At 45.9% G+C, this 288,358-nt stretch overlaps 2 protein-coding genes across 2 annotated transcripts; both read left to right on the top strand.

Annotated features, from left to right (window-relative positions):
* Positions 1–63,247: 63,247 nt before the first annotated feature.
* KIRREL2 (kirre like nephrin family adhesion molecule 2) lies at positions 63,248–93,573 on the top strand. The gene is made up of 15 exons (XM_030213379.1): positions 63,248–63,281; positions 63,485–63,634; positions 63,917–64,066; positions 64,935–65,092; positions 67,721–67,871; positions 70,651–70,756; positions 72,494–72,642; positions 78,136–78,263; positions 78,792–78,918; positions 83,713–83,813; positions 85,141–85,339; positions 88,217–88,333; positions 89,092–89,201; positions 92,176–92,259; positions 93,121–93,573. The coding sequence occupies exons 1-15, from the start codon at positions 63,248–63,250 to the stop codon at positions 93,571–93,573; spliced, it is 2,217 nt and encodes a 738-aa protein (XP_030069239.1).
* A 6,307-nt stretch (positions 93,574–99,880) lies between these two features.
* LOC115476628 (suppressor of tumorigenicity 14 protein-like) lies at positions 99,881–273,281 on the top strand. The gene is made up of 19 exons (XM_030213105.1): positions 99,881–100,291; positions 136,270–136,426; positions 136,861–137,027; positions 150,813–150,883; positions 235,970–236,133; positions 239,619–239,654; positions 240,807–241,041; positions 241,221–241,357; positions 241,619–241,716; positions 241,821–241,930; positions 255,984–256,114; positions 256,257–256,361; positions 256,749–256,859; positions 258,328–258,441; positions 269,628–269,750; positions 271,221–271,404; positions 271,900–272,168; positions 272,334–272,470; positions 272,955–273,281. The coding sequence occupies exons 1-19, from the start codon at positions 100,259–100,261 to the stop codon at positions 273,114–273,116; spliced, it is 2,544 nt and encodes an 847-aa protein (XP_030068965.1). The 5' UTR covers positions 99,881–100,258; the 3' UTR covers positions 273,117–273,281.
* Positions 273,282–288,358: the final 15,077 nt, after the last annotated feature.

Genomic DNA, 288,358 nt, shown 5'->3' with positions numbered 1-288,358 from the left:
AAGGTGCCTAGATTAACTGAGTTTAATTATCAGCAGTGGGAATTAAGATTCATATGTCTCCTTCGAGCAAAAGGATTAAATATATGCTTAGACCAAGACAGAACAGCTGAAAATATGGCTGAATGGGACAGTGCAAACTATTATGTGAAGTGCATGCTTTTGGAAGCTCTCTCAGAGAAACAAGCCATATTACTGGAGGGAAAAGATACACCAAAGGACATTTTATATAAACTGAGAACTATGTATGCAACTACATATGCAAAGCAGCAACCAATTTGGTTGGCAGAGTTGAATGAAACCAAATTAAGGGATAAAAGTAAATGTAATGATCACATTATGCATCTTATGTCTTCATTTCAAAAGCTAGAACTTTCTGGAATTCCCATGTGTGATGCATTGAAAAGAGCATTTCTTTTTACCTCACTATCAAAGAAGTTTGATGTTTTTAGGTCTGTAAATGAGGCCATTGAAAGGCAATCTTTTGAACAGGCAACATCAAAACTAAGGCAGGAATGCATAATAAATGATTCTGAGGAGATGTGTTCTCAAAGCAAGTCAGAGAGAAATGAAACAAATTTCTTGGCAAAGAACAGAGGAAGGCGGAGCTATGGGAAAACTCCACCCAAGGGCAAGCTGATTTGCTACTCATGTGGAAAGGAGGGACATGTATCTAAATGGTGTAAGGAAACACAAAACACTCCCTCTAGCTCACCTAAGCCAATGGAACTAAAGAATTTTCAAACCAGGAAATGTATGAAGGACAAAGATAAACACAAGGGCTTTCTAATGGCAGAAAAATCTTTGACTATGGTAAATAATAATTCAAATGAAAGTACTTGGATTTTGGATTCGGGGAGCACATGCCATTTAACCAATTGTAAGAATTTCTTTCAGGAAATGTGTCCAGAAGAAGGTATTCTTAAAACTGCAAACGCAGGGACTGCTAAGATCCAAGCAAAAGGTATTGGATTCTTAAAATGCAAAGTGTCTAACGAAGTTAAAGAAATTCCTGTAAGTGATGTCTTGTATATTCCCCAAGCAGTTTGCAATATGCTTAGTGTATCTACATTAGATAAGAAGGGATTTGTGATTCATTTTGAAAACAGTAAGTGCACAATCTCTAAAAATGATGAAGTGTATGCTGAAGCTTTTATGCATAATGATGTTTATAAGCTGAACATTTCAGGTGAAGCCTCACATCTGGCGCAAGTAAGGAAGAATGATGGTAAATGTAGTCTGGAAATCTGGCACCGCCGCCTGGGACATCGTGATTCTAAGGTGATCCAGGATCTTTACAGTAAGCAACTGGCCACCGGCATTCAGATAAGTGCAAATGCTGGTAAAATGGAGAAATGCATAGACTGTGTTACTCAAAAGGGTGTGAGACCCTCATTTCCTGAATACACAGGAAATAGGAGTAATAAAGTGCTGGACTTAATACACAGTGACTTATGTGGACCGTTTAATATCCCATCATTGGGAAATAACAGATTTGTGCTAATATTCTTGGATGATTTCTCTAGATATTGTGTGGCCTATTTGCTGAAAGAGAAAAGTCAAGTCACAGACATGCTGAAGAAATACGTAGCCATGGTGAGCAATAAATTTGAAAGAAAACCAAAGGTTCTTCAGACCGACAATGGTGGTGAGTTCACTTCACAAAGCATGCGCACATTTCTAGAACAAGAAGGCATTCAGCATATCACAACAGTAGCTTATACACCAGAGCAAAATTCTGTTGCAGAGAGAAAATTTAGGTCACTTGTGGAAATGACCAGATGTATGCTGTCAGATAGCAATCTCCCTAAAAGACTATGGGGGGAAGCTATTCTCACAGCAGTGTACCTACAAAACAGAATGCCAACTAAAGGCGCTGAGCGCACACCACATGAGACATGGCATGGTAGGAAGCCAAACCTGTCACATATAAGAACATTTGGAAGTACAGCATATGCTCATGTACCAAAGCAAAGAAGGCATAAGCTGGATTCCACAACAGAAAGGGGCATTTTAGTTGGCTATGCTCCAGGACACAAAGGATATAGAATTTTGAATCTGAAAACTGGCATTGTTGGCATAAGACATGTTACATATTTTGATGAAAACAAAAGGGTTGATAAAGGCTGGATTATCCCAGATGAGCCTTATCATCCAGAATATGAAACTAGAACCATAATAGACATGCCAGTGTATATAAATGCCATACCAAGGCAGATGTCTGAAAGCAACTCACCTGTATCTAACGAGGAACAGGCAGAGGAAGCAGACACAGAAAGGATCATTGAAGAAGACAGTACAGTTGGAGAAGGGGAATCAATTGGAGAAGGACTCTCAGATTTAGAGGATGCGGAAAGGTCAGACCAACCTGTTGTCAGACGCTCATCCAGGGAAAACAAAGGTGTTCCACCCCCAAGACTGTCTTACCTAACAAAGTCAGCAGAAGCTCAAGAGCCCTTAACATGGGATGAGATTGAGAAAATGCCAGCAGAAGAAGCTGCTGAATGGCATAAAGCTGCACAAGAAGAAATTGATGCATTGGATAAAAATAATACTTGGATTCTTACAAAATTACCTCCTGGCAAGAAAGCTATAGGATGCAAATGGGTATTCAAGTTAAAAAGGAATGCACAAGGAAAAGTGGAAAGGTATAAAGCCAGATTAGTGGCAAAGGGATATCTTCAAAAATATGGAGAAGATTTTGATGAAGTGTTTGCACCTGTAGTGAAACACACGACAATCAGAACACTTCTGAGCATTGCAGTCTCAAAAGGCATGCAAGTCAACCACATTGATGTGAAAACAGCGTTTCTTCACGGAGATATAACTGAAGACTTGTACATGGAACAACCAACAGGTTTCATAAATACAAAACAAAGACAGCTAGTGTGTAAATTAAACAAAGGTCTTTATGGATTAAAGCAAAGTGCGAAATGTTGGAATGACAAATTGGATGAAATATTGACAAATTTAGGATTTAAGCAAGGTGAAGCAGATAAATGCTTGTACACTAGGTGCACAAATGGACAATATGCATACATTTTAGTTTTTGTTGATGATCTGCTCATTGCAAGCAAAAGTGAGCAAGAGTACAAGGACATTGTAAAGTGTTTAAACCACAATGTTGAGATAAAAGAACTTGGTAATGTGTCATACTATCTTGGTATAGAAATTGAGAAACAAAATGATGGTTCTTATCTTCTAAGCCAGAAGCAGAAAATAAATGAGCTTATTGAAAGTTTAGGTATGCAAGATGCCCAAGTTGTAAGCACTCCCATGATCACTGATTTTCTGAAGGATGAAACAGTAAGAGAACCTTTACCAGATAACATCCAATATAGATCAGCCATAGGTAAGCTTTTATATCTAGCTACCACATACAGGGCTGATATAGCAAATGCAGTAGGAATTTTGAGCAGAAGGGTCAGCTCACCTACCAAATCAGATTGGACTGCAGTTAAAAGAATGGTAAGGTATTTAAAGGGTACCATTGATTGTAAATTAAAGATTTCAGCCAATAGTAATCCAAAACTAATATGTTACTGTGATTCAGATTGGGCAGGGGATCATTCTGATTATAAATCCACAAGTGGATATGTGTTTATGTATGGAAATGTACAAATTTCATGGGCCAGTCATAAACAAAGTATTGTGAGTCTGTCTTCCATAGAAGCTGAATATGTGGCCGTATCGGAAGCGTGCAGAGAACTGATGTGGATTGAAAAACTTATGCTGGATTTCGGAATAGCTGAAAAGAGACCAATCCAGATAATGGAAGATAATCAGAGCTGCATCCGACTGTCACAGAATGACAAGGTTCAGTCACGCACCAAGCACATCGCAACGAAATACCACAACGTGCGAGAGTTGGCGAAAGAAGGGGTCATCAGTCTACACTATTGTCACACCAGTGAGATGACAGCTGACATCATGACCAAACCGTTACCCAGAGAACATTTTGTGAATCTGCGTATAAAGCTTGGACTTTGTATGAATAAATAATTGCATGACAGTTATGCATGAGAAGGGGTTTGTTGGAATGTAATTGTATTTTACATGCATTGCCTGTCACCTATTATTTCTCTGTGATTACTCTGTGACCTCTGATGTGAATTACTTAGAGAGGTCACACTGCTATGCAACTTCCTGTGGGGGTTAGATGCAGCACATGCAGCACATGTAGCACATGGAGCTCATGATCTCTCCTAACCTGAGAGGATCTATGGTGGTGTGAGCATCCATTACCATCTAAGCACATGGAAGGAGCTGATAATACAAATGTATAGTAATATGTATATATAAGCCTGTCTGATTATAATCTAACTACAAACTGTGAGTAAACAGATGTTTTGTTACTTCAACTTTAAAGTGACTCAGCAGTGAATTATTCAGGGGTGAATGAGAGAGAGATGAAGAAAGAAATTAACATTTCTAAAGCTGAAGCTGTGTGTACTAAAATCTGCTAATTATTTACTACAAATAATCCAACACAGAGGATTCTGATAGATAACTTAGGAATGACCTCCATTTACTAAGGCCCAGATGCTCAAATCTCCGGCACTATTGAGCCACAACAGCACTGCAACACAGCTCCCTAATGTTCAATGCTAATGGCATGCATATTTAGGCACACTGTTAGCACTGAGCATTAGGGAGTCCAGGGGAAGGATGGTGCCTGGCGCATACACTTGAGTTGTGTGTTAGGCACAGCTCTTGAGTGCATGCCCAGAGCACTGTGGGGAGGGGGAAGCAGGAAGAAGAGGTGCCCACTTGATGAGAGCTGCTCACTTTTGCCCCGGGACTCAGCCTGCAACACCCTCCACACAGACCTCTGTTCAGTGTTTGGCATCCTGCGTGCAGTGGTCTCCTTGCTGGAGTACAATGGTGGGCTGTTGTTACCCCAACCTTTGCCTACTAAGACAGCTGTCTTCGGCCTACATAAGTTCAAAAATGATTTGTACTTACAGGGAACATTATATCCGCAGAGTCCACCAGCTTATGCACTCCCCTTCCAAGTTGTGAATTAGTAACCCATCATTCCTTAAATAGTAGTATTCCTGGACAAGAAGCAGGGCAGTGGTGCTAAGCTGACCTGCCTTGTGCTATGTCCCTGTTGTAACCTTGCTTCTTCTTCCTCTAGACAACCTAAAGCCAGCTCCGAGCTGGCATAGGGTTTTCAGTGGAAAGAATGCCCTTTTTGGGGCGTTTGCCGCTGAGCATTGTGGAGGAATAAGGAATCAGCTCATCAGCATGCATTTGCATGCTGGTTGTGCTATCCCTTGATGCACTCGTTATTCCCCGTGGTAGGGGCCTTCAAGCATGGTGCACCGACAAACGCGGGCACTAGTCTGGCACTAATAGCCTCGTGCCCACGTTTGCTTCTGAACATCAAGGCCTAAGTGTATGTTGGCTCTTGCCCAGTTAAGCCATGTTTATCCATATGATCAGTGAATAGCTTCCAACATTTTGTTCAGCACCAATGTAAGGCTCACTGCTTTATAGTTATTTGGATCATTACTGAATTAGGCGTGAGCTAAGTCCAGGGTGTACCAGAATATCTTTCTGACTCTTTAATATCCTATCGTTACACTCTTCAAATGATAATGTGCTGCTGTCCTTATCCTCTTCAAGGGCTTGGTATGAATCTACCCGTCACTCTGCCTTTTATTATCTAGCTCCAATCCAATGGAATGCTCTACCTCAATATTTGAAAGAGGAAAGCCTGGCTGAGAGTTTTAAGAAGGGATTAAAACTCCTTCTTTTTGAACAGGTGTTTAGCAGGGAAGACATGCAGCAGCTTCCCTCACTATTGGGCTCTTGGTCTTTGACCTTATTTGTATGTTTTATTTCAGTAATTTTATTTATTTATTTATTTGAATTTAGCTCCTGCTTTTTCAGTTGTTTTCAATCGTGTTTTTTTTGCTGTAGTAACATGAAACGCAGTTTAGCAAATAAAATATACAAATATAAGCCTGACAGTAACAAATATAGTCACTTCTTTTGAAAAACTTGAATGTTCTACATTTCTCATGGCAGATTTTAATGATAGATCATAGATTAACAGTAGCAGATCTGCAATTTCATATTAGAGTTACAATAGAAAGCTAGAGTAACATAGTAACATAGTAGATGATGGCAGAAAAAGACCTGCACGGTCCATCCAGTCTGCCCAACAAGATAAACTCATATGCGCTACTTTATATGTACACCTGACCTTGATTTGTATCTGCCATTTTCAGGGCACAGACCACAGAGGTCTGCCCAGCACTAGCCCCGCCTCCCAACCACCAGCCCCACCTCTCACCACCGGCTATGCCACCCAATCTCCGCTAAGCTTCTGAGGATCCATTTCTTCTGAACAGGATTCCTTTATGTTTATCCCACGCTTTTTTGAATTCCGTTACCATTTTCATCTCCACCACCTCTCATGGGAGGGCATTCCAAGTATCCACCACTCTCTCCTTGAAAAAATACTTCCTAACATTTTTCTTGAGTCTGCCCCCCTTCAACCTCATTTTATGTCCTCTAGTTCTACGGCCTTCCTGTCACCAGAAAAGGTTCACTTGTGGATTAATACCTTTCAAATATTTGAACGTCTGTGTCATATCACCCCCGTTTCTCCTTTCCTTCAGGGAATACATGTTCAGGTCAGCAAGTCTCTCCTCAGACGTCTTGTAACGCAAATCCTATACCGTTCTCGTAGCTTTTCTTTGCACCGCTTCAATTTTTTTTTACATCCTTAGCAAGATACGGCCTCCAAAACTGAACACAATACTCTAGGTGGGGCCTCACCAACGACTTGTACAGGGGCATCAACACCTCCTTTCTTCTGCTGGTCACACCTCTGTCTATACATATTTAAGGTGCACTAAACATTAGCAACGGGCCTCTTCTACTAAGGTGAGCTAGCGTTTCCAGCGCTCGCTAATATTTATGGTGCGCTAAACAGCGAGTGAATACCATCAGGTCTTGGTGATTTTCTACTATTTTATTTGTCAATTTGCTCTACCACCTCTTCCAGATTCATATTGGTTTGTTTCAATTCCTCTGAATCATCACTTACAAAGAATGGTTCCAACCTGAGTATATCCTCAACATTCTCTGCAGTGAAAACTGAAGAAAAGAATTCATTTAGATTTTCTGCTCTGGCCTCACCCTCCTTGAGTACCCTTGTTACTCCCCAATTATCTAATGGCCAAACTTATTCCCTCATAAGTTTCTTGCTTTTGGTGTTCTTGATAAAGGCTTTATTATTGTTTTTTTAATCTGTCAGACCTCTTCTTCAATTATCTCTTGGCCTATCTTATCAATGGTTTACATTTATTTTTGACAGTGCATTTGCTCCTTTCTGTTTATCATTTTTTAAAACCAGCCTTTTCACAGCACCATTTAGCTGCTGCTGTCAGTTTAAATAAAGAGAAAGGCATGCTTCTTAGTCCTCTCTCCTGGTAAATATAGGAGATGGAGTTACAGGAAGAAGACTTTATCTTTCTTGGGGGTTTAATAAGAAAAATAGTGAATTTGTGTAGAAGCTGACTTTATAAGATTTCAAAAGCTGGTTAAAGTGTAACTTTTTGTACAATAACTGGGATGAGCTATTGAAATTTGTCTAGTTTTTTAATGTATGTTGTAAGTTATATGGGGATTTAGATATGATTGTAATTAATGATGGATTATATTTTTTTAATTATGTTTGGTTTTTATTTTTTTTTTATTTTTTATCAATAAGGTGTGTAATCAAATGGAAATAAATTATAGGAAGTATGTGACAAACAGGATACATTGAAAGAGATCATCCCCCAACATGCATCAACCCAGGGCTAGAGGTGCACTGAAGCTGGTGTGACAACCCACATACCACAGAGGCTGTGTGTGCTCCTGAGGGATCCAGGGCTTAAGCAGCATCACCTCCACCTGTATAATACAACCTGCAAAGTTGACTGCCATTGGATGCTGTGGAGGACCAGGTTCAAAAGGGAATTATACAAATTGGAGTAGCCTGATGGTTAGTGCAGTGGGCAGGGAGCAAGATTCAGTTTCCACTGCAGCTCCTTGTGACTCAGGGTAAGTAAAAAAAAAAAAAAGGAAGAAACACCTAAGATTGTGAGCCTACTAGAGACAGAGAAAGTACCTGCATATAATATGTAAACTGCTCTTGTTGTTCCACAGAAAGGTAGAATATCAAATGCCTTACCCCTATTATAATTTATGGAAGAAAGATAATTTACAGGCTAGAGAGAATAATGGAAATAAGAGAATCCTTGGGATGATGGGAAAGAATTTAGCAATGGAGATGGAAATACATTTAAGGAGAGTGGGAAACAGAGAACTACCTGAGCAGGAGGAGTCAAAAAAGAATCTGGGAGGAGACAGAGAAAAATGAAAGAGGGAAAAGTAGAAGAGATAGGGAGAGATTGGAAAAGAGAAGGTGAGAAAGAACTGATGAGAAAATGAGAATGAAATGGGAAGAAGGACTAAGGATCAAGAGCATGCACCACACCATCTGCTTCCCCTTATTTAGTCTCTAGATCTGCGCTACGGTAAGCATGTATTGGAGCACGGCTGGCACAAGGCAAGAGAAAGGGTCTTGCTGTATCACAGTGCACCAAGATTGGAACCTCTTTAAATTTAAAGGCATAGCTTCTTCTGGTGGAGGAATGTCTGGCTGCCAGTAGACCTCTGAGACCTCTTGGGGTAAATTGAGGGTTGCTAAGGTGAGCCACTCAACATCCAGGTGGTGTTTTAATTACCTCTCTCTAGACCCCCGCAGGACCCTTGCCCACGGAGGTGGAGAGAGGGTTTCAGAAGGCGCAGAATAAGTCTCTTAAATATGACCTCTGTTTTCTGGCTCCTAATTTCTAAGAGCATCTTAGTGCATCTATTCTCCCACATACTGTGTTAATGAGTGGGAGTTTTTTTTGCCTATGTGGGTATTATAGAGGATAATTTATCTGTGTAGGTGTATTAGGAGAAAGAAGGTACGTAGCCAAGAAATAGACACAAACAAGGGAGATAGGTGATAACATTTATTTCAATCTTACCCAATTACAATTTCAATCAGTCTGGTACTCTCATCAGTCAAAGTGTCAGAACAACCGACCATAGTTCTGCCCTCTGGGTAGAGTTGGGGAAAAATCCAAACTCCTCCCAGATTGGCAGCTCTTATATACCTTTTTTCACTCATTAAGACAGTATATTCCACCATGCAAATCCCATCCGCCTTCAGTCACTGACCACAAGCTAACCACAAGCTAGATCGGAAGCCCAAATCTCCCCCTTCTTACAATTTCTCAATACCTGTAACATCCTTTTTGGTAAACAACTCTCTGACTAATGCAGGGATAGGTATCCATTTTATGAAAAGGACTCCATTTTAAATTCAATTGCTTGACCTAAGTTTTAGTTATTCAAGTCATTTAATCCTTCATCTAACCTTTAAAACTGTATCTGGATGTTACCCCAGATCCTGATAAGGCTTGTCAGCTGGGCCCTGCTTTAGCAAGTACTCAGCTGCAAAGCCATCACCAGATTTTCTGGCCTAATCAGTGCTTCTTAGCAGCCTAGGCTATAGAGCTCAGCACACCACTATTCCAGTGGAGGGGTCTCTAGTTGTAACACATATTAACAGTGGTGAGGTTTTTATTTATTATTAGGATTTATTCAGGGTGCATAGGTTGGGGTGGAGAGTGGTTCCATCATGCTGGGGGATGAGGTTCGGGATCAGTGAGAGCCAAATCTTCTGAATAGTTTTAGATATGAGAGGTGTGGGGAGGGGGGAAATGTACAGTAATTGTTCCATCGAATATTGAAGGCATCTGGTGTGACCCTCTGAAAGGAGTTGCGCTTGGAGCACAAGAGAGTGCATTTTGTGCTGTACTTGGTAGCGAAAAGGTCAATGTGGGGTGTCTCCCAGAAGTAGAATAAGACATAAGTACATAAGAGTTGCCATACTGGGACAGACCGAAGGTCCATCAAGCCCAGTATCCTGTTTCCAACTGTGGCCAATCCAGGTCACAAGTACCTGGCAAGATCCCAAAAAGTACAATACATTTTATTCTGCTTATCCTAGAAATAAGCAGTGGATTTTCCCAAGTACATTTTAATAATGGCTTATGGACTTTTCTTTTAGGAAGCTATCCAAACCTTTTCTTTAAAACCCCGCTAAGCTAACTGCTTTTACCACATTCTCTAGCAATGAATTCCAAAGTTTAATTACACGTTGAGTGAAGAAAAAATCTCTCTGATTTGTTTTAAATTTACTACTTTGTAGCTTCATCGTGTGCCCCCTAGTCCTAGTATTTTTGGAAAGAGTAAACAAGCGATTCCCGTCTACCCGTTCCACTCCACTCATTATTTTATATACCTCTATCATATCTCCCCTCAGCCATCTTTTCTTCAAGCTGAAGAGCCCTAGCCATTTCAGCCCTTCCTCATAGGGAAGTCGTCCCACCCTCTTTCTCATTTTTGTCATCCTTCTCTGTACCTTTTCTAATTTCACTTTATCTTTTTTGAGATGTGGTGACCAGAATTGCACACAATATTCTAGGTGTGGTCGCACTCAGAGAACTCCTTTTGTAGTTTTGTGAGTGGGATCACATGAACAGTGGCTGCAAGATATCCCAGAAAGCGGAGAAAGGTTCTGGCTGTGGATATCTTTGAGGTCATGGATGAAGTGCAGTTGAATTTATTTTTCGGTGATTGACATGCTGATGGCTGAATGCATGGCTTCTACTGTGAATGTAAGGATTTTTGCTCACCAATGCAGTAAGCTAATCATATGCAGATCTGAAGCATGTAGATTTTATGCGTTAATCAGGGTAAACCTGCCAGATGCATTCGCACAAGTTTTGCACCAAGGGCAGCTAGTACTGTGGGCATGTGCTCAAATGTTATTCTGTGGAAAAATATCAGCCTTGCAAAAATTTCTTGTACTTCAAATATTTGCAATGCTGATATTTATACACAGAACAACATGTGAAGCTAACAATTTTATTTTCTGCTCAGACCTTTACACAGAACTGCCACCTCCCAGTCTGTCTTAAAAATTGTAGGCATTGTTATGCTTGCAGTAAAAAGAAAAAACACTGGCATTAAATCATGAATTAACTCTTCCACGCCTCTTCAGACCTGGCGTTCAATTCTAGTGATTAGCCTCATTACCCTTCATTTTAATATGCTCTGCGCTAGTGTCATATACATAGATTCATGCAGCAATATCTTCTGCATGAAGCACTTCTATGCATTATGCAACCACAAAATTGCATGCAAACATCTTGCTAACTGTGTAATATAGTGGGGGATAATTGAACGGGGGTGCCCATCTCTAAGGATGGCCCCCCATAAAGGGGCAGGGCAACCCGTATTATCAAAACAAGATAGACGTCCATCTTTCGTTTCGATAATACAGTCGGGGATGTCCAAATCATAACATTTAGGTTGACTTTAGAGATGGTCATCCCCGTTTTTTGGCGATAATGAAAAGCGAGGATGCCCATTACTACTACTACTATTACTACTATTTAGCATTTCTATAGCGCTACAAGACGTACACAGCGCTGCCCATCTCAGAAACTACCAAATCCAAGCCATTTGGTTGTGGGAGAAGCCAGCATTCGTAGTGCACTGGTCCCACTAACTGAATGGAAAAAGCCCTTCCCTTGCATGAAGGAAATTGCATTCAAATGAGCTGCTCGCTGTTAGCTCATTTGCACATGATTTCCGCAGTTGAGGACGTCCAAAATGTGGATGTTTCTGTGAGAAGGATGTCCATGCCTTTGCTATGCCTCCAACACCCTCTTTATTTTTTTATTTGGATTACAAGTAGCAGCAGTGGGATTTGACCTGGCCACCTCTAGATTGCAAGACCAGTGCTGTAACCACTAGGCCACTCTGCCATGCCCTTGAAATTTTGGGGGGCAGTTGAGGACATCCAAAATGTTTGAAAGAAGGACTTCCATGCCTCCGCTGACACACACATACTCCCCCCCCAGGGACCTGCATACTGCTGCCCCCCCCTCCCCCCACAAGGATGGCCAAACTTCAAGGGAGTGGACTGGAGTGGAAGAGTGGCCTAGTGGTTAGAGCACTGGTCTTGCACTCTAGAGGTGACAGGTTCAAATCCCACTGCTACTGCTTGTGATCCAAAACCCAAATAAATAAATAAAGAGAGTGTCAGATGCATAGCAAAGGCATGGATGTCCTTCTCACAGAAACATCCACATTTTGGACACCCTCAACTGCCGTTGCAGGGACAGGGGCATAGCGCAGGACATACTCTAAAAGACAAAAGTTTTTGAAGTTGTTTTTTTCGGGAGGTGGTTAGTGACCACTGGGGAAGTCAGGGGAGGTCATCCCCGATTCCCTCTGGTGATCATCTGGTCAGTTCTGGCACCTTTTTGATGCTTGGTCGTGAAACAAAATGATTTGCATCTGCCATTTTCAGGGCACAGACCGTAGAAGTCTGCTGGCACTAGCTTTCTGCATCGGCTTCTTAGGCAGAATAAGAAGCTGCTTTAGGTAACTGTATCCTTGAACTCTGATATGCAGATGCTCAAAATTCCATACCACCAGAACAGCACAGCAACACAGCTTCCTAATGCTCAGTGGTAATGACATGCAAATTTAGGTGTGATGTCACCGCTGAGCATAAGGGAACTGTTTTGAGCTTTGCTCTAGAATTATGCCTAGGATGTGCTCAAGAGCTGTGTGTTAACTCCCTCCTTCACTGAAAATACCCTGGTGGTCCAGGGGGACCCTTAACATTTCCCCTCCCTCACCAGGTTATTTTTGGTGAGTAGGGAGGGTGGGAAGCACATTGAGGATCCTGCTGAACCACCAAGGTATTTTCGGTAGATGGGGGGTTATGAGTTTGAAGGGGATGAGGAGTCTGGGGGTCCACTGGACCTCCAGACACTTACATGTATAGGGGTCTGGGGGATCTGGGGTCCACTGGATTACCAGGGCTGTGTTGGCTGGTCTCCCCCATTCCTCCCCTGCTCATGAAACCCTAATGTCAGCTCCAAGCTGGCTTAGGGTTTGCCACAGGAGCAGCACCCTTGTTTGGTGCACTGCCCACTGAGCATTAGTGAGAAATGTGGGAAACCCTCTTTTGCATGCATTTGCATGCAATTAATGGTCAGAGCCAGTGAATTCATTGTTTCACACACTCACAAGCTCTGAACATCCCACAGGAGCAAACGTGGGTGCTAGTCTAGCGCTTCTATTTTCAAGTTTACCTCATTTATTGTATTTATGTTTATTTTTGGTTATTTTACTATTGTTATGCTGTTAACAAAATTGTAAGTTTTATGTTAAACTATACCTGCTGTACACCGCCTTGGGTGAATCTCTTCATAAAAATGGTTAATAAATTTCAGTAAATAATGCCCTCTAACACCTGCATTTTTTTCTGAGAATCTGCATCTGATTGCATGAAATTGGAAGGATCTGGCAGGGAATGGGCAGTTGTACACTTCCTCAATGCCCTGCTGTGTGCCACTCTGAAGAGGCAGGATACTGGGCTGGATGGAGCTCTTATGATCTCATTAGTTGTGGAAAGACCCCAGGATACCAGCTTTGAAGCTAGGCCCTTAAGTGTCCTTGTTTATCCTTCTCAATAAAACTCCAAGCCTGTTTACTTGTGAAATTCAATTAGCACCTCTAAATAACATATGCAGACCATATTTGTCTAGGAGGCTGTAACCCTGAGACCTGCTGTGCTGTTCCCCCCCCCCCCCCCCCCCCACCCTCAAAAAAAGGTCTTAATTGTATTTTTTAAATCTTATATTTAATAGTACATTTCAAAAGAAAGTACAAGAAATAAGCAATGGAATACAAATTACAAGAAAAAGAAATAACATTCTTCATAAGAAATAGCAATCCAAATACTCACCAGCCCACATCAATGAAGAGAGAAGAGACAAAAAATTCAAAGGAAAAATGCAAACAAGAAAATAAGGGAAAACAAAAAAATTCCCAACAAAGTTGTAAATAGGAAGAAAACTATACCTTTTTTTTTATTGTGATCTCCCCTGAAAATTGCTTCTGCAGGGAGAGGGCAGGAAGATTTTCAGGGAGGCCACTAAGGAAACATGTGACAGCCAGGTGGGAAAATCAGAACAACCCCAAGCCCTAGGTAGCAGGGCCAGGAGCTGATAGGATTACCACATGTCTGGATTCCCCTGGACATTTCCTCTTTTTCAGGGGACTGTCAGGGGTCGAGGCAGTTTTTACAAGCCTGCCAGTTTATCCAGGTTTCTGGGCAGGTGGGCAAACTGGATGGCTAGTGAACCTCAGGATGCCCTCACCTCACGTACCTTAATGCACCCTGGTGGTCTAGTGGCCTCTTTGGGGTAGGAAAGAGCCCCGCTTTTTACTGCCTGGTGCTGCCGTTGACCTGCTCGCTGCTGGCGCCGCTTCAAATTGGGATGCTGCTCATGGATGGGAAGGAAAGGAAAGGGGGACATGCTCATAGATATTTGCTTTTTTGGAAATGCAGAGTACAGAAGAAAATGCATTTCTGTTACTTTACCAATATTTTCACTGCTTATAGCATCTGGCTTTCTTGGGGGAGGATAAGGAGACTGTGCGGCGGTGGTGAAGTAGGGGCATGGTGGGGTTTGGGCTGCATTTTATTTTGTGTCCTCTTTTTTGTTGTGACAAATATGGTAACCCTAGGAGATGATAAAAGAGATTGTTTGGAGAAAATTCTCGTCTTTGGTAGCCCACCCTCACCGAGACCCATAGCACTAAGGAGGAAGTTCTGGGAACCAAAGCAGGAGAAGTTTGCAGTATATGGTGATTGGAAGCCTCTGCTACATGGAAGCAGGTGCCTGCAGGGAGTTCCCGAACTGGGAACAAGATGGAGTGCTTGGGGGACAATACACCCCAGGTAGGAGAAGTGGAGAGGGCGTGCCTCACTTCTGGCAGAACTTACATTGCACATGTGAATGACCCCTGTTCCAAGCAACTAAAGAGATTATGTGGAGATGATTGTGTATTGAGAGTTTAATAAAGAGGAGATTACTTTGTTCTGGTTTGTAAATAGAGGAGATTCAAGATAGAACTGGAGTCTGAATGCCCTGATATCATGTGGAGACTATGTTCTGCGCTGTGCTGACCATCTGAAGAAAAACACCCTGAATTGTACAGACCAAGCTGACAAGTTTATGAACTGTTCTTTTTCAAGTTATTGTTAGTAAAGCATGTTGGAGTTCAAAACTGAGACTGCTGACTAATCTTTGAGTCAGGACCGCCGAGAGACTAAGCCGGGCCCGGGGCAAGGCCGCCCCCCTGCCGCCGCCCTCACCGCCACCCCCCCCCCCCCCCCCCCCCCCCCCGCTGCAGTCCCCAGTCTCATCTGCCTGCCCTTGGCTCCGTCCACCATCGCGCCCCCTGCATTAAAATCGGCAGCGCCTCAGCTCCGTTTGGAAAGGCAGATCGCTTCCCTTCGGGCCTTCCCTCACTGTGTCCCGCCCTCGTCTGATGTAACTTCTGGTTTCCACGAGGGCGGGACACAGGAAGGGCCTGAAGGGAGGCGATCTGCCTTTTGAAACAGAGCTGAGGTGCTGCCGATTTTAATGCAGGCGGCCCAGTGGTGGACAGAGCCGAGGGCAGGCAGGTGAGACCGGGGACTGCAGCGCCGGTGGCCTTACCCCGGTGCCGGTCTCCCCTTGGAGGCCCGGGCCTGGGGAATTTTGTCCCCCCTGCCCCCCCCCCCCCTCTTGGCAGCCCTGCTTTGAGTGAAAGTGCCCAGAGAAAGTAAACCCTCAGTGTACCAGATTTATTCCATCCCCAGCCTGTGCCCAGCTCAAGTGATCCAGCCAGTGGGAGCTTTGTGTGTGGCAGAAGTATTCAATTTGTATGACCCTAGTCCCAGATGGAGTGACACGAAACCCCAAAGGTGTGCCCAGGGTTACATTATTGTACTAAATACATTTTTTTGATTGACTTCTGAAGGCAATACCACCTTCTTCAGATCAGGAATGAACAAATAATGACGACATATATCAGAATATATATGTGAAACATAAAAACATTCCAATGACAGTCTTATAGGGAAAGGTAGGAATGGGGGGGGGGGGGTGAGAAACAGGAAGAGATGGATAAGTGATCAGACAGTAACAAAGCAGTGTAATTTTATGGAAAGTCTAATATTCTAGATCCATCTCTTGCCCCCTAAGAAGTCCTGTCACCCTTTCTCCTATAAGGAATGTTCAAGATGAGAAGGATCAGAATGAACATATTTATTCCTCTGATAAGCTATCAAACACTTCCAGGGGAATTTAAGGGAAAAAGTAGCTTCCATATTCAAAACACGAGTCTTCAACTGAAGAAATGTTTGTCTATGCATTTGCGTGATGGGTCGTTTTTTAGCATCTTCAATAAATCATTCTTTGTTATCCTCCTTGGTTTACCTCACTGTTTTCTTTCTGTTGCAACATCAGGAAATGTCATCAACCTGTTCCCATAAAGGAGGTTTTTCATCTTGAAGTAATTTTTTTGCACAAGCCAATTTATCAGACTCAGAGACAAATGTAGCCAGGAGAATGGCTCAAGACTCAATATCCCCTTAAGAAGTCTCCAAGAAAGTTGCTAAATCAAAACTTATATGGGTAGAAAACACATTGATGCCACCCTTTTGCTGTTCCTGCAGCACTAATGTCTTTTTTTTTTTCACTAATTGAGAAAGGTAATAATAGACACCTAATTAGGGATAGCCTTTAGATATTGCCTGGGGTGCACAGTCCGGTTAAATCAAATGAGCAACAGGAAACTGAATTCATATACTCCTAGATCCAATCTGATTTTCAAGGGTCTCCATTTTGTTATGTAATGAAAGTTATCTCAAATTCCTGAAATTTGAGTGGTTTACAAGGTAGACCCTGGGTTTCAAGAGGTTTTGCCTGAGCATCTATCTGTGATAAACATTTATCCACAAAAGTACATTTATCCACCCAGGGCTAGTGGAATACCTTTTTGCTTGAGGGGGCCAAGCTCCACCTCACCCCAGCTCTACCCCAGAGCCTGCCCCTGGCTCTGCCCTTATATACAGACACAACTCCCTTCTCTGTTTCCTACACTTTCCCCTATTCAGCATCTCCCCTCTTGCAATCCAACATCTCCACTCTTTTCCTGCCTCCAAATATCATCCATCATCCCCCCCCCCCAACATCGTCCATCATTTCCCCTCACTTCTCCCCTCTAACTCTAGAGTCTGATCTCCCAGATCCTGTGTGGTCCAGCATCTCCCTCTCTCTCTGCCACATCTCCTTCTTTTTTTTTTTTTAATATATTTTTATTGAAACACAGAGGTACAAAAACAGAACAGCACACCATAAGGTACAAATCAATGCGCAAATAAAGAAAACACAACTAAGCGCACTGGACCAATGTGTGATTAGGAACTCGTAAACAGCAACTAACATAATTTGACAACAGATGCGAAGCATTCTCAATGTGAATCTGCAAACCCAGTCCCTACATTACATGAAGCGTGCATAATTCAGACTACCAAAGTGTAATGCACTCCCATGCACGGCACCCTTTGAGTTTTTGTTGGTTTTTTTTTTAAATAAAGAATCCCTCCCATCCCCTCCATAACTCCCCCTCCCTCCCCCCCCCCCACCCAATCCTGGAGTATATTAGGGCCCCTTATGTACCACTTCAAGGAGTTTTCACAGAGAACTATATACCGCACTAGCCTTGGTTGTAGAAGCCTTCAGTCTTGTTTGCTCCCAACATGCCATCTGATTCATCTTAGCCAGCCACATATTCTTCTGGTCTTTGCCTTCTTTATCATCAGTCAGCAGGCTCAGGCTGAGAAACAGTGTATGACAGCAGTAGACTGGTAGCAGATACTTTAATCTAAAATGGCTGAGCCCATCCCAGGAACCTCTTCCAGCCTTGAAAGCAGTAGAACCCTCTAATGTGTCCTGCCCTTCTGATGTACACTTCCTTTTGGGGTGGTATGCATCAAAGTGTTCTTTTGTTTTCAGGGCTGGAAAATGTTCCTGTGTTGGGCCCAACCCTGAGTATTCCTGTTGGCAACTTTAGTAAAAATTAGCACTTCACAGATAGCCAAAGAGTGAATCTACATCAAAACCTCATACAGGCACAATCACACTGGTAGCATCCTAACATAGTACATGACAGCTGATAAAGACCTGAATGGTCCATCCAGTCTGCCCAATAGTCATATTCATTATCAATTCAAGATTAAATCAACAATGAATGTGATATTATATACTTGATTATGGTCTGTCTTTGGTGTTTCTGGGACATAGACCATAGAAGTCTGCCTGGCTCTGTCATGTTCCAACTACTGGGGTTGCTATCAAAGCCCACTCCAGCCTATCCAAATCCGTCTTGTCATTAGTGGGACAAAGACAGCAAACGTCTGCCTAGCACTGTCCTCACATTCCAAATTACTGGAGTTTCTGTCGAAGCTCTCTCCAGTCCATCCTAAACCGGATTGCTATATGCGGGACTCAGACCATACAAGCCAGCCCAGCACTGGCCTTAATTGATACAGCCAGTTGCCATCTAAGCACCACTTGACATGCAAACACATATGCAACCCTTTAAGTTTTATTTTTTGTACCATTCATTTTCTAATTAGAGTTCCTTGGTAGATGTAAAGGATGAATACTGCATGGACAGCAGAAAGGCAGGGCTCAAGGAAGGAGATTTTCAAAAATAGATTGTGACTTTTATAAAAGATAAACATCATTTATTCGAAACTAGAAGTCCTGAAAAAAATAATGGAGCCTACCCTCTGGAATGTGTGGTATGGATGTGTGGAATGTGTGGAAAAAAGTACTTGGATTTGATTCCTCTTGGACCCACTGATGCTTCCTAAAAAGTTGGTGTGAGTTGGATACAAAACCAAAATGTCATTTGGAGATGTAATTGTGTGCATGCATTCAATGCACATATAGACTTATGATTCCTGCATACCTCCTGTCAAGCCCTGCCAAATCTAAAAGTGGCCAGGGTGGCTTAATTGCATGGAGATAGTTGTGAACAAATGGATCCTTCAGAAATTTACCTTTTCATTATCCTCATAAACCATTCACGTCTCCAAAAAATTTGATGTGAAGCTGCCCTGTCATGATCCTCGAGATGTCCGTCACTGGAAATTTGGAGTGAATTTGATGCAAAACTATAAAGATACGGGGGGGGGGGGGGGGGAGTGATAATTGCACACACTTACTTGGATATTATTTTTCATCTATATATTCCACATCAGAATTCTGATTCCCTGAAAACTGGATAGAAAACAGAAAGTTATTGGGTGGCATAATTAACAGAAGCATATAAATGTATAAACAGTGGCTAGGGTGTGGAACACGGTAGCCAGGCAACAGCGCACCAACTTTTGGGAGACATCATGCTTACCTGGTTTTACCATGGTGGCAGGCCCATGCTCTGGCACTGCGCATCCTGCTCCTTCCGATAGGAAGCTATCGGAGGTGATAGGATGTAGCAGCCCTGGAGTGTGGGCCTATGAAGGATGACCTTGAGTCCGCACTGCAGTGGTGGCAGTGGATCCGGGGGTGGGGGGGAAATAGCGACAGTGTTTGCTGGCATCCTTGTAAATGTATTTTACAAAAGGCTCCACATTCAGCAAACTCTTTTGTAAAATATTGGTTATCAATAGAAATCAAACAAAATAAAACATGGAAAAAATAAGATGATACCTTTTTTATTGGACATAACTTAATACATTTCTTGATTAGCTTTCAAAGGTTGCCCTTCTTCGACGAAGAAGGGCAACCTTCGAAAGCTAATCAAGAAATGTATTAAGTTATGTCCAATAAAAAAGGTATCATCTTATTTTCTTTTCCATGTTTTATTTTGTTTGATTTCTATTGATAACCTTAAGAGTGGACTAACACGGCTACCACACTCCTCTACATAAAATACTGTGGAAATGTGAACATCCCACTCTGGATGTCCCATTTCTCAAACTGAGCTCCTATGCAAGATGGATTTTTACGCATATACTTCTGAACTACATGACTCTCCTCCCCACAAAAGCATCCCTTCATGAGCCTCATGGACCCTCAGACATGTAAAAATTTGTTCTAATACCACACAGTTTTCCCTGGAACATGTGGATCAAAAAGCTTCCCTTGTCCAAATCAGTGGCATAGCCACAGGTGGGCCTGGGTGGGCCAGGGCCCATCCACTTAGGGCTCAGGCCCACCCAACAGTAGCACATGTTTTAGCAGTAGCTGGTGGAGATCCCAAGCTCTACCAGCTGAAGACTTCCCCCTGATGTTAATGAAAACGCTACTCTGCATGATACTGGCACACCTGCCCATGTTCAGTTTTCACCTCATGCCTGCTGCAGACTGCCAAGGTGGAAAGAAGCATTTTCCTGCCAGCTGAGATATCTTTTTGTGGTGGTGGTGGTGGTGGTGGTGGTGGTGGGGGGGGGGGGGGGGGGGGGGGGGGAGAACATTTGGTACCCACCCACTTCTTGCCTAGGCCCACCCAAAATCTGTTGTCTGACTACCCCCTCCAAATTCTCATGCCTCTCCTACCTGCCTGAAACACTTGCCGTGAATAGGACATCAAATTAGAATGTGATTAGTAGGCAAAAAAAAAATGCAAAGTAATTCAATAAGAAAGGAAATTCAGGAAGAAGGCTCCAAGAGAGGGAACAAACTGAAACATGGCCAATAAGCTCTGCTTTAGTGAATTTTTACCCTGTGTGGCTTACTTGTTCTATTCTGCTGCTGCTGTGAGCTGAGGGAGACAATGTGATATGTGCAATGTCGGCAAAGCTGATATTAGAACTCCATGTGCAGTAGTGATTAACGAAGCTCTTTCTTTCACTTCCCTTGTATTGGAAGCCATGTTATTTTTCTGCTGTCCTCGTCTATCCCAGTGGAGGGCTTGCTGACAGTAGGGCCGCTTCCTCCCGCCTCGGAGCCCAGGGAGCAAAGCAAATGGAAAATTCAGCCGTGGCCAGGGTTTAAAAATTGCAGCAGACGTGGCTGAGGCGGGGAGTTTGCATCACGCTGTTATGGAGCTCGGGGACCCGGGGGAAGGCAGCTTTTCTATTCTGAGCCCAGCTACTCCTGCCGGGGCTGCAGAGTGGCAGAAGCACAGGTTGTGATGGAAAATGTGTCTCTCAATGTCCCAGTAGCATACACCCCCCCCCCCCCAGGTCTCTTTCTCCACTCCGTCACCATCCTATCTCATTTTCTCTGTCTTCTCTGTCTGTCTCCCCATGCCTTGTTTCTTTTGCCAGCTCTGCCACTGTGTGCCTCAAGCACAGTGACAAACAGCTGAGGTATCAGAACTTTCCACTGCAGAGGTGGCTGCATGTCTCTTTCTTAACGATCGCTTAAAAAAAAAAAAACACTGGGTGCATGACAAAAAGAGAAAACTCTGAAGCCCTGTCATAACCAGAAGTAAATTAAAGTAAATTAGTCGTTAGAAAAAGGATAAGGTGTAATCTATTCTGTCTGGGAGAACTTCTTGAGTGTTTCTAAGTAAGGTTAACATGTGGGAAGACATGCGGGGGTGGGGGTGATAGTGGGGCAGTTGCAGGGGGCAGTGTTTGGGGGTCATGGGGCACCTGTAAGTGGTTGATTGGGGGGTTGGGGCAATTTCGGGGTAGAGGTTAAAAAGTGTGGTTATGTAAAAATGCATTGCTTAGGAGAAAAAAAAAATTGACACCTGTTAGAAAAAGTAATGTTTTCTCCTTCAGATTTACAAAGGAAACACAACAAATCAACTCAAAAAAACTAGTGAAAGAAATGCAGGAATTCACAGAAACATCACCAGGTGCCAATAACATATGATGTTCTAATCTTCAAATTAAATCATTGTATCTGTCCCTTAAAGTATATTCAGGCCAGAACAGTAACCTGGGCCAGCTACAGAGAGAGCAGTGAATGAAAGCTTGTTTTGCTGTAGCCCAATAAAAGTGGTTCTGCTTAAGGTGGAAAGCAAAACAAGAGCAAAAGGAAATTGCTGCCCCCCTCCCCCAGCCCCCATAAACACAGAAGATATATCCAAGCAGCCTGAGCTAAGGTTATAATTTAGTTTTCAGAGCATCTTCTCTTGTACCACTGAGGAGTACAGTTTGCCTATTGCAATGAAAAAATAACCTCATCCAGATCTTTTTAATTGGCTTTGAATAAAATAGGGAAACTCAACTCTCGGAGAAAGGCAGAAACAGCGAATAAAAATAAATTGAGAAGCGTGGATTATAGCTCGGTAAAGACCGTGCAGGGATGGCCCTGGGGAAGGGGGCGGAGGAGCGACTGTGAAATTGGACTTTCTTAATGAGAAAAGAGTTCCGCCAATGCAGAAGGGAGGTGGGTGGCGCTTGCCTCTGCTGTGCTGCTGAATGGAAAGACTTGGGAAGTTTGGGCGAGAGATAGGCAGTGTGGATGCTGCACCTCAGAGATGCTTCAGAGCTCAGTTTGTGAGACAAGAAGCTCCAGCCAGCCTGTCTTTCTGTCCGTCTAACAGCTCTTACCAACTGGGATTTAGCAAAGAGTCACTGGGCATTTCTGGACAGACATCTATTTTCTTATGTCTGCTATCAAAACTTTGTATTTATAATAGTAATTTCGGAGGAAAAAGCAAGTTGTAACTTCATGGCTGACCTGTCTGTCTAGGAATCAGTGCCCAAAGAGGAAGACACTGACACCTCCGCCTGTGCCAGTCAGTCTTCAAAACTTGGCTCCTACAAATCCTGGGATTCTGTCCTAGATTTAAGTCTTAACTCGTGCAATTGGAATAGAATCTGCCAGGAAGATGAAAGCTGTGCTCTGCTGGGTGACCCTATTGAGTGCCATCCTGGGGTCAGGTAAGTCATTTTATTTTAAAACAAGCCAGGGGAAGGTGATAGAATTCATTAATTTAGTGGGGATCAACAGATAAGAACTTTTAATCTTAATTGAGTCAACAGAGTGGAATAAACTGTTTCTGCAATTCAGAATGGTGGAAAATGTAATTCTATGAGGTGTCGCAGGAAGGCATGTAACTGCTGGTATTCTAGTATGTTACACATGTAAATGATATTTTACTGCATAATGGCTAGTGGACAAGTATGCACTATAGTCTGATGGTGGGTATTTTGCTGGTGGGCATACACATGGGCAGAGTTTGGGTGGAGTGTGTAAATATGCATATAAATGATAGTAATCTATACTTTACCTGTGTCCTGGCTAACATATAGGTGAGAGCATTTATACCAGCTACAGGGCTTGAAATATGTACCTGCTTACTCTCTTAAGAAAGTGCTGTCTGTAGGGTTAATTCTGTAAAGTGGGCACTAAACTTTACATACCAATTACACATGTAAATGTTAAAAATAATAGCATGAACTCTCATATATGTGCACATATGTATGAAATGCCAAAAATGTATCGAAGTGCTATTTTACACAGCGTGTATTTTACAGGTAGGCATGCACCTAGGCGGAGAGTGGGCAGGACTCACACGCATGCAGAGTTTAGAATACTATAAGTTTTGCATGTATCTTCAGCATTTAGTTGGACTTATACTAGCTGTATGGCTGGCGTGTTTGTGTCTAAATTACAGTCACACATATACCCAGTTAGGCTAGTAGGACCCTACTTTCCTATATTAAGCACACTTCAGACACCTAAATATAGGTGCACTGTTATAGAATTATACACCACATGTCTTTCTTTGCTTTGTTATTGATTGCGCTTTTATTTGTGAATGATTTTATTGTTCTTCACCTGGAGCTGTGGATTATAAACAAATTAAATGCTGAGTCTGCCCAGGAGCCCCTGTCTGTTGCATTACTACAGACCCTTACCATCTCCTTTCTAAACCTGACCTATGCATGCTTGAGCTCTCCACACTGCTGCAGCATCTAGTACAGGGATATTTCCTTATCCAATCAGCCCCAGGAGTAATAAACATTTGCTAAAAATATATGTGTATTTAACTCTGGTTTGGGTAGGGGAAATAATACTATGTAATGTGGAATTGTGTTTTACTGGAGAGCAGCTCCTTTTGCTGCAGGCTCGGATGTAAAAGGTAGTTTTCAGGTGTCAGATTGGATCTGTAGATTCTACAGAGGGTACCAAACCATACAACAAGGGGACAGAAATTAATCATCCCTTGTTCTTTTCCCAAATAGCCAATGCCCCCTTCCCTCCCTCCCTCCCTCCTTCCCTCTCTTTCACACACAACACACACACACACACACACACACACACACACACACACACACACACACACACACACACATCTACCTTCCACCTATTCACAGATACCAGTAAACAGATGGACTATAGAGCACCTCAGAGACCTGTTAAAATGGAACATGGGACTGCATCTGTATAACAGTCATCCTACACCTCCCCACATCTTCCTGCTATATAACCACAGGAACTGATTCCCTGGAAGCACCTGCAAAGGGACTGAGCTCCTAGGAATTCATGCTATATAATAAGTACAGGCACTGAGGGCCAGATACACTAAACTTTAACAAGCCTCAAATGAGCCTTCCATATCATCAAGCTGATCAATCCATAGACTGGTGGGTTGTGTCCATCTACCAGCAGGTGGAGATAGAGAGCAAACTTTTGCCTCCCTATATGTGGTCATGTGCTGCCGGAAACTCCTCAGTATGTTCTCTATCTCAGCAGGTGGTGGTCACACACAGCAGCAGCTCTGGCTAGGCCTCCAAGCCTAATCCTTAGGTTTTGTTGAGGCCTGGGGTTGAGGGCTCTTTTGAGCAAGTGCAAACCTGGTGGTGCCAGGTCCCTCCTTTTCTCCCCCCTCCCGCTGGCTCCGTTTAAAAAAAAAAAAAAAAAAAAATTTTAAACGTCTTTAAAGGCGTTTAATTCGACGTTTCTTTAAACGTTCATTGCAGCTACTCACTGGGACACCAGTTCGTTACAGCTCGGAGCGGCAAGCAGGTAATTTTACCTTTTTATAGCGGGCAGGGGGTTCCCCGATTCTTCTCCTCGTGGCATATGGCGTCGGAGGGCGAGGGCGCAAAGGGTCGCTCCCCGGATCGCTGGAGCGCTTCTGGAGGGGATGCGGGGGTTTTACAACCTGATTCGCCCTTGATGGGTGACAGTTTAGTGACCGATGAATGTCCCGGTCGTTCCTCCGGCGTGGCGGTTTTTTTCCCCGCCATAAACGCCCATCCCCCGCTCCTCGCCTCCGCCATCTTGGCCGGCCACGCGGCTCGGACGGCTTCTTCGTGGGCCGCCCTTGAGGTTGGAGACATTAATGCCATGAACGCCCTTAATTTGGGCGACGGCACAAAGCGGCTAAAGTTAAGCGCCGTTCTTCCCGCGCGGCTCCTTCGCGGAGTTTCGCGCCGGACGCCATTTTGGATGCGCAGCATGTCTCTCCCCCGCTATTGCGAGCGCCGGTTGAGAGTGCATCTAGGGCTGTTGCCCAGGCTGCGGAAGTGCACAGTCTGGGGGGTTTCTCCCCTGAGTTTGTTTTGCTGCTGCATCAGGCTTTCCTCATGCAAACGCTGCCCCTGCTCCCTCTTCTGATAAAGAGGTTGAGGTTCCCAGAGGTAAACGCCCTCGGGTTGATTTCCAGGCCTTGGAGGACTTTGTCTCCTCCGATGTAGATGAGGGCAGCGTGGCTGAGGTCTCCCAACGGTCCTTTGCGGATTCCTTGGAGGAGATAGATCCCCGCTCGGATGGAGCGGATGACCCCTCTGCAGCGCAGCTTTTTAGCCCAGAGGATTTGCCCAACCTGTTGTTACAGGCCATGGACACTTTGAAGATTTCCTCTCCGGAGGACGTCTCTCCCTCAGCCCCTGTTGGCTCTGCCATTATGCTGGGGACGAAGCGCCCGCCTAGAACCTTCCACGTGCATGATGCCATGCACACCTTAATTTCGGCTCAATGGGATGTCCCAGAAGCGAGCCTTAAAGTGGCTAGGGCTATGTCCCGCCTCTATCCTTTGGCTGTGAGTGAACGTGAGGCCTATCTGTGGCCTACCGTGGATTCTTTAATCACTGCGGTGACTTAAGAAAACGGCGTTGCCGGTGGAAGGTGGCACAGCCCTAAAGGACGCCCAAGACAGAAGATTGGAGGCGGCCTTAAGGTCGTCCTTTGAGGCGGCTGCTTTAAATTTGCAGGCCTCAGTTTGCAGCTCCTGTGTGGCCAGGGCGTGCCTGACTATGGTACATCGGGCTTCCCCCTCGGATCATTCCTTGAGGGCTGATTGGCCGGCCCTGGAATCGGGCTTAGCCTATTTGGCAGACTTGCTGTATGATGTCTTGAGAGCCTTAGCTAAAGGCATGGCTCAGACAGTCTCTGCGCGGCGGTGGCTTTGGCTGAAACATTGGTCTGCTGACCACGCCTCTAAATCCCGCCTGGCTAGATTGCCTTTTAAAGGCAAGCTGCTCTTTGGGGTCGAGCTGGACAAAATCGTGACCGATCTCGGCACGTCTAAGGGCAAGAAGTTACCAGAGGTCAGGGCTCGGGCTAGTGCTCGTCCCGGTACCTCCAGAGGACGGCTTCAGGAAGCCCGTCGGTACCGCCCGGGCAGGTCGGGTTTTTCTGCCCCCTCTTCCTTTAAGAGGAATTTCTCCCCCAAGCAGCATTCCTTTCGCAGAGACCGCCGTCCCGGAGGTGCTCCCTCCGGTCCTCCCCCAGGGTCTCGTACCCAATGACGGGGTCTTGGTCCACGCCCCAGTGCAGATTGGAGGACGGCTGTCCTCGTTTCTGGGCGAGTGGACCACAATAACTTCAGACGCGTGGGTGCTGGAAGTCATCAGAGACGGCTACAAACTAGAGTTCTGCCGACCCTTAAAAGACGGGTTTGTACTCTCTCCCTGCAAGTCTCCGGTCAAAGCTGTGGCAGTGCAGCAGACCTTGGACAATCTGATCCGCCTGGGCGCGGTCGTTCCGGTGCCAGAAAGTCAGCTTGGCAAGGGACGTTACTCCATTTACTTTGTGGTACCAAAGAAAGGAGGTTCTGTCCGGCCTATCCTCGACCTCAAAGGGGTCAATCGGGCCTTGAAAGTGCGGCACTTTCGCATGGAGACTCTCCGCTCTGTTATAGCGGCAGTGAAGGCAGGAGAGTTCCTGGCATCCTTGGACATCAAGGAAGCGTACCTACATATTCCCATCTGGCCTCCTCATCAACGCTTTCTGCGTTTTGCAGTCCTGGGACGACACTTCCAGTTCAGAGCCCTCCCTTTCGGGTTGGCTACTGCTCCGCGGACCTTTTCCAAAGTAATGGTGGTCATCGTGGCCTTCCTACGAAAGGAAGGAGTACAAGTCCATCCTTATCTGGACGACTGGTTGATCCGAGCCCCCTCTTATGCAGAGTGCGGCAAAGCTGTGGACCGGGTAGTTGCTCTTTTGAGCTCCCTGGGATGGATCATCAACTGGGAGAAGAGCCAGCTGCGCCAGACTCAGTCCCTGGAGTACCTGGGAGTTCGATTCGACACCCAAGTGGGCAGAGTGTTCCTGCCAGACAATCGGATTGTCAAACTTCAGGCTCAGGTGGACCAGTTCCTAGTAGCCTCTCCCCTTCGGGCTTGGGACTATGTGCAGCTGTTGGGCTCTATGACGGCCACGATGGAAGTTGTGCCCTGGGCCAGGGCTCATATGAGACCACTTCAACACTCTTTGCTGCAGCGCTGGACTCCGATGTCGGAGGATTATGCTGTGCGCCTTCCCTTGGACCCAACAGTGCGCAAGGCGCTGAGCTGGTGGATGCAGACAGTCAAGTTGTCTGCGGGAATGCCTCTGGTGACCCCAGAGTGGATTGTCGTCACGACGGACGCCTCGTTGTCGGGCTGGGGAGCCCACTGCTTGGGAAGGACAGCGCAGGGGCTATGGTCTCCTGCAGAGGCAAAGTGGTCTATCAACCTCCTGGAACTCAGAGCCATTCGGTTGGCGCTTTTGGAGTTCATCCCGGTACTGGTGTTGAAGCCTGTACGGGTCCTGTCGGACAATGCCACGGCTGTGGCCTATGTCAACCGCCAGGGAGGTACCAAGAGCGCCCCTCTAGCCAAGGAGGCTATGAATCTTTGCCAGTGGGCGGAAGCGAACCTGGAGCAGCTTTCAGCGGCCCACATTGCCGGAGTCATGAATGTCAAGGCGGACTTTCTCAGTCGCCATACCTTGGAGCCCGGAGAGTGGCAGCTATCTGCTCAGGCGTTCTTGGACATCATGAAGCGCTGGGGCCAGCCGAGCCTAGATCTGATGGCGTCATCGGCCAATTGCCAAGTGCCGCGCTTTTTCAGCAGAGGACGGGACCCTCGATCCCTGGGAGTAGATGCTCTTCTCCAACAGTGGCCGACACAAGAGCTTCTCTATGTGTTCCCGCCCTGGCCCATGTTGGGCAGGGTGCTAGACCGGGTGGCAAAGCATCCCGGCAGGGTCATCCTGGTGGGTCCGGATTGGCCCAGGCGTCCCTGGTATGCGGACTTGATCAGGCTCTCAGTCGACGATCCTCTGCGGCTGCCAGTGGAGCAGGGCCTGTTACATCAGGGTCCCGTGGTGATGGAGGATCCCTCCCCCTTTGGGCTTACGGCCTGGCTATTGAGCGGCAGCGTCTGAGAAAGAAGGGCTTCTCAGACAAGGTCATCGCCACTATGCTGAGAGCGAGGAAGCGCTCTACTTCTACTGCTTACGCCAGGGTTTGGCGTATCTTTGCAGCGTGGTGTGAAGCAGGCTCACTTTCTCCCTTCACTGCTCCAATCTCTTCAGTGTTGGCGTTCCTGCAAGAAGGTCTGGAGAAAGGCCTGTCGCTCAGTTCCCTTAAAGTCCAGGTAGCGGCTCTGGCTTGCTTCAGGGGCCGCCTGAAGGGTGCTTCCCTGGCTTCGCAGCCAGATGTGGTGCGCTTTCTCAAGGGAGTTAATCACCTTCGCCCTCCTCTACACTCAGTGGTGCCTGCGTGGAATCTCAATCTGGTACTAAGAGCATTGCAGAAGCCGCCTTTTGAACCCTTGTCGAGGGCATCTCTGAAAGACCTGACGTTGAAAGCAGTCTTTTTGGTGGCTATCACTTCGGCCAGAAGAGTTTCCGAGCTCCAGGCGCTCTCATGTCGAGAGCCTTTTCTGCAGTTCACTGAGGCATGAGTGACTATTCGCACAGTGCCTTCCTTCCTGCCCAAGATTGTTTCTCGCTTCCATGTGAATCAGCAGCTCTGTCTCCCTTCCTTTCGTAGGGAGGACTACCCAGAGGAGTACTCTGCTCTTAAATATCTGGATGTGAGACGAGTCATCATCAGATACTTGGAAGTGACCAATGATTTCCGGAAATCGGATCATCTGTTTGTCCTGTTTGCAGGTCCTCGTAAGGGTCTGCAGGCTGCTAAGCCTACAGTGGCAAGATGGGTCAAGGAAGCCATTGCAGCGGCTTATGTGGCCGCGGGGAAGGTGCCGCCTATCCAGCTGAAGGCTCACTCCACGAGAGCTCAGGCGGCCTCGATGGCAGAGGCCGGATCCGTCTCCTTGGAAGAGATATGCAAGGCGGCAACTTGGGCTTCGGCTCATACATTCTCCAAGCATTACCGTTTGACTGTGGCTGCACGGGCGGAGGCCCGGTTTGGAGCTTCAGTGTTGAGGTCAGGGATTTCAATGTCCCGCCCTGGGTGAGTACTGCTTCGGTACATCCCACCAGTCTATGGATTGATCAGCTTGATGATATGGAAGGTAAAATTATGTATAATCATACCTGATAATTTTCTTTCCATTAATCATAGCTGATCAATCCATAGCCCCTCCCAGATATCTGTACTGTTTTTATTCTGGTTGCATTTCAGGTTCAAGTTTAGTCTTCAGTTACTTCAGAAAGACTTCGTGTTCAAGTTTTTTCACTTGGATTCTTCAAGAGTTAAGACGAGTTTGTGTTACAGTGAGCTGCTGCATTCCTCTCCCCTCCGTTTTACGGGGCTGGATTGAGACTTAAAATTCTGCCGGCACTCCCTCCCGCTTCGTGCGGCTGTAGGGCAGCTTTGTACCCTCCCGCTTCGGCGGTGTTAGGGTCAGTCAGCTCCTCCCGCGGTTGCGGTTGCAGGATAAGCCAGATCCCCCCGCATCGGCGGGTGTGGTGTCCCTCCCCCGCTCCGCGGGGATGAGCTGGACGGATTCCCCTCCCCCACTTGTGTGGGGATGAGCTGGGTTAATTCCCCTCCCCCGTTTCGGCGGTGGTGAGCTGGGCAGAGTGTCCCTTCGTGGGTGTAATTCTCTAAGTGCTGAGTCCTGCGGATGGAGCTTTGATATCGACATACTGAGGAGTTTCCGGCAGCACATGACCACATATAGGGAGGCAAAAGTTTGCTCTCTATCTCCACCTGCTGGTAGATGGACACAACCCACCAGTCTATGGATTGATCAGCTATGATTAATGGAAAGAAAATTATCAGGTATGATTATACATAATTTTACCTTTAACGAAGAATTTTTTAACCGTTGCATGCACTAAAGCCCATTTTCCAACGACGGTAGCAGCTAACGAAATCGGAATGCAGATGAGCAATTCGTGTAGAAACCCTATTGTAACGAGATGCACTAACCTTTTCCGATTGGTTTAATGCAGGAAAACCGAACGAAACGCCGTGAAATCTAACGAGAGGTCTGGACCTCTCGTTGTGGCTGTGCGGGCTTGGAAAAACAAAAAAACAAACAAACCTTATAGGATGGCAAGCTCGGGAGGGGGCAAAGGCACTCGTCAGGAGCGTCCTTCATGGACGGCCTTGCCCCCCCTGCCCCGCCCCGCCCCAGATCGCCATTGCTCCCCGCTTCCCCCTGCTTCCCCCTGCATCAAAACAAAAATCAAAACTTGAGGACCCCCTCCCTTCCTCTCTTCCTCTCTTTCCCAGCTCCGCCTCCTGCCATCTTTTGCCCCCGTGCCCCGCCCCCACCACACCCCCTGAGGTCGTCACTGCCGCTCCCCCCTCCACTGGTCCCTTCTTACCGGGCCCACGCAGCGCCTCTCACCTCTGTGTGAAGGCGCTGCACGGGCAGAAAGAACAGCTGATGCCTCTTCACCCAGTCTTCGCGTCTCTCCTTTCCTCCTGGGCCCGCCCCCGTCTGATGTAGGTTACTTACGTCAGACAAGAGTGGGCCCAAAAGGAAGGGAGAGACGCGAAGACTGGGCGAAGAGGCATCAGCTGTTCTTTCTGCCCATGCAGCGCCTTCACACAGAGGTGAGAGGCGCTGTGCAGGCCTGGTAAAAAGGAGGGGGGCCTGGTGGAGGGGGGAGCGGCGGCGGCGACCTCAGGGGGGGCGGCAGGGGCGGGGCACGGGGCAGAGGATGGTGGGAGGCGGAGCTGGGAAAGAGAGGAAGAGAGGAAGGGAGGGGGGCCAGGGCAGCCTTAAGTTTTGATTTTTGTTTTGATGCAGGGGGAAGCAGGGAGCAGCGGCGAACTCGGGCGGGGCGGGCGGGGGGACAAGGCCGTCCATGAAGGATGCTCCTGACGAGTGCCTTTGCCCCCTCCCCATCCATGCAACGTGTTTGTGTTTTGGTTTTCTTTTTTTGGTTGTTTTGACGTTTGTGGCATGCGCAGAGCAGCCAGCATAACGCTTGGCTGCTGTGCGCATGCTTTAGGGGCCGATTACTGACGGGGATTACACCAGTTTGATGCATTCTACTTTACAGTACCACACCGAACATGTGCGACTTGTTTTTTTGGTGCATTCTTCATTTTTTAAAATTCGTTAAGGACTTTAACGTTTTAGATTTTTTAACGTTTGGTTGATGCATCTGGCCCTGAGTTTCCACAAGTTCTTGCTGTATAGTAAGTGTAGAGCCCCCTCCCCAGAGCTCTTGCTGTATAATAAGTGCAGGGTCTGAGTCCTCCCCCCTTCACACATACACACAGCTCCTGCTGTATAATAAATGCAGGAACTGAGCCCCCCCTCCCTCCGGAACTCTTGCTGTATAATAAATGCAGGAACCAATCCTCTGTGAGTTCCTGCTGTATAATAAACGCAGGGCCTGAATTCCTGTTAGTTCCTGCTGTATAATAAATTTAAAAAATGCCCTCCCCCTATGATTCCCTGCTGTATAATAAATACAGGAACTAAGCTCCCATGATTTCCTGCTGTATAATAAATGCAGGAACTAAGCCCTTATGAGTTCCTGCTGTATAATAAACACAGGAACTAAGCCCCCATGAGTTCTGTTGTATAATAAATGCAGGAACTAAGCCCCCATGAGTTTCTGCAGTATAATAAACACAGGAACTAAGCCCCCATGAGTTCTGCTGTATAATAAATGTTGACTGAGCCCCCATGAGTTCCTGCTGTATAATAAACCAGGATCTAAGCTCTCCCACCCCACCCCCTCTTGAGTTTCTGCTGTATAATAAGTACAGGAACTGATCCTTGAGGAATTCCTGTTGTATAATAAATGCAGAGCCTGAGCCCCCGGGCCCTCCCCCTTCATGAGCTCCTGCTGTGTAATAAATGGAAGGACTGAACCTGGAGATTTCCTGCTGTATAGTACATGCAGGGACTGAGCCTCTGGGAATTCCTGCTGTATAATAAGTGCAGGGACTAAGCCCCCAAGTGCTCCTGCTACTGTATATAAAAAGTGCAGGGACTTACCCCCCCCCCCCCCTCCCCTCTCCACACCAGAGCTCCTGCTGTGTAATAAATGCAGCAATTGAGCCCTGTGAATTCCTGCTGTATAAGGTTCTGGTGGAAAATATACACAGCAAATGTGGGAACAGCCAGCAGTGTGTTAAAAGAGTTGCAAGTATTCCCTCAAAGAGCATGAAGTGTGATAGTATTGTAAAATGATGTTGGGGGGGTGGGGGGAGGTTGAGCACTGTAACACTATTAAGAGAAAATATATTTGAAATTGCAATAAAGAGAAGCTCTCTTCCTAGCTTTCCACATCTCCTTCTTTGACTCCAATGACACAATTCAACAGGACTGAATCTATTCTGGAGACTTTTATGAAGGCTGCCTCAGACATTTCCAAAGGCCTTTTATCCTGTACTGTACATTGATCAGTGGGTGGTGAGGAGGGGAAGCTGTAAGAAGGCCCAATGCTTTCCTCAGATGAAGGTTCAGTGGCTGGTACTACCCTGGCATGCAGGGTTATGATGCCCAGACCTACCCTGTAATATAACTTATAAGACTCCAGTGCTATCCTGGGATAGAGAGTGTGATACTACTTGTCCTGGGAGGTAAGGCGCAGGGTTCCAGTGCTGTCCCGGGATAGAAAGTGTGAGGCTTCTTGCTGTCCTGGGGTGTAGGGTAAAGGGTTCCGGTACTTATTCCAGTATAGAGAGTGTGATATTTCTTGCTGTCCTGGGATGTATGGCACAGTACTTGGTACTGAACTAGGATGCATGTTAGGTCATGCCTCCCTTACACTCTCTTCATGCCCTAACTTTGAGACTTTCAGACCGGGGTTTCACTGTGTCTTGCTACCTCTTAGTCAGTCTTTACTAAAGCCTTTATCAATGTCTTTTCTGTTTCTTAGAATAGGGATTCCCAAATCTGCCTTGGGGATCCCACAGCCAGTGGCTCTCCAATTCATGCAGATTTATCTCACCATGCATATTCATGGTGACCTGTGGGGTGGGCAGGTCTGGATTTTAATGAAGTAAGCTTGTGGGGTGCAGGAACCTTTGACCTCAGCAGGTGTGAGGATCTTGATGTCACCCACCAACTGAGAATAAGAAAAAGAAAGAAAAAATCTGGAAAGAAAGAATTACAAAAATGTCAAGAATACAAATTATACTGCCAATAAAATGTCTTTAATCTTGACTCCTAAGATAGTGTATTGAATCAGGTGTGAGAAACATAGTCTCAGGGAGAGAGAATCAAAGGTAAAGTAATTGATACAGAAAGAGAGAATTACAGCTTTCTCCATTTGCTGATCAGTCAAATCCTAATAGTCAAGGAAAAGATACAAGAAGATGGGAGAGAAGAAGAGATCAAATGTGTCCTGTGTGAGATCATGGAGAAGGTGACAGGAAACTCAGTTTGGAAGCACTGAGGATCAGCTGGAAGAAAGTTTGGACCTCTCTATCCTAAGAACCTAAATCCCTTTAAAGAAAACTGTTACCACTTATGGGATCACTCTGGATTCTCAGCTAATGTTTCACCCACACATTTCATCCCTAACAAAAAAATTCCTGCCTTCTTCCTAAAAACTTGGGTGGGGGGTGATATTTTAAAAAGTTTAACCGGACAGAAGAAGCTCAGTGGGCTGAGCTAGCCAGTCATCAATATTCAGCTGAATATCACCTCTGACCAGACATCCTCTAATCGGTTAGGTGAGGGGCAGGCCAAGGGCAGAGTTAGGGCTGAGTGGCAATGTAGTGGTGAAATTCAATTTAATTCAATTCAATTTAGGTCTTATATACTGCTAATATCCCCTATTTAGAGTTGTGTGGTTTACAGCATAAATGGAACAACAGTTACAGATTTATAGGTAGGACATTGGATGAATACATTCTGAATACATTCATATCAGGCTCAGTGTGTTTTTCAACATCAATGTAACAAAGGTAGCAGATTTATAGGTAGGACATTGGGTTCATTGCAGTTTACAACATCAAATGGAACAACTGTTACAGATTTATAGATAGGATATTGGATGAATGCATTCTTCTTGGTTAGTTATAGTGTTATAGAGTGATATAAGTTATGGTTATAGTCTGTGTTGAAATTGAATGATCCCGATTTTGTTAGGGGAATCGATGAACTGTGAGTATTATGTTGCAGTCTTTGTGAAGAAGAAGGTTTCTAGCTTTTTCCAGAAGCAGAGGTAGTTATTTTCCACTCTGATAGAGGAAGTGAGTTCCATAGTGAGATTCCTGCCACAGAGAAGAGTGAGTTAAAGATCTTATGCGATCTTATTCCCTTGTTAAACGGTGGCGCTAGGATCAGTTACTTTTAGTCTGTTGGAGTGAACAATACAGATAGCTGAGATGTTATCAGGAGTGCCGAGGTAGCACCTTGAAGTATCTGAAAGACTAGGCAGCCAATTTTAAACTTAATTCTTTCAGCTATTGGTAACTAGTGTAGTTTAGTGTGGGAGGTGAAGTGCTGATGAATCTGTTTAGTTTGAAAATAAGCCATGCCTGTGTTCTGTATGATCTGTAGGGTTTTTTGATATGTGTTCTTAATACCAGTGAATAAGGCATTGCAATAGTCCAGGTGTGGTAGGATTAGCATTTGTACCGGTAAATCGAAGGCTTTTTGTCTTGTGGGTCTTCAGTTTTAGCTTGTTAGTGAGGGCCCAGGTCTGAATGGTGTGCATCCCAATTGTTGCTGGTTGGGTTGGGTCTTGGTGTGAGGAAGTCAGGGGTAGAAGGAGCATGATGTTGTCCACATATGATAATAACAGTTCTCCTGACATGAAGAAGTTAAACAAGATGAGAGAGAGCAGGGACCCTGAGGAACCCCACATTTTGGAATCCAGTATTTGGAGAGGATTTTGTTTTGTTTCACTGAGTAACTTTGGTTGGAGAGGAATTCATTGAACCATTTGAGGACTGGTCCCATTATTCCAATCTACATAAGTACATAAGCATCGTCATGCCGGGACAGACCAAGGGTCCATCGAGCCCAGCATCCTGTCTCCGACAGCGGCCAAAAGAACAAACAATTTGTCCCGCCCATCCCAGAAACAGTGGATTATTCCCACGTCCATTCAATAACGTTCTATGGCCTGTTCCTCCAGGAAGCCGTCCAAACCTTTTTTAAAGTCCGCTAAGTCAACCGCCTTAACCACTTTTTCCGGCAACGAATTCCAGAGTCTAACTAAGCGTTGAGTGAAGAAAACTTTCCTCCGATTCATTTTAAATTTACTACACTGCAGCTTCAGACATTCCAATAGCATTGCATGATCCACTGCATCGAATGCTGCTGAGATTTCGAACTGAAGTAATAGAACTTTCTCCTCCTTGCTTGGGTGTTGTTTGACGTACATTGTTAATACTAAGAACAGGGTTTCAGTGCTTTGTGCTGGTCTGAATCCACATTGGGACTGGTGTAGTGTGGAGCATGTGTTCAGATATTTGGAGAATAGTTTACTGATATATGTTTCAAGCATTTTTGTGAAGAGTGGTATACTTGCAACTGGGCGATAATTTGCTGCAGAGGCTGTGACTAATCCTGAACCCTTTAAGAGTGGAGTGAGAACGATTTTGCCCATATCTGAGGGAAGAGAGCCAGAGACTACTAACTCGTTAAGGCAATCTGTTAGCCACCTCTGTTGGGTGGTTTGGATCAAGAATTTCGAACAGTGGTCTAGGGAGCAGTGCAAGCATGATCATTTTAGTTGTAGTGGTTTTACGTCTTCAGTTGAAAGTGGTTGGAAGGATTCCCATAGTTGGTTTGCTTTGATTCCCTGATTTGAATCTTGAGTGGAGGTGATTCCTGAGTTGCAGTCTTTTGAATTTTTTGGATTATGTTTGGCTGGTCAGCTCTAATTTGATCAACTATGTTTTCAAAGTAGTCAGCTAGAGCTTGAGCGGAGGGGCATGTTTGTTGTTCTTTATCAGGAGAGTGGATAGAAGTTAGGCTCCTAATTAGGGTGAGTAGTTTTTTATTATTGAGGGTGCTTTGGTCCACTAGGGTGATGTAATATTTTAGCTTGGAGTGAGTTACTTTATATTTGTAATGATGAAAAGAGAGTTTTCAATTGGATCTGTCATCAGGAGCTTAGCTTTTTCTCCATTTGTTTTCAAAGTTTCTGCATTTTTGTTTTAGTTATGATAACTCTTCCGAGAACCAGGGTGCTTTTCTAGTAGTTTTAACCATTTTGGAAGAGATTGATGATATTTTATCTTAGAGTATTGACTTTGGTGTCCTAGCCTGTTTTTACGGATTCTTGCGTGAGGTTATCAAGGGTTAGGGAGTTTTTTAATTCGTTCCAGAAGCTGGATTCATCGATTTTCGCTCTGGTGGTTATTGAGTTAACAGGGTGATGTTTAGGGTGGTTCGCTAGGCAGATGTTAATGGTAAAGTCCAGTTGGAAGTGGTCAGACCAAGGTATAAGCTTCCATGTAGAGGATCCAGTCAGGTTGGTGGGATAAGAAGTAAGGAAATCTAAGGTATGGCCTTACTCATGGGTTAGACCCCCCTCCCATGAAAAGTGAGGTCAGTTGATCTCAAGAATTATTTGAAGTTATGAACATTGTTGTCTCCTTCATTCTCTAGGTGTAGGTTTAGATCTCACAGGATGACTATTCTGGGAAATTGGGACATTGCTGATGAAATGACCTCCAATATGGTACATTAGGCCTTAGTCCAATCTCCTGGTAGACAATAAATCAGAAGCAGAGCAATCTGACTAGTTCCTTTGGAATTGTCGCAGAGTTTGCATAGCATGTATTCCAGCTCTGGGAGCATCCCTGTGGATACTAAGGATATGTACAGAAAGCTTTTGTAGATGAGTGCTAGGCCACCTCCTTTTTGGTTTAGTCTTGGAGAATGGAGGATGTCATATCCAGTTGGGTACAGGTGGGGTAATATCGTGCTGTTGATTTCTGTAAGCCATGTTTCAGAGATACACAAAAAGCCTAGATTGGACTATTCAAATAATTCCTTTATTATCTTGCGTTGATATAGATCGCTGGTGCAGGAGTTGGGTGGGCCATGTGGTCTAATCATGAGGGTAATTTGGTCAGGTTCAGAAGAGAGCGTGTTTTGGGTCGGGCTATGGACTTGCTAAGCAGTCTGTGGGCCATTGAGAGCATGGAGCTCTGTGGCCCAGTGTTAGAGCACTCTAAAAGGTGTCTATTAGTGGATCTTTGTTGTTTGCAGGTATTTGGTTTTCTGGGTAAGTTGCAGATTATTGGAATTTGTTTAGTGTCTACTCCTTCAGGTAGGTTGCCCATCAGGAAGCCCAGGAAGGCTAAACATAATATTAGAGGCCACCTCATTGTGAATGAAAAAGGGGTAAAATGGATGGGAAAGGACACACAGAAGCCTGATTTGGCTGGTCTCACTCTTTTATATTATGTTTCATGCAGTGATGCCTGGTTCCAGTACCAGGTTGTAGTGGGGAAGGGCACGTAGGAGTCTGATTTGGTCTGTATCACTCTTATTATGTGTTTGTGGTGATACCTGGTTCTAGTTCCAGACTGTAGTGGGAACCTAGTTATGAGATACTGTTACAATTTAGGTTCTCGTCATAGTGTAGTAGTGCCCTTGACAGGAGGTACTGTAATGGTATCAGTATTTCTGGTAACAGTACAATATATATAGGCGCTTATCTACCTGGGCTGCAGGTCTGAGCATGAGGATGTCTCCTACATTTAGTCACCGTTCTGGGTGTACCAGTCCAGTCGCACTCAGCTCCGTCATTTGTTCCCATTTGACTAGGGTCGGGGCTTTCTGCTGCTCGCCTGGTGGTCATTTCACCCCTGGCATTACTGTGGGCTAGGAGTCATCTCTCGCAGTTGTATTTTGATTCTGGGTCTAGACCTCCTTAGCATCTGGAGTCTGGGCGGTCCATACTATCACCTTATGGCTGGCCTAGAAGTCCTTGGTAGCAATGTGTGGATGCGGCTGCAGTCAGGGTCCAAATTTGGTCCTCTGAGATGGACATCCCTCATGCATGATTTGGGTTGGAGATCTTCCCTGTGGTATGTTTTGCCTGGGGTGCTCTGGTCGCGTGTATCTCTGAAGCTGATGAGGGTTTTGGATTGGGGGTCCTTTCTGCCCTTGGCTCTGCCTGGAGTGCTCCGTTCGCATACCTCCGTGGAACCGCTTGGCTCTCTGACCTTCTGTCAGTCTGAGCAGTGTGCTGGTAGGGTCCGTGCTAATACTGGACGAAGCCAGCTTAAACAATGTTGGAGTCTGCTGCCCAGGCTGTGATGTATCTGGGCTCAGCGAGTACCTGTCTTGGTTCATCACAGCATTAGTGTGGCTCAAGCACTCTCCTTGTGGTGAGCAATCTGTCTGGATCTGTGTCAGTTGTCCGACTCGGAGCCTATGGTGCTGGTTTGGTCAATCCACGGCACCTGTCCGTGCGGCTCAGCTCGCCCACGTGGAAGATCTGTCTGTCATGGAATCCAGGTTCAGGGAGCTAGCCAGTTCAGACTGCAGCACAGTGTACTCAATTTCTGCGAACACTTGCGCTGGCAGCCAAGCTCATCTGCTCTGACTCAGCTCTGGTTCAGCTCTGGTTCATCCCAGCCGAGGAGGTCCAGGCTGTTATTTTTCTTCTGGATGCTGTGGGAGTCTCAGGCGACTCTTTCGGCTCCCGCTGGCTCTGCTCGGGACCCTGGGTTGTGAATTGGGTTCTTCAGTGCCAGTCTTGGTTCCAGGAGTTCATTTCTGAGCTGCTGTCTGGTCAGCCATCTTACATCTTAACCGGCTAAGTAAGCATATAAAGTTAGGACAGCAAAACAGCTGTCCCTATTTTATATGCTGAGTTAACCAAGCACTGATCTGAATATTGGCCGGTGCCCAGTTAACTTCCCGGTTAACAAACATACCTGGATATTCACTGCCAGGAGCTGTGCATGGCCTAGCATTGAATATCTGGGGTTAGGTTAGTCCTCACCTGGAAGCAGCTTATGAGCTCCTCACCACTGCAGGCTGAATATTACCCTCTGGGTTGCTAACTGGTAAGTATTTGGCTGACCTGGACAGTTTTTCAAGGGGGAGACGAGCAGCTAGCAGAACAAAATAATCAGCCAATGTAAATGTAGGTTCTGCCTTGTGCTTATGTGCGCTGATGCGGTTCTACCACATCCTCCCTCCTCTGACCTGACATTGGAAACAACAGGACATGGCAGAATTCCCTCAGCACACACATGGGCACAAGGCAAGTGCTGTGCTTTTTTTTCTGTTTCAAGTTCTGGTGCAACCACTGCAGCTCCTAGATCCAAGGTGCCTTGTGTTTTCTCCGGTGGCCACAGACCAGGAAACAGACATTGCCTGAACATGATAGGATCATGGGTGGAGAAGGGGAGTGGAAATGGAAGGAGGAAGAAGAGATGCTTCATAATGGGGGATGCTGGATCACCAGAGGAAAGGCTAATAGAGAAGAGAGATGCTGGATATGGGAGAGGGAAGGACAGGCACAGGGAAACAGAGGGCAAATGCTGGACAAAGGTGGGTAGGAATACATAGGAGATGCTGGACCAGAGGATGGATAGGGACACAGGGGAGATCCTGAATGTGAGTGAAGGATAAGGACGCAGACACAAGAGGGGCAATAATGGGCACAAAGGGAAGATACTGGACATGGGAAGGGGGATAGGGACACAGAGGGGAGATAAGGACAGGAGCCCAAAGGGGAGATAATGGACACTGGGAGGATAGGGACAAAGAGGGTCCTGGGTTAGAATCAAAGCGGTTTACATTTGTACAGTGAGGGAAGATGGTGGATAGGAAGACATGACGTACTGTGAGGCTGCCGCTAGAGGTTATGGCAAACATTTGGAAGGCAGGCCGGCACTGGGCAGAAGCAGGTAGGCATCACTGCTGGCCAATTTCCCTCAGACCACCAGAAACTTCTCCAGTTAGGCCCAGGGTGGCCTACAGGGGTGGAGGTGAGGCTTGGGGCAGCCTTCCATTTACATCGGGTGTGGGAGAGGGGATTGCAGGTAGGGGGAGGCTGACCTAGCATTTTTTTTTTAATGCATGCCCTAGGGGATCTGCATAAGCTCTGGCAGCTAACACCATTGAATTAGTCCCAGATGTTCAGTGCGGTTGCACAAACATGGCCCAGTACTGATTATCTGGGCATTTACTACTACTATTACTACTACTATAAATCACTTCTATAGCGCTACAAGTCGTACGCAGCACTTTACAATTGAACATGAAGAAGACAGTCCCTGCTCAAAAGAGCTTACAATCTAAATCAGGACAAACAGACAGGACCAAAAAGGAGAAGGGAAGGACAGACAGAAGGACACATAAGGATAGCGTTTCTTAATTGTCAACCAGACAGTTAAGAAAAAATGGACAGAGGAAAGCAGAAAGCATAGACTCGGACCATCATGATCAAAGATAAAATGGTCAGACAACAAAAGTAGAAAAGAAATCATTTTATTTTCTATTTAGTGATTGAATATGGCTATTTTTGGAATGTACATCTGCCAGAGTTGGTGTTAGATATGGCTGGAGCCCAGGGGAAAAGTTTGGAAGGGAACCTCAAAGCCTCTAAAAGGCTGCAGTCATCTTCAGATTCATTCAGGCTAAAGGCCCTCTCTAGTCTGGGGGTGCAGAGCAGTTGCCTTGGTTGCATCCCCTAACGTCATCCCTGACATCTGCTATCTTTATATTTTGCACAATATGGGAGAACTCATCTCTTTCTATTTCTCTGGTGTTGCACTAAATGTAGAGTCTGGCTTCTTGAGGTTTTAGTTTAATTTTGTCTGCACATTTCTATTTTCATTTTGGGTCACTTATTTGGTATTTAGGGTCTATCTGTGTAATGTATGTGTGACTGAGATCAGGTATTCTTTTACCATGTATTTTCTCCATAGTGATCTGTAATAATCTGACTTGTTCAGTTTTTCTAATAGATGTGTTGATGTTCTAGGGCTCACTGCAAATATTGTAGTGCTGGCTTTCCTAGGTAGGGTCTGTTAATTTTTTTCTCAATCCCGAGAGATTCTTTTGTAGAGTTTTATGTTTAAATCATTTTTATTAAAGATAAACAATGGATTGATTGTTGTTTACATTTTACTATCAACACTGTCATCCAGTTTTCAATGTCCATTGTGTATCAATTGAACACCAATAAAAGAGCAATCCAAATACAACTTACAAATCATGCAACTTCCTCCCCCCAATACATCCCCCCCCCCCCCCTCTTACCCCCCCCCCCCCCCGATGAATAGTGACAAGCTTGCTCCCAAGGAGAACATGAATTAACCATTAGAGTCCCAACATGGCAGATACACTAGAGGAAGGAGGAAGACCTGTACTCTGCCCTCCTCAACTGGCCCCAATGCTCCACCACGTTGTCTGTTTCTACATTCTTTTCTTTTCTCCGCCTTTCCCCTTTTTATGGAATACAGTTCAAAAATGCCACATTCTCCCTTACTATGCAAAAGCGTAGTATAAACTTTGTACACTGAAACACAAGTAATCAGAAACATCCTCAAACATTTTCATCGTTATCCCCCCCCCCCAAACCTGATGCTTACACTTTAACATTGTCATTGAACAGACAAACAAAAGACAACACACAAAAAAAGGAAAAACCCTCTCCATATTTCAAAGATGATTTAAGATAACACTATGTGCCCTGGGTGCTAGTACTTGGATATATGGTTCCCGTACCTCTAGAAAAGCTTTCCTCCTTTTTGGGGAGGATCCCACCACCCTCCACTCTAATAGTAACAGGTCACGCAGCTTGTTCCTCCAGTGCCAATATTCGAGAGGATCTTCAGATACCCACGCATTCATAATAAGCTTTTTCCCCACGATACTAGCTTTCCTAATAAACTGTCGTGCCCCCCTGGTGTGCAAAGCGAACACTTCATATTTATCCAATAAGATACCCAAGGGGGAAAGTGGAATTCTCCCCTGTAACACAGTCTCCAAAAAGCTGATCACCCGACCCCCAAAACTTTTTATCATGTGGCACTCCCATAGATAGTGAAATAGCATGCCCTCCCTCTGCCCGCACTTAGTACACAAGGGGTCCACCGTCCCCCCGAACCTAGACACCTGATATTTTGACATATATGCTCTATGTAATATTCTATATTGACATTCCCTCAGGATTGCATTCCCTGACAAGGTAGGTATGCGTGCCGATAGTTTCTGGAAGTCCAACTGTAAACTAGGGCGTTGGAGGTCTTGGGCCCACCGCTGAAGGATATGTCCGGTTGATTTGTCTTTGTAGTACTCCCCCAACACCCTATGCAGCCCTGACACTGACAGATGTTCCCCGGGCACAGCTCCAAAGAATTCTCGAATATGACGCCGGTGACCACTACCCAGCTTTCCAGGCTCCAGAGAGCGGACATAATGCGCCAGCTGATAATAGGCAAATTGGTAACTTGCGTTAATACCCACCCCCAGGGCTCCCAATCCCAGCAACTGTCCCCTTGCCCCTAGAACATGTTCTAACCTAGTGATCCCCAACTCCGCCCATCTTCGAAACACTTTGTTTTCTGACCCCGGTTTAAACAGGGGGTTCCCTTGAAGCGGCATTAAGTCTGATATATCCGCTGCTAGGCCCCATAACCTATTCAGCTCACCCCACATCTCTCTTAGGGGTCTCAATAATGTACTATCTCTAACCCAGGTTGGTAATATTTTCTTCGGGCTTTGTAGTAGAAAGTATAGGTGATATGGCCAGAAAAATTCCTCCTCTAGCCTACGTGGAGTAAAGTCCTGTCTATCTAAGAGCCAGTCCCCCAAGTGACGCAGTAATCTTGCTTGATTATAACGGCATAGGTCAGGGACCCCCATTCCCCCCTCTCGCCAGGGCCCCATTAACAGTTTCAAGGGGAGCTTAGGCTTCGAGCCTCTCCAAATAAATTTCCGCATGTGTTTATAGATCTTGTTTAAATCACTGCTTTTTAATCTCAGCGGGAGCACCTGAAACAAGTATAGCCACCTGGGGAATTCTACCATCCTGTAGAGATGGATTTGCCCATGTACATTAAGTGATAACATCTCCCACTTATCCAATCATTCATTCAGGGCCTCTATCATTCTGTCTATATTTGAATAATATAAATCGGATGTTCTCAGAGTAATCTGCACTCCCAGATATTTGAGAGACCCAGACGCCCACTGGAGCGGAAATACATCGCCCCACTGCCGACTCGCTTCTGGGTTCGTTGCCATCGCCAAAGACTTGGAGTAATTTATTTTAAGACCAGCAAAATCACAGTATTCCTGAAACAGCTCTAGCAATGCCTCTAGCGATCTTTTGGGCTGAGTGATATGTACCAATATGTCATCTGCAAAAGCAGATACCTTAAACTCCGAAGAACCCCATGTAACCCCAGGTGTTCCTGGATCTCCCTAATTAGTGGGTCCAATGTAGTGACAAATAACAAGGGCGAAAGAGGGCAGCCCTGTCTTGTACCTCTCCTGATCGGGAATAATGATGACCGTTCCCCAATGATCCACAAATATGCCTGTGGATTGGTATAGAGTGCTCCTACTGCATCCCTAAAGGTTCCCTCTATTCCCATCTGCTTTAAGACTGCGAACATGAACCCCCAAACCACTCTATCAAAGGCCTTCTCTGCGTCAAGACTAACAACCAGAGAAGGCCTTCTCTGCACCTCTACAGTCTCCAGAGAGGTCAACAGAGCTCTAATATTATTGGCCATTGTTCTACCTTTAACGAATCCAACCTGGGGAGTCGCTATCAATTCTGGCAGTAACCTTGCCAAACGGTTCGCCAAAATCTTTGCATAAAATTTTATGTCGCAGTTCAGCAGCAATATTGGTCTGTAGGATCCTACAGCTTCCTTCTCCTTTCCCAGCTTCAACAGCACTATTATCTTAGCTACATTTAGGGAGTCCGGCATTTCTCCAGTAGTTGCCATTTCATTAAAAAATTTAAACAACGGGGGCACCACCTGTTCCCTCAATAATTTATAGTAGGCCATGCTAAATCCATCTGGACCTGGCGCTTTATGTATGTTACTTTGTTGGAATGCTACCAATAATTCGCCCTCCACTATGGGGCCATTCAGCGCTTCCCTTTGTGCCTCTGTTATTCTGGGCAATTTTTGATTGATCAAATACATCTCGCTATCCTCCACTATATCTGTAGGTTTCTCATATAGCGCCTGATAATATTCCCTAAATCTCTCAATAATACTTCCTGTCTCCCGGAGAAGTTGACCCTTACCGTCCCTCACCTGCAATATCCCTTCTGCGCCTCTCTTCCCCTGTGCCAACCTACCTAACAATACACCTGCTTTATTCCCATATAAAAACAGTTGGTGCTTATAATACACATGTGATTTTTGTGCCCGTTGATGCAGGAGTTCGGTTAACTCCCACTGTGCGGTCAAGAGAATCTTTCTTTGAGTCTCTGTGGTCACCTTCCCTATCCTCTGCCTCTGAGCCCGCACTTCATTTTCTAAACGAAGAATTTTTTTGTCTCTTATTTTCCGGGCTCGTGCCCTATAGGTAATTACTTCCCCCCTCATGACTGCCTTGGCTGTCTCCCAGTAAAGGCCCACTTGCTGCCTGTGCTCCCAGTTGTGTGTTTCAAAGGCTTGCCATTCAAATATAGGGCTTAAAGTGGGGGTCTCTATAGAGTTCAAAGGGGAATCTTCACCCTCCTTTCCTATTTCCAGTCCCCGGGGTTTGCAACTGCACCCATATCATCGCGTGGTCTGATATTTCACATGGGCCTATCTCTGCTGTGGATACATTAGAAAAAAGGTTCCGTGATATAAATAAGTAGTCGATACGTGACTGCGTTAGGTGGGCTCGGGAGGTATGAATATAGTCCCTCTGCGCGGGATGTAGCACCCTCCACACATGTAGCACCCTTTCCTGTCTACCCAATGCTCCTTTCGAACACCCACATGTTGCAAGAGAGAGAGAGAAGAAGAAAAAAACCCCCGTCCTCCCCACTTCCCCCCTCCCTCCCCATCCCCCCCTCACCCTCCCTTCTCCAGAATTTACTCCCATGTCTCCAAAATTGTTCTCGCTAGAGAACTGGTCACGTCTTAACCCCGCTCTGGCCCTCCCCTGCACCCTTATCAATAGCCTTAAGCGTTTGCCTCTCCCCAGACATTAATTCTCCTCTATATTAACTAATAAAGCAACAACATATTAACCAGAAGTCCAACCTCCATCACCACTTGGGTAACCTTGGGTTTTCACCCATTTTTACCTTCCTTTCTTAAATGTTCTTGTGCTTTTATTACTGAAGGAAAAGCACCACCGAAGCTTCTCTTGTATCCCTGCCAATTCATCTGCGCTGTTCCCTTTCCTCAAGCTGTCTCTCTCTTCGTCCTTTCTCTTCTCCTTTCAGGGGCTCCGTTGGTCGCTCTCCTTCTCTGGCCTCTTCCCCATCTGGCTGACAAACTTCATTGCCTCAGCTTGAGATTGGAAGAAATGCTGAGCGCCCTCGTGCTGGATTCTCAGTTTGGCAAGGAATAACAATGCAAACCGTGCTTTCTGTTCATATAGGCGTTTGCAGACCTCTGCAAACTGTCGACGCTGAGCTGCTACAGCGGCTGAAAAATCTTGGAAGCAGAGAATGGTACTGTTGTCATATTGTATTTTGCCTCTCAGATGCCATTCTCGTATGATATCCTGCTTGTGCGCATAATTTAATATTTTGCAGATGACAACTCTCGGTCTCTCTGTACCTGAGCGGATCCGGCCCAGTCTATGCGCGCACTCGATCTTTAGCGTGCTTTCCAGTCGCTGCAAGTTTAGCACTTTTGGCATCCAAGTTTCTAAGAAGCTCTGCAGCTCTGCTTCACATATCTTCTTCGGGAGACCGACCAGACAGAGATTATTCCGCCTGGATCGATTCTCCAGGTCCTCTACCTTCTGTTCTAGTAAGATTAGTTTTTCCTGCAGGTCTTTATGCTGAGTTTCGTGTTGCTGGCATTTATCTTCCATATCAGATAATCGTTGTTGAAACCCCATCAGGTCTACTCGCAGACCCTCCAGCTTTCCATCCATCTGCTCGATCTGGTCCGGTATTTTCTGGAGCTTTTTATCTACCAAGCTTTCCAGTAGTGAGGAGACCTCCGCAGCTATCTCAGCAGCCCAAGTTGAGCTCACAGTCTCGCCCGCGGGAGCGGCCTCCGCCATCTTGTTCTCTCCCACGCGGCTCCTCACTCCGTCTTTCCGGGCAGATTTGGACGTCATTCCGATCGTTCCGCAAGGAGTCTGCTTTACCGCTTGTTACCGGGTCTCTCCCACCCCTATTTCTGACCTTCGCGAGCTGTTTGCATGGTTTTTCTGGTGCAGGGGGTTAGATGTTTTCAGCGGGGCCGCAGAGCTCAGGGATGCGGCATCCTTCCCTCAGCCTAGCATCACGTGACCCCCTTGTAGAGTTTTATATTACTACACAAAATACCTGGTACTGAGAGGGTTTTTATTGTTGATACTAAAGTGACACCCTAAAATCATAATTTCTTTTTAATGATACCTTTATGGGGAAATGTTCTAGTTCCACTCAGCACCCATTATTGTGGGAGGGGCTGGGGGTTCTGTGCTTGCAAAGTATATATTTGGATTTAATACTGTATAGGGCAGTGATGGGCAACCTTTTGAGCTTGCTGTGTCAAAATTCGCCAAAAAACCGAGCATAACTCGGGTGGTGTGTCACTTCGAGAGAAAAAAACATAATTTCACAATACTTATAGTTTAAATAACAAAAATGTATAATTGTAATATATAACTGTATTTAATAAACCAAAAACTAATTATTTAACTTACCTGCTTAGTGACTTCTTTGTTCATCTGTCAATCGGTTTCTTTTGTTGGTCTTGGTATTATTTAACTTGTGTGGGGTGCTGTGAACTAAGATAAGTGAGGGGGAGGGGGAATTCTTTAACTAATCTGCCTATTAGTGACTTTTTTGTTGCTGAATTTCATTGGCTAAATCTTCAATTGAAGGTTGGTATTTTGTACACTTCAAGCCCAAGCAAGCGCTACTAACTTCATCTTTCAATCTGTTTCTTTTGTTGGTTTTGATATTATTTAACGCTGAGAATAAGGTTTCACAAAAGTACGTACAGTGGTGGAAATAAGTATTTGATCCCTTGCTGATTTTGTAAGTTTGCCCACTGACAAAGACATGAGCAGCCCATAATTGAAGGGTAGGTTATTGGTAACAGTGAGAGATAGCACATCACAAATTAAATCCGGAAAATCACATTGTGGAAAGTATATGAATTTATTTGCATTCTGCAGAGGGAAATAAGTATTTAATCCCTCTGGCAAACAAGACCTAATACTTGGTGGCAAAACCCTTGTTGGCAAGCACAGCGGTCAGACGTCTTCTGTAGTTGATGATGAGGTTTGCACACATGTCAGGAGGAATTTTGGTCCACTCCTCTTTGCAGATCATCTCTAAATCATTAAGAGTTCTGGGCTGTCGCTTGGCAACTCGCAGCTTCAGCTCCCTCCATAAGTTTTCAATGGGATTAAGGTCTGGTGACTGGCTAGGCCACTCCATGACCCTAATGTGCTTCTTCCTGAGCCACTCCTTTGTTGCCTTGGCTGTATGTTTTGGGTCATTGTCGTGCTGGAAGACCCAGCCACGACCCATTTTTAAGGCCCTGGCGGAGGGAAGGAGGTTGTCACTCAGAATTGTACGGTACATGGCCCCATCCATTCTCCCATTGATGCGGTGAAGTAGTCCTGTGCCCTTAGCAGAGAAACACCCCCAAAACATAACATTTCCACCTCCATGCTTGACAGTGGGGACGGTGTTCTTTGGGTCATAGGCAGCATTTCTCTTCCTCCAAACACGGCGAGTTGAGTTCATGCCAAAGAGCTCAATTTTTGTCTCATCTGACCACAGCACCTTCTCCCAATCACTCTCGGCATCATCCAGGTGTTCACTGGCAAACTTCAGACGGGCCGTCACATGTGCCTTCCGGAGCAGGGGGACCTTGCGGGCACTGCAGGATTGCAATCCGTTATGTCGTAATGTGTTACCAATGGTTTTCGTGGTGACAGTGGTCCCAGCTGCCTTGAGATCATTGACAAGTTCCCCCCTTGTAGTTGTAGGCTGATTTCTAACCTTCCTCATGATCAAGGATACCCCACGAGGTGAGATTTTGCGTGGAGCCCCAGATCTTTGTCGATTGACAGTCATTTTGTACTTCTTCCATTTTCTTACTATGGCACCAACAGTTGTCTCCTTCTCGCCCAGCGTCTTACTGATGGTTTTGTAGCCCATTCCAGCCTTGTGCAGGTGTATGATCTTGTCCCTGACATCCTTAGACAGCTCCTTGCTCTTGGCCATTTTGTAGAGGTTAGAGTCTGACTGATTCACTAAGTCTGTGGACAGGTGTCTTTCATACAGGTGACCATTGCCGACAGCTGTCTGTCATGCAGGTAACGAGTTGATTTGGAGCATCTACCTGGTCTGTAGGGGCCAGATCTCTTACTGGTTGGTGGGGGATCAAATACTTATTTCCCTCTGCAGAATGCAAATAAATTCATATACTTTCCACAATGTGATTTTCCGGATTTAATTTGTGATGTGCTATCTCTCACTGTTACCAATAACCTACCCTTCAATTATGGGCTGCTCATGTCTTTGTCAGTGGGCAAACTTATAAAATCAGCAAGGGATCAAATACTTATTTCCACCACTGTAGAGGGAAAAATTGTGAGTAAAGCCATTGCTATATTTTTCAGGGTGCTAAAAGTGTCTGGTAATCGGATCCAGGCACTCCAAATTTCCTGGTAACTCAGATATTCTCTTAATAATTGCATCTTTATTCTGCATATCGTGAAATAGAACTGGTGCACATCTTAGGAGAGTTTCTTTAATAAATCCTCCCTCACTGAGTGCTTTTCCATGCTGAGCTATGGAGTGAGCAATGCTCAAACTTGCAGATGTTAAATTTGTAGAACCTTTTACAAATGTAAGGATGGAATTAGATTGGCTCTTATAAAAGTGTAGCTGCCTGGAAATGTATTCCTTCCTTTCATCCTCACTTTTGTTCAAGAGCTGGGAATGATTAGTTTCAAAATGTCTATTTATATTCCACGTTCTGCTTACTACCGTTTCAGTACATAGAACGCAAAATGATCTGCCATTTTTTTCTACAATGCCATATATCTCGGTCCATGTCTCTTGAAAGGGTCGGCTACTGCTACTACCACTTCCCTTACTTAACCTTGGTTTTTTATTTTTTGGGTTCTCCATCAGGGGGGCAGTGACAGAAGATAGAATTATAGATAACCCCTAATTGCCTGCAGGGCTAACAGGCTAACTAGCCTAACTGACCACCTTATGTAAATTAAGATGGCTGCCGCTATTTCTAATGGCGGGAAACGGCACCCATAGCACATGCCCTTGCCTCTCCCAGCCTCCCCCTCACCTATCTCAGTAATGATGGTCAATTAGAAATCCACGACACCCCAGAACAGTAGATTGGATGATGGTTGCTGTGGTTATGTGGTTGCTGGTAATGGCGATCACAGGGCCCTCAGAGATGCGTCCCCCACGGCATTCCGCTGCTCTCTGCTCCGCCGGCCGGAAGTGAGGTCAAACGGCCGTGTAGGAGCCGGGGCAGAGGGAGCAGCAGGGAGGGAACGAGCGGAGGACTCAGAGGGAGCCAATAGGAGCGCACACGGGTAAACATGCACCGGGGGGGGGGGGTGATTTCGCCGGGGGGGGGGAGGTCGCGCTGCACCTTGGGGGGGCGCATCGGCGATCTGCCCGGGTGTCAGCAAGGAACGCCGCTGCTTCTCTGTATGCGGCCACATGCGGCTGCGTGTCATCGAAAATGGCTATGCGTGTCAGTACTGACACGCGTGTCATAGGTTCGCCATCAGGGGTATAGGGGAACATTAATTGGTGTGTTGGGGAACTGAGCAAGGACTACAACTCAGTGGGGGCTGAAGAGTGCAACCTCTTGTACTTCCCCCATCTCCCTAGGCTGCAGGTGCTGATGCCTACACTACTGCCTAAATGCAGTTTTTATTGGGGGTGGAGCTTGAGGTGAGGCAGGGACAGAAAATAGACAGCAGCAATTAGCAGGGTTGGTAAATCTACTTCAACTGCCTTTGTAATCACTTGTTCTCAGTTGTCTAGACTATGGGAATGCCCTCTTATATATCTTTTAAATGTCTTCAGCTTATTGAAACCATGAGAATGTCTTGTGATGCCACTCCTTCTAGCAGACTACCACTGGCTTCCTATGGCTTAGGGGGTCTTTTACTAAGACACAGTAGTGTTTTTAGCTCATGATAGAAATCAGCCGGTGGTAAACCCTGAGAAGCCTATTATATGGTTTCTTTCGAGAAAAACTGCACTGGCTGCCAATCAAAGAACGCATCACATTCAAAATCTACACCCTCATAAAATCATCTACGAAGATGCCCCAGGATATATGACAGACCTCATAGACCTACCAACAAGAAACACATCAAGATCAGCATGAAATTACCTAAATCTCCACTACCCAAGCTACAAAGGACTCAAATACAAATCAACCTATGCATCAAGCTTCTCCTATATAGGCACACAAATATGGAATGCACTGCCAAATATCGTGAAAACAACAACCAACCACCTAAACTTCCGGAAATTACTAAAGACTCACCTGTTCAAAAAGGCATACCCCAATGATCCAACTTAAACACCTTAACCATACAACACAATGGAACCAAAACACGTACTGGACTTCAACCTAACTCTGCCCCCTCACGCTTCCCAAATGTGTTTGTCACACATGATATGTACTGTACTACAAAATCACTCTGTATTTGTTCACATCGTACTGGTGATCGCCTCTACGATACTAAGTAAGCCACATTGAGCCTGCAAATAGGTGGGAAAATGTGGGATACAAATGTAACAAATAAAATAAATATTCTTATTTCTAGTCATGTAATTCAAATCTCTTCTTACTGGTTGGCCAGTATATCTATTTGATATTCCAATCGCTCGTATTTCAAGAGTGACCTTTTAGTAATCCTGCCACCCTGTAGATTGCACTTGGAATCCTCCCTTCAAAAGACCTTCAGGTATCTGGTTCCAACAATGTGGAACTCTGTCCTCCATTCCATTTTATTCACTTGCTTACAACACAGTAATTAAGCGGTGTACAAGCACAAATATATGCATCAAATCAATAACGTACAATATAACAACAATAAATGACTAAAACACAAAAAATAATAAAAATAAACATACAGTATTACATTGAATGTTCCTAACTCTCCATATCCATCAGTGTTGCGGGTCCCATAATGCATCAGGATGAGGTTGGCAAAAATACAGGGCTGGCCCAAAATCTCCCTCCTGGAAGCACTGTAGCAGCTGTGCTGCATCCAAGGAAGTTTAATTGACAGGAGATGGCGACATGTGAAAAGGCTGAAGCCATAGCTGCCATCTTGATACACTCAAAACAAAGCAAACTATTGGTCCATGCCAAGCCACACATAGGCACTCCTTATTTCTAATAAGCATTTGCTTTTCAGTGACTCAATATGGTGGCAAGCACCACCTACTGGCTTCAGGCCAGATAATGGATAAAGCACGTTCCTGCTGTCTCCTGTCAACTAAACCTTCTTGGCTGCATCTCCTGACTCTCTACCAGAATTACCCAGCATTTTTCCTGCTCATCCTTTAGTGGGAGGCAGGGCAGGATTAATATTTTGGAGGACCTTAGGCAAACAAGTATATTACCACCCCTCCTCCTATAATACAAGCATGCTTTTAAAACTCCACCAAACATGTGAACTCTAGTATGTTACAGAGCTGCCACGCTATCCATTCCAAGAGGGAGACTTTTTGACCAGTCCTGGTTTTAAAGTTACATCCCAAAACAGTATACTGTTTGTTGTCCATTATTATGATTCTATCCATTGAAATCAGTGATGTAGGTCCCATCCAGGATGAGGTTGGCAGAAATCCAGGACTGGCCAAAAAGTCTCCTTCTTGGAATGGGTAACTTGGCAGCTCTGATGTTAGCCTCTACATACTGTCTAATTACACCATACAAGGTTTAAAAATACCCTCAGACCTTAGCTAGCATTCTCTTCCTTCTGTCCTCCAGACCCCAGCAAGCACTTGTCCCTCTTTTCTCTCATTTTACCACAGACCCCAGCAAGAATGCTTCCTAATTCCCTCAGATCCCAGCAAGCACCTTCCCCAGCTTCTGACACTTTCAAAACCAGTTTACATAAGAACATAAGAATAGCCATACCTGGGTCAGACCAATGGTCAATATAGCCCAGTATCCTGTTTTTAACAGTGGCCAATCCAGGTCACAAGTATTTGGCAGAAACCCAAATAGTAGCAACATTCCATGTTTCCAACCCCAGGGCAAGCAATGGCTTCCCCATGTTTTTCTCGCAGACTATGGACTTTTCCTCAGGAACTTGTCCAAACCTGTTTTTAAACCCAGATGTGCTGTTACCACATCATCCGGCAATGGGTTCCAGAGATTAACTATTCGCTGAGTTCAGTGGCGTAGGAAGGGGGGGGCGGGAGGGGTGGTCCGCCCCGGGTGCACGCACTCGGGGGGTGCTGGCCCCGCTGGTTCCCTGCTCCCTCTGCACTTCCGGGGCAGAGAGAGCAGGGAACCAGCGGGGCCGACGCAGCTCCGAGTGACGTGCACTCGGGGCGGATTGGCCCTCCCGCAGATAAGAATGCGGTCCAGGGGGGGTTGCGCCACAGAGGGGGGGTCGCACCGTGCTGCACCCGGGGGGGGGGGGGTGCGCAGCGGCGATCCGTCCCAGCTATGGCCCTGGCTGAGTTCAAAAATATTTCCTCCTACTTGTTTTAAAATTATTTCCATGTAACTTCATTGAGTGTCCCCTAGCCTTTGTACTTTTTGAATGAGTAAAAAATCGATTCACTTCTACTCATTCTATACCCTCTTCTTAGATAGAGGTCTATAAAATAATGAGTGGAGTGGAACAGGTAGACGTGAATCGTTTGTTTACTCTTTCTAAAAATACTAGGACTAGGGGGCTTGCGATGAAGCTAGAAAGTAGTAAATTTAAAATGAATTGTAGAAAATGTTTCTTCACTCAACATGTAATTAAACTCTGGAATTCGTTGCCAGATAATGTGGTAAAGCTGGTTAGCTTAGCGGGGTTTTAAAAAGGTTTGGATGGCTTCCTAAAGGAAACGTCCATAGACCATTATTAAAATGATTTGGCGAAAATCCACTGCTTATTTCTGGGATAAGCAGCATAAAATGTATAGAACTTTTTTGGGATCTTGCCAAGTATTTGTGACCTGGATTGGCCACTGTTGGAAAGAGGATGCTGGGATTGATGGACCTTTGGTCTGTCCCAGTGTGGCAATACTTATGTACCGCTGCTGTGTAAAAGGGCCCCTAAGTATTCTATATTGGAATCATGGCATCCAGAGCTCTGCATCTGGACACCTAAATTGTGGTGCCCAGCTATGGAATTGCCCCCTTATAGTGTGACAAAAAAAGACATGTTTCCCCACTTTCCATTTTCAAAGTCATGCATGTCTGTTTGGGGACTAGGTGTGAAAAGTCATGGTATGTATGTGTGCATATGTCTTTGAGGGAATGTTTTTGTGTATCTTTGTCTGCGTGTATATATTTGTACCGAAGTGTGCAAGCAGGCACAAACAGACATGGAGCATTCCCAATAAGTGCTATCGCTTGGGCAAACATGCCTAGAAAAGTATATAATTAATGTATTTCTCTCCACCTCCCTTAAGTGTCTTTATATGAACTCTGTGTTCCTTGTTGCCTCAGCTACTATTAACAAACAAAATATCTACATTTTAATAATTCAATCCATTTTTTATCTTTCTTTGGACCTCGGTAGTGATTTGTTTCACGTGAAGTACTCTGCCTCATGGCTCACTTAACTCTTCATTGGTCCTTTTATGTTTTATTTATAATAACTTTTGCATTCTAAAAATTACTCATTAAATTTAGGCTTAACTTCTCTCTCAATATATTTGTCCATTCAAATTCTTTCTATAGGACCTTATTAGTCAACATGGGCGATGTTTTGCCACACTGCTTCAGGGCGTGATCCTGGCAATTAGCCATGGCAACTCTCCATAGGGAGAAGCGCTGGGCTTTTGTAATTTTGGATTTGGTTACAGTGGCAGTCATTGAAGCCATTGGAACTTGACCTTTTTTTTTCATTATAAGGAGGACCAAAAAAAAAGTGATCAGGCCTAAAAAGAGCAGGATGGCACTATAGGCCTATGGAGATGTCTTGTCCATCTATACAGGAAAAAGTAGAGGCTGATCAAAGGACGAATCCACCACTGGAGATGTTATGGAGAAATACTTTATTGATGCAGATATTAAGGAACCCAACATGGTCTGTGCTTTGGCGTATCGCACCGCCTACATCATGGGTCAAATGGATAATTCATCCAAAAGAACTTATATTACAATAGTCAAAAGCAAATAAACCACCACTGACAATCTCTGTGGGGTCTGCTCTGTACACCAGCAGACCCCACAGAGATTGTCAGTGGTGGTTTATTTGTGTATGACTTTTGATCAGCCCGACTGAATCACAGTCCTTCGGTTTGACATTTGCAGAATTGTAAAATAGGCTCTTTCGGATGAATTATCCATTTTGATCCCTGATGTAGGTGGTGTGATACGCCAAAGCACAGACCATGTTGGGTTCCTTAATATCTGCATCAATAAAGTATTTCTCCATATCATCGCCAGTGGTGGATTCGTCCTTTGATCAGCCTCTACTTTTTCCTGTTTGGTCTTTCTCACATAGAGGTTTTCCCTGTTTGTGCTTTGTCCATCTATACACCATGCTCACTGGGACCCAATCCAGCTGAGCTGTGTTACCCACAAGCACATTATGCCACCTCTGTGCAAACATCAGCAAAAAAAAAAGTTTCCGTATAATCTCTCATTTTTCTCTGCCTCATCCCTAGCTTTGGGCCCCAATATATCTGTCCATTCTGACCAGAGAGAGTCTGCAGCATAGTAGATACCTGAAACTGTATTCTTTGTTTCCCTACCCCCACTGCACCCCCATTCTGACCTCTGACTCTCTTGATGGGATTACCCACCACTCAGTTTGGCCTTTAGTGGGTAAACCTTCAGAGAATGAACACAAAGGCTCTCTCTATTGCCTGTAAGAGGGCTTAGTGGATAGATAAGAGGCTGCAGGAGATAAGGCTGGAATAAAGAGCTTTTCATTCCTCAAAGCTTCTTCCTCACTCCTGAATTTCAGAATATATGATAAGAAGGGTAATGAAGAATGCACTTCTATCCCAGTTTTCTGAACTGTTTGTTTTAGGCCTTGATAAGAGGCCCATAGATAAGAGAATGGCCAGACCAGCAGCAGGACCCTAAACTATCTCCTAAAGCAAAACAGGAGCCAGGATGAGCTTGGCATGAATGCCACTGTTAACAGGCACAAAGAGGGTCTTAATTGCCACCAAAATGTATTGTTTATCAGCCTCTCCTGCCCTAACTAGTTCACTTTTCACAAGGGCAATTGAAAATGGAAAAATCTAGAAACCTGCTTGGGGGGGGGGGGGGGGATGGTTGGGGAGAGGTTCAGTACCAGAACAGCAAGACAAGACTGAGGACCTTGAACAGTCAAAAGTGTAACGAGGCAGTACCAAAGGGTATTGGCAAATCTATGGCAGTGGAGGGGAAGAGGTTGGCACTGGAAGACTACGGTTATGGTGGATATCCTGAGAAGCTGATTGGCTGGGAGTAACCTGAGGATGGTTAAGAACCTCTGCCTTAAGGAGATGCTGACCCAGTGAGCTCATAGCTTCCACTTTCACAGAGATAGGTAACCTTGGTCCTCGAGGGCCTCAACCCAGTCAGTTTTTAGAATTTCCCCAATGAAAAGCCATGAGATCTATGTATTTGCATACAATGGAGGAAGTGCATGCAAATAGATCTCGCATACTCATTGGGGAAATCCTGAAACCCTGACTGGGTTTCAGCTCTTGAGGACTGATGTTACTCAGCAAAATCACCAGGTCACTTTCCATCAGTTCCAATCAGCTTCTCCTGTGTGCAACTCTGGTGATGGCATCTCAAAAAAGATATAGCAGTTTTTCATATGTGCATTGTATCGTATTTCACTGTTTAATTTCATTTTCAAGCAGTTTATCATTGCTTGATTGTTATTGTTTCTTTATGAATTGATATTGTTTCTTATTGTCTAATAAAGACTTCTTTAAGTTTCAAAAAAAGATATAGCAGAATAAGAAGAAGAGGTACAGAGAAGTGTGACCAAAATGGTTAAAGGCCTGGAACTCTTCAGCTTGGAGAACAGATGGCTGAGGGGAGATATGATAGTGGTCTATAAAATCCTGAGTGAAGTGAAAGTGTAAATGCAAATCGATTGTTTACTCTTTCAAAAAGTACAAAAACTAGGGAGACACCATGAAGTTACTAAGTAGTACATGTAAAACCAATCTGGAAAAAAAAAACATGTTTTCACTTGGGGACATCCTCATGAGTGGCTGTGTAGTCTGGGTTTGTTGCTTGTCTGCTCTTTCTTCTCCTTTTTTTCCCCTCTCCATGTCTTGTTGTTTGATGGTGTTCTTTTCCTGTTCCATCTTTAGTATGTAAACTGCTTTGTGCATCCCCTCACTAATGCAGCATGCAATTAATAAGCAATAGTACAGTTTAGGAACCCATTGCCAGAGGATGTGGTAAAAGCGGTTAATGTAGTTGGGTTTAAATAAGATTTGGACAAATTACTGGAAGAAAAGTCCATAAACTTTTAGTAAAGTAGATCTGAGGAAAGCCACTGCGTATCCCTGGGGGTCAGTAGCATGGAGTCTTGCAACGTTTTGGGACTATCAGGTGCTTGTGACCTGGACTGGCTACTGTTGGAGACAGGATGCCAGGTGGACAGACCTTTGGTCTAGCCCAGTATAGCAATTCTTTATGTTCTTATGTTTCTACTTTGGATGCAATAGCATAGGTTTAGTCAATCTCTGCCTGTCCCTTCACCACCAAGGATCCTTTATGGGTAGCCCAAGCTGTTTTACATTATGTTACTATTTGTGATTTTACCACCCAATCCACGCATCTACTGTCGTTTTTTGTGAAAAAATATTTTCTGATGTTGCTTCTCAGTCTTCCCTGTTCCCCAAGACCAAACACTGTGACACCCTATTCTAGAGCAGTCTTTCATCTGAAAACAGTTTACTTCCAGTAATTGCAAACATCTCCATCAAACCTCCTTCCTCCCCTCCACCCCCCCTCCCATCTCTTCTGTAAGAAACGTGGGAGCTGTAAACTTGGGGCAGAATTCTTATTTAACCTTCCAAAAAGAATCCCCTGAAAACTTATCTATTGGAAGAGCTTTTGATAGACTATGAACTTTTCTATATGTTTCTGGGGCCTGGTGTTGTGCAATAGGTTGGTCTGATTTCTATTATATCAGGATTTTATTTTCATTTTTATCATTTATTAACTTGTTCTGTAAACTGCCTAGATCCTGTTTTTCAGGTATTGAGTGATATATGAATTGGAATTTAAATTACATTAAATTAAAACACATTGAGAAGAAAGCACTGAATATGTGGAAGAAAAGATACTTAAGAAAGTGGCTCCTCCTGGGAGTCTGCAAATCTCTATCACAATATTATAGCAATAGACACAACTTTTTATTAAATCCTGTGCACTGAAGTACCTCTTGGAAAGGAGAGTGTCATTCACACAGAGCTATAGCTGTCTGGTTCATAAATTCTCCCTGTGGATTTTGGAGCTTACAGTGGATTTATCCCAGAGGTGTCCTACCAGCCCTCCCTTCACAGTCTCCCTCCCCTTCAAAAAAGCCCCCAGCCCTAGCTGTGATAGATTCCCAGTCTGACAGCTTACACAAAGCCAAAGAATGCATGAAAGGCAGACAGAAAGAAACCCAGCCGAGAAAAACAGCTTTTAAAAATCTGTTAAGGCCTTTTGGCGAGAACATAAAAGGCTTTTGAAGAAAAGGAGAAGAGGAAAGGGATTGGGGGGGGGGGGGGGGGGGGGGGGGGAGGGTTAAAAAAAAATCAGAGCCAGGGGCTTCCTTTACCATCTTTTTGGCTTTTCCCAGAGGAAACTGTCCAGGTGGCCATAAGTATTTTGGTTAGGAAAAACAGGCTGCAGTCAAATCACTATTTAAGAAATGTTTTCTATTTCACAGACATCCCTAATCCATGCAAATCCTTTCCCTCCTCCCCTCAGAGCCAGGCAAGGGGCAGTCAAACAGAAATTTTCAATGTAAAAACAGTTGCTTTAAAAGAAAACCCATGGAGGAAGGACTCCAGAAAAAGCCAATTGATGGAGATGCTACTCACATTTTCTGGCCTTCCTTTCTTTCTCTTCCTCTCCTCCCTTCTTTTTCTTTCTGGGAAGAATAGGTGGATTTTTATTATTTTATTTTTTAAAAATGTCATACCGTTCGATCTTCAATCCTTGGCAGGTAACCGAAGAAACATATATAGTACTTTTACAAAATAACATAGACACATCAGTTTAAAATTGTTTTCTGGGAAAGAGAGGTTGTTGTGCTCATCCCCAAAGTTAAAAATGAAATAACCCCCTGCTTTCCTCTTTCTGCCATTTCATTCTTCTGCTTTTCTTTTCTTTTCATTTTTACAGTAATTTCTTTATTTCTTATCACCACTTCTCTTTTACCCCCCTGTTTATAAAGCCACTGGTGTGCTAATGCTGACACAGCCCATTCACTTTGAAAGGGCTGACATAGCCCATTCACTTTACATAGTAACATACCTGCTTATTTTCAAAGGAGAAGGGCGGCCATCTTCCGACACAAATTGGGAGATAGGCCAGCCAAATCGGCATAATTGAAAGCCGATTTTGGGGGTGCGGTTGTTGATGTTTAAAGATGGTATATATGAGAATTAATTTGGAGTGTAATTATAACCAGAGTAAAGAATGTTATGAGTTAGGAATTTATAACACTGCCCAGATAGTTGAAGCATAGTAATAGGAATTATAGTAGGACTCACAAGAGCAAGAAGCAGAAAGGATACTGTTGAATGTAATATACATATCTGATTCTTTGATTATAACCAATAAACAAAATTTGAAATAAAATGAAAGCCGATTTTGGCCGGCCTCAACTGCTTTCCGTCACAGGGCTGACCAAAGTTCAAGGGGGTGTGTCAGCAGTGTACCGAAGGCGGGACGGGGGCATGGTTAAGAGATGGCCATCCTCGGCCAATAATGGAAAAAAGAAGGCCGGCCCTGATGAGCATTTGGGCGACTTGGTCCCTTTTTGTTCACAACCAAGCCTTGAAAAGGTGCCCGAACCAGGGGCGTAGCCAGACTTCGGCGGGAGGGAAGTCCAGAGCCCGAGGTGAGGGGGCACATTTTAACCCTCCCCGCCGCCATTGCCGACATCCCCCATCGCCGCCAGCACCACCACGAACAACTTTGACCCCCCCCCTGCTGACAACCCTCTCGACCCCCGCCGCCCCTACCTTTGCTGACGGGGGACCCCAACCCCCGCCAGCTGAAGTCTTCTTCCTTCATTTGGTTTCCGAGTCTGACGTCCTGCACGTACAATGTGCAGGACATCAGACTCTGAAACCAAACGAAGGAAGAAAACTTCGGCTGACTGGGGTTGGGGTCCCCCGCCAGCAAAGGTAGCAGATGGCGACGGCAGGTTGATGGTGGGTTGGTGGCGGGAGGGGGGTTGAGAGGGTCATCGGCAGGGGGGTCCAGGGACAAATCTACAGGGGCCCAGGCCCCCGTGGCCCCATACCACTGGCCCGAACTGACCAGATGACCACCAGAGGGAATCGGGGATCACCTCCCCTTACTCCCCCAGTGGTCACCAACCCCCTCCCACCCCCCCCCCCCCAAAAAAATTAAAAAACATGTTTATGCCAGCCTCAAATGTCATACCCAGCTCCATCACAGCAATATGCAGGACCCTGGAGCAGTTTTTAGTGGGTACTGCAGTGCACTTCAGGCAGGCGGACCCAGGCCCATCCCCCCCCCCCCCCACCTGTTACACTTGTGGTGGTAAATGGGAGCCCTCCAAAACCCACTCGAAACCCACTGTACCCACATCTAGGTGTGGGTTTTGGGGGGCTCAGCACACAAGGTAAGGGAGCTATGCACCTGGGATCAATTTGTGAAGTCCACTACAGTGCCCTCTAGGGTTGCCGGTTGGTGTCCTGGCATGTGAGGGGGACCAGTGCACTACAAATGCTGGCTCCTCCCATGACCAAATGGCTTGGATTTGGCCGGTTTTGAGATGGCCGCCATTAGTTTCCATTATCGGCACGGTCCAGCCAGTCTGCCCAACAAGATAATTCATATGTGCTACTTTTTGTGTATACCTGACCTTGATTAGTATCTGCCATTTTCACGGCACAGACTGTAGAAGTCTGCCCAGCACTAGCCCCGCCCCCCACCACCGGCTGTGCCACCCAATCTCCGCTAAGCTTCTGAGGATCCATTCCTTCTGAACAGGATTCCTTTATGTTTATCCCATGCATTTTTGAATTCTGTTACCGCTTTCATCTCCACCACCTCCCGCGGGAGGGCATTCCAAGCATCCACCACTCTCTCCATGAAAAAATACATCCTGACATTTTTCTTGAGTCTGCCCCCCTTCAATCTCATTTCATGTCGTCTAGTTCTACCGCCTTCATCTCCACCACCTCCCGCGGGAGGGCATTCCAAGCATCCACCACTCTCTCCTCCAAAACTGAACACAATACTCCAGGTGGGGCCTCACCAACGACTTATACAGGGGCATCAACACTTCCTTTCTTCTGCTGGTCACACCTCTCTCTATACAGCCTAGCAACCTTCTAGCTATGGCCACCGCCTTGTCACACTGTTTTGTCGCCTTCAGATCCTCAGATACTATCACCCCAAGATCCCTCTCCCCTGTCTGTACATATCAGACTCTCACCACCTAACACATACGTGTCCCGTGGATTTCTACTCCTTAAGTGCATCACTTTGTATTTCTTCACATTGAATTTAAATTGCCAAACCTTAGACCATTCTTCTAGCTTCCGCAGATCCTTTTTCATGTTTCCACTCCCTCCCGGGTGTCCACAATGTTACAAATCTTAGTATCGTCTGCAAAAAGGCAAACTTTACTTTCTAATCCTTCAGCAATGTCACTCACAAATATATTGAACAGAATTGGCCCCAGCACCTATCCCTGAGGCACTCCAGTACTCACTTTTTCCTCATCCGAACGAATTCCATTAACCACCACCCTCTGGCGTCTGCCCGTCAACCAGTTCCTAATCCAGTTCACCACGTCAGGTCCTATCTTCAGCCTGTCCAGTTTATTTAAGAGCCTCCTGTGGGGACCCGTGTCAAAAGCTTTGCTGAAATCTAAGTAGATTACGTCTATAGCACATCCCTGATTCAATTCTTCGGTTACCCAGTCAGAGAATTCAATGAGATTCGTTTGGCACGATTTCCCTTTGGTAAAACCATGTTGTCTCGGATCTTGCAACTTATTGGCTTCCAGGAAATTCACTATCTTTTCTTTCAGCATCGCTTCCATTACTTTTCCAATAACCGAAGTGAGGCTGTGTTGGCATTGCCGCGCAGCTTTGTAAACGGGGCGGGGGGGGGGGGGGAGGTTAGTGTTTTCCTTTTCTCTATTTCCCCTTTGCCTTTTTCTCTCTCATTCTTATTTTCTTTATTTTTTTTTCTGGTGCTCTCTCCTTTTAATTTTTAATTTCTATTCACTTTTTCCACTTCTCACCTGCCTTTCACAATTCTTTCTCATATTTTTATCTTTCTTCATTTTACCCTCATCTGTTTCTGTCTAATTCCATGGACTTTTCTCTCTCTCAAGTTTCTTGTCCAATTTATTCCTTCATTACCTTATCCTATCCTCTCATCTGTCTTCTTCTCTTTCCCTCCCCCCCCCCCCCCAGCACCATCAGCTCCCTCCTCACATCCTCACAGAGGTCAACCAGATCTGGGCCAACAGTAGAATCGAGTGTACACAAAGGCAGACACTTCATAATGCCCTATTCATCCCATGGCTGCTTCCTAGAGGGGGAGGAACCCCCTCATTCAACTGCAATTAGAAACCCATTTACTTGGGATTTATCCCTGAATAAAAAGACTGACTGAGGTTTCACAAACAGAGAATGCCTCCCCTCACTGCCCCACCGTATGGTGAATTTGCAAGGACCACTATCTTACTGTGCAAGTGGCAGACCCCAGGCCCCATCTCCTATTGTAGCAAGACGTAGCCCAAGATGCTTTGCAGAAGTTTGTATAATCATGAAAGTTGTAACGAAAGCAAATTAGGGAACTGGTATCACTATGGACCAAAAAAGGAGAGTAGAAACCCTCAAAATCCTGCAAAGTAGTTTGATGAAATATTTTGTAATAGAACATCTTTAGATCAAAGATTTAATTTCCTTCAACTTCTTGCTCACTCCTTCCAACACACTGCGACGGAGTCTCACTTATTCCTCCTATAATAGCACATTTATATTACAATGGTGGTGTTGGGGGGAGGGCTAGGGCTGGCTTAAGGCATGAGCTTGGTGAGGCAAAGTTCAAGGGCACCAGAAGCCTGCTTTACTGGCTCATCTTTCACATCAGTGATATTGTATTTTGCCCTCACCGTTGTGCTCTCTTTTCTGCACAGTCACTAGCATTGCTGCAAGTTTAATGGGTACTCCCTGTTTTCATGTTTAAACCTGCGGCGGTGATGGCCACCATGTGGGCAGGCCAGAAAGAGCGCTGTAAAGCAAAAGTTGGGTGGAGGAGGGGAGGGAGGGCAGGCCACAAAGCAAAAGTTGGGTCAGGGTGCCACAACCCCTTTGGCCTGCACCAGGGAGGCTTTAACATGCTTGTTTGTCCAGGACCAGCCAGAGTTCATCTAGATCTGGTTGAAGTTATTCCACTGTAATATCTCATGATGATCTGATCTTCTTGCTTCCCTCAGGTCTGGCAGCACACTTCTCCCAGCAGCCAACAGATCATGTGACCATTGCTGGCCAATCAGTAACCCTGGCATGTGTGGTGGTGGGCTACAGAGGAATGGTGCAGTGGACCAAAGATGGCCTGGCTCTTGGGGGTGAAAGAGATTTACCAGGTAGGTAAAACATTGCTGCACTGTGAGATAAAAAAAAAAGAGAGAGAGAGAAGGGAAGAAAGTGTTGAGACAAAAGGGGCAAAAAGAGTCTGGAGGAGGGAGAAAGAGGTGGGAAGGGAAAAGATGTCTCTAGTGTGCTGCTGTGGTCAGTCATCCCCGGGACTTTGTAAAAATCTCATATATGGCAAGCACAGTCTGCTGGAATGAACTCTATTATCTAGAAAGAGCCTTCACTGAAACTAATTACCCCAACTTCCCTTTTAACTGGGATTCTCTCTGTAGGATGGTCTCGCTATTCCATTGTTGGGGACCCAATGTCAGGGGAACACAGTCTACGCATCAACCACGTGGAGCTCGCTGATGATGCAGTGTATGAGTGCCAGGCCACCCAAGCGGCGCTGCGGTCTCAACAAGCAAAACTAAGTGTTCTCAGTAAGTTACACATCATAAGGGGGCAGTACTGAGAAGTGCACAGTGCAACCAGTAACAGGGCAGTACCCTGAAGAAGAACTGAGGGGCCGATGAAGAGAGCTTGTGCAGGCAGTAGTGCAGGGTTAGCACAATGACTTCACCGAATTGTCTGCACACACGATGCAGAAATGGGTTTTGCACAGGAGCTAACCCTGTGCAAAACCTTGCATTAGACACCAGTTCACAGTATATTAAAATCAGTGGTAAAAGGGCTAGTAGCTATTCCGCTCTGCTGCACAGAAGAGTGCAGAAGACGTTAAGGCTGAGCACAATGCAGGAATCTGAACGCCAGGTCTGAGGAGATAATAGCATCTGTAAGGATTTCATGCCTGTTCTTTTTCATGCCAGAATACGGGATCCAGCAACTTTCCCATGGATTTTTAAAAAGATCAGAACGCGGGTCTGAACAGAAAAAAATTCTATCTGCACACATCTGCTCATTGGCTGCAATGTGCTTCTGCACATAAATATCGACATTGCAAAATGTTTATGCACAGAAGGGCATTCCAGCCCACACACAGAAGAGTGCTGGTACACTTTTCTGCTCGGGCATGTGCACAGCACTTGCTGCCCTTAGCACAGAACTATGTATGCATGCGTCTTGTGTGTTTTCCCTGTCAAGATTTGGCAGGTTCTATTTGCATATCATTTGTTTACTGCATTGGTGAGCAAAAACTGAGTGTTTAGGCTTACTTTAAAAGCCATACTGTAAGCCATTTGGGCACGGCTCTAACAGAGGGGACTTATGGGCCAATGCAGAAAAGATACCCCCAAGGTACACCGAAAAGATACCCCCAAGGCTGATCATATTTCTTGCTCTGCCCTACAGTTCCTCCTGAAGATCCCATCATTCTGGACGGTCCCATCCTAAGGCTAAAGGCCGGCGTGCCCTACAATCTCACCTGCCATGCCTCTGGGGCCAAACCTGCTGCTGAGATCTCCTGGTACCGGGATGGGGAGCTACAGGACAGCGCCATTCATACCAAGGTGAGAGGTCACGGGGGAAGGTGGCTAAGATCACTTCTTTCTGTTTCTTTCAGGATAAGAAGGCCTATTGGCAGAAACGGCAAAATATGTTGAAAATGGGCAGCAATTAATATTTTGGGGGCCCTTTTATTAGACCGCAGTAAAAACTGGTCTGTGATAGTGTGGTCGCGTGTTTTGGACTCGCGCTGGGACATTTTTTTACCATGGCTGTGAAAAGGGCTTTTTTACATAGGCCGGAAAATGGGTGTGCACTGAAATTAAGATTAGTAAGCCCATACTGCCACCCATTGACCTAGCAGTAAGGGCTCACACTCTACCCATGCGGTAACCATGCAACACGCACTAACTGCTGATTACTGCTGGGAACACCCCCACAGTAGAAAATTATTTTCTACCACAGGATTCGGTGCATTCCAAACTCAGAATTACCACTGGGCACGCACGCTAGTCCAGAAGTAGTGCCAATTTGGCCCGCACTACCCACGTGTTAGCCCTCATGCACACTAGTAAAAGGGCCCCTTAAAGAGCCAAGGGAATATTTATTTTATTTATACATGTATTGTTATTTTACTTTTAGGCTTTTCCCTTTTTACTTCAACTATTCTGTGTGTTTCTCTTTGCTGCTTTTACTCTTGTTGAGGTGGGGCAGCATTTGTTTCATTTTGTTGTCATATGCTCTCCCCACCCCCCACTCCCAACCTTGGCCTCTCTTGCTTTTTGTCAGTTCGATGTACATCTATAGTTACCAGCGTACAATTTTAGTCATCCTGGCTTCCAGGATTTTTCTACATCTGGTTATTGACCTTATAGTTTGTGCGCATGTTGTAAAAGAAATATATAAAGTGACAAAGTGAAAGAATTATACGGTACAGAAAGGAAATAACGTAAGAACAAGAAGTGCCAAGCTGGGTCAGACCACAGCTCCATCCAACCCAGGTCACAAGTACCCAGCAGATCACTTCCTTGCAGTTCAGTCCAGGGACAAGCGATGGTTTTCCTCAAATCTACCTGGTTAATAATTACGTATGGGCTTTTTCTCCAGGGACAAGCAACGGTTTTCTCCAAATCTATCTGGCTAATAATTACGTGTGGGCTCTTTCTCCAGGAATTTGTCCAACCTGCTTTTAAACACAGATGCCTTGACCATATCCTCTGGCAATACATTCTACAGCTTGATTGTGTATTGTCAAAAAAATTCTTCCTCAAGTTTCTTTTAAATCAACTACCTGCTATTTTCATGAAGTGTCCCCAAGTGTTATTTACATCAAATCAGTTATTATATTGCATGATCAGGTGGTTTTGATAATCTATATTTTATGAAGGGAAGGGAAATGGGATTTGATATACCACCTTTCTGTGGTTTTTCCAACCATTCCCTGTTAACCTGTTCCATGCCACTCATGCAAACCTCTCTCACATCCCCCTCTCTGGTGTCTCTTGCACATTCTTCATAAGGGAATCATTCCATCCCTTAATCAGGGGATCTCACCTAGCTAGTCAGGTTTTCAGGATCCCCACAGTGAATATGCATGAGATAAATATGCATGTGCTAATTCCATTCCATGCAAATCCATCTAATGCACATTCACTGTGAGTATCCTGAAATCCTGACTGGCAAGATCTGGTTGCTCTCCTCTGTACCTTTCCTAGTTCCACAGTATCTTTTTTTAAGATACAGTGACCAGAACACGCAGTACACAAGGACCATGGATTGATACTGAGGCACTGTGATAGTTCGTTTTATTCTCCTTTCTTTCACAATAATTCCTAACATTCTATTTGATTGTTTGACTGCTGTCACACAAATAAAGCAAATAGAAAGTTAGTTCTTCAGAAAGAATGGAGAATAAAACAGAGAGGTATAGTTATCTCTCTCTCTCTTTTTTTTAATCAGGACAATAGTAAATGTTTGTGTGAAACTTTGCTACCCAGCTCTTTTGCATGGGTAGAAAACTTTCACACAATAAGGAAATCTCACAGATGATTATTTTCCTCTTTATGTCTCTTTTTGTCTGAATAGCATTGTCTCCCATTATCAGTCCTTCCCACTGTTTTTTCTATTTTTGTTTTCCTTCGTTTGGCTGTTTGTCTGGGTGTCTCTGTGACTGTGTGCCTCTCTCTCTCCTTTTCCTGTTTCTATTCCTCTTGCATCTATTTCTCATCTCTTTTTTTCTTAAATCTTTTTTGATTTCCTTCCTAATCACTTTTTTTCTTAAATCTTTTTTGATTTCCTTCCTATCTTCCTTCCACTGTTTCTCCCTTCTCTCTCTCTTCCATTCTTTTCTTCTTTACTCTCTCACTCTCTCTCCATCTCTTATTCCCTCTTTCATTCTCCATTATGCTCTTTCTCTGCCCCCTCACCTGATCTCTCTTTTACGCCCTTGTTCGTTCCTCCTCTCTTTTTCTCCCTCTCTTACTTTGTGAAGATGGGCCCAGACAATCAGGCATTGCACAGATTCAGGACATTTAATTTACATGACAATTTTTATGCATATTAGCAAAGCAACATCAAAGAGGTTAAAAATAAAAGAATTGAAAAAATAACTGTAGAATTAAGTTACAAAAGACACTCTCCCTAGTGCCTGGACATGGCTTGCCTCTCACAAGCCTTCTCCTTTCGTTTCTTAGACTACGATGGATGATGCGAGACGAGAGAACACGATCAGCACACTCCTCATCACCCCCAATCACAAGGACATGGGAAGAAGCTTCACTTGTCGTGTTACCAACCCGGCTGCGCCTGCAGGCAAGCAGACGTCAGTAACACTCAATATACAGTGTGAGTCTCACTGCCTTCCTCAGATTCACTTGCACTCTCTGGTAAAGTCCTCTTGCTTTGCTTCTGTGTATTCTCCTCTAACCCGAGGAAAGGTGTGTTATCTCTCAGAAGCCAGTCTAAAAGAATATGACAGCAGAAATTCTATAACTTGGTGCCTTGATGCCGCACGCTGAGTGCCAATTCTATGATGGCATCATCCTGATGCCAACATTCACAGCAATGCTACTGACGCCCACTGTCCAGTACTCCAGCATCCTCAAAGGCCAGATGGAAAAAAAAGAGTTTTTAAGCTAGTTCTAAATTGCTTGTATGATGTCTCTGATCTAATTGAGAGAGGTAGATTGTTCCATAAACTAGGTGCCAAAAAGAAATAAGCACTTTGTCTATTTGGGTCCAACTTGACCCTATTATAATAAACATAGCGGCACATACAAAACTAGATTTGCAAGGTAGTCTGGTATTCCATGAATCGCTTTGAATGCTAATGCAAGAATTTTAAGTTTGATTTGGAACTCTACTGGGAGCCAATGAAGCTTATGGAATAAGAGAGTGACCTGATCCTTAGGTCTATGGCTGTCATGTTGGTGTGTCTAAGTGCACTATACATTGCACATAACTTAGAATACTTTATAAGGTGCACACACAAGTAGGAGACACACCCATGTCCCATCCATGTTCCACTCACCTGTACACCCTTCTTGCAGTTATGTGCTATAGCAATTACGCACTTACTTATAGAATAGCACTTAGGGGGCCCTTTTACTAAAGGGTTGTTGCGTGGCAACCCAGAACTACTGTCGGCCCAACATGGCTACCGGTGATAGTTTCACCTTGAGCATGCACCATTTCCAGCACTACAAAAAATAATTCCATAATTTCTAACTCAGTGCGATTCTGGCGGTAATCGGGCAACACCAACCTGGCAGTAATAGGGCAGCACCAAGTGCTACATGGTTACCACCGGGTTACCGCAGGAGCCCTTACTGCCACCTGAATGGGTGGTGGTAAATGCCCCCCCCCCCCTTGTGGCCATGTGGTAAGAATAATCTTATTGCATGGCCATGTCTTTTTTAGGGGCTTCTTATTCACTGCAGTGAAAAGGGTCCTGGCGTGTGGCAAAAACAGCCCCCACCACTACCGCAGGACCCTTTTTACCACAGCTTGGAAAAAAGACCCCTTAGTGCATTGTAGATGTAAGTAAAGCTATACCGAATAGCATATTTTACTATTCGGCCGAATACAAATAATGAAAAATATTATTTGACTGAATATGAATACCAAATATGAATAATGAGTATTAAACTTTAACATAACAAATAATAAAAGAAGCAATGTGAAATCAGAGATCAAGGTTTTATTTCAGTAGGATTTAGCACAATAGAGCCCCGGATTATTTGTATTTGAATTTAAATCACTATTCAGCCAAATAAGAATAATGTATTCAGAGCACTATTCAGGGGCCAAATCAAATCAAATATGAATACTCAGTACAGTCCTTCGTGTAAGTGCCAATTAAGGCACCACTGCACACGCACCATTATAGAATTCCCTTTACTTGTCCAACAAAAATGTATCATCTTATTGTTTTGTTTAATGCAGCAACTAAACTACTTTATTTTCAGGCTAACTACACTATTTGCAGTGCCGTAGCGAGGGCGGCTGCCACCTGGGGCGGTTCGCCACTGCGCACCCCCCACTCGGCGCGCATCCCCCTCCCCCGGAGTGCATTCTTACCAGTGGCGTAGGAAAGGGGGAGGGCCGGTCCGCCCCGAGTGCACGTCGCTGGGAGCTGCGTCGGCTCCGCTAGTTCCCTGCTCTCTCTGCCCCGGAACAGGAAGTAACCTGTTCCGGGGCAGAGGGAACAGGGAACCAGCGGAGCCAACACCCCCCCAGTGGCGTGCACCCAGGGCGGACCGCCCCCCCCCCCCCCCTTCATACACCACTGACTATTTGTCTCTTCTTAACTATGATCCAAGTGCAGGATCTGAGACATGAGCTGAGGGTGATATTTTATTGGCTTTTTGGTTCAGGCTAAGAATCTGCGTAGTATGAGGGTTACCACCTTGTCTCCTGATCCAGTGGGCCATTGAGAACAAATGATGATGTAACAGCCATTAGAAATGGAATGCCAGATATTCAGCTGGGGGCAGTCAGCATTTTGCTGATTGCTGTCAGCATTAACCTGGAAATTCAATGTCAGGACATGTCCGGGCACTAGCATTGATTTCCGGAGTGAGCTAATGCATAGCCTGTTAGGTGTGATATTCAGCACTTAACTGACTATGGGGCACCCTATAAAGTTAAGACTTTCTTTTATGCAGTTCCATCTATGTGGTTACTCTGGCCAGTTAACCGCTGAATATTGGCACTTAACCGGCCAAGTTCCGACTCTGCCTCTGGAATACTCTCAAAATAGCTAGTTTTTGTTTTGGCACTAACCGTTTATTTTCAGCAGCACTAACAGGTGATTTAATGGGCCAGGAGCCGTTTCTGGCCAGTTAAATCGCTTTGAATATCAACGTGGGGAGAATTAAATTTCCTATAACAAAAGAAAAAAATGTGATCTACTCTTCATTCTCTTTGGAACCCCCAGCACACACCTTCCCCCCAGCACACACTCTTCCAGATGCCAGAGGCATCTGCCTAAGCAATCTTAGAGTGTGAGAAACATGGTAGGATGCTGACTCTCTCTGTGTCTGTGCGGGATGTTGTGTCTGTGTGAGGAGATAATGCTTTAACCATGTCTCACTCGTACCTGTTTCTGATTTTCCCTTTGCAGACCCTCCAGCAGTCACTCTGTCTATCCAGCCACACACTGTTCTAGAAGGAGCGAAGGTGTCTTTCCTCTGCGCTGCCACATCCAACCCTGAAGTGACAGGATACAGGTAAGGCTGACACTGATGCAAGAGAGACCACCAAAATTCCTCCTCAAAGGAACCAAACCACATCACTCACCTCCAGAGGCTTCATTGGTAGTCAGTGGTATCAACATCTCATCCTATCTGAGAATGGGACGCTGGTACATAGGCATAACCCATTCTAACCTGATCCTACCCCTGTCATCTCAGCTCTCTCTCTCTCATCAAACTCACAGTTTTAAAAATCAAAGCATGAATATTGATAACTTATAGGCCTTTTAGTAGAAACATTTGCATTCTAATTTGGTTAGTATTCACAGATCCTTAGCAGAACATGATGTCATAGACTGCCTCTCTGTCTAGTCCTTAATGCCCTCTAGAGGTAGAAAAGAGGAACTGCACTGCTGGGGGAATGTTCAGGGCACTTCATAATGATTCCTAACACAAAGATTTAATTTAATTTAATTTGGCATTTGTAACCTGCTTTACCGACAAGTTCTAAGCTGTTTACATTTAATAGTATGTTTTCAAAAGATTAGCTAACATTAATTAGTAATAACTTACAGTGGAACTGTTCAGTATACAGTAAACAATTTTACATTACATCTTATTAACTAGCTAGACATGTTGCAAAGTTAGTCATGATGATGAATTACTGTTATGAAACATGAGGTTTCTATTCTGATGTTTAACAAGCAGATTGAAATATTCTCATAGTAAGGAAGGAGACTTGGGGGGAGAGCAGTTCTAATTTCTGGACCTAAATTCCAACGAACTCTGGTATCTGTAGCCCCTATATGAAATTAGCGCTACATGTACTAGAATGCATCAAAATGAGGACTGTCAGAAATCCAGGACTGGGAGCTGGGTCACTAGACAGCTCTGAGTTATGAGCACAGGCCTTGGCCAAGCTCACTGTACCTGCTAGCTCCATGTTTGTCTGGACAGGCTGAGTCCAGTTCTGGTTTTATTTCATCATTGAACATATACATTTGTGTTTTTCTTATAGAAATTGGGCCCACGGATGTTTATGGCCAGATGTCCTGCTTTATACAGGACAGTCCTGTTTGTAAAAAAAAAAAAAATGTCCAAAGTCCTGCTTAACCACGAACAGGCAAAAGAAGTGTGATGACATTTTGTATATGACACAATAAAGAACTAGGATTTTAAAAGGGGGGGCTCAGACAGTGTGAGGTATCAGTATCTCCCCCACACTTTCCCCTTTCGCTATTATCTTTCCTTCTGCTCTTTTCTTGCCTCTTGCCTATCCTATTTCTTTCTATGTCCCCACTAAGTTCTTCTCCATTTCCTCTCTTCTACTCTAAGTATCTCTATCTTCCACCACTCAAGCTCATTTCCATCCCCCCCTTTCCACCTCCTCCACCACCTCACGGCTGTCCCCTGCTAAGGTCCTGCTCCATCTCTTCTTCCCCTGCCAGTGTCCTCTTCATGTAGCCTCTCCTTCGATTCCTCTCTGTCCCTTAGGGTGTTCACTGTCTCTGCTCCTCCATCCCATCACCCTAACCTTCCAGTTAAAAGTTTTTGTACCTGTTCAGACAGAAAAGGCCGGAATAGTTCAAACTGCTATGTAATAAGTGTCATACAATATTCTTTGACCAGATCAGCTGTTTACCCATCACTTAGGTGTATTGAGTTGAGTGTAAGCATAGCATCCCTGCATGCTGCAAGTAGAAAGAGGAAGGGTCTTCAAACATGGATCACCCACATAAGCTACATTCCTCACTTTCTACATCTCTCCTATAGGTGGGCAAAAGGAGGAGTCCCCATCCCCGAGGCAAATGGTGCCAGCTATGAAGTCATAGTAGACCATACATACTTCACAGAACCGGTGTCCTGTGAAGTCTCCAATGCCGTGGGGAGCACTAACATCAGCACACTAGTGGACGTCCATTGTGAGTATAGACCAGTGATGCTTTGTTATTCTTTATTTACTTTGAATTTCTAAATGGCTTTTCTACTATTAGCTCAAAGCTGTTCACCACAGTGCTTTCTCTTAAAGTAAGAGCTCTTCCCGAAGCAAATGCCTCTTTGTTGGTTCTCTGCCTGGCCCTTGTTATTATTTTTCCTAGGTCTCTTTTCTTGTGTCCCTTACCCCAAACCCTCCACCCTCCTCAAAAGTGTATATCACATTTTCCATTTCAGTGTAAAAAAGATGCTTCTATCAGTGGCATAGCCAGAAGGCAATTTTTGGGTGGGCCAACAGGTTGGATGGATGGGCACCTGATATGCCCTGCCCACGCCCCTACTCCTACCGCACACCTACCACACTCCCAATAACTTACAAATCCGTGAGCGAATAACTAATTCAAATAGGCACAGTTTTCAGGCTCTCTTAAAAGTAGCTAAAGCCCCAGGAGAGAAAAAAAAACACCCACCCACACACACAACATACGATAAGCCAAAATAAGTCACTATACTAAAATACAATGCTGCCTCATCATTGTCCAGTAACAAGTCACTTTTCCTTTGCAGCTGTTTTCATGATTTAGAGTGTTGACATAAATTCCAAAAGCAAAAACATAAAGGTAATCATACTGGGTCAGAGTTGCCATCCTGGATGCAGAAAGTATAAAACAAATAAAACACAAACCCCCACCACCAGCAAAACTAAAACAAACCAACTTTTACTTGTAGAAAGGTTTGCTGCTTTCGTTCCTCGGCAGCGCTGCGATTCACACAGGCACTCCGCTCCCCTTTGCCGCATCTATCCGGCCCTCTCTGATGCACTTCCTGTTTATGTAGGGCCAGATGGACGCGGTGGGGGGAGTGGAGCTGCCTGTGTGAATGGCAGCAGTCAGAGCGCTGCCGGCGACAGGCAAAAAGAAGACATCTGCAGCAGTGGCGTACCTAGTGTATTTGACACCCGGGGCTGATCATTTTTTAACAACTCCTCCTCTATATGAAAAAAATATTTTTAATAATAATCCACGACTCACACAACAAGGGTGTACCTAGGAAAACAACCAAAATACAGAAGAACACCTAGGAAAAGGCAGCATCTTAAACACTGCAGTGAGCACTACAACATCAATACACCAATTGTAAAACTACACAAGACATTAGTAAAAATGATCCTGCCAACACAAAACCATGTCTTTTTCACATAGAACACAGATACATCCTCACCAAGTATAGAATAAGTAACCACAAACTAAAAACAGAAATATGTAGACAAAAGTTAAACTGAACCCCCAATAAGTCAGATTCTGCATACAATGCAACACCACAGAAACAGTGATGCATGTCCCCTAGTACTGTGCAATATAAAGATAGCACATGTAAATGTGAAAAAAACTGATAAATACCAATCACCACTTTACAAATTAACAAACAGAAATAAAACAAAAAATGGAAAATAAGATGATACTATGTTACTGGACTAATACATTTTTCAATTAGCTTTCAGAGGCCAAAACCTCCTTCCTCAGGTCAGCACAGTATATTGCTGTTATGTTATCCTGTCCTGACCTGATGATGGGTTTTTGGTCTCTGAAATTTAGTCAATAATGTATTAAACTAGTCTAATAGAAAGATCCAGTGGCGTACCAAGGGGGGGGCGGTGGGGGCGGTCCACCCCAGGTGCCAGTGGGTGGGGGGTGTTCCGCTCCCGCCGCCTCCCGTGGCCGTTCCCGCGGTGCCGCACATTAAAAAAAACGGCGAAGCAGCGTCGCAGGCAGCGCCTCGTGCCCTGCTTGTAAAAAAAAAAATCAAATCTCGTTCCTCCTTCTCCTCCTCGTCTTGACGTCTTGACGTCGACTCGGGCCTTCCAATCAAATTGATTGGAAGGCCCGAGTCGACGTCAAGACGTCAAGACGAGAAGGAAGGAGATTTGATTTTTTTTTTACAAGCAGGGCACGAGGCGCTGCCTGCGACGCTGCTTCGCCGGTTTTAACGGGACTGAGGTGGGGAAGGAGAGGGGCAAAAGGGACTCGGGTGGGGGTGTTCAGAGGGGAGAAGGGGACTGGGGTGGGGGTCTCAGACAGGGGAGAGGAGAAGGGGACTGGGGTGGGGGTGTTCAGAGGGGAGAAGGGGACTGGGGTGGGGGTCTCAGAGGGGAGAAGGGGAGGGGAGAAGGGGACTGGGGTGGGGATCTCAGACAGGGGATCTCAGAGGGGAGAAGGGGACTGGGGTGGGGGTGTTCAGAGGGGAAAAGGGGAGGGGAGAAGGGGACTGGGGTGGGGATCTCAGACAGGGGAGGGGGGAGGGGAGAAGGGGACTGGGGTGGGGATCTCAGAGGGGAGAAGGGGACTGGGGTGGGGATCGCAGACAGGGGAGGGGGAGGGGAGAAGGGGACTGGGATGGGGGTGTTCAGAGGAGAGAAGGGGACTGGGGTGGGGGTCTCAGACAGGGGAGGGGAGAAGGGGACTGTGGTGGGGGTCTCAGACAGGAGAAGGGGTCTGGGGTGGGGGTGTTCAGAGGGGAGAAGGGGGCTGGAACTGGGGGCTGAAAAAAGGGGCAGAGAGAGAGAGGGGACAGATCCTAGATGGAAGGGGGAGTGAGAGGGAGGGCAGACCCTGGATGGATGGGAGAGGGAGGGCAAATGGTGGATTGAAGGGGCAGAGAGAAAGGGCAGGCAGTGGATGGAAGGGACGGCAGAGAGGGCAGACACTGGATGGCAGAGAGAGAGAGAGAGAGTGAAGACAGATGCTGGATGGAAGGAAGACGGTGAAAAGAAGATGAGAAAAGCAGAAACCAGAGACAACAAACTGTAAATAAAATATATTTTTTTATTTTTTTTGCTTTAGGATAAAGTATTGTAGATGTGTTAAATGTTCATAATAGAACATGTAAATAAGGTAATCTTTTATTGGACTAATTTTAATACATTTTGACTAACTTTCGGAGAACAAAACCCCCTTCCTCAGGTCAGGATAGGATACTGTAACAGCACTATACTGTACTGACCCGAGGACAGAGGTTTTGGCCTCTGAAAGCTAAATGTATTAGTCCAATAAAATGGTATTATTTTACTTTCTATATTTGTTTTATTTCTATTTGTTAATTTGTAAAGTGGTGATTGGTACTTGTTAGTTTTTTTCAAATTTACATCTGCTGTCTTTATATTTTGCACAGTACTAGGGGACAGTTTCTGTTTCTGTGGTGTTGCATTGTATGCAGAGTCTGGCATTGGGGGTTCAGTTTAATTTTTGTCTAAATAGAAAGTTTATGATTACTTATTCTATAGTGGATTAGGGTGTATCTGTGTTTGTGAAAAAGACATGGCTTTCAGTTGGCATTGACTGTGCAGGATCTACGATCTGTACTATTCTGTCTGGTTTCGTTTTACAATAGGTGAATTGATGTTCTAGTGCTCACTGTAGTGTTTAAGATGCTTTCCTTTTCCTTGTGTGACTCGTAGAAATGACTGCTTATGGTATGGTAGAATTGCTCTATAGGTCCTGAGTGTTTTGTATTCTCGGCATGCCTAGTACTGGATTTGGGGGGGGGGGGGGTTAAAAAATGACCGGCCCCGGGTGTCAACTACCCTAGGTACGCCACTGGAAAGATCACCTTATTTTCATTTTCTGTCTATCACCACAACTATAATAATAAATCTTTTTTCTACCTTTGTTGTCTCTGGTTTCTGCTTTCCTCATCTTCTCTTCACTCCCTCCCTCTCCCTTCCCTTCTATCCAGCATTTGACCACTTTCTCTGCCCCTTCCACCCAGCGTCTGCCCTCTTTCTCTCTCCCTTCCACCCAGCGTCTGCCCTCTTTCTCTCTCCCTTCCATCCAGCGTCTGCCCTCTTTCTTTCTCCCTTCCATCCAGTGTTTGCCTGCTTTCTTTGCCCCTTCCATCCACTGTTGCTCTCTCTTCTATCCTGTGTCTGCCATCTCCCCCTTTCCACGTGGTGTCTGCCTGCTTTCTCTGCCCCTTCCATCCACTGTTGCCCTCTCTTCTATCCTATGTCTGCCATCTCCCCCTTTCCACGTGGTGTCTGCCTGCTTTCTCTGCTCCTTCCATCCACTGCCTGCCCTTTCTTTCCCTTCCATCCAGCCTGTGCCCCCTTTCTCCTTTTTATATGATGCACTCCAGCATCTCCCCCTCTCTCCATCTTTATCTCTCCTCTCCCCATCCCCATCCATCTTCTGCTTTCCAGTATCTCCTGTATATTTTACTTTTCTCCTTCCCCTATGGTCTGGTATCACTTTCTCTCCTCTTTCCACCCTTCTTTCCCCTTCCCCTGAGGTCTGGGATCACTCTCTGCCTCTCCACCCCCTCTTCCTCTTCGGTCCGGCATTGCTTTTCCTTCTCTCTCCACCCTCCTTTTCCCTTCTCGTGAGGTCTGGCATTGCTCTCCTTCTTCTCTCCACCCCTATTTCCCCTTCAAACTGACATCGCCAGGTGATCTTCCTCCTCTCTCCACTCCCCCTTATCCTTTCCCTGAGGTCAGGTTGACATCGCTCTTCTACATCAGCTCTCTCCACCCCTACCCCGCTCTGCAGACCTCCAAGCTTTCCAGGCCCACCGGCAGCATCAGCTATGTAAAAGCTGCCTTTAGCCTGCCCCAGAAGCTTTCTCTGTACAGCTTCATATCGCTGATGCACGCTCCCGGAGGTCTGGAAGTTAAAAGGCCTGCGGGGGGGGGGGGGGGGGGGGAGGAAAGTGGAGCGAGGAGGGAGAGTGATACATCGCACTAGTTGGAGGGAGGGGACGCCGGAACGGAACCTTCATTGCAGCAGGCAGCAGCACCAGCACTGCATGAATCGGGGGAGGGGGGAAGCAGCACCCCCCTTAGGACCTGCACCTGGGGTGGGCCGCCCCCACCACCCCGCCCTTTGTACGCCACTGATCTGCAGGGACCGAGGCAGCGGCAGAGAGGAGAAGAATTTCAGGCACGCAGGGCCAGGCAACGCTGCTGAACGCTCCCGGACGGCCGTACCCAGAGCGGGAGAAAAGGCAGCAACAGCAAGGGATGTTGGGTGGGCGGGCCTGGAGGGAAAGTGGCTGGGCCTGTCCAGGCCTGCCCGTGGCTACGCCCCTGGCTCATATTTTATTAAGCACACAAGCCCTGTGTTTAAATACCTCTTCCCTGCAGCCTCTCATCAGCTATTCATGCTGTATTCATAGCCACAGAGACTGCAAGCCCACATTTGCACAAGTCATTTCAGTAAGAATTGGGACGTCCAGGTCAGGACATGCCCAATTTTTCAAATGTCCATATTTGTAACAAAGAAACAGAAAGACTGACTCAGCCTGTCGCTAATATCTCAGAACCGTGCAATGACCTCATTGTGGAAAGATGTAGGTGTTTCAGGAGTACAACTGTGTCATAGGTAAGGGACCACAGTCACAAGTTCTTCACACTACAGAAATCTACAGAAGTCTACAGAACATCTTTCCACGCTAACTGACATCCATTTTTATCCTTTTTTTTCCCACAGTTGGTCCGCGCTTGACATCTGAACCCAAGCCTGTGAATGTGGACGTTGGTTCTGATGCAGCCTTCACCTGCAGCTGGGCAGGGAATCCACCGCTTACCTTGGCCTGGACCAAGAAAGGCTCCAGTGTGGTGAGTCCATGACCAAACAAGAGAGCAATAAGTAACTATGGGAGGATGCCTTATATAGTACCGAGAAAATTAATTTTTTATGTGAAGATGGCCAACTCTTGAAGCCTGTTATGAGGATTACTCTAGGATAAGTATTGGTATGAATTAAAAGTCATATTCCAGTGCTTTAGATTAGACTTTTTTTTAATTGTACAGCATTTTGTACATAGAATAAGGGGTTGTCCCTTGCATAGCTATTGCTACTTCATATCAAATCAATATCAAAACTAAAATAAATAATAAATAAATACATTTCTACGGCTTTTTGAGTGTGTAGATCCCAAGAAAAGATCCTGCTTTTACTGCAAGCAATCACAAAGTATTCTCTGGGCCGTGGCTGTCAACAGCAATGTAATATTTGAGTGACAATAGTGTTGTCACACAAATATTGTGTGACAATAGTGTTGTCACACACGGTGTGAGCTGTGTCAGAGATGAGAGACAGATATCGCTGTGCTCACAGCCTACCTGTTTTTCTCACACCCATAGGTTCTGAGTAATGGAAACACATTGCATCTGAAATCCATAAGCCAAGAGGATGCTGGGGTATACGTCTGCAAGGCCATTGTACCACGCATTGGTGTGGCAGAAAAAGAGGTGCCTCTGACAGTGAATGGTGAGTTTAGCTCCAGCAGTGGCCCCTCATGACTGAGGGCTACTAGTGATACCATGCCACCTAGAAATGACTAAATCAGCCCTGGTTTTCCCATCACTGCATGTGTAGAGATGTAAAACCAAGCTGTATGGAAGGAACTTTCCTTGTATGCAATAAGATAAAACCAAGTGAAAAGATCTGTCAAAGGCAGATCAGAGAAAGGAGAAGAGAGGACCAAGCGTAGGTGCCACCTCTGTGAGTGTAGTGGATGCTTGAGCACCTCCAATTTTCTGTTTTAATTACTGTTTATTGAATATTGTAAACTGCTTTGATATTTGATTTATGTAAGGCAGTATAGTAAATATCATAAACTATAAGAATATAACAATCAGCAGCACAATCATGACATGACATTAAAACAATAAAAACTATATCCTAAAATAAAATCAATAATGGTAATAGAAAATAAAAAGTGAATAATGAATAATGAAAACAGGATGAGGTAATATACAGGATGCAATGAACATGAATCGTGAGTGGTATCAAATAAGAGATGAGGAGTAAAATGAATGGGCAGTGAAATTAAATAGATGGGCAGTAAAAAAGTAAAAAATACTTATTGAGAAAGACATATTGAGGCATATTTTCAAAGCACTTAGACTAGTCTAAGTGCTTTGAAAATGATCCCCATAGTCTGTGAGCAAATGTGACCAGTGTGGCAATGAGACATTAGAGAAAGGGTGACCAAATAAATCACAGTAACTGCTTGAAGTGAAAGAGTAATATATGTGTTGGAAATAGACTATCCTACCTGTAAAACAGCAGCTAATCTATGCAGGTTAGAGTATCTACTACTACTACTACTACTGTAAATCATTTCTATAGCGCTACCAGTCGTACGCAGTGCTTCACAATTGAACATGAAGAAAAGACAGTCCCTGCTCAAAGAAGCTTACAATCTAAATCAGGACAGACAGACAGGACCAATAAGGATAAGGGTAGGACAGATAGAAGAACACATAAGGAAGGGACTATTGAAGAGAGGAAGACAAGATAAAGGTTACGAGCAAGTGAAAAGTTAGGAGTCAAAAGCAGCATCAAACAGGTAGGCCTTTAGCCCGGATTTGAAGGCGGCTAGGGATGGAGCTAGACGTAATGGCTCAGGAAGCCTATTCTAGGCATAAGGTGCGGCGAGATAAAAGGAACAGAGTCTGGAGTTAGCGATGGAGGAGAAGGGTGCAATTAGGAGAGATTTGCCTAGTGAACGGAGTTCCTGGGAAGGAGTGTAGGGGAGAGATGAGTGGAGAGGTAGTGAGGGGCTGCAGAATGAATGCACTTATAGGTCAATAAGAGGAGCTTGAATTGTGTATGGAAACGGATAGGGATCCAGTGAAGTGACTTCAGGAGAGGGCTGATATGGGCATAACGACTTTGGCGAAATATTAATCATGCAGCAGAATTTTGAACAGATTGAAGAGGAGTATCAGGAGGTATCGAGACTAAAGTATGGGCATCAATAACACCGAAACTGTAAATATTAAAAATCTGAGTTGGGATTTTAGAAAGTGTGATTATAAAACGACAGGTGATATGCACTGGACCCAAATAAAGTATGAACCAGAAAATGTAAACCAAATGATGCAAACCTAATTCAAACTCCATGAACTGTGAATGAGTCAAACCGGCCATGAATAGAAACAATGCATCTGATTCCCAAAAATAAATAGGCAAAAAATATCTGCTAGTGTCATACAAAAATATATAATGATGTGTATCTAAAAACTACATGGCACATACTCATTTTTTGAGTCTCACACACACAAACTGTGCATTGCAAAACATAGACAAATCTTCCCAAATCTGGCAGTAAATACATGCCCAAAGTGAGACTCCAAATGTGTCTTTATACCAAGATCATAATATGCCACCATATCATACATTTTGTTAAGGATGGTGTCATCAAAAAGGCAAATGTTAGTGAAAATATTTAAAAAAGGAAGTGCAGTTGAAAATGTAGACGCTGTATACAGACAGAAAGATGTCATTTTGAGGAATGTCCTTTAGGTGGGACCAGAGCCATCAATTTTTCAGAGTTTTAATTGAAGGCTGCAACGTTACTAATTGTCAAAGGCCCGGGCCTCCTATTGGCCAAGCAATAAAAGCTTTAATATTCCTTGGCTGAAGGTCTTAACTAGAGAATGACACAGGGATAAAATCTGTCCCCATTCCCGCCCCATCCCAGTGGGTTCTGTCTCCGTCCCCACTCCATCCCCGCAGGCCCTGTCCCCATCCCCACCCCGTCCCCACAGGTTCTGTCCCCCATCCCCATGGGCTGTGGTCTCATCTGCAAAACCCTCAAACACTTATGATTTTATATTTAAATCTTTTTATTAAAGTATAAAAAGGAACAATATCCTGTGCAACTGTTGTGTATGAATTACAAATAGAAAGCAGTAATAACAATGAGCAGCTATAATAACCTCTTCCACCAACACCATCCTCTACCCTTCCAACCCCAACAATAGCTGACTACTACTACCCCAAGGAATCCTAATCCACCATGTTAAAATGTCCAGGGGTACAAAATACAACCCATTCTATATGCCCTAGAGGGGAGAAATATGCTCTATGAAGTACTGTTATGATTTTTTAATCTGTGGATGAATAAGAAGTCATTAACAATCTCAGGATTCAGTCTAACTCTCCTGTCTTCCACAGTCCCTCTTGCAATAGAAGATGTTTTCTTAGAAGATGTGCTGGTAGCAGGATGTACAGGATCCCCCATGCAAATTTTGCTAGCTGTGGCCAGCATGTTTGCTTGTTTTTTTCCAAAAAATAAAAATATTGTTGTCTGCATCAATCAAACATAAATAACAGTCCAGTTCATTAACAGACTTCAAAGTAGAAAGTGATATGGAGACAAAGTTTATCCCCGTCCTCACGGGCTCTGTCCCCCATCCCCACCTCGTCCCCGTGGGATCTGTCCCCGTCCCCATCTCCGCAGTTACTGGGAATCCCCGCCCCCATGTCATTCTCTAGTCTTAACTCTCCCTGGATAGAGTGCATTGCTATTTACCAACAGAGCTGTCATATGATTCAATTTAAGAAAGATAACTTTGGGCCATTCCTAGGTTTTCAGCTTAAATCCCAAAGCATTGTAGTATCTGTAGTCCTTACGTCTGTGATTTGAATTCAGGGCTACAAGTACCCAAATGCATCAGGATAGAACATGGTTGCTTAACCTAGTCCTTGGGACATACCCAAGTCGGCTAGACTTTTAGGAGGTCCACAATGAATAGACATGGGCAGATGTGCATGCACTGCCTTTATTGTATGCTGTTCACTGTGGAGATCCTGAAAACCCTGTCCCCAGGACTGAGTTGAGAACCCTTGGGATGCAATGATCCAAAATCCAAGACTGGCCTAAGTTTCAGCAGAGTCACCTAACATGTCTGCACTTGTTGCTTTGTAAGGAAGATTCTTCAGATGACCCCAAACCAATCCTGGTTTTACCACCATTTCATTTTGGCTAGAAAGAGAGAGAAAAAGAAGTCAAAAGAACTCTTATGAAGAGAAAACACAGACAGAGGGAAGGAATAAGAAAATGACTAGACAGGAGAAAAGAAGATTGAACTGAAATTAAGGAACGGAAGGGAAAGACTAATTGTCACAGAGATGGCCGCACTCTCTCATAGCCCGGCTCACCTCTTACCATTGGTGGGAATTAGGGCTGGGCTCTGTAGCATCCCCCAGTGCCTCTAGTTGCTCTCCTGGGGCAGCGGAGTGCCAACACGGCTGTTTCCGGCTTACCTGGGCCTGCCGCGGGTCGGGTGAGGTTGGGGCTGATGCTCCTAGGCTCTTATAAAGGGCCAGCGCTGGGAACTCAAGGAGGTGCTCTTTGATTAAATCGGGGGCTGGGGTCCTTTTAAGAGAGCCAGGAACTCTCTCAGTGCCTTTGCAAGGGGTTGTCTACCTCTAGGTGGTGTCCTTGTCTTCAGCTCCTGCCTGTCTCCAGCTCCAGCCTTGTTTTCAGCACCTGCCATGATCCTAGTCTTTTCTCCCTTCCTCACTCTAGTCCTTCTCTAGCTACCAGCCCTCGAGACTTTGGATCACTCCCTGTCCGCCTCCTTGACTTAGAATCTAGACTGGCTTCTCTGCTACTCCTGGACTTTCACTTATCCCGACTCCAGCCTACCTGATGGAGCCTTGATCTGACAATCCTGTGCTTAGTCTGGGTGTGACTCGCCTTCCGCCAGTCAGGACGTGCTCACCCTCGGGTTGGCTAGGTAGTGTCAACTAGGCTGTGGTCCAAGGGCTTACCCTTCCAGCTGTGTGACACTAATGATAGGAGCAACAGAAAGAAAATGGAGTAATTTGAATACTCCTCTTGACCTTTAGATAGAATGGACCTGATACTCAACTATGGCAGCCAGTGTCTAAAGTTAAGCATCAGTGCTTAACTCTTTTCACATATGTAACAGTGCTATCTTAGCTAGAAGCTAAATAAATGTATGCCCAGTGACTGTTTAGCTGCCAAATATCAGTGCTAAACATATCAGTGTCTGTGCTGCCCTCAACCTATCACAGTGCCAGTCCCTATTAAAATATATACAATTTGGTCATTTAACAAGTGAAAAGGTCCAGTTTGATATATGTAAGCACCAGAAATTAAGGAATAAGGAAGCTAAGTCTGCAGATGCAGAAATTCTTTTGAACATCAGGCTCTGTGTCTATTGCTAGAAGGAGTCATGGTAGCTCTTATGATACCTGCCATGACATTGGTTCCTGTTGGTAAGCTCTCTTTTTTCTGTCCAGGCCCGCCTATCATCAGCATCAACTCAGTCCTCCCAACAACAGTGGGTTCCAAGGTCCGTATGGAGTGTCTTGTGGAGAGCACACCTATCCCTGACCGCATTGTAAGTATTGTGTGAGAGATTCTTCCCAGTAAAAAGAAACTTATTCTCATCTTTCTTTCTCTGTTCTGTCCTCCATAAGCAATGAATACAAGGAGTGATGACAAGTTGAAGAGATCAGGAAGTCTTTATTAATAGCACAATAATGACCTGACACGGCCATGTTTCGGCATCAGAGCCTGCATCAGGGGTCAAGTAAATCTCTTGTATTGTAACTGGAGAATAAACCAAAAGAATTATGGCTATATGGCTTCCTTTAATTTGAAAAACGAAGAACTCAACTGCACGTTTGATGTCATTGACGAGCATTGTCGCTATGGTGTTTCTCCAGTTGAGTTCTTCGTTTTTCAAATTAAAGGAAGCCATGTAGCCATAATTTTCTTGGTTTATTCTCCAGTTACAATACAAGAGAGTTACTTGACCCCTGATGCAGGCTCTGATGCCAAAACACGGCTGTGTTGGGTCGTTATTGTGCTATTAATAAAGACTTCCTGATCTCCTTTACAACTTGTCCTCACTCCTTGTATTCATTGTTTTTGCTGTCCGTGAGGATTCCCTTCCTCACTTCTTGTTCTTTTGCTGTCCTCCATAAGAACATAAGAATAGCTGTATTGGGTAAGCCCAATGGTCTATCTAGTCCAGAATCCTGCTTCCAACAGTGCCCAATTCAGGTCACAAGTACCTGGCAGAAACCCAATTAGTAGCAATATTCCATGCTATCAATCCTGAGGCAAGTAGTGGCTTCCCCCATATCCATCTCAATAACAGACTATGGACTTTACCTCCAGGAACTTCTCCAAACCTTTTTTAAGTCCAGATATGCTAACTGCTGTTACCACATGCTCTGGCAGCGAGTTCCAAAGCTTAACTATTCTTTGAGTGAAAAAATATTTCCTCCTATTTGTTTTTAAAATATTTCCATGTAATTTCATTGAATATCTCCTCATCTTTGTACTTTTTGAAAGAGTGAAAAATTGATTCACTTCTACCTGATCTACACCACTCAGGATTTTATAGACCTCAATCGTATCCCCCCTCAGCCATCTCTTTTCCAAGCAGAAGAGCCCTAACCTCTTTAGCCTTTCCTCATATAGGAGGAGTTCCATCTCCTTTATCATTTTGGTCCATTTTCTCTCTCCTCTTTTTTCCCTTGCCTTCTCTCCCATCTCCTTCTCACTTTCATAGTGTCTGTGTTTTCCGTCTCTCCACTTTGACTGTTTGCCACTATCCATTCCAGTTCTTCTTCCACCACACCTTGAATCTTTCTTTCCATGTTAAACATTTTCTCTCTATTTCCCTCTCTCTGCCCTGCCCTTTCTCTGTCTCTTAGACATGGACATGGGGAGACAGCATGCTGGACAGCGGCTCTCTGGACCGGTTCACGGTGCATACGATGATGACAGAAAAGGGTATGATGTCCACTCTGGTTATCGAGGAAACATGGGAAGCAGACTTCAATCTTCAGTATAACTGCACGGCCTGGAACCACTTTGGTTTCCAATCTGCCTTCATAAGGCTCAAAAAACAAGGTGAGTCCCCCCCCCCCCCCCCCCCACCATACACCACCCTTCTGTTTGTACCTTCTTTGTCCTGTCTATTTCCCTCTCAGACTCTTGATTTGTTCCTTCTTCCAATACATTGTCTCTCCTTCTCTTTCCTAACCCTAACCCCTCACCTATTATTACTTATCATTTTTATAGCACTATTAAACACACAGCACTGTATAGATACATATTAACTACTGTCCCTGCTTCACGGAGCTTACAGTCTGGTCAGGTCCATTTATTATAGTGAATATGGTTCAAATCGCAAAGACTGGAAGAGCCAATATTTAGGATTTAAAAGGATGTGAATGTTTTGAGAGGGGCCATGAAGCACCAACTCGGGAAGTCTTTCTGGATATCTGGTGCAGCAAGGTGAAAAGGACGCAAATAGAGAAGCACACCAATAACAGAAACTTTCCTGATGAACAGAGGTTCTTAGGAGAGTGAGGAGTTGCAGAGTAGGTGGTAGTTGAACATCCAGGCAGTGATGCCAGACAAGTAGGTTGAGATTTGGAACTGGATTCTGGCTGAAAGTTTCGGTACAGAGAGATAAATCTGAGAGCCACTATTGTAAAAACAGTACTGAAAGCCATAGGAGGAGAACAACAGAGGAGAGTGACAAAGAAAGAAGAGGACTCAAGTAAAGGCAATATCAAGGTAAAAAAACAAGTTTGAAAACAGCAGATAGATCAAGAAGAATGAGGAAAGAGTTAAGGTCTCTGGTCTTGGCCATGAAGTGTTTTCTAGAGTGTTTGGGATAGGAGGTAGTGTTCTATTGTGGATTAAAAACTGGTTAAAAGATAGAAAACAGAGAGTAGGGTTAAATGGTCAGTATTCACAATGGAGAAGAGTAGTTAGTGGGGTTCCCCAGGGGTCTGTGCTGGGACCGCTGCTTTTTAACATATTTATAAATGACCTAGAGATGGGAGTAACTAGTGAGGTAATTAAATTTGCTGATGACACAAAGTTATTCAAAGTCGTTAAAATCGCGGGAGGATTGTGAAAAATTACAAGAGGACCTTACGAGACTGGGCGTCTAAATGGCAGATGACATTTAATGTGAGCAAGTGCAAAGTGATGCATGTGGGAAAGAGGAACCCGAATTACAGCTTCGTCATGCAAGGTTCCACATTAGGAGTCACAGACCAAGAAAGAGATCTAGGTGTTGTCGTTGATGATACGTTGAAACCTTCTGCTCAGTGTGCTGCTGCGGCTAAGAAAGCAAATAGAATGTTAGGCATTATTAGGAAAGGAATGGAAAACAAAATGAGGATGTTATAATGCCTTTGTTTCGCTCCATGGTACAACCGCATCTCAAATATTGTGTTCAATTCTGGTCGCCGCATCTCAAAAAAGATATAGTGGAATTAGAAAAGGTACAGAGAAGGGCGATGAAAATGATAAAGGGGATGGGACGACTTCCCTATGAGGAAAGGCTAAAGCGGCTACTCTTCAGCTTGGAGAAAAGGTGACTGAGAGGAGATATGATAGAGGTCTATAAAATAATGAGTGGAGTTGAACGGGTAGATGTGAAGCGTCTGTTTACGCTTTCCAAAAATATTAGGACTAGGGGGCATGCGATAAAGCTACAATGTAGTAAATTTCAAACGAATTGGAGAAAAAGTTTCTTCACTCAACATGTAATTAAACTCTGGAATTCGTTGCCAGAGAATGTGGTAAAAGTGGTTAGCTTAGCGGAGTTTAAAAAAGGTTTGGACGGCTTCCTAAAGGAAAAGTCCATAGACCATTATTAAATAGACTTGGGGGAAATCCACTATGTCTGGGATAAGCAGTATAGAATGTTTTGTACTTTTTGGGATCTTGCCAGGTATTTGTGACCTGGATTGGCCACTGTTGGAAACAGGATACTGGGCTTGATGGACCTTTGGTCTTTCCCAGTATGGCAATACTTATGTACTTATGACTCTCTCTGTGGAATGTAGAGGATGGACACCCAGTTGGAACAGGGAGAAGATAGATGGGATTATAGTTAGCTGGGCACGTAGAGCCAGAGAAAGTTTCTTGAAGAGAGAGGTGATCCTGGCATGTTTGAGGCTGTTGGAAAAGCAGTAGACTGCAGATGTGATAGTCAGACTGGATAGTTCTGGGAAGACAGATCTGAGGACTGATTGGGATGGGAACAAGTGGAGAGTTTGGAGAAGCAAAAAAGTTGGGCAGTTTCCTGCAGTGTGATTTCAGAGATAAGGAATGCATTTCTCTGTGCCCATTATTCTTTCTGTTTCCTAACTTCAAACACATGCAGGAAAAATTATCTGAGCTCTCAAAACAAAGCTCAAAACACGGCTCTTCCAGCATTTTATGTTTTCTAAAGGGCTTTTTTCCTGAACTGGTAATCTCAAACCTAATTTAAGTAGGAAAGGAATATGAATGCCATTTTAAAATTAGAATTAAATTCTATCCCTAGTTTTACCCTAATCTACATTGTAAATATATCCATAAACCACAATCCTACATTTAATTCAAGCCCTAAATCCAATATATCCATAAACCACAATTCTAAATTTAATTCAAGCCCTAAATCCAAGGCTAACTCCAAAATTGTGGTAACTATAACCTTAACTTAGCCCTCACTCTACTCTGAACCATAATCCTATCTCTGTCTCTAACCACTACTCTGTCCTACCTGTCTTTGACCATGTTTTCTCTTCCCCAACCCCAATTTTTCTGTTTCTCTCAGCACTATAAACCTATGTTTTTATCTATCTATCTTTCTCTCTTTTTCTTTTTATCTGTCCATCTTGCTCTCTCGCTTACCCCAAGCTGACATAGCGGTAAGCCGTGTGGATAGCTGGATTTTTGGAAGCCTTGCTCACATCCCACTCCCTTCTCGCTTTTCTGCAGCCGTCCTTCCGCTCATGGTCATTGCAGCGTCTGTGGCTTCCGGTGTTGCTGCCTTCCTCTTCTTCATCATCATCATCTCATTGTGCTGCCGTTACCGCTATCGTCACCCTGGGAAAGGTCAGCTCATAAATATCATACAGCCATATGTGGGACATTCAGCATGGCAAAGCTTATATGTGTTTAGTAGTATACCTCATCCATGCATCAGTCAATATATATTTGGATTTAGTGATGCCTTTTCAGTAGTAATTCATGGTGAGTTACATTCAGGTACAACAATTATTCCCATTCCCAAAGAGCTTACCATTTAAGTTTGTACCTGAGGCAGTGGAGGGTTAAGTGATTTGTTCAAGGAACAAGGGGTATCAATGGGAATTGAACCCTGGCTTCTCTGGTTCTCAGCCCACTGCTCTAACCACTAACCAGTATCCTACTGTCCATCAATAATGCAACACATACATGTATGTACACACACACTTATACTTACATGCAAATATACAAAAACAGAGAAAGTGACAGCAGATAAAGACTGTACATCCTATCCAGTCTGCCAGTCCACACCAGCTGCTCATCCCTTCCCCTCCATCAGAGATACATTGTTCCGTGAACCATGATTTCATGTCAGCATATACATGAAATTGAGGTTTATGTGTTGCATACCCTATACACATATTTGCAGACATATCAGTACACACTAAACATAACGGCACATTATTGATATCAACACATGAAACTATCTAGTCGTGCGAATACACTAATTCATAAGTATGCAGTTTTAAAGCATAAACACATGTTTGTGCTCTGCCATGCAATGCATATTTCTTGAAATCAGATGACTGCTCTGCTCACTCCTTTCCTACACCCTCCCACTACAGCAAAACACGAAACCAGGATCTCCAAAGCCGACATCCACGTCCAGATAACCTCATGTGACCAGAGCCCATGCCGACCAAATGATGCAGAGGATGACATGAAGGAGCCTATGGTATGGCCTCTCTCGATATCTTTTCTCTTAGAGCTGGAGCAGAGTACAAGGAGAGGTGGGGTGGGGTAAAAATAAGGCATTGACCACAGGCCATGCAAGCAGTGGCATTCCTAGGGGGGCTGACACCCGGGGCGGATCGCCGATGCGCCCCGCCCCCCCCCCCCAGGTTCAGCACCCCCCCCCGGAACAGCGCGACGCCCCCCCCCCAGCAAAGAACCCCCGATCCCCCGACGAAAGAACCCCCCCCCCCGGGTGCACGCCACTGCGGGGGGGGGGTGCCGCGCGCCTGCCGACTCTTCGTTTTCATGCTCCCTCTGCCCCGGAACAGGAAGTAACCTGTTCCGGGGCAAAGGGAGCATGAAAATGAAGAGCTGGCAGGCGCGCGGCACCCCCCCAGCGGCGTGCACCCGGGGCGGACCGCCCTCACCGCCCCCCCCCTTGGTACGCCACTGCATGCAAGATAGAGCTGGGGTGCAGGAAAATGGAAAGGAAGCACAGGGATAAATGCACTGAGCTGTGGATCAGCCCATAATGGCAGTGGTATGATTTCAGAAGACCTCAAAGAAAGCATTGGGATACATCTGCCCTAAACAGCAGTGTTACAACAGTCTTGGGCTTCTAAGAAGGTAGAGGTGATGTGCTTGGACGTATCACGGTTAAAATCCAAACTTCTATGAGTGTGGGGAAACCATTTGTTTACAACAATCTCACTAACTTCAGTGACTGTGAGGATTATTATAAAATTCGGTAATATGGCCGAGAAGATGGCCTGGGAGCTGGTTTAATTATTGGTTTTGTAAGAAGCAGGTTGAAGTTTTCAAGGCCTGAAATTAAAGAGGTGATGGAGATCATTACTGAGGCAGAAAGTGCTTGGAACAAATATGGAGGGCAGTGGTGGGAAAAGGGTTGAGGGAACAGATAACCAACCAATATGGCAAAGGGGGACTTGCTGTTGAGTTTCATAAAGGATTTGTTTATGCACATCTGCTCAAACTGGATGAATTTCAACTAGGCAGACTGGATCAGGTACTATACTACTTTATTAAACTATGGCCAGGTTAGTCATGGAAATATAGAATCAAAAGCAAATAAAGATCTCCAGGCCATCCAGACTGACTCAGCCCCTTCCCCCTTCCTCCCGTGACACCACAGAGCCGACTGGATCTCTTGAGTTGTTCTTGTTTCCCTATTTATGAGGATCATTCATGTTCACCCTATGATCTACCTTTCACTTCCCCATCACTGAGGGTCCTCTGTGCCTGGCCCAAGCTTTACCCTGTGCTTCCCCATCAATGATGACCCTTCATGCCATAGGTGCCCCGTATAAGAGGCTACCCTGATCATCTTGTGTTTCTTCTGCTGCCCGCCGTCTCCATCGTCATTTTTACTGCCCTGAAGAGTTCTGCCATGGCACTGGCGATTCAGAGTCAGCCTTCTGCCAGAGTCGGGGCTTTCTCTTCAGGCGCGTCTCACTCCTACCTCTGCGGAAAAGAGGAAGTTACGTTAGAGTCCAGGACGCCCCTGTGGAGAAGCCCCGACGCTGGCAGAAGGCTGACTCTGAATCGCCAGTGCCAAGGCAGAACTCTTCAGGGCAGTAAAAATGACGACTGGAGACAGCAGCTGCAGGCAGCAGAAGAAACAGGGAGAAAGATGCAAGACTCGGGGTGGGGGGGGGGGGGGAAGCTGCCCAAGGAGGTTTAATAGAGGAGTGGAAGTGCCTTTGTAGCCCAGTAAGTAAACAAGGAAGTCAATTTGTTTAATGTGTTCCCCCCCCCCCCCCCCCCCCCCCCCCCCCCCGCATAGCCATCATCCTCACTGCCTTCTCACCAAACAAAACAAGCAAACTTATGAGCTGCTGCATCCAGGTTGTTCTTGATTGTTGATCCGTAACAAGGCTAAAGCTGTTTCTGTTAATAGGCACGGTATTGCAGCTGGTAGAAAAAACGATTATAAACTCTGTAGTTTGTGCTTATATATCCTGTTTCTGTTTCTTGAGAGTTTATCTGAGTTTATCTTAAACTGTTGTTGTACTCTGCCTTGGGAAGCTGGTGTTATAAAGATGATAGAATACTGTATATTGAAATTAAATGGAAGTAGAATTAAACTCACCTTTCATTGGGGCACATGGAATCACATTTTAATGTCATCTCATTTGTAGGAATTTACATTTTAGATACACAACTGGATTATTCCTTTTTTTAGGCATGTTTCAGGGACAAGTGGTTTTATAGGTCAAAATAAAAATACATATATTTTTTAATGCACATCTCTTTTGTTTAAACATAACTAAATGGGCTATAAGCCCCTAATGGTGTATTAGGTTCTGCCCAGTGTAATATTTATGGTACAGTAAGGTTCTGAGTGTGTTTTTGCATAAAGATGTGCATAGTGTTTTGCAGTTGAGCGATTGTGGTTAGTATATGCTTTGAGCAACCACTTTATTATTTGACATATGATACATATCTAATATCTAAATTTAATAAAAGGTATTAACTGTGACTTTTATTTTAATTTATTTTTTTTCTGTGTGTTATCAGACAATTATGGATTTAAGCTCCACCCCTGGCCCCACCCCTAACCCCGCCCCCTTTAGCCTCCCCAAACACTGACCGCCTATGCTTCATGCCTCTACTAGACTTTATCCCTCACCCCCCCCCCCCATTACTGAGGATCTTCTGTACCTGTCCTAGACTGTACCCCACACCTGCCTGTTGCAGTCGATCCAATGTGACTGCTCCAGACCTTGAATCCCAATACTGCTTTTTCCTCAATTTCCCTGGGAGGCTACTCTGTGCATCTCATCTTTTCTATACAGAAAGGTTCTCCTATGCAGCTTCTTATTTAACGTTATATCATCATGTAACCTCATAGAGTGATGCAAGAACAGGATTACAGTGAGTCTGTGAGTAGGAGGTGGTGTGGCAGATCTGTAATCAATGGTAAACTCATCTATACCTTTGTCTTTGCCCTATAGGCAACAGACAGTGAATCGCCAGCAACATCACGCACGGAACACAGCGAAATCCTGGAGGAAGATGAGGGAAGCCAGGACCTAAAGGTAGATATCATCACCAACCCCAGAATACAGAATAACTTGTTCACTCTCTCTCTCTCTCTCTCTCTCAGGCTGGTGCAGGAGTATGGGGCACCTTAGGGGAACTTCAGCCTTGTGCCCTCCTCTGGCCACTAGAACCACCCTGAGATTTTGATAATTAGACTCAACCATAATAACCACCACTTCTGGAATGATCCTGCAAAAATAATAACTGAACATGATGCTTTGAAATATTAAACTTTGTTTTGTGCGTGTGTATATATACACACACACAAAACAAGGCAAGGGCAAATTAGTTGCCCGGGTAAATGGGTAATTTGAAAATTGTCTACCCTGCCTGCAAGTAAACAGGTGTGCTGAAGGTTCTTGGCTCTCATAACCTATTGTTTTGCTACTTCCCAGAAGCTGCCACCTTAGGCAACTGCCTAGTTTGACTGATGGTTATGCCAACTTTGTCCTTCTTACTGTTTTTCTTGCTCCTTCTCTCCATCTCTTTCCCTTTCTTTATCGGTCTATCCATTTATATCCATTTCCCTCTCTGTATCACTGTCCATTTCTGTCTGTCCTGTGTTCCTTGACTAGCACCCATCTTCCCAGAGGCAGAGGGCACAGCCAGAGACCCAACTCCCTGCCCACAGGACAAGCACTGTGATTTGAACCATTAGGCCAGCCATCTATCCGTTTCCCCATAAATCTGATACTCTCAAGCAGAAATTATATGGGTAATCAAATGTATAATATCAATAATATTCCTCCCATAAACAAGTCTCACCCATTCTTTCTCAAGACTCTGCCCTTTTCTCTATAGGGAATGTCTGCCCATCTGTCTTTGCAGTAAGTCATTCTGTATCTGTTTCTTCCCAGGACCCAACCAATGGATACTACAAGGTTCGTGCTCACGAGGACGCTCATCTCACTGGAGGCTTCACGGAGTATGTATCTGGTGCCCGGCCCATATACGGTCCTCCTCCAGTCACCCATGCAACCTTATACCCACCACCACCCACTAGCCCACCCAAGTTATATGAGTATGCGCACCGCTACACCCTCAGCCCACCATCCCATGCCAACTATGAGCCTCAGGAGAGACTCTTCCAGCGGGATGGAGTCTACAGCCCCACTGCTTACCTGACTGCACCCTACACCCGTGCTTTCTCCAACTACGTCAAGCCTGCCATCTATGGGAAGGTTGAAAGCTTTGAGCAGGAGAACCAGGCCAGCAAAGAGGCTGCCAACTCCAGATTCTCCTACAGCTCACTTGCTCAGCAGTCAGACTATGGGCGCCCCTCCCAGCAACGCATGCAGACTCATGTATGACACCTCCAAAACATTGGTTTCACCTTTGACTTTTTTGTAAGGCCTCCTGCAAACTGAACTTGTAGAGGCATCTAAGGCCCGACATGATTGTGGGCAAATCACTTTCAGAGGTCTTGGAGCTTTAAATCTGGGCATCCTTTGGCTATTGTTGCTAGAATGGCCTCCTCAAACCATGACATCACTTCCTGAACAAATATGTTGGCTGGTTCCCTATTGGCTGAGAAAGCAGAATGATATTTGGCTATAACATTAGCTGCATTGTTGACCAAGATGGATTGAAACTGGAGACTAAAAGATTTCATTAGTAGCCTGCATAACATGGGGTAACAAATCGTACCTATTGTTGGACCCCCTTATCTTCCAGGCTGCTTGGATTATCCACCTTTATGAGACTCATCTTTTCAATTAAACATTGCCTGTGACGTCTTCCATTGAATCCACCATGATCACTCTCTTCTGAGGGTATAACAAGTTGTTGTGTTCTCACTGACTTTAGCTCTGAACTCTACTGGCCACAGAGAGATTAGTGGCTCTTCATGTGTCAATAAAGAACCTTCCAGAAGAAACATTAAGAGGAAAAAAAGAAGGGCAGACTCAGGAAATTAAGTCATAAACAAACGTTAATAAAGAACCTTCAAGAAGAAACATTAAGAGGAAAAAAAGAAGTCATAAACAAATGTCTTAACCATTCTTTTACATTTGAGAATTGTTGAAATCCATTCTCTTTCTCCCTGGTATTCATCTAGAGTTTATCACAGCAGGTCCTCTTGTCCTGGTAAGATGAGCAGGCAGATTCAGATATTCTTGCAAGGGGAATGTTTACATGGCGGGAATTGTTTCCATAGGGTGAGACACACTGGGATGTGTAACAAGATATCCTTGTAAGGGAGATGTTCTTATAACAGGAGTTACTTCCATAGGAAGGGAATATATTGGAACTATTAGAAAATGTTCTTCTAAGTGGAACTGTTATATTTGTGTTGACAGATCGAGTGGATGGAGCAGCATATTGCTGGCGAATAATGAAATAACCTGGGTACAATTTTCAGCTGTCTGAGATCAGTGTGATCCACTGCCAGGTCACGGACCTGCCACCTTTGCAGCTGGAATGGAAGTTGGAGGCCATTGCTGCCCTTAACTTGGTGGTACCTTTTCTAATTAGAAGATTACCACTGGTCGAGAGTTGTTTCAGAATGAACTGGGTATTACAAGAGAGTGGAGGAGCAGCCAGGAATAAGGGCCTTTTAATAGGCTCCCTTTTGTATTATTTTGGGTCAGAACTTTTGACTATGTACCCATTGACTGAGATATTTAAAAGTTTAACTTATTAGAAACTGTGTTTTCTACAGAAACTGTTTAGTGTTCTGAGGACTTCCATTCCTTTAAAAAAAAGGCAAAACAGAATAGCTGTCTTCTCCAAGCTTAAATGGCCCTTTTACTAAAGCTTAGTGTGCGTTAAAGTGCCACATGGCTCATAGGTATAAATAGGATGTGCGGCATTTAGGGCGGGCTGTACATTTCGCGCACTAAGCTTTAGTAAAAGGGCCCCTAAAAGATCTAAGGAAAACTGAAAAAGAATTCAGGGTCCCATTCCAGCAATGGCATTCTTTGACCACTACATGCCACTGTTGCTCAACATGTGAGCAGAAGTGGGATTTTATATTTGGTTGTCACAAAAAAACAAGGGGCCCTTTTACTAAGCCACTCTCAAAAGTGGCTGGTACTGTGTGTAGCGCGTGGGTTTCCCGTGTGCTGCGGCCACTTTTAACATGGCAGTAAAATGGCTGCATTTCTATATGTTCCTATAATGGCCTCACACTAATTTCCCAATTAGCCTGTGGCCATTACCGCGGGAGCCCTTACCACCACCTATTACTAGGCGGTACAGGCTCCCGCACTACTCTTGCTCTAATCAGGCAGCATACAGCAGTGTATCCGTGTTACCCAATTAGTGCAGGGCACACCTATTCTCTGCCCATAGACAGGGCTCCCATGCCAAAAATAAAAGCTAATTTTTTAGCACAGGATTAGCGTGCGCTTATCGGCACACTACTGCAGGATGCCTCACCGCATCCCACGGTAGTGCTTTATGCTGAGTGGTAGGCATGCACTAGTGCCTACCGTAACTTAGAAAAAGGGCCCCCAAGTGTTAAAGGGGAAGAGTTTTGCTCTGAGCCACTTACAGGAAAAATAAAGATGTCTTTACCTCTATGCCATTTATGTTGTTATTTATTCTAAGAGGACCTCTTGCTTGTTGCTTTCATCTGGAAGCTGGGATTTTTAATTGTCCCTCCAGTGAAGCACAGGAACTGGGACTGAAGTGGAATGAGTTGGTTTGCTTGATCCCTAACTGGCTAAGCTAATTTTGTTTTTTCCATTTTGCATTTATAAATCTGTAGTTCAGTGTTTCTAGGTACAGCTTGACCTACAAATCCATACATGCAATAAGGCAAAACCAAGACCGGATCAGCTTGTCAGGGTTGACCTGGATCAGGCAAGGCCCTAGTAGTGAGAGAAGAAAGGAATGCAAGCCTTCATCGCTGCATCCTTTATATCACTGAAAGGAGATAGTTTTACATATAATAATTATTTTATCAATGTTAACTTTATAAATTCCACGGCTCTGTGTTTCCTTTTAAAATGCCTTCAGAGTAATTGGAGTATCTCCCACACTTTTTTTTAAACGAGAAGTTACATAATCTGTCTGTCTGTTCTATCATTTCTTCTCTTGTCCTTGCTACAAACCCTTATTTTATATCTAAGGAGAGATTTAAAGAAGAATCTGTAAATCTATTTGTTTTTGTCAATATTTATATTTCATTAAAAAAAAAAAACCTCTGAAATGATACTGGTAGTCTCATTTGCGTGTTCAGCTCCACATTTCTTTCTACTGTGGATGTGCTTTCTTCCCCAGTGCCGCCAAGTGATTCTATTGTCAATATTCAGCCAGTAAAATACTCACTGCCGATAGCCAAATTAGATCTGAATATTCAATTCTGGGTCATGTCCAGGCAGGAGCACTGAATATCCAGGTGAACAGCAATACCTGTAGTTATGCAGATACTAGCCGTTGAGCCCGTAAAAACGGGCTAGTAAAGGAAGGGGGGGGTTGAACCCCCCCCGGATCGGTCACCGTCGCCCCTCCCCCCCGGAGTGGCCGCCGCCGTTCCCCCCCCCCCCCCCGGAGTCCCCTCCGCCACCCCTCCACCCGGGCTGGGTACCTGGCTTCACTATTCAAACCGCCGGAACGCAGCACACAGCTCATCTCAGCTGCCGTCGGCCTTCCTTGTTCTCTGCATGTGTTCCGCCCTTGTGTGACGTAACGGCGGCGAGGGCGGGACACAGGCAGGTAAGGAAGGCCAACGGCAGCTCAGATGAGCTGTGTGCTGCGTTCCAGTGGTTTGAATAGTGAAGCCAGGTACCCGGCCCGGATGGAGGGTGGGTGGCGGCGGCGGTGACTCCGGGTGGGTGCGTGGGGGGGAGCGGTAGCGGCAACCCTGGGGGGGAGCGGTGGTGACGGCAGTTCCCTCACTCGCAGGTGCGCAGGTTCCCTCTCTGTTACGCCCCCGTCATCACGTATTGACACGGGGGCGGGACAGAGAGGGTCTCTACTGCGCATTTGCGCGTGAGTACGCCTCTTGCCATTTATATGTTTGATGGCCAGAATTCAGTGCTGTACCTGCATAGCTAAACCAGGCAAAGTTTAGGGTTGCTATTTAAGTGGTCCTACTAGTCTGGTTAACTATACAGACATCAGCATTGAATATTGCTGGTGCCTGCGTAACGTCTGGGACCTCCCTGGCACTGTTCAGACAGTGCTGTGGTGGTCAGAGATATTCAGCTTGGTTAAGTGCTGCTGAATAACCCTTCCCAGCCCAATTCAGTATGGCTTAACCAGGGCCGGTGCTTGGGTCCCTGGCACCCCCCTGCAAACTATCAGTTGGTGCCCCCCCCCCCCCCCCCCACCGGTCCAGTATCTGCTTTCTGTCTTCTCAGTCCCCCATTCTCCCATCCTGCACCCTTTTTCAGCCCAGTGTCTTAAAAGGTGAAGAACAAATGGGGTTTTTTTTTTAACTTGACAGCTTTTTAATTTATTTGAAAGCTTCCCATATGTAGATATAAATATCATGAAATAAAATTAAATATCACTAAAACTGCTTAAAAAAATTATTGTAGCTGGTGGAAACAACACTAATAAAGGCTATATTTTGTGCTCCTTTTTCTACACTGTTCTATAAATACAGTAATACATGGCCAAATTTCAGTGAGGATATCCTGTTTACTGATTGGTTCATCTTAACTGTTGATGTAGTCTGCCTTGGGAAGCCTGGTGTTATAAAGATTGGAAGTAAAATTAAACTCTTCTTTCATTGGGGCATATGGAATCACATCGTCATCTCATCTCTTTTGTATAAATGGATTATTCTGTTTTGAGCATATTTTAAGGACAAGTGGTTTTCATATGTCAAAATAATAATAAAAAAATGTTCTTTCATGCAGATCTCTCATTTATTTTAACATAACTAAATGGGCATTAAGCCCCTAATGCAGTCCATTGGTTTCCTTATATTTTGTCCTTGTGATGACTTATACTGTGCCAAAACCTGATCCCCCCCCCCCCCAGTAATGCCGCTATCCCCCTCCAGCGTACTAGAATCCTACCTTGCCGCCCGCCCTAGTGGTTGTAGTGGCCTCTGCAGCTGCAGAGGCAAGAAAGAATCCCACTCTTTCCTGTCCACTGCTGCTACTCCATCTCTGACACTCTCCTCCTTCTGTGCTGTGGGCACCTCCGCCGTGTTTTCCCAAAATAGCTGCCGAGACTTTGTGGCAGTCTCACGAGACTGCCACCCAAAGCCTCAGCAGCCATTTTAAAAATACAACGGGACCATCCGCGGCACAGAAGAGAAAAGTGGAAAGCATCGGAGATGGAGTAGTGGCCGCGGGCAGGAAAGAGTGGGATTCTTTCCTGCCCCCGCAACCACAGAGACCACTACACCACCAGGGCGGGTGGCAAGGTAGTAGTATGCAGGAGGGGGATGGCGGCATTCCTGTGGCAGTGGGGGGAGGGTAAGCATGGCAGTCTCTGTCAAACCTGAATGTTGGCGCCCCCCTGCCATGCATACCCTGCTTACTGTGTTCCGCTGAATCTGGAGGAGTGGCCTAGTGGTAGTGTGGTGGACTTTGGTCCTGGGGAACTGGGTTCAATTCCCACTGCAGGCACAGGCAGCTCCTTGTGACTCTGGGCAAGTCACTTAACCCTCCATTGCCCCAGGTACAAATAAGTACCTGTATATAATATGTAAGCCGCATTGAACCTGCTATGAGTGAGTGGGAAAGCACGGGGTACAAATGTAACAAAAAAAAAAAAAAAAAATTTGCCAGGAACCTCTCCTTTTGAATATCAGGTCTCTATTCCTGTAGGCAAATTTTAGATCAATATTTAGTTTTTGAAATTATATCTCAGTGCATTGTGGGATTTGTAGCCCTTGCTTTCTTCTAGTTTGACATTAGCACTAAAGGGACTAGAATACACCTAGAGAATAAGGTTAAATAGTCAGTTTTTCCTCCAGGAACTGGCTGAATTACCAGCACTGGCCTACAATCTCCCTCTTGGACCTGGGTAAAAGCATCTATGCACTGCCCACATTGTCAGCTTCTTTCCAGCAATGCCCTCTCACTGCCCACACAATCCCTCACAGGAGAAACTCTCTGTGTGGCAGTGAAAGGGCACTGCTGGGAGGAAGTTCGCAGTGCATAGATGCTGTCACCCAGGCCCAAGAGGAAGATTTCAGACCAGTTCTAGATATTTGGCAATGCCATTCTGATTCATTATGGGAGTTTCAGCACTGATTTCAACAGGTAGAATGGGAAACTACAAATACAGCACAGCTTGGGATGTAAGTTGAAAACCTGGACTGGCTAAAAAGTCTCCCTCCTAGAACAAGGTAATTTGGAAGCTCCAGCAGTGACAGGGTACCGCTGGTAGGAAACTCAGTGTGGGCAGTGATAAGTCATCGCTGGAGCCAAAGTTCACAGTGGGCACTGTCATGGCACTGCTAGGAGGAAAATAACACTGCTGTGATCTCATAGTTTGTATAATCTTGTGAAGACGTGATGACCTCTGAATCAGATACAGTTTTATTATAATAAGAGACATGGTTCCTATGTCTTTGGAAAAAGGGTACACTGTATCTTTAAGAGAGGGAAACCAGCCTGCATATTCAAAAACCTGTTTACCTACCTCCTGTGATTGCCTCACATGAGAGCCGGGAGGGGGAACCTAGGCTGTGAAGAGGAGAGGTGGGTGTGAAATTCTCTCACCACATGAAGGAAGCTCCTCTCCTCCTGGCTTTGGATATTCCTTCTTGACTGGGGGGTTGGAAGTGAATATTTAAGCTACCAGAAGAGATATCCTGAGGTCACTTCCTTCTCACCTGAGAACTGGGGAAGAAAGATTTAGTGGGCTAGGCTTAGTTGTGTCTACTGGGAAGAGGGAGTTTGTTATGTGGATTAGCTAAAGTGTGTTGCTGACTTGGGATTTTTACACAGGGTTTTGGGCTGAGATTCAGGGGTTGAGTGGACAGTGGTTGGGGCTGCAATTCAGGGGCTGAGGACAGGGGTTTTGAACTGAGGACGGGGTATCCTCTTGCTGAAAAAAAGAGTGTTCCCTAAAGAAAAACTAGAGATGATGCGATCTGCAGTGAAATTCGAATCGGAGGTAAGAGAAAAACTGGATCACTGATCGCTGACAGGCTGATTCCTCTGTTGTGTGTAGCCTGATCTCCAGGATTTTCACTAGCAGAATTATGTGTATGTGTGTCAGGGTGGGGAGGACATGTTCACTAATAAAACTACAGTGGGGATTTTAAGGACTTTAACACCTGTGCCCTGCTGACATATCTTGCAGAAGGAATGAGATGATGGTAGGTGGGCTTAGTTTCTGAGAAGCAGCAGGTTGTCTGTCACACTGTGCCAGTCTGTGTTGCTGAGTGTTTTCATCTCAGTGGGTACTGGAGGGTGGCAAATTGCTGAAGGTCTTGTTAATAAATAGCAACTGAGCCAATGGAAGGGAGGGGGGCCAGCAATCCTGACAGGGTTTCTTTTGAGAATACTATCAGAACACAAACTCCCCTGTGGGTGCCACAGTTAACCAGAACAGTTCCTGTGAGTCACACCCCTGACACCTCGCAGGCAGAACTTTCCATGAGCTAATGCAACCTAGAAACTAGAGACCAGAAATAGCATAAGTAGAGAGCTCTGGAGTCCTAGCTGAGCAAAGCACGGAGCTGCATTGTCAGAAAAGAATGCTGCTGTGGGGGTAGAAGTGCCTTCTAACCTGCTCTGGATTTGCCTCAGTGTAGCTCTGGTACTAATAAAATCCCATTTCTCCTTGAAAGGCAAAACTTCCCAAGTTCAAAGCTGCAGTAGGACAAAGTTGTGTTACCACCTGATACAGGTCATTCAATTTGGGGGGGGGGGGGGGGGGGAAGGAAGCAGCGGCCCACTGCCTAGGACAGTGGGCTGAAAGCCAGGGTTCGAGTCCTGCTTGTGGCACTAACATTCCCTGTCATCTTGGCTGGCATTACCTTCTACTGCCTTAGGTACCCTCGGAGTGTAAGCTCTTTGAGGAAGGGACATATTGTACCTGTTATTAAGTAAACTAGGAGGCATTGCCTTGAGGAAAGTGCATCAGGCACCATGACATTCCTGTGCTTCACCTCCCTGGCAGTCAGCTCAGTGGCAGTGCTGTAAGGCCTGGACAGTGTAGGGGTACAGTAAGCAGGCGCTCCTACCTCTACAGCTCCTTCCCTCCTATGATCAGGTTGGGAAAACGTGACCAAGGGAATAGGGAGCACACGCTCGCCATGACCCTGCCTTGCTAACTTGTCACTACTCTGTGGGCAGTTTTTTTTTGGGGGGGGAAGGATTTGGGGGGGGGTGATGGGGAGCATTCTCCTTCCTCCACCCCAAAAATCATTGGTCTGTGGGGATTGCCTGATTCTCTTCTCTCCTTGTGTTCTCCTTTCTTGAGACACTTTAGATTTTCATTGGATGTGTTGCAGGAATTGAGATAGGAATTTGTGATACTTCAGGAGTCAGACAGCACACACCAGTATGAGAGAGAAATCTTCTTTATTTGCCAGCAAACAAAGCAGGACATCAGTTCTAGCTCTCTTCTCCTCTCTCTCAGCTCTCTGTGTCTTTGTCTCAGCTGCTTCTCTTCTTATGCTGTCTTCTCCTTCTTCTGTCTGTTCCTTCTGTCCTTCTCTTTCTTCTGAGCTCCTTCCTTTCTTCTTTCTGACGTAAACTGCTTCTGCTCCTACTTAAATACTGTTCTATCCAGCCTAGCCTAGCCCAGCCCCCTTACTCTCCAATTGGTTAAGGAATTAGATTGGCTACCTTGCCTCAACCAATCATTACTTTTGAAATATCAGTTACATAGGTTCCAGACATCCTAAACTGACCTCTGACCTTTCCTAACCTTAGCTCGGCCAAACTAGACTCTAATTAATTCCAGCCTGCATTCCTTCACTACTTTGCTGGCAGAGTGAAAAGAATTCAAACTTCAAGCTTTTAATATCATTTCTTATATATATATAATTATTTCTCAGAGTTAACACTTTCTTTGCCCATGGCTGCCTCATTCCCCCCTTTGAGACTAAAATCAGCTTATGCAGAAATAAGTCTCACATCTCAAACTCTGGAGATTATAGTGATCCTAACTAGGAATAGACTTGTGAATCACCATTACCCTACTTGTTAAGGTTCGACGGCATACTGCCGAAGCACATGAGGCCAAGAAACAAAACAAAAACCCTGCTAAAACTAAGACTATTAGGGAAATGAACAAGGGACGTATCCAGGAGGTCAATGACCACCACCAGGAGGTAAGATCTAACCCTCCTCGGTAATCCTCCACATTAAGGCTAGCCAACTGTAGGACTTTATCCATGGCATGCCTAACTACATGCGTCCTATTTATGACAATGGTACAGCACTCTGAAGAATTTAGCACTGTGCAGAGGCCACCCTGGGCTGCAAAGAGATAATCAAGACCCATACGGTTATACCGAGAAACTATACTTAATTCATTAATTTGATCCTGCAATGCATTGACTACCACGTTCAGCTCATGAACTAAAACATGGAGTAGGGATTGAAGTCTCCGGGTAGCCATACCTAGTTCAGTAATACCCGCTACCGGGCCCCCAATTGGAATCCAGGCCGTGGCAGAAAGGGCTACAAGTCTCTTTTTAGTCAGAGGATAAGTAGAATTAATATACTGGAGGGCTAATTCAATCGCCTCATCCTCTGTAGCAACGGAGGAAGGTAAGGACAAAGCCTCTCGCTTAGAGCGGTGCGGGGATAGCGGCTTAAGAGGAATAACTTTAGGAAAATAATTCAAGGTTACCAATACACAAAAATCATATATGGGGGGAAGAATCATGTGGAGGACATTATCACAGAGCCAGTAATGACCAAGGAGAGGGTGAGGAAAGTTCCCAATAAATGTTGGCTCAGGCTGGACAGGGTACTTAGGGTGCCCATAATGCGAGCCCCTATCCCAGGGGGAACGAAGACGAAATGGAGACTTTGCACACCATAGGCGCCAATCCCCAATTGTGACAGGCTGCTCATTTGTTAGTAACTCTTCATACCCCGGGGACTTATGAAAGTAGAAAATAAGCTTGGACACTATAGTCTTCTCAGTGGTACGCTTAGGAGCCAGATAATCACCTGGGTCATAATCTACAGGTATGGTAGCAGGGCACATAGGAGTACCTGGAGAAACTACCCACACAGATTCTCCTTTTTCTGGGAGAACATTAGTATAGTTACAGGGAATGGGAAGAACAGTTGAGATGCTTCTTGTTAAACAAAACACTCCAGAAGCTGGATAGGGAGACGTAAAAACTGGCCTTAGAGAAGATTCAGAGGGGGAAGTAGCATTATAAAAGGACCACCAAGTATAATCCTGGCTCCAAGGACCTGAACTCGAAAAGTAGGGAGGTATAAGAGCTGGGAGTTGCACAGGAACAGGAACAGCTGGGACATCTGTAGTATAAGGAGAAATCGGGAACACACAATACAAGGGGAAGTAATCTTTGCCTGGCTAATTAGTTCCTGGACTGAGTGTAACCAAAGGTTGGAGCGAGTTGGGATATTAGGAACAAGGAGGCAAGGAGTAGAAAACAACAAAAGCATCCAAACTACTAACATTTTCTTTCTTCTTAATCTAAAACAAATACAGCAAACTAATTAAGCAATAATATTTCAACAGTCTGTGCTAATCACAGATTACTCTCATATAATGTTCTCAGTCTTTGAGTTCTTATACCAGTTGGGATAGACCCTCAACTGACAAGGATCAAGCTTTCAAATTCCAAGAAAGCCAGAATCAGGCAAGAAAGAGTCTCAGTGTGAAGCCGAAGTTCAGCCGCTCCTGCAGTATGCAGTTGACCCTTCTTTTCAGCTAGTAGATTCTTTGGTTCGGGTCAAGCGCAACTTCAATGGCTCCGCTGGATCACTTTCTGCTCTCCACTGTTTAGGCTCCGTCTGATCCGTGCTGGGCTCAGTCTGATCAGCAGACTTAATTCGAGACCAATGGACCCATGGAGTAATCCCTGCGACCTTCACAGCTGCAGGGGTAGAAAGCAAAACAGTAAAAGGTCCTTTCCATCGGGGCCCCAAAGGCTGAAGCCTCCAGTCTTTCACCCAAACTCTATCCCCTGGCAGGAAGGAATGTACCTGAGCCTGGAAGGGGACAGGGTTTATTTCTCTCACATAAGACTGAAGCTCAGAAATTATCTTGCCCAAGAGGGCTACCTGCTCCTGTACCTGGGCAGACCCTAAAATCCCTATGTCTCCCTTGATTCCCTGTAAAATGGCTGGGGGCTTCCCATACACAATTTCAAAGGGAGAGAGGGCTGTTCCTTTAGTTGGGGTACATCGGAGGCGGAAGAGGGCTAGTGGCAATGCCTGTGGCCATTTCAATTGGGTTTCCTGACAAATCTTTGCTAGGCTATTTTTCAAGGTTCTGTTTGCTCGCTCAACCTGCCCTGAACTCTGGGGACGATAGGCACAATGCAATTTCCAGGTAATGCGCAATGCGCGGGACAGGGCCTGAAGTGTAGCTTCAACAAAGGCGGGACCATTATCTGAACCTATGGCAAGGGGCAGTCCATACCTGGGGATGACATCCCTAAGGAGAGCTCGAGCTACTTCTGTGGCTTTCTCAGTGACTGTAGGATATGCTTCCACCCACCCAGAAAAGGTACAGACCATGACTAAGAGGTATCGGAACCTACCGCTCCTGGGCATTTCTGTGAAGTCTATAACTAGGGACTCAAAGGGTGTTAGTCCTCTAGACTGAACTCCTGGTGGAATACGGGGTCCCTGACGAGCATTATTCTGGGCACAGAGAGTACATCGGGCAGAGGCAGTGGCAACCAGACTATCCAATCCTTCCAGCACCACTACTCGACTGAGTAGACGGGCTAGTGCTGTTTTCCCTAAGTGTGATAGGTCATGAGCTTGAGACACTACAGGCCAAGCTAGGTGGCGTGGCACCAGAACTCTGGTATCAGGGAGATGTAACCAGCCATCAGGTCTCCTTACTGCACCTTCTTCTTGAGCCCATTTCTCTTCCATTTGGGTATATATAGGTGTCCATTCTTGCAGTCGGATTTGGAACAGGGGGGTCACAGTACTTGCTGGGGGTCCTCGAGCAGCTTCCTTGGCCACCCGATCAGCATGGCGATTCCCTCGGGCCACTGGAGTATCTATCCTTTGGTGTCCCCTGCAATGAATGACAGCTACCTTCTTAGGGGCCCACACAGCCTCTAGCAGCTGAAGTATTTCGGGTCCATACTTAACAGGTTGGCCTGCAGCATTTATGAGTCCCTTTTCCTTATACAAAGCTCCATGAGCATGTAGAGTTGTGAAGGCATACTTGGAATCAGTATAAATGTTAGTCACCAGTCCTGCTGCTAGCTCCAGAGCTCGTATGAGGGCCACAAGTTCTGCTTTCTGAGCTGAAGTTCCTTGGGGCAGGGCTCTTGCTTCTATCACCTTGTCCTCTGTCACCACAGCATAGCCTGCCAATCGCTTGGAGTTCTCCACATAACTGCTTCCATCTGTGAAATAAATTACATCTGGGTCCCTCCATGGAACATCTTTAAGATCTGGTCGACTGGAATACACTTCATCCATGGTTTGGATACAGTCATGATCCGGTGGTCCCTCAGATGCTGGCAAAAGAGTAGCAGGATTGAATGTAGCCACTGTTTCCAGGTGTATCCGTGGATTCTCACACAAGCTAGCTTGGTACTTAACCATACGGTTATTTGTAAACCAGTGATTGCCCTTATACTCCATGAGGGTGAGAACTGCATGGGGGACTTTAACAACCAGTTCTTGCCCCAAGGTCAACTTATCAGCTTCCTGGACCAGTAAGGCTGTTGCTGCAATGGCCCTCATACAGGCTGGCCATCCTTTAGCCACTCCATCCAGCTGTTTAGACAGGTATGCAACAGGCCTCTGCCAGGATCCCATCATCTGGGTCAGCACACCCAGAGCAACCCCCTGTCGCTCATGGACATACAGTGAGAAAGGTTTCTCCACATCAGGAAGGCCTAACGCAGGGGCTTGGAGTAGGGCTTTCTTTATGGCAATGAAGGATTGTTGAGCAGTAGGTCCCCATTCAAATGGTTCCTTTTCACCCCCCTTTGTGGCTTGGTAAAGGGGTTTCGCCATCAATGCAAAATTTGGAATCCAAATTCTGCAAAATCCGGCTGCTCCCAGAAATTCCCTAACTTCTCTTCTGGACTTGGGTTGGGGAATTGCAGCTACCGCTTGCTTCCTACTAGCATCCAGTCTCCTACTTCCCTGGGAAATGCAAAAGCCCAGATACTTCACTTCTGACTGACAAAGTTGGGCCTTTGAGCGTGAGACCTTATAGCCTGCATCCAAGAGTAGCTCCAGCAATTCTCTAGTAGCCTCAAAACACTCTTCCTGGGTCACTGCTGCAATCAGGAGGTCATCTACATACTGGAGTAAAACTCGCCTGGAAGGCTCAGATTTAAAAGTCTTAAGGTCTTGTCCTAGGGCTGTCCCAAAAATGGTGGGGGAATTCTTGAACCCCTGTGGCAGGCGAGTCCATGTATACTGAAGCTTCCTTCCTGTTACTGGGTTTTCCCATTGAAAGGCAAAAAGCAATTGACTGGCTGGGGCCACCCGAATACAAAAGAAGGCATCTTTTAGATCTAGTGTTGTGAAATGGGTAGCTCCAGAAGGTATCAATCCTAACAGGACATATGGATTAGGCACTACAGGGTGTAATGAGATAGTGGATTTGTTGACCACTCGTAAGTCTTGGACTGGCCGATAGTCCTCAGTCCCTGGCTTCTGAACTGGCAATAGTGGCGTATTCCATGGAGACTGGCAAGGACGAATAATTCCATGGGATAACAGACGATTCAAATGTGCTTGAATCCCTTCCAGAGCCTTTCTGGGAATTGGGTATTGACGAAGATGGATTGGCCGGGCACTTGGAAGTAAGTCTACATGTACAGGAGGAATATTTCGGGCCAACCCTGGGGGATTATCTTCTGCCCATACCCCACTGACCTGAAAGCTGTCTGCCAGGGGTAGGTCAACTTGGCCATGTGACTGATGCAGCCGCCATTCTTCTTCAAGAGGGCAACAGAAACTCAATATACCCTTAGGGCTGGATGTTGGGGGCCGAAAGGAGACTGAAGTCTGGCCATCAGAGTCAAAAGAAATTTGGGCCCTAAGCTTGGACAGCAGGTCTCGACCTAACAAAGGGATTGGACAGTCTGGCATATACAAGAATTCATGAGTGACTATGTGTGAGCCTAATTGGCATCTACGGGTTGTCAGAAAGGGCCTCCGGTTCTGCACCCCCGTGGCTCCCACCACTCGGACAGTTTTTCCAGACACAGGCGCTAATCGCTCCGTCACAACAGAATGTTCAGCTCCTGTATCAATCATGAATGGAATTGAGCGGCTCCCTATAGTTAACTTGACCATAGGTTCCTGGGAGCCCAGTTTGTAGGAACCCGGTCTGTCCTATTCGTCCCATTCTGCCATCTCGGCTATCCCGATGATGTCAGATTCAGGAGGCTCATATCTTCCCTCTCGAACTCGGCCTCGGCTTCCTCGATCTCCTGGTCCCCTTCTCAGTCCCTGGCGCCTCTGGGGGCATTCATCTTTCCAGTGCCCTCTTTCCTTACAATAAGCACACTGGTCCCTCTCCAATCTTGGTCTGGGATTCTCCCCCCTTGGCCGGGATTGATTGAAGGAATCTCGGGGCCTGGCTGGTGGTCCGGGGTCCCACTTTGGCTTCCCATTAGCTAGAGGTCGACCTCGGTTAAGGGTGGAATTAGTAATGGCTGCCGCTAAAAGGTCGGCCTTCTTCTGCATCTTCCGGTCAGCCTCTCGGCGCACCTCCTGATCTCTATTAATGAAAACCTTGGTTGCGATCTCAATTAGCTGGGTGGTATTCATCCCTGCGAATCCCTCCTGACGCTGCAACTTCTTCCGGATATCTGGCATACTCTGGGCCACCAATGCACTATTCACCATTCTCTGGTTTTCTTGGGCTTCAGGGTCAAATGGGGTGTATGTTCTGTAGGCTTCAATTAGTCGCTCTAGAAAGGCCCCAGGGGATTCAGTTGCCCCTTGGAGAATTTCAGAGACCTTTGCCAGATTAATGGGCCTCTTTATGCCTTTCCTCATACCTTCCAGTAAGTCCCGGCAATAGCCAGACAACAGTTCATAGTGCTGCCCATCATTTGGATCCCAAGCTGGAGCTGCGCGAGGAAACCGAGCTCTAACCCATCCCTCTGGATCCTGTGTCCCGTCGGGAACACGCTCTCGCGTGATGGCCTCAGCATTTTGCAAAATCTTCCGCCTCTCCTCAGTTGTGAAGAGGGTCAGGAGAAGTTGTTGACAATCAGTCCAGGTTGGGTTATGGGTGGCCATAATGCTAGTCACTAGGTCCACCACTGCCTGAGGCTTTTCAGTATAAGAGGGGTAATGCGTCTTCCAATTCAGGAGATCGGTGGTTGTGAAGGGTACATACTGGTAGGCCTGTGCCTGTATAACCTGACCCTGATTATTAGGATCCGGTCGAGTGGTAGTTACCTGACGAAGTGGCAGAACTCTCGAGGAGGTGGGAATGGAACCTGAGGTAGAGCTAGGAGCTACCCTCCTATCATGCTCAAAGGTAATTGCAGCGGGTCTAACCCATTCAGTGGAGGTAGGTTGAAATCCTGAGGGATGGGGAGGGGTACTCATAGACTGAGAGGTGGTCACAGGTGAGTCAGTCCATTGAAAGGGATGCCGGGCCCCTAATGAGTGGGTAGGGGTGCTAGAGGGAGAGGCTGGGCTGTCAGGAGTTGAGGAGTCAGGGAGTGGAGCCCAAAGTGGGTCTACAGAGGTTAACAGGAGAGGATTTGGCACAGAAGGGTAGAGGCCAGGTGAAAAGTCCAACCTAGGATGTGGTGGGGTTCGCACAGGAGGGGAAGAACTATCCGGAGAAGCCTGTGCTGGAGAGGCTTGGGCTGGGCGGCGTGGATCTCTGGGGGTGGCACGGAACCCCAACAATGGGCCATAAGGTGGTGGCTCAAGGTCTGAGGGGTCATCAGAGAGTATGGGTTTCTCGGACAGGGTAGGGGCGGAAGCCACCGATTGGGTGGTAAGCTTCCTGGGGCTCTTTCCCTCTTCTAGTTTAGATTTTCTAATCTTTCTTTGAACACGGCCTAACATGAATTTTACTGGGGATCCCATATAAGTTTTCAACCACGAGGGAGGGTCAGTCACAAGGCTGTCCCAGGAATCTATATAAGGGAGTTGTTCAGAATATTCTGGTTCTCCTACAACTATGCTGTAGACCTTCCGGATTACTTCAATATCTAAGCTGCCACTAGGGGGCCACCCCACTCCCATAGATGGCCACTCAACTTCACACAAGGTTCTTAAAGTACCTGAGCTTAAAGTCTGTCCATAGTCATTAATTAAAAAACCTTTTTTAAAATTTCTAAGCATACAATCTAGGGGGGTAACAATTTGTCTAGATGATGTCCCACCCATAATGCTTACAGTTACAACACACAAAAAGGGGGGGAATTTTTGAGAGTGCAGTAAGGGGTCCGCACTCTCGAGACACTAGGTAGACAGACAACAATCGCTTCCTTCCGTTGCTGACCAATTGAACTCGCGTTAATTGGAAATGCAGCTATAAGAAGTCCGCACTCATTTAATCATTCACTCATCACACATTCCATACAGAAAATCCCACCCAACAATTTCAGATTTCTCAGATACAGATAAGCTCAAGCGTTTTCGCTTCTAGTCCCCGCGACTAGAAGGTACTAGGGCCTTCGCTGAGAATTGATCAGATTCTCCTTCCCTCCTTCTTGAGGGGCTGGTTTACAATTTTCTAGCTAGAATTACAATACAAAATACAAAATACATACCCGGCGAATGTTCTCCAGTCAGTTAGGTGCTGGGATTAATGCAGGATTCAGGATCCCACCGCTGCCACCAAGAATTGTTGCAGGAATTGAGATAGGAATTTGTGATACTTCAGGAGTCAGACAGCACACACCAGTATGAGAGAGAAATCTTCTTTATTTGCCAGCAAACAAAGCAGGACATCAGTTCTAGCTCTCTTCTCCTCTCTCTCAGCTCTCTGTGTCTTTGTCTCAGCTGCTTCTCTTCTTATGCTGTCTTCTCCTTCTTCTGTCTGTTCCTTCTGTCCTTCTCTTTCTTCTGAGCTCCTTCCTTTCTTCTTTCTGACGTAAACTGCTTCTGCTCCTACTTAAATACTGTTCTATCCAGCCTAGCCTAGCCCAGCCCCCTTACTCTCCAATTGGTTAAGGAATTAGATTGGCTACCTTGCCTCAACCAATCATTACTTTTGAAATATCAGTTACATAGGTTCCAGACATCCTAAACTGACCTCTGACCTTTCCTAACCTTAGCTCGGCCAAACTAGACTCTAATTAATTCCAGCCTGCATTCCTTCACTACTTTGCTGGCAGAGTGAAAAGAATTCAAACTTCAAGCTTTTAATATCATTTCTTATATATATATAATTATTTCTCAGAGTTAACACTTTCTTTGCCCATGGCTGCCTCAGATGCAGTTGGCAGCAGCAGAGAGGGTGGTGCCTCTGAACCAGCATGCACGTGGGGGGGTCCAGCACAACATCATGCAGGCTTCTCTGGTATCAGGAGGACAGGATAGGATGGCCACAGGGCTGTGAGCATGTGGCTAGCTCACAATCAGTGCCCTGTCTTTTCTTCAAGCTATAGTTTATACAAGCAGCTGCACCTATGAAGGTTTGGCACCAGAGGTAGTTACTGATGCCTAAATTCAGGCCTGATGAACAGGAGCTATCTGAGAAGTAAGAAATGCATTCGGGCCCCTTCAGCTCATATGCTAAAGGGGCCAGAACTCATGCATTGGCTCTGTCCGGCTGTAATTCCCTTCTGTTAGACTGCTTTAACCAATCCCAGGGGCCTTCCTTCAACCGCATCTCACCTTCAAGGAAACGGAAGTTGCTTCAGAAAGGGCAGGATGTGGCTGAAGGAAGGCCCCCAGGATTGGTTGAAGCAGCCTGCTATTGCTTACACTGCCAGCGGAAAGGAAAGAGAGGTACAGAATTCTGGAAAGACTGGGAGGAGGCCAAAGAGGGAGGGGTGCTTCATTGGGAGTGAGGGGGAAGCCGAACGGAGAGAGGTGCTTCATCGGGGGAGGGGGGGAAGGGGAGGCCAAAGACGGAGAGAGGCACTTCATCGGGGAGGGGAGGCTAAAGAGGGAGAAAGGCGCTTCATTGGGGAGGGGGGGAGGCCAGAGAAAGGGGAGAGGCCAAAGTGGGAGAGAGATGCTTCATTTGGGGGGGGGGGGGCAAAGAGGGAGAGAGGTGCATCATCGGATGGGAGGCCACAGAGGGAGAGAGGTGCTTCATCAGGGAGGGAGGCCAAAAAGGGGGAGGGGCGCTTCATCGGGGGAGGGGGAGACCAAAGGGGAGAGGCGCTTCATAGGGACACACAGATGAGACATAATGGGAAGACAGAGGTGATGGTGGGTCAGAGAATGATGCAGAGATAGGGTGGTGGACTGTGGACATGGAGAAAAAAGAAGTGCAAAATGGACAAGGAGACTTTGGCAAGGCAGTTAAGAGGAAAGCAGAAACCAGAGACTAGGACCAACACAATAAGAAAAATAAAATGACAAAGGTAGAAAAAGAATTTCATTTTCTATTTACTGATTAGAATATTTCAACTTTTGGAATGTGCATCTGCCAGAACTAGTTGTAGAAATGGCTGGGCCCGCAAGAAAAACCTCACTCATTGGCCTTCAATCTCCAGCATTGCGGTGGTAAATCTCTAGCTTTGGGATGGGCCACTCTTGGCGTTTCTGGATAAAGAGGAACCTGTAGAAATAAAGGAGTAGTTAAAAAAAAAAAAAAAAGAGAGAGAGGAATCCAAGAGCTGGTGCAGATAAAGATCCTGTCAGGGGGATAGGGTTGCCACAAGCGGCCTTGGGGGCTTGGGCTCCCAAATTTGGGTTCAGGGCCTCCCAAGGTCTACTGATTTGGCTGGAGGGGGTCCCCAAGCCCTGCCAGCAGAAGTTTTTCCTGTGGAAATATTTGCCACTGCACTGCTTGCCCTACTTTCTCCCTCCCTCTTGCACATGCTCGTTTTTAGTGAAATTGAGCATGCGTGGCCTTCACGTATGCTCAGTTTCACTAAAATGAGCATGCGCACTTGGGCAGGAAAGCAGGGTAGGCAGCGTGGCGGTGAATATCACCACAGGAGAACTTTGTGAGATAATTGACGTGGCATTAGGTGGATAGAAAAGAGTTTGGGGGGGGGGTCACCTTTTAGGTTAATAGTAGCGTGTGGTTGCTGAGGATGAGATGATTAGAAAACTTCGTGGCAGAGATGAAGAGCCTGAACAGGGATAAAGAATCTGGGAGGAGAGAGATGAAGAGGAATCTGGAAGGAGCAGAAATCAAGATAAATGAAGGGCAGAATAAAGATAGAATGGTTCACGCTGTCTAGTGTTAATTCATCCAGTTTAGGCTGATGGCATTGAGTTGCAGAAGAGAAAAATGTCTAAAAAGTGACTGCCATTTCAGGCCTTTTCAGCTTCGATTCCCATAAGACTATAGGAAGGGGGGGCCCATGTATTAATCTTCATAGCCATCAGGGTCAGTGATGCTATATAGCAGTGTTCAGTGCAAGGCCCAAGGGCTAGTGGCAGCCCCTAGAGACCTCTGGGCATCCCTTATCATAATCTGGCTGCTTTTCTACTACATTAACCTGCCTCTCTACCCAAGCTCACAGCAGAAAGGGGGAAGTGGATAGGAGGAAGAGCCACATGTTTGAAGGACAAGGCATTCCTCAATAGAGAATATTTGAAAATGCCTCCCTCCTTTAAGATACATTCAATGAAAAGCTTGAAGGCAGACTGGTGTGGTGGATGCCATTAATGCCATTGATGCACACTGATAAGTAGTGTTGGCCTCACGTGGGAAGATATTCGGTGGCTGTCATTCATTCCTAAGTATATGGGAGGAGCTAGGTCTTCCTCCCCCAGAGGGGTTCAGCTAAGGATGTAGAGAAGCAGTAGGTGGTGAATCCCACCCAGGGGCCCACAATAGCCATAGCTCAAGGACTAAGGAGGATTAACAGTACAAAGGTTGCAAGCATGTTAATCAGCTGTGCCCTATAGACCTAAGGATCACAGTTGGTGTTTCCCTTCTGCATTGAACTGTTCAGAAAGGCCAGTCTGATCCACAACTGTCCCTTGAAGCACAGAGTGCCCAAACGCAGAAGGGTTGAACAGGTGAAGACTTGGAGAGAGCAAAGTTTAAAGCTGCTGACAATTGTATGTCCTAATCAGGGAAGGGATCAAAAGCCGAAAGCAGAAGAACTGGTGAACAACCTTAAATGTCGAGGGATAATTCACCTACCCAGGGGTTATCCTTTTTTTAAATTTATTTATTTATTTATTTATTAATATATTTCAACATTTCACTACAAACTGTGAATATGCAATCGGCATTACAATCAGGAAATCCATATAAAGAAAATATCTTTAAGGCCTATTTGTCCACAAATTAAGAAAAATTAGATTCCAAGAATTCAGAAACATAGATAACATAAAGTATTTAAGAAAATAATCTAACGGTTGCTACCTCGGGTTAACGACCCTAGCCTGCTATTTATGGAGGGCATACAACATTCATATCTACTCTAGCATCTCTTGGTTGGAGTCAATTCTCTGTCGCTGCAGACCTTCCCTCGAGCAGATTAGGTTGAACCCCATCGGTATCCGTCACTGCTTGGGCTGTCAGCAACTCCCTTCCAGGCTGAGGCGGAGCAATGCGCTCCACAGGGCTCAGGGAAGCCCCGTTAGCACTCTCAATCGACGCCGACTGCAGAAGGGGTCGAAGTTCCCCGGGGTCCCGGTTGTTGCTTCGGGAATCGCAAGGTCGTCTGCCGCCACGCCAAAGATGTTTCAGGAACCGAGGGATGTTCCTTAACTTTCCCCCTCCGTTTCCCCATCAAAAAAGACGAGGCTACAGCGGTAGCGAAGAGGCTGAACAGCGGAGCTTCCTCGAGAGCAAACTCAGATGCGTCCGATCAAAGCGCCATCTTGGAATCCCCCAGGGGTTATCCTTAATCTGTTCACAAGGCAAAGTTTACAGCATTTAGGAAAGAATAGTAAACAGTGACAAGTTAACTGAAACACTTAAGAGGCATATTTTCAAAGCACTTAGACTTACAAAGTTCCATAGGTTGCCACGTAAGTTTTAAATCTAAGTGGTTTGAAAATGAGCCCCATAGTAACATAGCAGATGAGATGACAGATAAAGGCCTTTACTGTTAATCCAGTCTGCCCATCAAGATAGCATAAGGTATGATCTTGATTTGTCCTTGCCATTTTCAGGGCACAGACCGTAGAAGTCTGTCTGGCACTGGCCTTGTTTTCCAACGATTGAAGCTGATATCAAAGCCCCACTCCAGCCCATCTAAATCTGTCCAGCCACAATTGGGGCACAGATTATAGAAGTCTGGCCAGCACTGGACTTGTTTTACAAATACTGAAGTTGAATCTGTCTAGCCATGATTAGGGCACAGTCCATAGAAGTCTCACAACGAGTGAGGTGATTCAATTTGCAGATGATACAAAAATTTCAAGGTTGTTAAAACACGTTCAGACTGTGTAATATTGCAGGAAGACCGTGGGAAATTGTAAGATTGGGCAACCAAATAGCAGAAGAAATTTAATGTGGACAAATGCAAGGTAATGCACGTTGGAAAGAATATTCTAAATCATAGTTACCTGATGCTAGGTCCACCTTGGGGGTCAGCGCTCAAGAAAAATGTTCTAGGTGTCGTCGTAGCTAATACGCTGAAATCTTCTGCTCAGTGTGTGACGGTGGCCAAAATAGCAAACAGGATGCTAGGAATTATTAGGAAAGGGATGGTAAATAAGACCAAAAATACTATACTGCCTCTGTATCACTCCATGTTTCTACCACACCTTGAGTATTGCGTTTAGTTCTGGTCACTGTATCTCAAAAAAGATATAGCGGAATTAGAAAAGGTTCAAAGAAGAGCAACCAAAATTATGAAGTGGATGGAACTCCTCTTGTATGAGGAAAGGCTAAACAGGTTAGGGCTCTCCAGCTTAGAAAAGAGATGAGTTACAAGAGGACTCAGAAAGAGGAAGACAGGCAAAAATACACGGAAAAGCTAAGAGATGCTGGAAAAGCTGTCAGGAAAATGAAAAGACAACTGGAAGAAAAGATAGTCAATATAGCAAAACTGGGGGACAAAGCGTTTTTCAGATATATAAGTGACAAGAGGAAGTTCCAAAATAGCATTGTGAGGCTCAAAGCTGAGGGAGAGAAATATATGTAGAAGCCGATAAGGATAAAGCTGAACTGCTTAACAATTATTTCTGTTCTGTATTCATGGATAAAAGGCAGGGAGTAGGACCGCAGAAAACAAATGCTAAGGGGGTTGGATGTGTGGTAGACTGGGACTGATTCTCAGAAGACTGTGTTCGTGAGGAGCTAGCTAAACTAAAAGTAGACAAAGCAATGGGGCCTGATGGGATACATCCGAGAGTACTCAAGGAACTCAGGGATGTTCTGCTGGCTCCGTTGTCTGACCTCTTCAATACCTCATTAGAGTCTGGACTGGTCCCGGAAGACTGGAGAAGGGCAGATGTGGTCCTTCCGCACAAGAGTGGAAGTAAGGAGGAGGTTGGGAATTACAGACCTGTCAGAGGTGAGTTTACAGAGGTGAGTAAACTAATGGAAATGCTTCTAAAGTGAAGGATTGTGAGGTTTCTCAAATCGAATGGACTGTAGGACCTGAGGCAGGTCATGTCAAACAAATCTGATTGATTTCTTTGATTGGGTGACCAAACAGTTGGACATGGAAGGGATGCTAAATGTGGTGTACTTGGATTGTAGCAAAGCCTTTGACACGGTTCCACACAGGCGACTGATAAACTGAGTGCCCTTGGTATGGAACCTAAAGTGATTGACTGAGTTAAAAACTGGTTAAATAGGAGGAGACAGAGGGTAGTGGTAAATGGAGCTTGTTCTGAGGAAAGGGATGTTATCAGTGGTGTGCCACAGGGATTGGTCTTCGGGCCGGCCCTTTTTAACATCTTTGTAAGTGGTATTGCATAAGGGCTGTCTGGTAAGATTTGTTTCTTTGCGGATGATACCAAACTCTGTAATAGGGTGGACACTCCAGAGGGTGTGGATGGCATGAGGAAGGATCTAACGAAGCTTGAAGACTGGTCTGAATATTGGCAACTAAGATTTAATGCTAAGAAATGTAGGCTCATGCACTTGAGTTACAATAATCCAAGGGAATGGTACAGTATGGGGGTGAAGTGCTACTGTGTATGGAAGAAGAGTGGGATTTGGGGGTGATTGTGTCCAAAGACCTTAAGGTGGCCAAGCAGGTAGAAAAGGCGATAGTCAAAGCCAGAAGGATGCTTGGGTGCATAAGGAGAGGAATGACCAGCAGGAAAAAAAAGAGATGATAGTGCCCTTGTATAAGTCTCTAGTGAGGCCCCATTTTTGAGTACTGTGTGCAATTCTGGAGACCGCACCTACGGAAAGATATAAACAGGATGGAGTTGGTCCAGAGGGCAGCTACGAAATTGGTAAACAGTCTCTGCCATAAAACATATGGGGACAGGCTCATGGACCTCAACATGTATATGCTGGAAGAGAGGGGATATGATAGAGACATTTAAATACCTCAGTGGCGTTAATACAGGGGAGGCAAACCTTTTTTGAATGATGGAAAACTCTGGAATGAGAAGGCATAGGATGAAGTTGGAAGCAGGCTTAGGAAGAATCTAAGAAAATACTATTTCACAGAAAGGGTGGTGGATGCATAGAATGGCCTCCCGGTTGAGGCTGTGGAGATGTACTGAAATTTAAGAAAGCATGGGATAGACATGTGGGATCCCTTAGGAAAAGGAGTAGCTAGTGGTTATTGAGGAAGGGCAGACTGGATGGCCATTTGGCCCTTATCTGCCGTCATGATTCTAAGTTTCTATGAGGGGCGATATGATTGAGGTCTACAAAATCCTGAGTGGTGTAGAACGAGTAGAAGTAAATAGATTTTTTTTTAACTCATTGCAAAAGTACAAAGAAGTTACCTGGAAATACTTTGAAAAAATATTTTCTCCTATTTGTTTTAATTCAACGAATAGTTAAGATCTGGAACTCTTTGCTGGAAGATGTGGTAACAGCGGTTAGCATATCTGGGCTTAAAAAAAGGTTTGGACAAGTTCCTGGAGGCAAAGTCCATAGTTTGCTATTGAGACAGACATGGGGAGGCTGCTGCTTGCCCCGGGATTGGTAGCATGGTATGTTGCTAAAAATTGGGTTTCTGCCAGGAACTTGTGACCTGGCTTGGCCACTGTTTGGAAACAGGATACTGGGCTAGATGGACCATTGGTCTGACCCAGTATGGCTACTCATATTCTTATGTATGTATGTTCTAACTACAAAAATTTACAGGAAAGTGGATGGATAAGCACACAAAGGAGCAGGGATAAAAATAGGGGGAAAGGAATTAGTGTAGAAAGGGGAACAAGAGGGGACAGGAATAGTCTGAGGTAGAAAGAAGGGGGGGGGGGGGGAGAGAAGGACAGCAGCAGGCAAATTGCAACAGTTCAGTTTCAGGTGAAGGCCTTGGCAAACAACCAGGTCTTCAGTCTTGATCTGAAAATTTTAAATGAGGTTTCTGCATGGATATCTAATGGGAGGGAATTCCTGTGGAAAGGGATGGCGAAAACGAAGGCAGTGTGACGAGTAGATTCTAACTGAGCAAGCTTAAGGCCGGTAAGACTAGATGAAGATTAAGTGAACGGAGAAGGCGGATTGGTGAGTATGGAATAGTGAGAGAGGAGAGGTAGTGGGGTAGGCCAATCCTATGAGATTTTAATGCGAGAGCTATTAGTTTGAAAAGTATACATTGGTGAATCGGTAACCAGTGATACTTTTGTAGCAGTGGGGATACATGGTCGGAATGAGGAGCATGGCATAATATCCGAATGGCTGTGTTCTGCAGGGAATGCGGTTTTTAATGGAGGCTTGAGTACAACCTAAATAAATAATGTTGCAGTGATCTAATCTTTTAGCGAGCAAGGCAAGAAGTAAGGAGTGAAAGATTTTGGAACTGAAGTAATGATGGATTGTGCATAGTTGGTGGAATACAAAGAAACCTGTTTTGCATACATTGGAAATCTGAGAAGTGACTGATAAGTGTGAATCGAAAATGACTCTGAGGTATCTAAAAGATTCAACTAGTTGAAAAGTAGATCCAAAGAGCTGAAGGGGAACAGATGGGGTAGAAAGATCTCAATGTGAACCAGCAAGCTACAGTTTTGTCTTTATAGAGAACTAATTTATGATCAGGTAACCAGTTGGTGAAGAGTTTAAGAAGAGTCCTGGAGCGGCCCAAGGGATGGGTTGAAAGGGGTTGTGGGATAACGCAGGAGAATGTCATTCTTATAAAAGTGAAATGAAACACCCGTGAACTATATCAAAGTTGTTAAAGGGCTGAGAAGTAGATTGAAAAGAAGTGGAGACAGGATGGAGCCTTGTGGGACACCACAGGATAGAATCAAAGTGAAGCCCTAGAGGAGACCATGACAACAGTATAGGTATGGTCAGAGAGAAATGATGCAAACCATGACGTGACAGAACCCTAAATACCAAGGGAAGAGAGATGGAATAGCAAAAGAGTGGTCCACAAGATCAAAAGCTTCTGAGAGATCTAGAGAAACAAGTACCTCCTTGTGTTTATTCCATTGAGTATGGACTTCATTGAGCACAGCAGTGATAACCGTTTCTATTCTAAAATGTGATCTAAAGCCTGAATGCTTGGGGTGAAATGCAAATGAGTTTTTGGCAAGATATGGCCTCCAAAACTGAACACAATACTGCAAGTGGGCCTCACCAATGACTTGTACAGGGACATCGACACCTTTCTTCTGTTGGTTATACCTCTCTCTATGCAGCCTAGCATTCTTTGCCTGTGGCCACCGCCTTGTTGCATTGTTTTGTCACCTTGAGATCCTCAGACAATATTGCCTCAAGGTCCCTCTCCTGATCTGTACATATCCAATCTCTCTCCTCCTATATGCTACATCCCCTTTGAATTTCTGCACCCCAAGTGCATCACTCTATGCTTCATCGCATTAAATTTTAACTACCAGACCTTTGACCATTCTAATTTTTGGAGATCTCTTCTCATCAATGGTGTAGCTACATGGGGCGCCAGGGGAACGGCCACTCCCCCAAACGGAGTTCTGCCAGCGCCTATTTTGTTCTCAAGTCGTGTTGCATTGAAAATGTGCACCAGCGGAAGTCGCTCTCGCACCACTTTCACTCCCCCCCACGCCATCAACCTGGCTCAGCTTCTGCTTCTCATGGTTTCTACTCCTGCCTTTGTGTCATCTGTAAAGAGGCAAACTTTTCCTTCTAACCCTTCAGCAATGTCTCTTACAAATACAATAAACAGAATCAGCCCCAGTACCGACCCCTGAAGCACTCCACTACTTGCCTTCCTTTCCTCCAAGCAAATTCCATTTACCATCACCCTCTGCCTGTCAGTCAACCAGTTTCAATTCCAGTTCAGCCCTCTCAGCTTATTCAGGAATTTTCTTTAAGGAACCATATCAAAGGCTTTGCTGAAATCTATCTAGCGCATGTCCTTCATCCAGTTCTTTGGTCACCCAGCCAAAGAATCAATTAGATTCATTTGGCAGTATTTCCCTTTGGTAAAGCCACGTTGTCTTGGATCATAAGTACATAAGTAATGCCATACTGGGAAAAGACCAAGGGTCCATCGAGCCCAGCATCCTGTCCACGACAGCGGCCAATCCAGGCCAAGGGCACCTGGCAAGCTTCCCAAACGTACAAACATTCTATACATGTTATTCCTGGAATTTTGGATTTTTCCAAGTCCGTTTAGTAGCGGTTTATGGACTTGTCCTTTAGGAAACCGTCCAACCCCTTTTTAAACTCTGCTAAGCTAACCGCCTTCACCACTTTCTCCGGCAACGAATTCCAGAGTTTAATTACACGTTGGGTGAAGAAAAATTTTCTCCGATTTGTTTTAAATTTACTACACTGTAGTTTCATTGCATGCCCCCTAGTCCTAGTATTTTTGGAAAGCGTGAACAGAAGCTTCACATCCACCTGTTCCACTCCACTCATTATTTTATATACCTCTATCATGTCTCCCCTCAGCCGTCTCTTCTCCAAGCTGTATAGCCCTAGCCTCCTTAGTCTTTCTTCATAGGGAAGTCGTCCCATCCCCGCTATCATTTTAGTCGCCCTTCGCTGCACCTTTTCCAATTCTACTATATCTTTCTTGAGATGCGGCGACCAGAATTGAACACAATACTCAAGGTGCGGTCGCACCATGGAGCGATACAACGGCATTATAACATCCTCACACCTGTTTTCCATACCTTTCCTAATAATACCCAGCATTCTATTCGCTTTCTTAGCCGCAGCAGCACACTGAGCAGAAGGTTTCAGTGTGTTATCGACGACGACACCCAGATCCCTTTCTTGGTCCGTAACTCCTAACGTGGAACCTTGCATGACGTAGCTATAATTCGGGTTCTTTTTTCCCACATGCATCACCTTGCACTTGCTCACATTAAACATCATCTGCCATTTAGCCGCCCAGTCTCCCAGTCTCGTAAGGTCCTCTTGTAATTTTTCACAATCCTGTCGTGATTTAACGACTTTGAATAACTTTGTGTCATCAGCAAATTTAATTACCTCGCTAGTTACTCCCATCTCTAAATCATTTATAAATATATTAAAAAGCAGCGGTCCTAGCACGGACCCCTGAGGAACCCCACTAACTACCCTTCTCCATTGTGAATACTGCCCATTTAACCCCACTCTCTGTTTCCTATCTTTCAACCAGTTTTTAATCCACAATAGGACATTTCCTCCTATCCCATGACCCTCCAATTTCCTCTGTAGGTACCTTGTCAAACGCCTTTTGAAAATCCAGATACACAATATCAACCGACTCCCCTTTGTCCACATGTTTGTTCACTCCTTCAAAGAATTGAAGTAAATTGGTCAGGCAAGATTTCCCCACACAAAAGCCATGCTGACTTGGTCTCAGTAATCCATGTCCTTGGATGTGCTCTGTAATTTTGTTTTTAATAATAGCCTCTACCATTTTCCCAGGCACCGACGTCAGACTCACCGGTCTATAATTTCCCGGATCTCCCCTGCAACCTTAATGTATTCCTCTATCATGTATGTATGCACTTGAATGAAATACCATTTGTAATTCTATTGACCGGAAATGGCAATCACCACTACAGCAAATGTAAGCCACATTGAGCCTGCAAATTGGTGGGAAAATGTGGGATACAAATGCTACAAAAAAAAAAAAAGAAGGTAACTATCTTTTACTTCTGATATGACTCAATTATTTTTCCTACCACTGACTTGAGGCTTACTGGCCTATAGTTTCCCACTTCCCTGTCCCTGCTTTTCTGAAAAGGGACCACATTGCTCGTCTCTAATTCTGCAGAACCTCTCCACTGGGATAAGAGCACAGAATCTCTGTTGCCATTTAACCAAACGTCCTGAAGGTTAAAAGCTACCTCAAGGAACCATAGCACCTGAGTTATGAGGAAAGGGCTACAGAATAGCTGAGAAAAGCCTTTAATACACCATCCGTAAGGTCTGCTAAAATTATGAAAGATGCTAAAGTTGGAAGCGAGTGAAGTCACTTGAGGGAGACCTAGAAAGGTTTCTCTAATGCAGTGTGATTAGCAATGCTCCAACCTTTACTTCTATGGCTAATTTGCCTTGTACTTGTCATTATTCCTCTACTGTGCATACTTGATAAATATAGAGAGCCCATTAACAGGAATTCTTGTTTTAAACCCAGCAATATCTCCAGATTTTCCTTTTTGCTTTTTCCTGTTCTGTACCGCAGAATCTTTAATAGTGAGATTGAGAGTAAGGTGTATTACAGTATAGTTTGACCATAAATCCTACAAATTGATTATGTACCAACCTCTGATGCTACATTAACAAAAGTTAAATATAACAGCAGGTAGTGTAACGGAAATTCAGCACAAATCTAATACATACCAATTGAATTTCTGAACCTGGATTTATACAGTGCCCTCTTCCCAAAGAGAACTCCACTGTGCCTGTGGTTACTTCTGGGGTGCCGTTGATAATCATCACATTTCTGACTCCCAAACTGCAAGTAAGAACATAGGAGATGCCATGCTAAGTCAGACAAAAGATCCATTGAGCCCATGATTCCATCTCTGATGGTGGCCAGTCCAAGTTACTAGGAAGTACCCCATGGATTGATGGTCTTCACGTCCAGACCTTGAGACTGACTATTGACCATCTAGGACTGGGAGTGTAAGGCCAAGACCAAGGATCCCTTCCTTGCAGCTCACTCAGAGATAAGCAATGGTTTTCCCAATTCCACCTGACTAATAAGCATCTTATGGAGTTTTCCTCTAGGAACTTGTTGCGAACTTCGTTTTGCTATACTAGATGCCTTAACAATGTCTTTTGGCAACAAATCCCTGTTTTCAGATTTTCCTCTGGGTTGGGAGTGAATATTTAAGCCATCAGAAGAGAGTTAAGTGATTTTCATCAATTTGTTTTTAGATCTGCTACCTATTAATTACTAGGACTAAGGAACACTCCATGAAATTATTTGAAAGTATAAATAACTGTTCCTGTTCCAGGCCACGTATGATTTCTATAAGCCTCTTATCATATCCCCCCTTCCCCAGTCATATTTTCTCCAGGCTGAAGAAGCCCATTTTGTTTATTGTTTTTGTTGCCCTTCTCTAAACATTTTCTAGCTCAGGGGTCCTTTTACTAAGGTGCGCTGAAAAATGGCTTGTGATAGTCTAGGCACGGGTTTGGGGCGCGCGCCGATCCATTTTTCAGCGCGCCTGTAAAAAAAGGCCTTTTTAACATTTTTGCCAAAAATGGACATGTAGCAAAATCAAAATTGCTGCGTGTCCATTTTGTGTCTACGACTACTGTCAGCCATTGACCTAGCGGTAAAGTCTCATGTGGTACCCGGGCGGTAATGACCTATGTGCATCAAATTATTTTTCAGCCGCATGCCAAAAATGAAATTACCACAAGAGTCATGCGGTAGCTCCATTTTGTCATGCGTAGATGCTTACGCGGTTTATTAAAAGGTCCCCTCAAGTACAGCTTGCAATCTAATCAGGACAGATAAACAGGACAAATAAGGGAAATACTTAAGGAGAGAATGATAAAACAGACATGGATACTGAACAAAGGGAATAATATGGCACCTTGAGGGCTCCACAATTGAGTAGGTAAGTGATTAAAAAAAAACTTGAATCTGGGTGAACTGTGACCAAACGATCAGAAAAGAAAGAGGAAAACCAGCTGAGAACTGACCTGGTGAGAGGTAAAGAAGATAGCCAGAAGAGTCACCCATATGTGCATGATCTATCATGTGAACATTCCAGAACTCCAAATTAGAGACTTGCAAGGGAAAAGGGTTCGCGGGAATCCCGCGGAACCCGCAGGATTCCCGTGGGGACGGAAGCAGTTCCTGTGGGCTTCCCGTGGGGACGGAAGCAGTTCCTGTGGGGTTCCCGTGGAAGTGTATGCTGCACTTGCGCCACCTACCAAATTCTTTGAGTGCTGTCTCCTCCTCCTCCTTGCTTTAACAGCACAGATGTGGAAAGCCTCCATTAAGGAGGTGGTAGAGATACAAATGGTGATGAAATTCAAAAAGGCATGGGATGAACACAGAGATCTCTATTTAGAAAATGGAAGTTATAAAAAACCTAAACTTAAATGGCTGCATGTGTGTGGATGTGTTGTGTGACACTTACATGGTGACTCTGGCTGTGATGAACTAGAGCCGATACCGGGAGACCTGTACGGTCTGCGTCTCATATATGGCAATCTGGTTTTGGATGGGCTGGAGAGGGTTTAGACAGCAACTTTAGTGGCTGGAACACGAGGACAGTGCTGGACAGACTTTTACGGTCTGTGTCCTGCAAATGAGAAGATGAATAGGTTGGAGTGGGCTTTGAGGGCAACTCCAGCAGTTGGAACATAAGGATAGGGCCAGGCAGACTTCTATGGTCTATGTCCCAGAAACGCCACAGAAAGACCATAATCAAGTACATAATATCACATTCATTGTTGATTTAATCATGAATAGATAATGATTGTGACTATTGGGCAGACTGGATGGACTGATCCGGTTTTTATCTGCTGTCATTTACTATTACTATTAATCCTCTCTGCTTCTGGGCTGATGCGCAGACCTCAGCTCTGACCATAAGCATGAGCATCAGATGTCACCTGACCTACTGGCGCGTGCATGTGGTGTTCTCTTAGCACACAGTGCCAGTGAATCAGAGAAGTCTTATATGTGCGCACCAGAGTGTTCCAACTTCCGTTCCTTCCTTGCCTGCAGTGCTGCGGCTCAAACCCAGAGACTGAGCGAACTGACAGGAATTTTTTTAATGTACCATTAAATTCTTGTGGGTGAGGACAGGTTAAATTCTTGCGGGGACGGGTAAGATTCCCCGTGGGGATGGGCGGGGACGGGTTAAATTCCCTACGGGGATGGGCGGGGATGGGTTAGATTCCCTAAGGGGACGAATGGGAACAGGTTGGATTCCAGTGGGGACGGGTTGGATTTCTGTCCCCGTGCAACTCTCTACTCCAAATCTTCACCTTCCTATACAAATTCCTGCAGTACCACATCATGTCTATTCTCATGTTATGTTATGCTTATCATCTGCCAACTCCCTCAGTTTGAGATTCAAGAAGAGATACAATAAGTAAAAAAAAAAAAAAAAAAATTCTAATACAAGTGTCAGGAATTACAGAAAAGTCAAAACAACACATCTAATTAAGACTTAACAAACATCATATCTTACTAAACTCAGTAAACAAATATGTTTTGAAGCTTTACAAAATGAAAAATAATATTTCATTGACCGTAATTCTGTAGGGAGATTATTCCATAATCAGACTGCTAAAAACAAAAAAGAATGAGAAAGGAAAGCCTTAAATCTCACATACTTAATCATAGGAAAAACCAAAAGCAGCTGGTTACAACTTCTAGAAGTTGTAATTTAATATTTTCAGCAGTTGAGATAAACCCTCCGGGCGCGTGCCTTCCAAGATCTTAAAAACTAAGCATAATGCCTTAAAGTGGATCTGAGCCTGAATTGGCAACCAGTGCAGCTACCTCAACAAAAGAGTCACATGGTTGCCTTGAGATATACAAAAAATCAAGCTAGCAGCTGAATGTTGAATCAACTTAGAAGTTAAACCTAAATATAAACAATTGCTATAATCGAGTGAAGCTGAAATCGAAAGTTGCACAATAATTCTGAAATGGTCCCTCAAAAAAACCAAGAGTGCAGTAGATGCAATTGCTTCATCTTAAAATAAGCTTTCCAAACCAGGCTGTTTAATCTAAGATTCCATAGTGAGAGAGGAATCCAAAGGTATCCCCAAGACTTTAGATACCCTTTCAACAATTAGTTGAATTACATCATTAATTGGAGTAGATTGCGGAATGTTTGACAGATTAAGAGTAAACCATAACATTCAAGTCTTGTCAGCATTTAGTTTGTCATACAGAGTCCTTCTAATACAATTAATGATAGCAGAATAAATAAAACCTACATGTCTGTATCTTTGCTTGCACTTGAGAGATGAGTAATTCCTGTGGTTGCGTTAGCACCGTCCTCTTTCTTTCTCTTAGTTGAACTTTGATTTTTTCCCCCCCTTTACCAGAATCTCTTCTCCTCCAACTTACTTTCTCTTTTATTTTCGCCCACCTCCTGATCTGGCTTTACAGGATCATTTTGCCCAGTGTCTTTCTGATGTGACTATACGTTTCCCAAATTTCCTTATTCTGGTTGACTTTAACATTCACGCTGATGACCTTTCCTATCTAGAAACAAGCAGACTCCTGAACTGGGGACAAAGGGGGACAGAAGAAATGCACAGAAAATATTACAAAGAAATGGTTCAACCAAGACAGTGGCACAGCCTAGAGGTTGGAAAGCTGACAACAAGCAAAGGAATGCAACAGTACCAGATCAAGTGAGTGATCCGCCTGGTAAGTGGGGAAAAAGAGACCAACGGATGAAAACCCAAGTCAGAAAAGAGTTTCATAAAACGGCGATCGGTGTTCCATCTGCTGCAAGAGTCTCGCATAGCCTTTGGTATCATCATCCTGATCTTGTTTGACAAGGTGTCAGCTGCACCGTGCTGAGCGGGTGTGGCATAGGTCTCACTCTTTCACGAAGCTGGCTTTTTTTCTGCACATTCTCCATTCTTAATTGGTCTCAGCTGAAGTCTGCTTGGTGTATCTCTTACTTTCAGGAGTCCAGTGATAAGGCCCTTTTTCCTTTACTTGCTTAGCTGTCTACAGGTCCACTCTGCTCTATTCTTCCTTCTCCCTCCCTGTGGCTGAGTTTGCCAGTTGCTTCCTTCTTAAGATTAAACTCGTGGTAGCTTCTCTACCTCCTCCTCTTCCATCACCATTGTCAGTGCAGCTGAGTATGCCTTTGTGGCTGTTCTACCTGGTACTTCCACGTGTCTCTTGACTGAGGGGTTGGTCAGTGTCTACTTTGCCTTCATTTTTCACTAGGGTTTATATGCCTGTTAAGAAGACTACCTCCTCCTTGGACCTTTTGCCATCTGCCTGGATTTGGATTCCTATCCTTGGCCTCCTTCCATTGCTTCTCTCCATGATCTCTAATAGTCATTCTACTGGTTGTTCCTTTCTCCTGGAAGACGGCATCTGTCCGGTCCTGCCTTAAAAAGTCTTCCTTGGGTACCTCTGATCTGGCTAACTATAGGCCCATCTCCAACGTTCCAACCAAAAAGATTGTCTTTTCATCAACTAGCCCAACATGTTGAGACGTTATCTGCGTTGCACACAGTCTCTGTAGATGTCACGTCTGTGGCCGTGACCACCCTCAGACTTACCTTATTTCTGGGTGTCAGCTTCTAAGCTGGCTTCTGCCTATCCTTTCTGGAGTAGCTTTCCTTCTGTGTGCTGGCTGCTTCCAGCATGGCTCTAATTACTCCACTCTATTGCAACTGAGGGTGTTGCCTGAGTTAGCTCTACCTCTGTCTCCAGCCTTGCTCTGTTTGCTCCTCTGTGCTGCACCTAGGTATTCTAAGTCTCTCTATGTTCTATGTCCGCTCTGCCTGCTCCTTGGTTTGTGCTCCTCTCACCTGCTGGTAGCCAGAGCCAGTGGCTGCCATAGTTTGTCTTGCTGTTCCTACCCATTCCAGACTTTAGCCAAGTCCGGTCCGGTTCTTCCAGGTTGCCAGACTTGATACTATTGTTTGTGCCTGGACAGCTTCCATAGTTGCTTACTGATGGCTGCAGCTGCTCCTCAGGTGTGGAAGGGCTTTATTAATCACTTAGAGACTGCAGCCTTTGCATTGTCTAAGGTCCCTGGTGTCAGGATTGCGGGAGGTCAAAATTATTGCTGGACATACTTATACATAATATTAAACCAGCTTCTGACCTCTGATAAACTCTTCCCCCTCCCCTTCAGGAACCACTGAGGATGGCACCAAATGGTGCTCAGAGAGGCCTGATAGCCCTTTGGTTTCTCAATTACTCTTGATTAACATACCTTTTTTTCCATCTGGGAGCAGGGCTTCAGAGCAACCAAAGCCAGACAGTGAGGCTCCATGACTAGTAACTTCAAACAGGACAACCTGTGAAAGTTGTCACCTTTCCTGACTTCAGAAAGTATCTGGAGTTCTGTAAAGGAAATAACTGGGAAAGAGAGAAGTTTTTGATCTCTCTCTGCTGTTCCCTCTCAGTTCTTATTAGGTACAAAGCAGAGCTCACTAGGGTTCTCTCTCTCTCTCTCTGTCTTTCTCTGTGCAGCAGAGCACAGAGCTCAGCTTGGGGTCTACTGCCCCCCCTCTCTCTGTCCCGGGCACTTCTCTGTGTCCAGGGCACTAGGTCTCCCTCTTTCTTTCTCCCTGCAGCAGAGGGCACAGGACTCTGCTGGGCTGTCTTTGTTTCTTCTTCTTCTTTCTCTGTACACCTCCATCTTTAGCCACCAGAGCACCTGGCTCTGCTCCCCCCCCTTCTCAGACAGCCCTAGTCCAAGGTTTCTTTCTTCCTCTGAACAAACACCCTATCCTTTCTTTCTCCCTCCCTCTAAACACACATCCCAAGACAGCTTGTACCCTTTTTCCTGTACTAAGTGCTGTGAGCCAATACATATATGCAAATATAATATACTTTATATATCCAAATCCGTGTGGATTGCGTATTCTTTGGGAACCCACTGCCTCTGTGAAGTGGACCCCGGGACCAACCCTAGACAATGATAGCTGACACCTGGTATGTTAGAGTGCTGTGTGCACTGCTACCTTGTCCAGTTCAGTGTGAGTTTCTAGCTTGTTACTAGTAGCTTGGGCAAAGCTTTTCTTGTTGGCTTGTGTACAGCTTTACTAGTTCTCCTGTGTGTTGTGAGTTCCTAGCGTGTGACTAGTTAGCTTGGGCATAGCTTTGCATGTTAGCTTGTGTACAGCTTTACTATTTCTCCTGTGTTTTGCTTAGTGTGAGTTTCTAGCTTGTGACTAGTTAGCTTGGGCATAGCTTTCTTGTTAGCTTGTGTACAGATTTACTAGTTTTCTTGTGTTTAGCTTTCTGGTTTTCCCGTGTGTGTTTTCCTTTGCTTCTGGAGCTTCAGCCCTAGTCCTGTGTGCTGCCAGTACTCCTTGCTACTGGAGCTCCAGCCCTAGTCTTGCTACTTGACCTGACCATTGCCTGAACCTGACTACTCTCTGCCTGAACCCCGATACTTGCTGCCTGACCCGACTACTGCCTGAACCCCGATACTTGCTGCCTGCTGCTTGACCCAACTATTGCCGGAACCCGGACATTCCCTGCCTGTCTGCCTTGCTTTCGCCTAGGTGCCTGGGGGCATTTCTGTATCCTGATTCCTGTTGTTCCTGCTTGCTAGTTCCAGTTTTGGTTTTCCTGTAAGCCCTGCCGGCTGCCCGAACCTGAGGGCTCAACCCTCGTGGAACGGTGGCTAAGCGTAGGTGAAGCCTAGGTCCAGTTTGTTCCTGTCCAGCGGGTTCCGGTCCCGTGTGTTCCAGTCCAGTGGGCTCCACTCCAGTGGGTTCCAGTCCAGTGCGCACCCGTCCGGTGTGTTCCAGTCCTGTGTATTCCAGTGCAGAACTCCAGTCCGGGGTTCCAGTCCAGCCTTGCCTCATCTCTGCTTTGAAGGTGACCTTGCCTGCCACTGCTGCTCCATGGTAGTTGTCCATGGGCTCACAAACCCAGTGCTTCCATGGAAGAAGCCCGACAGTAGATCACTCAACAGAGACTGTTATTGCCTCCCTTCATAAATTATCCACCAGGCTTTCATGGAAGGGTCTGCTGTTTTCCTTGTCTCTCTGGATTTAACCTTGGCCTTTGACCTTGTGTCTCATTCATTGTTCCTTCAGTGTTTGTGTTCTCTGTGTAGATTGGGCATTGTGCTAATTTGGTTTGCCTCCTACCTTGCTGATCATTGTTCAATTGTGCATACTTCCAGTGGCGTAGCCAAGGGTGGGCCCAGGTGTGCCCAGGCCCATCCACTTTGGGTTCAGGCCCACCCAATAGCAGCACATCTCTAATGTGGCTGGCAGGGATTCCCAAGCCCCACCAGCTGAAAACTCCCAACTGTCCCTCCTGCATACCTTTTAAACATCAGATCTTTGCCTGCTACAAGCAGCAACTGATACATACTGTTTGCACCGGCCCTGCAGCCTTCCCTCTGATGTATTCCTGCTTATGCAGAAACAGGAAGTTACATCAAAGGGAAGGCTGTGGGGCCAACATGAGCACTGTGTATTAGTTGCTGCTCGTTGCCAATGAAAATCTGCTATTTAAAAGGGATTCGGGGGAAGGGGATGTTTGATAGACCATATGGCATTCAGGCAAGAGAGATAGAGACCAAATTACTTGTGGGACAAGGCGGGGTTCTTCTGCCCACCTATCTTGGGCCCAGGCCCACCCAAAATTGGGTGTCTGGCTACGCCCCTGCATACTTCTGTTTCAGATTCTGAACCGTATTCCCTTGCCTGTGGCGTTCCTCAGGGTTCCATACTATCATCAATATTCAATAGTTTTACCCCCCCCTTTTCTGCTTCAGAGTATGCAAATTCATTTTTACATATACATGGATGACATTCCTCTGGTCTTTACTCAAAATCCCCACACACCTGATTTTATTTTCTTCTTTGCAGGCAGGACTGGACACTGTCGATGCTTGGCTTTCTTCTCATCGTCTTTGTATGAATCCCTCTAAGTCGACTGCTCTTTGGGCCGGGCGATTTGTCCCTCTGTGGTCCCATTGGTCTGAGGGATCACAGTGTCTTTAGTGGACTCCTTGAAATATCTGGAGGTACTCTGATCCCTTTTTTTGATTCCTCAGGTGTCTGCTGTTGTCCGTTCTTGCTTCTTTTTTGTTGCATACTATTCGTTCCATTCATTCCTATGTGACATTGCTCCATGCTTTTGTTATCTGCAAATTGGACTACAGTAACATCTCTGAAGCTGTCTTCCCCTCTGCATTCTTAAATAAAAAATTCAAACTTTGCAATATACTGCTGTTCATCCCCTCTGTGGTTCTCATTATGATGATCATGTTACCCCTTTTCTTAATCAGTATCATTGATATGACCATGTTACCCCTTTTCTTAATGAGTATCATTGGCACCCTATCTCTCATTGGATCTGTTACAAGACCTTGATGCTCACCCATAAGGTGTTGTACTCTGGCACTCTTCCTTACCTTTCCTTGCATCTTGTCCCTTACCAGCTAATGTGAATGTTGCACTCTGCCTTTAGTGATTTGCTTTCTGTTTCCCCTCTTTCCAGTTCTCACCTTAGCAAAATTCGCCCTTTCCTCTCTGAGCACACCACCCGAACTCTCATCCATTCTCTCATTACCTCTCGCCTTGACTACTGCAACCTACTCCTCACTGGCCTCCCACTTTGTCATCTATCCCCCCTTCAGTCCGTTCAGAACTCTGCCGCACGCCTTATCTTCCGCTTGTACCGATATACTCATATCACCCCTCTCCTCAAGTCACTTCACTGGCTTCCGATCAGGTACCGCATACAGTTCAAGCTTCTCCTATTAACCTACAAATGCACTCGATCTGCAGTCCCTCCTTACCTCTCTACCCTCATCTCCCCTTACGTTCCTACCCGTAACCTCTGCTCTCAAGACAAATCCCTCCTTTCAGTACCCTTCTCCACCACCGCCAACTCCAGGCTCTGCCCTTTCTGCCTCGCCTCACCCCATGCCTGGAACTCCCTGAGCCCATACGCCAGGCCCCCTCCCTACCCATCTTCAAAGCCTTGCTCAAAGCCCACCTCTTCAATGTCGCCTTCGGCACCTAACCACCATACCTCTATTCAGGAAATCTAGACTGCTCCAACTTGACATTTCGCTCATTAGATTGTAAGCTCTTTTGAGCAGGGACTGTCCCTTTTGTTAAACTGTACAGTGCTGCGTAACCCTAGTAGCGCTCTAGAAATGTAGTAGAGTCAACATGCGAGTCTCATTCTCCTTTGTGGGTCCATCTCTCTGGAAGTCTCCTCCCCCTGAACTTAGGTTTAAGATTTCCTAACCTCCCTTTAAGACAGCCCTCAAGACTTTTTTTGTTCCGTGCGGCCTTTGGCAGTGGTTGATCAGGTTCTCTGGGGCCGGATGGCCAGCACGTGAGGTGCTCTGCCTCTCTCGCTCCCTCTCCATGGTTTCTCATTTGCTTTGCCTTCCTATGATTAGCTCAAGTTCCTATTTTATGAGTTTATCTTGTTGGGCAGACTGGATGGACCGTGAAGGTCTTTTTCTGCCGTCATCTGCCATCATCTACTATGTTACTATCCAGCTTATAATGGAAAGAGAAAAACGCCTATATTTCGACCCAAATCGGGAGATGGGCGTTTTTCTCACAAAGGCGCCCAAATCGATATAATCGAAAGCTGATTTTGGGCGTTTCCAACTGCACTCCGTCGCGGAAACGAATAAAGTTGACGGGGGCGTCGGAGGCGGGACTGGGGCGTGGTTATCAGCCGAGGAGAGATGGACGTCTGTAGCTGATAATCGATTTTGGGTCACATTTTTTGGACCCTTTCTTTTTCACGAACAAGTCCCAAAAAAGTACCCCAATTGCCCAGATGACCACTGGAAGGAATCGGGGATGACGTCCCCGGACTCCCCCAGTGGACACTAACCCCCTCCCACCAAAAAAAAACCACTTTAAAAACTTTTTTCCCAGCCTGTATGCCAGCCTCAAATGCCGTACCCATCTCCATGACAGCAGAATGTGTTCGATCCTCTCACAGCCTTTCCCTGGGTCAGATGTGGCTCTCGGGTGCACTACAGGGTCACATCAGCATTGCATTGTGGTAGGTGTAGGGTATTGGGCTCCGTGATTTCATTAGCTTGTGTTACAGTCTCACGATGTTGGTACTTGGTAGGCTCTTCTCCCATGGTGCTTTTCCCCCTGCCTACTAGGTCAGAGTGTGCCCTGTTGTGTTTCCTGTTGTAGTCCATGCGGTAGTGGCCATTTTTGTAAGCCAGTTTTAGTTCCCTTTCCTGTGTTAGCCACATTAGACAACTTAGTTCTTACCTTGAATGTGGCTGAAAGAGGGCATTGTACAGCATTCTGCCAGCTCTGACCTACTGCTAATCTCAGTACCAGGGAGACTCGTTGCCAGTGGGGCACAACCTCTGCAGTTAACTGTGAGTAAAGGCGGTTATTCCAATAAAGGACGTTTTCGGAGAGATTAGTCTTCAGGTGTCAACTGGTGTGCCAATGTTATACAGCAGCAACAAGTCCTAGAGGCCTGCGTGTATGCAGGTCCCTGGAGCACTTTTAGTGGGTACCGCAGTGCACTTCAGCCAGGTGGACCCAGGCCCATTCCCCCCCTACCTGTAACACTTGTGCTGGTAAATGGGAGGCCTCCAAAACCCACTGTACCCACATGTAGGTGCCCCCTTCACCCCTAAGAGCTATGGTAGTGTTTTACATTTGTGGGTAGTGGGTTTTGGGGGAGGGGGTTGGGAGCTCAGCACCCGTGGTAAGGGAGCTATGCATGTGGGAGCTTTTTCTGAAGTCCACCGCACTGACCTAGGGTGCCCAGTTGGTGTCCTGGCATATCAGAGGTGCCAGTGTACTACCAATCCTGGCACCTCCCACAACCAAATGGCTCGGATTAGGACGTTTTTGAGCTGGGCGTTTTTAGTTTCCATTATCGCTAAAAAAAACAAACGCCCAGCTCAAAAACGTCCATTTTTTCGAAAATACAGTTCGGCCCGCCCCTTCACGGACCCGTTCTCGGAGATAAACGCCCATGGAGATAGGCATATGCGTTCGATTATGCCCCTCCACGTTTCTGATTTTTGTGTATGGAATTAGTTGTAAACCACTTTGGTTTCTGTTGTTGAAAGGCAGTATATCAAGAGGGGCATTTTCGAAAGAAACATCTAAGTTGGAATTTGGACGTCTTTGTAAAACATCCAGATTCATAGGAGGGGAAAAGGTCATTTTCGAGAAAAGATGGACATCCATCTTTCATTTCGAAAATACCTAGAATGTCCTTGGATTTGGATATCTTTGCCTTTCGGCGATTTTCGAAACCAAAGACGTCCAAGTCAAAAACATCCAAATGCAAGCCATTTGGACGTGGGAGGAACCGGCATTTGTAGTGCACTGGTCCCCCTGATGTGCCAGGACATCAATCGGGCACCCTAGGGGGCACTGCAGTGGACTTCATAAAATGCTCCAAGGTATGTGATGAGCCCCCCAAAACCCACTACCCCCAACTGTACACCACTACCATAGCCCTTACAGGTGAAGGGGGCACCTAGATATGGGTATAGAGGGTTTCTGGTGGGTTTTGGAGGGATCGCTGTTTCCTCCACAAATGTAACAGGTAGGGGGGGGGGGGTATGGGACTGGGTCCACCTGTCTCAAGTGCACTGCACCCACTAAAACTGCTCCAGGGACCTGCATGCGCTGTCATAAACCTGAGTATGACATTTGAGGCTGGCAAGTAATATTTTTAATAATGTTTTTTGAGGGTAGGAGGGGGTTAGTGACCACTGGGGGAGTAAGGGGAGGTCATCCACGATTCCCTTCAGTGGTCATCCGGTCATTCTGGGCACCTTTTTGTGCCTTATTCCCTGGACTCCCTGATCTTATCTCATGGTTTCCAATTTCATCTCTATGCTGACGACACCCAGCTTTATCTCTCCACACCAGACATCACTGCGGAAACCCAGGCCAAAGTATCGGCCTGCTTATCCGACATTGCTGCATGGATGTCCAACTGCCACCTGAAACTGAACATGGCCAAGACAGAGCTTATTGTCTTTCCACCCAAACCCACTTCTCCTCTCCCTCCACTTTCTATCTCAGTCAATGGCACCCTCATCCTCCCCGTCTCATCTGCCCGCAACCTCGGAAGTCATCTTCGACTCCTCCCTCTCCTTCTCTGCGCATATCCAGCAGATAGCCAAGACCTGTCGCTTCTTTCTCTATAACATCAGCAAAATTCACCCTTTCCTCTCTGAGCACACCACCCGAACTCTCGTCCACTCTCTCATTACCTCTCGCCTTGACTACTGCAACCTACTCCTCACTGGCCTCCCACATAGCCATCTATCCCCCCTTCAATCCGTTTAGAACTCTGCTGCACGTCTTATCTTCTGCCTGGACCGATATGCTCATATCACCCCTCTCCTCAAGTCACTTCACTGGCATCCGATCAGGTACTGCATCCAGTTCAAGCTTCTCCTACTAACCTACAAATGCACTCAATCTGCAGCCCCTCATTACCTCTCTACCTTTATCTCCCCTTACGCTCCTACCCGAAACCTCCGCTCACAGGACAAATCCCTCCTTGCAGTACCCTTCTCCACCACCGCCAATTCGAGGCTCCGCTCTTTCTGCCTTTCTTCTCCCTATGCTTGGAATAAACTTCCTGAGCCCATACGCCAAGCCCCCTCCCTGCCCATCTTCAAATCCTTGCTCAAAGCCCACTTCTTCAATGTCGCCTTCGGCAACTAACCATTATACCTCTATTCAGGAAATCTAGACTGCCCCAATTTGATTGTCTGCACATTTTGTCCATTAGATTGTAAGCTCCTTTGAGCAGGGACTGTCCTTCTTTGTTAAACTGTACAGCGCTGCGTAATCCTAGTAGCGCTTTAGAAATGTTAAGTAGTAGTAGTAATAAAAACAGGTCCGGGTGAAAACGTCCAAGTTTTACTCATGGGCGTCTCTGCTTTTTTCCATTATGGGTCAAAGACATCCAAGTTTTAGGAATGCCCAAGTCCTACCTTCACCACGCCTCCGATATGCCCCCTTGAAATTTGGATGTCCTTGCGACGGACTTCAATTAGAGATGTCCAAAATCAGGTTTCAATTATACCGATTTGGGCGTGTCTGAGAGATGGACGTCCAAGTGCTGATTTATGTCACTTTTTGGACATCCATCTCTTTAGAAAATGAGCCTGCAAGTAAACTAAACTAAGCATATCTTCTATAGAATCAACCGCCAAGATGGCTGCTATTCCTTTTATACAAACACTCCCTGCGTTCAATAATGTCAAACTAATGACATACAATGTAATTCAGAGTTCAATCCTTTGGGTTCCAAGGTGGCCAACTGAAAAATCCAATGTTGTTCTTTATAGTTAAGCAGTGTATCTAAATTACAATTAAGGCTTTTTAAAAAATCTCATCCCCCTGGACCTGATTATATGTATTAAGCGTGTCCAGTCGAAATCATGTCCTCCGGGACTTGTTGAACCAGTTATTCTTATCTTTCAAAATTTAGTGCTTAGAGATTTGAAGAATTCATCCTGTTGGGCAGGCTGGATGGACCTTACATTTACTGTGTTAATATGAGGGTACAGATCAAGAAATGACCCCCTGCCTCTTGTCACAGACCAGGTTCATGCTGAGACCATGAGCTGAATTAATCTTTCTCTTCTCTCCTTTTTTTTTTTTCCCAGGCTGGACGTGGCCGCCGGGAGTCAGTAGCATTTCTCCCAAAAGTGGAAAGACCTGATAAGAGTCACTCACAAGCCAGGCTTCTCCTCATGGTGGTCATTGTACTAATAGTCATCCTCCTGGCCTCTGTCATTGGCTTCCTGGTCTGGTATTTTGCCTGTGAGTATAGGAGTGTTGCTCTTCAGAAGTGGGAGGGTGTAAAGCTTGAGGCAGGGGGCCTATACATTTTAATAAATCAAGCCTTGGCCAGGTTTTCTCTCTGACTGTTGACTCCCTGGTGACTGAGACTTAAGTAAACTTTTACTCATTTACAATGTTGTACTTCTGACAAGAAGGTGATGTCATCGGAAGTGTCTAGTGGAGAATGAGCTTAGAAAAGATATTTAAGAGTGGTGCAATTGAAATCCACACAGAACACATCCTGAGCTCCAGATTCTATTTTATCTGTATAGTAATTGTGATATTTTAGCCAGTAAACTAGGATGAGTTGCTCAGCAGACATGATACAGTTGAAGAAATCCTTAGATCAATCCCCGTGTGCAATGATTTCTATCTATTGCATATTTTGAATGCCTTTTTTATTTCTTTTAAAGTTAAACATCAGCGAGTCATATCTCCTAGCAGCACCCCAGCTCTTCCAGACCACACCAAACTGGTGTACAGTGGCTATTTAACGCTTTCAAATTTGCCCTATTCAGCTGAGCTGGAGAATGTGGAGTCAACTGCTTTCCGGGAACTTTCTGGTGCTCTGCAGCAGCTGGTGAGAAGTTTAATGTGAAATCCAGAGCAAGAGCTAGAACGCTGATCTTGCACAAGGATCTTGCTAAAACTACTGGGTCCTACTCTAGATCTGTAGTGAGGTTTCAAATATAACCACACAGAAAACAACATCCTACAGGGGGGAAAATCAGACATAAATGATGCTGGAAGATTTACATGTGAAGATTTACTTGTATCTCTATTCAAAACAAATTATACGTTCAGTGATAGTTGGTGAACATTACTTGCTTATCTGTATTTTTTGAAAAAGTATATGGGCAGTATTGAGCCAAGTATCTTGCTGATTGGCCAGATATTGTCTGTATGTTTCTAGACTGGGAGAGGAGGAGTGAGAGTGAACCAAAAAATTATCCACATAGGGCTAGTTTATATGGCGCCAAAAAAAATTAGCGCTGAAAAAAGCTCTATTCTGTAAGTCGAGCTTAAAGTTAGGAGTGGTTTATAGAATAGCTGTTATGCCCAGGAATCATGCCTAACTTTAGGTGTGGCCATGTGCACCAACTGAAATGTGGTGCAAATGTTTTTAGGTGCATATGCCCTTTATTCTATAACAATGTACATTAATTTTAGGAAAGTCCCCATTCTGCCCATACCCCGCCCATTTCCACACCCCCTTCAGATCACACAAATTTTAGATGCAGATCCCAAGCGAAAATTTTCACACAAATGCCAATTAAATCTAATTGGTGCCAATAATTGTGCTATTAATTGCTTGCTAGAAAGCCAATTATTGGTGCTAATTAGCATTTCAATTAAATGGTGCACAAATTTGCATGTGCACTTTTTGGTGACTTTTATAGAATTAGGAGGATAGCGGCAGTATTCAGTTGCTATCCATGTAACTTATATGTTTGATTCAGGCCTAAACTAACTGACTATACTATCCACATATTCACTGCCACTACTTATATCGGTTTTCTTAACCCCGTCCTCGGGACCCACTAGCCAGTCAGGTTCTCAGGATACCTATAATGAATATGCATGAGTTGAATTTGCATGCATTACCTCCATTGTAAGCAAATCTATCCTGAGAACCACTGACCGATATAAATGGAAGTTACCACTGTGGCTGGTTACTTTGCTGGGTTAATAGTGACCCTATTTTGTGTGTGTGTGTGTTTGTTTAAAATTAGATCCTTTTTTATTGTATGACTTTCAAAAGAGAAAGCTGATGGGGAACGAGTTCATCTGATCTGTCCATATCCATTCTCTCCTCCCCCCCGCCACTCCCATGTAACTCTCTTCAGGGCTTAACTAGCCTCATAGTAGAAGCTTTTCTTATGTCTCTATTTGGCTGTGCTACAGATTAACTCTCATGTTTCTTATCCTGTTGCTGCTGATGATGAAGTGTTCCTCTGGCAAACATTTCTCAGGTTTGCTCCCATAAAATAAATTTCTTTTAGGTCTTGCGGGCACAACTGGGAGCTTTGGGACTGTCATGCCACCCTATGGGGCTCCTGGCTATTGAAAGTGAAGACCATCTTTAGGCCCCTTTTGGTTTTTAGACTTTTCTCTGTGCTCTTCAGTGAACCTTACAGCCATATTGGATTTTGAGATTATTCCAATAGAAAAAAAATTAGTGAATTAGTTGTGCAGAAACAAAAATGCAACCAGCCACAGCAACAGTGGTTTCCTCACTCTCAGAGCCCTCTTAGTATACTCCTTGCAGACCCCTCTCCCCTCCCCAGGCTATGGGTTCCCTTGGTATCTCAATTTGAACACAACTTGAGTCTTCCTTTCTAATTTCCATCACCTTGTTTTTATTCAGCATGTTCTCATGTTGTTAATTTCCATGAACTTAAGCAGACTTAATATGGCAACGATGCTATTTAGCCAGCTCTTTTCCAATGGCTGATCCCTTAGAGGTTAGACCCCTGGAATGAGCTTCCCTGCCAACAGGAGTCTCCTAACACTGTTTCTAAGCCCTATCCCTCTCTTGAGCTCCAGGGACCTCGATCTTGGGTTCTGGACTACCTGAAGGGAGAGAGCTTGGGTATTTCTGAGCTATTCATGTAGATCAGTGGTTATCAAAGGAGTTCCCAGGACACACCTAGCCAGTCAGGTTTTCAGGATACCCATAATGAATTTGTAACCCTTGTTTGCCTGATGAGCATTAGGCAGGTTACTTTGAATGGTTTTTTTTAAAGACTGGTTTGTGGGGCCAGGGCCAGAGCCAGCAATTTGGAAGGCACAGTAAATCCATTCATTTAGCATCCTTCATCCAATAAAACAGTCTAGGCTAGAAGGTGCAATTCATCTAAAGGGATTTATTTAACTTGGATGGCAAAAAGGGGTAAAGTGCACAGTTTGAAATATAACTACACTCACAAGTAAGAAAGAGGTATATACCACACTTAGGGGCTCGTTTTCAAAGCACCTAGACTTACAAAGCTTATTTTCGAAAGAGAAAAACGCCTATAGTGCGACCTAAATCGGGAGATAGACGTTTATCTCACAAAAACGATTAAATCAGTATAATGGAAACAAAACTTTAAGTGCGTCCGTTTCGCTCGTACGCTCAGATACAAACGCCCAAATAAGGGGCGTGTTAAGGGCGGTGTTACGAGGTGGGTGTCTACAACATATAACGGATAGCGAAATGACTTAGGGTGGGCGCGAACATGGGCGTCATTGCTTAGACCCGAAATAAAAGCGACCAGAGCAAGGGGGGAATCGTCTTTAGACCCATTAGCGATTGTGTGGAGTTGGAGAGTGGCGCGATCGGTGTTGGGAGAGCTGAATTGGTGGTTGCAGAGAAAGCTGAGTGTGTGGAGTATCTGTAACGTTTGTCTGTCTGCCCTAGTCGGAACGTTGTCACCCTCACCTGCCTCTTTTGTGTCTTACCTTTTGACCTTTCCCTACTCCTCCTCCTTGCTCTATCGGTCCCTTCCCCTTCCCTTCCCCCTAGCCCTCTCCATTCACTGTTCCCAGGTGTATATTGTATTGCCTGACTTCCCTTTGTCTCTGTGTTCCCTGTACTGTTTGGGGAGTGACTGGCCAGAGGGTGTGTTCGGAGTGAGATTCTGTGTGCTGCTGTTGTTTCAGTACTACTACTAATACTTGCACTGGTGGGGAAATGGATGCACTAAATTCACTGGTGGCTTCCATGTTAGAGGAACAGGCCACACACCGCAGGAGGTATTCACGGCCACGAGTGTTCAGGCCCCGCACCACCTTCCTACAACTCACTGACCAGCAGTGTCTGACAAGGTTCAGGTTTGATAAGGCGACCATTGTGCAGCTTTGTGAGCAGCTGAAACCCCTCCTTCAGCCCCAGACCCCTAGGAATAACCCCATCCCTGTCCACCTCAAAATCACTGCCTCTCTCTCTGTCCTGGCCACTGGGAGTTTTCAATCCGTATTAGCTGCTAACACAGGGCTCACCCAGGCTTCTATTTCACACTGTCTCACCCAGTTCCTGGATGCCTTTCTAACTCACACCTCTCACTACATCACTTTCCCCACCACCCCCCAGGCCCTGCACAACAACATGGCCGCCTTCTATGCTGTTGCTAGATTCCCCTCGGTCATAGGTGTGATTGACTGCACACACGTCCCACTCAGACCCCCCCTGGCCACACGAAGCCACCTACAGAAACAGGAAGGCATTTTATTTGATGAACATGCAAGTTGTGTGTGATGCCCAGGGGGAGATATTAGACGTGTGTGCCAGGTACCCCGGTTCCACCCACGATGCCTACATCCTACAGCACTCGGGCATCTTCCGCAGGTTTGAGCGAGGGGAGTTCACTGGTGGATGGCTACTAGGTAAGTGCAACATGGATGTACCCATACTATATCTCCTCCACTGGGCAACCCTCTGCCCTGCCTTCCTCCGCCTCACTCCACAACCCACTATCCTAATCCCCCCTCCCCCCCCTGTACCTGCTCCAAGCAATACACACTCATCTATCTCATTCTGCTTCTCTCCAAAGGTGACTGAGGCTACCCACAGAGGACATGGCTCATGACCCCCATGGTGCATCCACAACCAGGGGCAGAAGAAACCTACAACAGGAGGCATCGGAGCACACGGGGGATCATTGAGCGGACCTTTGGCTTCTTGAAAAACCGGTTCCGCTGTCTGGACTGGTCTGGAGGAGAGCTGCTCTACAGTCCAGAAAAGGTGGCCAAGATCTTTGTGGCTTGCTGCATGCTGCACAATTTGGCCGAGCGCAGAGGACAGGCCCTCCCAGAGGAGCCACAGCCACCAGAGGAGGCCCCAGATGAGCAGGAAGAGGAGCCCCCTCCACCCCCAGCCCACAGAGCAGAGCTCACTGCTTACCAGCTTGGCATCAGAGCCAGGCAAAGACTCATAGAAACAAGTTTTGTGTGAAAGTAAGTGCACATTTATTTGTAATACTCACATAAGTGTTACCATCACATCACACCCACCACCACCACCACCCACCAACCCTCACCCTCCAGCATGTGCCATCACTTTCCCCGTCCCCTCCCCCGTCCCCTCTTACCCCTCCCACGGACTTCCTTTGCAGCTGGTGCTGCAGGGGAAGTCTGTTCAGACTCCTCCGATGGGCTACTCCCACTGTCCTCCGTATCCACACAGCAGCCTGCGGCTTCGGCTGCGCTGTGGAAATCCGGCCACCTTGTTGGCTGTAGCCTGGCCACAGGACCCAGAATGGGAGCTGGATTGGTGGGTGCTGCACTAGTGGCTGCGGAGGCGCCCGATCTCAAGGCCCACCTCTTAGCTGGTGGTGGTTGCTGCCCACTGGAGGAGGAAGTGGATGGCAGGTCTTGCTGCACCACCACCGGTGGAGTAGGTGCTGTGACCTGAGGGCGCAGGCCTTCAATGCTGTGCTGCAGCTGTTGCAGTTGCTGGAGCACCTCATGGTGGGCTTGGCGCTGCGCCTGGAGCAGTTCCTGGTGGGCTTGGCGCTGCGCCTGCAGTGCTTCCTGCTGCAGCTCTAATTTTTGCTGCCGGTACTCCTCCAAGCCCACATTGTGCCGCAGCAAATCAGTGGCCAGCCGCAGGAGTTGCCTCCTTTGGCTGGAGGGCCTCTGGCGAGGAGCTGGCCCCTATATGCATCCTCCGCATCAGAAAACTCAACCGGTGGTGGAGGTGCTGCCTCTGCCGGTGGTGCTGGTAGAGGTTGGGCCTCTAGTGCTGGTTCTGCTGCTGCAGGTGGTGGAGGTAGAGGCTGCACTGGTGCAGGTGGTGGTGTTAGAGGCTGGACTACTGCTGCTGCAGGTGGTGGCGGTAGAGGGTGCTCTGGTGCAGGTGGTGGAGGTAGAGGCTGCAATGATGCAGGTGGTGGTGGTGGTAGAGGCTGGACTGCTGCTGCAGGCGGTGGAGGGTGAGGCTGTCCTGCTGGTGTAGGCCTTTGTTGTGATTGGAGGCCACTAGGGCCAGCCTCATCAGAGTCATCACCTGTATAGCACAAGGGTGAGGAAGTGTGTTGGTGAAAATAACCCACTTTTGTCTTTCAGCATTCATCTACATAGCCCCACACTTTATGACACTGCAAAGAGATGGTGAGGAGGATTGGGTTTGAGACCCATGTGAACGACAGCCCCACAGGCAGCTGGGTACAGCTGGTGGACGGACAGCCACGACAAGGACACCGCTCACAACTTTGTGGACCCGGACAAGCTGTTTGTTGTATATTAGTTAAAGTGAAGGACATTTGAGCGTGTCTTGTGTTACTACTGACTTGGTACACTGCCTAGAACTGCTTTATGACCCCGATTACAGGCTCCTTAAGTTGCATGCATATGGCCCACACTAACTAAAGCACAAAGGTGACAGAAGGAAATAGGCACAGTTTGGTGATGATGGGAAAATAGGAGGGAGTAGGGAAGGAAGAGGCCCAAAGTTGTGCCACAGAATAGAGTAGTAACCTACACACACCCATAGGATAGGAGCCAAGTGTAAAGTATTATTGGGGGTGCTAAGCCCAGTGCAAATAAGCCCTCCCTGGACACCTACATGATATTTCCTCAATATTGGGGGTGCTCAAACACCCACTGAGTCTGCTCCTATGACACACATTAATACTACCACTACTCAGACACCTTACACTGTAATTAAGCTGCACACACAGGACAAGTAAGAGGGAAGCCAATGACTACGGTAGGAATAGAGAGTAAGGGTACAGAGCAACTGAGTAGGGGGTAGGAGGTGAGACACCATCATAAAGGTGGGCGTTTATTCCACATACTCCTCCCCCACCTCCCTCCTCCCCCTGGCCCCAACTTGTATAACACAGTGTAGTGCAGCACAACAGATATCCCAACATCATAATGGACAACCTACCTGAGCCCTCAGGCTGGGCCGAGGTGTCAAGGGACCCGATCCCGTGGATGCCCTCCTGGGGTAGCAGGGCGTGGACCATCAGCTTGTAGGGTGAGATAAATAATACCTAGGGCAACAGGTACCCACAGATTACTTATACCAAGATTCCCTGATGCATAAGTCTGCCTAACAGACTCACTAGCTCTGTCTAGGGTGAGATACAGGAATCTTGCTTCTGGCACCTCTCCAGGTGTGTTGGTGTGTAGAGTGAAAAAGAAAGACACAGCTGATAGATATATATATATATTAGCTTTATTATGGATAAGAAAATAGAAATACTCTGCGCTAGCTTATGCAATAAAAATATCCCTTACTGATATGAGCACTACCAAAATATATTGTCTATACTACACTCTGATTATCCTGAGACTAAGTACGGTAATGATTAGAACAGTACAAATGATAACCTAATAATCCTTATGAAACTTATCACATCTTATGCAAAATACACATTAGCAGTGTATATGATAGAAGTGTATAAAATAATGAGTGGAATGGATCGGGTGGATGTGAAGCGACTGTTCACGCTATCCAAAAATACTAGGACTAGAGGGCATGAGTTGAAGCTACAGTGTGGTAAATTTAAAACGAATCGGAGAAAATTTTTCTTCACCCAACGTGTAATTAGACTCTGGAATTCGTTGCCGGAGAACGTGGTACGGGCGGTTAGCTTGACGGAGTTTAAAAAGGGGTTAGATAGATTCCTAAAGGACAAGTCCATAGACCGCTATTAAATGGACTTGGAAAAATTCCGCATTTTTAGGTATAACTTGTCTGGAATGTTTTTACGTTTGGGGAGCGTGCCAGGTGCCCTTGACCTGGATTGGCCACTGTCGGTGACAGGATGCTGGGCTAGATGGACCTTTGGTCTTTTCCAGTATGGCACTACTTATGTACTTATGACATAAACCAGTCATACTTAGATAAAACCACTGCCTAACCCCAGACCAGGAAATATATCACTGTGATCTTACCACGCTGTCCTGATGACGGCTTCAGATAAGACCGGAGCAGAATCTCCCCAGACACTATTTTAGCTGTCTGTGTCTTATGTAGTGCAGGTCTTTATCAGCCCAAGTAGGTTCCCGTCACTCCTTTGGTTATCAGAGCCAATATCTCTGCCACAGGTATTTGCACCAGGATGCAGGTCACGAGGTTGGTATCATACAAAGTCTCTGGCTCTCCCCGAGCCTTGCTGGATTTCTCAGGTCCCCTTACCAGTTGCCCCTCTTCCAAGGGTCTCCGACTCACTAACTTACTTCTGTTCCCGCTTTCCCCGTACCTCTCGGTCAGGTGACGGTAGGAACCAATCATGATCTTGTCCAGTTCAGTACATGGGCAAGAAGAGTTCTTTGTTTTGTGACCTTGGAGAATGGTAACTTCTGGAGCCATGTCTGCCTCCCTACTCCGTTCTCAGGGTGATAGAAGGGGGTGTTTAGAACACAGACTGTCCTTGGCTTTAGCAAGCCTGTCAGTGATTTTCCACAAGCTGAAGCTGGATCTTGCTGACACAGAGATGTTGCAGCAGCCATCTTATTATACCAAGATGTCATAGGCTTGTATAGGCCAAGACCAGCTTAGGCTAGATCACAGGGAAATACCCCTACAAGCTCCATGGGGGTGAGGTTGGCTGTGTCATGTGCTGCGGGATTGGCCCCAGCCTTCCTCCTCACATCCCTCCTCAGCTTGCGCCACTTGCGCTTACAGTCCTCCACGTCCCTTGCACAGTGGAAGACCGCATTCACCCTGTCACGGACCGCCTCCCATTCCCGCTGCTTGGTGGTCGAAGCCAGTCTCTGCCCTATGGGAGCAAACAGGTTGGTGTGCCGTTGCTGGATCTCCTGCACCAGGAGCTCCACCTTGGCATCTGAGAAATTACCCTTCTGGGTTGGGGGCTGGCGTGGCGGCATTGTACCAATGGGGTTTCGAAAATACGGAGTGGGCGTTTATATCGTCGCCAGGAACGCCCATTTTGGACGGGGGATAGGCGTGTCTGATATGGACGCTGTAATTTCATTTATACACATAATTCCTAAATGTGCCGAGCTGAGATAGCGATTTGGAGTTCCTGATTTCGATAATGGGTAGATAACTATGGGCGTCCCCACCTGCCTTCCCCTTCTTGATTGCCATTTAAACCGCCATTTTATGCGCTGGGACTTCTGAGTCACGTGAGTTCTCACGTGTTACCCACATTTATATTAAGGTTTGTGTTTGGCAAGGTATGCTTCGGGACACCTGTGTATTTTGGGGGGTTGTTATTTGTGGTTGCCCTCGGCCCACAACGCTTCCGTATCCATCCTTTGGCCCTCTTCCTGTCTCCCATTCTCTGTGCCTGGTTGTAGCAGGCAGTCTGTGGGAGCTAAGAAATTGCTACAATTGCTCCAAATCAGGCACCCCTCCCTCGGTAAGGGTCATTTCACTGAGGCAGATGTCCAGCTAATGTTCCAGAAGATAGAAGGCGCACTACACATTCTTGAAACAGACGTTCATGGTAAGCTCTTATTTCTCTGCCACCTCTTCTCTTTCTGCTCATTATCAAGGAGTGTGCATTCACAGTATGTAGTCTGCAGTCATGTCTTAGCTTTCTTTTCAGCAGGTTCCTATGCACTGGTTGGAGGCCATCAGCCCAGTACTGTGTGGTTCTGCCAGGTCCTCAATGCTGTGGGCCAGCTGTTGCAGCTGCTGTATTGGTTCCCAGTAGGTTCAATCCTTTGTTTGTGTGCTGAACCCCAGTCCCCATTTATGAAATGGCCACCCATTCTCACTTTTGATAGGAGAGGGAGGGGGAACTATATAGGCAAATCATGTTTTTAGCACAGTATTGAACACAGTCCTACAAACCTCCAGAGTTCTGGAACAACAACATTTCTGACATGTAGGCTGTAAACTAGTTTCAAGGTGGCCACAGGTACTGCCTACTGAGCCCTTAAGACATGGTGAGGTAGAGAGTTTGTGGTTACAGGTCCAAACCCAAATTACCTGCAGGTAGCTACAACCTGATGGCTGCTGTGGCCTAGTGGTTAGATCACCAGCCTTGTAATCACAAGGTTGCCAGTTCAATTCCCACTCCTGTCCCTTGTGATCTAGAGTGAGCCACTTAACCCTCCATTGCCTTAGGTACAAACTTACAGTCCTCCTGGGACAGGGAAGGACCTGGAATGTAGGTCACCTTGACCTCCTACTTAAAAAAGGTGTGAGCAAACACCAAATAATGAACACCATATTTATTTGTGCCCTTCTGTAACTCTTGTATTATATTGCAACTGTGATGCAGTAAGCCTCCATCTAATAGTTTTCCCATTGTTTTCCCTTTTCTCCTCAGCACTATATACCATTGCAGATGCATAGAATGTGAAAAGATGAGGCAGCTGTTTGTAGGTCCGTGGTGGGCCCCCCACCACCAATTTGGTATGGTTGTGAGTAAGGGTGTCTGGTGATCACACTGAGGAAACATCATGTATGTGCTACCTAGGGTTATGTGCAAGAGTGTACTTGGCAGATCACAAGTGCTAGACAACAAATCTATTATTAATGCCACTCTGTGCTGTGGGGCTGTATGGTAAGGGGGAGGGAGAGAGGCAGGATGGTCATTTGTGTCCCTCAACAGTAAATAGCCATCCAGCCTCCGCGGCCCACCCCCCTGCACATAGGGCCATGGAGGTTGGAATGAACAGGTGGCCTTCTGTATGGGCACCATTATCACAGACATGCATCAGCTTTCTCATTCACACTTCACATTTCATGCAATGCATATTGCTGCCTCCTCTCACATCAACAGCACCATGTGGTTATATGTAATGCACAACGCACACACTGTTAGTTAAAATGTGAAAAATATTATTTATGTACAGACCCCAACATATTCTCCCCACACCCACCCCTACAAATTCCCCCCCCCCACAAAAAGTCCCCAACACCCCTACATATCCCCCCAACCCCCCCGCCAACATTTCCTCCCCCCAACATACAAACACCCCACCCACCCAACAACCCCCCCAAAATGCAAGCTGTCACTCCCTCCCCCCCTTCTAGGACGGGTGGCCACGGCCTCTAATCAAGGCCCTCTGTAGCAGGGTAATGAGCAGCAGCAGGACCACCCTAAGTGGGCCCTGCAGCTGCTCATTACCCTGCCTTATGATTCGTAGCTCCTGCAGCACCTGGTTCTGGCCATCTACCAGGTGCTGCAGGAGGCGCACAACAGCCGCAGGGCCAAGGGCTGGAGGTGGCCCAGGGGACCCAGATGATGGCCCAGGGGATGGAGGTGGCCCAGGCGATGGAGCTGCCTGAGGCGATGGAGATGGCCGAGGGGAGGGAGATGGCTCAGACGGAGCTGCAGGTGGGGAGGGGTCCTCCAGAATGTCCTCATCAATGATGATGACCCCCTCCTCCGAGTCCTCCTCCTGGTGGGCCTCCTGGCCTGGCTCCTCCTCCTCCTCCTCCAGGTGCCCCTCCTGGCCTGCCTCCTCCTCCTGGCCTAGCTCCTCCTCCTGCAGGTGGCCCTCCTCGTCAGCCTGCTCCTTCTGCTGGTGCTGGAGCCCTGTGTATGTAAACAGAGTATGGATGAGATGAGCACATGCAACATGGCTTGCATAGTGCAGTAGCTGGGTGGCCTGAGCCAGGGGATGGGGGAAGGTGTGAGGAGGCGTGGCCTATACCCATGGGGGACTGAGATGCATCAGATGACATGACAGGGAACCCTGGAAGCTGCACTGACACAAAACACACAGGACATGTTGGCAGACCACACTCATTGGTGACCAGCATGTTTGCATTGTGAGATGCGATGAGGGTTTGGTGACCTGTTTTTGTTGTTTTTAAGGGGGGGGGGGGGCGGTGGGAAGGGTGTTTAGCACATTACTTTTATGTGAGGGAGGCCATGACATCCAGTAAAAGTAGGGCCTCAGGCAGGTCTACCAGGACACACTATCCACCCACCCCAGAAAGGGGGAAACTAAAGTGAGGCATGTCATCTCATTCATCTGGGGAAGGGGGGGGATGGTCGTTGGAAGTTGCAGCCACAGTCATGGGAGGGCACCTGCAACCTGCATCCTTGATCTGGGACCAATAAATATGTTATTACTTATTAGTTGGCTATTAGCCACATATTGTACAGGACATTTGCATTAATCAATAAATTTATTTACAAATCAGTACAGGTGTCCTGTTTTTGAATACTTATGGCGAGCCCTGAGGTGCCGTCGCACTGCCCAGATGAACTCGGGCCTCTCCTGCCTCACACGGCGGAACCTCCTCCGTAGGGACTCGAGGTCCCGGTGAACGCCGAAGCGTCTGTAAGATATAAGTTTGTAGAGCAGGAGTCAGGGGATGGTCCTTCTTGCCCTCTGCACACACATTCATTTGTTATTCAAATAGCAGAGAGAGGGTCAACACTGTTGGGGGGGGGGGGGGGATCACCTCCATTGGTCCAGATTCATAGAAGCCACCTTTTTACAATTTTTGGGGGTGCTACCCCCAGTGGAGGTCACCCCTCCCTGGATCCATACAAGGCATTTATTCTATATTGGGGGTGCTCAAGCACCCACAGCAGCCACTGAGTTGGCTCCTATGCAGATGATGCCATAGAGGTGGCCATGAGGCCAGAAAGTACCGTTTGTATGCATTAAAATTTATGCTTGTAAAACTACTTTATATGTGTTATCATTACCCTGTTATCAAGTATAGTATACGTTTAATTGGTATAACGTTTCCACTATTCCAATGTGTTGTAAGCCACATAGAGCCTGCAAAGAGGGTGGGAAAATGTGGGGTTCACAGGCAAGAAATAATTAAATAACGAAATACATTATTGTAGGGATGTGGGAATAGTCGTCCTTTCAAGAACATACATTTTATTAGTGATTGTGTATGTACCCATAGTACTCATTATCCTTGCATGCACACTTCAGTTACTGGTTACATTGATGACGGAGCTGTTATATGTGTAGGTACAGGAGGGGGTGTGTGGGCCAAACACTTACCTTTCAAGCTTGTCCCTAATGCGGGACCAGGCTCTCATGGCCTGGAGCCTGGGGGGCAGGTGGTGGTGGCTGATAAATAGCCGATGGCGGTGCCTTAGGCATAGCCGCACCAGCAGCAGGCTTTCTTCGTGCCCGAAATTAGGCTCACGTCGGTGCGCCATTTTTTCAGGTGTTGGAAAATAAGTGCCTTATATAGACGTCCTTGCGTGACGGACGTCGTTTCGTGCACAGCTCCATATATGGATGACCATCCCATATATGGCCCTATCAGCACGTGGACGCCATTGTAAGCATAGACGTCTTTGATGTGCATGCCTGGTTGTTATGCGTGCGGAACTTGCCTTATATAGATGAGTATGAAGCACCCGACCCTTTTCACATATACACAATATGCATATAGCTGCATGCAGCTGCATGCAGTTCCGGACATCCAGAAAGGGCACATATGAGGAATATTCGGTGGAGCAGCATGATCTTTCTGTAGTTGACGCGTATAAACGTTCCTCATATTTTCCCGTACCTGGATGTCCAGAACAGCATGTACTGTACTTGCGGTACACCTATGTACATTCTTTTACACACTTTCTGATTTGGGAGTTTGCACCTGCGATAATCGAACGTGACAGTCCTGGTAGCTGAACCTTTCCCTAATTGGATTTATTCCTGATCCTTCTCCTAGGAAGTTTCTCTTTTTTTCTTATTTTTCTTCCTTTGAAGGCAGTGTGATGGTCTGGGTTCCTGTTCCAACCACACCTTGGAATCTGTGTAGCAACTGATATGTGTTCTGTCCAATTCCTTCACTCCTTCCTGCTCTTGTAAACTGGCTGCATTAGTCATATGCTCCCCTTGCTTAGTGGTACAATGACCAGAGACACAACAAGCCAAAGAAAAGGCCACTCCCATAAGCTAGGCTTTTATAGTTTCTTAGTTTCCCTCCACAGGGGTGTCTCTTCCTACAGCTGTTACTAGGTGAAAGGATCAGCCCTAGTTTGTAGAAACTGCAAGATCATTCCAAGTCAAACTTCACACACCTGACACTGGTAAAGGCATAGAGATTATGGCAAGCTGTCTTTGGACAGAATCTATATGCCGTCAATATGCATGAGAGTCTTGCACATAAATTTATATCTTGTGTATAATGATTGTAGATATCCTGTAGTCCTGACTGGCTAGGTGTCTCTTGAGGATTGAGTTGAGAACCCCATGCTCTGGATTCAATTTAACAAACTGTAGATACTTCCCACTTGGGAGATTTAGCTTTTCTTTGACATGCTGTTTGTTAAAGATCCACTCTTCATTTCCTGTCAAAACAATAATAAAGGGCCTTAAGGAGTGGGCTGGAAATTCCTCACACTGATGGTATCATTTTTACCCAGATTTCTGTCCCCACAGGGGAAATTTTGAAGCATCAAGTCCAAAGGCTATATCCTGTCCTTAGCCTCACTTTAAATCTGTTTCTCTTTTATTGCAGCTGAAAGCCACATACCTGGGGATCCCAGAGCTGGCAATGTTTTTCAATCACTCTGCTGTCACTGCATTCAGGTGAGTGGGGATGGGATGGATATGCAATGGAACAGAAAGAGCAAAAGAAATTCAGTAATAGTTCTTTATAAATAAACTAGTAAAAAAGGCCCATTTCTGACACATATGAAACGGGCGCTAGCAAGGTTTTCCTCGGAGAGTGTATGTGAGAGTGACTGTCTGTGAGAGAGAGAGTGTGCGAGTGTGTGTGTGTGTGAGAGAGAGTCTGGGTGTGAGTGTGTCTGTGAGAGAGTGTATGTGTGAGAATGAGAGTGTGTGCAAGTGCGTATGTGAGGCACAGTGTGAGAGAGTGTGTTTCACACAGATTCAGTGTGTGCGAGAGAGAGAGAGTGTGTGATACACAGATGCTCTGTGAGACTGAGTGTATGAAACCAAGCGAGTGTGTGAGTGATTGTGTGACACAGAGAGTGAATGTGATACACTGTGAGACATAGTGTGTGAGAGTGAGAGACAGAAAAACATTGCCTGTGAGAGAGAGAGTGTGTGAGAGAGTGTGTGTGTGACAGAGATACCACCCTCCCTCTCTCTCTCTCTGGTGTCAGGCCCCCCCACCTCTCTCTCTGGTGCCTGAGATTCCCGCCACTGCACCCAAGCAATTGGTGTGCGAGAGTGAGTGTGTGTGTGTGTGGGGGGGGGGGGGGGGCAGGGTTTCAGGAAGCGCTGCCAGATGAGAGAGAGTGAGTGTGTGTGTGTACGGGGTTTCAGGAAGCGCTGCCAGATGAGAGAGAGTGGGAGGGGGGGGGTTCAGGAAGCGCTGCCAGAGTGAGAGTGTGTGTGTGTGTTGGAGGGGTGTGGGGGGCTGTGTTGGGGGTTTCAGCAGGGAAGAAGAGGGGTGTGGGGGGGTATGGAAGCGCTGCCAGTTGAGTGTGTGTGGGTGGGGGTTTATTGAGCGTTTCCACATGAGAGTGAGTGTGTGTGTGTGTGGGGGGGGGGGTTCAGTAAGCGCTGCCAGATGAGAGAGTGAGTGTGAGTGTGTGTGTGTGTGTGTATGGTGGAGGGGGGGGGTTGAGGAAGTGTGGCCAAATGAGAGTTTTAAGTGTGTGTGTGGGGGGGGGGGGGGGTCAGGAATCGCTGCCACATGAGTGAGTGTGTGTGTGTGTGAGGCGCAGTGGTTTCAGGAAGCGCTGCCAGATGAGAGAGTGAGTGAGTGTGTGTGTGTGTTGGGGGGGGGGGGGGTTGCCAGATGAGTGAGTGAGTGTGTGTGGGGGGGGGGGGGCAGGGATTTCAGGAAGCACTGCCAGATGAGAGAGTGAGTGTGTGTGTGTGTTGGGGGGGTGGGGGCGTTGAAGAAGTGTGGCCAAATGAGAGTGAGTAAGTGTGTGTTTGGGGGGTGGGGCAGGAATGGCTGCTAGATGAGTGAGTGAGCGAGTGTGTGTGTGTGGGGGGGGGGGGGGCTGGGGTTTCAGGAAGCACTGCCAGATGAGAGAGTGAGTGTGTGTGTGTTGGGGGGGTGGGGGCGTTGAAGAAGTGTGGCCAAATGAGAGTGAGTAAGTGTGTGTTTGGGGGGTGGGGCAGGAATGGCTGCTAGATGAGTGAGTGAGCGAGTGTGTGTGTGTGGGGGGGGGCTGGGGTTTCAGGAAGCGCTGGCAGATGAGAGCATGAGTGTGTGTGTGTGTGGTGGTGGGGGGTTGCCAGATGAGTGAGTGAGTGTGGGGGGGGCAGGGATTTAAGGAAGCGCTGCCGGATGAGAGAGTGAGTGTGTGTGTGTGTGTGTGTGTGTGTGTGGTAGGGGGGGCGTTGAGGAAGTGTGGTCAATTGAGCGTGAGTAAGTGTTTGTGTGTGTTTGGGGGGGGGGGGGGGTTCAGGAACCGCTGCCAGATGAGTGAGTGAGTGTGTGTAGGGGGGGCAGGGGTTTCAGGAAGCGCTGCCAGTTGAGAGAGTGTGTGTGTGTGTGTTGTATAGTTCAGTTGGGGGGGGATTGTACTTTGAAGAAGAACGAAGGAAGCGCAGGCTGATTTCAGGGGTGTTTCTTGTGTGCCATCACCGCCGCCTCCGCGTGATGCACCCCCCCTCCCGCCGCCATCCCACCCTACCGTCGCATAGTTTTGCTGGCGGGGGACCCAGAATCCCGCCAGCAGAAGTCCTCTGTTGTGTGCTGTGCTGACTCTGGCGTGATCTTCAGCATTGCTAGCATGTGCAGGGCGGGGTTCTGTGCGTCTGACGTCCTGCACGTCAGAGGCTACCAATGCTGAAGATCACACCGGAGTGAGAAGATAGGACTTGTGCTGGCGGGGTTTCGGGTTCCCCGCCGGCAAAGCTACGCGACGGCGGGTGGGTAGGGGTGGGGGTGGGTGTTGCTTCTTCTGCATTTTGAAGCGGGGCTTCTTTTTTTCTGCGGATTTTCATGGGTGGCTTGGGGGGGGGGGGCGCGGGGGGGTGGGGGGTTGCACCTCCAGCATTTTGAAGCGGGGCTTCTGTTTTTCTTAGATTTTTCGTGGGTGGCTTGGGGGGGGGCAGCGCGGGGGTTGGATGTTTCCCTACTCCTCCCCCTGCTTGGTTGCGATTCGTTTGTTGACTTTTTTGTATGTTTTCCGCCCTCGACGTCATGACGTTTGACGCGAGGGCGGGGCACAGAGTCATAGTCAGTGGGATGGCTTCAATACCATGAACTTACGAACCCTTTATCGTTGTGCTGTGAGTTCAGAACCTTTGTCCTCAGAACGTTCAGGGTGCGTTTTATTATAGTAGATAGGAAAAAGAGGGTGCTAAAAAGACACCCTATACAATCTATACAGTTTGACAAGTCCTACATAGATGAGCTTACTGTTCAGTGGTTCCCAAACCTGATCCTGGAGGCACCCCAGCCAGTCAGGTTTTCAGGATATCCACAATGAATATTCATGAGATTTGCAATGAGTGGAGGCAGTGCATTTAAATCTCTCTCATGAATATTCATTGTGGATATCCTGAAAACCTGACTGGCTGGGGTGCCTCCAGGATCAGGTTTGGCAGATGAGAGCATGAGTGTGTGTGTGTGTGGTGGTGGGGGGTTGCCAGATGAGTGAGTGAGTGTGGGGGGGGCAGGGATTTAAGGAAGCGCTGCCGGATGAGAGAGTGAGTGTGTGTGTGTGTGTGTGTGTGTGTGTGGTAGGGGGGGCGTTGAGGAAGTGTGGTCAATTGAGCGTGAGTAAGTGTTTGTGTGTGTTTGGGGGGGGGGGGGGGGTTCAGGAACCGCTGCCAGATGAGTGAGTGAGTGTGTGTAGGGGGGGCAGGGGTTTCAGGAAGCGCTGCCAGTTGAGAGAGTGTGTGTGTGTGTGTTGTATAGTTCAGTTGGGGGGGGGATTGTACTTTGAAGAAGAACGAAGGAAGCGCAGGCTGATTTCAGGGGTGTTTCTTGTGTGCCATCACCGCCGCCTCCGCGTGATGCACCCCCCCTCCCGCCGCCATCCCACCCTACCGTCGCATAGTTTTGCTGGCGGGGGACCCAGAATCCCGCCAGCAGAAGTCCTCTGTTGTGTGCTGTGCTGACTCTGGCGTGATCTTCAGCATTGCTAGCATGTGCAGGGCGGGGTTCTGTGCGTCTGACGTCCTGCACGTCAGAGGCTACCAATGCTGAAGATCACACCGGAGTGAGAAGATAGGACTTGTGCTGGCGGGGTTTCGGGTTCCCCGCCGGCAAAGCTACGCGACGGCGGGTGGGTAGGGGTGGGGGTGGGTGTTGCTTCTTCTGCATTTTGAAGCGGGGCTTCTTTTTTTCTGCGGATTTTCATGGGTGGCTTGGGGGGGGGGGGGGGGGGGGGGGTGGGGGGTTGCACCTCCAGCATTTTGAAGCGGGGCTTCTGTTTTTCTTAGGTTTTTCGTGGGTGGCTTGGGGGGGGGCAGCGCGGGGGTTGGATGTTTCCCTACTCCTCCCCCTGCTTGGTTGCGATTCGTTTGTTGACTTTTTTGTATGTTTTCCGCCCTCGACGTCATGACGTTTGACGCGAGGGCGGGGCACAGAGTCATAGTCAGTGGGATGGCTTCAATACCATGAACTTACGAACCCTTTATCGTTGTGCTGTGAGTTCAGAACCTTTGTCCTCAGAACGTTCAGGGTGCGTTTTATTATAGTAGATAGGAAAAAGAGGGTGCTAAAAAGACACCCTATACAATCTATACAGTTTGACAAGTCCTACATAGATGAGCTTACTGTTCAGTGGTTCCCAAACCTGATCCTGGAGGCACCCCAGCCAGTCAGGTTTTCAGGATATCCACAATGAATATTCATGAGATTTGCAATGAGTGGAGGCAGTGCATTTAAATCTCTCTCATGAATATTCATTGTGGATATCCTGGAAACTGGACTGGCTGATGTGCCTCTAGGACCAGGTTTGGGAACCACTGGTTTAGGCAAAAAGAGGTTGGAAAACAACAAGTTTCTCCGAGGACAAGCAGGCTGCTTGTTCTCACGACTGGGTTGACGTCCACGGCAGCCCCCACCAACCGGAACAAAACTTTGCGGGCGGTCCCGCACGCAGGGTACGCCCACCGCGCATGCGCGGCCGTCTTCCCGCCCGTGCGTGACCGTTCCCACTCAGTCTTTTCTTTTCCGCGCTGGAGAGAGCCGCGTTCGTCTCTCTCTCTGTCAGCCCCAGAAACTGGATCGCGCTTTCGCCGCGAACTTTTTTCTCTTTCGTTGTTCTCCGTTTTCTCTTTTATTTTGTGTAAAAAAAAAACAAAAAAACACTGAACTTTGTTTTTCCCTCGTCTTTTAGCGGGGGCGTCTCGTTGCGGCCTTGTGGCCGCGCGGTCGATTTATTTTCGAGGTGTGATTTTTACCGCCACCATCGACGACTTTGACTTCGCCGACGCGATTTATCCGTCGATGTACTCGAAGGTCCCGAGTGGATTTAAAAAGTGTGGTCGGTGCAGCCGGCATATCTCGCAGACTGACACCCACGCTTGGTGCCTCCAGTGCCTCGGGCCGGAGCACGATACCAAGACATGCACCTTGTGTCTCGGTCTCCGGAAACGGACACAGGTAACGAGGCAAGTTCTTCGGGACCGTCTTTTTGGAACTTGCGCCGGCCCCTCGACTTCGACGGCATCGGTATCGACGGCCGGATCTTCGGTACCGGTATCGATGTCCACGAAATCGGCACCGACGGCACCGACCCCAGGAGCACAGGTCCCGTCGGCCCGCCGGTCCTCCGGAGACGGCAGGGGTGAGAGGCCGCGTGGGCAATCAGCCCCGGTCACTCCCTCTACCCAGGGCCCTCGGGACCGAACCCTGTCGGACCCGATTCCTCGAGGCCGAGGGGGGATCCACTTACTCCTGTCCCACCGAGCGCCGATGACGGGCACCGTAAAAAGGCGAAGAAGCACCGTCATCGGTCGCCCACGACGCATCCGGCTCCCGGCGCCAGGGATGAGTCGACGCCGAGGAAGCGGCAGCGTCGAGAGGAGAGGTCCCCCTCTGTAGTAGAGGTATCAGCACGTCAGGGTGCCAGCACTTCGGTGCAGTCTCCTGGACCCGAGCAGCTTCCGGCACCGACACCTCTACCGGCCCCCTCGTCTTTCCCGACAGCAGGCCTGGACGAGTGCCTCCGAGCCATCCTTCCGGGGATCCTGGAAGGGCTGATGCGCCAGACTGTGCCGGCGCCGGGGGTGCTTGCGCCCTCGGCGCCATTGATGGAGGCGCCGGCGTGCTCTAGCCCGGTGCCGAGGCCTTCGACGCCGACGCCGCTTGCGGCGCCAGTCTCGACCGCCACGCAGGTGGAGTCCCTGACGTCGTCGATGGAGGGAACTTCATCCCCGCCGGCACGGGACTCCACCGCTCGACGACACCACCGAGGCCTCGGTGCCTCGATGTCGAGCCGGGCCCGGTTGAGGACTGAGTTGCAGGAGGCCTCGTGGGGGGAGGAGGAGGACCCCAGATATTTCTCCTCAGAGGAGTCTGTGGGCCTTCCCTCCGACCCCACTCCTTCACCAGAGAGAAAGCTCTCACCACCTGAGAGCCTCTCCTTTGCCTCCTTCGTCAGGGATATGTCTATTTGCATTCCCTTTCCCGTGGTCTCTGTGGATGAGCCGAGGGCTGAGATGCTCGAGGTCCTCGACTATCCATCACCACCTAGAGAGTCCTCCACGGTGCTGTTGCATAATGTCCTCAAAGAGACACTGCTTCGGAACTGGTTGAGACCATTATCTAATCCCACCATCCCCAAGAAAGCGGAGTCCCAATACAGGATCCACTCGGACCCAGAGTTAATGCGGCCCCAATTGCCTCATGGCTCGGCGGTCGTGGACTCTGCTCTCAAGAGGGCACGGAGTTCGAGGGATACCGCTTCGGCGCCCCCGGGGCGGGAGTCTCACACTCTGGACTCGTTTGGGAGGAAGGCCTACCAATCTTCTATGCTCGTGACCCGCATCCAGTCTTACCTGCTCTACACGAGCATCCACATGCGGAATAATGTGAAGCAACTGGCGGACCTGGTCGACAAGCTCCCCCCGGAGCAGTCCAGGCCTTTTCAGGAGGTGGTCAGGCAGCTGAAGGCGTGCAGAAAGTTCCTGTCCAGGGGTATATATGACACCTGTGACGTGGCATCTCGTGCTGCGGCCCAAGGTATAGTGATGCGCAGGCTCTCATGGCTGCGTGCCTCTGACCTGGACAACCGCACACAGCAGAGACTGGCCGACGTCCCTTGTCGGGGGGATAATATTTTTGGTGAGAAGGTCGAGCAGTTGGTGGACCAACTACATCAGCGGGAAACTGCCCTCGACAAGCTCTCCCACCGGGCGCCTTCAGCATCCACCTCAGCAGGTGGACGTTTTTCCCGGGCCAGGCAGGCTGCGCCCTACGCCTACAACAAGCGTAGGTACACCCAGCCGGCCTGAAGGCCTCATCAGGCACAGGGACAGTCCCAGCGCGCTCGTTCCCATCAACAGCGTGCGCCTAAGCAGCCCCCTGCGCCTCCACAGCAAAAGCCGGGGATGGGCTTTTGACTGGATCCACGGGAACATAGCCGCCATCAAAGTGTCCGTACCGGACGATCTGCCAGTCGGGGGGAGGTTAAAATTTTTTCACCAAAGGTGGCCTCTTATAACCTCCGACAGTGGGTTCTCCAAATAGTGCGGTGCGGATAAGCCCTAAATTTGGCCTCCCCTCCACCAAATTGTCCTCCGGGAGCTCAATCCTTCAGCTCCCATCACAAGCAGGTACTTGCAGAGGAACTCTCCGCCCTTCTCAGCGCCAATGCGGTCGAGCTCGTACCACCCTGGCAGGAAGGGCAGGGATTCTATTCCAGGTACTTTCTTGTGGAAAAGAAAACAGGGGGGATGCGCCCCATCCTAGACCTGAGAGGCCTGAACAAATATCTGGTCAAAGAAAAGTTCAGGATGCTTTCCTTGGGCACCCTTCTGCCAATGATTCAGAAGAACGATTGGCTATGTTCCCTGGATTTAAAGGACGCATACACTCACATCCCAATACTGCCAGCTCACAGACAGTATCTCAGATTCCGCCTGGGCACACGGCATTTTCAGTATTGTGTGCTGCCCTTTGGGCTCGCCTCTGCCCCACGGGTGTTCACGAAGTGCCTCGTGGTGGTCGCGGCGTATCTACGCAAGCTGGGAGTGCACGTGTTCCCATATCTCGACGATTGGCTGGTCAAGAACACCTCGGAGGCAGGAGCTCTCCGGTTCATGCAGTGCACTATTCACCTCCTGGAGCTGCTGGGGTTTGTGATAAATTACCCAAAGTCCCATCTCCAGCCAGTCCAATCTCTGGAATTCATAGGAGCTCTGCTGAATTCTCAGACGGCTCAGGCCTTCCTTCCCGAAGCGAGGGCCAACAACCTCCTGTCCCTGGCTTCCCAGGTCAGAGCGTCTCAGCAGATCACAGCTCGGCAGATGTTGAGACTTCTGGGTCATATGGCCTCCACAGTTCATGTGACTCCCATGGCTCGTCTTCACATGAGATCTGCTTAATGGACCCTAGCTTCCCAGTGGTGCCAGGCCACCGGGAATCTAGAAGATGTCATCCGCCTCTCCATCAGTTGCCGCACTGCACTGGTGGACCATTCGGACCAATTTGACTCTGGGACGCCCATTCCAAATTCCTCAGCCCACGAAAGTGCTAACAACGGATGCATCTCGCCTGGGGTGGGGAGCTCATGTCGATGGGCTCCACACCCAGGGTCTGTGGTCCCTCCAGGAAAAAGATCTTCAGATCAACCTCCTGGAGCTCCGAGCGGTCTGGAACGCACTGAAGGCTTTCAGAGATCGGCTGTCCTGTCAAATTATCCAAATTCGGACAGACAATCAGGTTGCAATGTATTACATCAACAAGCAGGGGGGCACCGGATCTCACCCCCTGTGTCAGGAAGCCGTCGGGATGTGGCGTTGGGCCTGCCAGTTCGGCATGCTCCTCCAAGCCACATACCTGGCAGGCGTAAACAACAGTCTGGCCGACAGACTGAGCAGAGTCATGCAACCGCACGAGTGGTCGCTCCATTCCAGAGTGGTACGCAAGATCTTCCGAGAGTGGGGCACCCCCTCGGTGGACCTTTTCGCCTCTCAGACCAACCACAAGCTGCCTCTGTTCTGTTCCAGACTACAGGCACACGGCAGGCTAGCGTCAGATGCCTTTCTCCTCCATTGGGGGACCGGCCTCCTGTATGCATTGCTTATCCTCCCATACCTTTGGTGGGGAAGACCTTACTGAAGCTCAAGCAAGACCACGGCACCATGATTCTGATAGCGCCCTTTTGGCCCCGCCAGATCTGGTTCCCTCTTCTTCTGGAGTTGTCCTCCGAAGAACCGTGGAGATTGGAGTGTTTTCCGACTCTCATTTCGCAGAACGACGGAGCGCTTCTGCACCCCAACCGTCAGTCTCTGGCTCTCACGGCCTGGATGTTGAGGGCATAGACTTCGCTTTGTTGGGTCTGTCTGAGGGTGTCTCCTGTGTCTTGCTGGCCTCTAGGAAGGATTCCACTAAAAAGAGTTACTTTTTCACGTGGAGGAGGTTTGTCGTTTGGTGTGAGAGCAAGGCCCTAGAACCTCGTTCTTGTCCTGCACAGAACCTGTTTGAATACATTCTGCACTTATCAGAGTCTGGCCTCAAGACCAACTCAGTAAGGAATCACCTTAGTGCGATTAGTGCTTACCATTATCGTGTGGAGGGTAAAGCCATCTCTGGAGAGCCTTTTGTCGTTCGATTCATGAGAGGCTTGCTTTTGTCAAGGCCCCCTGTCAAGCCTCCAGCAGTGTCATGGGATCTCAACGTCGTCCTCACCCAGCTGATGAAACCTCCTTTTGAGCCACTGAATTCATGCCATCTAAAGTACTTGACCTGGAAGGTCATTTTCTTGGTGGCAGTTACTTCAGCTCGTAGGGTCAGTGAGCTTCAAGCCCTGGTAGCTCATGCTCCGTATACTAAATTTCATCATAACAGAGTAGTGCTCCGTACTCACCCTAAGGTGGTGTCGGAGTTCCATCTTAACCAGTCAATTGTCTTGCCAACATTCTTTCCCAGACTGCATACCCGCCCTGCTGAACGTCAGTTGCACACATTGGACTGCAAAAGAGCATTGGCCTTCTACTTGGAGCGGACACAGCCCCACAGACAGTCCGCCCAATTATTTGTTTCTTTCGACCCCAATAGGAAAGGGGTCGCTGTCGGGAAACGCACCATCTCCAATTGGATAGCAGATTGCATTTCCTTCACTTACGCCCAGGCTGGGCTGGCTCTTGAGGGTCATGTCACGGCTCATAGTGTCAGAGCCATGGCAGCGTCGGTGGCTCACTTGAAGTCAGCCACTATTGAAGAGATTTGCAAGGCTGTGACGTGGTCATCTGTCCACACGTTCACATCACATTACTGCCTCCAGCAGGATACCCGACGCGACAGTCGGTTCGGGCAGTCGGTGCTGCAGAATCTGTTTGGGGTTTAAATCCAACTCCACCCTCCAGGACCCGAATTTATTCTGGTCAGGCTGCACTCTCAGTTAGTTGTTCTTCGTAGGTCAATTTCTGTTATACCCTCGCCGTTGCGAGGTTCCATTGACCTGGGTTCTTGTTTTGAGTGAGCCTGAGAGCTAGGGATACCCCATTCGTGAGAACAAGCAGCCTGCTTGTCCTCGGAGAAAGCGAATGATACATACCTGTAGCAGGTGTTCTCCGAGGACAGCAGGCTGATTGTTCTCACCTACCCTCCCTCCTCCCCTTTCGAGTTGCGTTTTTACTCATTTTTGCTTGTCATTCAACTGAGCGGGAACGGTCGCGCACGGGCGGGAAGACGGCCGCGCATGCGCGGTGGGCGTACCCTGCGTGCGGGACCGCCCGCGAAGTTTTGTTCCGGTTGGTGGGGGCTGCCGTGGACGTCAACCCAGTCGTGAGAACAATCAGCCTGCTGTCCTCGGAGAACACCTGCTACAGGTATGTATCATTCGCTAACTTGGGGGTGTTGATGTGATGCAATAAAATGACCCTCAGATTCTTCCAGAAAAACAGACTGTGCAGCGCAGACCTTCTCCAGGTGAATTCTGCAATAGTACTGATCTAGAATTGGTATATTCAAGTTTCCTTTGACAATCTCTGGCAAATATGTATTTGTGTTCCTGTTAAATCTCTGATTACCCGCATTTTGGGAGAATGTTTTGCTGTAACCTGTTGTGTATTTCAGCCAGAGGAGCTTTGAGTATGTGCGGGAAACTTCCTGTGTGATTAAAAAAATTCTGCTGCTCTTCATGTTCCAGCATAGTTGAAAAGTAAGAACTGTGTCAGACCAATGGTCCATCTAGCCCAGTGGCCAGTTCAGGTCACAAGTACTTGGCAGAATTCCAAATAGCATGATTCATGCTACTAATCCCAGGAAAAAGCAGTAGCTTTCCCCATGTCTACCTCAATAGCAGACTATGGACTTTTCCTTCAGGAACTTGTTCAAACCTTTTTTTAAACCCAGATTAACTAACCACTGATACCACATCCTCTGACAATGAGTTCCAGAGTTTAACTATTCGATGAGTGAAAAAATATTTCCTCCTGTTCATTTTAAAAGTATATCCATGTACCTTCCTTGAGTGTCCCCTAGTCTTTATTTATACTTTTGAAAGAGTAAAAAATCAATTTATATTTACCCGCTCTACACCACTCAGTATTTTGTTGACCTCTATCATATCCCTTTCAGCTGTCTCTTTCCAAGCTGAAGAGTCCTAACTTCTTTAGCCTTTCCTCATATGACAGGAGTTTCATCCCATTAATCATTTTGGTCGCCCTTTTTTGAACCTTTTCTAATTCTGCTATACCAGAATTGCCTACAATACTCAAGGTGTGGTCACACCATGGATTGAAACAGAGGCATTCTTCTAATCTTGATTTTATTTTTATCCCTTTCCTAATACTTCTAGCATTCTGTTTGCTTTTTTGGCCAGTGCCACATACAGGGCAGAAGATTTCAGTGAATTGTCCAGAATGACACCTGGATCTTTTTCTTGGGTGCTGACTCCTAGGGAGGAACCTAAGCTTCCATAGTGTCCCTCCAGACTGGCACAGTTGGGTTATGCACTCTGACCAGCAGATGGAGACCAAGAACCATTTACTCTTTAGAAGACCTATACTCCTCCTGTGCAGTCCCCTGAACGCCAGTAGTTCTCAGTCTTTAGTAGATGGTGGAAGTGTATAGCCTATGCAGTACTGATCTGTTCTGAACTTGTATTTGTGAGTTTACAAAAAAAAAAAAAAATTCTTATTCCTTACTGCTAGCCTATTTTTTTTCTCTCAGTGCCGTAGTCCCATCTGTCAGCTGGACTGGTACTGAGGTCTGCAGGGGCCTCTTGTCCTAGGGGTGTCACACCCAGGCAGCCGGGTCCTCCCCCCACATATCCCCGTTTGGATTTTGTTGTCAAGTGGCCTCAGCTGAGCTTCTCTGCTTCAGTGCAGACAGCCAGCTTTGAGTGCAGTGGGATGTGGACATCACAAGAATAGCCATACTGAATCGGACCAATGGTTCACCTAGCCCAGTATCCTGCTTCCAACACCATTACTCTTACACTAAGTCCTGCAGTCCACTGAGGGCCAGATCTAAAATAGCTCCCCTCTTGTTGGTTTGTGGACCAATTGCTCCAAGAAGCAGTCATTTATTATGTCTAGGACAGGGGCGTAGCTACGGGTGGGCCTGGGTGGGCCCAGGCCCACCCAGTTTAGCTTCAGGCCCGCCCAGAAGCAGATCCTTACCCTCTCCTGACTCCCACCCCTGCCGCAGCGCTTCATTTAATTCTGTGGGCGCTGCTGTCACAGTCTCCCACCCCTGCGCTTACAGTTTGCTACGGCGCTGACAGCAACTCTACAGATGCAGAACCGACGTCCGACGTCCTGCTCCGGGGCCTTCCCTCCGCCGCGCTGATGTAACTTCCGGTTTACGGAGGCGGGACGCGGAAGGCCCCAGAGCAGGACGTCGGACGTCGGTGCCGCATCTGTAGAGTTGCTGTCAGCGCCGTAGCAAACTGTAAGCGCCGCCGCGGGGGGTGGGAGACTGTGCATTTACAGCAGTGCGGACAGAATTAAATGAAGTGCTGCGGCAGGGGTGGGAGAGGGTGAGGAAGTCAGTGGGGTGCTGGGCCAGTAAGGGGAGGCTAGGAAGGGAACAGAAGGGTTGGAGGGAAGGGGAGAAGTTTGGGATTTGCAGAGGGTTGGAGGGAAGGGGAGAAGTTTGGGATTTGCAGAGGGGAGGCTGGAAGGAAGGGGAGAGGTTTGGGATTTGCAGAGGGGAGGTTGGAGGGAAGGGGAGAGGTTTGGGATTTGCAGAGGGGAGGCTGGAAGGAAAGGGAGAGGTTTGAGATTTGCAGAGGGGAGGTTGGAGGGAAGGGGAGAGGTTTGGGATTTGCAGAGGGAAGGTTTTGGATTTGCAGAGGGACGGGGAGAGGTTTGGGATTTGCAGAGGGGAGGTTGGAGGGAAGAGGAGAGGTGCATGGAAAAAGAGCCAGATGCATAAGGGGAAGGAAAGATCGGAAGAGAAGCTGGTTGGGGGATGGGATCAGAGAGGAGAGGGACACATTGGTGTGGAGAAGGGAGAAAGGGGACATAGGTAAGTATACAGAAGGGAGATGATGGGCATTAGGTGGGAGTATGGGGACAGGGACACAAATGTGAGATGCTGTGTGGGGATGGCACATGGGCACAGAGGGGTAATGCCTGACAAGGGGGGGGGACGGGGATATGGAATAGAGATAAAATGCTGGACACTGGAGAGGGGGGTATATGGACACAGAGGGGGGGGAGAGAGATACCAGACAAGGGGGAGAATAGGAACACAGAAGGGATATGCTGGGCATGGGGTGCATAGGTGAACAGAGGAATGATGATGGATGAGGGGATATGAACACAGGAGAGATACTGGACAAGGAAATATAGGAAAACAGAGATGGGAGATGGATGATGGACATGAAGAAAGAAGAAATGTCAAATAGGAGACCCTGGCAAGTGAGTTAAGAGAAGAAAGAGGGAAGCAGAAACCAGAGACTGGGACCAATATGATTTGAGAAAAAATGACCAGACAACAAAAAGGTTTAAAAATATTATTTTATTGTCAATGTTATGAATATAATATGTTGGATTTGGAATGTACATCTTGCCAAAGTTGATGTTAAACATGGCTGGGGTCCAGGACAGAAATCTAGGAAAGGACCCCAAAGTCCATTACCAGGCTGCGCCTTCAGCTTCCAGCATGCAGGCTTTCTCTGGCCAAGGAACCAAGCACAATTGCCCTAGTTGCAATCCCTAACACCATCCCTGGCATGTGCCATCTTTATATTTTGCACAGGAGCAAATGCCTTTCTTTCTTGTTTCTCTAGTGTTGTACTACATGCAAGGTCTAGTTTCTTGGGGTTTCCGTTTAATTTATATTTCTAGAGTTTGTGGTCACTTATTCTGTATTTGGCATTTGTGTCTTGTGTGTGTGACTGAGGTATTCTGTTAGCATGAAGTTTCCATGTAGCATTCTGTAGTAATTTGGCTTGTTCAGCTTTCCTGATAAATGTATTTGTATTTTTGGGCCCGACTATAATATTTAAGGCACTTCTTTTTCATAGGTAGGATCTTTGTTTTTGGAAGTTAGTGTTGGCATGGTAGATTTGCTCTAGGTTCTGAGTAACTTTTTGTTTTATAGATTTTTTTAAAGTTAATTTATAATATGTCTGTAATTGAGATTACACTAGAAAACAAAATTTCTTTGTATGATGAGTTTTATGGAGAATTGTCCTTGCTGTGCTCTATATCCATTGTTGGTGGAGGGCCAGGAGGTTCTCTTGATGCAGAATGTGTTTGGCTTCAATACCATATATTTGTTGGAGGACCATGGCTCAATGGAGCTGAATAGTGCAGTCTATTGTACTTCCCTTAGCTCTCAATTGGCCTGCAGCCACTGAAACCTGCCCTGCAACCCTCATTGAAGTTATGGGGAGAGGGGTAGGGACAGAGCATGGGTGCATCAGGTTGCTGTTTTTTCTCTTTCAAAAAAGTTGGCAACTCTAGTGCCCACCCATCCAACCTGTTGGCCCACCCAAAAATTGCCTTCTGGCTACGCCACTGGTCTAGGAATTTTGCCTCCTTAGCACCTCCCTGATGTGCATTTAACCAATATCAGGGTAATTGAAATCATCCATTATTATACTGTTGCCAAATTTGCTAGCTTTTCTAATTTCTGTTGACATATTTTCATCTGTCTGATCATTCTGGCCTGGTAGACGGTAGTTTAGCCCTCTGCATATATACTTTCCCTTCACACATGGAATTTCTATCCATAAGGATTCCATGTTGCTGTCTCTTTCATGCAGAATTTGTATTTTGTTTTGACTCTGTTCCCTTTTTACTATACAGTGCAACCTCCCCTCCAGTTTGATCCACCCTATCATTGTGATATAATTTATACTCTGGTAACAGTGTCCCATTGATTGTGTTCCTTCCAGTAGGTCTCTGAGGTACATTACATTACATTATATTTTATGCTTAAATCCCGCTAACACCTTTTCAGTTCTAAGTGGTTAACAAGTTTCCTAGAGGGTATAGAGATCAGACATCAATTAACCTTATTCTTATGTAACACGAAGGCATGTGTTGACCAGCTTGTGGGCTCTCTGGCAATTCTCAGCAGCATCACTGTTACCAGTAAAAAAGATATCTCACTTTTTTTTTAAATAAACATAAGTTTAAATATCCAGCAATAACAATGCTATCGCCATTTGTTTTTCTTTTCCTGATGAGGGAAGATATTTTACTTCATCAAATTATGATTGCACAAAGATGTAAACTGACTACATTTCAACATATTCATAACGAGTGATCTATAAGTCTCTTTTTTAATGGGATGAAAACTTACTACGAATATATATATCATAATAACACAATTCAATTATGATCATTTTCTCCGCTAATTACCAGCTCTGACTCGAACAAAGATGACTGACTGCATTTACTTAAAAACTGCAATTAAAACAAATGGCATTCTTCGAGAGCAGAAAATATTCACTCCGAAATACAATAAACCACGTAAATAACGAACAATAGTAACTGATCATCTGTAAACGTTATTGCGTGACTAAAGTAAAAGTCTTATATTTATTAGGATTTATTTACCGCCTTTTTGAAAGAATTCACTCAAGGCAGTGTACAGTAAGAAATCAAGCATAAGCAATGAACAATTACAGCAGTAAAAATATTCAAATAACAATATAAAGTTTGGCATAGTATACTACTTACAATGACAACACAATACATAATAGAACATTTTAATAGACAGTGTAGGGTGTAAGCAACGATGGAACATAATAGATAGGTAACAGAGAAAGAGGAGTTCGAAAATAAGGTGACTAATTTAAAGAAAGTTGCACATGAGACTGAGAACAAATTCAAGAACAGTGGTGCTTACCACCGAAACGACAGGAAGCATGTCCGACTTCCTATTATATCTACTTCTTCATTTAGTGTTATATACTCTTTAATTCTCCTATCTTATTTTTTTAGGCTTCTAGCATTTGTATACAAACACTTCAGTGTGTTTATTCCTTGCACCTACAAGCTGCTTAGAAGTTGATAGGGATAATTTGTAACCTTTGCTCTGTTCTACCCTTAAATACTCCTGATTTTCTTCCACCTTTGTTGAAACCTCTCTATTGGGATTCTCTAAATGTTCTGTTGTTATAATATTCAAGGATACCTCACTCCAAACCATGTGCTCCTGAGCGTCTTTTGGCTTTCCCTCCCATTCTAATTTAAAAGCTGCTCTATCTCCCTTTTTAAATGTTAGTCCTCCCTATTCCTCGCCAAACAGGACTATTACTCCCAATTAACTAATTTCCTCAGCTCTAACCCTCGTCGTCTCTTTGCCACCCTTAACTCCCTCCTCAATCACTGGCTGATTACTTCCGCGATAAGGTGCAGAAGATCAACCTCGAATTCACCACCAAACCATCTCCTCCTCTTCACCCTTTAACCCACTCCCTCAGCCAACCAACCCAGGCCTCCTTCTCTTTTCCTGATATCACCGAAGAGGAAACCGCCTATCTTCTTTCCTCCTCGAAATGCACCACCTGCTCCTCTGACCCCATCCCCACCAACTTACTCAACACCATCTCTACCACTGTCACCCCCCCCATCTGTCATATTCTCAACCTCTCTCTCTCCACTGCAACTGTCCCTGACACCTTCAAGCATGCTGTAGTCACACCTCTCCTCAAAAAACCATCACTTGACCCTACCTGTCCCTCCAACTACCACCCAATTTCCCTCCTACCTTTCCTCTCCAAGATACTTGAACGCGCCGTTCATAGCCGTTGCCTTGATTTTCTCTCCTCTCATGCCATCCTCGATCCACTTCAATCCGGCTTTCACCCCCTACACTTGACAAAAACGGCATTATCTAAAGTCTGCAATGACCTGTTCCTTGCCAAGTCCAAAGGCCACTACTCCATCGTCATCCTCCTCGACCTATCCGCCGCTTTTGATACCGTCAATCACAATTTACTTCTTGCCACACTGTCCTCATTTGGGTTCCAGGGCTCTGTTCTCTCCTGGTTCTCCTCTTATCTCTCCCACCGTACCTTCAGAATACATTCTCATGGTTCTTCCTCCACCCCCATCCCGCTCTCTGTTGGAGTTCCTCGGGGATCCGTCCTTGGACCCCTCCTCTTTTCAATCTACACCTCTTCCCTGGGCTCCCTGATCTCATCTCATGGTTCCAGTATCATCTTTATACCGATGACACCCAGCTTTATCTCTCCACGCCAGACATCACCGCGGAAACCCAGACCAAGGTATCGGCCTGCTTATCCGACATTGCTGCATGGATGTCCAACCGCCACCTGAAACTGAACGTGGCCAAGACAGAGCTTATTGTCTTCCCACCCAAACCCACTTCTCCTCTCCCTCCACTCTCTATCTCAGTTGATAACACCCTCATCCTCCCCGTCTCATCTGCCCGCAACCTCGGAGTCATCTTTGACTCCTCCCTCTCCTTCTCTGCGCATATCCAGCAAATAGCCAAGACCTGTCGCTTCTTCCTCTGTAACATTAGCAAAATTTGCCCTTTCCTCTCTGAGCACACCACCCGAACTCTCATCCACTCTCTCATTACCTCCCGCCTTGACTACTGCAACCTAATCCTCACTGGCCTCCCACTTAGCCATCTATCCCCCCTTCAGTCCATTCAGAACTCTGCTGCACGCCTTATCTTCCGCCTGAACCAATATACTCATATCACCCCTCTCCTCAAGTCACTTCATTGGCTTCCAATCAGGTACCGCATACAGTTCAAGCTTCTCCTGCTAACCTACAAATGCACTCGATCTGCAGCCCCTCCCTACCTCTCTACCCTCATCTCCCCCTACATTCCTACCCGTAACCTCCACTCTCAAGACAAATCCCTCCTTGCATACCCTTCTTCACCACCGCCAATTCCAGGCTCCGCCCTTTCTGCCTCGCCTCACCCCATGCTTGGAATAAACTCCCTGAGCACATTCACCAGGCCCCCTCCCTGCCCATCTTCAAATCCTTACTCAAATCCTACCTCTTCAATTTTGCCTTCGGCACCTAACCACCATACCTCTATTCAGGAAATCTACACTGCCCCAACTTGACATTTCGTCCTTTAGATTGTAAGCTCCTTTGAGCAGGGACTGTCCTTCTTTGCTAAACTGTACCATGCTACATAACCCTAGTAGCGCTCTAGAAATGTTAAGTAGTAGTAGTAGTTAGTGCCAGTAGCCTGGTTCCGTCCTGGTTAAGGTGCAGTCCATCCTTTTGGAATAGGCTCCCCCTTCCCCAGAATGTTGCTTAGTTCCTAACAAATCAAAATCCCTCTTTCCTGCACCATCTTCTTGTCCACACATTAAAACTTCAGAGCTCTGCCTGCCTTTTGGGTCCTGCGTGTGGAACTGGGAGCACTTTGAAAATGCTACCCTGAAGATTCTGGATTTTAGCTTTCTGCCTGTGAGCCTAAATTTGGCTACCTCCCTCCCACATTTTCCTATGTTGTTAGTACCCAAATGTACTAAAACTGCTGGTGCCTCCCCAGCACTGTCTAAAATCTAGGTGACACATGGGGTTCGCACCAGGCAAGCAGGTGACCATGTGATCAAGTCCACCAGATACCTACATGCCTAATGATTGAATCTCCAACTAATATTTCTGTCCTAACCCTTCCCTCCTGGGCAAAAGCCCCTGGAGACACAGGAATCCTCAGTTTAGGTTTATAAGCTCTGCTCTACACTGATGCTATTTAACTCTCAGGGCTCCTTTTACAAAGCGGTGCTACCAATTTAGCATGAACTAAATGTGAGTAAGCTCATGGGAATTGAATGGGCTGCTTCGCTTTCAGCGCACGCTAATCAGCGCCACTTTTTAAAAGGAGCCATAAGTCTACCTTTCCCCAAGTTTAAAAGCAAGGTCTAGATCATTATTCTGCTACTACACAACAGCACAAGAGAAATTTCCTTTTTTTTTTAAGTTTCTTATCTTTTTATTGAATAATAGTTGATATGAGATCAAACTTGGAAGGCAGAGAGGGTATAGGGTTAACTATTTTTTGTATAGCTTTTTTGGATAATTTTTCAAACTGGAAGGCAGAGAGGGTATAGGGTTAACTATTTTTTGTATAGCTTTTTTGGATAATTTTTCACTTTTTTTTTTTGACTAGTGAGATGGACAGTAGCTCCAGAGAGGGGATGCCCCAGTAGGGCAGCCTTCAGATGAAACAGGGGAAGCATAGGACCTAAACAAGTGAGCGGAATGCACATATTGATGTGTGACAGAGGGACATTGTGTACTTATCATCACAAAACATAGAGAGCTAGTCATTGGAGACTCATGGAGGAGTGGCCTAGTGGTTAGGGTGGTGGACTTTGGTCCTGAGGAACTGAGTTCAATTCCCACTTCAGCAGGGCCGTGCCGATGCGGTAAGCGGGGTAAGCACCGCAGGAGGGCGCCCACCTCTGGAGGGCGCCGCCGCAGTGCTTACCCTCGCCCCGCGCCGCAGAGGCCTTTAAATCTTTTACTTGCAGTCGCAGCAGCGTCTGTGAAAACGGAGCGCTGCCGACGTCTCCCTTCCCTTGCACTCATTGGTTCCCTCAGTGTCCCGCCTTCTTCTGACGTCAGAAGAAGGCGGACACTGAGGGAACCAAGAGCACGAAGGGAAGGGAGACGTCGGCAGCGCTCCGCTTTCACAGATGCTGCTGCGACTGCAAGTAAAAGATTTAAAGGCCCCCAGGGCGCGCAGCGATCATCTTCACGGGGTGGGGGGGGGAGAGGGGCGCGCGCGCGCCAACTGTTCTTCTGCGGGGGGGGGCGCCAACAGTTCGTCTGCGGGGGGGCGGCATAGACCCTTGGCACGGGCCTGCACTTCAGGCACAGGCAGCTCCTTGTGACTCTGGGCAAGTCACTTAACCCTCCATTGCCCCATGTAAGCCGCATTGAGCCTGCCATGAGTGGGAAAGCGTGGGGCACAAATGTAACAACTAAAAAAAAAACCTCTTTGAGCTAATTCCTCCAGGTTATGAGGGGGATAATGGTGCCTAAGGAAAACATCTTGAGTTGCTTAGGTCTAGGATGCACCCTAATTTTTTGCTTCCTTATGAATGAGGAACTACCTGATGTAAAGTCCCTGTTACCTCTTTTACAGGTTTGACTGTCTGGATCTGCTGATGGGAGAGAATTTCCACCCCAGTAGGTCTTGGATGCTTTTAGGGAGAACAGTTTGTAGGGGTCTTAAAAAGCATAACTTCTGCCTAACTTTAAGGGCCAATGTCACATAGGTCTTTTAAGTCAGAAAAGGGATGCCCAAGTTCACAATTTGCAGCCTATCTTACGAAAGGCTAGCTGAAGGTAGTCTCTTGCAGAATATATAGAAGGATTTGGCGGGGTGGGGGGGGGGTGTGTTATGGTGGCAGTACCACAGAAATACAAAGCTTAATAAATGATTACTGTTATATATACTTTTTAATATTTTTTTCTTCAGACCTTCAGAGGTAGAACTTGGTTCACTGGCAGTACACCATATCGCAATTTACATATGGCAATGTAATTCATACCTTTCTTGTCATCGGTCTTGAATGTTCACACACATATATATATATATATATATATATATATATATATATAATATTCCGCACCAGGTATAATATGTTCAATTAGTTGTAAAAAGCATACAAGCAAATTCTTCGAAGTTTTATAGTGACTAATGAACAACAATGTAGAGATGTAAGTGTAATGATTAAATAAAGATTTATAAGTAACAACAGTTGTTTTAGAATTTGCTTTTATATATATATATAGTACATAATTAATGCCACACTGGGAAAAGACCAAGGGTCCATCGAGCCCAGCATCCTGTCCATCTTTTTTAAGAATTTTATATTTTCAAAAGTATCTTCTACATATATTCATGAGGAAATAAAATCCTTTTACTTAGCTTTAAAGTCTCGATGTCTTGTCAGACTGAAAAGAGACTTTAAAGCTAAGTAAAAGGATTTTATTTCCTCATGAATATATGTAGAAGATACTTTTGAAAATATAAAATTCTTAAAAAAAAAAAAATATATATATATACTAGTAAAAAAGCCCCGTTTCTGATGCAAATGAAACTGGGGCTAGCAAGGTTTTCTTCTGTGTGCATGTGGGAGTGTGTGTCCCTGCCCTCTCTCCCCTCTGAGTCCTTCACTGTTACAGAGAGAGCGATTTGATTTTGTGCTTTGCTGTCCCCTCCCCCCTCTGAGTCCTTCACTGTTACAGAGAGAGCGAGGGCGGGGCAGACACTCATGGGGAAACCGGATATCTCTCCCCCTTCACACTTCCGTCTGGAGGCTTCATAGAACGTTGGTGGTGCCTTTTTTATATATATATATATATATATATATATATATATATATATATATATATATATGAACATCCAAGACCGATGACGAGAAAGGTATGAATTACGTTGCCATATGTAAATTGCGATATGGTGTACATAAGAAATGCCATACTGGGAAAAGACCAAAGGCCCATCGAGCCCAGGATCCTGTCCCCAACAGCGGCCAATCCAGGTCAAGGGCACCTGACAAGCTTCCCAAACGCACAAACATTCTATACATGCCAGTGAACCAAGTTCTACCTCTGATGGTCTGAAGAAAAAAATATAAAAAAGTATATATAACAGTAATCATTTATTAAGCTTTGTATAATACAGGAATTTGGATTACTGATGATACGTTGTATTTAGTGGGCATTTATTGAATCTTTTGAAAGTACCACAGAAATAACCATTCTATTTAAAAATAATTCCTGCCCCCCCCCCCCCCCACAAAAAAAATATGTGCAGCTACTCGATCTGCTGCATGTCCAAGGAGAGCTAACTGAGTAGCTGAGCTCCAAAATTCACATTTTGTTTTGGATTTTTATGTGGTTTTAAACAGAATTGCACCCTCAATCACTCCTCTGAAGCTCAGATCCAAACATATGACTTGGAGCAGGTGAAATACTGGTAGCCAAATTTTGAGGCATACATCCATTGCCCTTGCAAAATGATATGCTTTTTAAACTATACAGAGCATGCCCCCTTGAAATGTGTGTGCTCCATGAGTATACACTATATAAGTAGTGGTGTCTCTAAAATTGCTACTTATGTAGGTGTTTCTTTTTCCATTTATAAATGTAAATCTACCATTCTACATGTGTAAATGTTGCCTAAAATGGCATCCCTAATCTGGAGGACACCACTGGCTGTTACAGGGGTCCATTCTTTGTGGAAAAACTTCAGCCGCTCCCTTCAGTGAGGTCTTCCAGTGTTTAGGTTGAGACTGTTTCCTGTGGACTGTCAGTAAGCCCAACTCAGCTTTGACTGGGTGGTCATATAGGGCTTAAAGCTCTCTTGGTTATGCTGACATCCTTTGAACCTCTGGGATCAAAAGAAATAGGAAGAGTGCTTTTTAGGGTACAAAAAGTATATCAGGGATCACATGCTGGGTTAGAAACTTTGAGTAAAGTGTATAAGTGAACTGGTCATTCATTTTCTCTGTAGTCTGAAGCATGCTGTTACTGTTCTGTAGTCAGCAATGGCTATAGTAGTGAATCTTTTTTTCCTTGAATTAGATAGACCATATGCCTTTCTCTTACTCTTCCCCTTTGGCCTTAAGGTAGTAAATTTATCTGGTTTGCCTTACGGAGAAATTGAGCAAAAGTGTGCATTTTATTACAAAATGGTCAGGTAAGCTGTGGACTATCCTTCTGAAAGAAATGCCCTAATGATGTTGAATCTTCAGCACAGAGCCCAACTGGACACACACATACACATTGCACTTCTTGAATGGATCCTCAGAAACCTAGCTGAGATCAGGTGGCAGAGCCGGTGGTGGGAGGCGGGGCTGGTGGTTGGGAGGCGAGGATATTGCTGGGCAGACTTATACGGTCTGTCCCAGAGCCGGTGGTTGGGAGGCAGGGATAGTGCTGGGCAGACTTATACGGTCTGTGCCCTGAAAATGACAGATACAAATCAAGGTAAGGTATACACAAAAAGTAGCACATATGAGTTTATCTTGATGGGCAGACTGGATGGACCATGCAGGTCTTTTTCTGCCGTCATCTACTATGTTACTATATGTTATGTATGTTTTTTGAGAGGGGATTTGACCACCGTGCCTTGTCATGGTTGCTGGCTGTAACTGAATCCTGCTGGTGCAGCTTAGACAAGATTAATATTGCTTGTCTTGTTAGCAGGAAGCACTGTGATGTAACTGAGGTCCCAAATGATTAAAAAATGCTCAGAAAAGACTAAGAAAAACAAGGCTCTCAAACAGAATTTTGACAAAACATCTGTTATATCCATATTCCAACAGTTCAGTCCTTTTACTGGAAATTGGATTTAATGTTATGTTTTCTTGGCATCAAGTTGGTATGCCTGTCTTTCCTTTTTCTTTTCTGAACCATCTAAGCGTAATTCAGAAAGACAGTGTCCTCTGACGTGATTTTTTTGTAAGCTCTTTCAAGATCTGGGGAATGGTCTTTCTTCAGAACCAGGTTCCACACAAATGGTCAGAAACCCATGAATTCCACACACTTCATTGTCTCTAACTGGAGAGGTTTAGCCCAGGAATTGCTGGCACAAGTTTTAAATGATGACTCAGCCCAAGATCACATGTAAATAGTTTCCTTGGCCCATGTACTGTAAATGTACCATTGATTGATTTGATTTCACTTTCACGACAATTACTGCAAAGGGGATGCAAATAGCCCTGGCACTTAGTGAGGTAAGCAGAAGTGGATCACTTAACAAATCCATATGCCTCAAGGTGCCTTTGAGGCATAAGTTAAAATACTCCATGAACCCTCTGCCCGGCTTCCAGGACAGAATCTCACTGCTGGTTAGACCTGATAGGGGACTAAATGTCCATGAAAATTGAGAGGTGGAATTTCTAGATTCCTGGTGGAAAACCTTGGAGAGGCCAGCATGTCCCAACCTTACATTAGAAGGCACTTCTATTTTCTTTTTTATAGTACAGTGGAACCCTGTTATAACGCGCCCCACAATAACAAGAATCTGCTTTATAATGTGGTCATGTCTTAGCTTCCATTTTTTTTTAACTTACATTTCCTTTGTTGGCAATGCCCTCTCCCTGCGCCTGCTTGAAAACCACTCTAGCCAATGTCTAGCTGTGCTAGGTGGAGCCCATTCCCTTCTCTGCATGAAAACTGTTCCTGCCACTGTCTAGCTACGCCATCCCTGGATGAGCTCTGTCTGTGCTGCCATGAAAACAAGTTTGGGTGGACTCTGTATACACTTGGCGTGAGCTCTGTCAATGTAAGTGGAAGTCTCTCACTCCTCAAGAAAAGCTATCTGCACTCATTCAGTTGAAGTCTGGTAAGTAACAAATTCAGCTGGCCAAAGAGCTAGGCATCAATGAATCTACAACAAGAGGGTGGAGGAAAGAAGAAAAGCTGAGAGGGTTGCCCTGCATTCTGGAAGAAGAAGCAGGATTACATAGGAAAAAAAATTAAAGTGGCTAGTGATGAAAACTTGGATTCAGTGCTATCGATGATTCATCCAAGCTCGGTCATAGGGAGTCCCTATTTCTGGCCCCATCATGAAAGCGCAGGCAGAAAAATTTGACAGACACAGTGGCGTATCAAGGGGGGGGGGGGGGGGCGGTCCGCCCTGGGTGCACACCGCTGGGTTACTTCCTGTTCCGGGGCAGAGGGAACATGGAATGAGCAAAGCCGACAGGCGCACGGCACCCCCCCAGCAGGTAAAAATGCACGCGGGGGGGGGGGGGGGAAGGTGTCCTTTCGCCAGGGGTGGGGGGGGGTGCATTGGCGATCCACCCCGGATGTCAACCACCCTAGGAACGCCACTGGACAGACAGCTAAATGGTCAAGAGTCGACGTTCAAAGCCAGTAACGGATGGCTTGACAGATTGAAGAAAAGGCATGCCATCAGTCAAGTCCTTGTCTCGGGGGGGGGGGGGGGGGGGGGGAGATCTGATCAGCTGACAAGGATGTAGCACATTCTTACCCAAGAGAGCTTAAGCTGCTGGAGGAAGGAGAATACAGTGAGGATCAAGTGTTCAATTGTGATGAAAACGGACTATGTTTCAAAATGTTACCAGATCTTACACTTCCAGCCAAAGATGATGCATACAAACAGGAGTGCTTTGAACAAAGAAAGGACAGAGTGACCATTCTTTTTTGTGTGAATAAATCTGGCAGTCTTAAGTTAAACCACTCATAATTCATAGTAACATAGTAAATGACGGCAGAAAAAGACCTGCATGGTCCATCCAGTCTGCCCAACAAGATAAACTCATATGTGCTACTTTTTGTGTATACCCTACTTTGATTTGTACCTGTCCTCTTCAGGGCACAGACCATATAAGTCTGCCCAGCACTATCCCCGCCTTCCAACCACCAGCCCCGCCTCCCACCACCGGCTCTGGCACAGACCGTATAAGTCTGCCCAGCACTTCAATTTCTTTGCTTGCAACACTTTTTGTGGAAATCTATTTTCATCCCATCTTAAGCCAGAGAGCACATAAGGACACATAGAAATGATTTCAGATATGTCTGCAGTCCATCAATTTCAAATATGGTCTCGGATCTAATGTTTACACTTTCAATTTCTTCAAGATGCTTTCAAAATACATGGCAGATGTGCTGCTGTAGGACGTATGCTTTCAAACCCTTGCAAACTAACAGGGTCTGAGATTCTATGCAATGAACCATTGATTTTTTCATAAGTATTTTCCTCTGAGGACTTAAGGTGAATAGGGAATACAACTGACAACTCCAAAAAAATGTTACAACCTAGATACTGCCTTCTGCTGCATGGACTCTATACAAATTTAGACTGTGGCAAGCACAGGGTGAAAACTCAGCCAACTGATTTATTCTTAATATGTGAACTTTAGCACCACTGTAACCTCCACTCATGTTGCTACCATTGTTGTACCCCTGACTCCGACACTTGGAAATTGGAATTTTATGTTTTCCAAGAATCTCAATCATTAGATTGTAAACTGCAATAAAAAGATTGGCAATTGCCAAACTCAAGAAATCTCTCCCCAATCTCATATAATCCAGTTTGCTCCTTCAAAACAACATATCTTAAGATGAAACTAGTTTGTTCTGTGTGAGCAGAATCGTGAGTGGCATCAACAATGGTGGAAAAAGATTCAGCAAAATATTATACTATTAAAAAAATTTTTCTAACATGACCAGCACAGCACGATGAACTCATTCTGTATGTCAGCTGACAGATAGTGAATGTGCATCTACGAATGAGCTTCTTGCTGTCATTCTCTCACTTTGAGGTGATGTTCTAGAAGATAATCATAGTGACAACTCCAGAATGCCAAGGAAATTTCCATTATTTGGATCTCCAATTACATTACTGTCTCTTCTAAACGCTAGATCTCTCTCTGCTAAGAAAAATGTAACATCATGAAGACGTTTTAGTATCCGTTTCTTTACTCTCTATACCCTTTCTGCAAACGATGTTCGACGTTGACCAGTTTTCAGACCAGATTCTAGTGTGCACCAATGACATACCATTTTTTGTGTTCTGAACTTTCCTGATGTTCTGGAACTTTCTCATAAAGGTTTTCCATTTGAGGTTTTTGTGGTAGGCAGAAATTGGTGAAAATGTGGGACGAACGTTTTGACACCGTTGAGAAATGCGACAAGGAAAACAGTACAATGTTTGTTTTGCTGGATTCCGCACTAATCAGTCCCTTGGTATAATTCCCCATTTTGAAGCTTGATTTCCAGGAGTTTTGTTGAGAACTGCCAATTTTCTGAATCTCTAGGGAATTCAGATTGGGAAATCCAAATCACCCAGGTGGCTTCATCATGTGACTATGAAATCTTTGCCTTTTGAACACACAAAACAGCAGGAATGCTTGTATGAACTCTTCAATCTTTACAGACTGGTTTCATAAATCCTGTATTCCAGCTGTTAGAGCTCATCTATATCAACTTAAACAAGAGAAAAAGGCCCTTCTAGATAACTGCTCAGCATAGCCTCCAGCGAAACAGCTTGTCACACCCCTTGCCTGTTTGCTGAAGTCTTCCATGGTCTCTAGCAGCATTCCATGCCTGAAGAATCCGTTCTACTTTCTGGAACTCTGCATTTCCTTTTATAGTCCCCCCAAGAGGGAGATGACTGATGATATCACATCCTTCCTAGGTATATAAGGAAGTTCCTGACTCTCCACCAGCCGTGTTGTAAAGTAAATAAATAAATGTAACTAGTTACTGTACTTAAAGGTTTTCTTACTTTTACTTGTAAAGAAGTACAAGAAAATTTGTTACTTTTACTGAAGTAATAATTTTACCAAATTTTACTACTTTTACCTAGTTACTTCTGATGCTTGTAGTTAAAAGTAAAGTGGCAGAGAGACCTATGATGATTCCTCAGTAAACCAAATGAAACAGCAAAACCTGGCACAGGATTTTGCTGTTGCAAACCTCGTCACACAAAGAGTGGATCATCTCATCTTAATTTTGGTGTTCAGGGAATACAGCCTATGAGAACAGTAGAGTTGCCTGTGCTTGTTGAACTGGTTACAAGTCTCTAGCCAAATAAAACAGTGATGAGTTTGGTCACTTTGAAGTGGAGATGAGCTGAAGCTGGTTGCAATTCTTGGCAGTGGCGTACCTAGGGTAGTTGACACCCGGGGCCGGTCATTTTTTAACCCCCCCCCCCCCCCCCAAATCCAGTACTAGGCATGCCGAGAATACAAAACACTCAGGACCTATAGAGCAATTCTACTATACCATAAGCAGTCATTTCTATGAGTCACACAAGGAAAAGGAAAGCATCTTAAACACTACAGTGAGCACTAGAACATCAATTCACCTATTGTAAAATGAAACCAGACAGAATAGTACAGATCGTAGATCCTGCACAGTCAATGCCAACTGAAAGCCATGACTTTTTCACAAACACAGATACACCCTAATCCACTATAGAATAAGTAATCATAAACTTTCTATTTAGACAAAAATTAAACTGAACCCCCAATGCCAGACTCTGCATAAAATGCAACACCACAGAAACAGAACCTGTCCCCTAGTACTGTGCAAAATATAAAGACAGCAGATGTAAATGTGAAAAAAAAACCTAACAAGTACCAATCACCACTTTACAAATTAACAAATAGCAATAAAACAAATATAGAAAGTAAAATAATACCATTTTATTGGACTAATACATTTAGCTTTCAGAGGCCAAAACCTCCATCCTCGGGTCAGTACAGTATAGTGCTGTTACAGTATCCTATCCTTTTTTTTATTTATTTATTTATTATATTATTTTTGTTCAAATACATTTATGCAATCCACATAAATTCACATTCTGAAAATAAAACAAAACTTCTATATTGGGAATAAAATCCCTTAATAAAGGCAAAATATATAACAATTTAGTCCACATATTATTGATCCAAGAAATAGGAAATATAGATATAGGTAAACTAACAATATTTTGATACAGACAGAGCCAGAAAAGTTGCAGCTGGGCTTCACGCTATCACTCAGGAACTACTGCAGTACTTTCTTTAGAAGACACAAATTCTAATAATTTCTCAGGTTCAAAAAATATATAATTAACGGAATTCAAAGAAATATAACATTTACAGGGAAACCTTAACATAAAGGTTGCACCTATGCGCAATACTCTTTCCTTTAACAACAAAAATTTCTTTCTTTTTCTTTGAGTCTCTCGTGCAAAATCAGGAAATATTTGAATTTTTGAGCCCAAGAACGGGGATTTCGAGTGGCGGAAATATAATTTGAAAATATTATTCCGATCTAATTGCAATGCAAAAGTGACCAAAAGTGTAGTTCTCTTGGTCACAACATCTAATGAGGACTCTAAAAATTCTGTTAAGTTTAAATCAGACTGAGGGTTAAGCAAACCAGGCTCTCCAGCTCCAGAGATATATAATGCTTTCGTAATAGGTGGATACCCCTCAGGGGGAATACCTAATACTTCATTAAAATACTTTTTTAACATATCTATAGCTGGCATAAGAGGAGACTTCGGGAAATTCAAAAAACGCAAATTATTTCCCCTAATCTGATTTTCCAGATACTCTATCTTCCGTTTTTGAAGATTATTATCCCTCATCAGTGTCTGTGTAATGGAATTCACAGTTTTAATTTCTTCATCAAAATGTTCCATCTTAGAAGCTTGTTCAACAGTTTTTGCTACAAAGTCATTTTGTGATTGCTTTATCTCCGCTACTTCGCCCCTCAAAGTACCTGTTATTTGCTGCAGGTTGGTAGTTAGTCCCTGTAGTGCTTCCCATAAGGAATCCAAAGTAACGGTTGTTGGTTTGGTCAAAACTCCGAGGCCAAGGGGGGGTTCGTCAGGGTTTCTCGGTAACAGTACCTGAGGTGGTGTTCTCACTGGCGTCGACGCGGCAACGGGGTCTCCACGCACGGTCTCTGAAAAACGACTTCCTGATTCAGCTCACTGTGCAGTCGCTCCCGCGGTTTCCCTTCCTGGTCTCGGGGGTACCGTTATCGACGGAGGACTCAGAGACGCTCCTTCAGCGCTTAGGTCCGCATGTTCTCCTGGACCACCCAAAGCATTTCCTCCGGTTCCCGGCATTCGGAGTCCAGATTCTACCAACGTTAGTTGCAGTATCCTATCCTGACCTGAGGAAGGGGGTTTTGTTCTCTGAAAGTTAGTCAAAATGTATTAAAATTAGTCCAATAAAAAGATTACCTTATTTACATGTTCTATTATAAACATTTAACACATCTACAATACTTTATCCTAAAGCAAAAAAAATAAAAAAATATATTTTATTTACAGTTTGTTGTCTCTGGTTTCTGCTTTCCTCATCTTCTTTTCACCGTCTTCCTTCCATCCAGCATCTGTCTTCACTCTCTCGCTCTCTCTCTCTCTGCCATCCAGTGTCTGCCCTCTCTGCCGTCCCTTCCATCCACTGCCTGACCTTTCTCTCTGCCCCTTCAATCCACCATTTGCCCTCCCTCTCCCATCCATCCAGGGTCTGCCCTCCCTCTCGCTCCCCCTTCCATCTAGGATCTGTCCCCTCTCTCTCTCTGCCCCTTTTTTCAGCCCCCAGTTCCAGCCCCCTTCTCCCCTCTGAACACCCCCACCCCAGTCCCCTTCTCCCCTCCCCTTCTCCTGTCTGAGACCCCCACCACAGTCCCATTCTCCCCTCCCCTGTCTGAGACCCCCACCCAGTCCCCTTCTCTCCTCTGAACACCCCCATCCCAGTCCCCTTCTCCCCTCCCCCTCCCCTGTCTGAGATCCCCACCCCAGTTCCCTTCTCCCCTCCCCTTTTCCCCTCTGAGACCCCCACCCCAGTCCCCTTCTCCCCTCCCCTTCCCTTCTCCCCTCTGAGACCCCCACCCCAGTTCCCTTCTCCCCTCCCCTGTCTGAGATCCCCACCCCAGTCCCCTTCTCCCCTCCCCTTCCCTTCTCCCCTCTGAACACCCCCACCCCAGTCCCCTTCTCCCCTCCCCCTCCCCTGTCTGAGATCCCCACCCCAGTCCCCTTCTCCCCTCTGAGATCCCCTGTCTGAGACCCCCACCCCAGTCCCCTTCTCCCCTCTGAACACCCCCACCCGAGTCCCTTTCGCCCCTCTCCTTCCCCATCTCAGTCCCGTTAAAACCGGCGAAGCAGCGTCGCAGGCAGCGCCTCGTACCCTGCTTGTAAAAAAAAATCAAATCTCCTTCCTTCCTTCTCCTCGTCTTGACGTCGACTCGGGCCTTCCAATCAAATTGATTGGAAGGCCCAAGTCGACGTCAAGACGAGGAGGAGAAGGAGAAAGGAGATTTGATTTTTTTTTTTTTACAAGCAGGGCACGAGGCGCTGCCTGCGACGCTGCTTCGCCGGTTTTTTAAATGTGCGGCGCCGCGGGAACGGCCACGGGAGGCGGCGGGAGCGGAGCACCCCCCACCCACTGGCACCCGGGGCGAACCGCCCCCACTGCCCCCCCCTTGGTACGCCACTGATTCTTGGTAAATGGACTTGTCTCTATCACAACAGACTGCTAGACATCACATGGAAAATTTTACATTGGCGTGACTGTCCACTGGATTGATATTCTGGTTGTTGACTTAAGACTGAAGAGTTTTCATACATTTGACATTCTTGCATCAGTTCTTGAACATATTCAAACAGAGAGTTTGCCATCAGATGAAAAATAGGACAACAGTGATTTCAAATTTGTGAAAGCCGCCTCTGTAATTGGACAGCATGACAATGATAACAAAGGTGAAGATGCAAGTAATGAATTAGCACTACTACTAATGCAGATGCTAATGACAATGATAGTTTATATAGTTTATTAGTATGTGCTAGACTGCTTTAGCTGCCAGAGCAGAGCAAACAATGATGATAAAGCATTCTTTGCTATAAGGAAGTCAAGTGTTTCAGAAAGAGATACCTTTGATCAATACCTACAGACCCAGTTAAAAGGCATTGGTAATATTACAGTCTGGCCTAATTTGAAGGAATTTTTTTTTTTTATCAAACTAAACCATCCACTAGTGCAATTGTTGAACACTTTTTTTTTTTTTTTTTAGCTGTGGTGGGTTAATGACTCACAAGTGCACTCACATGAGTAATGGTCATTTTCAAAATTTAGTTTTACTAAAAGCAAAGTGGGTTGAATTGTAGAGCACTAAAATTGTTGGGATAAAAATGTTAATAATAGTTACATTCTCTGCAGTTATGCTACTTTTACTTTTTACTCAAAAGTATTATAGTGGGGAGTAACTTTTTTTTTTTACTTAAGTAAATTTTTTAATATGTTCATTGTACTTTTACTTAAGTATTAAAATATACATTTATTTTTATGTTTACTTAAGTACTTTGACCAACACTGTCCACCACCAGTGCCTCAGCAACAGGCTTCCTGGTGTCTTGCAGACTACAGTGTGCATTGCTTTGTTACAGTGTTCCTGCCTTATCTGTTCCTGCATTCCTGCCCTGCTGTAACATTCCAGCCAGCTTGTGCCAGCTCTGCCTTGTTCCTGCATTCCTGCCTGCCTGTCCCCACCTTTGCCCTATTTGTTGTTCCTGCCTTGCCTGGTTCCATCTTTCCTGCCTGTCTGTTCCTGCCCTGCCTTGTTCCAGTGGGTCATCCTGCTGGTTTCCTCTACCCAAGGGTTCTTGTAAAATCCACTTGCTGACCTCTGGCCTGTTCCTAACTTCATCTGTTTGCTGCCTCCAGGTCCTGTTCCGGTTCATGTTTGCCTGTACTTGAATTTTTTCTAGTAGCAATGTCAGCAAGGACCTGTACCATGAAAGTTGTCGCGTACAGGTGGTACCACCCTTCTGTACTATGCAAGGGCTCATGTCCCTCAAACCATGACAGTTTGTCGAGGCCATGAGCTCGATTGGCCAGCTGCCTCTCCAGGACCTCACCCAGGAACTCCAGCAACCATGGTCTCAACTTCAACAGATTATGGGAAGGGTATGTGCTCAGCTTATGGTAATGCAAACCGCAGCCCTTTTGGTCTCAAATCCACTTCCGGGATCCTTTCCAGCGGTCCCGCCTCCAGCTAACCTGGTGTCTCAGCCTCGACTCTTGGCACTGCCATGCTTTGAGAACCCTAAGTCATGCCAAGGGTTTATTAACCAGTGCCTAATGAACTTTGAACTACAACCCTCCAGCTTTCCTTCTGATCAGGTCAAGATCACCTTCATTGTCTCTCTCCTTTCTTCTCCTTTCTGGGCAAGCGCTGGCTTGAGCATCTCCCCTGTGGGAGCAGGATGACCCATTTATGTCCAACCTGGTGAGCTTCCTCTTGTGCTTCTGGCAGGTATTTGATGAGCCAGGGCATTTCTCAGCAGTATCTTCCAAGCTCCTGTGCTTACAGCAAGGGACACTAACTATGGGCCAGAATGCCATTCAGTTCCAGACCCTGGTTTCAGAACTGCAGTGGAGTCAAGTAGCCCAAAGTGGCTGACTTTTGGCAGGGCCTAGTGGGGCATGTTAAGGATGAACTTGCGGGATGGGACCTCCCCACCAGTTTGGATGACCCTGTTTTGCTATGCATCAAGGTTGACATTCTCTTTCAAGAGAGGGCTAAAGAACGTGGGAGATGCCATTCTAAGACACCCCAGTTTCAGAACCCCATAAGACCCATAGCCAACAGCTCCACCTGCCACCCTGGAGGAGGAGGTTCCCATGCAGATAGGATGTTCTCAACTTTCAGAGGAGGAGAAACAATGTCTGAGAATACAAGACCAATGTTTATATTGTGCAGACCCAGGACATTATGCTAAATTGATGTCCCAGGAATCCTGGAAAACTTCAAGGCCTAGAATTGGTTGGGGAGGCATCCCTAGGTCCATTCTAAGCTGTTCCAACCTCCCTCGTTATCCTACCAGTCACCCGTCAATAAGGAGATAAATCATTGTCCAAGCCCTCCTTGATTCCGGGGCTGCCAGGAACTTTGTGGATGAATGGTTGATTTGCCAGTATGACATTCCGGTGAATCCCCTCTTTGTATCTCCATTACCAGGGCATCTGTTGGCAATCACTAGCCTATTGTCTCTTCAGGTGGGCCCCCAGCATCAAGAAACAATAGAATTCTATATGCTCCCCAGATCTTTCAATTAGGTCATTTTGGGACTTCCTTGGTTACACAAACATGAACCTCATATCAACTGGCACTCCGGAGATATTCAAGCCTGGGTCCAACCTGTTTTCAGAACTCCTTAAAGCCTGTTCAACCTTGGCTATAATCTTACCTAAGACTGAATCACCTCTGCCTCTTCATTTGCTGGCAATTTCTGCCTCCAATGTAGACATCTCTGGCAAGAAGCAAGCCATGAAACTACTACCTCACTGGGAGTGTAACTGCCCTAGTGACCTCCAGCTAGGTAAGATCTTTGCCTTCCATCTCCAAATCCCAAACCATCATGGATCCTGCAAAGATTCCTGCTGTCTCCCAGATCACTGTACCTTTGGGGAAAACACTTGTGCCTACACAATTGAGGAAGAGGGTCTTGCAACGAGCATGCAACTTCAAATCTACAGGGAACCTGAGAAAAAAGAAGACCCTTCAATTGGTGGTACATCAATACTGATGGTCCCAAATGTCTCATGATATACAAGACACTGTAGATGTCAGTAGGATTTAGGGGAATCTACACTGTCTTCTTGATTGGAAGAGCTTTGTACCTAAAGATATGTGGAAAACTATTCCCAATATCTTTGCCCCTGCATTTATTAGATGTTTTAATTGCTTTTATCCTCTCCACAGCACCTGAAAGGCAGCCGGTGGTAGAGCTGGGCACCTCTCAGCTGAGGAAAGGCTTACCAGGGGTTAGGCCGAAGCCAGCATTCCTCCCCCTGAGGAAACAACCTACAAACACCTAAACTTCAGGAAAGCACTAAAAACCAACCGCTTCAAAAAGGCGCATACCCCACCGACCCAACATAAACACTTACACTCCTCAACACAGCAAAACCAAAGCTAGTAATGGACACTATGGGGCTCATTTTCAAAGCATTTAGACTTACAAAGTTAACATAATAACCTATGGAACTTTGTAAGTCTAAGTGCTTTGAAAATGAGCCTCTATATATCCTTTCCTTTCCTCTCCTCTATCTCCATTGTACCAGAAACACATGTACCTTTATTCGACCACAATGTCATCATGTATTTGTTTCACTACCGGAATTGGCAAATGCCTTTACGGTACTATGTAAGCCACATTGAGCCTGCAAAAAGGTGGAAAATGTGGGATACAAATGTAACAAATAAATAAATACATAAATTGATGAGCATATGACTGATGAAGAAATTGTGGCAATTGTGCAGTGAAAAGTCAGTCACGCCATTGGATAACTTTGACAATGAGCAAGATGATGATGATGATGATCCTCCTGCTCCTCCACCAAAAATGGCAGAGGCTATAGAACATTTTGAGACAAGTTTGAGGTGGCTAGGAACTTAGGATGTGGACCAATATCAAAATTCCACAGCTACAAAGCATTCTTAATTTTGCAAGAAGCCAGCAGTCCATTAAGAAAAGACCACACTAGATAAGTTCCTGTACTAGTATAGTTCTGTACAGTATTAAATGTTTCAATGTTGTATATATACAGTAGTTCAGCCATAATACTCAATGCAGTGTGAATGCATCATTTCATAGTTAAATGACAGTGGGCAGTTGGAGAAGGCTTGAGAAAAACCAGGTACGCAGGATGATCATCAATGGCAATAGTGTTTTGCCATCAATTATCATTCTGCATACCTGTTTTTTTTTTTCTCAAGCCTTCTCCACCTTCCCACTGTCATTTGCCTATCACGCTTCATGTGGGATTCCTTTCTTTGTAAAAGGATCCTTCGTTGGATACACTGTTTACAATCTTTGGAACCCAGCGGCCTCAACACCAGCATGCACTGGGGATGCTACATGTGAGCAAAACAGCATTACATTAGTACATAAGTAATGCCACACTGGGAAAAGACCAAGGGTCCATTGAGCCCAGCATCCTGTCCACGACAGCGGCCAATCCAGGCCAAGGGCACCTGGCAAGCTTCCCAAACGTACAAACATTCTATACATGTTATTCCTGGAATTGTGGATTTTTCCCAAGTCCATTTAGTACTTGTCCTTTAGGAAACCGTCTAACCCCTTTTTAAACTCTGCCAAGCTAACCGCCTTTACCACGTTCTCCGGCAACAAATTCCAGAGTTTAATTACGCGTAGGGTGAAGAAGAATTTTCTCTGATTTGTTTTAAATGTACTACACTGTAGTTTCATCGTATGCCCCCTAGTCCTAGTATTTTTGGAAAGTGTGAACAGACGCTTCACATCCACCTGTTCCACTTCACTCATTATTTTATACACCTGTATCATGTCTCCCCTCAGCCGTCTCTTCTCCAAGCTGAAAAGCCCTAGCCTCCTTAGTCTTTCTTCATAGGGAAGTCGTCCCACCCCCGCTATCATTTTAGTCGCCCTTCCCTGCACCTTTTCCAATTCCACTATATCTTTCTTGAGATGCGGCGACCAGAATTGAACACAATACTCAAGGTGCGGTCGCACCATTGAGCGATACAACGGCATTATAACATCCTCACACCTGTTTTCCATACCTTTCCTAATAATACCCAACATTCTATTCGCTTTCCGAGCCGCAGCAGCACACTGAGCAGAAGGTTTCAGTGTATTATCGACGACGACACCCAGATCCCTTTCTTGGTCCGTAACTCCTAACGTGCAACCTTACATGACGTTGCTATAGTTCAGGTTCTTTTTTCCCACATGCATCACCCTGCACTTGCTCACATTAAATGTCATCTGCCATCTAGCAGCCCAGTCTCCCAGTCTTGCAAGGTCCTTCTGTAATTCTTCACAATCCTGTTGCGAGTTAACGACTTTGAATAACTTTGTGTCGTCAGCAAATTTAATTACCTCGCTAGTTACTCCCATCTCTAAATCATTTATAAATATATTAAGAAAGCAGCGGTCCCAGCACAGACCCCTGAGGAACCCCACTAACCACCCTTCTCCATTGTGAATACTGTCCATTTAACCTCACTCTCTGTTTCCTATCCTTCAACCAGTTTTTAATCCACAATAGGACTTTTCCTCCTATCCCATGACCCTCCAATTTTTCTGTAGCCTTTCATGAGGTACCTTGTCAAACGCCTTTTGAAAATCCAGATATACAATATCAACCGGCTCGCCTTTGTCCACATGTTTGTTTACTCCTTCAAAGAATTGAAGTAAATTGGTCAGGCAAGATTTCCCCACACAAAAGCCATGCTGACTCGGTCTCAGTAATCCATGTCCTCCTTGGATGTGCTCTGTAATTTTGTTTTTAATAATAGCCTCTACCATTTTCCCCGGCACCGACGTCATCACCGGTCTATAATTTCCCGGATCTCCCCTGGAAACTTTTTAAAAAATGGGCGTTACATTGGCTACCCTCTAATCTTCCGGTACCACGCTCGATTTTAAGGATAAATTGCATATCACTAGCAGTAGCTCCGCAACCTCATTTTTCAGTTCTATCAGTACTCTAGGATGAATACCATCCGGTCCAGGAGATTTGCTACTCTTCAGTTTGCCGGAATGCCCATTATGTCCTCCAGGTTTACCTTGAAGTCAGTAAGTTTCTCCGACTCGTCCGCTTGAAATATCTTTTCCGACACCGTTATCCCACCCAAATCTTCCTCGGTGAAGACCGAAGCAAAGAATTCATTCAATCTCTCCATTATGTCTTTGTCTTCCTTGATCACCCCTTTTACCCCTCGGTCATCCAGCGGCCCAACCGATTCTTTTGCTGGCTTCCTGCTTTTAATATACCGAAAAAATTTTTACTAGGTTTTTTTTGCCTCTAATGCTATCTTTTTTCGTAATCTCTCTTGGCCTTCTTTATCTGCGCCTTGCATTTGCTTTGACACTCCTTATGCTACTTCTTGTTATTTTCAGACGGTTCCTTCTTCCATTTTCTGAAGGCATTTCTTTTAGCCCTAATAGCTTCCTTTACCTCACTTTTCAACCAGGCCGGCTGTCTTTTGGAGTTCCGTCTTTCTTTTCTAATTAGTGGAATATGTTTGGCCTGGGCCTCCAGGATGGTATTTTTGAACAGCGTCCATGCCTGTTGTACAGTTTTTACCCTCTTAGTTGTCCCCCTAAGTTTTTTTTCCCACCGTTCTTCTCATTTTATCATAGTCTCCTTTTTTAAAGTTAAACGCTAACGTATTTGACTTCCTGTGTATAGTTACTTCAAGGTCGATATTAAAACTGATCATATTATGATCACTGTTATCAAGCGGCCCCAGTACCATAACGTCCCTCACCAGATCATGCGCTCCACTAAGGAACAAGTCTAGAATTTTTCCTTCTCTTTTGGGCTCCTGCACCAGCTCCTCCATAAAGCTGTCCTTGATTCATCAAGGAATTGTACCTCTCTAGCGTGTCCCGATGTTACATTTACCCAGTCTATATTTGGATAATTGAAGTCACCCATTATTATCACATTGCCCATTTTGTTTGCGTCTCTGATTTCTTTTATCATTTCTGCGTCTACCTGCTCATCCTGGCGAGGCGGACGGCAGTACACTCCTATCACCGTCCTTTTCCCTTTTCTACATGGAATTTCAACCCACAATGATTCAAAGGTGTGATTTGTGTCCTGCTGAATTTGTAATCTATTTGAGTCAAGGCTCTCGTTAATATACAATGCTACCCCTCCACCAGTCCGGTCCACCCTATCACTACGATATACTTTGTACCCCGGTATGACAGTGTCCCACTGGTTATCCTCCTTCCACCAGGTCTCAGTAATGCCTATTATATCCAATTTTTCATTTAGTGCAATATATTCCAACTCTCCCATCTTATTTCTTAGACTCCTAGCATTTACATATAGACATTTCAGAGTATGTTTGTTGTTCCTATTTGCCTGATGCTTAAGTACTGGACACTACTGATTTGCCATCTTTTGTCTGATCTTTAGTTGTATTTAAGGGCACCTGGCCTACCACGGTCTGTTGTGCAACCTCACTATCCAGAAATCCCATCTTCCCTGTTTGTGAGGTATCTTTGCAAGATACCTTGTCCTGAACCATGCGCTTTTGAGCGACTGTCGGCCTTTCCCCCATTTCTAGTTTAAAAGCTGCTCTATCTCCTTTTTAAATGCCGATGCCAGCAGCCTGGTCCCACCCTGGTTAAGGTGGAGCCCATCCTTTCGGAATAGTCTCCCCCTTCCCCAGAATGTTGCCCAGTTCCTAACAAATTTAAAACCCTCCTCCCTGCACCATCGTCTCATCCACGCATTGAGACTACGGAGCTCTGCCTGTCTCTTGGGCCCTGCGCGTGGAACAGGTAGCATTTCAGAAAATGCTACCCTAGAGGATCTGGATTTGAACATTCTACCTAAGAGCCTAAATTTGGCTTCCAGAACCTCTCTCCCACATTTTCCTATGTCATTGGTACCCACATGTACCAAGACAGTGGACTCCTCCCCAGCACTATCTAGAATCCTATCTAGGTGACGCGTGAGGTCCGCCACCTTCGCACCAGGCAGGCAAGTCACCAGGCGATACTCACGTCCACCAGCCACCCAGCTATCTATATGCCTAATGATCGAATCACCAACTACAACAGCTGTCCTAACCTTTCCCTCCCAGGCAGCACTTGGAGACATATCCTCGGTGCGAGAGGATAGTACATCCCCTGGTGGGCAGGTCCTGGCTACAGGAGTTCATCCTACTTCACCAGGATGATGCTCTCCTTCTAGGAGACCTCCCTTCTCCAAGGTAGCACAGGGGCCGGCTACCAGACTGGAGGTGGGACTTCTCTACAACATCCCTGTAGGTCTCCTCTATGTACCTCTCTGTCTCCCTCAGCTCCACCAAGTCTGCTACTCTAGCCTCAAGAGAACGGACACGTTCTCTAAGAGCTAGGAGCTCTTTGCATCGGGCACACACATATGACATCTCACCAACTGGGAGATAATCATACATGTGACACTCAATGCAAAAGACTGGATAGCACCCCTCTCGCTGCTGGACTGCTGACTCCATCTTAGTGTTTTTGAGTTTTTCAGTAATTTAAAACTTGCTACAGTATTAAGGATATTAGCCTAATATAAAAGTGTCTTTTAGTTTATATAGTATATTTTATGATTTATTTAGTGTTTCCTTCTTAGGTGGTAATGAAATGTATTTAAAACTCTGTAGGAGCACTCTTTGCTTGTTACTCTAATTATAATAAGTGTCTATAAATGAAGAGTTGTCCTAGGGATGGGTGGGAATACTAAATTAGATCCTGCAGTGGCTGTTAGATTCTATCTGTTAATGCTGTGATACAAAGCTTTTAAAACTAAGTGGAAAAGACTATGGAGATTAGTTGTTCAAATTTGCTTTTTATATTTTTATTTTTGCCTAACACTAACCTACAATTTCTCCTTTAAACCCCAATCTTTAAGTTCCCAAAGCACAAAGCAAAGTAGCGTTCACTTACCAGAGAAATGTCCTCTTCTCTCAGAACTTCTCAGATCCAGCAGCAGCCCTTCCGGGCTGTATAGCATAAATAACGCCACTGGAGCACAATCTTTGGTGGAATACACTGACACGTAAGTTGGAGCCTTGCACGAGAGAAATTTAAGTCCACGGATTAGTATGAACGCTGATCGCTTGCTTTTCTTTGATAGGTTCATTTAGGCTCAGATCTCTTGATAAAGCCCCAGCGAAATGGGTACCTGTCGAGGTCTGAGGAGCCATTAGAAAGTTAAAGCTAAGTGATATTATTTTACTGTTCACTTACCGCCTCTGAATTTGACAGCACATATTGAGAGGTAGAAGAAACATTCTGTAGGAGAGAAAAATACTAAAAAAAATACTAAAAATTATTCAAATTGGAGGAGGGGGTTTTGCCTGTGATTACAACCATCACAAAAGGGCAGTTACCTAGCCATTGATTGTCAACTCCAATTGTCGCACACTTCCCTTGTGAAACTATGAGGCTTCCCCCCCCCCCTTACCAAATTCAATTTGAGACAAATGTGGACCAGTATTGTCTATCCTACAAATAAGCAGTGGTATTGCTCCAAGTCCATTTTAATAATGGCTTATGGACTTTTCTTTTAGGAAGCTATCCCAACCTTTTTTAAATCCCACTAAACTAACTGCTTTTACTACATTCTCTGGCAACAAATTCCAGAGTTTAATTACACATTGAGTGAAGAAATATTTTCTCTGATTTGTTTTAAATTTACTACTTTGTAGCTTCATTGTGTGCCCCCTAGTCCTAGTATTTTTGGAAAGAGTAAACAAGTGATTCACGTCTACCCGTTCCACTCCACTCATTATTTTATAGACCTCTAACATATCTCCCCTCAGCCGACTTTTCTCCAAGCTGAAGAGCCCTAGCCACTTTAGCCTTCCCTCATAGGGAAGTCGTCCCATCCCTTTTATCATTTTCGTCGCCCTTCTAATTCTACTATATCTTTTTTGAGATGCGGTGACCAGAATTGCACACAGTATTCAAGGAGCAATACAAAAGCATTATAACGTCCTCATTTTTGTTTTCCTTTCCTAATAATACCTAACGTTCTATTTGCTTTCTTACCCAGCGCCGCACACTGAGCAGAGATTTTCAACATATCATCAGCGATGATGTTTAGATCCCTTTCCTGATTGGTGACTCCTAATGTGGAACCTTGCATTACGTAGCTATAGTTCGGGTTCCTTTTTCCCACATTCATCACTTTCCACTTGCTTATAATCAACGTCATGTGCCATTTGGATGCCCAGTCTCCCATTCTCGTAAAGGTCCTCTTGTAATTTTTCACAAACCTCTTGTGATTTAACAACTTTGAATAACTTTGTGTCTTCAGCAATTTTAATTACCTCAGTAGTTACTCCCATCTCAAGATCATTTATAAATATGTTAAAAAGCAGCAGTCCGAGCACAGACACCTGCAGAACTCCACTTTCTACCCTTCTCCATTGAGAATACTGACCATTTAACTCTGCTCTCTGTTTTCTATCTTTTAATCAGTTTTTAATCCACAGTAGAACACTACCTCCTATCCCATGACTCTCCAATTTCCTCTGGAGTCTTTTATGAGGTACTTTGTCAAATGCCTTTTGAAATCCAGATATACAATATTAACCGGCTCACCTTTATCCACATTTTTGTTCACCCCTTCAAAGAAATATAATAGATTGGTGAGGCCCTTCACTAAATCCATGTTGACTTTCAGGCTTATTTTCGAAAGTGATCGCCGGCGATCTTCCGACATAAATCGAGAGATGGCCGGCGATCTGTCAAAAGCGGCAAAATCGGTATAATCGAAAGCTGCTTTTTTGACACCATCACCGCTTTCCCGTCGCCGAGCCGGCGAAAGTTCAAGGGGGCGTGTCGGCGGTGTAGCGAAGGCGGGCATGGGCGTGGCTACCAGATGGCCGGCTTTCACGGATAATGGGAAAAAAAAGCGGCGTTCATCAGTATTTCGCCGGGTTTATTTGGTACTTTTATTTCATGACCACGCCTCAAAAAGGTGCCCCAACTGACCAGATGACCTCCCTGTACTCCCCCAGTGGTCACCAACCCCCTTCCACAGTGGATTTCAGGCAGGTGGACCCAGGCCCATCCTCCCCCCCACCTCTTACACTTGTGGTGGTAAACGTTAAGCCCTCCAAACCCCCCCAAACCCACTGTATCCACATGTAGGTGCCCCCCTTCACCCATAAGGGCTATGGTAATGGTGTATAGTTGTGGGGAGTGGGTTTGGGGGAGATTTGGGGGGGGCTCAGCACCCAAGGTAAGGGAGCTATGCACCTGGGAGCTATTTGTGTTTGTTTTAAAATTTTTTAGAAGTGCCCCCTAGGGTGCTCGGTTGCTGTCTTGGTATGTCAGGGGGACCAGTGCACTACAAATGCTGGCTCCTCCCACAACCAAATGCCTTGGATTTTGCCGGGTTTGAGATCGCTGGCATTTTTTTCCATTATCGCTGAAAAACAAAACCGGCCATCTCAAACCCGGTGAACTCTGGCATTTGGCCAGGCTAAACCGTATTTATTGAAAAAAAAGATGGCTGGCCATGTTTTTCGATAATACGGTTCCGGCCAGCTGTTGCGCCGTCGCCAAAATAGATCGCCGGCGATCTATTTCACCAGCAACGTTCGATTATGCCCCTCTTGTCTCATTAATCCAAAGACATACTTTTGAATATGCTCTGTAATTTTGTTCTTTATAATAATCTCTACCATTTTACTCACCAATGTCGAACTCGACGGTCTATAATTTCCTGGATCACATCTGGAACCTTTTTAAAAAATTGGCATTACATTGGCCACCCTCTAATCTTCGGTACCGTGCTTGATTTTAATGATAAGTTAGGTGTGGTAGCCGTGTTAGTCCACTTTTAAAGGTAATCAATAGAAATAAAACAAAAAAAATATGGAAAAGAAAATAAGATGATACCTTTTTTATTGGACATAACTTAATACATTTCTTGATTAGCTTTCAAAGGTTGCCCTTTTTCGTCAGATCGGAAATAAGCAAATGTTAAGTTACATATTACTAACAATAGTTCTGCAATTTCATTTTTCAATTCTATCAGTACTCTGGGATGAATACCATCCAGTCTAGGTGATTTGCTAATTTGCTACTCTTCAGTTTGTCAATTTGCGCCATTACATATCTTCCAGGTTTATAGAGATTTCATTCAGTTTCTCTGACTCATCAGCTTTAAATACCATTTCTGGCACCGGTATCTCTCCCAAATCTTCCTCGGTGAAGACTGAAGCAAAGAATTCATTTAATCTCTCTGCTATGGCTTTGTCTTCCCCGAGTGCCCATTTTACCCCTCGGTCATCTTGCGGTCCAACTGATTTTTTTGCCAGCTTCTTGCTTTTAATATACCTAAAAAAAAAAAAATTACTGTGTGTGTGTTTGCCTCCAACGAAATCTTAACAAAAGTTAAGTTTGAGCAGAAATCTTACTGTTTTTGGCCTCATCCTTAATGGGACAGCTTCTTCCTAGCAATACATAATTGGTGGAAGATAGTATGTTAGCTTCATATTTGTATGTCAGTTGCAGATGAAAAATGTAAATGGTTTGATTGGGAACCTGTACATCATTATGGACTTCTTTTACAAAGCCATGCTAGTGATTCCCACACGCAGGGCCGGTCTTAAGGCGAGGCGACCGAGGCGGCCGCATAGGGCCCCGCGCGCGCCTCAGGACACCCCACCTGCCCGAGCTCCAGTCCGTCCTTCCGTCCTTCCTCCCTCCCAACGAATCCGATGCGCGACGGCGGCATGGTGGGGGCGATCCGCCCCCCCAGATGTCAGCGGGTGGGGGGGGGGTGCTCCGAGTCGCTGCTCTTCTGTCACTCCTGCCTTTAAGAATGCAATTTGGAAGCGCCGAAGACAGTGACAGGCAGCACCTCGCGTCTGCCCACCCTGCTACTAAAATCTGTTCGACGTCATTGGACCTTCCCACATTGGTAACTTCCAATTACCGCGAGGGCGGGCGGGACTCAATGTGGGGAAGGCCCGAACGACGTCGAAGAGATTTTTAGTAGCAGGGCAGACGCGAGGCGCTGCCTGTCACTGTCTCTCCGATGCTTCCAAATTGTTTTTTTAAAGGCAGTGAGGGTGGTGGGCGGCAGAATGGAGCTCAGCTGGTAGGTGGGTCGGGGGGGGGGGAGGGACTCAGATGGGAGAAGGGTGGGAGTTCTCAGGTGGGGGTTCTCAAATGGGGAGGTGGAGAGGGGGTTCACAGATGGGAGAAGGGGGTGGGGAGGGGGTTCTTGGATGGTTGTAGGGGACTGGGGTTGGGGAGGGGATTCTCGGATGGGAGAAGGGGACGGGTGGGGAGGGGACTGGGGTTCTTGAATGGGATAAGGGGACTGAGGTGGGAGGGGTATTCACGGATGGGAGAATGGGGAGGGGGTTCTTGGATGGTTGAAGGGGACGGGTTGGGGAAGGGGGTCACAGATGGGAGAAGAGGACAGGTGGGGAGGGGACTGGGGTTCTTGAATGGGATAAGGGGACTGAGGTGGGAGGGGTATTCACGGATGGGAGAAGGGGGTGGGGAGGGGGTTCTTGGATGGTTGAAGGGGACTGGGGTTGGGGAGGGGGTGGGGAGGGGATTCTCGGATGGGAGAAGAGGACAGGTGGGGAGGGGACTGGGGTTCTTGAATGGGATAAGGGGACTGAGGTGGGAGGGGTATTCACGGATGGGAGAAGGGGTGGGGAGGGGGTTATTGGATGGTTGAAGGGGACTGGGGTTGGGGAGGGGGTCATGGATGGGAGAAGGGGATGGGTGGGGAGGGGACTGGGGTTCTTGGATGGGATAAGGGGACTAAGGTGGGAGGGGTATTCACGGATGGGAGAAGGGGGTGGGGAGGGGGTTCTTGGATGGGATAAGGGGACTAAGGTGGGAGGGGTATTCACGGATGGGAGAAGGAGGTGGGGAGGGGGTTCTTGGATGGTTGAAGGGGACTGGGGTTGGGGAGGGGATCACGGATGGGAGAAGGGGGCGGGTGGGAAAATGGGGCATGCGTGGGTCAGGTGGGAGAATGGTTCTGAAAAGGGGGCACTAATACAAGGCATGTGGATGAAGGGGGCTGGAACTGGGGGCTGAAAAGGAGGGTAGGTGGGATAAGGGGGCTAGTACTGGGACTCGAGGCTGAAACTGGGGACTGGGGCTGAAAAGGGGACAGGGAGAAGTGGCTGGGGGGCTGAAGCTCGGGACTGGTGTGAGAAAAGGGCTGGGGCTGAAATGGGGGACTGGTGGGATAGTGGGGCTGGAACTGGGGGCTGAAAAAAAGGGGCGGAGAGAGGGGCAGATCTTGGATGGGGGAGCGAGAGGGAGGGCAAACCCTGGATGGATGGCAGAGGGAGGGCAAATGGTGGATTGAAGGGGCAGAGAGAGAGAGGGCAGACAGTGGGTGGAAGAGATAGAAAGGGCAGACAGGGGCAGATGGTGGATGGATCATGGAAGGGGCAGAGATAGAGGGCAGATGTGGATGAAAGGAGCAGGGAGAGAGGGCAGACATTGGATGGAGGGGACAGCAGAGAGGGCAGACACTGGATGGCAGAGAGAGACCGAAGACAGATGTTGGATGGAAGGAAGACAGTGAAAAGAAGATGAGGAAAGGAGAAACCTGAGACAACAAACTGTAAATAAAATATATATTTTTATTTTTTTGCTTTAGGATAAAGTAGTATTGTAGATGTGTTAATAAATGTTTATAATATAGAACATGTAAACAAGGTAATCTTTTGATTGGACTAATTTTAATACATTTTTAATACATTTTGTCTAACTTTCGGAGAACAAAACCCCCTTCCTCAGGTCAGGATAGGATACTGTAACAGTACTATACTATATTGACCTGAGGAAGGATGTTTTGGCCTCTGAAACCTAAATCTATTAGTCCAATAAAGTGGTATTATTTTATTTTCTATATTTGTTTTATTTCTATTTGTTAATTTGTAAAGTGGTGATTGGTATTTGTTAGTTTTTTTTCCCAAATTTACATCTGCTATCTTTATATTTTGCACAGTACTAGGGGACATTTTCTGTTTCTGTGGTGTTGCATTGTATGCAGAGTCTGGCATCTTGGGGGTTCAGTTTAATTTTTGTCTAAATAGAAAGTTTATGGTTACTTATTCTATAGTGGATTAGGGTGTATCTATGTTTGTGAAAAAGACATGGCTTTCAGTTGGCATTGACTTGCAGGATCGACGATCTGTACTATTCTGTCTGGTTTTGTTTTACAATAGGTGAATTGATGTTCTAGTGCTCACTGTAGTGTTTGAGATGCTTTCCTTTTCCTTGTGTGACTTGTAGAAATTACTGCTTATGGTATGGTAGAATTGCTCTATAGGTCCTGAGTGTTTTGTATTCTCGGCATACCTAGTACTGGATTTTGGAGGGGGATGTTAAAAAATGACTGGGAGGGAGGGGGGCCTTGGAGCTGGGAGGGAGGGAGGCCCTGGAGCTGGGGGCCTTGGAGCTCGGAGGGAGCGGTCTGGGAGCTTGGAGGGAGGGGTGGCCGGCCCTGGAGCTAGGGAGGGGGCGGGGCTAGGGTGGGGCCCCATCAAATTGGTCTGCATAGGGCCCCGCACTTGCTAAGACCGGCCCTGCCCACACGGCAAATAAGAGGAAGCCCATAAGAATTGTAAAAGAAGCCCTATGTATCACAAGTTCTGTAATTGCAGCCGCCTCTTTTGCTGTGTTAGATGAAATACATTGTACAGTATGCATCACCCCTTTCAACTCGCATCACATGAGAGGGTACTTCAAGATTCTTCCCCACTGAAGGGGGGGGGGGTCAGGTAAAGGGGAGCACATGTTTCTTGGCCTTATTGATGGATGATAATGCAATAAAACTTGGCTTGTGCAAGAGCTAGCCTAGACCTAGAGGTTCCCAAGTCCTTTACTTTTCCAAAATTTTAAACCAGGGGATAACTATGTATAAAGCGATGGTCTCTTATAGTCCATTCAAATCTTCACCAGAAGTCGCTTCATTTATATGGTTACAATGAAGAGTAGTTAGTTCTCATTTAGTCTCAGCACTGCAGGCTAGTTAGACTCTGAATAAAGATTTAGAGATCTTTTAGAGCACTGAGTAGTTTTCCTCTCTATTAGATCCAAGATGCAAAATCTATAAGCTGATTACCTAGCTATTGAGGTAAATCTATCCACTCCATGGACCAATTCCTTTGTTCTCAAATGAGAATTTCTGAACTACACTAAGAATCCCATACCCCGTAATCTAAATCTTTGATTTAGAACAGGAATGACTGCAGATATAGGGTTCAGTGATTATTCAGGCTTGTGATTTCAGGATTTTTGAGTGGGGAGAATATGTTTTAGATATATTATTTAAGGAATATATAATGTCATGTCTGTAGGATGATAGTTATTCATGTATAAAATTATGGATGTGATATGTTGTGAACTACCTAGAATATCAAAGTGGTATATAAACTGTGATATAAATAAATATCCAATAACAGGCTCAAAGCTGCAGGCAGGCATGACACAACAGCTGCCAGAACTGAAGCCAAGAGAGCAAAATTTGTTGAATGAGTCACTCCCCTGGAATAACTTTGCTGCAGCTCTTCACTGTTCCAGCTCTTCTCAGATATTACCTGAAAATGCTGCTTCTCCTGGGCGCAAACAATTATGGATAATTTTCAAAGCCATTTACTTGGGAAACACACAGACTATCGTGTTTTAGAGGGACTTTTCCAGGGGTGTGCTTAGGAAAGGAAGCATGGGTAAACTACTATTAGTACTACTAATAATAATCATTTCTATAGCACTACTAGACATACGCAGTGCTGTATGCATTATATGCAGGTACTTTCTCTGTCTCTAGAGGGCTCACAATCTAAGTTTTTGTACCTGGGGTAATGGAGGGTTAAGTGACTTGTCCAAGGTCACAAGGAGCCGCAGTGGGAATTGAACCCAGATTGCCAGGATCAAATCCTGCTATGCTAACGATTAGGCCACTCCTCCACCCCTTACCATAGCACCCACAGAATTCAATTTTAAAATTAACATGGTAATCAATAGAAATAAAACAAAATAAAACATGGAAAAGAAAATAAGATGATACCTTTGGACATAAATTAATACATTTCTTGATTAGCATCCGAAAGTTGCCCTTCTTCGTCAGATCGGAAATAAGCAAGTGTTGGTAGATGACAGTATATATAAGTGAAACATCAAAGCATTTCAGTGACAGTCTAACAGGATGGGGTTGGATAGGTGAGAGGAGGGTGACAAACAGAGCAATACAACTTTATGGTTTATAATGGGCTAGAAAACCCAGATCCTTGTTAAGTCTTGTCTGGTGGGTGTGAAAATATTTAATCATTCTGACTTCAAAGGTCTTACGTTCCTGTATTGTTTTGTATTGTATTGTTTCAGGATTCTTACTATGAAATCACTGGTACAGTGTTCTGGTTTTGTAAAGTGCTGCCCCACAGGAGTGGAATCCTGGCTGGCACTGGCATTTTTCATGTGATGTCTATGTAAATTAAATCCTGTCTTTAGCATCTGGCTTGTTTCTCCAATATAGCATCCTTCGTCACATTTTTTACACTGAATGATGTATACCACATTGGAAGATGAGCATGTAAAGGATTCCTTTATGTTGAATATTTTTCATTTGTGAATGACTGTTGGGTCCTGTGAAATGTTTTGGCATAGCTTGCAGCTGGATATATTGCAAGGATGTGTGCCATTCTCTTCTTTTTGCGTCTGTGTTGGGAGCTTACTTCTGATTAGCTTGTGTTTTAAGTTGGGTGGCTGTCAGAAAGCCAGCACTGGTGGGGATGGGAATATCTCTTTTAGTAATTCATCCTCCTGGAGTAGAGGCTGAAGATCTTTTATGATTTTTCTTAATTTTTCCAGCTCTGGGTTGTATGTCACTATAAGTAGGATTCTGTCTGTGGCTTTTTTTTCTTTGTACTGTAGCAGATTTTCCCTGGGTGTTTTGAGGGAGGAGGCAATATTCTTGGAGATTATTTTGGGGTTGTAGCCTTTCTGTTCAAAGGATGCAGTCAGGATTTCAAGGTGTCTGTCTCTGTCCCTTGGGTCAGTGCAGATACGGTGGTATCTTGTGGCTTGGCTGTAAATAATGGATCTCTTTGTATGTAAAGGGTGGAAGCAGGAGTTGTGGAGGTAGCTGCATCTGTCTGTGGGTTTCTTGTATATAGATGTTTGTATACAAGCCATCGCTGATTGAGACCGTGGTGTCCAAAAAAATTGACTTTTTCTGGGGAGTAGTCAATTTTGAATCTGATTGTAGGATGATATGTATTGAAGGAATTGTAAAATTGTTTCAGAGTTTCTTCCCCCTCAGTCCAAATCATAAAAATGTCATCAATGTACCAGTAGTATTTTAGGGGTTTGGTCTGGTATGTATTCAGAAATGTCTCTTCCAGCTCAGCCATAAAAAGGTTGGCATATTGGGGTGCTGTCCTGGTGCCCATTGCAGTGCCCATTATTTGTAGATAGATATCATTGTTAAAGCGGAAGTAGTTGTGAGTTAAAATGAATTTGATTAATTTTGTAATAGTTTCTGGCGAGTATTGATGGTCCAGTGTGGATGCTTTTAGGAGCCTCCCACACGATGGATGTAGAATCACTATACAGCAACATTCCCCATGCGGATGGCATAGCTGCATGTGGGAGGCTCCTAAAAACAGCCAAGCCACAAGATACCACCGTATCTGCTCTGACCCGAGGGACCTTGAAATTCTGACTGCATCCTTTGAACAGAAAGGCTGCAACCCCAAAATAATCTCCAAGAATATTGCCTCCTCCCTCAAAACACCCAGGGAAAATCTGCTACAGTACAAAGAAAAAAAGCCATAAACAGAATCCCCCTTATAGTGACATACAACCCAGAGCTGGAAAAATTAAGAAAAATCATAAAAGATCTTCAGCCTACTCCAGGAGGATGAATTACTGAAAGAGATATTCCCATCCCCACCAGTGCTGGCTTTCCGACAGCCACCCAACTTAAAACACAAGCTAATCAGAAGTAAGCTCCCAACACAGACTCAAAAAGAAGAGAATGGCACACATCCTTGCAATATATCCAGCTGCAAGCTATGCCAAAATATTTCACAGGACTCCACAGTCATTCACAAAGGAAAAATATTCAACAATATTACATGTTCATCTTCCAATGTGGTATACATCATTCAGTGTAAAAAATGTGAAGAAGTTCAGATATAATCTTATTGGCGAGTTACATGGACAAGTTGACTGAACCCTTTGAGAGTGAAAAATTGATATAATAAATGAAGTTCTACACAAGCTAGAAGTGGTTATGATCCTGAAAATGATAATGGACCAGAAACTTTGAGTGATAAGGTGGATGTTATTGTGGATGATTAATGTCGAGATTATTGTTTTTCCCAGAGTTCCAGGTATGACTCCTAAAGTTTTCCTCAGAAATATTTCCTTAATACTTCGAAAGGAGTGAAGCCTGTGAAAACTGGGATAGCTTTAATCAGTGGGATTTGAATTGGAGATTTAAGTGTATGTATTGTTAAACAATTTCTGGTTTTTAAAAGAGAGAGAATGTAATCAGATGTATTATTTCTAACTAAGATCTGGACAATAAGTATGTTCTTAATGAAATGAATTGACTATAAACCGTATTTGGTCTTGAAGAAGCCAACCAGATGATCAATGTGGAATAATGAATTGGATGAGTAAAATCTGGGGATAATCAGGTTAATACCATGTTTTCTTTTTTCTGTTCACTGTTTAATTGATCTCCTTGTCTTATCTCACTCTCCCTATTTTTCTTCACTTTGTGGTCTAAGAAAGAGAAAGATTGTATATAATCCATATATCTAGTTGGGATTGTTTTCTTCTTATCTTGTATTAATGTGCAGTCATCTCTGTATTACTGTTTGCAAGTGACCCTTGTAAAATGAAAAATTATAAATAAATGATTTAAAAAATGTGATGAAGGATGCTATATTGGAGAAACGAGCCAGATGCTAAAGACAGGATTTAATTTACATAGACATCACATGAAAAATGCCAGTGCCAGCCAGGATTCCACTCCTGTGGGGCAGCACTTTACAAAACCAGAACACTGTACCAGTGATTTCATAGTAAGAATCCTGAAACAATACAATACAAAACAATACAGGAACGTAAGACCTTTGAAGTCAGAATGATTAAATATTTTCACACCCACCAGACAGGACTTAACAAGGATCTGGGTTTTCTAGCCCATTATAAACCATAAAATTGTATTGCTCTGTTAAATGTTAAATAGTTGCCACCCTCCTCTCACCTATCCACCCCCATCCTGTTAGACTGTAACTGAAATGCTTTGATGTTTCCATGCATATCTCCTGGTCTCTCACCTATCCACCCTACCCTGTTAGACTGTCACTGAAATGTTTTGATGTTTCACTTATATATACTGTCATCTACATAGTAACATAGTAACATAGTAGATGACGGCAGAAAAAGACCTGCACGGTCCATCCAGTCTGCCCAACAAGACAAACATATGTGTAAACCTTACCTTGATTTGTACCTGCCTTATTCAGGGCACAGACCCTTCAAGTCTGCACAGCAGTACTTCCCGCCTCCCAACCACCAGTCCCGCCTCCCATCACCGGCTCTGGCACAGACCGTATAAGTCTGCCCTGCACTATCCTCACCTCCCAACCACCAACCCCTCTTCCCCCCACCTGCTCCGCCACCCAATTTCGGCTAAGCTTCTGAGGATCTATTCCTTCTGCACAGGATTCCTTTATGCATATCCCATGCATGTTTGAATTCCGTTACCGTTTTCATCTCCACCACCTCCCGCGGGAGGGCATTCCAAGCATCCACCACCCTCTCTGTGAAAAAATACTTCCTGACATCTTTCCTGAGTCTGCCCCCCTTCAATCTCATTTCATGTCCTCTCGTTCTACCGCCTTCCCATCTCCGGAAAAGATTCGTTTGCAGATTAATACCTTTCAAATATTTGAACGTCTGTATCATATCACCCCTGTTCCTCCTTTCCTCCAGGGTATACATGTTCAGGTCAGCAAGTCTCTCCTCATACGTCTTGGAACGCAAATCCCGTACCATTCTCGTAGCTTTTCTTTGCACCGCTTCCATTTTTTTAACATCCTTCGCAAGGTACGGCCTACAAAACTGAACACAATACTCCAGGTGGGGCCACACCAACGAATTGTACAGGGGCATCAACACTTCCTTTCTTCTGCTGATCACACCTCTCTCTATACAGCCTAGCAACCTTCTCGCTACAGCCACCGCCTTGTCACACTGTTTCGTCGCCTTCAGATCCTCGGATACTATCACCCCCAAGATCCCTCTCCCCCTCAGTACCTATCAGACTCTCACCGCCTAACACATAAGTCTCTCTTGGGTTTCTACTCCCTAAGTGCATCACTTTGCATTTCTTCGCATTGAATTTTAATTGCCAAACCTTAGACCATTCTTCTAGCTTCCTCATATCCTTTTTCATGCTTTCCACTCCCTCCCGGGTGTCCACTCTGTTGCAAATCTTAGTATCATCCGCAAATAGGCAAACTTTACCTTCTAACCCTACGGCAATGTCACTCACAAATATATTGAACAGAATCGGCCCCAGCACCGATCCCTGAGGCACTCCACTACTCACCTTTCCCTCCTCCGAGCGAACTCCATTTACCACCACCCTCTGTCGTCTGTCTGTCAACCAGTTCCTAATCCAGTTCACCACTTCAGGACCTATCTTCAGCCCATCGAGTTTATTTAAGAGCCTCCTGTGGGGAGCTAATCAAGAAATGTATTAAGTTAATAAAAAAGGTATCATATTTTCTTTTCCATGTTTTACTTTGTTTTATTTCTATTGATTACCTTTAAAAGTAGACTAACATGGCTACCACACCTCTCTACTCAAAATTGACATGGCAACTATGTCCCCTTTTTTAGAAAAAAATGTATTCACAGATTCAAAAATGCAAAGCAATTAAGGATTTTATAAGCAGATCCTCAAAAACTACGTAAGTGTGTTGGGGTCAATATTCAAAGCGATTTAAGTTGCCAGGAGAGGCTCGTGGCCATTTCATTCGCTTCTGCAGAGCTATTTAGGGATATTTAGCAGCACTTAATCAGATAGTGCTGCTGAAATATCCCCTTTAACTGCCTATGCCAAAACTGGCTACTTTGGGGACAGAATTAAGGCGAAATGTAAACTTAGCCAGTTAGCAGTGATTTTATGTCCACTAACTGACTAGGTAGCCGTATAAAGTTAGAACAGCAAAACAGCTGTCTCCACTTCAGTGGTGTAGCGAGGGCGGTTGCCACCCAGGGCAGTTCCCGCTGGGCACCCCCCCCCAGGTGCAGCATGACACCCCCCCTCAGCGCATCACCCAAGCCCCCCCCCCCAGTGCATTCTTGCCTGCCGTGTGCACACCGCTGGGGGGGGGGGGTGTCGGTTCTGCTGGTTCCCTGCTCCCTCTGCCCTGGAACAGGAAGTAACCTGTTCCAGGGCAGAGGGAGCAGGGAACCAGCGGAGCCGACACCCCCCTAGCAGCATGCACCCGGGGCGGATCGCCCCCACCACCCCGCCCTTGTTACGCCACTGCTGCACTTCATGCAGCAAGTTAACCGGGCACTTATCTGAATATCAGCCAGTGGTTGGTTAATTTCCAGGTCAGTGGACATACCCTGATATTAAGTGCCAGGAGCCATGGGTGCCCGGCATTGAATATCTGGGTTTAATTCAACCCACACCTGGAAGCAACTTACCAGCTGCGGGCTGAATATCATTGTTTTGTTTATCAATAAACTAAATTTTTATTTGAAAAAGTTTTTTTTTCAGGTAACACATCCCGAACATTAGAAACATATTGCATATAAAACCACAATATCAGCCAAAATGCAATCTACAGCAAAAGTTAACAGTATTACCCCCTTCCTTCTTATGCCCAAACAGCAAATAAAACACATGGATTAACACTGTGTGTGTGTGTGAGGGGGGGGGGGGGGTTTGGTGTTCCTCCACTTTTCAATACCCTCCCCCTCAGCAATTATAACATTAAAGTTGATCCATTCCTTCGATTAGGTTTCATGGGCCTTATGATCCCGATCAGTCAGTTTTTTCAAGTCTCTAATTACGTTGTCGTTGAATCCAGTCTTGCAACATTGATCCATTGGGCTGCTTCCACTTTGCAGCACTTTCACATTTGACTGCAGCCAAACACATTCAGTTGAGCCTCACATGCCATTTAGGGCCTCTTATTGCTTAGGCCAAGAAGGCATGATTTTGATTCCAAAGGAAAGTTAGTCCTCAGACCCTTTTCCATTTGTTTAACAACTGTGGACTACTTTCCCATATGCCCACCAAATATGAAAAGACCCTCGTTCTTCAAAACCTCCAACATACATCAGTGGCTGAAGTGGGAGACAGCTTTGAGCTGAACTGGTGTATAATACCACCTTACTTCTTTTATCATCAGACAAATTGAAGCTTTTTTAATTTTGTGAAATACACTTTTCCATTCATCCTGAGTGGAGGTTTTCCAGCATTATGGCCGTGGCTCTAGGCTGATATGCGGTGGCTTTGTTGGTTAGGGCCAGGCCTTCCTCCTTGTAGCAGAAAGTGATTCAGTTTGAGATCCAGTTGGAGAAAGTATGTTTGCCCACTGGGGCTCCTGGTCTGTTGGGGTTGAAGGAGATGAATAGCTGGGATGCCTTTTGCCAGGGTTATGTGCAGTGGATGTAGAGGCGCAGAGGTCAACTGCAGACTAGGGTATGGAGAAGCTGTTCATTGTGGGTGGCGTGTGGGAACATAATTGCCTAGTTGATGTGGAAAGGGGAAACCATCTTGAGGAGAAATCTTGGGTGGGTTCTCAGTACAGCATGGTGGTGGAGATGCTGCATGTATGGTGTATAGGTCACAAGGGCCTGTAGTTCACCGATGCTTCTAGCCAGAGTGATGGCAATGAGAGAGACTGTCTTCCAGGTGAGGAAATTGGTGTGTAGCCTCCAGGAGCTCAAAGGAGTGACCATGAGGCAGCGGAGGATGAAGTTGAGGACCCAGGCTGGAGGGGAGTGGCGGACCGGAGGGTGAAGGTTTGCATGTCCCTTCATGAATCTGGTCATGAGAGATGGGTCAAAAAGGGCCCACCTTCAATTTTGTCATGGAAGGCCAATAGGGCACTAAAGTGAACTTTTATGGAGGTTGTCCTTAGACCTGCTGTCGATTAGGCTTAGTAGGTACTGGAGGACAGCAGGAACGGTCTGAAGTGTAGTCTTCTGCAGTGGGTGACTTTGAAGAAGTTGTCCCTGCAGGCGGTCCAAAGAATGTCGACAGAGGGTTCCTGTAGTCTGAAGTCTCTAAGGGGGGTTGTAGCGCTGTTGCTGGTCTTGAGTTGTTGCATGATGAACTTGCTGAAGAGGTCCAGGAGCTGTTGGTGCATTGAGGCAGAATTAGCTGACAGTATGAGGAGGGTAGGTCTGGGGGTCACTCCCTGGAGTCTTGTCATCTGACAGGTGGGGTCTGTCAAATTTTTGGGAGGGTTCTGCACATGAAGCGGTGGTTGAATTCTTTTTCTCTGTTGATCTGGGGAAGACTACTACTACCACTACTTATCATTTCTATAGCGCTACTAGATGTACACAGTGCTGTACACTGGTCATAAAGAGACAATCCCTGCTTGACAGAGCTTAAGGAGGGGAATTGGTGGCATGTATGGTATTCAGCCTGCCTGGAAGGGCTCCAGTGCTTTCTTTTCTGGGTCTGGCTGTCACTGAAGTTGTACCAGGATGCCAGGGATTTTTAGTACGGTGGCCTTTTAAGGGGGCAGAACTAGAGGTACTGTTGGCACTGGTGCCCTCTGAAGCTGTGCAAGGTATCAGGGGATCCTCGGCGTGGTGGCTTTTAAAGGGGGCAGAGCTTGGTACAACATCAGCATTGGTGGGAGTGGTCAACCTTGGAGCCTAGTCCAGCAGTGCTGCAGAGGATCTCTCGGAGCTGTGTTTATTTTGGAGGGGCTGTTGTTTGGCACAGTCACCAGATGAGGCAGCTAGCTCAGCAGACGGAGGGGATTGGAGACCCTCAGCCTCTGTGTCATCAGCAGGCACCAGAGCTGTGGATTGCCTCTGCTGACTGAGGAGAGGAGGAGGAGCAGTGCCTGCGCCAGGCAGCCTCAAAAGCAGTCTTGGTAGAGGTGAAACTCCTGCGTGGACCTCCAGGTGAGCAGGGGCTGGCGGGGCTGCGTGAGAGGCAAGGAGCCTGTTGGACCAAGGCTCGGCCTCCTTCATAGTTGGAGTAGGCTGTGTGGTGGTTGAGGATGTTGTTGGTCTTGGGGAGTCCTTGGCTTCCGGTCATGGTAGCAGTGATCTCTTTACCTTTTTTTTGTTTTTGAGGCGGGCTCATTGAGGAAGTCCTTCACAGTGACATCACCAGTGTGTGGCCGACTCATCCTGCTTGTCCATGGAGAATTTTCTAAATCTAATTAACCTTGTCCTTTCCCACTAAGCAAAAACACTCCCATCTTCTTCCTACCCTAAAAGTAGGTTCATATCTAATGGGTGCCATGGAAGCCACTAGACTTTCTCCTCAGTTTAGCTTGAACTCTATCCCGTATCCCTAACAGATGTTTCATAAAAGGGTTAGTAATTCTTTGTAGGTAGTCACTTGGAGTGCTTGAGAGCCATGACAAATGTCATAAAGGAAAATTGTTCTTGCTCCAGCAACACCCTATTTTTGATCGGATTTATTGCCCAATCTAATAATTGTTATAGTTGAACAGCCAGGTAGTACCACAACAAATTAGGGACAGCCCTCCCTCCTAACTCTGTCCCCTGTCACAATACAGCTTTTGCCAGTTTTAGAGACTTCCCTTCTCATATAAATCAAGTTAAACTCCGATTGAGTGTTCAGCAGTACCCATGTAGGCACTACCAGGGTCAAGGTTTGGAATAAAAGCAAAAGGTGGGGCAAAATATTCATTTTAAGAGCAACAATTTGGAACAAATTTGTCAAAATATGGTGTCATAATTTTGGTAATATAGCTGTTGTAGATCTCTAGCAATCTGTACCCCTAAATATCTAATCCCTGTAGTTGCTCACTTGAATGGGAAATTTTGCTGCATTATGCTTTCTTCAATCCGCTCTGTAGTGATCCCTAATATTTCTGTTTTATCCAGATATACTTTAAATCCTGCTACGATCCCATCTCCCCACAATTCCTGGAATGTAACTGGAAAAGACAGCCCTGGGACTCCCACATACATTAAAATATAATCTGTGAAGAGGGCTATTTTATAATGAGAATTATAGAACGGATCTTCTGGGCCAGAGGTTCTATAGATAAAGCAAAGAAAATGGAGATGAATAACCCTCATTTATTTTTATATGTGCTGTATGGTTCTCATAAACTTTCTGTATCCATGTACAAAAACTTTTGCCCAAGCCCACCATACAGAGGAGTAGCCATGGAAAGTTCTATGCTGATGACACAAAGTTATTCAAAGTCGTTAACTCGCGACAGGATTGTGAAAAATTACAGAAGGACCTTACGAGACTGGGAGACTGGGCGGCTAAATGACAGATGACGTTTAATGTGAGCAAATGCAAGGTGATGCATGTGGGGAAAAAAGAACCCGAATTATAGCTACGTCATGCAAGGTTCCACGTTAGGAGTTACGGACCAAGAAAGGGATCTGGGTGTCTTCGTCGATAATACACTGAAACCTTCTGCTCAGTGTGCTGCTGTGGCTTTGAAAGCGAATAGAATGTTGGGTATTATTAGGAAAGGTATGGAAAACAGGTGTGAGGATGTTATAATGCCGTTATATCGCTCCATGGTGCGACTGCACCTTGAGTATTGTGTTCAATTCTGGTCGCCGCATCTCAAGAAAGATATAATGGAATTGGAAAAGGTGCAGCGAAGGGCGACTAAAATGATAGCGGGGATGGGACGACTTCCCTATGAAGAAAGACTAAGGAGGCTAGGGCTTTTCAGCTTGGAGAAGAGATGGCTGAGGGGAGACATGATAGAGGTATATAAAATAATGAGTGGAGTGGAACAGGTGGATGTGAAGCGTCTGTTCATGCTTTCCAAAAATACTAGGACTAGGGGGCATGCGATGAAACTACAGTGTAGTAAATTTAAAACAAATCATAGAAAATTTTTCTTCACCGAACGTGTAATTAAACTCTGGAATTCGTTGCCGGAGAATGTGGTGAAGGCGGTTAGCTTGGCAGAGTTTAAAAGGGGGTTAGACGGTTTCCTAAAGGACAAGTCCATAAACCTCTACTAAATGGACTTGGGAAAAATCCACAATTCTGGGAATAACATGTATAGAATGTTTGTATGTTTGGGAAGTTTGCCAGGTGCCCTTGGCCTGGATTGGCCCTTGGTCCTTTCCCAGTGTGGCATTACTTATGTACTTATGTACCCAGTCAAATGTCTTCTCTGCATCTATGGCCAAAAGTACCAACTTTGACTGGGACCTCTGGGTGCCACAAATGACATTAAGGGTTCTCCTAATATTGTCAGCTACTTGGTGCTTAGAAAGCACCCTGGTCTGCATGGATTAAATTTGGCAACCTCTTTTTTCTTTTTGCCAAATGCTCATCTAAGCTCTGCTAAAATTTTAACATTGATATTAAGAAGCGAAATAGGTCTATAGGATGCACATGCTGCTGGATCTTTTTCCTAATTTCAGAATACACATTGACAAATAGATTTAAGTTTAACATTTACTGGTCCAGAAATGTAAAAAAAATACAGGGGCAATATGGGACGTACCAGCATAGATGATGATACAATAGTCTAGCTGCAAGATTAACAAAACCTGTAATGTATAAAATGCAGCTTGGTAAAGGTAATTCTGCTGACCGAAGTTACAGAAGAATTTTTTTTTAAAAACTATTTTTCCTCAAAGCTGAAACCTGTGGAACAAATGAAAACTGATTTATAATGACAACAGGAGACATCGTGTATGAAACAGAACTAAATCTGAAGTTGGACGACACATATGACCTGTGAGCGAGCAGGCAGTTGTCATCACAGGATTTAACACCAAACAATGTTGAAGACACAAAAGAAATCTACTTGAAGCAGCGTTTAATTTTCAAAAGGACGACTAAGATAAAATGAGAAAAATGGTTAAAAAAGCAAAAAGGATCGGCTGCAAAGGTTAGGAATTTAAATCGGGCTTGGACGTTGTTTAAAAATACCATTTTGGAAGCCCAGACCAGATGCATTCCATGTATTTTCAAAGGTGGAAAGAAGAGCAAACAGCCAGGTGAAGTGAAAGAGGCTATTAGAGCCATAAGAATCCTTCAAAAATGGAAAAAGAATCTGAATGAAGAAAATAAGAAGCAACATAAGCATTGGTAAAGAAGGCTCGTAGAGAATATGAAGAAAAACTTGCCACAGCAGCAAAAACTCAGTAGTTTTTTCAAGTATATCAGAAGCAGAAAGCCTGTGAGGGAATCCATGGGACCGCTAGATCATTGAAGGTGCAAAAGGGGCACTCCTGGAGGACAAGGCCATAGCGGAGAGACTGAATGAATTCTTTGCTGCGTTCTTTATGGAAGAAGATGTAAGAGAACAGAAATGGTTTTCAAGGGTGATGATGCAGAAGAAATATCAGTGATCCTGAAAGACGTACTGAGCCACCGGGACTGGATAGCATGCACCCTAGGGTACTGAAAGAACTCAAACGTGAAATTGCAGATCTGTTAGTGATCGGTAGCATGTTAAAATCATCCATAGTACCTGAAGATTAGAGGGTGGCCAATGTAGCACCAATTTTTAGAAAGGGTTCCAGGGGTGAGTCCGGAAATTACAGACCAGTAAGCCTGACTTTGGTGCCGGTTAAAATAGTGGAAACTAATGTAAAGAATAAAATTACGGAACACATAGATAAATATGGTTTACTGGGACAGAGTCAGCATTAATTTAGCCAAGGGAAGTCTGCCTCATCAATCTGCTGTATTTCGTTGACGATGTGAATAAACATGTCGATTAAAGGTGAGCCAGTTCACGTAGTGTATTTAGATTTTCAGAAAGCATTTAACAATTCCTCTTGAGTGATTCCTGAGAAAATTATCGTCATGAAATAGGAGGCAGTGTTCTGTTGTGGATTAGGAATTGGTTATTGGACAGAAAACAGAGGGTAGGGTTAAATGGCTTTTTTCTCAATGGAGGAGGGTGAATAGTGGAGTGCCACAGGGATCTGTACTGGGACTGGTGATATTTAACATTTATAAATGATCTGTAAATCAGAACGACAAGTGAGGTGATTTAAATTTGCAGATGACACAAAACTATTCAAAGTTGTTAATACACATGTGGACTGTTAAAAATTGCAGGAAGACCTTAGGAAACTGGAGGACTGGGCATCCCAATGGTAGATTAAATTTAATGTAGACAAATTCAGTGTGAATCAATGTTTTTACTTTTTCAAAAAGTATAGACTAGGGCACATTCAATGAAGTTAGACAGAAATACTTTTAAAACAAATAGGAGGAAATATTTTTTTCATTCAACAAATAGTTAAGCTCTCAAATTCATTGCTGGAGGATGTGGTAATAGCAGTTAGTGTATCTGAGTTTAAAAAAGGTTTGGACGAGTTTCTAGAGGAAAAGTGCATAGTCTATTGAGATAGACATGGGGAAGCCTCTGCTTACCCTGGAATTGGTAGTATTGAATGTTGCTACTATTTTGGGTTTCTGCCAGATACTTGTGATCTGGATTGGCTACTGTTAGAAGCAGGATTCTGGGCTAAATGGACCACTGGGGTCTGACCCAGTCTTGTTGTTCTTATGTTTTCAAACAGATCTGTAGTGGAACAAGACTGAAGTCATCAGAATCAATAAAATACAATAACATTATGTCTTACGATGTATGAGCACCCTCCTGGTCTCCCTGTTGTCTCTTCATATGTTACTGCCCTGCAAATACTATAACTATAAGAAGGAAGAGGACTTTTACCTGGATAGCTGGCTGTGCATTCCTGGAAAGCTTGCAGCAGGAGAGGGGTAAGTATATTTACCAAGAGGTCAGATTCTCCAGGTTCTAAACCCTTCCCAGTAGTGCTTAATGATGTCTCTCAGGACAGACAAAGAACCCTGGAAGGGAGAAGATCTGGCCTCTGGAAGAGAGGTGCTGCACACCTGTAGTGCTTTCCTGGAGAGCTCAGTGTGCTGCTGTGGCTTGGAAAGCGAATAGAATGTTGGGTATTATTAGGGACATGCCAGGACTTATATCCAGCCTTTGCTCCTGACTTAGTAAGCAGTATACCCTGGGAGCCAAAGTGAGGCTTGGGGGCGGGGGGGGGGGGGGGCATTTCTCTCCAGGAAGATGCCAAGGTAAAAAGCCTGCTGTGATCAGAGAGCCAGAAGGTGGAGGAGATAGAAGGAGAGCAACCTACCCGAGGGCAGGGGCAACCTTCCTCACAGAGAACCAACTACAGGGAGTAAATGGGCTACCTGACTGCTGCCATTCACACAGGCAGCTCCGCTCCCCCCACCGCGTCCATCTGGCCCTACGTAAACAGGAAGTGCATCAGAGAGGGCCGGATAGATGCGGCAAAGGGGAGCGGAGTGCCTGTGTGAATTGCAGCGCTGCCGAGGAATGAAAGCAGCAAACCTTTCTACAAGTAAAAGTTGGTTTGTTTTAGTTTTGCTGGTGGTGAAGGTTTGTGTTTTATTTGTTTTATACTTTCTGCATCCAGGATGGCAACTCTGACCCAGTATGATTACCTTTATGTTTTTGCTTTTGGAATTTATGTACAACACTCTAAATCATGAAAACAGCTGCAAAGGAAAAGTGACTTGTTACTGGACAATAATGAGGCAGCATTGTATTTTAGTATAGTGACTTATTTTGGCTTATCGTGTGTTGTGTGTGTGGGTGGGTGTTTTTTTTTTCTCTCCTGGGGCTTTAGCTACTTTTAAGAGAGCCTGAAAACTGTGCCTATTTGAATTAGTTATTCACTCACGGATCTGTAAGTTATTGGGAGTGGGGTAGGTGTGCGGTAGGAGTAGGGGCGTGGGCAGAGCATATCAGGTGCCCATCCATCCAACCTGTTGGCCCACCCAAAAATTGCCTTCTGGCTACGCCACTGGAAGGTATCCCAGATAAAAGAACTAATGATCTCTGAAAATGCAGTGGCCTTACCATCTTCAGCAATATCCCCCGTTGTGATTACACGCAACCTGCTGGACATCTGCTGCAGTTTGTGGTGAAGACTGACAGTGGTGACGTGGGGCAGTGCATGGGATGCTCTTAAGTCCTTGGACTCTTCCCCTGTCTAATAAATTTGATACATTTTGTGGGACACTGTTTACTTCAAGCCAAGTTAGAGTCTCAGGAAGGTATAACTCTGCATCTTTGGAACATTGGCTTAAAACAGTTCTCCAAGGACAAGCAGACCACATTATTCCCACATGTGAGTGATGTCATCCAATGGAGCCCCAGTGCAGATGCTGATTCGCTAGCACTATAGAAAGTTCTAGCAGCATCCTACCGCACATGCGCTGGTGCCTTCCTGCCTGATGCTGAAGCACGGGTCCCTCAGTCTCTTTTCTGTAGAGGAGAGAGAACACATTTGCATAGTCTTCTCACTCTGTGCTTTTTAAAAGTATTTTTCACTATCGTGAGTGCCTTTCCTTGTAGGTAATTGTCTTTTTTAAATTATTCTGTTTTCCCTTCCTCATATTTTTCTCCAGTTTTTTCAGCTTTTTTCTGGCTTCCTTTATTTTTCACAGGTGGCTGCATGATCAGGCCACAGTCCTGACCTCAGTTTGAATGCTCCCCTTTTATAATTGTTCAAGATTGAGGAGTTTAATTTAGCCAAAATTATTTTTTTGATGACCCAGAAAGCTCCCAGTGGCTTTAAGCAGTACACTAAGAGGCTCATTTTCAAAGCACTTAGCCTCCCAAAGTTGAACTTAGCCTCCCAAAGTGCTTTGAAAATATGCCTCTAAGTGTTGTCGCACTATTTCATTCACAGACCACAACTGGTGCATTGGGTGCCTTAAGCCAAATCATGACCCCTCAATCTATGATCTTTGTCTTCATAGGCAGACCAGGACACAGAGAGTACGATTGGCTCAACTGGAGAAGCTTTTTGGCTCTTTAAAGGCCGAACCATCATCTTCGGCACTGGCGATATCGACCTCCATCGCTGCTCCAACACCAGTAAAATCTGGGAGTGCACTGGCATTGAGTGGATCTCCACCTGCCTCGACACTGGGCACTGTTAGCAGACCCTAGAACTGGTCAGCATCGGACCTGGCACCAGGGAGACGCTTGGATTCGGCGGCATCCTCAGCACTGGGGGATCGAGATTCTAAGCATCAGGGGATGCCCAAGAAGCATAAGCATTGGTCCTCAACTGACAGTACCAGGAGCACTGGGGCATCAGACTCCGAGATACTACTACTAATAGCATTTATATAGCGCTACCAGATGCACGCAGTGCTGAACATTTGACATAGAGAGACAGTCCCTGCTCAAAGAGCTTACAATCTAAGTAAAACAGACAAGACATTACGGGCAAAGGAATTACAGGGTAAAGAGGAACAGGGGAGGAGGAGGGCAATGAGGAGCGGCTAGGAGCCAAAGACAGTAGTGAAAAGGTGAGCCTTCAGCATAGATTTAAAAACAGGTAGAGATGGAGCTAGACGTATGGCTCGGGAAGACGGTTCCAGGCATAAGGTGCAGCAAGATAAAAGGAACGAAGTCTGGAGTTAGCGGTGGAGGAGAAGGGAGACGACAAGAGAGACTTGCTCAGACAGCGGAGTTCACGGGGAGGAATGTAGGGAGAAAAGAGAGAGGAGAGGTAATGAGGGGTCATAGAGTGGATACTTTTAAAGGTCAGTAAGAGAAGTTTGAATTGTATATGGAAGCGGACAGGGAGCCAGTGAAGAGACTTGAGAAGTGGGCTAGTGTGGGCATAACGATTCTGGCGGAAAATAAGTCGAGCTGCAGAATTCTGAACAGATTGGAGAGGAGAAAGATGATTGAGCGGAAGACCAGTGAGAAGTAAATTGCAATAGTCCAGGCGAGAAGTAACAAGGGTGTGAATAAGTGTTTTGGTGGCGTGTTCAGAAAGGAAGGGGCGAATTTTGCTAATGTTGAAGATAAAGAAGCGACAAAGTTTTGGCGATTTGTTGAATATGAGCAGAGAAGGAGAGAGAAGAGTCGAAGATGACTCCAAGGTTACGAGCCGAGGAGACAGGGAGGATATGAGAGCCATTAACAGAGATAGAGAATGGGGTTAGAGGGGAGGAGGGTTTAGGGGAGAAAATGAGAAGTTCAGTTTTAGCCATGTTTAATTTGAGATGGTGTTGAGACATCCAGGCAGCAATGTCAGACAAGCAGGCAGAGATTTTGTCTTGAATTAAGGTTGAGATTTCAGGGGTGGAGATGTAGATCTGAGAGTCATCAGCGTAAAGATGCTACTACTACTACTACTATTTAGCATTTCTATAGCGCTACAAGGCGTACGCAGCGCTGCACAAACATAGAAGAAAGACAGTCCCTGCTCAAAGAGCTTACAATCTAATAGGCAAAAAATAACGTAATCAAATCAATCAATTAATGTGTATGGGAAGGAAGAGAGGAGGGTAGGTGGAGGCGAGTGGTTACAAGTGGTTACGAGTCAAAAAGCAATGTTAAAGACAGGGGCGTAGCTACGGGTGGGCCCAGGCCCACCCAATCACAGCTCAGGCCCACCCAAGTTGTCCTGCTCCTCCAATCCGGTACTGGTCTTCTAGGTGCCAGTTGGGCTGCAGGGAGAGTGTACAGCCTGAGCCTTTCAGTTCTTCCCTGGCTCAGCTGGCGTAGCTAGGGGGGGCGGTCGCTCCCCCAAATAGATTTGTTGACAAAAACGGCGCCTATGTGCATTCACCGTCATTTAGTTCCTGCAGCGCACGCAGTCGCGGTGCTGCCTATGCGCATGGAAAGCTGTCTTCCCGCTTGCACGCGGTGCCACTTACCAGAGAGTGCGCTGGCTGGATCGGATTCGTGCCTTGCTGCAGATGGTTGGCGGCGTCGCCTGCTTGCCGCTTCTCAGCTGCCTGCTGCCCGCGCACTCCCAGTCTCCTGTCTCCCATCTTCTCACTGTGAAGCCAAGAGAAGGAGCAGAACGTCGTCCATAGAGCTCAGCCGCAGCCAATGTGGTAGTAAAGTAGCTTACCACACAAGGCTGCTGCGGCTGAGATGAGCTCTCTCAACGACGTTCTGCTCCTTGAAGGGAAAAGACATTATTGGGCCCTTGCTGCCTGGGTCAACCTTCAGTTGAGAGTGAGACCCCTAGAGTCAGCACTCACCATGGCCCCAAACAGGAACAGGAGTCAGAATATGGAGCACAGTTTGCAAAGCTGCCCAGGTAAAAGAAACACTTTTTAACATGTACAGTGAGTGTTTGCTGGGGGCGGGCTCTTCACAGCCTAGGGGAAGAAAGGTATATTGAATCATTAAATATGCATTTTTCCCCTAGGCAGTGTAGAGCCCATCCCCTCCCATAAACCCACCAACAATTAATTAATTTTCTGGGTGGGAGTGCGCTCAATGCCCAGTTTAAAATAATAATTTTAAAAAGTTGTATATCTTTTTACGTTGGCGAGTTTTGGGGTGGGGAAGTTCTCTGCTGTGCCCAGCTTAAAATTAAAAAAAAAGTTTTATATTTAATGTAGGTAGGTTTCTGGGTGGGGGTGGGCTCTGCAGTGGTGTGCTTCAGGCATGCCAGACTATGGTGGGATGAGTAGGGGGTAGGACAGGGCTGACACTAGGCTACAGGGAGGGGTGGGGGGTAGGGTGGGGCTGATGCCTAGGTACGGGATGGATGTGGGAAAGGGGAGGGCTGATGCCAGGTTATAGGGATAGATGGGGGGTAGTGTAGAGAAAGGAAGGGCTGATGCCAGGCTACAGGGATGGATGGATGGGGGGGGGGGGGTAGGAAAGGAAGGGTAGGACTGATGTCGGGCTACAGGGAGGAATGGAGGGGTAGGGAAGGACAGAGCTGATGCTGGGCAATTCATGAGGGTTGGTCTGTGTTCTGCATGTGACCAAAGTGATTCTTCTGGCATGTGGTTTGTGTTGGGATCTATTTTAGTCTGAGTAGTCTTCCAGTGAGACCCGTATTGCTGTTGTGTATATTCACTGCTGCCTTTTTAAAGGTACTGTTATTAGTTTTTGTGTGTTCAGAATTGGTGGTGTTAAAGTTTGCTACATAGGCTTTGAGTATGTATGTGGTTTATATTAATTCTGGACAGCTGTTGGGCAGACTGTTTATTAGAAATCCTTCATCAAGTGCACTTTAAGGCATTATTTAGGAGTATCTCAAGAAATGCTACTCTCACTTATATACATAGTGCCCACCCATATTAGCTCTGGGCCCACCCAAAATGTCAGGTCTGGCTACGCCACTGGTTAAAGAGGTGGGCTTTCAGTCTAGATTTAAAGGTGGCCAAGGATGGGGCAAGACGTAGGGGCTCAGGAAGTTTATTCCAGGCGTAGGGTGCAGCGAGAGAAGGTGCGAAGTCTGGAGTTGGCAGTAGTGGAGAAGGGAACAGATAAGAAGGATTTATCCATGGAACGGAGTGCACGGGAAGGGGTGTAGGGAAGGACGAGTGTGGAGAGATACTGGGGAGCAGCAGAGTGAGTACATTTATAGGTTAGTAGAAGAAGTTTGAACAGGATGCGAAAACGGATAGGGAGCCAGTGAAGCGACTTGAGGAGAGGGGTAGTATGAGTAAAGCGACCCTGGCGGAAGATGAGACGGGCAGCAGAGTTTTGAACTGACTGGAGAGAGGAGAGGTGACTAAGTGGGAAGCCAGCAAGAAGCAGATTGCAGTAGTCTAAACGAGAGGTGACAAGGGTGTGGATGAGGGTTTTGGTAGAGTGCTCTGAAAGAAAGGGGCGGATTTTACGGATGTTGTAAAGAAAGAAACGACAGGTCTTGGCAATCTGCTGGATATGAGCAGAAAAGGAGAGAGAAGAGTCAAAGATGACCCCAAGGTTTCGAGCTGAGGAGACATGGAGAATGAGAGAGCCATCAACAGAAATAGAAAACGGGGGGAGCGGGGAGGTGGGTTTGGGGGGGAAAATGAGAAGCTCGGTTTTGGTCATATTTAATTTCAGGTGGCGTTGAGACATCCAGACAGCAATGTCAGACAAGCACGCTGAAACTTTGGTTTGGATGCAAGGTGAGATATCAGGGGTAGAAAGGTAGATTTGGGAGTCATCAGCATAGAGATGGTAGGAAAAGCCATGGGATGAGATTAATGAACCAAGGGAAGAAGTGTAGATAGAAAAGAGGAGGGGACCAAGAACAGAACCCTGAGGTACACCGACAGGCAGAGGGATAGAAGTAGAAGAGGATCCACCAGAGTGAACACTAAAGGTGCGGAGGGAGAGGTAGGAAGAGAACCAGGAAAGGACAGAGCCCTGGAATCCAAGTGAGGACAGAGTATCAAGAAGTATGCTGTGATCGACAGTGTCAAAAGCAGCGGAAAGATCAAGAAGAATGAGGATGGAATATTGACCTCTGGATTTAGCCAGTAATAGGTCATTAGAGACTTTAGTAAGCGCAGTTTCAGTTGAGTGGAGAGGGCGAAAACCAGATTATAGTGGTTCAAGAATAGCATGTGAGGAGAGAAAATCAAGGCAGCGGAGAGAAAAGGAAGGAGGGAGATGGGTCGGTAATTAGAGGGACAAGTAGGGTCGAGTGAAGGCTTCTTAAGGAGAGGTGTGACCACAGCATGTTTAAAGGCAGCAGGGACAGTCGCAGTGGAAAGTGAGAGGTTGAGAATGTTACAGATAAATGGAATAAGAGCAGGAGAGATGGCATTAAGAAGGTGGGTGGGAATGGGATCAGAGGAACTGGTGGTACATTTTGAGGAAGAAAGGAGAAGTGTAGTTTCCTCAATAGTAACTTCAGGAAAGGAGGAAAGGGAATGAGGGGAAGGAGAGAGAGGAGAACGGACTAGTGGAGGGAGAGGTGGTGAGGTAGAGAATGCAAGGTTTATCTTTTGAACCTTGTCGTGAAAGAATTCAGCAAGGGTCTGAGGAGATAATGAAGGGGGAGTTGGGGGAGGGGGCACCTTGAGGAGAGAGTTCAATGTGGTGAAGAGAAATCGAGGGTTAGAGCCAAAAGAGTTGGTCAGTTGGATATAATAATCCTGTTTGGCACGTAAAAGAGCAGATTGGAAGGAGGTCAGCATGAACTTAAAGTGTAAGAAATCAGCAAGGGCCTGAGATTTCCGCCAGAGGCGTTCAGCGGAGTGGGTACAGGAATGTAGGTAGCGGATATTAGAAGTCAGCCAAGGTTGGGGTTTTGTACGCCTTATAGGGCGGGTCATCAAAGGTGCAAGAATGTCTAAGGCAGAGGATAGAGTATTGTTGTAGGAAGAAACAGCCTCGTTGACAGACGTGGATGGTGCCACAGTAGAGAGGAGGTTTGAAACATGGGAGGATAGAGATGAAGGGTCAATATCGTGAAGATTCCTAGATAAATTAGATAAGATAGGACGGGACTGGGAGGGAGGAGATTTAAGTGTGAAAGTTATAAGATGGTGATCAGAGAGGGGAAGATCAGAGGCAAGGAAACTAGAGGGTGAACAGTTGGAGGAGAAGATGAGATCAAGACAGTGACCATTTTGATGAGTGGGGGAGGTGGAGCATAGTTGGAGATTAAAGGAGGACGTTAAAGCGAGTAACTTGGAAATATAAGCGTTGGAAGGATCATTAGCAGGAATATTAAAGTCACCAAGGATGAGAGATGGGGAGGAAGGATCATGGAAGAAGGCAAGCCAGGCATCAAAGTCACTGAGAAAGGATGAAAGGGACTTATCAGGGGGACGATAAATGGCCGCTATTCGAAGAGGCAGAGGAGAGAAAAGGTGGATAGAGTGGACTTCAAAGGAGGAAAAACAGTGAGATTGAGGTGGAAGAAGGGGTTGAAATCTGGAGGAGGGAGAGAGAAGTAGTCCAACACCGCCCCTGCGACCAGCAGGGCAAGGAGTATGTGAAAATAGATAACCGCCATGGCACAGGGCTGCGTCTGAAGCAGAGTCATCAGGGCAGAGCCAGGTTTCTGTTATGGCGAGCAGATGGAGGTGACGCGAGATAAAGAGATCCTGGATGTAGGGGAGTTTGTTACAGATAGAGCGGGCATTCCATAGGGCGCAAGAGAAGGGCAGAGAAGAGGAGGGGAGTAGAGAAATAGAGAGGAGGTTAGAGAGGTCGTGGTGAGGTCTGTAGAGTTGGGATAATAGTTGGTGAGGGGGCCAGGATTGGGATTGATGTCACCGGCTAAGAGAAGGAGTAAAAGAGAGCGGAGGAGAGTAGGAGAGGTGTGGCCACGAAGGCGTCGAAGGCGAGAGGTATTTAGGTGGAATGGGGAAGGCAAAATGGAGGGAAGAAAGAGACGGCGATTAAAAGCCAAGAGGGAGGAAGAGGGTAGGAGAGAAGGTGAGGTGATGAAGTTGATGGATGGGCAGTGAGTTCCTGTAGTGGAGAGAGGTAGGAGGTGAGGGAAAAGATTAGGAAGGGACAGGGCTAGGAAGAGAATGTGAATAGGGGCCATAAATGACTGAGGTACTTTAGCAACTGGGAAGAAGATTAGATGTAAAGAGAAAAGAGCGGAGGCCCTGAGTGGATCGGAGTGGACCTGGGTGTCACCCCGGAGAAGGCTGTAAGGATATGCAGATGAGCTGCAAGTCCTCCACAGCACCTGAAAGGCAGCCGGTGGTAGAGCTGGGCACTTCTCAGCTGAGGAAAGGCTTACCAGGGGTTAGGCCGAAGCCAGCATTCCTCCCCCTGAGGGTCGCCTGATCCTAGCCAAAAAGCACCTGGAAACTCTGGGCACCTAGAGTGGAGGCCCTGAGTGGATCGGAGTGGACCTGGGTGTCACCCCGGAGAAGGCTGTAAGGATATGCAGATGAGCTGCAAGTCCTCCACAGCACCTGAAAGGCAGCCGGTGGTAGAGCTGGGCACCTCTCAGCTGAGGAAAGGCTTACCAGGGTCCGTCCAGGGGCCTGTCGGTACGGACAGTGGTTGTAGCTTCCCCATGGGGGTCCCGATTACCGGTTTGGTCCGGGCGCACACAGGACAGGTGGTGACAAATTGAAGAATGTCCCGCCTCATCTGAGGCCATTGATACTGTCTGGCAATGAGACGCAGAGTCTTTTGATACCCAAAATGTCCCGCCCATCTGGACGAATGCCCCCATTGCATTACCTTTGCTCGTTCAGCGGCCGGCACTAGTTCTTTCGTAGGAGCGACCTCCCCCACGGCCGCGCTGAGGCATGCCGGATCCAACATGGAATGGGTCTCCTTAGTCTCCTCTGGAACCTCAAATGCTCTGGAGAGGGAGTCCGCAGGGGTATTTTGAGCAGCAGCCTGAAAGACCAATTGAAAATGAAATCTGGCGAAAAACAATGACCACCGGGCTTGTCGGGGACTGAGCCGTTGAGCCTCTTGTAGATACAGTAGATTCTTGTGGTCAGTGATCACCGTGAATCGATGTTCCGCTCCCTCCAGCAGATGTCTCCATTCCTTCAGGGCTAATTTCAATGCTAAGAGCTCTCTGTCCCCTACTGTATAATTACATTCCGCCGGGGAGAATCTACGAGAGAAGAAAGAGCAAGGCTGGCGCCGGCCCTTGGAATTCACTTGCGAGAGGACCGCCCCGGCTCCCAAAGCGGACGCGTCCACTTCCACAATAAAGGGTTTTTCTGGATCCGGGGCTAACAAAATGGACGCTGAGTTGAATGCCTCCTTTACCTGGCGAAAAGCCACCTGCGCCTCGGGCGGCCAGTCCCGGACCTTCGCGTTTTTTCTAGTGAGCGCTGTCAACGGCGCCGTCAGTTGTGAATACTGGGGAATAAACTGGCGATAGTAGTTCACGAATCCCAAAAAACGTTGTAGTGCTTTCAATCCCAGCGGTTGTGGCCATTCTCGAATCGCCCGGAGTTTGTCCGGCTCCATCTGTAGCCCTCCGGGTAACAGAATGTGTCCCAAAAATGGTAGCGACCTCTGATGAAAAGCGCACTTGCTCAGCTTAGCAAACAGGCGGTATTGTCGTAACCGCTGCAGCACTGCGCGAACATGACTCACATGTTCCGCGGGGTTTTGGGAAAACACCAAGATGTCGTCCAGATATACAATCACCGTGGAGTTCAGCAAATCCTCGAGCACAAAATTAATAAGTCGCTGAAACACCGCAGGGGCATTACATAGGCCAAATGGCATCAACCGATACTCGAAATGTCCCACGTGGATGTTAAAAGCCGTCTTCCATTCGTCCCCTCGCCGGATTCGCACTAAGTTGTAGGCCCCCCGTAAGTCTAACTTGGTAAACATCTGGGCTCCTTGCAGCCTGTCAAAGAGTTCGGGAATGAGCGGTAGAGGAAAGCGATCCTTTACCGTGATGGCATTTAACCCCCGATAATCAATACAGGGCCTCAAGGAGCCATCCTTCTTAGTAACAAAAAAGAATCCGACCCCGGCCGGGGACGTAGAGGGCCGGATGAAGCCTCTTCGCAGATTCTCCCAGATGTACTCCTGCATTGCCTTGGACTCCCCTCGGGACAGGGTATACAGTCGGCCCCGCGGTGGCATGGTATCTGCCATCAAGTTAATGGCACAGTCGAACGACCGATGAGGCGGTAGAACCTCCGCCTCTATTGGACTAAACACATCTGCAAAGTCTCTATAGTCCATAGGCAGGGAGCCCAGCTCAACCCGTGCCCCCCCGGGCACACTAGCTAAGGCAGGGCAGCTGCCGGTCCGGCCCTTACAACAGTTCTCCCGACAGGAACTACCCCAAGCTCGGATGCTTCCCACGGTCCAGTCAATAACCGGGCTATGACTCCGTAGCCATGGCAATCCTAGGACCACCGGATGAATGGTCCGGGATAGAACCAGGAATTGAACTTCTTCCCGGTGATCCTCCCCCACCTGTAATCCCAAAAAGGGGGTGATCTCCGTGACTGGCTGCGGTAATGTAGTTCCCTGGATGGAGGTTATTTGCAGCGCCGCGGGAGCGTGGGCCAGCCCATCTGTTGCAGTAGTTCGTGCCCGATGAAGTTGCCCCCCGACCCAGAGTCCACTAGGGCTCGGGTCTGGATCGTGGTCTCGTGCCATCGTAGTATTACTGGCAGTGTGATTAGGGAATCCGGCAGGGGAGCGGAATGCCCCAAGACCCCTCCCCTCAAGGTGCCTTGGGGGAGACGTTTCCCGTCCGGGAGGGACAGGCTCGGATAAAATGTCCAGCCTCACCACAATAGAGGCACAGTCCGTCCCACAAGCGTTTCTTCCTGTTGGAGGGAGCCAGCCGCTGACGGCCCATCACCATCGGCTCCTCCCCATTCTCCTTGGAGTCCCGGTTCCCACGGCGAGGGGACGGCCCCTTAGCAGTCCGGGACGTTCCCCGCGCCCACTTCTGCCGTTCTGCCCGGGCTCTAGCTCGCTCCTGGAACCGGGTATCTACTCGGATACAGAGCGAAATCAGGGCATCCAATTGGCCCGGGACTTCCCGTCCTGCCAATTCGTCCTTGATTCGTTCTTGTAACCCCTCCATAAAAATTGCCATTAGGGACTCCGGGTTCCAACGGAGCTCCGTGGCTAAAGTCCGGAACCGAATGGCATAATCGGCCACCGTCCCGTCCCCCTGATGAATTCGCAGCAGTTCCGACGCCACGGAAGATGGTCTCCCAGGAAGGTCGAACACCATACGGAAACGGCGCTGAAATTCACTATAGTCATCCAAGATGGGGTCCTGTTGTTCGTTTAGTGGGGCCACCTAGGCTAGGGCCTTCCCTTCGCATAGGCCCATGATATATCCCACTTTACTTTGGTCCGAAGCAAATGTTTCCGGTTGCATCCGGAAGGCCAGGTTGCACTGATTGAGGAATCCCCGGCAACCTCCGGGGGCCCCATCGTATCGTGCCGGCTCAGGGAACCGAGGTCCCGTGCGGAACCCTCCCGAACGGGGAGCTGCTGCGGCCCCCTGGACCGCAGCGGCCTGGTTCTGTACCTGAAGCGTTGAAAGTTGGGAGCATACGTTTTGGAGCGCCCCCGACAGGGCGTTCAGCTGCTCCTGCTGCTGCTGGAGTACCTTGGCCAGGTCCCGTAGATCAGGCTGCGTAGGCGAGCTCATGGCTTCCGTTTCCTGTCCTGCGCGGTTATTGGTGAGCCCTTAGGTTCCCTGAGGCCCGGTAAGACCTCCGAGGACCGCCGCGCACCCCGAATCTTCACCCGTGGCGACCGCCGTTCACCGAGGGTTGAGCCCCCAGCTGCAGGCGGCCAGCAGGACTGCTGGAACCGCGGGGTGACGGCCGGCCTGGCCGGTAGTCAGCAACTCAGTCTCTAAAGGGCAGCTAGCAAGGACGGCTAGCACTGAAAAGGGACACAGTTACTGAAGGTGGCTAGCAAGGGCGGCTAGCTGGAAGAGGAACTCAAGGTTTGAGGGTGGCTAGCAAGGACGGCTAGCTTGAAGAGGAACACAGTCTCTGAAGGTGGCTAGCAGGGACGGCTAGCCTGAAGAGGAACACAGTCTCTGAAGGTGGCTAGCAGGGACGGCTAGCTTGAAGAGGAACACAGTCTCTGAAGGTGGCTAGCAGGGACGGCTAGCCTGTAGAGGAACACAGTCCCTGAAGGCAACACTTCCGATCCACTGTGTGGGCTTCTGACATACGAAACGGAAGCACTGGACTCTTCCCGTTCCGTTGTTTAAATCCCCCGCCAGTCCATCCCCTTCCAATCAGCTGGAGCCAATCCCCCGGCCTAGGTAGGCAAGGGACGCCTGGATTGGCCAGCCTGCCTGGCAGGCGGAGTCTCCTCATCAATGCGCCAATCCGGCGTGAGTAGGCGGGCTGGCTCGCTGGTCCGCTCCAGCGCAGGGAGACGACGACGCTGGCGCCGCCATCTTGGCCGGCGTATCCCCTTCTCCGAGGCCGGCGCTCGCTCCAGCGGATCGCCGGCGCTCGCTCCAGCGGATCGCCGGCCTCGGAGCGACCCGCGGCAGCGCCGGCCCCGTCGGCGGCTCGTCTTCGCCGCCCTGGATCCCGCGGCCTCCGTCGACCTTCGCTCCCCGCTGCAGGAGCCCAGGTAAGGGCCCGGGACGGGACACCCGAGAAATGCTGGCTTCGAGAAAAGCACTCCCCCCTCCTTGGAAGAGGTGCCGGTGCATAGCAGAAAGAGTATCCGTTCCAGATGACCTACCGGACAGAGGGAGGCTCACTTTTTACCTCCAAAGATGGCCCCTTATAACCAACCAGTTGGTGTTTCAAATAGTCTGTCACTGGCACACTCTAAATTGCTATCAGCAACCTCCAGATTGCCCACTGAGTACGTCTTACATGAGCTCTCAGCACAAGCAAGTACTTGTAAAGGAAATCTCCTTTCTTCTGCAGGTCCGAGTAGTCGAACCCATACCACCAGGGGAGGAAGGACAGGGATTCTATTCCAGGTACTTTCTTGTGATCAAGAAAACGGGGGGATTCCAACCCATCCTAGACCTAAGGGTCTTGAACAAATTTCTGGTGAAAGAAAGGTTCAGGTTGATTTCACTGGACATGCTACCCCCCCCCCCCCCCCCCCCTCATTCAGGAAAACAATTGGTTATGCTCTCTGGACTTAAAGAATGCCTATACCCACATTTCGATACTTTGCAGTCACAGGAGGTATCTCAGATTTCGAGTGGGGAAAACATCTCTTCAAGTATCGTGTTCTGCCATTTGGCCTAGCGTCTGCCCCCTGAGTTTCACCAATTGCATGGAGATAGTCATTGCATATCTACGCAGACTACAAGTGTATGTGTTTCCTCACCTGGACAAGACAATTGGCTGGTGAAGAACACATCTCAGGAGTTGGGCATATGAGCTCTAGCACCTAAATGTGGTTAATTATTCAGGTGCTAGAGCTACTGGGGTTTTGCCATAAATTATCCCGTCCCATCTCATTCCAGTATGATAGTCGAGTACATAGAACCCCTGCTGGACGCAGTGCAGGCTTGGGCCTTCCTTCCTTTAGCCAGTGAACCTTAGCTTCCCAATGGTCTCAAGCCATTTGTGTCCTGCTGGAGTTCGCTCATACCCTTCTCTGGTGGACTGCTTGAAACAATTTGACTCTGGGACTTCCATTCCAAATTCCATTGCATCAAAAGGTGTTGACAACGGTTGCATCCAGCCTGGGTTGGGGATCTCATGTGGATGGACTTCACATTCAAGGTCAGTGGTCCACTCAGGAGGCTTATCTTCAAATCCTCAAGCTACTGGCTATTTGGTATGTTCTAAAGGCTTTCAGAGATAAGACTCCAAAACCACATTATCCAATTCAGTCAGACAAACCAGGTTGCGGTGTTTTATGTCAACATGCAGGAGGGTATGAATCCTACCCCTTGTGTCAGAAAGCGGCAGTGGTGTAGCTAGGTGAGGGCCTGGGCCCCCCCAAATTTCATCTGGGCCCCTGGTTTTGCTGGCGGGGGTCCCCAACCCCCGCCAGCTGAAACCTTCTTCAGTACCAGTTTCCAGCGCCACCGCATTCCCTGCCCTGCTCTTTCTTCCTCTTCATGTCCTGCACGCTCCTTTAAGTGAAACTGAACATGCAGGACATAGTAACATAGTAACATAGTAGATGACGGCAGAAAAAGACCTGCATGGTCCATCCAGTCTGCCCAAGACAAACTCATATGTGTATACCTTACCTTGAATTGAATTTGTACCTGTCCTTTTCAGGGCACAGACCATATAAGTCTGCCCAGCAGTATTTCCCGCCTCCCAACCACCAGTCCCGCCTCCCATCACCGGCTCTGGTACAGACCGTATAAGTCTGCCCTCCCCTATCCTTGCTTCCCAACCACCACCCCCTCTTCCCCCCACCTGCTCCGCCACCCAATTTCAGCTAAGCTTCTGAGGATCCATTCCTTCTGCACAGGATTCCTCTATGCATATCCCATGCATGTTTGAACTCCGTTACCGTTTTCATCTCCACCACCTCCCGCGGGAGGGCATTCCAAGCGTTCACCACCCTCTCCGTGAAAAAATACTTCCTGACATCTTTCCTGAGTCTGCCCCCCTTCAATCTCATTTCATGTCCTCTCGTTCTATCGCCTTCCCATCTCCGGAAAAGATTCGTTTGCGGATTAATACCTTTCAAATATTTGAACGTCTGTATCATATCACCCCTGTTCCTCCTTTCCTCCAGGGTGTACATGTTCAGGTCAGCAAGCCTCTCTTCATACGTCTTGGAACGTAAATCCCATACCATCCTCGTAGCTTTTCTTTGCACCGCTTCCATTTTTTTAACATCCTTCACAAGATACGGCCTCCAAAACTGAACACAATACTCCAGGTGGGGCCTCACCAATGTCTTATACAGGGGCATTAAAACCTCCTTTCTTCTGCTGGTCACTCCTCTCTCTATACAGCCTAGCAATCTTCTCGCTACGGCCACCGCCTTGTCGCACTATTTCGTCGCCTTCAGGTCCTCAGATACTATCACCCCAAGATCCCTCTCCCCATCCGTGCCTATCAGACTCTCCCCGCCTAACACATACGTCTCCCTTGGATTTCTACTCCCTAAGTGCATCACTTTGCATTTCTTTGCATTGAATTTTAATTGCCAAACGTTAGACCATTCTTCTAGCTTCTTCAGAGGAAGAAAGGGCAGGGAATGCGGTGGCGCCGGAGACCGGCGCTGAAGAAGGTTCAGCTGGCGGGGGTTGGGGACCCCTGCCAGCAAAGGTATTTTCTGCTGGGGGAGCGGCAAGGTGGTGCAGTTTTACTAATATTAAGTTATTTGGATTCAATGTTTCTACTATTGTACTTTTTGATTTGTCCATTTGCTGCTATGAGGAGTGGCAAGGCGGTGGGGGGAGCGGTGAGGCAGCGGGGCGGCAGACTGAAATGTGCCCCCTCACCTCGGGCTTTGGTCCCATCCCACTGCGAGGTCTGGCTACACCCCTGGGAAGCGGTAGGTATATGGCAATGGGCTCTCCTTCACAGGATGAGCTTCTGTGCTGTATACCTTCCCAGGAAAAAAAATTACCTGGTGGACAGACTCGTCAGAATATTGCAACCGCACAAGTGGTCTCTCAAGAAGGGTGTAGCCCAGAAGATCTTCCGAGAGTGGGGTACTCCCTCGGTGGATCTTTTCACCCCATCACAACAACAAGGACTGTCATTTCTGCTCCAGATTCGGATCATATGGCAGACTAGTGTCAGATGCCTTTCTCCTACATCAGGGAAGAGGGCTTCTGTATATATATCCACCTATACTTCTAATAGAGAAGACCTTGCTGAAACTCAGGCAAGACGGAGGCACTATGATACTGATTACTCCTCATTAGCCACAACAAATATGGTTCCCTCTTCTTCTGGAGTTGTCTTCAGAAGATCTGTGGAGATTGAACTGTTTTCTGACCCTCATCACACAAAATGAGGGGTCCCTTCTGCATCCCAACCTCCAATCCCTGGCCCTCATGGCTTGGATGTTGAGAACGTAGAACTCAAATCCCTTGGATTGCTAATTGGACTGTTTTCTGACAGTCTTCATGCAAAATGAGGGGTCCCTTCTGCATCCCAACCTCCAATCCCTGGCCCTAACGGCTTTGATGTTGAGAACTCGAATCCCTTAGATTGCCTGAGGGTGTCTTCCATGTCTTTCGGGCTTCCAGGAAAGACTCCACTAAGAGGTGGCACTCTTTTAAATGGAGAAGGCTTGCTGTCTGGTGTGAGGGCAAGGCCTTTGATCCCTTCTCTTGCCCTATACAAAAACTGCTTGAGTACCTCCTGCACCTCTCTGAGTCTGGTTTGAAAACCAACTCTGTAAGGGTTCATCTTAGTGCAATTAGTGCTTATCATCAGCGTGTAGGAGGTGAGTCCAATCTCTGTACAGCCTTTAGTTGTTTGCTTCATGAGAGGTTCGTTGTTGACAAAGCTCCCTACCGAACCTCTGGTTGTGTCATGGAATCTCAACATAGTCCTTACCCAGCTGATGAAAGTTCCTTTTGAGCATCTGGATACCTGCCATCTGAAGTTTTTAACCTGGAAAGTTGTTTTTCTGGTGGCAGTCACTTTAGCTGACAGAGTCAGTGAGCTCCAGCCCTAGTAGCTCACCCACCATATATTAAATTTCATCATAACAGAGTAGTCCTCTGCACGCACCCCAAGTTCTTTCCTAAGGTCATGTCGGAGTTCCTTCTTAACCAGTCAATTGTTCTTTAACATTTTTCCCCAGACCTCATGCCCATCCTGGCAAAAGTGTACAATTTTAAAACTGAACTGTACTTTAAGTACTCAACTGTGGAACGCTTTGCCCAAAGCTGTAAGGTCTATCCACAACTATTCAGGAAAATACTGAAAACCATCCTGTTTAAGAAGGCCTATCCCCCTGATCCAGATTAACTTTCTACTTCCTGCGACACAGCTAAATATGGGCAATATTAGACTTTTATTATCACCCCCTCTTCATTTCTTGTAGCTTATACTTATGTTTCTTATCAGGCTTTCTACTTCATCATGTACCTGTATTATTGAACCAGAGCTTTACGGTATTGTGTAAGCCACATTGAGTCTGCAACTAAGTGGGAAAATATGGGATATAAATGTGTTAAGTAAATAAATAAATATATACTTTAGACTGCAAGTAAGCCTTAGCCTTCTATCTGGAGCGGACTAAAGCCCATAGACAGTCCATCCATCTTTTCATTTCTTTTGACCCAAACAGGTTGTGGGTGGCCATCGGCAAGCACACACTTTCAAACTGAATAGCAGACTGCATCTCCTTTGCTTATGCCCAGGCTGGGCTGACTCTTGAGGGACATGTCACAGCTCAGAATGTCAGAACCATGGCTGTGTCAGTAGCCCACTTGAGATCAGCCTCCATAGAGGAGATTTGCAAGGTTGCAACATGGTCTTCAGTCCACACATTCACATCCCACTACTGTTTGGATCAGGACACCTGACACAACATCGGTTCGAACAGGCAGTTCTGCAGAATTTGTTCTGTGCATAGAATTCAACTCCACCTCCTAGGCCCTGTTTTCTTGATTCCATTATCTTAGCTTTCTTGTTTGCAGTGAGTCTGGTAGCTAGCATTTCCCACATATGGGAATAACGTGGCCTGCTTGTCCTCTGAGAAAGCAAAGATACTTACCTGTAGCTGGTATTCTCCAAGGACAGCAGGCCACTTATTCTTGCATACCCTTCCACCTCCCCTATGAGTTGTTTTTCATTGTACTCTTTATACTTTTCACCTGACTGAGAGACCCATGCTCAAGTGCCAGGTGGGAAGACACCAGCGCATGTGTGCTGGGACGTTGCTAGAACTTTATATAGTTCTAGCAATTCAGCATCCTCAATGGGACTCCGTCAGATGACGTCACCCGCATGTGAATATAAGCAGCCTGCTGTCCTCAGAGAACACCAGCTATGGGGTGGTATCTTTGCTTTCAGTCTTAAGGCTCTGGTTAGAGATAAGCTAGAGATGAAGAGCAGTATATGACTGGACTTGCAATTTACAGATTTTTCTCCCCCACCATACATTGGGGAAAATGTTCAGGTACTATTGTACAGAAATACTGCAAGTACCCAAGGAAGCTGTACCTCTGCTTTCCAGGTTGAGTTATGTGGATTCCAAGAGTTTGAATTCTTCAATAGATGTTCTGGATGCGTCTGCTGGTAGGCTCGATTTAACTTTCCAGAAATTTCATAATGAGGTGTTCTGTGCTGGAGTGCAATAGAAATTTGATAGAGTACCTTTTTGAAGAAATTTACCCAAGGCACTGTATGGCAAGAATCATCTGGACAATGGATATTCAAGTGTTTCTGTGTGTTTAGAGCAGTCCTTTTCTGAGCCATATGATTTTTGCGTTTCCTGATCTTTTTTTCCAGGGTGAATTGGGCGAGACACACAGCCATTTTTGCTTTGAAGTCTCAAGTAGTAGATCTTACTGCTTCTTATTTAGGTTTCTGTGTAAATATTCGAAGATGGATGATAACTGAATTTTGTGTGTGGTCTATTGGGGTTTTTTTTTTTTAATTCGGAGGAAATTGGGAATTATTTGGGGAATATGAAGATCTGAGCAAGGAATTGATCTCTTTATAGTGTTTTATAATGTTCTTATCTCACGATTGTGTATCTCTGGCTGCAGCCTTTCCTTTTGTGTATGTTGTAGAGGTAAACCCTATGCCTCTATTTGCTTTGAAGGTTCCCTCTCTTTATTCTTCTTTCTTATTTATACCTAAAAAAAAAAAAATGGAAAAAGGAGGAAAACAGTCCCAAGAAAGCATATAATACTAAGGGTGTTTTTTTTTTGTTAATAAGGACAGATGTTCCGCATAGGTGACTATAAAAGGCCTGCCTTCGATATGAGCCCTAAATTGACTGACTGAGGGCCAGATGCACTAAACTTAACAAGCCCTTAACGAGCCACTAACAAGCAAGTAGTAAACCCTGGCATGCACTAAATACTTTTTTCCGACGACGGTAGCAGCTAACGAACACGGAATGCAGATGAGCAAATTGTGTAGAAACCCCTATTGTGATGAGATGCACTAACCTTTTCCGATTGCCTTAACGCCGGAAAACTGTGGAAAATTTAACGAGAGGTCTGTACCTCTCGTTGGGGCTGCGCGGGATTGGAAAACTTCATAAAATGTGTAAAAAAAAAAAAATTGGGGGGGGGGGGGGGCAAAAAAGGCCAAGTGCTCGTCATGGACGGCCATTATGGGAGTGCTCCACCCGAAAAACAGCCCAAATGCTGAAATCAAACAGGCTCCGATACTGCAGGCTCTTTTTTGGACCCTGGAATAATAAAAACATCTTTTTTGGCCGTGCTTCACTCAGCTGAGAGACCTGGAAGTCTCTGAGCCAATCACAGTGTGTTTAGCTCGGCTGAACACGTTGTGATTGGCTCATGGACTTCCAGGTCTCAGCTGAGTGAAGCACTGCCAAAAAAAGACGTTTTTATTATTAAGGGAGCCAAAATAAACGTGTTTTTTTTTGGATGGGCGCCCATTTTGGTCGCCTTCCCCCTTTGCAATAATAAAAACATCTTTTTTGGTCGTGCTTCACTCAGCTGAGACCTGGAGCTAAACGTACTGTGATTGGCTCAGAGACTTCCTGGTCTCTCAGTTGAGTGAAGCACGGCCAAAAAGGACGTTTTTATTATTCTGAATGATGTCCAAAAAAGAGCCTGCAGCATCGGAGCCTGTTTGTTTTGTTTTTTTTAATAAAACTGCGCTTTAAAAAAAAAAAGGCCCCCCCCTCGCCCCCCATAATAAAAATGTCCTTTTTGGCCGTGCTTCATTCAGCTGAGAGACCTGGAAGTAAGGGAGGGACATCCAAGTCAGTACAGTTGTGGCCAAGTGGTTAGAGCCAGGGGCGTATCTGGACTCCGGCGGTAGGGGGGGCCAGAGCCAGAGGGAGGGGGCACATTTTAGCGCCCCCCCCCGCCGCCGCCGCCGCCGAGCCCCCACCGCCACCAATAACTTAGTCTCTCCACCCCCCTCCCGCCGCCAACCCTCCCCCGCTGCCGTTCTTACTTTTGCTGGCGGGGGACCCCAACCCCCGCCAGCCGAGGTCTGCTTCCACCTGCCGCTGCCTTCAAAACTTCTTCTTCAGCCGGCGGGGGACCCCAAACCCCCGCCAGCCGCCCCGCGCTGTTTAAAATTCATCTTCGGCCTCCGTGGCCGTGCTGCTGGGATAGGCGGCGCTGTTGAAATCCACTTCGGAGTCTGACGTCGCAGCACGTACAACGTACAACGACGTCAGACTCCGAAGTGGATTTCAACAGCGCCGCCTATCCCAGCAGCACGGCCACGGAGGCCGAAGATGAATTATAAACAGCGCGGGGCGGCTGGCGGGGGTTTGGGGTCCCCCGCCGGCTGAAGAAGAAGTTGTGAAGGCAGCGGCAGGTGGAAGCAGACCTCGGCTGGCGGGGGTTGGGGTCCCCCGCCAGCAAAAGTAAGAACGGCAGCGGGGGAGGGTTGATGGCGGTAGGGGGGGCCAGGGCAAAATCTGCGGGGGCCCAGGCCCCTGAGGCCCCACGCAGATACGCCCCTGGTTAGAGCAATGGTCTTGTAATCCAGAGATGGTGGGTTCAAATCCCACTAATAGTTTTGTTAAAAAAATAAAAAAGGACGAGCACTTGGATTTTTTTCTCCACTTTTTTAAGTTGTATGAAGTCTTTATTGAACATTTATCAAAACAGCATAACAAAATACAGCACTCCAGAACAAGTAAGTAATAGCATAACTGATCAGCTCCAGGTCTCTCTCAGCCAATCCCAGTGTGTTTAGCTGTTACCAGTATCAGCTAAACGCACTGTGATTGGCTGAGAGAGACCTGGAGGGAGGGACGTCCAAAAGGTTTTGATTTGTGTCCTCTCACGTCCCGATTTTCTGAGCTGGAAGGCTCCTCCGTATCGTCAGGTTAGTTTTTATTCTCTTGCTTCTGAACTGTACATTAGCTTGTAGCCTGTAAAAAGAACGTCTTTTTAGAGGGAGTTTTTTTTATAGTGAAGGATGTCCATAAAGGACGTCCTTGGCATGCGCAGAGCATTCCCTTTCCTTAATGCATGCCCGTTCCTTACCGATTCGGTAAGGGAAGGGCTCTAACAATTTTTTAGTGTATCTACCCCCCCAGAAACTGGTTGAGTGAATGGCTACAGAGGGTAGTAGTAAATGGAGCTTTTCCTAAGGATATTAACAGTGGTGTGCCACAAGGTTCAGTTCTTGCGCCAGTTCTTTTTAATACTTTTGTAAATGATATTGCTGAAGGGAGGTCTGGTAAGGTTTGTCTCTTTGCAGATGATATCAAAATCTGCAATAGGGTAGACACCCCTGATGGTGTGGATAACATGAGGAAGGACTTAGCAAAGCTAGAAAAATGGTCTAAAATTTGGTAGCTAAGATTTAATGCTAAAAATGCAGGGTCATGCATTTGGGCTCCAAAAACCCAAGGGAATGGTACAATTTAGGGGGTGAATAACGTTTGTGCATGAAAGAGGAGCAGGACTTGGGTGTGATCGTATGTGATGATTTTAAGATGGCCAAACAGGTAGAAAAGGCGATGGCGAAAGTTAGAGGATACTTGAGTGCATAGGGAGAGGAATGGCCAGTAGGAAAAAGGATGCCCCTGTATAAGACTCTGGTGAGACCTCATTTAGAATATTCTGTACAATTATGGAGACCACACCTCAAGATATAAACAGGATGGAATCGGTCCAAGGGCGGACACTAAAATGATCCGTGGTCTTCATCATAAAGCGTATGGGGACAGACTTAAAAATCTCAATATGTATACTGCAAAGAAGGCAGGAGAGGGGAGATATGATAGAGACATTTAAATACCTGTGTGGTTTAAATGCACAGGAGGCGAGTCTCTTTCAATTGAAAAGAAGCTCTGGAAAAAGGATAAATAGGATGAAGGTGAAAGAAGTAACCTAAGGAAATACTTCATGGAAAGAGTGGAACAGCCTCCTGGTGAAAGTGGTTGAATATTTGAATTCAAGAGAGCTTGGAACAAGTTCATAGGATCGCTAAGGGACTGATAGAGAGAGTAGATGGTATGGATGGGCACACTGGATAGGCCATGTGGTCTTTATTTATTTGTTGCATTTGTATCCCACATTTTCCCACCTCTTTGCAGGCTCAATGTGGCTTACAATACATCATGAATAGTGGAAATACATGAGAAAGTATACATTTAGTAATAACAGAAGGATTTTGGGTAACATGATAATGATAAAACATGATAGTATTTTAACAAGGAAACATAGTAAGAAATATTTAAGAATTATATAAGAAAATATACATTTAGTAATTGCAGAAGGATCTTGGGTAACATGATACCGAAAAACATTTTTCTATGTTTCTATAGGATCTATCTTGGTTTCTTTCTCTGGTATTATTGGAGAGATGTAATTGAAACTGCTTAAATAGTTTACAAGCAATTGTCAAAAAAACAAATTCTGAAGATTGAGGAAGGAGAACAAAAGGGGCTGAGTAGCAGGATAATCCCTGACAGCAGCCCAGTAGGACAGCGCCTTGCTCTGATGAGGCAAATATCACAGGAGTCCTCTTATACATTTATGTTTATTTAAAACTTGATATACTGCCTTTACATAGCAATAGGTCAAAGCGGTTTTACCTAGCTGTCCAAGAAAGCTTTGGAAATATCCTACGACTGATACACTTACAGGGTAGGTCTGTATGGATTGTTTAATTTTTTTTCCAGGTGCTGTAAGAATTTTTGGGCAAAGTGGTGTCCCAGGGATTAAGAATGTTTGTGTTGAAGGGGCTGTGTGCTGCCATGCTTTCATGCTATAGATTTTCCACACTTTTGCATTTACCAGTCCAATTACTGTGCCCACTCTCAGGTGAGGGGGAAATACCTGTACTGTGAAACACCATGTGCACTTGAACTGTAGGGTAAAGTGAGTGGGGTTAAGATAAGGGAGGGAAGGTAGGCATGGAAATCTTGTAGTACAGAATACAGGGAAAAGATTATAAGTTCAATGGGAATTCTGTTAGTACGATATGGATGGGCAGACTGAATGGACCATATGGGAAAGGGAAATGGGACTTGATATACTGCCTTTCTGAGGTTTTTGCAACTACATTCAAAGTGGTTTACATATATTCAGGTACTTATTTTTGTACCAGGGGCAATGGAGGGTTAAGTGATTTGCCCAGAGTCACAAGGAGCTACAGTGGGAATCAAACTTCCCCAGGAGCAAAGTCCACTGCACTAACCACTAGGCTACTCCTCCACTTTTATCTACTGTCATTTTCTGTTTCTGTTACTACTTAGGAGCAGCTGCTTGCATTGAAGGATGTCTATCCACATGGTTAATCAATAGAAATAAAGCAAGATAAATAAGATGGCAACCCTTTATTGGACTTGCATCTATTTTTGTTATATTCCTGTTTATTAACCTTTTAAAGTGGACTAATACTACTTTGTCCATATGGTGGCAGCATCACCACATGGTAAAAAGAGAGGCAGTGGAATCTGAAGGGATGCATTAAATTTTGAAATGTGAGATCTTGGAGAGAAGGCTGATGATGCAGTCTCAGTCTGAGCCCTTCAGAAAGGGAAAAACTGTTCTTCCAATGCTGAATTCTTGTCTTCTGGTTGTTTCAGTGAAGGCAGCACTGTGGCTTATTGCTGGATCCGTTTCCTCATTCCAAATGTCAACAGCAGTGCACTCTCACTCTTCACAGAGAGCCAGATCACAGGGTCACTGAGAGGTACCACTCGAAGTTCTGGGCTGGAGAATATCCGCATCACCTCTGTCTCCCTCTCACGTAAGTCCACAGCTCTCTGCTCTTCAAAGGGTTAAAAAAAAAGCCAGTGTGAGCTTCCTCACTGTTGTCCTGTCCCAGGGACTCCAGTAGTGATATTTGTTCTTAACAGTACCCAGGCACTGTCAGCTTAGACTGTAACAGACTGGATGGTCCAGTATAGTTTCCATTTATTTATTTATTAGGATTTATTTACCGCCTTTTTGAAGGAATTCACTCAAGGCGGTGTACAGTAAGAATAGATCAAACATGAGCAATAGGCAATTAGAGCAGTAAAAATATTCGAACAACAATACAAAGTATGGCATGGTATACTACTTGCAATGACTACACAATATATACTAGAACATTATAATTGGTAGTGAAGGGAAAGGCAAAGTTGTAACATATAGATGAGTAAGAAAGTAGGAAGAATTAGAAAGTTAGGCGATTGATTTGAAGAAAGTTGCACGTGAGGTCAGAGAGATGGTTAAATATTATCTCAGCTAGGGTAGGAGTGGATAAACATGTCCCGCTGCAGTATGTGCAGCCCGAGTCAATCCTTGTGTGTATGAGTGAGACTAACAAGTTAGTTACTTCTTCAATTAAAGGCTTGGTTGAAGAGCCAAGCTTTCACCTGCTTCCTGAAGTAGAGGTAGTCTTGTGTTAAGCGGAGTCTTTCAGGCAATGCATTCCAGAGTGTGGGGGCTACTCCGGAGAAGGCTCGCTTGCGGGTATAACATTGTGTAATGTCTTTTGGAGAGGGTATAGTTAGTGAAAGTCCTTGGGAGGACCTTAGTGTCCTTGGCGGTGTGTGGAGGATCATCCTATTCTTCAGATACTCGAGGCTATTTCCTTTCAGGGCCTTGAAGATCAGACATCGAGTTTTAAATTTAGCCCTGTATTGTACTGGTAGCCAATGAAGTTTTTGCAAAAATGGTGTGATGTGGTCATGTCACTTGCAACCTTCTATGAGTCTTGCTGCTGCATTCTGAATCAACTGGAGCTGGTGCAGGCCCTTTGTAGTCAGACCATTGTATAGTGCATTGCAATAATCTAGTCTTGATGTTACCATGGCATGGACAGCTGGGATAAGATTTACCTTCACGATGTAAGGAGAGAGGCAGCTTAGCTGTCGCAAATAGTAGAAGCAGCTCTTGAAGGTTGCTTGGATTTGGGGAATCAGAGTAAGTGTTGAATCTAACTGTATTCCAAGGTTCCTGACTTGTGATTTGAGGGGGAGTTCATACTTCCCAAAAGGGATTTTGATGTCAGGTATGTATCCACTTGTGTTAGGGACCCAGAGAAGCTCGGTTTTACTTGGGTTCAGGCAACGTTTGTTGTGTTTAGCCCATTCTTGAATTGATGTTAGACAAGTGATCAGTTTATTCAAGGCTGTAGGTAAGTCATTGACTATGTAGTAGAGATTCATCCATTTTGGGTGGACACACAGTTTAAATTTTGCAACCCATCTCCAACTTCCTCCCTTCCTCCACCACACCTCACTCCATACATCTTTTACCTGTCCTCCCAACACTTTTCCCACTAATGCTCTACATATGTCTCAAATATATGGTGCGTTAGTAGACCATTTCAGATCTCTCCCATTTTCAGCTTTGTTCCTTACAAGACCAATTTTTAACTACATTATTACCAGTGTTTTCTAATAATGCTACCAGCCACCAAGTTTAATGATATCCACCTTTCTCAGGGCCAGCCTGAGACTCTCTGATACCCTAGGTCAGTGTTCTTAATGTAAGGCCTGGGGGCCAATGGCAGCCTCCATTGTCTGTTTTTTTCCCCCTGCTCTCTACCCAGGCTCAGGACAGAAAGGGGAAAATGGAAGAGCTTTATGCTTGAAAGACAAGGCACTTCTCAATAGACAAAAGAGAATGCATTTGGAAATGCTCACACCTTAAGGTTGTCCCCCAGTGAAAAGTTTGAAGTTGGGTTGGTGGGGATGGATGTCATTGACACAAATTGATTAGCAGTGCTGTGGCCCCATATGGGAAGATATTTGGCTCCTCATCAGATCAATAGAATCCAAAGTGTCCCCAGCTTAAACATTAATGAAAACCACTGTCCTAGGTGAATCTTCAACCATGACCCACTTCTTCCTCCCCAAGTCCAGCATCTCCCCTTCCCTTTCTTACATTTTCCCTTTTCCCTCCTTCATCCTTGCAAGGCCTACTTCTACCTCTTATCCCTGCTGTCTGTCATCACCACACCTGACTCTATGGCACAAAAGTGAAGACTGCAGCTCAAGGCCTGCCATGTTTCACCCCTTCCTCCAAACTTCCTGTTTTGAAGAAAGGAGAACATGGCAGGCCTTGAGCACTCATGTGTTCAAGACCCTGTACCAGCCATGTGGGTTCTTTGCTGCACCACACTGTGATTCTGCACACATTGTTTGCCATTCTAGGCAGAGACCTAAGTCTGCTTAGTGGTAGGACTAGCTCTGACCCTCCTCTTGCCCATTAAAGGATGGATTTCAACCAGGGCTGTGGAATCAGTACATCAAACCTTGGACTCTGACTCCAGCTCCTATTGATAGTAAGCTTTAAATTTTTTGTTCTGGATCTAAAGTACTGGCAAATATAACTTAGTTTACTAGTACATTAAATCCAGGACAAAGATATGTATATAAATATAAAATTATAGATTTTTACCAACTCTGACTCCACCCAAAATTGCCTCTGCTTCCAACTGTACAGCCCTGGTTTCAACCATGGTCCCTCAATAGAAATCAAACAAAATAAAACATGGAAAAGAAAATAAGATGATACATTTCTTGATTAGCTTTCGAAGGTTGCCCTTCTTCGTCAGATCGGAAATAAGCAAATGTGCTAGCTGACAGTGTATATAAGTGATAACATTCAAGCATTACTATGACAGTCTGACAGGGTGGGAGGATGGGGGTGGGTAGGAAGTATGCATGGGGACATCAAAGCATATCATTGATATTCTAACAGGGTGGGTGTGGATAGGTGAGGGGAGGGTGATCAACAGAGACATACAGCTTTATGGTTTATAATGGGCTAGGAACCCCAGATCCTTGTTAAGTCCTTTCTGTTGGGTGTTAAAATATTCAATCATTCTGACTTCAAAGGTCTTACGTTCTTGTATGGTTTTAAAGTTACCTTTGAGGATTCTCATTGTGAAGTCACTGGTGCAGTGTCCTGGTCCTGTAAAATGTTGCCCAACAGGCGTGGGAACCCTGCTGGCACCAGTATTGTTTATATGATGAATAAAAAAGGTATCATCTTATTTTCTTTTCCATGTTTTATTTTGTTTGATTTCTATTGATAACCTTAAGAGTGGACTAACACGGCTACCACACTCCTCTACTAACCATGGTCCCTTTATGCAGGCCACCACAGCCTTTTGGACGCCCAAAGCTATTGGGCTGTTTAGGGCCATAACTTTTGCATCATGCACAGAACCCTGTTGGTCTGCTCTTGTGAGCCTCCTTGTTCTGCTGTTAGATTTTCTTCTCTTTCTTTCCCTAGCTGCTGATCCCAGGACAGTTAAAGAGCCTAGTGACAGTAAGTTACTGCGATGCAGTGTCTTTTTTTTTCACTTTCCTGTGCTGTTAAATTTAGTTGGAATTTAGGAGTTAAAGATGTGTTTTTGGTGTAGTACTTTCTTCACAACCCTGGGGAGAGATTTTCTAACCCTAGTAATTGGAGCTGAATTCTGGAACTAACCTGTAATATAAGTTAGTAGAAAACATTCAGATTAATATCTCAGATCGTAAAACGTGAAAGGATAAAGGGACATGGATTTGATTATATATATATATATATATATATATATATATATATATATATATATATATATATATATATATATATATATATATATATATAAATTTATTATATGCAGGTACTTTCTCTGTTCCTAGTGAACTCACAAATCTAAGTTGGTTGGTTTTTTGTTTGTTTTGTTTTTTTGTATGGGCCATGGAGGATGACTTGCCCAGGGTTACAAGGAGCCATAGTGGGAATTGAACCCGGTTTCTCTAGTTCTCAGCCCACTGCAGTATTAGCTGAGTCCTCCACTCCTTGTGAAAAGTTACCTGCGATCTCTCTCTCTACAGAGAAGACACAAACCCAGTTTATGGATTCATTCAAATAGCGAAACATAATGCCCCTATTACCATATTGGGGCATTAAGTTAGAGAGCAAAATGAAACACCTGCCTCCCCAAACACCATAATGGAGTATGGGGATCGCACTTCCCTTTCAACCAGTACTAACCCCAAGTCCAGTGCCCCAACATGGTATTGGGGGGGGGGTCACACTTCTTTTGAATTAAAACTGACTAAACTCCGTGCTGGAGCACTGGGCCAGAACTGGTGCAAAGGGAAGAATGCCCCCAAACCATGGCACACTGGCTCAGTGTTCATGGATCCCAGATGAGTCCTGTGGTCAGGGACACAGACTTAAAACTGGTACTCCTGGAGCCTATCTCGTTGACAGCTTAGACTGGGTTGTACTAGGCAGGGCATATGCTTTGCTCAGGAGAGGAGTTTCTTGGAGGAGACGGAAATCTAGGGAAGAGCGAAGGGGGGTTAGACGCTTGTAAGTAGATGGGAGCTGGCTGGCACATGTATTGTCACTGGGAGTGGAGGACTGACTCCTCATTCACCCTGTGGAGAGATTTTCACTTTGTAATTCCTCCCTGCTTTTTCCCAGAATCTTGTGCATTTAGCTATTATGCCGATCCCAGTGGTAAGAAGATCATTTTGTCCTCTCCCGGTTTCCCCTCTGGGTACCCACCCAATGCCCACTGTCAGTATCTATTGCGTGCAGAGCGTGGAAGTGTCATCAGCCTTGCCTTCACCACCTTCAACATCCGTGACAACTGTCAGGAGGACTTTGTGACTGTGTTCAACTCTCTAAGCTCAGATCGAGGGAACATCATCACAGAGTGAGTGTACTCTCATGTCTTTTATCACTGGACAATGACATACCCACACAACTCTGCTGACACATTACATCCCCTACTATTTCAGCACTGACAGCCACACACTCTGCCAATGAACCTCACTCCTGCTTTGTGGAACCCCTGTGCTAGTTTAGCATTATTATGCCATCTGTCTCCTGCAGGCAATGTGGTAACCGTCCCCCTACCAACCCACTGGCTGTGTTCTCCTCGGGAAATGTGGCCTTGATTGCATTCATCACCTCCAGCATTTCACACCCAGGGTTTCAGGTGGAATTCTCCCAGATTCCAAAACTAACAGGTAAGAGCCTCATGATGAGGGACCCAGAGGTTCACAGAGATGAATCAGTACTGAGAATAAAAATTCTCCTAAAACATTTTTAAGAGGGTAATCCTATAGGATGAAACCATACTGTATAACTGCCAAATGAGGTCTTGAGGAGGTGGTGGGGTTTGGGAAGGGTTGTGGTATAGGAGCACAAATGGATGTATGTTGTGGTCAGGAATGGTATTCTCTCGCCGTTGAACCTTTGTTTCACTCTTTTCCTTTTCTTTCACTCAGGCTGTGACCAGATCTTAACATCTGATTCTGGGAACTTTACCTCTCCTTATTATCCCAGCTTCTACCCACCTAACATTGACTGCAAATGGACCATTCAGGTGAACTGTGGCTCTTTCTCACCTCCTAATCTTCTCCATCACTCTCATGTCCATCGGTGTCCTTTTTCTTATCCTGGTAACCTAGCCTTTCTGTGCCCCTCCAGGTCCCATCACATTTCAAGATCCGGCTCCAGTTCTCTATGTTCAGGTTGAAAGAGCCAGGAATGAATCATGACATTTGCAACAAGGACTATGTGGAAATTGCCAATGTGAAGTAAGTGGCCCTCTGCCCCCTCTTCCCAACACAAGAAGGGCATGACACCAGTGATTCTGGGGCAAATTAAGAGTCCCATATTGCTTCTAGTCCACTTGCCCAAAGTGCTATGACCATTTCTGCAGGCCTTAGCCATGTTTGGTGTCATCTCGATTATGTAATGTTTTATATGTGGGTTTATCCAAGAAGTTACTGAATAAGCTTCAACTTATTCAGAATACCTCGGCTCAGCTGATCTACCTGATCAGGAGGTATGATAACATTTCATATTACATAGTAAAATTACATTGTCTTTCAATACGTGAACAAATACTATTTAAGTCAGCTTGCCTAGTGTTATAAACATTTCATGAACTTGCATCAGAACTAGTAATAAGCTTACTGAATGTTCCTTCTTTTAGATATTCACTTGCAAAGTCACTGTTACTTCAATCCTACCTACTCCTAAAGTATTTGTTTTCTGAAATTTTTCAAAACAATGTTTTCTTACTCTAATTTCTTTCTGGAATTCTTTACCATTTGCCATTAGAACTGAGTGAAGCTTTTTAGAATTTTGGAAGAAATTGAAGACCTTTTTATTTGGCAATGGTTAGGTTATTTCATACTGTTGTATTTACTTATTTGTTATTTATTTATTTTCTGTAAACCGCATTGGACCCTATGAGGAAAGGCTAAAGCGGCTAGGGCTTTTCAGCTTGGTCTATAAAATAATGAGTGGAGTGGAACGGGTAGACATGAATCACTTGTTTACTCTTTCCAAAAATACTAGGACTAGGGGGCACACAATGAAGCTACAAAGTAGTAAATTTAAAACGAATCAGAGAAAATATTTCCTCACTCAATGTGTAATTAAACTCTGGAATTTGTTGCCAGAGAATGTAGTAAAAGCAGTTAGCTTAGTGCAGTGGCGTAGCCAGACTGCCAATTTTGGGTGGGCCTGAACCCAAAGTGGGTGGGCACAAAATTTTCTCTCTACCCCCCTCCCCCAGCAAAATTTAGTCACACTTTTCAGTGAGCTTTCAGAGGCCAAAACCTCCTGCCTCAGGTCAGTATAATGCTGTTACGATATCCTCTCCTGACCTAAGGAAGGAAGTATTGGTCTCTGAAACTTTATTAACACAGGTACCATATTACTTTATCCTAAATTAAAAATAAAATTATTTTCTTTACCTTTGTTGTATGGCCATTTACTTTTTCTCATTGTGTTGCTCCCAGTCTCTAGATTCTGCTTTCCTTCGTCTTTCTCTTGCCAGGGTTTTCCTGTCCATTCATCACCTATGGCTTTTCATCTTTTCCTCACCCTTGTCCTCCACATGCCCCTTCCTCTTATTCTCCAGTCTTTCCCTACTCTGTCCTCTCCCTCTTTCCATCCAGCAGCTCCCCTCTTTCTCTCCCCATCCTTCCAGTGTCTCCCCTCTTTCTTTTGCATCCAGCGTCTCCTTTTTCTCCCTACCCTTCCATCCAGTGTCTTCCCTCTTTCTCTCCTTATCCTTCCACTCATCTACCCTCTCTCCTGATCCTTCCATCTAGTGTCTCTATCTCCCCTCTCCTTCTATCCAGTGTCTATCGCTCTACCCTTTTCTGTTCAGTCTCCTCCCTCTCTCCACATCCTTCTAGTTTCTCCCCTTTCTCTCTGCATCCTATCATCCATCTCCCCTCTTTCTCTCCCTATCCTCCCATGTCCAGCAGCTCTCTTCCCTCTAGTCCCTTCTTCCTTCCTTGTCCAGCAGCTCTCCAGCCCCTTCCTCCTCTCCCTCCCATGTCCAGTAGCTCTCTCCCTTCCCGCCAGTCCCTCCCATGTCCCAGCAGCTCTCCCTTCCCGTCAGTCCCTTCTTCCTCTCCCTCCCATGTCCCAGACGCTCTCTCCCTTCCCTCCAGTCCCTTCTTCCTCTCCCTCCCATGTCCCAGCAGCTCTCCCTTCCCGTCAGTCCCTTCTCCCTTCCCTCCAGTCCCTTCTTCCTCTCCCTCCCATGTCCAGTAGCTCTCTCCCATCCAATCCCCTCCTCCTCTCCATCCCATGTCCAGCAGCTCTCTCCCTTCCCTCCAGTCCCTTATTCCTCTCCCTCCCATGTCCAGTAGCTCTCTCCCTTCCTCCTCTCCCTCCCATGTCCCAGTAGCTCTCTCCCTTCCCTCCAGTCCCTTCTTCCTCTCCCTCCCATGTCCCAGACGCTCTCTCCCTTCCCTCCAGTCCCTTCCTCCTCTCCCTCCCATGTCCCAGCAGCTCAGCCATTTTCCCTCCAGCCCGCCCATCCACAACCTTCCCGCTGCCCTTTTGTCCCGCGGAGGCAGCGTTTCCTTCCGGCCCTGTCTTTTCCCCAAGCTCCGCTGCATCGCCCCAAGTGGAATCCTTCTTCTTTTCGGCCGTCACGCTGCGCTGCCGTTCACACAGGCAGCTTCGCTCCTCCCCCACCGCGTTCATCCGGCCCTAACAGGAAGTGCATCAGAGAGGGCCAGAATGGACGCGGGGGAGAAGCGAAGCTGCCTGTGTGAACGGCAGCGCAGCGTGACGGCCGAAAAGAAGAAGGATTCCACTTGCAGGGACGATGCAGCGGAGCTTGAGGAAAAGACAGGGTAGGTCGGAAGGAAACGCTGAACGCTGCCTCCGCGGGACAAAAGGGCAGCGACAGCGTGCAAAGGATAGGCGGGCCTGGAGGGAAAATGGGTGGGCCTGGGCCCGTCCAGGCCCACCCGTGGCTACGCCCCTGGCTTAGTGGAGTTTAAAAAAAGGTTTGGATGGCTTCCTAAAAGAACATAAACCATTGTTAAAGTGGACTTGAGGAAAATCCACTGCTTATTTCTAGGATAAGCAGCATAAAATGTACTGTTTTGGGATCTTACCAAGTACTTGTAATCTGGATTGGCCACTGTTGGAAACAGGATGCTGGGCTTGATGGACCTTCGGTCTGTTCCAGTATGGCAATATCTATGTACTTCCATTTCATCAAGCAGATCAATCCATAGACTGGTGGGTTGTGTCCATCTACCAGCAGGTGGAGATAGAGAGCAATCTTTTGCCTCCCTATATGTGGTCATGTGCTGCCGGAAACTCCCCAGTATGTTCTCTATGTCAGCAGGTGTGTGGTCACACAGCAGCAGCTCTGGCTAGGTCTCCAAGCCTAATTGTTTAGGTTTTGTTGAATACCTGGGGTTGAGGGCTCTTCTTGAGCAAGTGAAACCTGGTGATTCCAGGTCCCTCCTTTTCTCCCCCCTCCCGCTGGCTCCGTTTTCAAAAACAAACAAACAAACAGAAAAATAGACGTATTTGAGGGAAAAACGTCTTTGTTTGCAGCTGCTCACTGGGACTCCAAATCATTGCAGTTCGGAGCAAGAAGCAGGTAATTTTACCTTTTACTAGCGGGCAGGGGGTTCCCCGAACGGTCTCCATGTGGTTATGGCGTTGGATGGCAAGGGCGCTAAATGACGCTCCCTGGACCGCGTGCGCGCATCTAGCGTGGAAGCGGGGGGTTCAAAGGCAGAGATGCCTTTTTTGGGCGCCTTTTCGGAGTCGGGAGAGTTCCCCGGGTTTTCCTCCGGTGCGACGGTTTTTCCCGCCTTAGGCGCCCATCCCCCGCTGGCCGACCTCCTGGTTGTGGCCGGCCACGCTGCTCGGACGGCTTCTTCTTGGGCCGCCCTTGAGGTGGGAGACGTTAACAGTATGGTTGCCCTTGACTCGGGCGACAGTAAAAAGTCGGCGAAATTAAAGCGCCATTCTTCCCACGCGGCTCCTTTGCGGAGTGTCGTGGTGGACGCCATTTTGGATGCGCAGCACGCCTCTCCCCCGCTCTTGGGAGCGCAGGTTGAGAGTGCCTCTAGGGCCGTGGCCCAGGCTGCAGAAGTGCATAGACTGGGGGGGTTTCTCCCCTGAGTTAATTTTTAGTTTTTATTTTATTTTTATTAGATTTAAATTTACATTTAGTCAAACAACTTAAATGTCAGAAAAAGGAAATTTACATATCAATCAAATACTTAGGAAAATTATTATACAATTTAGACCACAATTTATCTAAATTTCGGACAAGAAACAAGGAAAAATAATCAAATATAAAAAAAAAGAAATTAAACTGAGAGCGGTGCCATGCAAAACACTCACAGCCGAATATCAGCGTTACCATCCTATGAAACTATCTGGTTTTGAGCTCGAATACTTTCTTGAGCACTTATAAAAACTTTCATTTTTTGAGGATCTACAAACATGTACTACTACTACTACTACTTAACATTTCTAGAGCGCTACTAGGGTTACGCAGCGCTGTACAATTTAACAAAGAGAGACAGTCCCTGCTCAAAGAGCTTACAATCTAATAGACAAGTGAACGGTCGGTCCGATAGGGGCAGTCAAATTGGGGCATTCTGGATTCACTGAACGGTAAGGGTTAGGTGCCGAACGCAGCATTGAAGAGGTGGGCTTTAAGCAAAGACTTGAAGACGGGCAGGGAGGGGGCTTGGCGTAAGGGTTCAGGAAGGTTGTTCCAAGCATAGGGTGAGGCGAGGCAGAATGAGCGGAGCCTGGAGTTGGCGGTGGTGGAGAAGGGTACTGAGAGGAGGGATTTATCCTGTGAACGGAGGTTACGGGCGGGAACGTAAGGGGAGATGAGGGTAGAGAGGTAGTGAGGGGCAGCAGACTGAGTGCATTTGTAGGTAAGAAGGAGAAGCTTGAATTGAATGCGGTATCTGATCGGAAGCCAGTGAAGTGACCTGAGGAGAGGGGTGATATGAGTATATCGGTTCTGGCGGAATATGAGACGTGCAGCAGAGTTCTGAACAGACTGAAGGGGGGATAGATGGCTAAGTGGGAGGCCGGTGAGGAGTAAGTTGCAGTAGTCCAGGCGAGAGGTAATGAGAGCGTGGACGAGAGTTCGGGTGGTGTGTTCAGAGAGGAAAGGGCGAATTTTGCTGATGTTAAAGAGGAAGAAGCGACAGGTCTTGGCTATCTGCTGGATATGCGCAGAGAAGGAGAGAGAGGAGTCAAAGATGACTCCGAGGTTGCGGGCAGATGAGACGGGGAGGATGAGGGTGTTATCAACTGAGATAGAAAGTGGAGGAAGAGGAGAAGTGGGTTTTGGTGGAAAGACGATAAGCTCGGTCTTGGACATGTTCAGTTTCAGGTGGCGGTTGGACATCCAGGCAGCAATGTCGGATAAGCTAATGATACAATGCATCGATATGGAAATTTCAATACAAACAAACCCCCTAAAGCAAGGGTCCTAGATTTAAGACTTAAAAAGTCCTGTCTCCGCATTTGAGTATCTTTATTCAAATCAGGGTAAATACAAACTTGTTCCCCTATAAATTTTTTATTTATTTTTTTTGTTACATTTGTATCCCGCGCTTTCCCACTCATAGCAGGCTCAATGCGGCTTACATGGGGCAATGGAGGGTTAAGTGACTTGCCCAGAGTCACAAGGAGCTGCCTGTGCCTGAAGTGAAGCTTCTCCTATTGACCTTCCAATGCACTCAATCTGCAGCCCCCCATTACCTCTCTACCCTCCTCTCCCCACCCGTAACCTCCGCTCTCAGGACAAATCACTCCTATCTGAACCCTTCTCCACCACCGCTAACTCCAGACTCCGCCCCTTCTGCCTCACATCACCTTATGCCTGGAACAGACTTCCCGAGCCCATACGCCATGCGCCCTCCCTGCCCATTTTCAAGTCCTTACTCAAAGCCCATCTCTTCTCCCCTGCTTTTGGCGCCTAACCACCTTCTCCATTCATGATACCTACACTGACTACATAGTTTATTACCTTTAGATTGTAAGCAGTTTATTACCTTTAGATTGTAAGCTCTCTTGAGCAGGGACTGTCCTTCCCCTTGTTTAAAATTGTACAACGCTGCGTAACCCTAGCAGCGCTATAGAAATGCTAAGTAGTAGTAGTAGTAGTAGTAGAAGTGGGAATCAAACTCAGTTCCTCAGTTCCCCAGGACCAAAGTCCACCACCCTAACCACTAGGCCACTCCTCCACTTAAATGTTTGAAATATAATTTAAAGACATTATTTCTATCCAACTAATGCGAAAGATACCAAAAGGGTAGTCCTTTCTGTTACAGTGTCCAAATAGCTCTCTAAAAACTCTGTTAAGTTTAATTCAGGTTGATTCTGGGCATTCAGGGGGGTGGATTTCTTGGTCCCGGATAAATATTGTGCTTTAGTAATAGGTGGTAGACCCTCTAATGGAATTTTTAATATATCTTGAAAATATTTACATAGCATATCTATTGAAGTAGTTACAGGGGCTTTAGGAAAGTTTATAAAGCGCAAGTTATTCTTCCTCCCCTGATTATCCAGGTATTCTAATTTTTTTCTTCGTTATTTCACTGTCTTTAGAAGCAACCCCTGCAAACGACTGCAAAGTAGAAAGGTCAGCCTTCAGATTCTCAACTTGATTCTTTTGGTGTAAAGTTTTCTCAGTTAGCATTTGCTGTGTTTGTTTTAAATCAGAAATCTCTTTAGTGAAGGAGTTGGTTACCTTTGTAAGTAGCGAGTTCATCCCCTGAATTGCGTCCCATAGGGAGTCCAAAGTGACTACCGGCGGTCTTCTAACTTCCATCTCTCCAGGTGTTGTAGCTCCCAACAGCACAGGGGTCAAGATGGTAACAACTTGCCTGTTTTCAGGTGTTCCCGCCTTTGGGACAAAATTCACCGACGTGCCTCCTTGAATCGGGTGGTTACTCTCCTCTCCGGGGGTCACAGCACTCGTTCCTCCCTCGGCGATAAAGCTACAACTGGGTCGTGGTGGGGCTGGGTTTTCAAGCGGGCTCAGAGAAACCGCTCCTTCACTGTGATTCACAGAATCCTCTGCGGATTGATTCAAAGTGAGTGTTTGCATAGCCCGTGGAACGACGCCGACCTGCTCAAGGGTCAATTGCCGAGGAGCGGGAATCCCTCCAGGGGTCGAGGAGGACGGCGCTCTGGACTTTCCCTTCCTTTTCCCCATATCCTGGGGTAAGGTAAGCTCGCCAGCAATGCACCACTCCGAGAGATCAGGAGCTCTCTCACACACTTCCGCTCCGATCCGCCATCTTGTCCCTCCCCCTAAGTTCATTTTGCTGCTGCATCAGGCTTTTCTTATGCAAAACGCTGCTCCTGCTCCCATGTCTGATAAGGGTGATGAGGCCTCCATGATCAAGCGCCCTCGGGTGGATCTCCAGGCCCTAGGGGACTCTGTCTCCTCTGATATGGATGAGGTCAGCGTATCTGAGTTCTCCCAAAGGTCCTTAGGGGATTCTTTGGAGGAGACTGATCCTCGCTCGGATGGAGCGGATGACCCCTCTGCAGCGCGGCTTTTTCGCTCAGAGGATTTCCCAAGCTGTTAGTGCAGGCCATGAGCATTTTGAAAATTTCCTCTCCGGAGGAAGGCCCTCTCTCAGCCTCAGCTGGCTCAGCCATTATGCTGGGAACTAAGCGCCCACCTAGAACCTTCCACGTTCATGAAGCCATGCAGACTTTAATTTTGGCTCAATGAGATTCCCCTGAAGCGAGCCTTAAAGTAGCCAGGGCCATAGGCGCCCCGTATAAGAGGCTTGGGGAGGCTAAGCCTCCCCAGCCCAATCGTGGACTTCCTTTGGCTGCTGCCTTCACAAACGCAGCGGCAGCACTTTCACCAGATAGCACTCCCTCCGCCTCCTTCCTTCCCACTCTCGCAAGTCGCCGGCTTCCCGATCGGCAGCCCGCCCTCGTCCTCCCTTACACCCCCCTCCGTGCGCGCGCTTTAACCTTTTACTTCCCAGCGACGTCAATCAAGAAAAAGGCACTACAGGCTCGCCTCCGGCTTCAGCTTCTCCCTTCACACAGTGTTCCACCTTCTCCGATGATGCATTTCCTGTTTCAGCGAGGGCGGGACACTGTGTGAAGGGAGACGCTGGAGGCAAGCCTGTAATGCCTTTTTCTTGATTGACGTCGCTGGTTTGTGGCTGTTGCCTTCACTACCTTCTCTTCTGCTGATACTGACAGTCTTCTGCTGGCTTCCACCTCAACCACACAGCTACAGAGCAACCCTCAAAGCCAGTTGTGCTCCCAGGGTTCTCTCTCTTGCTAGCCATCCTTCAAAAACATTGCAGCCATCAGAAGGACAGTAACTTTTTTTCCCTCTTTTTTTTGTTAAACCTCAGATTACACAGGGATGAAAAGAAAGAGGCAGAGGGCTATTAAGGGGTAAGAGAAGTTATTGATGGAGGTGTGAGAGGTTAGAAATGGGGAAGTAAAAGTGGGGTAGGAGTGTAGATAAGGGGTGTGATGTAAGTCAGGAACTGAAGGTGGAGAGAGGATGAGTGATGAGGAAGAAACTGGTTGGTGAAGAGATGAGAGGCAGATGAATGTAGATGAGTCTAGGAAGAGGATGATCACAAAGAATGGAAATGGGCAACTAAAAAGTAGCTGAAAGACAAGGGAATAGGAGGCTGACAAAGAATGAGAGACATGAAAATGGGAGGACTAGAGAGGTAAGTGGAGGGAGACTGAGGACTGGAGGAGAGATAAAAAACATAGATAATAAACAAAGATCAGTGTCAGAGACAGATATAGGAGAGGAGAGAAAGGAAAAGAAAGGAGTTGGGCGTCATGAAGAAACAAAATGGAAATAAGATCTTGAAAAAGGACATGGTGAGAGAAAAAATATCAAATGGAAAGAAGACACTGCATAAAACAGAAGAAACTAATAGAAAAACTAAATGCTCAGACAGCAAAGGTAGAAAACATTTTTTTATTCAGAATTTATTAATTGGAATATGTCAGCTTTTGGAAATGTGCATCTGTGATATTTTGCATGTAAGTTTCAATTTTTCTAGTATTGCTGCATGCTGAGTCCGACTTCTTGAGGTAACTTTCCAGTTCAGTATTTTGCCTTCATATCTGTTGTGTCGTGTATTTCATGTATGATCAAGGTGCAGTATTCTGCTAGCGAGTAGTATTTGCAGCTTTTTGTTTTTTTTTGTTTCACTAGGTTGTTTCACTAGGTGTTTTAGAGCCCGGTGTAATCATAGCGCTGCCTTTCCACGCATAAGGTTGTAGCTCGTCCTGTCCTTGGAATTAGTGCTGTTTTGGTTTGGTAAGGTTATGAGTGTGTTTTTGCACAAGTTTGTGTATAGTGTTTTGCGGTGGAGAGATTGTGTATTGGCCTGTGTGGTGCCATTGAGGTGGCACCAAAACATCAGAAAGGGTTTTAGAGCCTAAATCATGACACACTACCTCTTGAAGGATCTACATTGAAGGAGCTCATTGTGAACACTATCCACCCTAAAAGGATGTTCAATGGCTCTACATGAGAATTGTGATATCATGATCACTTGTTTCATATTGTTGACGGTCTGCATTTTCCGTATGGGTGGTGTATTGGGGTCTGCCCAGTGTAATATTTATGGTACAGTAAGGTTCTGAGTGTGTTTTTGCACAATGTTGTGCATAGTGTTTTGCAGTCGAGCAATTGTGGTTAGTATATGCTTTGAGCAACCACTTTATTCTTTGACATATGATACATATCTAATATTTAAATGTAATAACAGGTATTAATTGTGACTATTATTTTTACTTATTTTTTTTCTGTGTGTTGTCAGACAATTATGGAGGTAAGCTCCGCCCATGGCCCCACCCCCTAACCCCGCCCCCTTTAGCCTCCCCAAACAGTTGGGCCACCGACCGCCTATGGCCAGGGCTATGTCCCGTCTGTATCCTCTGCCTGAGGGGGAACGGGAAGCCTTTCTCTGGCCTACAGTGGATTCTTTAATCACTGCGGTGACTAAGAAAACGGCTCTGCCGGTGGAAGGTGGCACTGCCCTGAAGGACGCTCAGGACAGGAGATTGGAGGCAGCCTTAAAGTTGGCCTTAGAGGCGGCCGCCCAGAGTTTGCAAGCCTCGGTTTGCGGCTTCTATGTGGCCAGGGCGTGCCTGACGTTTTGCAGCGGGCTTCCCCCTCGGATTCTTCCTTGAGGGCAGACTGGCCGGCCCTGGAGTCGGGCTTGGCCTACTTGGCAGACTTGCTGTATGATGTCTTGAGAGCCTCGGCTAAAGGTATGGCTCAGACAGTCTCTGCCCGGCGGTGGCTCTGGCTTAAGCACTGGTCGGCTGACCATGCCTCAAAATCTCGCCTAGCCAAGTTGCCTTTTAAAGGCAAGCTGCTCTTTGGAGACGAACTGGACAAGATTGTAACGGAGCTCGGCACATCTAAGGGCAAGAGGTTGCCGGAGGCCAGGGCACGGGCTGGCAGTGCTCGCTCTGGTTCCTCCAAGGGCCAATTTCAGGAAGCCCGTCGGTATCGCCCAGGCAAGTCGACCTCCTCTTCCGCCTCTTCCTTCAAGCGGAACTTCTCCCCCAAGCAGCATTCCTTTGCAGGGACCGCCGTCCCGGAGGTTCGTCCTCCGGCCCTCCCCCAGGGTCTCGTACCCAATGACGGGGCCCTGGTCCATGGCCCAGAGCAGATAGGAGGACGGCTATCCTCGTTTCTGGGAGAGTGGACCAGGGTAACTTCAGACGCTTGGGTTCTGGAAGTCATCAGAGACGGCTAGAAGTTGGAGTTCTGCCGGCCCTTGAGAGACGGGTTTGTGAACTCTCCCTGCAAGTCTCCAGTCAAAGCAGCGGCAGTGCAGCAGACTTTGGACAACCTGATCCGCCTGGGCGCGGTGGTCCCAGTGCCAGTAGATCAGCTTGGCAAGGGACATTACTCCATTTACTTTGTGGTGCCAAAGAAAGGAGGTTCTGTTCGGCCTATTCTCGACCTCAAGGGAGTCAATCGGGCCTTGAAAATACGGCACTTCCAGATGGAGACTCTCCGCTCCGTAATAGCTGCGGTGAAAAAAGGAGAATTCCTGGCATCCTTGGACATCAAGGAAGCTTACTTACATATTCCCATCTGGCCGCCTCATCAGCGCTTCCTGCGCTTTGCAGTCCTGGGCCGCCACTTCCAGTTCAGAGCCTTCCAGTTCAGAGCCCTCCCGTTCGGGTTGGCTACTGCTCCGCGGACCTTCTCCAAAGTAATGGTGGTCATCGCGGCTTACCTCCGCAAGGAAGGAGTGCAGGTCCATTCCTATCTGGACGACTGGCTGATTCGACACCCAAGTGGGCAGAGTGTTCCTGCCAGACAACCGGAGCATCAAGCTTCGGACCCAGGTGGACCAATTCCTAGCATCCTCTACACTTCGGGCTTGGGACTATGTGCAGCTGTTGGGCTCCATGACGGCCACGATGGAGGTAGTGCCATGGGCCAGGGCCCATATGAGACCACTACAGCACTCTCCTCTGCGGCGGTGGACTCCAGTTTCGGAGGATTACACTGTACGCCTTCCCTTGGATCCAGCGGTGCGCAAGGCGCTGAGTTGGTGGCTGAGGCCAGACAAGCTGTCCGCAGGAATGCCTCTCACGACCCCGGAGTGGGTTGTCGTCACGATGGACGCCTGTTTGACGAGCTGGGGAGCCTACTGCCTGGGAAGGACAGCGCAGGGGCTCTGGTCTCCTGCGGAGGCGAAGTGGTCTATCAACCTCCTGGAACTCCGAGCCATTCGGTTGGTGCTTCTAGAGTTTCTCCCGGTCCTGGTGCTGAGGTCAGTACAGGTCCTGTCGGACAATGCCATGGCTGTGGCCTATGTCAACCGCCAGGGAGGTACCAGGAGCGTCCCTCTAGCCAAGGAGGCCATGAAGCTATGCCTGTGGGCGGAAGCGAATCTGGAACAGCTGTCGGCGGTCCACATTGCGGGAGTCATGAATGTCAAGGCGGACTTTCTCATTCGCCATACTTTGGATCCCGGAGAGTGGCAGCTGTCGGCTCGAGCGTTCTTGGACATCACGAAGCGCTGGGGCCAGCCGAGCCTGGATCTGATGGCATCCTCGGCCAAGTGCCGCGGTTCTTCAGCACCTCTGCTCTGGGAGCTCTGGGAGTCGATGCTCTTCTCCAGCAGTGGCTGGCACAGGAACTTCTCTACGTGTTCCCGCCCTGGCCCATGATGGGCAGAGTGCTAGGCCGGGTGGCAAAGCATCCAGGCCGGGTGATCCTGGTGGGTCCGGATTGGCCCAGACGCCCCTGATATGCGGACTTAATCAGGCTCTCAGTGGACGGCCCTCTGAGGCTGCCAGCGGAGCGGGGCCTTTTGCATCAGGGTCCCGTGGTGATGGAAGATCCCTCCCCCTTTGGTCTTACGGCCTGGCTCTTGAGCGGAAGCGGCTGAGGAAGAAGGGCTTCTCAGACAAGGTCATCGCCACTATGCTGAGAGCAAGGAAGCGCTCTACTTCTACTACTTACGCCAGGGTTTGGCGTACCTTTGCATCGTGGTGTGAGGCAGGCTCTCTATCGCCCTTCACTGCTCCAATATCTTCAGTGTTGGCGTTCCTGCAAGAGGGTCTGGAGAAAGACCTGTCGCTCAGTTCACTGAAAGTCCAGGTGGCGGCTCTGGTTTGTTTCAGGAGCCGTTTGAAGGGTGCTTCCCTGGCTTCGCAGCCAGACGTGGTGCGCTTCCTCAAAGGAGTTAATCACCTGCGCCCTCCTCTGCACTCGATAGTGCCTACGTGGAATCTCAATCTGGTGCTACGGGCCTTGCAGAAGCCGCCCTTTGAGCCCTTGTCGAGGGCATCGCTGAAGGGCCTGACGTTGAAAGTGGTCTTTTTGGTGGCTATCGTTTCAGCTAGAAGAGTTTCCGAGCTCCAGGCACTCACGTGTCGAGAGCCGTTCCTGCAGTTTACTGAGGCAGGAGTGTCGATTCGCCCAGTGCCTTCCTTTCTGCCCAAGATTGTTTCTCGCTTCCATGTGAATCAGCAGCTTTGTCTACCCTCCTTTCATAGGGAGGATTACCCGGAGGAGTACCCTGCTCTCAAATGTCTGGATGTGAGAAGAGTCGTCATCAGATACTTGGAAGTGACCAATGACTTCCGGAAGTCGGATCACCTGTTCGTGCTGTTCGCAGGCCCTCGTAAGGATCTGCAGGCATCTAAGCCTACTGTGGCACGTTGGGTCAAGGAGACGATTGCGGCAGCTTATGTGGCTGCAGGGAAGCTTCCGCCTATTCAGCTGAAGGTGCACTCTACTAGAGCACAGGCGGCATCGATGGCAGAGTCCAGATCCGTCTCCTTGGAGGAGATTTCTAGAGCGGCAACTTGGGCGTCGGCTCATACCTTCTCACGACGTTACCGCTTGGATGTGGCTGCTCCGGCCGAGGACCCAGTTTGGAGCTTCAGTGTTGCGTTCAGGGATTTCCATGTCCCGCCCTGGGTGAGTACTGCTTCGGTACATCCCACCAGTCTATGGATTGATCTGCTTCATGAAATGGAAGGTAAAATTATGTATCATACCTGATAATTTTCTTTCCATTAATCATAGCAGATCAATCCATAGCCCCGCCCAGACATCTGTATTGTTTTTGTTCGGGTTATATTTCAGGTTCAAGTTTAATCTTCAGTTCCTGTTCAGGAGGACTTCGTGTTCAAGTTCTTCCAATTAGATTTTCCTTGAGTTGAAACGATTTTGTGTTACAGTGAGCTGCTGCTTCCTCTCCCCCCGTTTCGGCGGTGGCTGGATTGATAACTAAATTATGCCGGCACTCCCTCCCGCTTCGTGCGGCAGGAGGGTAGCTTTGTATCCCTCCCGCTTCGGCGGTGTTTGGGTAAGCCAGCTCCTCCCGCGGTTGCGGTAGCAGGATAAGCCGGATCCCCCCGCATCGGTGGATGTGGTGTCTCTCCCCCGCTTTGCGGGGATGAGCTGGACGGATTCCCCTCCCCCGCTTCGGCGGTGGTGAGCTGGGCTGAGTGTCCCTTTGTGGGTGTAATTCTCTAAGTGCTGAGTCCTGAGGATGGAGCTTTGATATCGACATACTGAGGAGTTTCCGGCAGCACATGACCACATATAGGGAGGCAAAAGATTGCTCTCTATCTCCACCTGCTGGTAGATGGACACAACCCACCAGTCTATGGATTGATCTGCTATGATTAATGGAAAGAAAATTATCAGGTATGATCATAATTTTACCTTATGTCTCCCCGACTGCTTGGGGTGATGAAAGTAAAATGGACCACTGTCTACTACTGTGTTCCCACTGGCAGACACTAATCTGATCTTGCAATGTGCCTCTCCCACCCCAGGTACTGCGGAGAGCATTCCTTTTTGGGTCTCACTAGCTCTGGTTCCACTCTAGAGGTGAAGTTTCACTCGGATCTATCCTTCACAGACAAGGGCTTCCTGGCAGAGTACAGTGCCTACAATCCCCAAAACCGTGTGTATATACAACACCTGCTTCTTCTAGTTGTATGTGTGTGTGTGGTGGGGGATGCTGGTGGCAGAGAGCTTTTCTCTTCCCCTCCCTCCCACCCCCTCCCCTCTTTTGGAAACTGAGTATATTTCCCTTCTCATTACAGCTTGCCCGGAGCAGTTTGCCTGCGACAATGGCTTGTGCATCTCCATCAGCCTCACTTGTGATGGCTGGAATGACTGTGGGGATCTCAGTGATGAAAGAAATTGTGGTAAGGAAGTTTAGAACTAGCTCCTGGATTACTCCTGACTTGGTACTAGAGCTCATCGTTCAGGCTAGGAACCTGTGCCATAGATTGTGTGCCACTATGATTAAATGGGACTTTGATACCCCTTACCTCACTCTTAGCCTCCTCCACTTTCCCATGGCATAAGTAACACTTTGAAGAAGATCTCAGTTGAGAGGCCTAAACACTGGTGACATTTCACAAATTTAAAATAAATTTCTGGAGGGGATTTGTTTGGAGCTGTGCATGTCCCTTCTCCTAGGTTCTGTCATAGTGGGGTTTTTGTATGTGTTTTGGGGAGATGCTGCACAGTAATGAACCTCCTTCAATGCAAATGCTGCGCTGAATATTTCCACTGTTTGCCTCCTGCAGTTTGCAACTCTGATCAGTTTCGCTGTAACAACAACAACCTGTGTAAACCCCGGCTGTGGCTGTGTGATCACAGTAATGACTGTGGGGACAACAGTGATGAGAAGCAGTGTGGTGAGTCTGGCAGGAACCCTAGGGGAGGGCTCTGCAAGGACCAATGAGGAAGAAAGCATGGCCTGACCCAACATCACCCCCCCCCCCCAAACACACACACAAATGCACATACACACAATCTGTTTTGCTTTATATGAAACTGTCCTGTGGCAGAATTGTCCTCTTCAGTCCCAAAATACTAAGAAGAATCTTAAAGGTAGAGGAGAGATGGAGGAGAATGTGAAGAATCCAAGAGGAGGGAGGGACGATTTAAGCACCCAGAAGGGAGAAGGAAGGGGAATATGAAAAAGAACCTTATGTGGATACAGAGATCTTTTATATGAGAGGATGGAGATGAACATGTAAGGAGAGGGAACAGGAGAGTTGTCCATCATCCCCTCTCCACTTTCTAATACTCTAGATCACTCCATCTGTATTGTGTGAAATTCATGGGCAAAGCAAGTTGATCCAGGATTTAAGAAAAGGGGAATGCAGATGGACCATCTCAAGGTGAAATGACACCATAGGCAGTTGATGCTGAGGGTCCTCCTCACTCCCATGTTGTGACTAGGTAGAGGAAGGAAGCTCCCACAGATGGTGCAGTGGCTATGTGCGAAGGACTGTGAGGGAGCAAACTTTTACTCTAGTGTCATTCCAGTACACCAGATGTAACCTCTGGCACCAAGTCAGGAGCTGCACTAGTATCCCAGGTGACCATCTGTCTCTGTTATGAAGTCCTAAGTACCTCATTGCCTTATTCCTTCTCCCCTCCCCCACTCTTATCTTCACTTCCACTGTCTTGCCCCTTCTCTCTTCTTCGCTGTGCCTTCCAGAGTCATCTCACCTCCCCTGTCCATGTTACTCTTTCCTTGGCTTCTTTCATCAAATCCTCTTCTTTCTTGCATGTCCCCATTTCTCAGTCTCCGTGAATTCACCTCCATTTCCTCTGCTTTTAGACTCCTCTCCTAACATTAGACTGAGCAATGATAGGGCAGTGGAGTAAGGTGTATGGAGAGGGTTAGGAAGTGCTCTCGGTCTCCTGTGGTCAAAATGAGAGAGAGAGGAAGGTCATTCTTTTAAATGTACTAATGTTTGGAATAGTCTTTATGAAAGGTAATGTGCCTGTGGCCAGCTTTGTGTTTTAATCACTCCCCCTCCCCTTAATCTTGTGTGCTGTTGCTTCTGGGGATGGGCAGGAGCAAAGCTACCCCCCTTTGGGCTGTGACCCCCCCCCCCCCCCATCAATGTCCCACTTTTTCCAAATTCTGTGTTGACCTACAATGTTTGTCCCTGGATGGCACCCCTCCCTTTTCCCCAGAGTCTTGACTCATTACAGTCTGTTCATTTCCCATGTTTTAATGCCACCTTTCCACTATTAGCTCAAGAGAAAGTAAAGACAACTCCCTTCTACAAAGTATCATTAAAATGTCTCCTTCCAACCCCTGCATCCCCCCCCCCCCCCTTGTTCTCCCCTTCCCTCTGGGACCAGGTTGCAACTCGGACCAGTGGAAGTGTAAGAATGGGACCTGCATCCCCTGCACGAAGCACTGTGATGGTCATCCTGACTGTGTGGACTTCAGTGATGAGACTGGCTGTGCCAACGGTGAGGCTTCGAGGGGCTACCCAGGGGGGAGAGGGTCACACACTGATGGTATTAGTACATAGTACTAACAGTAGGGGGCATGCCATGAAACTAGCAGGTAGCAGATTTAAAACAAATTGGAGATGCATGTTTTTTCATTCAGTGCACAGTCAAGCTGTGGCATTCTCTTGTCAGAGGATGTTTGTCAAGGCAGTTTAGCATAGCCGAGTTTAAAAAGAATTTCGATTAAGCTCTAGAGGAAAAGTCTAGAAAGCATTATATCCACATAAACTTCTGGGGGTGAGCCACTGCTTTATCCCTGGGAATGAGCAGCAGCCTGGATTGGCCGCTGTCGGGGATGGGATGCTGGGCTTTGTGGAATTTATGTGACCCGGTATGACACAGCTTTCTGTTAAAAACAAGTGGTAAGTGCAAGATAGAACAAGGAAACCCCCACACTCCAGGACTGGGATTGATCTGTTTAAATGGCTAGGTGGGTTTTAAGCTTTCCCTGTTCATAATCCTTTTCATGAGTGGATATAAGGTTTAAACTGGATTGAAATAGGTAATACACAAAAGGTGGAAGATGCAAGTCGCAATCTCCAAGGTAATCAATAGAAAGCGTCTATTTTCAAATCTGACGTACAATGGTGCTGACAGTGTGAACCCAACATGGGCTGTATTTCAGCACCCTAACCAGCTTATTTTCGAAAGAGAAAAACGCCTATAGTGAGCGCAAAGGCGCCCAAATCCGTAAAATCGAAAGCCGATTTTGGGCGTTTCCAACTGCACTCCATCGCGGAAACGAATAAAGTTGACGGGGGCGTGTCGGAGGCATGGTGGAGGCGGAACTGGGGCGTGGTTATCAGCCGAGGAGAGATGGGCGTCTTTAGCTGATAATCGAAAAAAAAAAAAAAGGCGTTTTTATCGTGATTTTGGGTCACTTTTTTTGGACCCTTTTTTTTCACGAACAAGTCCCAAAAAAGTGCCCCAACTGCCCAGATGACCACTGGAGGGAATCGGGGATGACCTCCCCGGACTCCCCCAGTGGTCACTAACCCCCTCCCACCAAAAAAATACCCACTTTATAAACTTTTTTCCCAGCCTGTATGCCAGCCTCAAATGCCGTACCCACCTCATAAGTACATAAGTAATGCCATACTGGGAAAAGACCAAGGGTCCATCAAGCCCAGCATCCTGTCCACGACAGTGGCCAATCCAGGCCAAGGGCACCTGGCAAGCTTCCCAACGTACAAACATTCTATACATGTTATTTCCGGAATTGTGGATTTTTCCCAAGTCCATTTAGTAGCGGTTTATGGACTTGTCCTTTAGGAAACCGTCCAACCCCTTTTTAAACTCTGCTAAGCTAACCGCCTTCACAACTTTCTCCGGCAACAAATTCCACAGTTTAATTATACGTTGGGGGAAGAAAAATTTTCTCCGATTTGTTTTAAATTTACTACACTGTAGTTTCATCGCATGCCCCCTAGTCCTAGTATTTTTGGAAAGTGTGAACAGACGCTTCACATCCACCTGTTCCACTCCACTCATTATTTTATATACCTCTATCATGTCTCCCCTCAGCCGTCTCTTCTCCAAGCTGAATAGCCCTAACCTCCTTAATCTTTCTTCATAGGGAAGTCGTCCCATCCCCGCTATCATTTTAGTCGCCCTTCGCTGCACCTTTTCCAATTCTACTATATCTTTCTTGAGATGCAGCGACCAGAATTGAACACAATACTCAAGGTGCGGTCGCACCATGGAGCGATACAACGGCATTATAACATCCTCACACCTGTTTTCCATACCTTTCCTAATAATACCCAACATTCTATTCACTTTCCTAGCCGCAGCAGCACACTGAGCAGAAGGTTTCAGCGTATTATCGACGACGACACCCAGATCCCTTTCTTGGTCCGTAACTCCTAACATGGAACCTTGCATGACGTAGCTATAATTCGGGTTCTTTTTTCCCCACATGCATCACCTTGCACTTGCTCACATTAAACGTCATCTGCCATTTAGCCGCCCAGTCTCCCAGTCTCGTAAGGTCCTCTTGTAATTTTTCACAATCCTGTCGCGATTTAACAACTTTGAATAACTTTGTGTCATCAGCAAATTTAATTACTTCGCTAGTTACACCTATCTCCAAATCATGTATAAATATATTAAAAAGCATGACAGCAGAATGTGTTCGATCCTGTCACAGCCTTTCCCTGGGTCAGATGTGGCTCTCGGGTGCAGTACAGGGTCACATCAGCATTGCATTGTGGTGGGTGTAGGGTATTGGGCTCTGTGATTTCATTAGCTTGTGTTACAGTCTCACAGTGTTGGTAGTTGGTAGGCTCTTCTCCCATGGTGCTTTTCCCCCTGCCTACTAGGTCAGAGTGTGCCCTGTTGTGTTTCCTGTTGTAGTCCATGTGGTAGTGGCCATTTTTGTAAGCCAGTTTTAGTTCCCTTTTCTGTGTTAGCCACGTTAGACAACTTAGTTCTTCCCTTGAATGTGGCTGAATGATGGCATTGTACAGCATTCTGCCAGTTCTGACCTACTGCTCATCTCAGTACCAGGGAGACTCGTTGCCAGTGGGGCACAACCTCTGATCTGCAGTTAACTGTGAGTAAAGGCGGTTATTCCAATAAAGGACGTTTTCGTAGAGATTAGTCTTCAGGTGTCAACTGGTGTGCCAAGGTTATATAGCAGCAACCAGTCCTAGAGGCCTGCGTGTATGCAGGTCCCTGGAGCACTTTTAGTGGGTACCGCAGTGCACTTCAGCCAGGTGGCCCCAGGCCCATTCCCCCCCCCCCCCCCCCCACCTGTAACACTTGTGCTGGTAAATGGGAGGCCTCCAAAACCCACTGTACCTACATGTAGGTGCCCCCTTCACCCCTAAGAGCTATGGTAGTGTTGTACATTTGTGGGTTTTGGGGGAGGGGGTTGGGTGTTCAGCACCCTTGGTAAGGGAGCTATGCATGTGGGAGCTTTTTCTGAAGTCCACCGCACTGACATAGGGTGCCCAGTTGATTTCCTGGCATATCAGGGGGGCGAGTGTACTACGAATCGTGGCCCCTCCCATGACCAAATGGCTCAGATTAGGACATTTTTGAGCTGGGCGTTTTTAGTTTCCATTATCGCTAAAAAAAACAAACGCCCAGCTCAAAAACGTCCATTTTTTCAAAAATACGGTTCGGCCCGCTCCTTCACGGACCCGTTCTCGGAGATAAACGCCCATGGAGATAGGCGTTTCCGTTCGATTATGCCCCTCTACGTCACCTTTAGGGGCTCTTACCAAAAAAAAACAAAAAAACAATTAGAAGTCAAGGTCATATAAACAGTACAAAATGCATTTAAAAACACAAAAATGATACCTAATAAAATCTAAAACATAAGATAAATCAAGAGGATAGAAACTAAGCCATAATTAAAAATGTTAATAAGGGGGAACCTGAATCAAAAGAAACAATTAGTGATACACAAATCAAAAAAGATACTGATTCAATAACTAATTTATGCATAATTAAGAACATAATAAAAATGTGTAATGAATTAATATAAAAAATGAATTAAAAAATTATAATAAAAAGGACGTCGTATGGGCCAGCCGTGAGAGTGTAAAACAATTATAAGTATTGAAATGCCAGGCATAGGAGCTAAAAAAGAGAATACGTATGGTGAGAACATATATTAAAAAACAAGAAAAGACATAAGGATGGTAGAATAGGTGTTTAAAAGAAAAACTACTATTATATGTAGATATGTCAAACCTATAGAAGCAAATTGAAACGCCAGGGGGTGCCCGCCCCAAGTGAATGCATTACACAAACTTAAGGCTTCTGCGGTCCATTTTCAGACATCCCACGGGAATTTGTATCTATATACTGCCCAGTGTATGATGATGGCTGGATACATTGAGGAAGCCAGAAAAGGCAAAAAAAAAAGTGCAACATATACAGTGGTGGAAATAAGTATTTGATCCCTTGCTGATTTTGTAAGTTTGCCCACTGACAAAGACATGAGCAGCCCATAATTGAAGGGTAGGTTATTGGTAACAGTGAGAGATAGCACATCACAAATTAAATCCGGAAAATCACATTGTGGAAAGTATATGAATTTATTTGCATTCTGCAGAGGGAAATAAGTATTTAATCCCTCTGGCAAACAAGACCTAATACTTGGTGGCAAAACCCTTGTTGGCAAGCACAGCGGTCAGACGTCTTCTGTAGTTGATGATGAGGTTTGCACACATGTCAGGAGGAATTTTGGTCCACTCCTCTTTGCAGATCATCTCTAAATCATTAAGAGTTCTGGGCTGTCGCTTGGCAACTCGCAGCTTCAGCTCCCTCCATAAGTTTTCAATGGGATTAAGGTCTGGTGACTGGCTAGGCCACTCCATGACCCTAATGTGCTTCTTCCTGAGCCACTCCTTTGTTGCCTTGGCTGTATGTTTTGGGTCATTGTCGTGCTGGAAGACCCAGCCACGACCCATTTTTAAGGCCCTGGCGGAGGGAAGGAGGTTGTCACTCAGAATTGTACGGTACATGGCCCCATCCATTCTCCCATTGATGCGGTGAAGTAGTCCTGTGCCCTTAGCAGAGAAACACCCCCAAAACATAACATTTCCACCTCCATGCTTGACAGTGGGGACGGTGTTCTTTGGGTCATAGGCAGCATTTCTCTTCCTCCAAACACGGCGAGTTGAGTTCATGCCAAAGAGCTCAATTTTTGTCTCATCTGACCACAGCACCTTCTCCCAATCACTCTCGGCATCATCCAGGTGTTCACTGGCAAACTTCAGACGGGCCGTCACATGTGCCTTCCGGAGCAGGGGGACCTTGCGGGCACTGCAGGATTGCAATCCGTTATGTCGTAATGTGTTACCAATGGTTTTCGTGGTGACAGTGGTCCCAGCTGCCTTGAGATCATTGACAAGTTCCCCCCTTGTAGTTGTAGGCTGATTTCTAACCTTCCTCATGATCAAGGATACCCCACGAGGTGAGATTTTGCGTGGAGCCCCAGATCTTTGTCGATTGACAGTCATTTTGTACTTCTTCCATTTTCTTACTATGGCACCAACAGTTGTCTCCTTCTCGCCCAGCGTCTTACTGATGGTTTTGTAGCCCATTCCAGCCTTGTGCAGGTGTATGATCTTGTCCCTGACATCCTTAGACAGCTCCTTGCTCTTGGCCATTTTGTAGAGGTTAGAGTCTGACTGATTCACTGAGTCTGTGGACAGGTGTCTTTCATACAGGTGACCATTGCCGACAGCTGTCTGTCATGCAGGTAACGAGTTGATTTGGAGCATCTACCTGGTCTGTAGGGGCCAGATCTCTTACTGGTTGGTGGGGGATCAAATACTTATTTCCCTCTGCAGAATGCAAATAAATTCATATACTTTCCACAATGTGATTTTCCGGATTTAATTTGTGATGTGCTATCTCTCACTGTTACCAATAACCTACCCTTCAATTATGGGCTGCTCATGTCTTTGTCAGTGGGCAAACTTACAAAATCAGCAAGGGATCAAATACTTATTTCCACCACTGTATATAAAATAGCTGCAGTATATGATTCAAAACAGACCTTATTAACCCCCCTGTTTACTAAGCCGTGCTAGCACCAACACAGCCCATTCACTTTGGGGTGTGTCGGCATTGCCACGTGGCAGCTGCTAGCGCGGCTTAGTTAAAAGGGGGGTAAATGATAATTAAATATAAGAGACTTCAGCGACAGACTCATCTACTTCAATAGGGATAACCCACCATGTCAAAATTTAACGTCCTTCTCAAACATACTAAGAGGGCTTAAAAACAATTTTAAGACAGGCTTTGGCCTATAACAAAATACTATAGTGTCATTGTGAACCCTTTAAAAGTATAATAAAGAGAGATCTTACCTTAACAATATGGTCTGCAAGAATAAAGGCAAAAAATATGCGTCTCCAGTAGAGAGTGTCAATAGGCAGTGAGCTCAACAGGAGTACTCTGTAAAAGAATAAACAAAAACAAAACATGGGTGCCTGGGTCTCGCCTCCAAAATAATTTTAAAAACACATGGATACTTATGGTGCTAAAAATAAAAAGGGGTTCCAAAAAGGGATCCAAGAGTGAAAATGGGGCAAAAATGAAGGAAACCAGAAAAAAAAGGAAATACTGGGCTACAAAAGAATTGTGAACTGTGCTGTGTGATACCAACTTGAACAAAGTGATCTATAGGTGAACTACATTTAATGTTAAAAATGGTGTTCAGTTATCAAAAGCTAATACTTAAAAATGTATCTTATGTGAAGCCATGTGCTGGGAATAGAAACATAGATATGTATAAGTGAAAGTGTGGGCTTCAATAGAGTTTAAAAAGTGCATTTCAAAACCAAGTCATGAGCAATAAGTGCTCTATGGAAAATGTCATGTAAACTGAGATATACAATAAAAATCAAATAAATACCTTAAAACCACACTGTATGAAATGATGTATCCAAATATAAATAGCTAAAAGCCACCATCATAAATATTAACAAAATTATAAAAAGGGAAATGAATACATATAAGCATAAATAAAACTATGAGGCATAAAAACATAAAATACATGTCCAAATTAATAACATCAATTTGATAAATGTATATTAGTCTATCAATATCTTATTCAGACAAACCACATATGTATTAAACAAATTAAATATAAATAAAAGCCACATCATAAATATAAGAATGAAACATAAAATAATTTTCACCAATGAATATTTATATCAATAAAAGGTATGTGCTGACAGTCTAACGGTATCTGATACAAAAACCATTCCATAAATGAAAGCTAAAATTACACCACAGATATATCCAATTAAGAGTTAGACCAATCTAATACAAAAAACATATATATATATTTATAGGAAGTGGACCATTTCTACGTCCTGATTTAGACCTGACGGGAATACAGTACCTAATTCATAGATCAGTCTCTGTTCCAGCTGTAAGAGGGCTTTATTAAGGTCTCCATCTCTCAAACTCTGTTTTAGTATTCTGAAGACAAAGAACCTAAGACCAACAGCAGTTTGTTGTTTTTCATTCCGATGTTCGACTAATGGAGCTGACCTGACTTGTCTATGGATGCAACTTCTATACTCAACAATTCTTGTCCTGATCATTCTCTTAGTTTTTCTTACATAAAGCAGCTTACAAGGACATATCACAATGTATATTACAAAGCTAGTGTTGCATGTACTGGTGAAATTGAGCTTGTACTCTTTACATGAAGATGGATGAATAAAAGTAGAGATACTTGATGAATGTTTACAGACAGAACAGTTTCTTGAACCACAAGGCCTGTGGCCAGTGTTTTCTGATGGTAACAAGTCATATATTAGTAGAACTGAGGACAGTAGATGGTTTCTTAGATTTAGGTTACAGGAGTAGGTAACTACAGATTAATGTTTTTAAAACATGTATGTGGCTGTAGTATATGCCAATGGATAAATATGATATTCTGAATGTCACATGACAGAATTGAAAACCGTAATGTACAGGCCAAATCTGATGGTAATTTCTTGTTCTGACCTGTTTTTAACAAATCCTCCCATATCTGAATCTTAGCTCTTAAGTACCCTTTCTCTATGCACTGTATAGGGTAACATCTATGGTGGAATCGTTTTGCCAAAATTCTATACTGTGCTCTAAAATCCTCTGGTTCTGTGCATAATCTTTTTAATCTTAGAAACAGACTATAAGGTAAATTATTCTTGAGTTGCATATTATGGTAGCTTGTATAATGAAGATAATTATTTTTGTCCATTGCCTTTCTATATAATGTTGTAATAAAGCAGTATCTGTCCTTTTTTATAAGGATATCTAAAAATAAAATTACATTCAAATCATGATTCATTTTCAATTTCAAATTTGGAACTTTACTATTGAACCAACTATAGAAGGAAAGTAAAGTGTCACTATCACCTTTCCAAAGGATAAAAATGTCATCTATATAATGCTTGTACACAAATGTTGGACTCAGAGGGATTTTGTGCAAGATATCTATTCTCAAATTCTGCGAAGTATAAATTCACTATATCAGGAGCCATAGAGTCCCCCATAGTGACGCCCTTTATTTGTTGATAAAAACTGCCATCAAAATAAAAAATAATTTTTAGTAAGGGCAATAGTTGCTACTGTCAGACTGAGTCTATTAGGGATACATCAATGTGTTTCACGATTAGCTAACATTTTCTCAGTGACAAAGCCTCAAGTTGGAGTGTATGCATATACAGTGATTCCGTGTCCATGATCACTAAAATCAAATCAGAGAGATCACCATCAAAGTGCTCTAAAATTGAAATCATGTGCAATGAGTCGCAAACATATGTCTCAATCAGTGGGACAAAGGGTCTTAGATTGGAATAAATTATGTTTTCACTGTTAATAATTCAATTTCCTCTTTAAAGGCTCATGTGACTTGGTTTCTTGGACCAAACTAATTGGGGGAGACAGGGGGCGGAGACACATTTGAATTAATACATCGGCACCATAGGCGGTCGGTGGCCGAACTGTTTGGGGAGGCTAAAGGGGGTGGGGTTAGGGGTGTGGTCAGGGGTGGAGCTTACATCCATAATTGTCTGACAACACACAGAAAAATAAAATAGTCACAATTAATACCTTTTATTAAATTTAGATATTAGATATGTATCATATGTCAAAGAATAAAGTGGTTGCTCAAAGCATATACTAACCACAATCACTCAACTGCAAAACACTATGCACAACTTTGTGCAAAAACACACTCAGAACCTTACTGTACCATAAATATTACACTGAGCAGATCTTAATACACCAATATACCACCCATACGGCAAACACAGGCCGTCAACAATATGAAACAAGGGATCATAATATCTCAATTCTCATGTAGAGCCACAAAACACCCTTTTAGGGTGGATAGTGTTCACAATGAGCTCCTTTTATTAATGACCAGATAGAGATAAGAGTTTTCAAATTTCAATTTTGGCACAGTATAAGTCATCACAAACAAAATATAGGAAAACCAAAAGCATTAGGGGCTTATAGCCCATTTAGTTATGTTTAAACAAAAGAGATCTGCATGAAACAAAATATTAATTTTTTTATTTTGACTTAAACCCTTCAGAGTCAGCACCTACCTCTCCTGAAATCCAACATGCGCTGCGTGCCACTATTTCCTCGAATTATTATGGTCTGGGTCTGGGAAGGAAGTGGGAACACCTCAGACAGCCACTCTTAACCAGCCTTGAGCCTTCCCTACTCAGTGACGGCCCCTCCCGCGCATTCCCGCCTATGCGGAACAAGAAGTTGCATCATGATGGGACGGGAGCTCTCGTAGGGAACGCTGACTCTGACTGGCTGAGCCTGAAGCGAAGAAAAACATCATGATGATGATCAGTGATGTTGGGTAGCCCGAAGCCGGTTTAAGGCGGATCGGTGGTGTGGAGGCAAAAAGAGGAAGAGGAGGGAAGCAGCGCACCGGTGAGAGACCGAGTAGCCCCGGGCGGGTGGAACTGGGCATGGGCATGGTGCTCAGGTGATAGTGAGATGGCAGCACTGCAAAGAAGAGAGAGGACTGGAGTCAGTCGACTGGTCTACTCTCAGACAGTGGCGTAGCCAGACCTGACATTTTGGGTGGGCCTGGAGCTAATATGGGTGGGCACTATGTATATAGGTATGTGTAGCACTTAATGATGGATTTCTAAGTAGTCTGCCCAACAGCTGCCCTGCATCAATATAAACCACATATATACTTAATAGAAAAACAGATATTTGTAATACAGTTACATTATCCCATATCTTAAACTTGACCAGACATAAGTCTGCAATAATGGCAAACATCTCAATACACATGACAGGATCCTGCAATATAATTACAGCAATAGCATAGATCCTTCAAACTTTGCTTTATAACAAATACCTGATTAAGTAAACTTTGAAGTCTTTTTCACTTCCTCTAGCTCTACTCTATCTCCCTTCTGATGCTGACAAAATAAAATGACCACGGTTTGGTACATATCCTTCAACTTTACATTATAATAAATATATATGCCTTATTAAGCTGTATTAATCAAACATTTAAAATTTGGTAAATATACCTTTGAAGACTTCTTCCTTTTCTACCTACTAGGGAATTTGTCGCATATAGAGGACATAGCTAGAATGTTTCCTCTTATAGCTTTCCATAGGAAAAATATATTTAAATTCGGGTAGCACCTCAATAATAACACAAAATCCCTTCACCTCCAGGTACTTTGTGAAGTAACAGAAAATCCTGCAAAGAAGCTTCTTGAGTCTATGTTGCAAACCTTAACCAATTCTGAATACAAATGCCAATAACAGTACCTTTAAAAATTCAGCAGTGAATACACACAACAGCAATACGCATCTCATTGGAAAGGCCAGACAAGTCAGACTCCTGGTTCTCCCACACAAACTACATGCCAGCAAAATCTCTCACCTGCTGGTTCACATGCAAAACACAGACCAACCCTCATCAATTATAGAATTAAGGACCAAAAATCAGAAATTGTCTTGTAGCCTGGCATCAGTCCTTCCCTTCCTTATTCCTCTTTGAACCTACTGTTGGAACCATCAGCCAATGAAATGGCTTTTAGCTGTAGCTATCCCAGGTTACCTGATAATTATGCACACATCATTGCAGTCATGCCCTCCTCTCGGTGTACATGCTCAGAAAAATAAAAAACTATGAACCATTTAAAAATTTTAACAATTACACCATTTATTTTTTATTTCTCCCCAGTCTCACTTGCACACCTCCCTCCAAACCTGTTCTCTTTAATTTGAATGTTGTTCACTTCAAGCTCACCCCGAATGAGAAGTTCTTCCCACACCAAAGACATATATAGCACTGGTTGTATTCTTTTAAGCAACTTCAGCAGAGCATGCCTGCCTCGGTGAGCATTGCTGCCCTGCCTTTACTTTCAGTTCGCCAGGACGACTTGGGGAGAGGAAAATCTCAACTTCAGGTAAAAGATTTTGCAAGTGAGCGGACCTCAGATAGCCTCTTATACCGGGCGCCTATGATCGGCACATTCCTGAGACATCCAAGCTTTGGCTGCTGCACTGGCTATGCCTGTGTCCTGTGGAGAAGTCTGGGGCTCCAGGGGCCCTGTCTGATGGGTGGTTATATTTTGTTTGGTAATTAATTGTGCTTTTTCCCTCTGTTCCTTGTGTCTGCTCATCAGTCACTGTAGGAGTTTGCACAGATTTCACGTATCAGTGTAAGAACGGAGCCTGCACCAGCCAAGTGAACCCAGAGTGTGACCAGAAAAAAGACTGTGAGGATGGATCTGACGAGGAGAGCTGCGGTAAGTCTGTGGCTGTGGGTAGGGGTTGATGGTGGGCAACTGATTGATGCTATGCCATATTCTCTGTAAGATGCTCGCAGACTGATTCATCCAGTTCACGGGAATGGGGCTATCATTAGCGCAATCTGAGGGTAGGTTAGCAGGTATGACCATATTTTTCCTCCAAGATCAACTGCAAAGCAGTTTTCCACAAATCTCGTCCAAACTTGGTGAGGTATTTTTCCCTTCAAAATGGAACCCATGAAATCCAGCAGTTTGAACAAGTATGGAATTAACTTGGTGTCTTCTCCCCATTTCCCCCACAGAGATCATTAATATATCAGTTTAAGCAGATAAGTGGGAATTAAAAAAAATATTAACCATAAATGTCTCCTCCATAATTCCTAAAAGAAAAGGAATAGCACAGCTGTGTGTAGACAAATCCCTTAAGGATGAATGGTTGTATATAAAGGGACAACTGGCTTTTGGCTTACTAAGGCCTTGGTCTGTGAAGCCCTACTGAACTGCCAAATTACCCAGTTTAAAGAATGACACATTCGACTAGTCCTGGTTTTAAACTCTCATCCCAAAGCAGCGTGAAAGTAGTCATCTATTCTTTCCATTGAAATCAGTACTGCAGATCCCAGAGTGCATCAGGATGAGGTTAGCTATCAATCTCCGTCTTGCAACTGGGCAACTTGGCAGCTCTGGCCTTATTAATCTGGACAGCTTGTATTTTGATTTAGCATATGCATTTCTCAGTAACTCAGAGCGAGTTACATTCAGGTACAGTTGGTATTTCCTTGTCCCTTTAGGGTTTATAATCTAAGGCTCTACATTGGAGAGTTAAGTGACTTCGCAAGGTCAAAGGGAGCAGCAGTGGGATTTGAACCTGGCCTCCCTGGCAGGACTATACTGAGTGCGACTCACCTGTCCTGCCAGCTTTGCCACAGCCACTCAGAGGAGACAGAGGGCTGAGAGCAATTTTTGAACCTCCCATATTTACGTCCTATGCAGCCACACCACAAGCACAGCCCTTAATATGCTGCTGTTCCTTGGCTATCAGCCCTTGGCTTTAACTGTTACGTTACTCCTCCACTTGAATATTTAAGCAGTTTTTAAGTCAGGTGTTGCTTTCTATCCATGCTAGCACTCATTATTGGGTGTTTTTTTAAACAAGATCAGGGAAGAAGTTAATAAGAGCATTTACATTTTTATTGCCATTCTTTTAACTCTTATCATTGCCTAACTCACTGTTATCTAGCTGTAGTTAAGATTTAAATAAATTAGGTTAGAAGATTTTAACTGCCTAATTGATGTAAATTATATATGATTTTACAAAACTGTGATAATGTCAGGAGCAGATAGGATAAAGTGATGGGCTATATCACAGGTGAAAATGGGCTGCAGTGCAAACAAGACGTATTGAATTTTGATTATTCTGTTCAATGTGTATGGAATTTTTCTTCATCCCCTGCTCTCTGTTCTCAGACTGTGGTGTTCGTCCATACAAGCACAACCGTATCGTGGGAGGCACAGATGCTGATGTGGGGGAGTGGCCCTGGCAGGTCAGCCTGCACTTTGGCAGAGAGGGCCACACATGTGGGGCATCTATCATCTCCGAGCGCTGGCTCGTGTCTGCAGCTCATTGCTTCCAGAGAACTAAGGAAGCCAAGTGAGTCCCGTGAAACAGGGTCATTTTCTGCAGTCACACCCCGCACAAGATGCTCTGTGTCAGTGAGAGGAGCCTAGGAGTGTTCAGCTGTGAACCTCCCATCCCCAGGGGGTGCTCTGATAGTGAGGGAAACTGTGCTGTTCAAGTCTGCGCCTGTTCGCAAGGGGCACAGTGAGAGTGAGGAGAACCTGGGATTGCTCAATTCTGTCTCGCCCGTCAGGAAGTACTTAGTTTAGTTTAATTAAACATGATTTTTTGCCTCCAATCCATGACCTCTAAGTAAATTTATGTATAAAATAAGATCAGTACAATTGAGGAAACAAGTAGTTCTTCAGCTTTTCTGCACCAGGTTTCTACAGAGCCATGGCAGTAATTAACATGTGCTGCCATTACCAAATTATTTGTCAAATATAACAAGGGCTTATTTTAGCATGCTTTCCTAGTGGTCTAGTGCAGGGAGGAAGAGGTAAATCTAGGTGTGTCTACTTCTTACAGCTATGCTGATGCTGGGAGCTGGAATACATACAGCGGTCTTCGTAGCCAGAGGGACATGCAAAATGTGCAGGTCAGGGGTGTGAAATCTATCACCACGCACCCCCACTATGACCACAACACCTTTGATTATGACATTGCCTTGCTGGAGCTTCTGGAGCCACTGGTCTTCTCCAACATTATCCACCCCATCTGCCTCCCAGCACGGACACATGTCTTCCCCTCTGGCATGTCCTGCTGGGTTACTGGCTGGGGACGTCTCAGTGAAAATGGTATGTCTGTATTTCACTTATTGCTCCCCCCACTCCCGCCACCCAATACCCTTTTCTTTCTGCCTGTTTTTTTCTCCATTTGGTATATTTTTTTCTCTCCTCCCCTCTTGGTTTCCCCAGTTGAGCCCTAGGAACTCATCGCATGTATGTCATATGGCTTTGTAGGACAGTTGGCTCTGGTGCTTCAAAAAGCTGAAGTGAAGATTATAAATGACACTGTGTGCAATATTGTAACTCGGGGACAAGTGACTCCTCGGATGCTGTGCAGCGGGTACCTCACTGGAGGCATCGATGCTTGTCAGGTAGGGAAATGGCCTACTGATAACATGTAACATTTGTGGACTCTTAACATCCTCACAAGGGATGCTGCCAAACACGAAGCTGATACTGTATATCTAAATAAATTAGGTTCTGCGCAACTTGAGAGGTTTGAAATAACTGCCATGGTGATATTTATTTTTAGATTTCCAGAATCTAATAATTGGCTTGTTGCACATCCTTGCATGTAAACTCTTGTCTCCAATTACACGTTCCAGTGTATGAGTTCAAAATCTTCATATGGAAGGGGCAGTGGAAGAGCTAGTAGGTAAATGGGGTGATGAGTAAGTTGGCTGAAGAAGGTAGAGGGATAACCAATGTAGAGGGTAGGTAACAGGTATGATGGTCAGTGGGTGAAAGGATAGATGGTGAGGAGGTGGTTTGGGAAAGGAGGGATGGGTGTGAAGATAAATGTTTCTCTCTGTGACCTTTCACCTTCCTGAGCCTCCCTCTGGCCTCTTATTACAGGGCGACTCAGGTGGGCCCTTGGCCTGCAGTCAGAGCGGGGGCCCATGGTTCCTATGTGGCATCGTCAGCTGGGGTGAGGGTTGTGCACGGAAAAACAACCCTGGTGTCTACAGCCGTGTAACAGAATTGCGAAAATGGGTGAAAATACAAACTGGACTTTGAGAAGCCCCCTTTGCGCCTCGGAGTTGAGTATGACCACACTCAAGGCAAAGCTGTATGGAAATAATTTCCCTAAACTAAAATGTAAATACAAGTGTGTGTGCGCTTTTTAAATGTTGTATTTCAATGTGAAGAGGCTTTTAGAGAGATCTTGTAAACAGGTTTTTTTTTTTTAAATAAACAATAAAACATGTTTGTGTTTTTTTAATGTGTAATCATACTGTAGCCACATCTCACCTAGTGGAGGTTATCTCAGACTTATGAATATGGGGGGGGGGGGGGGGGGTTGTTTGTTTTGCTTTACAGAGGATAATATTTCCTTGTAATAAACCTGAGAAATAGCATGTAGTCTCAGCAAAACCTGTTTCCTCAAAAAAAAAAAAAAAAAACCTTTTCAGGAGTGGAGTATCATGACTAGTGGATAGAGATTTGATTACCAATATCATTGCCTGTAAAGTGTATGATACAGTTTAAAGTTTTAACTGTAACTCATTAGGCACTTTACACAAGCTGCCCACCCTATCTGGTCTCAGTATTATCCTCATACTTCTTGATTACTGCGCTCTTCTGTTGGCCTACAATTAGCTGTTTCCAGCCGGACTCTACTAGAAACTATGCCTTCTTTTTACTACTACTACTATAAATCACTTCTATAGTGGTACCAGTCGTACGCAGCGCTTTACAATTGAACATGAAGAAGACAGTCCCTGCTCAAAAGAGCTTACAATCTAAATCAGGACAAACAGACAGGACCAAAAAGGATAAGGGAAGGACACATAAGGATAAGATAAAAGTTACAAGTCAGGAGTCGAAAACAGCATCAAACAGGTAGGCCTTTAGCCCGGATTTGAAGGCAGCCAGGGATGGAGCTAGACGTAATGGCTCAGGAAGCCTATTCCAGGCATAAGGTGCGGCGAGATAGAAGGAGCGGAGTCTGGAGTTAGTGATGGAGGAGAAGGGTGCAATTAAGAGAGATTTGCCTAGTGACGGCGTTCTAGGGAAGGAGTGTAGGGAGAGATGAGGGTGGCGAGGTAGTGAGGGGCTGCAGAGTGAATGCACTTATAGGTCAACAAGAGGAGCTTGAATTGTATATGGAAATGGATAGGGAGCCAGTGAAGTGATTTCAGGAGAGGGCTGATATGGGCATAACGACTTTGGCGAAATATTAGTCGTGTGGCAGAGTTTTGAACAGATTGAAGAGGAGAGAGATGGCTGAGTGGAAGACCTGAGGGAAGCAAGTTGCAGTAGGCTAAGCGAGAGGTGATGAGAGTGTAGATGAGGGTTCAGAAACTAAAGGGCGAATTCTGGCGATGTTATAAAGGAAGAAACGACAGGTTTTAGCAATCTGTTGAATATGGGCAGAGAAGGAGAGGGGGGAGTCGAAGATGACCCCAAGGTTGCGAGCAGACGAGACAGGAAGAATGAGCATGTTGTTGACAGAAATAGAGAATGGGGGAAGGGGAGAGGTTGGTTTAGGAGGGAAGATAAGGAGTTCAGTTTTGTACATATTGAGTTTCAGGTGGTGGTGAAACATCCAGGTAGCAATGTCAGAGAGGCAGGAAGATACCTTGGACTGGATTTCTGCCGAGATTACTGGTGTGGAGAGGTAGATCTGGGGGGAGTCAGCGTAAAGATGATACTGAAAGCCATGTGATGAGATCAAAGCACCAAGGAAGGAAGTATAGATGGAGAAAAGGAGAGGTCCTAGAACAGATCCTTGAGGTACACCCACTGACAGCGGGATAGAGGAAGAGGAGGAACCACCAGAGTATACACTAAAAGTACACTGTGAGAGATAAGAAGAGAACCAGGAGAGAGCAGAATTCCAAAATCCAAGTGAGGACAGCGTGTCAAGGAGTAGGCTGTGATCAACAAAGAGGAGGTGGTATAGCCATTATATACAAATCGAATTCACAATTACTACCCTAGCTGAATCCATCCTACCTCAACTCGAAATTGCATCGGTAAGAATCAATCACCCAAACCTGCAGGAACACCTCAATGCTATCCTACTTTACAGACACTCAAATACACCTTATGGACTTCATATCGAACACATGCATCTCTACTTCAAACCTTATCATTATAGGCAACATCAACCTACACTTGGAAGATCCCACCCTAACAAGCACCCAAGAATGCAAGGAATTCCTACAACTATGGGATCTTCACGCACCAAATACTCAACCGACACACAACAAAGGACACACACTAGACATTATCGCATACAAATTCGACCCAGATCTAAACCTTATACTAACAAATACAAAATGGATACCCACACTTTGGTCAGACCACTACAAAGCATACATCTCCCTCCAATGGAGGACGAAAACTACAACCAAAAAACAAGAACGAAAAACCTACACCACTAGAGGAAAGATAGACCCGACTATATTCTGGCAACAAATCTACGATAACGAATGGACAACAAAGACAGACACAATCAAATTCCTCCAAGAATGGGACAGAAGATGCAGAACAATATTAGACAAACATCACCCCCAATTCAAACCAGAACCTCCCACAGAAAGAACTCATTACCGTGGTTCAACGAAGAACTGAAAACACAAGTTAGAAAATTAGAACGCGCCTGGAATAAAAATAAAGACAAATCCACACTTAATGCCTGGAAACAACTCCGAAGAAAATACAAATACACCATAAGAAAAACCAAAAGATTATACTACAAAACCGAAATAGGACCAAATTACAAGGACACACACAAACTCTTCCAACGTATGAACAAACTAATAGACACCACATCAGTCACGAATAATGACGAAGACACACCAAGAGCCGATGACCTCGCGAAGTACTTCAAAGAGAAAATAGTACAACTGCGACAAAAAATACCTATTAGCCCCATCGAATACACTGCACTACTAGATTCTCTGGACCCAGACCATGGAGAATACCCTGCAGATAGGATCTGGACTGATTCGAGCCACTATCGGAAGACCCTCATCTCCCAAACACTTAAAAGATTCGCCAAATCTCACTGCAAATTAGACATTTGTCCAATAACTTCATGAAATCGGCCCCCCAACACTTTATAACAGATCTAACGAAACATGTGAACTTCATGTTACAAGATGGACGCTTCCCAAGGGAGAAAGGAAACATCCTACTCACCCCCATACCCAAAGACGCAAAGAAAAACGCGAGTGAGTTAACCAACTATAGACCAGTAGCATCCATTCCCTTAATAACCAAAATAATAGAAGGGATGGTCACCAAACTACTTACAGATTATCTAAACAAGTTCTCAATACTACATGAGTCCCAGTCAGGATTTCGCTCCAATCACAGCACTGAAACAGTACTAGTTACTCTCATGAATAAATTCAAACAAACGATTGCAACCGGTAAGAACATATTACTTCTACAATTCGACATGTCAAGTGCCTTCGACATGGTTGACCATGGAATCCTACTACACATCCTTGAATACTTCGGCATTGGAGGCAATGTTCTCAACTGGTTTAAAGGATTCCTAACTACACGCACATATCAAGTGACATCAAATTCAACAACATCAGCCACATGGACGCCTGAATGTGGAGTTCCACAGGGATCCCCCCCTCTCACCGACTATATTCAACCAGGGCATATCTGCGTGGGGCCACAGGGGCCTGGGCCCCCGCAGATTTGCCCCGGACCCCCCTACCACCGTTAACCCTCCCTCCCTCGCCTACCGCCGTCACCTACCCCGAGGTCTGCTTCCTCCGGCTTTTTAAAATATTGCTTCAGCTGGCGGGGGACCCCAACCCCCCGCCAGCCCAGCCGCGATCTTTAACTTTTTCATCCTTGTCGTGCAGCGAGCTGTGAAAGCTGCATGCATCTTTAGATCCAGTTGGATGGAGTCTGTCTGATGTCGCAGCACATTGACGTTACAACGTGCTGCGACGTCAGACTCCATCCAACTGGATCTAAAGATGCATGCAGCTTTCACAGCTCGCTGCACGACAAGGATGAAAAAGTTAAAGATCGCGGCTGGGCTGGGGGGGGGGGGTTGGGGTCCCCACCGCTGAAGCAATATTTTAAAAAAGCCGAGGAAGCGGACCTCAGGGTAGGTGACGGCGGTAGGCGGGGGAGGGAGGGAGTGTTAACGGCGGTAGGGGGGGGTTGACGGCGGTAGGGGGGGCTATAATGTGCCCCCTCACTCTAGCCCCTGCCCCCCTACCGCTGAACCTCAGATACGCCCCTGTATTCAACCTTATGATGATACCCTTGGCAATACTATTTTCAAAGCACTTAGACTTACAAAGTTACATATTAACCAATAGAACTTTGTAAGGCTAAGTGCTTTGAAAATACGCCCATCCATGGCGAGGCCCCAGCCTACATGGCGGACCTGATCGACCTACCACCCAGGAATGCTAAAAGATCGTCTTGCACATTCTTAACCTTCATTCCCTAACTGCAAAGGCCTCAAATATAAATTAATGCATGCATCAACCTTTTCCTATGTGAGCACGCAACTCTGGAACGCATTGCCATGGAAAAGCGACCTATGAACTGACCAACTTCCACAAACAACTGAAGACACATCTCTTCGACAAGATATACCATAAAAACCAAAACTTGTGAAATCCCCACACATATCTAGCAATGTAAGAATGCCTTATGTCATGTTATTATCTTGTTTTCCATTACCATGCTACCCAAACTACTTCTGTAACACCATATGTCAATTCTCCTCTCATTTCCACTATCCATGATTTATTGTAAGCCACATTGAGCCTGCAAAGAGGTGGGATAATGTGGGATACAAATGCAATAAATAAATAAAGGCAGCAGAAAGATCGAGAAGGAGGAGGATAGAATAGAGCCCTTTGAATTTAGCCAGGAATGGATCATTGGAAGACTTTAGTAAGTGCTGTTCAGTTGAATGAAGGGGAACGAAAGCCAGATTGGAGTGGATCAAGATAGGTTGAGAAGAAAGAAAGTCGAGGCAGCGACGGTGGACAGCACATTCTAGTAACTTGGATACGAAAAGGATGGAGGAGGATGGAAGGAGAGGTAGGATCCAGAGAAGGTATTTTGAGGAGTGGGGTGACAACGGCATGCTTAAAGGCATCAGGGACAGTCGCAGTGGAAAGTGACAGATTGAGGATATGACAGATGAAAGGGGTGACAGCAGGAGAGATAATGTTGAGTAGGTGAGTTGGAATAGGGTCAGAGGAGCAGGTGGTTAGTTTTGAGGATTGAAGAAGAAGTAGTTTCTTCTTCAGTGATTTTGGAAAAGGAAGAAAAGGAGGTAGGGTTAAGAGGGTTGGGAGAGTGGACTAAAGGAAGAAGGGGTGGATGAGAAGCTGGTTGTGAATTCAAGTTTATCTTGTAACCTTAATCGTGAAAGTAATCAGCCAAAGTCTGGGGAGAAAGTGAAGGGGGGAGTTGGAGGAGAAGGCGCTTTGAGGAGAGAGTTAAGCGTGGCAAAGAGACGTTTAGGGTTTGAACCAATAGAGTTAGTCAATTGGATGTAATAGTCCTGTTTGGCAAGTTGGGAGAGCAGACTGGAAGGAGGTCAGCAAGAACTTGAAGTGTATGAAGTCAGCATGGGCACGAGATTTAAGCCAGAGGCGTTCAGCAGAGCGGGCACAAGAGCGTAGGTGACGGATTGTAGGGGTCAGCCAAGGTTGAGGTTTGGTACGTTTAACAGGACGAGACACGGGAGGAGCGAGAGTGTCCAGAGCAGATGACAGAATAGTATTATAGGAAGAGACAGCCTCATTGATGGACTTGGTTGACATAGCAGTATAGTATTATAGGAAGAGACAGCCTCATTGATGGACTTGGTTGACATAGCAGTAGAGAAGAGATTTGAGATGTTGGAGGACAGGGTAGAAGGGTTAATAGCCTGTAGATTCCTAAATGTGGTTAGAATAGGATGGGACTGGGGAGGAGGGTGTTGAAGTGTGAAAGTTATAAGATGATGGTCAGAAAGGGGGAGAGGTGAGGCAAGGAAATTGGATGGTGAGCAGTTGGAGAAGAGTACGAGATCAAGACAGTGGCCATTCTGGTGAGTGGGGGCGGTGGAGCACAGTTGAAGATTGGAAGGAGGATGTTAAGGAAAGGAATTGGGAAGCAGAAGAATTAGAGGAATCATCAGCGTGGATGTTGAAGTCACCAAGAATGAGGGACGGAGATGAAGGCTCAAGAAAAACGGAGAGCCAGGCATCAAGTCGATGAGGAAAGAAGAAAGGGACTTATGGGGGGGTTGGTAAATAACTGCAACTCGGAGTGGCAGCGGGTTGAATAAGTGGATGGAATGGACTTCAAGGATGAGAAGGAGTGAGACTGAGGTATGAGAAGGGGCTGAAATCTGCAAGAGGGTGAAAGTAGGAACCCAACGCCCTCCTCTGGCGGCCAACCGAGGCGAGAGTGGTGGAAAAGAGGTAGCCCTCCATGGCATAGGACAGCGACTGAGGTAGAGTCATCAGGTGGGAGCCAGGTTTCAGTTAGGGCGAGGAGTTGGAGAGAACGGGAGATGAAGAGGTCATGGGTAAAGGAGAGTTTGTTGCAGACAGATCGGGCATTCCATAGGGTGCACGAGAAGGTGAGGGAAGAGGGGGGAGAGGAGGGAATAGAAATGAGTTGGAGACATTCGGAGTGGTCTGTATAGATAGGATGAGGATTGGTGTGGGGGGACCCGGATTGGGATTGATGTCCCCTGCGGATAGCAGGAGGAGTAAGAGAATACAAAGAAGAGGGTAGGGCGACGAAGGCGGGATATGCATAGGAGGAATGGAGATGGGTCTACAGCAGGAAGGAAATGTTGAAGGTTGAGGGCTAAGGAGAAGGAAGGGGAAAGGAGAGAAGGTGAGGTGATGAGGGTAAGGGGAGTGTAAAGTGTTCTTGGGTTAAGAAGTAGGTTGGGAAGGGACAGCATCAGGAAGAGAGTGTGTACAGGGGCCATGGTCATGTAGAATTGGATTGCTGAAACACTGGAATGTTGGAATGGGTGAAACTGGTACGCTGGGCTACTGGGGGAAGGTGATGAATTAGGAAAGATGTAATTGGAAGAGGTCAGTAGTGATAATTTGGCTGTTAGGGAGGCTATTTAAGAAATTTAACTCTAGGGGTGGGTGGGTAAAGGGGAAAGATGGGAGGGACTAAACCTAAACTCAGGGACAGAGCTGTTGTCTGCAGCCAGTCTCTCTCTAAAAGGTAGATTCTCTAAAAAGCTGTTAGCTTTGAGGATGAAGTTTGCTCTCCCCAGTAGAGAAACTAGTCACACCCACTACCTATCTCTGTCCTGAGAGGTCAGCCAGGTATGACCTTTCCCTCCAATCGAGAGCCGTCCTCTAGGACCAACCCTTGCTACCCGATGGCAGGCTCAGTCCCCATTGGTCTCTACCTGCTCCTCCCTGAGCCTGTGTGAGGCTTCTTGACCTTTTTGTCCCTTCAGCCATGAGGCATTCACCATCTTGCTTCAGACAGCCCTGTCCTGCTGAAACTCCCTGCAACGAACTTGGTTTTTTACCTTGAAAATATCTCCTCCCTAATGAGATATTGCACATTCCACTCACCCAGCTCTGAGATACTTCTATCTGCTCAACTATTTCTCACCTCCAACCACTGAAACAGCTCTCAGAATTAGAGTCTCTGTGCCCTGGGGCAGCACTTCTGAACATCTGACTGTGAGTAAATTATCTGTGATTTATTCAATAAAAGAGACTTCAGAAAAATAAGAGACTTCAGGTGTGTTCTTGTGTGCCAAGATTATACTTTCAAGATATCAAGGCTTTGTAGTCAAACAAGTCCTGAGAGGCTTGAACAATACAATGCTGTCATTTACTATATTACTATAAGTAATCTACCAGCTTTATTAGCGGAAGTATAGTGACCAGTTTTATGCACAGCCAGATTGTGATTAGCTTGATAGCTACATAATATATTGTATTCTTATTTAATTTGAATCAGAGACATAAGTATATTGTGGCATTTAGTATTAATATAAAGTTTTTCCAGTTCTTTAATTTTATTTTCTAGTTAAAGAAGTTGCTTAGATCCCTGTTTTTTCTTCTAGGCAGCGAAGCTTATTATTTCACCTCTAAGACAAGCTTTGAAGGCTTCCTATGTGGTAGGTGGTGGAGGATCTATCTATATTATCATGCTATGTGTAGAAATTCAAATTATCATTTTTTTGGATAACATTTGAATCCTCAAGAAATTTATTATGAAATCTCATGTGCTTCGGTTTACTATAGCAATGGGGTTAGCGGGAATCCCGCGGTTCCCATGGGACTCCCACGGGGATCCCCTTCAGGTCCATGGGACTCCCATGGGGATGGACGCAGGTCCTATGGGGTTCCTGCAGGGATAGACATAGGTCCCGTGTGGCTCCCGCAGAAGTGTAGTGCCTGGCCAGCTTGCCAATCCTTTCCTTATGCCATGGCAATTATAATAGCACTGAAAAAAATTAATGGATATGATTCATATCCCCATAAGCACTGAGAGGGGTTAGTGCAGCGGGCTTTGATCCTGGTGACCTGGGTTCAATTCCCACTGCCCCTCCTTGTGATCCTGGGCAGGTCACTTAACCTTCCATTGCCCCAGGTACAAAAAGCTTAGATTGTGAGCCTTCTAGGGACAGAGACATACCTGCATATAATGTGTATAGTGCTGTGTATGTCTAGTAGAAATGATTAGTAGTAGTAGAGGGGAAGTTATCAACATCAGCTACTGTTGAGTTATTTTACCACAAATTCAGTTATTTTAACATAGAGGATGGGTGGGGATGGAGGAGATTACTTGCAGGGATGAGAGGGGATGGAGGAGATTACTTGTGGGGACGGGTGGGGATTGAGTAGCAGTTGTGACAGCCGGGGATGGGCAGGGATGGGTGAAACTTCTGTCCCTGTGCAACTCTCTAATATAGTCAAACTGTAACTTAAGATGGATCATTGCGTGATCAGTAATTCAAATTGGATCAATTATCCTGTCAGTGGTCTGAGTTATTAAGAATTTAGAGAGAAGAAAAAAACGTCTATTTTCGAGTATGAGTGATGTGGAGCAGAATAAAAGGAGTATTTGCAACCATCAAGGTGTTGAAGGCATCATATTGTAGGGGTATTTCCCTGTGATCTCACCTGAGCTGGTCTTGGTTCATACAAGCCTAATTCATCATAATACATTAAGGTGGAGTCTACAACCTCTGACCTGAACATCTCTGTGTCAGGAAGATCCAGCTTTTCAGCTTGTGGAAATTTACTGGCAGGCATGTTCCATCCAAGGACATTCTGTGTTACAACCACCCCCTATTATCACCCTGAGAAGCTGAAAGGGGAGTGAGACCATGGCTCCAGAAAGCCTGGTTAGAAACAGAGATGCAGACCAGAAAGTTACCATTTTCAAGGTCACAAAACAAAGGACTCTTCTTGCCCATGCAGTGAGCTGGACAGGATCAGGATTGGTTCTCTGCTGTCACCTGACGGAGAGGTACTAAGAAAGCGGGAACTGAAGAGAGTAAGTTAGTCGGAGACCATCAGAGAGTTTGGACAGACAAGAGAACGGGGAAGCCCTGAAAGAAATCCAGCAAGGTTGGAAAGGCTCAGTATGAGCGAGTCTTTGTTGTTCTAACCTTGTGAGCTGCATATCTGGTGAAAAATACTTTTGGGTTCAGCTATACCAGCTCTGAAATACGGCACGGAGTGACTGACACCTGCTATCTGCAGAGAGACCCTGCACTACATCTAAGACTGACTTGCTGGGGAGACAGCTAGAGTCTAAGAAGGAATCTGCATCTACCTCATCTTGAGGCTGCCAGACAGCGTGGTGAGATACAGTGATTTACTTTCTTGGGAGTAGTGATTGGTGTTTATCTAAGAAAGACTGGTTACGTCATAGCTCCTGGTCAGGAGATTGCTGCTAACCTTTGTATTTGGCATAAGAACCGTAGTTTAGGTTACAAATCAGGCTTGTGTAATTATCTTGTAATCCAGGAAGAATCATTTCGTATAGTCTTTATTCCATAGCAATCTAGTTCTTTTATTATTATCAGCAAGTTATATGTTTTTATTTTGCTAAGCCTTGCTACAGAGTGATTCTATATTTGTATATTTTCTTTATCTATAATAAATCTAACATATATCAGCTTTGGCTTTGGTTTCACTTCTTTATAACAGCAAGTTGGCTAGGTGTCAAAAGCCAAGGTCCTTGTATTCTTTCCCCTAGACAAGAGTCCAGAATATTTGCTTGGGCAGAGTTCTGCATCATATGGCCTTGGCATAAATAATCTGGTGGGAATTGTTGTGCCTATAAGAATTATTTATGATTTATTCTACCTACAATATATCCACAAGACCTAATGCTTGGATGGTTGCAAGAAGCTCCTTTCCCATTTCGGTTTTTCTTTGAATGCAAGTTGGCCTGACAATCCAGGATGTTATCCAAAGTAACATATAAAATATCCAGCCAACAAGATTGGTATAGTACTATGTTCTAATAAAACCTCTCTGATTTGATGTATGAAGTCAGGTGTGTCAATATTGGGTGCATAAACATTCATGGTAGAATGTTTTATAAGACCCAGCTGTAGCATACTAATTGCCCATCGACCATTAAGATCAAAAGATTGAGTTAGGGGAAGGGAGGGGGGAAAGGGAGTTTGAAGGATGTAATAGTTTGGGTATGGGACAGTTTTGGGTTGTCACTTTATAGGATGTTACACTGATGTAATATGTGCACGAGATTGTATTGATTTAATTTATGAGGAAAAACTCAATAAAAACTGTTTAAACATAAGATCAAAAGATTGTTGGAGAATATGAATAAAATAGCTACTCCTCCTTTTTTAGAATGAGCAGGTGCATAAATTGAGTGACCAATCCACGGAGGGTCAAAGTTCATACAATTAGATTCTGATAAGTGAGTTTCTTGCAATAGTAATATGTCAAGGTTGCATTTTTTTAGCATGATTAAAGATTTTTTGGTATTTAGTTAGATGATTCAGTTTATTGACATTCCATTCGGCTATATTGCATAATGGGTGACATCAGATCATGACAAACTTAAGTAACAGAGTATGACCTGACATATCATTAGAATCAAATAAAAAATTGACCAAATCAGCAGTCCCATCATCAGAACTATAACCATATCAAACATATAAATTACAAGTGACCGACTCACCCGCAAATGCGCAGTAGAGACTCCCTCTCTGTCCCGCCTCCGCGTCAAGACGTGATGACGTCAGAGGGCAGAACAGAGAGGGAGAATGGACGCTGCCGCTGGGAGACGAAGGAACATCGCCGGCGCACCAACCTCCACCCCCCATCCCCAACGTCATCACCCGCCTGCCGCTCCCCCGCTCCCCTGTATCGGGCCCCCTGCACTGACATGACAGCGCCTCTCACCTCTGTGTGGAAGCGCTGCAGGCAGCAGCAGAGCGATCTGCTGCTGCCTGCAGTGCTTTCACACGGAGGTGAGAGGCGCTCTCATGTCAGTGCAGGGGGCCCGGCACGGAAGGGGGAGGGAGCGGCAACGAGGAGGGTAGCTGGACATGGGGGGAGGGCAGAGGGGAGAGAGGAGGGTTGCAGGACATGGGGAGAGAGCAGGGCAGAGAGGAGGGTTGCTGGACATGGGGAGAGAGCAGGATGGGGGGGAGGCCAAAGGAAAGAGGAGGGTTGCTGGATATGGGGGGAGGGCAGGGGAGAGAGGAGGGTTGCTGGACATAGGGGGGAGGGCATGGGAGAGAGCAGGGTTGGTGGACGGGGGGGAGGCCAAGGGAAAGAGGAGGGTCACTGGATATGGGTTGAGGGCATGGGAGAGAGGATGGTTGGTGGACGGGGGATACAGGAGGGTCCAGGGGATACAGGAGGGCTGCTGGACATGGGGGGGAGGGCAGGGGAGAGAGCAGGGTTGCTGGACATGGATCAGGGGAGGGGAGAGCAGGGGAGAGAGGAGGTTTGCTGGACATGGAGGTGAGAATTACAAATCTCACCCGTTTTAACGGGCTTAACGACTAGTTTAAAATAAAGAACCAGTGACATTCCAGTAGCCATTTTAAGCATTTAAACGGCTCTCAATCTCTATATTGTGAAAATGATCCTCTCCTCCGCCTGAGGGTCCTCGGGATCTCCCCTTCACCCTTGCTGCCCAACCTCCTGGTTCACTGCAGTCCACAGGGCAGGGCTCAAAGAAATCAACTTCAAAGCAAACTTAACAAGTTCTTTATTTTGCTTGGGATCCAACAGTCCAGCAGTGCAAAAAGACACAATACTTGAATCAAAAAAAAAAACCTCACAATTCCCCCTGTGCTCCTCTCAGGGGTACAAACACCGCAAGAAAAAAAAAACTTTTAACTCCCAGGCTTCCAGCCCCCAGCTGGGCTCCTTTTAGACAGTTTTATAGCCCTGGGTCTTCTTTCTCCCCCCCTCTCCCTTGGGAGGGGCCAAAACAATGCAAGCAGTTCCAAAAAAACAAACAAACACAGTTCTTGAGGCTTCAGCACACCGCTCAACCCCCTTCAGCTTCTTTTAGGCTTTTTAGCCACAGTTCACACTCCACCTTCTTCCTGCTGGGCTCAGCCCACTCCGGGAAAATCTCTCATCCCTCTTCAACCAGAACTCTTTAAACTCAAAGTTCATTCACAGCCTGAGCTCTGGAAAATGAAAAGGCCCCACCCATCTGGGTCACTCTCTCTAAGCACTGACCCATCCTCCCACGTGGCCTTTCCTCTTTCCTCTCTTAGCCCAGTTACCATACCATGAAGTTACCTGGTCCCTTAGTTTGTTACCTAAGGAGTGAGCCCAGGCTGAGAGGTCCATAGGCTCTTCCTCGCTCTCCTCTCTTTCTCTCTGCCCAGCTTCTTGATACTCCATGGGCTCCCCGTCCCACCCACTTTGCAGCTGTTCCTCTTCCCCTTGATTACCCTGCAGGGGCACCACCCTTTCCTTGTTAGAGTTCTCCCCCTGTTCCTGCTGGGGAAGGTAATCTCTGTACCAGGCTTTGCCCAGAGGTTGCTGGGAAATGTAGTCTCTTCCTCTCCTCCATTTTACAGGGGTCACGAACCTTTCTCTGCTCTCTCTCGGAGGATGCTGGGTAATGTAGTCTTTTCCCTCCACCCTTTTCTAGGGGGCATTACTACTTCTCTCGCTCTCTGGGGATGGAATGGAGGCCAGGCTCTGTTCTGCCTATGTCTGCTCGTGAGCTGCCTCCCTTCTTCCTCTTCCACTTCCATCTTATCTACCCCCAGGTCCTCTCCTTCACAATATGAATAAGATGCACCTGTCAATCCAGCTATAGGGAAAAGGGGAAAAAAAGATGTAATGCTTATGTAGTGTCAGCTGGTCACCCTTCCACAGACCGGCCCAGGCCAATACCGCTTAGCTTCCCTGGATTCAACGTTACTGGAAGGCTTCCACCATGGTGCTGTCCTCACTCCACACTCTCTGGTTCCGGCACTCTTCTCAAATGGCTGCTACCCTTCAGTATCTTTACCACAGACTTTTACCAAGAAGGCATAGCAACTCCAATGCTTCTTATAGGTTAAGGGTTTTATTTTGCTTAATCTTTAGTTACACAGTTCACAACTCTCATTGATTTCCCTTCTCTTTACATAGTCCTGCTCATTTCGCTAGGAAGGTTTAATGAGTGTCTAGCTTCTTCTGACACTGCTTTCACTTCTCAGCAGTTTGTCAGTTCCCTTAGCTTTACACCATCAGTACATTTCATCACGTAGTCTCAGGTCATTCAATAAGATAATTTCATTTCATTTCTTCCCTGTAACATTCTAGGGGGCGAATCTCATGTGTACTAGGAACCTGAGAGTGAAACTTTCTCTTCCTTAAGAACAGTTGCTTCTCAAATCCCCGCCCCAGCACTCTTTCAGTTGGATTTCTCCCGGACCCCTTACAGTAGGCAAAGCATAAATTCAACATAAATTTTGGAAGAGCATAAAAGCAATCAAAAACATATCACATATCGTAGGTGAAATAATATAATGATATAGAAAGGCATCATATTCACATAATGACAAGTAATATATGTAGTTAAATTAAATATTATATTATATAGTTACCAAGAACGTCAGAGTTCAGTTACTGTGATAACAAATTCAAGACTCATTCATATATAAAAGGTGAGACTCAGTGGCAGCCCTACCATTAGGCCAACTAAATCGGGGGCCTCAGGCAGCACTCTTCCTGGAACAGCATCTCACCCTTCCTTCCTCCACTCCCTTCCTAGTTTACCTTCTTTTTCCATTTTCCAAAAGGTGGCGGCGGTGACAGCAGCAATTCCCATACGCTGCCCTGCTGCCAGCACTGGCCTCTTCTCTTTACTGTGACTTGCCTCTCTGATGTACCTTCCTCTTTCCAAAGAGATGGGCTGCAGTAGAGAAGAGGCTGGTGCCAGCAGCAGGGTAGCATATGGGAATTGCTGCTGCTGCTGCCACTACTGCCTTTTAGAAATAAGATGATACCTTTTTTATTGGACTAACAATACATTTTTTGATTAGCTTTTGAAGGTAATCCTTCTTCAGATCAGAAATAAGCAAATGCTGACAAATATCAGAATATATATAAGTGAAATACAAAAGCATTCAAATGACAAGTCTCACAGGAAGAAGGTGGAGTGGGTTAGGTGAGAAACAGGGAGAGCTGGGTAGGTGAGAGACAGGGAGAGATGGATGGCTGATAAGACAGTGACAAAGCAGTATATGGTTTCTAGTGGATTAGAAAGCCCAGATCTTTGTAAGTCCTGTCTGGTGGGTGTCAAAATATTTCATCATTTTGACTTCAAAGGTCTTGCATTCCTGGATTGTCTTAAAATGTCCTTGTAGTATTCCTTGTGTGCTATACTTATGCACCTTGTACTTATTAATTGATCTTTCTTCTATATTCCTTTCTTTTGGGAGGAAAGACTTCAGTTACATCAGCGCTTTTGTTTCACGTATGACTACCATAGCCGCTGTATTACACATCATAGTGAATAAAACCTCCCCCTTCCTTCCTTTAATGTTCCAAAATTTTTTGTCCTTTTTTTCCTTTTTTAAATTATGTATAACTTTAACTTCTTCAGCAGTTTAACACTATAGAATTATTACTTAGCTTTGGTATGAGAAACATTGAACTCCCGGATTTAGCATACCAAAGCCAAGTATACTTCTATAGCGTTAAACTATTACATAAGCATTGCCATACTGGGACAGACTGAAGGTCCATCAAGCCCAGCATCCTGTTTCCAACAGTGTCCAATCCAGGTCACAAGTACTTTGCAAGATCCCAAAACAGTAC

Source organism: Microcaecilia unicolor, chromosome 8 (assembly GCF_901765095.1).
Source record: "Microcaecilia unicolor chromosome 8, aMicUni1.1, whole genome shotgun sequence".
Taxonomy (NCBI): Eukaryota; Metazoa; Chordata; class Amphibia; order Gymnophiona; family Siphonopidae; genus Microcaecilia; species Microcaecilia unicolor.
This window is presented reverse-complemented; position numbering and strand designations above follow the sequence as displayed.

What these genes read in the sequence shown, in the direction of transcription:
- KIRREL2 (XM_030213379.1), top strand. Translation starts at nt 63,248, where the DNA reads ATGGCCACCATGTGGGCAGGCCAGAAAGAGCGCT. An exon ending in GGCAGGCCAGAAAGAGCGCT is followed by an intron (nt 63,282 to 63,484) that starts GTAAAGCAAAAG and finishes TGCTTCCCTCAG; the next exon opens with GTCTGGCAGCACACTTCTCC. An exon ending in AGGGAAGCCAGGACCTAAAG is followed by an intron (nt 92,260 to 93,120) that starts GTAGATATCATC and finishes GTTTCTTCCCAG; the next exon opens with GACCCAACCAATGGATACTA.
- LOC115476628 (XM_030213105.1), top strand. Translation starts at nt 100,259, where the DNA reads ATGATGCGATCTGCAGTGAAATTCGAATCGGAG. An exon ending in TGCCTACAATCCCCAAAACC is followed by an intron (nt 256,115 to 256,256) that starts GTGTGTATATAC and finishes TTCTCATTACAG; the next exon opens with CTTGCCCGGAGCAGTTTGCC. An exon ending in CAGTGATGAAAGAAATTGTG is followed by an intron (nt 256,362 to 256,748) that starts GTAAGGAAGTTT and finishes TGCCTCCTGCAG; the next exon opens with TTTGCAACTCTGATCAGTTT.